The 288358-nt window shown below is 40.5% G+C and overlaps 3 protein-coding genes across 6 annotated transcripts; 1 reads left to right on the top strand and 2 right to left on the bottom strand.

Moving 5' to 3' along the window:
* Positions 1 to 107777: 107777 nt before the first annotated feature.
* Positions 107778 to 134189, top strand: PALS2 (protein associated with LIN7 2, MAGUK p55 family member; the record flags this gene model as incomplete). The annotated part of the gene is made up of 11 exons (XM_082014609.1): positions 107778 to 107894; positions 112704 to 112856; positions 122033 to 122185; positions 122698 to 122925; positions 124094 to 124225; positions 126202 to 126301; positions 126857 to 126925; positions 127963 to 128124; positions 130891 to 131093; positions 131500 to 131628; positions 134013 to 134189. 11 exons carry the CDS (start codon positions 107778 to 107780, stop codon positions 134187 to 134189), a joined length of 1623 nt encoding a protein of 540 aa, XP_081870735.1.
* A 10146-nt stretch (positions 134190 to 144335) lies between these two features.
* GSDME (gasdermin E) lies at positions 144336 to 169555 on the bottom strand (the record flags this gene model as incomplete). Its single annotated transcript, XM_082014954.1, has 10 exons — positions 144336 to 144566; positions 145384 to 145457; positions 146971 to 147157; positions 147274 to 147401; positions 149371 to 149559; positions 153978 to 154098; positions 155124 to 155295; positions 165479 to 165671; positions 166825 to 167022; positions 169462 to 169555. The coding sequence occupies 10 exons, from the start codon at positions 169553 to 169555 to the stop codon at positions 144336 to 144338; spliced, it is 1587 nt and encodes a 528-aa protein (XP_081871080.1).
* A 17539-nt stretch (positions 169556 to 187094) lies between these two features.
* On the bottom strand, positions 187095 to 235513 carry OSBPL3 (oxysterol binding protein like 3; the record flags this gene model as incomplete). 4 transcript variants are annotated; one of them, XM_081996912.1, is made up of 22 exons in its annotated part: positions 233771 to 235513; positions 225449 to 225565; positions 225190 to 225243; positions 224874 to 224987; positions 223919 to 224089; positions 220527 to 220653; positions 219540 to 219643; positions 219314 to 219406; positions 218582 to 218738; positions 216127 to 216257; positions 213252 to 213359; positions 210309 to 210443; positions 209518 to 209611; positions 206232 to 206482; positions 204247 to 204384; positions 196959 to 197022; positions 193918 to 193996; positions 191711 to 191855; positions 190242 to 190386; positions 189432 to 189558; positions 188746 to 188868; positions 187095 to 187191 (listed from the first exon to the last, which is right to left on the bottom strand). In XM_081996912.1, exons 1-22 carry the CDS (start codon positions 233861 to 233863, stop codon positions 187095 to 187097), a joined length of 2667 nt encoding a protein of 888 aa, XP_081853038.1. In that variant the 5' UTR covers positions 233864 to 235513. The 4 variants fall into 4 exon arrangements, with proteins under 4 accessions (XP_081853038.1, XP_081853040.1, XP_081853039.1 ...); XM_081996914.1 differs by lacking the exon at positions 213252 to 213359; XM_081996913.1 differs by lacking the exon at positions 219314 to 219406.
* Positions 235514 to 288358: the final 52845 nt, after the last annotated feature.

The raw sequence follows: 288358 nt of genomic DNA, 5'->3' as shown, positions 1-288358 counted from the left end.
TGTGTAAATCACGGGGCTGTATGCTCCCGTGCTGAATGGCAGAGGATGTAGGTGACTTACAAGGACATCAGTAGAATGGCAATCTTTAGATAATTTCTGGAACAAAACCTAAAAACTGCTAAAGTTCTTCAGGCAAATTATAACACCCACCTTACATTTTAATGCCACCTTAAACTGTATTCTGCATCAGTCAACTGTGGGAGGAGATGACATAAACAGATAATTAAGGTTTCTTTTCACTTGCCAGTTAAGATTGAAAAATGTGGTCACTGAGCTGTCTTTTTCTGACATTTTCTTAACAGCTTTACACTTTGCAGAGAAGCTGCCATCAGTCCCTGTGCTAGGGCTGTGCTGCAAGCAGTGGGGGGAGCTTCTCCTCTTTACTGGGTGGACCATCAGCAGTCGTGAGCACCGCACGTATTTCCACTGGCCGCGAAACTCCCTGCTTGTTGTCTGGGGCCACGTGTTTCACCAGGTGTGGTGGGATTGGGGTTTCTGAGGGCTGGAGAAGGGTCTGCTCTCCCCCGGTTGGCCCCAAGCAGGGCTCCTTCGGGGCAGTTCTGCACTCAGGGCCACTCAGAGCTGGCCAGGGCCAGGAGAAGACCTCTTTAGCATCAGGAAGCTGTGATGGCTGGTAATTGCACCGTTTTGACATACCCTTTGGGTGTATTTAAGCTGTGTTTGTACTTGAAATCTTCTCTAAGTAAAAATGACAATCTGTGATTGAATACTTGAGTGCGCAATGTTTTCTGGAGCAAACCCCACCTTCCCTCTGGTGCCCATCACGGCACAGGCTCAGCTACCTGGAAACTTTGGCTTGTTTCCCATTCACCACTGTATGTCAGGCACCCAGTAGTGAGTTACACCAGCAATTTTAGGTTTTTTGAGCAGAACTCTTTAAAACAGTTTTGAGTTCCACGGCTGTAATCTGCACCGTCAGCAAGTGACTCTGTGGGTACTGACAAGCTGAGCTCAAGATAGCTGTCTTACAGGAGGTGGGTGGTGTGGAAAAAAAGATCTGGCTTTTATAAATATGTTTGGATAATTGCATTTACCCAAATCACCTTCATGTCCTTTCCCACTCCCTTCTAAAGATGAGAGTGTTAACAAAAGGAAGTCTGCCGTTTTATCGCTATTGAGATAACCAGATTCCTGACTTTTCAATCATAATTCTTTTTTTTTTTTAAATGTCATACATATTGAGTGTGATTGAATTTCTACCAGAATTTTATTAGATAATTGGCACAGCACGTCTCCCATCAGTGAGCCACTGAGGAGAAAATACAGCAAAGGAAGGAAAAAATAGGAAGATGGAAGAAACAAATAAGGAGAAAAGAAAACTGAAGTAGCAATCTGAAAGGCAAATAGTTTTTTAATAAAAGGAATGTGAATCACAGCCCAGCCCCAGCTTTACAGCTCAGTTTCACTCAGTTAAACTATGGTCCAGATTAAAAATCAAGCCTCCAGGTGTGATTTGGATCTGATTTAGTCACCCTGCTGCAGTCTCCTCTATAGACAGTTGTCTTTCCTTTAAAGCACTCTTATTCCCGATCATGAATATCTGACATCAACCTAAAGGGACATGATTTCAGCTGAATCTATCTCCAAGTCACTAATCACATCTACTGAAATCTGGGTGTGTGCTGGTAGCACTGTCAAAGCAACTCTGCGCCTCTATCAAACGGGTTCTCCAGCTCCCTTGGCAGAACCGGGGCAAGCTGCTTCCCACAGTTTATGCTGTTCAAGCTGATCTCACGTAAGGGAGGGAGCGACGAACGCGCTACAGGGAGGCCAAGCGGGGCGCGGGCTCGCAGCGCGTCATCCCTCTTGCAGCAGCGTCCCAGCCGCGCGTTGGTGCCTGTAGCACATGGGAAACGCGCCGCAGCCTCTCAGCTGCCTTGCGTGGGCGCAAACGCACCCAAAGGCGGTTCCCGGGGGCCCATGGATGTGCTTAGGGCACAGCAATCGTTCAGCTGCCTGTAACCAAAGCCACTCCTTTTTGACCGAAACGAAAGCGCTCTGGAAGGATTTGCTCTGGTCAAGCTGTGCAAATTTTCCACAGAAAAAAAGCAGGGAGGGGTATGCAGCAGCTCAGGTTGTCGGAGGTGTAGTAGCTTGAAGGGAATGGAATAAACCTAGGTAAATAAGCCTGATGATAACTACCTTTAACGTTGGTGTAAACACGTATTAAAACCCCATAGTAAAGAAGGAATTATATGCATGTGTGCGTATGTCCTTTCACTAGAGTGAACAAACACAAGATGAAACCAGGCCAGAGAGCTGCAAACACAGATGACCACATAGTGATCAATTTGAACGCAACCTGGAGAGGAACTGGTTTTAGAGCATAATAAAAAGAAAACAGGGCTTATTTGTGCTAATGAAGCCATTAGCCAGAAAGGTGTATCAGAAAGAGTGTTAGCAAAACCAGAAATCTCCTTTTGGAGGAAACAGTATTTTTTAAAGGGTAATAAGGAAAACCAGGAACTTTTGTATTGTGATCACATAACTTGACCACATATAGAGCTGTGTAGCAACCTATGACATCAGAATTGTAGACACAGTAGCGATCGTTTAACCGTGCTCTCTGTGTGTGTATATGTACAGGTGTGCAAGCATATGTTTTATACTTGTATATCTGTACACACACACAATTACACGTATGTATGCATGTAAATGTTATTTTGTTGGCATTTAAGGGACATATATTTTTGTTTCTGTTTGGTCTTGTAATCTCTTGCTTCTTCTCTTGCTTGGTTTTGGGTTAACGGCCAACTGTTCCCGTTCTCCTCCAGGTGCAAGAGAGGAGGTTTTGTTTGGCAGCAGAAAGCAATGGGAGGAATGCTCAGCAGTTCTGGAGAAAAGCTAGAAAAGGTGGCCTGCTTTCATCAGCTCTGCATTTCCCAGATTTTCCTTCCTTCCATCCTTCCCTCCTTCCCTCCCTCCCTTACCCTACACCCACACTCTAAGAGAGGTGTGCTCTCTTAACTTCTCTTTTTATTCTTTAGCTTTAAAAATTTGAGTATCTATTTTTGGGGGGGAAGGGCAGAGAGGATATTGATAATAGGTAAGAAAAAGTATTAATCACATTATTCTAGGAAGTCAGAGCATAGATCTTAATATTTTCAAAGATCACTTAATCATTTTGTTCCCTTCCCCCTGAAGGGAATCAGATTACCAACCACTTCGTTGCACCCTAGGGCTGTACAGCTTTTTGTCAATCTCTTTATGGTTAACCTCTTTGTCACAATATTGATTTTTAACAAAAATATCCTTTCTGCCTTACTTAACTTTGATATGCTACAGAGCCCTGTAACTATAGCTATCTTTAGATCATTGTCTAATCTTAGTATTTGAAATTGAGTTACTATGTCTAATCAGTTCTTCCCAGAAGTGCCTTACTAAAGCCACGCAAGGGTTCATTAAGAAACCCATCTGACTTCAGATTTGCCTCCTGAGGGCTCCTCTCAAACCCTAAAATTACCAACAGCATTTTGAAAGAGACTAGTCATGACAGCCTCCCTTCCTCCCCTTCTCCTCCCCGTCCCTCTCTGAAGAGCAAGGCAGAGCCTGAGATGTTGCAGAGCCTCTGCAAACCCTGTGGTTTTGGAGGGCCCTGTGCAGTGTCTGCCTGGAGCAAGGAGGGCTGCTGGGCTCCAGAAGCCCAGGAGAGGAAGAGGTGGATGTGTCAGGGACCTATGCTGTTGATGTGATGGGTGTCAGGAACAGTCAGCTCTACCCTACAGACTTTGGCACCAAATTGCCGGGATCTTGCTTGGATGCAAACGTGCAGAGAGAGCCTGGTCTTGGCGGGGAGGGATACATGTCCGTGATAGCCGTGTTCCATGCAACGCGGCTGAATCCACATGCCCTCCGAGCTGCTCAGCACAGGCTGCAGGAGCAGGTCCCGCGGGCTGGGCGCCCGCTCTGATCTCAACTGCCACCAGCTGTGCTGGCTTGTCCCCTCTGCTCTCTTCTGCCCCTCTGAAGATCACACCCACCAGTTGGGGTCCTGGCCCCTCACCCTCCGAGTGCCTGCACAGTGGTGCTGCACCACCAGGTCTGCTCTGTAACTGTCCGGCAAAGGCTCACACACGCTCCAAAGAGCATAGCTGCCACCTTCGGAGCACATGGCGTCCCATGCAAGGGGCAGTTTGCCTCTGCCATGGCCTGGAGGATGAGGAGAAGGCGTCCTGCTGATGGAAAGACCAGGAGCCCTCTGGGAGATGGAGAGGATTTTGGAACAGAGGGAAGCTCGCCCAACCTGGTTTGCAGGGCTCTCCAGGAGCTGAGTAATGTAGTTGCCTGCTGGTTTGTACCTCTGCGGAGGCCTGGCAAAGGCCACGGTGCCCAGGTCCTGCTCCGAAACCAGCTCAGGCACTCAGGCAAGATCTTGACTGAGGTCAATATGCCAGCCGGGGCACCAGAGGCACTTCAGGACAGCCCTCTCCAGCCTCTGTGCCATGGCTTGTTACCGAGCTGCTACATCTTCCCCCTCTTTTTCTCACCGTCAGGCGCACGTGCACACTCTGCAGCGAGGGTCACCTCTCTCCATCTGATGGTGGGCTGTAAGCGCACAGGCTTGCAAAGAGTTTTGCCAGATGAGATCCATGCCCCGCACAGGCTGGAGCCCTGCAGGTGGCATGTGCCCAGGGATGGCTGTGAGCCACTGGCCCAGCGGGAGGTATTTCAGTGTCACCATAAGCTGGCTGGCCCTGGGCATTAGTGTCTGCTCAGTGACCACTGCTTGGCCTGTGGCAATCACTTCCAGCTCAGGTCCAGCCTTGGGCTTTTTCCCCTGGGGATCTCCTAGGACAATGCCGTACCCATGACCTGCAGTTTCTGCAGTGCGGTGATGTTTTTGGTGCAGGTCTCTTCCCTCAAGTAACTAGTGACAGAATGAGAGGCAATGGCCTCAACTTGCACCAGGGGAGGTTTAGATTAGATATTAGGAAAAATTTCTTTACTGAGAGGGTGACCAAACATTGGACCAGGCTGACCAAGGAGGTGGTGGAGTCACCATCACTGGCAGTGTTCAAAGAACGTGTGGACGTGGCACTTCAGGACTTGGATTAGTGGGCTTGGTAGTGTTGGGTTGATGGCTGGACTTGATGATCTTAAAGGTCTTTTCCAACCTTAATGATTCTGTGATTCTGCAGCACATGTGGTCTGCACACACACACGTATGCATATGCACATGCTTCTCCCATCTAGCCTTCCGATGGAGTGTTTGCCTTGTGCATGTTGGTTGCAAAGGAGCAGAGAGTGGCATAATGCTCCATCATTCTGGTTTTATAGAGACAATTATGTCAATCCGTGTGAGCGCCTACTGTGTTGCTACCATCCTAAGCTTTGTTTTGGCGTTCTTTTTCACGAAACATCTAATGAAGAGTAACAAACTTGTACACCAGACAAAGGTATTACATCAGTTTATCAATTTGTAAACATTTCTGATTGGAGTATGTAGTGCTTTATGAAATGCTGGTAATTAAGTCCAGATAATAATCCCTCCAGACCCTCAGAACAATCAGGCAAAATGTTAATTTAAAAATCAGTGTCCTCCATGTAGGAAAAAAGTAGTTCAGATCACGGCAATTAATTATATTTGTCTCTATTCCTCAAGCAGTTTTTATGTCTGTGGTCTGTGAATATTAAAAATAATCTGGTGATGAGAGACCAGATGGCTAAGGAGGTTGAAAATGGCATGTGTTGCTTTTCACTTGAGGATTATGTGCTTCATTCAGATGTTGTTGCTTTTGATGGCTGTTGAATTGCCTAAATGAAATGAGTTGGTGAACAACAAAATTACCCCAAAACAGGCCATAATTTGCACCAGTTAGGAAAAATTCCTGAAAAGACCGGGAAGGATTTAAAGAGGTTTATAGCTGGTTACATTTGGCTATAATTAATGATTCTAGGCACCATCTCATTTAGGGATTATTATATTTATTATGTGTTTTCTGAATAGATTATCTTTGGAATAATTATATTGTTCCTAACTTTTCTAATTATCTCCAAATTATTCATAATTATTTTCAATTACTCATTTTATTTATTTCCAATTATTCCTAATTATATTGGGAATAATAACACTTAATCTTGATTTTCAAGTTGGACTAATTTGGCGGAAACATTTCACTGACTTCTGGAAATTTTGGATAAAGGCTTTAGAAAGCAGTGTGATTTACACAGCTTATTTCAATTATTAATGCTTGTGTATTTCTTAACGCACAAAACATATAAAATCCCTTGCCTTTTACAGGAGTTAGATGTATTTGTGGAGGTATTACACTGTTTGTCATCTCCCTGTCTCCTGGGAGCTTCAGTTTCTACTACAGAGTCCTCAGCATTTCATAGGGAAAACGTGATTTAAAAGATAGAATAAAAAGTGGAAGAAACTACTCTCATGCTGAGTTTTATAAGAGGAGGAACGGGGCAGCACAGTACAGTTTTATGTCCAGACTTAACCCCTTCATTACTGAAGAGAATAAGGCAATCCCAATCCCATTTTACCCCCTTGTTGCACTCCTAGCTTTGTAAGGAGCCCTGCAACTGAGACATTTTGTGTTTTACTGCAAGTTCCTGGAAGGTTTTTTTGTGCTGCAAATTGACTTTAATGTTCCTTCCATCAGATGTTTTTTTTGTTAATCTTAAAGCCTATGTCCTGAATGGGGGTTTAGGAGGAACCCAAGGTTCCTGCTTTTGTACTCCCACTACAATTTACTCCTAATGAAAGAAGGAAGGGGACCAAATTGCTCCAAGGCACTTCCTTGGCAACAGTAAAAAACAGTCTTTCAGAGGTCCTTTGCCAGACAGTTGTCTGCACTAGTGAGTGGTCCATACCTTATCAAAAGGGATACTGGGGTAGGCCCTTCCTCTGCTGTTAGAGGATCCCTTTTCAAACACCTCTGCAAAGAAAAGCCTTTGAGAAGCATCACTCTTCCTTGTACCTTCTGACCCGAATTGTTCTATGATTGTATGAAATGCCTTTAAAATATTGATGATGGTATTTGCATGTTTCAGGGATGTTGGAAAAGAGGCTTGTTGGTCACTGTAGGGGATCCTGCTGTGCTTGAAGAGATGCTCCCCCTTCATTACAGAATTAATGGTACCTAGTCTTAGCATATGTGGCCTCCTTGTTAGAAGAAGCAGAAATGTACTGATTTGCTCTGCAGGTCCGAAATGAGCAGGTCTGAACGTTGGTTCATTGGTGCTTCCAAGCCAACACCCTGAAGAAGTTTAATTTAAAGCTGGCAGCTGGAAACAAAACACCGTTTCTGGACCCATATGTGACAAATCCTTCAAAGCTTTCACTTTGTGAAAAGGTCAGAGGCTAGTAAAGACAAATGTTTAGATCATTCTTCTACTCTCACATGGGTAATTCCAACAGGCAGTCTGTACAGTAGTAAGAGAGGAGAACTAAATGCCAAACGTATTTGTTAGATTTGTATTCGGCTGAGAAACATGACTCTGAAAAGAAATTGAAGAAAACTGAAGAAAGATGCTTCTCGTAGAAAGAAATAATCATGAATGACATATTAGAGATTGGGACTACTGAGTTCTCCTCTTTGTAGCAGCACCATGTCCTATCCCTTTGGAAAGCATTTTATGTTGAGATTCACTGGGTGTAATTAAGAACAGAAAGAAGATGCTTGAATGAAAAGCATCATCACTGAAAACCCTTTTTACTTAAAAGACCAGCTTGTTCTTTGGAGCTGCATCTCTCTCTGCTTGTCACACGGTGTTCAAAGTCCTGGTGGCCAGGGAGGTGATTCTTGGCCTCTGTCTCCAGGGACTTCAACTGCCTCTGCTATAAAATGGAGATGAGGGTGTTTTTCTCTATATCACAGAGTTTTTGTAAGATTTGACGTTAGTGAGGCATATCTGAGCACCTCAGGTCATTCTGTACTGATCATATGATTCTCTACTTAAGCCATGACATTTATATATTAATTTATAGGTGTAGTACTACTTCTTTTCTCCCAGGTCTGATATTGATTACATTTAAAAAAGCAATATTTCATACAAAATTAGTAAATTTATAAATCCTGTAATTCTGCTTTGACTGTTTTGTTTCTTTTTCCTTTACAGACATAAGGCCAACAATGTACAGTACTTCTGTGATTTTATGCTGAGGTGTTTTACCTGCTGCTAGGTCACAAGAAGGTCACACTTTCTTCTGTAAAAATGTCCAGTCAACACAAATGCTAATTTTCTCAACAGGATTGACAATGCACATGTCTTTTGGCAGCTTCATATATTATGTAAAGCCTGTCATTTCTCAAGCTGGGCTGCTGCTGATGTTTGATTAACAGTGAGGACTTGTTACCTCTTGTATGGAGCTCTGGCTAGCCAGCAAGGACAGCTAATCAAATGGCTGTTGTAAAAGATTTACCTCCTCTTGGGTAGACCAGCCTTCAGGATGAATGAAACTTTGGGTGCCAATCTGTCAGGGACATTCCTGCCATCTGGCAGGTGCCCATTGCTCAAAGACCAGTCGTCTTTACTCCTTCTCAAAATCCAGGTGGTTCTGGTCACTCTGAAGAAGAGGAACAGTCCCTTGAGACCTGCATGCACAGCTACTGATTGAGCAGGGTGTCCCAGTTCAGTCCAAAGGCTGAAATCTGGCTACAAGAATCAATCCTGCCAGCAAATAGTTTGCAACTAATTCAAGGTCTGAAGCATATCTACATAAGCTAACATTCAAATATTTTTAACTAGGAAGAAATTTGGAGGCATCCAGTCTGTTCACTGACAGTTTTCATGCAGAAAAATATGTCAGAAGAAAGGTATTTTCAGTATCAGCTTATCCAGCTCCATTTTCAAGAGATAAACCAGAATTGTATTACTGTTGTGAACGTGTACATGCCTTCAATAACTATCACTAAAGACCAGATTATTTTTTTTTCTCACAGTATCCACAAAGCTGAGTTCATACCTACTTATTCTCATGCTCAGTTTGTGAGTACATAAAGCAGAATATGCCTGACATTGTCTGACGTGGGGAGGTATTAGGCCTTTCTGTTCTTAAATATTTCCATAGAATAAGATTTTTTTTTTTCTTCTGCTTCACTTCTGATTCTATTGTTTTAGGATGCTCTCAGGATTCTTCAGATTTCAAGGACACATATGCTTTTGCAATGGCCTTCCTGAAAGTAACTTCACAGCATGGTCAGTTGTAAGGGTTAAATTGTTTTCAATCACTGGTGACAAGAAATCTTTTCAAGATCTCTTAAGATACCCAAATCTCTTCAACGAATTAATCATGAGACTACAGAAGTCAGAGGCTGCTGGTTCCTTCAGTACTTGCTTTGGAAATACTCATCCTCTGAAGAAAGCCAGAACTAGCTTTAATGCCAGGACAGAAACTTCTAGCTAGCCATGATCCTATAGTGAATCCTGTTTTCTTCCCACAGCTATGAGAAATGATGGCAGATATGAAACTTCTATGGAAGAGACCATGTTTATGTTTAGTCATCTGCGGTCTTTGTTCCAGGCAGCTATAGCTATTAATTCTGGTATGACACCAGATAGATGCCTTTGGGAAATGGATTGACCCTTTGCTTTTTTACAGTGTCACCAGATTTGTGCTAGTGTGTCTGATCAACAATCAGGCCACACTGATCAGTCTTGTTCCCACTGACACTAGCAAGGACACAGCATGTGTGAGGTTGTGACTTACAGCAGAAGGTTCCCTTCCCAAACCTTCTCCCAGGTTTCCCTGTAGGCTGTGTTTCTGCTCCCAGGACCTTGAGCACCTCTTGTTGCTCTGCAGGGACCTCTATTTCTGGCATTGATGGGACATTCCTACTCAGGCTTGGAAGGATCGAAGTCCACAAAACACCTGAGTCTGGAGGCATTGCTGGGTGTGTTGACATCTTTCCAAACACAAAGAGAAACTCAGAATCACACGTGTGTGTTGTGGCTCAAAATCTGTAGCCAGTTCCTTGGTTTCAGATTACTGTTAGTTGTGGCAAGCAGAACACCACAAAACCCAGGAAAGATACCACCTAAGGAAGACTTCTATCTAATCATCCTCATTTGCTGGCACCCCAAAGAGACAAACAGAAGCTATGAACTTTCTCCTTAACTCTCCTCTCCTCCTACACGTATCCCTCCTTGTAGAAGTTTGTTCACTTCCATTCAGAAAGACGCTCCATCATTTCAGAGAGTAGGATCTTAGACAAGATTGCCAGAGGCCGGCTGAATTAGTCTCTGTCTTTCCTGCTGTGACATCTATCAATCACCTGCTCTATTTATTGTCAGAATTTCCTCTCAGATGAGCCTGGTTTGGCAGAAAGTGAACTCTGCACAGGCCTTGACTGCAATAAAACAGTTTCTTGCACCTCAGAGACAGAGAGCAAAGTTTTATGAAGGTGGTTATTTTTAATGCCGGAACAGAATGAAGGGTGGTAATGCCTAGCGGACTTAGAAACCTGAGTCTTTTCACTGGCTCAGACTCAGTAGTGACATTACCTCAGTTTTCTTGACCATTTAGGGAAACTTGTACCTCTTGACCTTCAAAATGCTTGCTACCATATACTTATCTATGCATCTTATCAGGAATATCTTTATTTCAAAGTGGTCTATCAACTTTCTCTCTTTTGGACTGAAAAAGTTTTCAGTTTTTTCAGTTCCATGAAATACAGAACTGAGCACCTGTATGACAACCCACTCCAGATGACACCTTAAGCCTTCTCAGTTGCTAAATTATCTGGAAGATGCTATCTTTAATTAACAGCCACCATTGCTTTGAAAGTAAGCTATTTCCTGCTGTGATTGCAGTTGGCGGTCAGTGTGGCCATCAGATAGTAAGCAGCAAGCATAAACATGTGAGGTCTCTGCTCCTCTGCAGAGAAGTGGCCAGCGGTGTTCTACTAAGTCAGTAGCATCTGATCTACTAGCTCATTAATTGCTGTAAAAATTAAATGGCCGTTGCCTAAATAAATATAAAGAATTCCTGGAAAGTCAGGTCACTCTAAGGAGATGTACCTTCACAATTATGTCCACAAACATCTATACTGTCGAGAGTCTGAAAAAGGAAAGCCATGAAGGCTCTGTCACTTAGAAATAACATCAGTAGTTGAAGTTACAAAATGTTACTGACACTTCCTCATTCACCTGAGACGTTTCAAAGTGAGAAATCTTTTCTCTCTTTGTCATTTCATCCCATATTTCAAGGAGCAATCACAAACCAATTGCATTCAATCGTATTACTGTATTCTTAAGCAAGTGGAGTATACCACTCCATTAACTGTAAGGCAAAAGTATAAATCTTTTCCAGTTATCTACCACCAAAACTACATGTACTGTAATTGTTCAATTTCTTTCAAAAAACTAGAAACACCACAACCTTGAAAGCATATTAGGATTTTTCTTCATGACAGAAATATGCTCTGTACTGTACTCTCTTCTAAGTTCTTATTGATGCTTTCTTGGGAGATGGGATTTGAAACAGAATTAGATTGTGAGATATTGCAAGAATGTACAAAAGCACTTTTGTGGAAAAAAAGGATGATTTTTACTTTTCTCTGCGGACAGCTAGAAAGCGTAACAGCCTAGTTTTGCAGTTTTTATTGTGGTACTCTAATTTTTTCCTGGTGAATACACTGGAAGGAAAAAAAAAATTCTGAATCATTATTTTCAGGGTTGCATACTGCTAGCAATGAAGCAGTCAGAGCTAACTCTGCCAGTATCTTCTCACCAATAAATGCCAGTTTGAAACGATTATGTGAGCTGAAGAGGATGGAATAGGTGCTTTGCTTCAGTTACCTTTCTCCCTGAACGCCGCTTTGTGCATATAGATAAAATGCACGCAGCCTTTGCCTGATACAGTACTTTCTCTACAGGGTGAAGCATGATCTTTCATCCCTTCCCAGGGTGCTAGAAGGCACCAATCAAGGTAAAATAAAAGCCCTACTTTATGCTGTAAGTTTTGGGGGTCAGAGGGTGTTGTTGAAAGGAGTTGTAGGCTCCAAAATTAATTAATTAGTTATTTCAGCTCAACACCCAGGATGCACCAGTACACCGGTAGTGATGAAATGTTTCAGATTCTTTGTCTGGAATTTGGATAGTGACAAGGCAACAGGTAACAAAAGAAATTAGTTTCTGTTGAGTGGATATAAATCACATTTCAATGCCTTGCATCGAATTTTGAAGTATTTTGCTAAATCAGTCGCATGCTACAAGGCAATACTGCATTGACAAGAGGAGGAAAATCCATTTAGAAAGCACATGAGGTAACCTTTTTGGTGGTGCACATTGCTGAGGAACAGAAAATTGTTGAGATATAAAACATTCATGAGAAACACAAATGATAAGGTTCTTGTTCAAAACTGTAAAATCAGTGTTTCTAATCTGTACTCTATTTTTGGAAGTTGTTCCTTGTTCTTGAAAAATTGCTTTGTCCTAGAATGTATCAGTAAAGATGGTAGTCCTGGAGAAGGGTCATCTTATTCTTCTGGTTTTGGTTTCTGTTAAAGGAATGTAAGAATTTATTATCCGAAGACCCATTCTAATGCCAAATAACAAGTGCTCAATTTCTGATTATATTAGTACATTACCCAACCATCTACCAGCAGGAAACTGTGTTTAGGAAGAAATAGGTATGGGAATATCACCCAGCATGATACAACAGTCAGTGTCAGCCTCCTCTGTGGCTCCAGCCTTGGAAGCCAGAGGCTGTTTGAATCTCCCTAGCATCTGAGGGCTCCTACATGGCTTGGTCCACTCTGCAGGTGGGGCTTGGACATCAACAGCACTTCATGGTCATCTGTAGTTTGGAGGATGTTGGTGGCACCCTGTGGCCAACCTCAGGGAAACCCAGGTGGAAGGAGGTGCCTCTCTGCAGGCTGGTGGGCAGAGTCTGCAGAGCCTCCATCACTTCTGAAAATGAGGCAAAGCCACTCACGGTCATTCAGGACCGAATTTTTTCCTTAAAGCATTTAGGTGTATTAATGTGTGAAATTAAGCTCCAAGGCCCTCATGATAAGCTTGCCAGATGCCCGTCTGCAACATTAGTTTCTGAAGTACCTGTAAAATCAGGCCCCATGGCAGAACTGAATGAAGCCTCAGCAAGTTTCTGATTCGGGACATGCACGTTGTGACAGGAGCCAGGTGTGTCTGGAGCGTGTGCTCTCCTTTGGGACACCACCTCCATCAGCGCCAGAGAACATTTGGCCTTGCTGAGAAGTGCATAGCCTGACCCCCAAAATTTCCTTCTGCTTTTTGAGTCTCAGCAGAAACATGTCGCTAACACAGGGAAGCTTCGGCGCATGTGTGTCGGTGCTGTCCTGACGGCAGGGAGACGGCAGAGCAGTGGTGAGGGGTAAAGGTGTCTAACAGAGCCGCTGCAGCTGAAGGTCTAAGGGCAAGTCTGGTGCAGATGCCATTCTCTGAGCCGGTCTCAGCGGTAGCACTGAAGAAATCTGTGTACATTCTTCACCTTGGCAGGTCACATACATTTATTCCCATAAAAGTCTATTGTGGAGATATTAATACCTGCAGCTCCCTTTAATTTCTGTTGTAATGATGCACTTTTATTACATTAGAGTGACCTGAAACTGTGTCCTAGTCTCATAGATCCCATTTGCACAGCTTGCATTGTAGGTTTAATTTCACAGTTTTTAGTTTCCTAGCTTAAAAATATGAACAATTTATGGAGCAAAATTAACAGTTTATTAGAAGTATCACTCACTGCAAAAGTCTTAAGGGTAATTCACAGCTCTATAAAAGGTCGTGATATAAATAATTGCTTGATGAATATGGACCATGTCTGTTTGCCATTAAACACCAGCAGAGAGCTAATGCACTTCAATAGTCCTGCTAACTGCTATCTGACAGGCATAGAAATGACAACCAAATACAACAATTAGGCTGAACAACTGCTTCTTACCTTTTTTTCTTTCCGCAAAAGGTAAAATAATGACATATGTTGTTTTCTTCACACTTCAGTAGTGATCACGACTTACACCCCTATAAAATACTGTAACCAATAGCTCAAATATTGCAATGTTATTCCATTGTTTATCAAATAAAATGTCACATTAATTCCACTCTTTTATATGTTGAAAGGCTGCACTCACAGTGCGCAAACTCACAGTCTGCAACAGTGAAAACTGTTTTTCCCCTTCCTATTTGTAGGGAACATACGCAAGGTCCCTGGTGTAATCACTGTCTTCATCGTCCATGCATGATCCAACTCTACATCAGGAGGCTCTTGTAATCCACACGCATCTGTGTAGCCCTCCACGTAGGATTAGAATATATAGATTTAAACCTTATTTAAAGCAAAGAAGCCTTCTAGTGAGGTTTGCTCTAATAAGTGCAATGGTTTTTTTTTTTCATTAAGGGCTTATTGTATTCAGTTGCGACTGAACCTAATCACAGCACAGCTAGTCCTGCCAGTGGGGATAAGGCCACAGTCTGTTGTGTTTGGGAATGGAAGCAGAAGTGATAAAGGACATTGATAGAGATGGATTCTTCCTTCCAAAACGTCTGGATCTCTTCCAGATTAATTCCTGCTGTACTTGGCCAAAGAGGCTAAAAGGTACTCCATCCCCTCACTCCCACCTGCCTCATAGCATCCATCCCAAACTCTAGGGATTATTAATCTGCCTCCTCCCAGCTGCCCTTGAAGAGGCTTTTCTACACACCACAGACCCCTTTAGGTCTGCTCCAGGCACCCCTGAATCCCATCATCTCCTTCTGTATCGATCCTGAAAAGTCCCTGCAAAGCCCCTTTCAGTTCTCTCTGTAAGTAGGTCCCTGGTAAAGCTGACCCCAACATACATTACTGAGTTTCTTTATTTTAAGAACTTCCTACAGATGAGCTGGATACTCCAGCTGACCTGTGTCATCTTAGATTAGAAGGTAATCTATTTGTGTAAGAAATTATTTAGGCCAAGAGAAAATGCATGGTGCTGTGGCTCAGCTGATGGGAAATAAGCTTTAAGATGTGGCAATTTCATCAGTCACGGTCAGCTCCTCGGACCACCTTTGGCACCTAAACCTGATGGTGAATGGAGCCCTGAGGTATTAAGAGGACAGCACTCGTAGAAAACCCATAAGAAAATTAACAAATCTTCATGCAGGTCAGGATCTGACACATGTGCATGAAGCGACATACTGATTGAGACAAAATAAAATTGCTTATTAGTTGATCACTGTCCATTCAAGGCAGTAAGTTGTCCAGGAGTACCATGGAAGAAACAGTATGTGACCTTGTAATTAAATGCTGTATCATGTTGAGCATGCACAAGAGCATGCTAAAATGAAGTAACATGGGAGTGTTCTTGGTTTTGGAGTTTATTGGACTTTGCAATGTTGGCAGAGTTTGCCCAATGCAGTTTCTTGATTACTATGTGGCAAAGGTCTTAGGCGAATGTTTTAAAGTAAATCAATTTAGTAAAGAAACTACTGATAGGAAATAAAACCAGTAATGGCACGGAATTAATCTTTGTTCTGATGAGATGGGTTTGCATTAGCAATCTGAAATAACATCAGGTAGAACTTATTCCTGTTTTCAGAGGCAAGACAGGACTTATGGTGACATGATAAATAATTATGCATCAGAAATTATGACTTGATTGCAGAATCCGATTGCTCCACCATCCTTTGTTCAAACAGGATGAGCAGTTTAGGGGAAAGAGAGACTTATGCTTTTAATGAAAGGATTTGTTTGACATTTCTTTTCCCTGGACCTACCCTGGGAAGTGACAATAGCACAGTGGGGAATGAGCAGCTTCCCGAGAGGAGAGGCAGGTTGAGCTTCTCCAGTGGGTTAAGAAGTTCCTGCCCTTGCAGTTACCTCCCTACTTCTCCTTGACTGTGAGAGCTCACCAAGCCAGAAGGATATTTTAAAAAATTCTCTGGCTCCAAGCTGTAATGGATTGCATGTGCACAGCACATCTGCACCTGCGTGCAGCTTACCCCTGTGCAGTGGTCACCAGGTACTTGGAAAAGGTGATGAATTCTGTACAAAGAGATTGCTTCCTGTGAACATGTTTCAGGGTATCTGATTTTAGTGACCAGGAGAAACTTATTTATTGTGTCTTCCTATAGCCTCTCTGGAGTCTTGCACAGCTCAGAAATATCAGGCTGGCATTTCTAACCTTGACTAATAAGTGTGAACTGAATGGTTTACAAAAATCTAGTTGCATACCTACATAAACAGTGGAGTTACGGAACTGACAGGGATGGCATATGGGCACTGTGATCACCCAAGTATATTCCCTGGCAATAGATGCTTGAGTCAGCAAAGGAAAGTCTCCGGATTCTGCTGCCTTCAGTTGAGTGTAACAGAGAAAAGAAGAAACCTCAGGTTGCACCAGGATCGGTCAGAAATACTAGGCCAGGTTATGCCAGTATTGCTGGTATAAACACAAGATAAATACTTTGATAGTCATAACTGGCACACCAGCAAGTGGCACTGCCCATGTGTGCTTGCTCAGAGTGTATGGAGAAGCAGGGTAATGGGGAGGCATGTGAGGATCCCACCATTGCCCAGGCTGGAGGAGTGAAACATTAGCTGCTCTCAACTTCCAGATCCAAATATTTGGGGTACTGGGGCTTATTTTAATGTACTTCATGTGGTGATGTAAGCAGAACAATGTATCTTCCCTTAAGCTTGCGATGAATGTTTTTTGTAGAAAGGTTTCAAACCGGTTCTAGCTGTGTCAAACATTTTTCATTGAAAACTTTCATACCACCAGTCAAAAGTCTTAGAGACCTGAGCTTATGAGTTTTCCTTAAGAGTAAGAGAGCATTCCCTTGCCTCAGGCAGTGTGACCTAGACTTGTTTCATTCGTGATAGGTGAGTGTTCAAATTGTCCTTCAAAACCTCTAAAGACAGAGTCTACATCCTCATTAAGCAATCTGTTCAAGGCTTTGCTTGCCTTACTGTTGTGCTGGTATCCATTCTAAATTCCTTTTATTTCAACTCATTATTGCTTGTCATTCTCAGGATGGACATGGAAAGGAGTTTACTTATACTCTATTTTTGGCTGTCTTTTGCGTATTTGAGAACTGGTGTAATTTCCCTTCGGCCTTTTCTCCTCTGGACTAAACAGCCTCATTTTCTTCAATCTCGTCTCATATCATAGGTCATGCTTTCTAGACTTCCTTTCATCCTCACCATTCTCCTCTGGTCCCTCTCCAGTTGGCCAGTATTTTTCAAGGCTAGTACTGTCCAAAACTAGACCTTTATTACTACCAGGTACAGACAGGAGTTTCTTCATCTGCCTCAGAGACAGAAGTCTAGCTCAGGTACACCAGGATGCTGTTTGCCTATTTTGCAACTGTGTGATACTGTTGATTCATGATCAGTTTGTGATTCACAACTTGGTGCTTTTCTGCAGTACTGCTGCGTAGCCAGGCATTTTCCATCCTGCATTTGAAGAAATAAATGTAGAACTTTGCATGTCCTTGTTGAATTTTTGCCTATTACTTTCAGGCCATTTTCCTAATTTATCAAGAATGTTTTAAACTCTAGTTCTATCCTTCTACGTGCTTGTAGTCTTTCCAGCACTGGTGGTGTTTGAAAATTTAATAAAGTATACTTCTTAGTTCATCAAAACCATTAATGAAAATATTGATTAATACTGGATGGAGGACAGATCCTTCAGGAATCTTGCTTGATACCTCCTTCCATGTTGACTGTGAACTAGGGGTAGCTATTACCTAAGTATGGGTTCCCCAGCAGTTATATACCACTGGTAACACCTTCAGCTAGTACACATTTCACTCGTTTATGATATAGGTCAGTGAAGAGAGGGTAGTGACAGTGAAGGTACTAAAGCTATGACAGTGAGTGCCTCTCTCCAATTCACACGGCTTGTTACCTTGTCATAGGAGGAAATAAACTTTCCATGATTTATTCTCGACAAATCTATGCTGGCTGTCATTTACCTCCTTTAGATAGTTACAAGTTGCTTGATTATTTCCTCCAGAGTTGGGAGAGGAAATCAAGATAATCTGACTAGTCAATAATTTCTTCGTCCCTCTTGGAAAGGGGGCCCTCTTTTCAGAGATAGGAACAGCATTAACCCTCCTCTGCTATGAAATCTCTTTTATTATCTAAGCTCTCTGAAGGTCTCTAACAGCTCTGAGGCTGCTCTGGCTGGGTTCCCAAGGGTTGCTTTGCAGAGTGACTTCCCAGCAGAGGCTGTGGCCACTGTCATCGGTCCCTGCTCCATTACCTCCTCTCCACTGGTCACGGACGAGCAGGCAGCTGGACTGGAGACTGTGATCAGGCTGAAGAATAGCCTTTTCTTTCATGGGGACACAACAGCAGGAATGCCTGGCTCCGAGCTGGAGGGGAGCTGGCAGGGGACCATGAACACCTAACCTGTCTCAAGCAATACCCCCTCAACTGAAATTTGTAACCGGAGCCCAATACCCTGCTGGGTATTTCTGAAGCACCGGTCTGATAAACTCTAACTTGCATGAACACTGGCAATCTACCCATTCCCTGCTGTAGCTTGATTTCTTATTTTCGGCTGCTGGTGTTAACTACATTAACTGCCTGATCCCAAGTGGCCCTTTTAGTGACAATTGATGATACTTTTCGCAATGTAATCAGTAGATAATTTTCCTGCCCCATTACAAGTCTGGACGATTCTTGCCTTAGTCATTTCAATATTATTAAAGTATTAATATATCCTGTTTACCTATGTCCCTGGGGAGCTGTATCTTGTTTTGCTCCTGAGCTTTTATAGTTGTGTCCCCGCACAACTATCCTTTATAGCTGCCCATAATAACGTGAGGTTTCTGGGACCTTCCTTCCTTCCTTCCTTCCTTCCTTCCTTCCTTCCTTGCTTCCTTCCTTCCTTCCTTCCTTCCTTCCTTCCTTCCTTCCTTCCTTCCTTCCTTCCTTCCTTCCTTCCTTCCTTCCTTCCTTCCAGATAGCAGAAGAGCCTGAGGCTGGCGGTGCTGTTCTGTGACTATGCCTCACAGCCTCCTCTGCCAGGAGTTTGCACTTCTGTCCTTCAGATAGCTTCTTCAAGGAGATGCCAAGTCCTTGAATGACAGCTCATTTCCCTCCAAGACTTCCAGTAGGATTTTACTTACCTGCAATATGTTTCTACTCCTGTGAAACCCGTTCTCTCTATGATATCAGTTTCTCTCTTTCTTTTTGCAGGAGTTGTGAGCCCCCTCACACTGCTCATTGCCCTTTGCCTTCCCATTTTCATCCACCTTCTCCTGCCTTGAACCAACACCTGAACATTTAACTGTGTGCTACTGATGAGCTTGGACAAGGTCCTAACACAGAAGGAAGTGTTTTCAAGAAAAAAAAGGGACTAGCTGAGACATAGCCAGGGAGAGACACTTTTGTGTTTCTGAAATGGAATCAAAGTTGATTTTAGCCCACCACTGGGCAAGGAGATTATCCCCCAGGAGAGCCAGATGAAGGCAGATGCACCAGAGAACTTCAAGTGCACAAGAGAACTCCCAGGTCTCATCTGGATGCATTGAAACTCAGCCACTGTTAATGAATAAAAAGTGAAGGTAGGGCTCCTATTATTCATTCCACCGTTTCTAACATTTTATATCTATATAATTCTGAACAAGTTTTCACAACTATCTCCAAAGCCAAGGATGGTTTTAGTTGGCTTCTTACTGTTGAAGCCAGGACAACCACATGCCAATAGCAGAATGCTTTGCTCATGGGACTAAATGACAGATTTGTAGCTTACAGTAAAACTGCCTGCAGGCTTATTACTGTGCTGTCATGCATTTCAAAAGCTACAGTAGAGTGAACCTGAAGAATGCCCCAGCCACTCCTTGCCATATTTACCTGATGATAAACGTCAGGTCCCTCTTGAGTTTCAGCAACAGAGCAGATAATGGCAAGTAAAGGAGCTTGGGTGAAACCGCATCACCAACAATCTGACTCTGTGTGACCCGTCACATTTTTTCTTAACATGAAAAGATTGTACATGACATTTGCAACCACTTCTATGGCAAGAGCTATAAGAGAATATTTTCCTTCCATTCTTGTGCATCCAGGATCTTCAGGAGAGTTATCAGGATGGGGCTGGTTTGTATTTTCCTTCTAAGTTTGAAGACTTAAGAGTCAGAGTTTAAGCCTCTCTGCCAGTGATGGCTCCACAGATATTCACAAGGATTTTGCTGATGGTTTCAGAGAGGCTGTATTTTCATTATTTTTTGTGACAAGGAACATTAACACTTCTAAGCAAACAGCATGTTGTAAGGCCTGTCCTTTAAAAACAGCAACAAAAGCAAAACCTCGTAGTATCAGGACACTCACAGTGAAATCACAAAAGTTGATAATCCTGCAAATCCGGTCAACAGCAACTCAAATCATCTGAATATAGACTGGCTCTTATGTCTGGTTGTGGAGACTCGACCCAAGATACCAGATACCAGCAAACTGAGAAAAAAGAAAATGATCACTTTGTAGGACAGTTACTTTTGAAAGAGATAGTGCAAAGTCTTTTCCAGTTTCTTGGCTTTCAGGAAAAGGCCAAACAACTTTTTGTATTTTTTTGTTTGTGTTGTTTGCATGCTTGCCACACATGCACAGATGCAGCATCCTGGATCCATTATTGCAAAGTTTTTCAGACTGTTTCAAAGAATTGGCAGTCTCCAATACGCAAAATAGTTCTCTAGCATGACAGCTGTTACCAAGCATTAAATCAAGTATTTAAGATTTATATTGCTAAAGCACCCTCTAGTGGGGCAATAACAGAAGAGTTATTTTTTGCATAAACATGATAATTATTCTGCATATTAGAGAATAGCCAAGTAAAAGGCTGGGTACTGGTGAGGATAGGCAAACACACTGAATCTTTAGTTTAGTCAATGCTTTTGCTGTCCATGCAACACACAGCATTCACCATAATATCTGTGATTTTATTGCATGTAATCACAGAATAATAGCATCATTTTGGGTAGAGACCTTTGGAAGTCATCTCATCTAACCTCTTGCTCAAAAAACATTCAGATAGTTCAGGTGGCTTGTGGCTGTTTCCAACTGGGTCTGGAATATCTCCACAACAGATGTTGCACAACCATTCTACGCAACATATTCCAGTATTTGACCGCCAACATAATGAAGAAAAATTCCTTCTATCTAAACAGAATTGCCCTTGTTGCAGCTTCTCTCTGTTGCCTCTCAGCCTAAGGCTGTGCACCTCCAAGCATTCCCCATAGTTTTTTCAGGATCTTTACAACGTCTTCATATTAAAATATTGGAAAAAATATTCACAAGTCACCTCTGGATATTGTTTGTTCATAAATGCCTTCCTAAATGATGGTGAATCACTGGAGATAAAGCATGATACTGTTAGACGCAGTACTCCTGGCACAATGAGGCAGATTACTTTCTGGTCTCATGCTGGGACCCTCATTCTGCAAGAAGTTCATACTGCCAAGTTATTTCCAAGTTAAGGGTATGTATTAAAAGTCTAAGACATAAGCTTGCACAGCTGCTTGTGGGACCTGGACCAAATAACATAACTGCAAAATTTTGATGTAATACTTTACAACTCCCTGACTAGTTTTGCCACTTATCAAGCAAAAGAGAATAAAATCTTAAACTCAATTTTAAAACAACACAAGTATTGCTAAGAATTCGTTAAGCTTTATTGAAGCTGGGGAATACAGCAGCCACCTTTCCACAGAGATTGCACATAAAGAAGCCAGTGAGTGCCTTCCCCAAATCAGGTAGTTGAAACAACAAATATCGCCCTCCAGAACGTAGGCACACGGCAAAACATGCACGTATAAGCACACACATACAGCTGGAGAGGGCCTCTATGTTGAGGCGTCAGGCAGTGGGGGTAGAAGATCATTTGCTGAAAATACGTGTGACAAAACAGCAGCAGCAGGAATACTTGAAAAGGCACACACCGAGGTGGACGCCGCTTGAAGAATGAGTGAGAGCATATAACTGAGGGAAATAAAAAAGCACGGAAAGAGAAAGAAAGCTTTTGGGCCAAGTGCTGTTGGGGTTGTAGTAAAGAAACCCCTCCTAGTTCCCCTGTTCAGGGAAAGGACGTTTCGTAGGTGACTTGTAAAGAAACACGATGGCTTCAGAGAAGCTCGCTCACTTTATCTTTCTTTTTAAAGGAAGCGACTGTGAGGTCCTGACTGAGGCTAACCCCTTGGCTGAAGGTGGGCAGGAGCAGGTACTCCAGGGTGCTGAGTACGAGTGCGAGTGCCCAGTACAGAGCACCGACTCCCGTCAGCAGTACAATACCCGAGGTCTTTAAATAATTTATCTTGTTCTGAGGGGAAGGAGATGGTTATGATCAAAAGCAGAAAACAGCTGAGATGTGAGCTAGGTCTGGAGGACCAGAAGGTCACTGGAGAGGGTGGTGGACCCCCAGCTGGTGGTGATCCCTGCTTGCTGCCCAGCCCTACGCATTACCTGGCTGCAGCAAACAGATGAAGAGGAGGCAGGATCATCTGGCCCTACAGATGCTTATCCGAACAGGCCAGATTGTAGCAATGTTTTCCAGGCCTTCAAAAGACTTTCTAGCAGTCCAGCTTTGGCTGGTCTCTCACCATGAAAAGGAAAAGGACAAATGGTTGTTTTCCCCTTCCCTTAAACGGCTGGTGGCACTCCCCAGGCTGTGTGGAAGGGGATGCACAGCATAGTGCTGGGTGTATTTTTGGTAAGAAGGTTGGCTGGCCACACCCTGGCACAATTTTCAGGGCACAGCTTTGTATATTTTTAGTAAATCAACAGCACTGAGGTTTGCTGTTTTCTTTTACTTCTGGAAGACCAGGCTTGAAAGCTGCTGAGATCTGGAGAGTTGTGTCTCCCAGGTGAGCACCAATGCACCTCCTGGACCTCCTCCAGACCTACGCGGGGCCACAGTCCGTTCCCGAGGACGTGGCACCCACCCCTGCCCCTCTGCAGCTGGGTTCTCGCACCGCGCACGGCTGCTGCCTCCCCCGCGCCGCCCACAGCCGCGGCCTGCCGGTCCGGCGCAGGATGTTTAGAGGGAGGATTAGGCAAGGAGTAATGATAGTTCTTTCAAACTGGCTGGATAAAATTAGACGCGTGTAATCAGCGGTCAGGTGGCTGGAGGAAAGGAGCTTTGTTTGTGAGCGGTCAGCAGCTGCTGACATCCAAACTCATGGCCCCGGTGTTCGGGCGCTTGCCTTTAGGCACCTCAGCGTGAAAACACTTGCCAGGGCCAGACACAGGGACTGAGCCTCCCCTGGAGCTGGGATCCCTCCTCCACCCATTTTCACCTGCCACTGCTTGCCCGACCTTGCTTGGCAGGAAGGCCAGAGTCTCTGCAGGTGGCCAGCTGCCAGGGACATTCATTTTTTTTCCAATTAGTGGGAAACAGAGGGTGTTACCTCTACCCATGACTTACAAACAGCATCAGAGAAGAAACCCATAGAGGACATGCGATGCCCTGTCAATACGTCACTGTCGGAAACCAGCAGCGCTCTCCTGTATGCAACAGAAGACGCTCTTTCCCCTGGACTTTTTGGAAAAAACCCCAGCAGTGATGCTTCAGAAAAGCTGGGGGGGAGCTCAGGGCCCCTGAAGCGTGACTGCCCTCCTCGAGCAGAAGCCGCAGTGCACCGGGCACCTTGTGCAGCTGAAGGGTTCGACCCGGTGGGCTTGCTGCCCTGAGGAACCGCCCCGGGTGCTCCAAGAGCCGTAAGACCTGGGCTCCAAATGCTCACGGGAAAGCCCATGAACCCACGACCGATCCCAAGGCACTGAGGACACTCCCTTTTTCTTCTCTGCTGAATTTCAATAGTCCTTCCCTGGATTTTCCTCTGATTCTAGCTCTCCCCTTTGGTACATTTCTGTTGCACAATTTGGCTTTTCAGATGTTCTCTTTCAAAGCGGCAGTTTGGAACTGGAATTAAAGAGAGTGGCAAAAAGCCTTAATCAGAGACATGGCTTTATAAATAAGACAAGTACTTATTTTATTTCATTGTTTAATAATATATTTCTTTTCTGTGGCTGCTGTGCTGAGGAGGCAGAACAGCAGCATGTAGGACTGTTGTTAATTCTACATAGCGGTATAACTTATTAACCTTGAAATGAGGAGAAGTGAAATTGAACCTTACTTTATCATTTATAGCAACGTTTGATCAAATGTAGTTTAAGCCCATATACAATTTCTGACACTAGAGGGAGTACATAATTTATTTTATGAAAATAAAAAACAAACCTTGCTTTTTAAATAGGAAATATATCAAAGGGAGGGAAGCAAAAATATTCAAGGAGAACTTTATCTTCTCACTTCAAGTTATACTTAAAAAAAGAAAGCTGAGAAGATGTCTTATGTGTTACCTTTATCTAGGTAGGTTATGCAACTGGCATATGTAAAAGCCAGTGTGGGGCAGATAACAAAACAGCCTGTGTTCAATTTGTGTGTGTGTCTATCGAGTCTGAGCACATGGGGTGAGTAACCAGCCCACGGGATAACACACACAGACATCTGTGCCCACAGGTTTCTATCTCTGGTGCTGCTACATGCCCACTGTCCACCCCAGCCACCGCAGTGTTTGAATTGCTAAGATCTCTCCAATGTGTTTATCCTCTCGGCGTGCCTGGGAGGTTGGGAAGAAGCACTATCCTGTGTTATGGCTGGAAAATCAAGGTGCGAGGAGGATGAAAGATGCACCCACAGCGCGGCGGGAGCCTGTGGCAAAAGAGTAAGGCCATGGCCAGTCTGCACAGCCTCACCCAGGCCCACAGTTCCTCTCTGGGTACAGCAGGTTGTTAAGCTACAAGGTGTCCTTGCACGGCTGTTTTTCCAAACCACAAGTACGAAGGTTGCCCAGTGCCTTCTGTGCTGTGTTTTTTTGTGTAATCGGGTAGTTGTGTCACCGTGACTTTGTGACCCGTTCTCCCGTCCCAATATGCAGGAGCTGAGGCTCAGGCTGACGTGAAGACCATGCCCGCCCTTGGCAGGGTGGTGTGGGGAGAAGAGGGCTCCCTCGCCCCTGTGGGAGGGAGAGGCCATGCAGCACGGCTCCCGCTGCTTCCGTGGCAGAGGCTCTCACACAGGCTGAAGCAGATCATCTTGTCCTTCTGTTAAAATATTCATAAAGTTGCAAGGACAATACAAACGCAGCCATTCAGGACAACCTGAATGGCTTTGCAGCCCCAGCATCCTGATTCTCATGTGAGACGGGTCTGACTTGCAGCACGCGGCAGTGCCTGTTGCATGCTCATCTCCCTTACAATGTAATTATCTGATACAGAGATCTCCTAAAAGCCTCTTTATCATGGGGAGGATTTCTTTTAAATGATGGAAACAAGGTCAATTTTGAAAATGCTGTCACCTTGTTATCACTGTACATGCCAACAGCTTCTGAGAGTCCCTTCTGAATTCCTCCACCAAGGCCTCCTCCTTCAGCCCACCTGTGGCTGCAGTTATTAAAGCAACAAGTAACTTAAGCAACTCATCCCGTTATGGGATATTATGAAGTGAAATTGCAATGCTTTTAAAATAATTTCTAATATCTTTAGCAAAGGATTTGGTTTAGTTATGCAGAGGTTTTGGGGACAGATATTCAAACCAAGTGTAAAAATACTGTAATTTTGGGTGGATCTTGTCTCCTGCCGACCAGAGAAAGCCAATACTAAAGCCATGCCAATGAAAGGCTTTCTGTCATGCTTTAGTCCACCCACAAACACACAGATGCAGTCTAGAAGAGCTCAATGAATAAAAAAACCCAAAATAAACCTTCTTCCCCGGTCCCCATTGCTCCTTCAGACCAGTCAGCAATTCCCTCCTCACTAATGGGTGTTCCCTCAGCCTACAGGGCTTCCTGAGAGACAAACCTCAGCAACTCTCCACTCCTGGGAAGGAACCCTACTTACCTTTGAGATTTAAGGAGCTGGGTCTCATTCCCACAAATGTTTCCTAGCACCTGGGCAGTGATTTGTTACTGAGAAGATGAGGCTGCCCCTTGGGTCCTTGAAGAATCCATATAATGCAGTGCAGCTGCACTTGGAAGGTTCCTGCCTTTGCATTCACAAAACTTACAGTGAGCTTTGTATGTATAAGAAAAGCAAGATCTAAGCTATTCACGAGGCACCTATCGTTAGGCATCAGGACCTTCCTGTCTCTTTCACTCAGATATGAAATATTTCTCTTCCTTTCAACTGTTACCCATTGAAAAGAGTTTTTTTCTCCCTCCTGTGTACAAGTTCAGAAAGAACAAAAAAAAAAATCATAAACAGGGGATCAAACACAGTATTCAGTGTCTACCCGAACACCAGAGCGCGCCAAGTCTATCTCCTCACTTATATCAAAATTTCATGCGGAATAGAAACTGAACAGACTACTCCCAAAAGATCATACTCCAAGGCTTGACATCTCTCTGTTTCCCTTGTGCCTCCGTCCTCTTCTCCAACATGACAGGAGGTTTGACGTAAATGAGGAGGTAGGCTTGGCATCTAATTCCTTGATGTTCGTATTTCATCTGTGTAATGAGTGCCTTTCTGTAGCACATTTAGAGACATGATTACCTTCTGTCCCGTGGGGCTTGCTGCTTCTTTCCCCAGGAGAGGAGTGTGTGCAGGGTAATGGACTATTTTGTCAAAATTTTGTTTTGTGAATATTTGACCACTTGGAGGGACAAAAGATATATATCCCTTTGGAGCAGCCAATCTCCAGCAACTTCACATTTGTGCATTCTCTTTAAAGAGGAAAAGTGAAACAACCCAAAAATATGTCTCCTTCTTGTTGTAAATGCATAAAAAACTGAAATGAAAGGGAAGGGGGGGCAACAGCATCTTTTTTCCTTCTTTGTTCTTCTTTTTTACGAAAGGAAGCACAAAAAACAGTAAGAGAGGCTGGGAGCTAAGGAGCAGCAAGAAAGGAGAGTGGCAACACTAGCACAAGACTTCAGTGACCTGCCCTGTCCCAGGATGCTTTGTTGGTCCCAAGGAAACCACCACAACCCAGGACCATGAAAGAATTGAGGTAGTTACCTCCTCACTGGATTCAGCTTTCTCTGAGTCTAAACACCCAAGCCTTGAAACACCTGAGCCTCTCATCTGTCAAATAGGGGAAATATCTCTACCTGGTGTGAGAATAGACTTATTGAAAGATTGTGAGATGCTCAGGTCAAACAGTGTAGGACAGGTCACAGAAACAAACCCCAAATCTTATTAAAAAGAAGGACAGTGGAGGGAGGAATAAAAAAATGAGCAGAAGAAGAGGAATGGAAGGCCATGGCTAGTTTTAAAAAGAGGAAAAAGATGGAGCAAATAAAAGCCTGGGAAGAGCAAAAGGCTCAGAGTGATATGTTTTTACGTAAAACTGCATGTGCAGAATATCATAACGAAAAATACAGCAGTACTGTCAGGGGACGTGGCTGCTTGGGAAGCAGAGGCTGAGCAGCCTGGCAGTGAGGAAATAGCCCCAGTGTCCTGTGTTCATTAGTCAAAGGCAAAGATGTTTCATTTTCACATGGGTTTAGTGCCCCATAAGCAGACTTTTGTGTAGTTTGATGCATTTAAATGTGTGCTTAGGAATACATACAAGTGTGGTGCTCTGTGACTGTGGTCCACTTTTGCTGTGCCCATGATGGCACATTCATAGCCCCTGGCTGGGAATCCCATATGAGAGCACCGCATCTTCCAGTTTCCCCTTGTTGCAGCAGCTCCTCCCAACGAAGGAATGACACAGCCCACCGCCTCCTTGCATAGCCTGCACTGACATTTTCCCCTTAACAGTGTTTAGCTATATGCAAATTCATCTGTCTATAGGTATTGATGTATCTATATATCAATATCTATCTCTCATGGTTCCTGGTTACATTAATTTCTTCTAGATTCTTATAGTGTTCCGTGTTTTATTCTGCTGTTGAAATTGGTCTTTCTGATTGGCTGTATATTGCATTACAAGTGTGCGCTGACTTTTGAAAAAATCAATTAACTCAAATGGGGGGATGTAAACATGCTCTAGTCTGTACCACCTAGCCCAAATGAAGCTGCCAGCCCTGCCAGCAGCCTGCACGGTTAGAACTTGGGCAAATGAGTTATTTCACTTTTACATTTTTCCCAAAATATTTGATAGGGAAGGGATATAAAAAATCCAAAGATGTTCAATGGGGACCAATTCCAGCCAGTTGTGGTTCTTCTTCTCATCATGGAAAATGCGAACATTAAGCGCTTTTTGGATTTGTTGCTGAGTTTAGGGTTGAACAGACAGAGCAGTATCTAGCCAGACCCACTGAGAGGAACGTGTAACACCAACTCCTTTCCTGGGTCCCTGCCGAAGCACTGCTTCTTGGCTAAGTTGCAATGTGCTTGCTCTCCTTGTTGGCATCTCTTCGGTAGAAGAATACACACAAATTTTTAGTGCTTGGGGCACTTAGCATTTAGATTGAAATGAGAGAAAGCAACTTACCTTTGCCTGCTATTATCACATGGTAAAATTACACTGACCTTGACTGCATCTTTTGTTTGCCTGGAGCGCTCTGAATTCAGGGGACTTTGGCTGCATGATGAACACAGGATAACCACCATCATGGTCAAAATGAAGCACCTCAACGAAGGCAAAGGGAACATCTTTACTTATAACTGGATTCAACAAATCAGGCTTTCAAATCAAACTTGGTACCTTTTCTCCCTGGCTATCAAATAAGATTATCTCAGATGAAAAAAATCCTCCTCCTGGCCATGGGCTGCTTTTCATACAGCACCCAGAAGGACTTTTTGCTCCAGATGCAAAACTTAATGCAGATTTTTTCCTGATATAAATGCAAAATAAGCCAACATAACCAGTGATGTATGGAAATTTGTTTCATAGTAACCCAATTTAGAGATAAGAATTTCATTTCCTGTAGTCAGGAAATATTCAATAAGAAGTGGGGCTGAAAGAAATTGCAAGAATTAAAATAATTGCATTTAACTATTTTCTTCCTCTCTAGATAGCCCATTATCTAATCTTTTGCATTCCTAATAAGCAGTGATCATGCACCTAGTTTGCCCATGGCTGATATTCTATGGAAGAATTTCAACGGACGATATAGTAAACCTCCTATAATAAAGTCTTTAAAAATGTGATTTGGCATGTGTGGCCATGAAACGCGTTCTAGTTTTACAGAAAGAGGTGATGAAAATGTGTGTTTCACGTCAGAATTAACCCCCTGACAGGTGAACTTCTGCAGGTAAAAATCAACCCACCCAACTTTTCAGCCAAAGACTTTTGCCTGAAAGCTAACATTTCTGAGTTGCCTTTCTGGTAGAAGGAACGTAAAAGCCTGAAATACCCAGGAGCTTCACCAGGGAAGAAAAGCAAGAGCCAAACCTGGCAGACAGTGAAGCAAATAGAACCGGGAATGGCAGGATCACTCCTGGTGCCTGTCCTGGTTATGCAGAAGGGGTATAAAAGCCTGAAGTATGCGGGAGCTTCACCAAGGGAAAAAACAAGAGCAACACTTGGAAGATACTGCTGTGTATTTGATTTTCCGGGAAAGAGAAGAATGCACACACTTTGCCTTCTGAAAGCAATTTTCTTCCCAACATTTTAGATGTATGAATGCACTCTTAAGGAAGGAGAATGAGAGGAACATTAAGCCTAAAGACTGATTTGAGAAAGACATAACTTGCAGAAAGATGATTTTGGCATTATGATGTTTACAACATGCTTTTAAATGTAAGAATGGTTAATGAGAAGTTCCTGCTTCTTGCTTTATGAAGAGAGGTAAATGAGATGTATTGTGAAAAAACCCAACCTACTTGTAGTCAGAGCAACATACAACCTGTTAAACTTGCATGAGCTAAAAATCATAGCTTTTTTCCATCATTTGAAGGAAAGGAGCAATTTGTTAGTGAAAGACTGATCAGAGAATGCATCAGGTATATGCCTTAATTTTATTTTCTATGAGAAAACTTAGCTTTTCAAAGAAGTAAAAAATAAAAAGAAATTAATATTTTGTGAGTTTGGGATGCTCAGAGTTTAATGAAATATTTAACATTTCCATTGCGAGCATATCTTCTTTCACAAAAAGAATATATTCATTTCAGTTAGAAAAAATAATCCATTCCTATTAAAATACAGTCCCGTTAACATTACCGCCACTGCCAGCAGCATCCGTAGCCTTGGCAAAGGAGAGACTGAAAGAAATCCCTATCCAGAAGACTGTCTTCTACCCTAAGAGCAAGAAGAACTCTTCTCCTCCCTCTGCCAGGTTTCTCGGAAGAAGGAAGGTAAAAAGCCACCTCTGATGCATTGGGCATGGAGGGATGGGAAGCTGCTGTGGGCTCACAGAATTTAATTCTGTTGTCACAAAGCCTCTTACTCAGCCCACTTGATTACTAATGTGAGAAGAGAAGGCTGCAACAGCAGAATGCTCAAGGATACTTAGCTGAGGAGTTGGCTGCCATAGTGGTTATTCTTTAGCCTTTTGCAGGATGACTGCAGTTGATCACCTGCCCACAAATGTGAGGGAACGTAAATCTGGAATTTGTGAATTTGTCTGTTGTGTTTTGACAGAAGAGAGGCTTTTGGCAGCCAGTTAGTGGAAATAAACTCTTCCAGGGCTCAGAGCCATGTTGCAACTGCTGGAGTGTATTTATGCCCTCTCATCCACTCTGAAATTTTCAGAGAGGCTGTAGTTCAATCAGCTGCAGGGCTCTAAATCGGAAGTACTGTTTTAGCAAGAGGGAAAAGTCCATCAGCCTGAGAGATGGAGCTGCCAAATAATTTTTTCTGTTTGCTGTCTGGTTTTGGACATAGGCTCTTTTCAGATACTTTAAGAGGATGTAGACACAAAATCTCAGTACTGACATTAGATCAGGTCTAATCCTTGATGTCATCAGTTTTGTTTCAGGCGTGGGAAGATTTCATCCTTTTGGAGAAAAAAACCATGAACAATAAAATACTTTTCAGTTTAATCACATCTGTGATTACTGAGCCACATCCTTAGTACTGCAGAGTGGTATCACTGATGAGGGAACATCAAAAGCTTGCCAAACTTAGGTCAATTAGATAAGTACCCCAAGCACAGCTGCTAATCGGAACCACTTCATAACTAGTTTTAACCACTTGAGACTGAAAATGAAGCTCAGGATTCATACAAACAGGCGCTCCCGTGTGAGTTCCCATACTTTTTGCTTCCTGGAAGAATGGAAATCCTATAGGAACTAGTCTTGCACATTTCAGTATCTGTTTCCATTGAAAAATGAATAATACCTTTTTTAAAAAAAAAAAAAAAGATGCAGTTTACCTCAATTTAAGTTTACATTTTAAATAAAGCTCTGTATTGTGGAGCTCTGATGTCCTCAGGACTTGTTACCGTAAGATATAAGATAGTGACAATAAAGAACTTCAGGTATTCAAACCACACTCTCTATAAGCCCAAAGAGAAAGTAAAGAGGTGGAGTGGATTCAAAAGGGTAAGCCTGGGACTGGTCTGAGCTGGCCTTAAAAAAACAAAGATACCTTGATCTACGGATTATTTCTAACTGTAGACTTTGAGTATTTCATCTGGGCCCCATAAAGGGGCTTAAAGCTGTATCCATACATTTTCTGTCGCTGTTTTAAACCTTCTGATGGGACGAGCACCCCGTGGATTGGGCTGTGACTAGTGGGCTGGTTTTCAAGGCTTAATGCTTGCCAGCAGCCTCTGGGTGAGGCCAGTACAGCTTGCTGCACAGTAAGGAAAGGTTTTTACACTTGACAACAGTATGTTATTTCTGGGTTTTATTACATGTTTGTCCTCCAGGCTCAGCAACCTTTGGGTGGACTCATCATGTCCCCGGGTAAGAGGGACCGCCCTGCACTCCCAGACAGGCTGTTAGCTGCTGGCAGAGGAGAGGGACCCTCAAGCCACCACCTTCCTGGAGAAGGTTGCTGGTGGATCGCAGCATGGGGCAGGGGACTGGGGAAGGGAAGGGCTGGGGAAGTGTGTGGGCAGCGTTCTCCAGGCAGGCTTTAACATTTTGGCAGCCCCATGGGGCAGCTGCCCCCTTCTTTTTGTGCTGTTTGCCCAGCAGATCCCCATCTCTCCCTCCTTCTGGCTCTATACCAAGAGTCATCATTTCTACTTGGTGGTGGGAAAGATGGACAGGGATGGAGGTGCAGCTGTGTGAGCATGTGTGTGCGGTCCAGGTTATGCTCCTCCTGGTGTGGGCTCTCACACAGGAAAGCCCAGCCTAGGATGGGACTAAACACTCTGTGTGCGTCTGTAGCTGGTAGTATAAAAGCAGGCAAATGTCCATGCCCATCCAAAACAAAACCTGAGCTAGCCCAGTATTCTCATTCAGTGGCTGTAAGTGGATGCCTAGTGAAGAATAAGAGCAGGATGAAAACACGTGGCATTTCCCCCAGGTACCCAAAATGGTACTCTCCCAATTTCAAGCTATTTTCTGTCAGGAAGCTCCTGAGATAGATGTGGTTTCTCTGTATTCACTAACTTCCGAAGGATTTCCCATCTGTGAGCTTCTCCAATGTCCCCTGAACTTCTTGCGGCTCCTTGTAACTCTGTATTAACACCCCTCAACCCCCCCAGCCCTTGTGTTGCAGAAGACAATGAGTGATTTCTGAGTATCCTCACCATGCCACTCTTCATCCTGTAGACTGTTTTCATTAAGTTGTCTCTCTTCCAGACCAGAGCATCCTGTCCTGGTAGTCATTGCCTGTACTGAAAATTTCTGTGGCTGATCAGATATTGAAGCTGCTGATTGTTCTTAGTTGCTTTCCTCTGAACGTCCTCTGGTTTTACTCTACCCTTTTGAGATGAGAAAACCTGAACCACACAGACTATTCACAATATGGGTCAGTCGTGAGTTTACACACCAGCATAATGTTCTTCCCTCTTTTGTTCTTTATTCCTATTCTACTAAGACCTAATATTCCACTACTGAGTGTTGAGCTGGCATAGTCATGGAGCTGTCAAACAGGTCCCAAGATCCTGCTCCTGAGTGCTAACGGTCAGCTCACAGCATGTCGTTTTAGCTGTGAAACCATGATTGTTTTTCTCCCTATGTATCACTTTATCTACACTGCATCTCATTCACCATTTTATTGTCTAGTCACTAAGGCTCGTAAAGTACTACAAAAGTACTACTCATAGTCAGCCCTTGTCCTTAACAGCATAAATATTTTGCTGTTGCCAACAAACTTTCTCTCCTCTCTGTTCACTCCCTTTTCTAAGTTGCTTACGAATACCCTGACAGCAAGTATTGCACTATGCAGCCCTGCAGAATTTCTTTAGTCTCCTCCTCTGTTTCCTATCTTTTAAATGTCTTTTTATTGTGCAATGACTTTCTCATGACATAGCTGCTTGATTCCCTTAAAAGCCTGTAGTGGGGAATCAATGGACAAATTTGCTGAAAGCCTTTGGAAAGCCAGGTAGATTTCAGATGAATTGCTCTTATCTATATGTTCGTTGATCTCATAAAACAACTCCAATATGTAAAAATGGCTAAGGTCATGCTGACTTTTCCCAAGAAAATAAAATTTATTGAAGTGTCAATGAATTTTGTTCTTCATTACATTTTCTACTAATTTGCCTAGTGCAGATTCCAGACTTTCAGGTCTGCTATTTCTCACATCTCCCCTGGAACCTTTCTAAAAACGTTGTCATGGCATTTGATATTTGATAACCGCTCTTTGGATATCAAGGGAGTTTTAAACGCAGAGTTATAATCTGCTATTAGTCATTTAGTGATTTCATCCTTGAAGTCCATTGAAACTGCTGGGTGATATCATCCGTTTTTTGGCAACCAGTTGCTGTCCATTTTGTTACAGTGTTCCCAGACCTGGTTCCTGAGCACAGCTATTTCAGACTTGCTGATGAGGTTCATCCCATCCCAGGAAGGTTTCTGATATGGGAATCTACTCTTCTACAGTGAACAAAGTGATGCAAAGGATTAATTTAGTTTCTCTAATAGCTTTATTTTCTCCAAGTACTCCCTTCAAACTCTGGTAATCAACAGACTCCACAGATTTTCTGGCAGGCTTCCTGCTCCTGATGTGCAGAAAAAAGAGATTTATTGCTAGTTTTGACTCCTTTTGCTAGAAACTCATCAAACTCCTTTTTGGATGTCTGTATTGTTTTTGTACATGTAATCTTCTAGAGTGTTACTTTCTAACTTATTAATTTGGATCCAACTTTAGTTGTTTGAAGGATTTGCTGTTACTCTTCTAATAACCTCCCTTACCTTGCTGTCTTGCAAAGCTACCATGTACTGCCCATTTTCAAGCCTACTTGATGAATAATGTGCAATGGCCTTGTGCTTTCAGCACAGCTTCCTTTAGCAGACTCCTTGCCTGCAGGAAAGAATTAATTTTCTTTGTTGTCCCATTTTGCTTCTTTTAAACAAAATTCCTCATTTATACATGTTTCTCCTGCAAGCCAGTTCCAGAATTGCCTGTTTTCTGATCAATATCCCTAACCAGTTCCTCCATGCAATAGTTATTGACTGTTTCACATTACATCCTTGCGCAATATCTGTCCCATTTGCATGGAAATAATTCAAGTCTGACATCTGATATTGCCTTTCCTGCCTCTCTGGCATCTTGGAATTCCCCCACGTACTGCAGCCAGTGTTGACATTCTGGCTGCAGAGGTAGTATCATACACAATCTTCTTCCTGTGCTATAGTGAAAACACTATATTCTTCCTATCTAGGTCTGGAATTTCAATCCACACAGATTTTACATTTCATACTGATGTGGTTAATTTTTTAATTTTATTGTTTCTAGCATGGCCTACTCTAAGCTTGCTGAATATTTGGTATTAAAGTATCCTACTTACTGTCCTTTTCCGGTGTATTTCTGATGTCTGTTGTGTTGATACCTTCATGTAGACTACACATGCCTGTTTCTTTATCTTCATTCTTAGCCAGGCATTAAACCTTCTGCCTTTCTGCCCCTCTTCCCCTGGCAGCGCATGGGTGCCAGGAGCATTTCAGAGACAGCTACTGTAGAAATCCTGGTTGTCAGCACCTCAGAGCTTCAGCTTCGCCTCTAGCACCTTGCATCACCTCTCTCCCACTCTCCCCTCTCCTTGCCTTGCCTTTCCTACAGTATTGTTATACACATGGGCCACAACCATCTGGTCCTCCCCAGCACTTCCTAGGAGTTGATCAAGGCCCCTCATGAAGTCCTCCCCCTTTCTGGATGGTGGATGCTGTCTCCACACGAGGGCTGTGGCTCCCTAAATGGGTTTTCTTGTCTGAATAATCCCACTGACTTTAATTTCCTTCCCTGGCTTTGTCCAAGCATGGTGTATACCTCCTGTGACTGCAGGCTGCAGGTGCTGCAGGTGGGCACCCGTTCATGCCAGCATTGCAAAAGCTGCAGAAATATGAGTGGAACCAAGTGCATCCCAAGTTGGAAACTTAGATGCACCTGGGGTGCTTTCAAAAGCCTGCAGGAACTTCAGTGTGAATCTCTGTCCTTGGAGTACCCCTCCGTAACAACACAACTTGGTAGGTCTGGCCCCTGAGGGTTTATTCGGATGTATAAAATTCAACGGGCACACAGGAATTTACAGGATTCAGGTCTCGACATGTAAATTTAAGACAGGGCCTTGCCTTCCTTTCTTCTGTTAATTAAGCAGAACAACTCCAGCAGCTCAAATAAACATGTGGCATTTTAATAAAATGCACAGTTACAGAGCTGATTATTGGGATGCTAGCAAATGCCATGTAAATATTTTAAAACATCTCTCTGACTCAGTATTTTTCCCTCATTCAATTTTCCCTGGCAGAGAGATGGGATGTCTAGGCAGGCTGATCATTACAGAAACATTACGAAGGACGATTGAATGCTTTGCATAAATTTTCATATGCAAACTCTGTGTAGAATGGGGGGGAGAGACATAAGGAAGTAGTAGGCAGTTTTGTAAACTTCTTGTGCTTTATCTTACATGGAGCCGCTCATTCTGGTCACATCTGAAATCAGTTTTAAACATGAGCTACAAGGCGAGTTGTTGATCCTGAAAGCTGTCGTAATTTGTGTTCATTTAATTAGCTCAGTGTTGATGTTGTTGTCCTGCGTACGCCGCTGACCAAGCCGCGCAATCTCCTCCGTGGTTGTGCCGTAGCTCTCCTAAGTCCTATGATGAGACTCTGCAGAAAGCATTAACCTTCTTTGTCTGACCCTGACCCTTTTTATTTGCATTCCTCCCGGGCTTTCGTTCATCTCCTCTGCCAGTTCAATTAAGAAAGAAGAAAAAAAGTACATTTTCATTGGCCAGTCGACCAGCATATGTGTGTCTGACGTGAGACATCTTGTAAAGAAATGCTTATAAATGCAATGAGAGCTCAAATACTGTGGGGTACATTTTAAAGACAGTGTTCAGAGGTTTAGCAGACTGATTCCCACTGACATTAAAGGCAGGCATGAGGCTAAATCATAGTGCATTGCTTTAAAAACTGACCCCAGAAGACATTTCCTGATGGGAAGGGGCACAGCCTAAGAAATAAAAGTTTACAAAACCAGAGAGCTGAAATAATTGGATAAAAACTAGGAGGCATAGATGCAAAACTGACGAGTTATGGTTCCGATAAGCTTGCACGTTAAGAAATAAATCCCTAAGACAAGCAGAGAAAAGAGAGAGTTTAATCACAGTGGCAGCATTTATGTATTTTCACTCAGTGGAAAACGTTCTAGGCTTGACCTCATTTTTATTTACCAGATCTAAAGATGTTGATGTCCTATGACAGTGAACACTGATTGACAGGCTGCAAAGCCGACAGGCTGCAGGGCATACAACTTCCCAGAGGTGGCTTGAGCAGAGCAAACCAGGCTTGGGCTTTTGGGAAAAAGGACTTAAAATAGCTACAAAAAAGTATCAGAGAGTTCATTCATGGCTTATTGATGCAACAGATCTCAGTTACATTTCAGGGAATGAGGTGTAAGACGAAAGATCTTTCCCAACCCTGAGCACTGCATCAACAGCGCATGACCGTCCAGTCTGGGGCATTACGCTTTTTCTGTCTTTTATGACTTCGAATCAGCAGTGTGCTGCCAGTTTACACAGCTTAACATCTAGTCTGCAAAATTTGGAAGACGAATTTGGCCTCTGCTTGGGGGTTGGTGAGAGGGAATGGATCCTACAGAGACGGCAGGCAGAGGAGGACGGATTTTGTGGCATGCAGCTCAGCGAAACGAAAGGCATTAGCACACACCCGCTGTGGGAGATCGCATGAGCTGACACTGGGACAGCAGCTAAAGTAGTGGGTTCTTTGAGGCTGACAGCAACATTTTCAAATGCTGCTGTAAATTAGCAGCTCAAGTTTCTCAGGTTCCTTAAGTTTTGCTCCCGAGTCACTTGGAAGGTTTTTAAAATAATGCACCTTGGGTTTAGGGAGGCAGAGCCTGGTGGAATAATGAGGCAGAAAAAGTAGGCAGGAGGCTGGGTTTTTAAAACAAAGAAACACAAAATCCTTCCTTCCCTCTGTTCATCCCGCACGCTTTTCTGAAATATGACTTGTTTTTATAATTTGTAATTTACAGCAATACACGAGAAGGGATTGCCAGCAGAAGGTAAGCAAAGTCCTAGGATTCAAAATACGAGCAACTCACCATAAAAGTGATAAAGAGACAAGGAGGGAAAATCGTTTTCTGGAAAAGGGACAAAAGAATAATGAAGACCAGACCTAGCCTGCTTAACATCTGTGACACTGGCTTGCAAAGAAAAAACATAATAATGTATAAAATAGGAAGCCAAGAAGAAGTATGCAGAGAAGGTTGTACAGAAGATTACCCGAAACTGCAGTCTCCCTCTTCCAGCCAGAATAACAAATGCGACAGTTCAGCAGTCCTGGGTGAGAGCAAGGCCTCGTACCACCTCTGCACTGAAAGGAAGGCTGTGTGTTGCAAAGTGGGGGAAATGCCTGCTAGACCATAAAACAAACAGTTGTTGCAGCCTTGAATGGTGTGAGCAGGCAAGTGCTGTGTTTCCTCTTCAGCAAGCGCCCGTGCCGCTCTTTCCTTCGCTAGTTATGTGCTTAGGTGGGAATGAAGGCGGTATTTATCGCTGATTTCACCCGATACAATAACTGAGCTTCAAGGACAATGTTGCTCACACTTGAAGAAGAATGTCTCTCATCAATGGTGAGAATGTTCAGCAGAATATAAAAATATCCTCTTAAGCCGCAACCATACAGGCATGATCATTATAATTATGGGTAATGAAATGACTGTGGATCCTGCTCTATGTTTAGCAGTCAGAATCAGGGCATTAATGTTTTAGACAAAGATAGGATGTGACTCCTCTTCCCACAGTGGCTCCTCATTCCTCTCAACTGAGCAACCATGACATCTGTATTCATATAGTATTTTTTTCCCCAAAACATTGTCCTTGGTCTTGCCTATTTCCACGTGAGAACTGCTTGCGGTCTCCTAACAGCCCCACAAAATTTCCTACCCTAATTGCAAGTGTGCTCTGGAAAGAAGCTCTGCCACAGCCAATATAAACAGGGTCAAGGCAGAACCGAGAAGCAAAAGTGACATACCTAAGCAAAAGGGAGACCTTTCTGGTCATAAACTGTTTTCGGAGGCTCTGCCAAATCCAAGAGCAGTGTCTGATTCGACCTCTTATGTTAATAGCCCTAGCCCTTCCAGCTTTTTTCTGATACTGCTCTCTGGTACATCTGGTGTAAATGGTTATCTATTTAAATGAGCATTTTTTACTTGGAGTGGATTTGGTTTCGTTCTTGTGAAAAAAACCCCAGCTCTTTCAAAACAACAAGAAAAAACTCAGGAAAAAAACCTCTGTGTGGCAGAAGTCCCAAAATTCATCTCTCAAAACACAGAGCTGCACTCTTTGGAAAGTGCCAGTTCTGTGAAATCCTTGGCAGTCCGTGCAGGGCACCGAGTGCCCTCAGTTCTCAGGGTAGTGCTTGCAATTTAAAGCTGCTCAGGAGGCTGCAGGATGAAGCTACTAGCTGCTAAAAAATATCCCCCACGTCTTGCCCATGCACATACCCGACATGCCAATGCTGCAGTCATTAAAGAATTACAAGCTCTCACGGAAGGCATGATCTTATATCCTTGGGATTAAACCTGGTGCTTAGCCTTATTTTACAAACAGAAAGATAAAACAGCTCCATAATAAAACAAATTAGTGGAGAAAATATGGAGTTGCTAAAACAAGTGACAATCTAAAGCAAAAATAAAGCAATGCAGAGCTCACTGGTGATTTTCCTGCTTCTGGCTTCTGCAATGACACCAACTGAGAAATTGCATCTGGTGATGACATCTGTGTATGTTCAGTGGTTATTTATTCCACTGATAAAAAATTAGCCACATAGTCATTCTGAAATCACTTTCTGATAGAGCATGAAGATGTTGCTTTGCTTTCTAGGGATGAACAACCCAATTTTGCAGGCTTTGAGCAACCTTTTTCCTCGATGAGCTTACCTGATGCCAGCTGAGGATGCTTAGCACATCACAGAAATGCATTTCACTTCCAAGGAGTGAAATCCTGACTCTTTCGAAGTTAATGGGAGCTTTGCCATCAATCTGGCTAAGATTTCATCCTAGGTCTATAAAACAGATCTGTCTGCTGTCTGCATACAGATTCTTTGACCTGGCTGGCCTTGGCCACTGTTATGGTGTGTATATATAAAACCACAGGTCATCTTTTGGAGCTTCTCATATTTTCTAACGATAACAAGGAACCCTTTTTTTTCTAGGAGCTCCTAGAAAGTATCAACCTCCAAAAATCCTAAGGCCATCTTCCATTCACAACCCTCTTTGAAGTGTGCAAAAATGAGGAGGAGAATATTTGCCATGATTTAGGCATCTGCCAGCCTGCTCTGGTACGTCTTGCAGAAGGGTTGGCCCAGCAATAAATGGGAACATATTAATCTGAATATGTATAAACATAAACAATGCTCAGAAGCCACTGCCCAGTTTCATATCCTGCTCTCCCTCCACGTATTGAATTAGTGTGTTTATAATGGCATCTCTGTTTATTTAATAAATCTGAATTTCAATTAGAGACCACTAACAATTAGTCATACAGACTAGATATGACAGATGGGCCTCATCCATGGCTGATTACACTAAAAAATGTTATTTGTGTCTATTTTTAAAATACTATCATTCTAATACCCTTGCTGCATGCAAATAGCTGAGAAGTCCATGATGTATTAGTGAGAAATCTGGCTTCCTGATAACATTGCAATTTGCACAGAATGTGGGGTTTATATTATAAAAGAGTTCATTATTGTTTCCTATTATCTGCGGTTCATTACTAAAAATTATGGCAGTGTTTGTGTAAAGAGATGTATCACAGTGTGATAATTTGGTTAGTCTTATTTCTCTACAAGGGCTTGATTTAAAACATCAAGCAGAAAAATTATCCAAGATAGCCAAATACTTGCATGGATCACAGCAAGGGCGTGCCTGAAACATGTAAGGCGTTTTATATTTGCCTTTCACTCTCTTGGACGTCTGATATTTTAAAATTCAGCCATGAATGGACAGCTATTTAAAAATATCTCTGATGATGAAAACGAAGGATCTCCCCTCCCTCCCACTGTGAAATGAGTATGTTGTTTGTGTTGCTCCCTTTGACATGCTCATGTAAACTCAATGTAAACTAAATAAATGGAGGATTTTATGTTCCATCAAAAGGACTTTAACTAAGATTTATATATTAAATATATAAATATTTGTGTACTATATATATTTTTATAGCCTCTGAAACTCCCATCTAGTCTAACAGAGTAGGGGAAAATGATCACAAAAATGTTATATAGAGCAGGATGTTTGAATGGCATTAGAATTCTGTTTTTTATTCTCTTGTCTTTTCGACACTATTCACAAATCCTTATTTTTGTAGATGGCTAGCAAAACTGAATTATAACGCCACGCTACATGGAATGACTCTAACAGAAAGAAATCTTTCTCTCAGAAAAGAATCACTTTTTAAAAGAGATTTATTTGTTTTTCTTGAAACAATTTCAGGGGAAAAAAAATCCTGTATTGAAGAAGATGAAAAGATTAGGAGAAAAACCTTTTGAGGAACACCATTGAGAAAACCAGGAAAGGGCATATCATATAACACAAAACTACCCCAGAGAACCACTGACCTTGAAAGATTTAAGATAAAATCGGAAAAATTAAGGGAAGAGGGTCATTTTAATGTAACATGTAAAAATAACCTAATTCAATTGCACTCAGTGTTTCATATTTATAGCACAAACCTCTGTCCTTTTCATTTATTTGTATCAGTGGCACTAAACCTTTAATATCTGGAGAGCCCATTTGTCATCTGATAGAGGCTCCAATGGCTATGAAAGATGAAATATATACGGAACACAAATATCAGACCCAGAACATTAGTCTCACAATATATATAGCACTTCTGCAACCCCAGCATAACAGAAAGGGCCATAAAGCAACTTAACTGGTCTCCCGAGGAGCCTTTCCATCCCGGCAGGACCCCAGGTGACAGCTCTCGCCACGGAGCAGCCGGGCGAGGAGGAGGCAGGACGATGCAAATGCTACTACGGGCCAGTGACCCCTTGCTGGTGCAACAGCCCCTTAGGTTTGACCATAACTGAGGTCCTTCCCGAGGCCAGTATCTTTATGGTTTCCCTTGAGGACACCAAAGGAAAGGAATAAAGAGGCAGCGGAAAGTCCCTCTCTCTTGTCTCTCTCCTGCATCTGGTACCGTGCCGAGCGCAGCTCAGCTATAGCGGCGGTAACAGGCTAGTGCGTGTAACCCTACTCAGAACAAATCATGGTTGGTAATTCTGTTAAATCACTTTATCCCCAAGTAAAGCAAACATCAGAGCAGATTTTTGTATTCCTGTTTTTACAGTTTGCTTGCTTGGCTGACAAAATAAATAAAGTTCATATGCCTGTCTGTCCATCTGAGTCAATGTGGGTTTTCATGTTTAAGCTGGCTGTGTTCCCTGGAGTAAATGCCGTGTTGCCATTAATCACTATGCGAGGATGTGCACTAAAAACAGTGTCTGTGTATGTGGCAAGAGGAGAGCTGCGTACTGCTCTGGAATCACATGCTAACTTCACTCATTTGCATGGCTTGCAAAACCCTCTTTTTCAAGAGGGAAAAAAATGCAGCGTATGAAGGGAGCTCCAGGGGTGTTTCCAGGGCAATGTCTAACCCATGATTTGCTCAACATCCCTTGGAAGTTCTTCATTCTGCATCAGCGGAACAATTTGTGCTGTTACGTTACTGATTGCAAATTTTAACAATTTCGAACCGGGGCTCCATGGGCGAAGGTTAACCCCTTGTAACTGCTGAGGCAGCTCTGGGCTGATCTTGGGTCGACACGCTCCCGTTAACTGGAGGTCCAGCACCGCACTGAGTTCCCGGTAAATAGCTGTGGGCTTGTTCACAGGGCAGAAAACATCTGTCTTTGCAAAGGGGAGAAAACATCCAGCTAAGGGGTCTGGTGCCTGGGGTTCCCTGACACCTCTCAGGCCTCCCGGGTTCTGGGAAGGGCTCCTTTTTCCGGTCTGAAATGCTATATTCCCCACCCGACCTCGAGAAATGCCGGTCTGCCTGCACTCTCCTTGATGACAGACACGGAGGGACCAGCTGCTCTTGCCTGGGGGGAGGCCCTCGTGCCCGGGAAGCCAGTGAGGTTGGGCTCCCTCGTGTGATGTGTGATGCCTCCCCGGGAGGGACCCGGGTTAGGTGATGCTGCAGAGGTGATGCAAAGATAATCCCAGGGGCTCCACACCATGGGCGTCTCTCTCAGGTCTTGGTGCAGAGTTTGGAGCAATTTGGCTTTATTCTAGATGTAAAAGTTCCTGTTACCATTCTCCACTGGAGAGTTATGTTAAATTAGCAAATCTACGAAACAATGAATTGCACCTAAAAAGTAAGATGATAAAATGATTGGGTAGGAAATCGTTGTTACACTCTTGAGCGGTGCTAAATTGGTTACAACAGATGAAATCCTTTCTTCTGCTTGCAATTATAAGAGAGAGAAAGCAGCGCTATATGTATGTTTGAAGTCTGAAAAGGTGATGAAACTCAAAGTTCATTTTCTAGTCCCTATCCAAATACATCAACATGAAAGATAATACAGAACTCCTGCTGCTTTTTGCGGCAGACCATTGTTATTCCTGCGGGCGAGATACGGGAGATACATGATATTTACACAACTTTAAACTATGGACTCTCCCTCAGACTGTACCCTATGGGGCTGCGAGACGTATCTTTTAAGGGATTCCCCTTTCATGCTTTTCTTCCGTCTTTCTAGTCTTCCTCGCAGCACAACCCTGTGGGGAGCACACAATCCGACTCAGATATTTTTTTCCACGGCAGCTCTGCAGAAGCAAAGAGGAGGCCCTGGGAGAGTTAATTCTGTGTCAAGCAGCATTAGCCGTAGCTCTGATTTCCCGTCGGAAATCCCTGGGGTCAGCTGAGGACAGTGCTATAGACAGCAGTCGGTCTTCTGATCCGTCCCTCCTGCCTCACTGATTACCCCAGGCTCAATGAAATACCTCGAGGCATCTTAATTTGTACCCAGCTGATGGAGAGACAGTGCTATGGAGGAATTATGGTCCCTGTCATTGCCCCAGATTATGTCAGGTTTTCATCCCTCCCACTGAAAGTCTGAGGGAACACTTTGATGCTGAGGCTTGTAGTACAGTACTTCAGCAAAAGAAACCCAAGTGGTTTTTTCCTCCACATATTTTTCCTAATATTTCTTTGGGGTTTTTGCCATTATTGATATATTGACATGTGAGCCAATTGGAACAGAAGCTTTCTCTGTATGAAGCTTTGCATCTAATTATATCTAATACTGTACAAGCAGTGATGTCCCTCCTTCCCCATGACGCTGCATGGCTGCAATAAAGTTTCTCCCAAGAAGGCAGCAGCTTGGATTTCCTACCACAACTCTCTCTTCTGTTAGCACAGGCACTTCTAAAGAATTATTGCAGCTGAAAAAAAACCCCTGAATAACGTTTGCCATGGAAGCAGCCAGGAATACAGACATTTCTCTTCAGTCAGTGCTGGGGAAGCTGCAGGGCTTTCCAAGCCCTTCCTCTGACCCAGCCTCCAAGAGTTTTGCCACTTCAAGAGCCTGTAGCTCTTGAAGCTCTCGCTAGCTGATGACAGAAGACATTTTATGGTCACCTGATAACCTCGCTTATATACGTACATTACTTTTAGAAGTGATTGACAGTTCAAGCTCAATCCAGCGTTTCTAACAGCAGCCTCCTATGATCACTCTAACCACCCTGTTAAATCTCAGGCTTTTCTTAAATCCTGGGAACCGACAACAATCTAAATAAATGAATATTAACCTCAGGTCACTGGGGTTTCAGTTTTTGCAATACACAGGTCTTGCATTAATACATCACTAATTTTACTGGTAAATAACAGTAAAACATAATCTGATTCTTTTTAATTGTCGTTATTATTCTGCTGGTTGGATATGGAACTGAAATGACAAAAAGTGAACTTCCACAGTACCAAACGTACTGTGTCTAACACTAGTTTTACTCAAGTAAAGTGGGGTGCCCTTATCTCTTAAAAACAGGGTGTCCTCTGTGTGGCAGGAATTTTTCTACGGGAATGTGTTTTTTTTACAAGGAAAAATGGCCACATGGCTGGCTTAGCTCCGGTGGAGTCACATCATCAAGGAATTGCTAATGTTCTTCCTCTGTAAATCTTTATCTCCCCATCCCACAGAAATGCAACTTCAATCACTTGTTCCTTCTATTGTACCAAGAACGGGTAATGGTTTCACACCCATAGTGGTCATGAGGTAAAATTCACAAAGTCTTCAAAACCAGGTTTAAATGCTATCTAGTTCTCATCCTACCTGTTTCCCCAGAAACATTTTCTATCTTTCAGGACAGAAATACAAAAAGATTGAAATAATCATTGCAGTTCTGATTTAAAAATGAAATTAATTGGGAAATTGCTGCTTCATTCCCTCTCGGGTGTCTTGTTGTGTAGGCCTGGAAGTTTTTAACATGATATTTCAAAGAGATTGTGTTTCCTCCTATACTAAAGTCTGTTTCTGAGTAGTCTCAGCAATGCCCAATTCTACAGAAAAGATTGGTGATCTGCATTGGTGACACAAATAGACCTTTGCAATATTCGCTTCTTGTTTTCTGCTGGAAACGGACAATTAAGTTGCCCTGACAATACCCAAGCGCTTCGTTTCAGGAGCAGAAAGTTGTAATCTTCCCAGGAATTACTCAGTTTACCTTTCATCAGATGAGAAGGATTTTCATTTTCATCCTCTTTTTTAAAATTCACACAGGATTCATCCTGCAAATGTCAGGTGCCTGATAACAAAAGCACATATTTACTCCAAAGTCAGAAGCAGCTGATATTTTACATGGGACTTGGAATCGCGAGACAGCTGTGATTCCTCTTTGACTGAGCTGTAAGTCAACTGGGTAGTAGCGTTTATATTTGTAAAGGTTTGGTATTTCCAGTAATTTATTTTGATCCTGGCTGTATGTGCATGAGAAGTACCACTGGCGATGTTCAGAGATAACGTGCCGCTTTTTTCAGATTTCTTTCTTCTGGGTGATGAGAAGAGCTGAATGTGCCCTTTTGCATGGCACTTCCAGCCGTGTACCTTACTTCACTGACATCATATCCCACTGCCAGATGATCGGGGGCACTAGTTAATGTACTCATTTAATTTGGCAAACGCAAAAAATCCTGAACAAACAGTTAAAGCAAACACTGTCAAAAGCAGCCTCTGACCTTGGGGTATGGTGCAGATGAGTGCAAGTTTGGTAATGTGGGTGTCTGTCTGGAGAAACCGCTCTTTCGCCGCTGCAGCACAGGCAGCTGTGATCTCCCCACCAACTTCCTACGGTCTCCGTAGGCGCAGCTTGAATTAAACGATCCCTCTGAATACTGTGACTCTCGAAAAGTAAATATTAGCGAGAGCTGAACCGGGACCGCAACCACATCCAGGCTTGTTCAGCTGTGGGTGCAGGTTCCAGAGTCTCAGTCTCAAGCTGAAAATACACATTTGCACGCGCACACATGCACTCGCACGCGCACACGCTTTCTTATTAATGGAAGCTAGGACAAAATATTCTATATGATTATATATTTAATTGCACATAAGCTGCCATTCAGCAACTGGCTGGCTCATTGCCTTTGTTTCAAAGTCCTTGCTTGCATTCTGCTGCTGCTATTACACTATCGCCAACAAACTCAGTTAAAACTTCAGATATGACATACTTACACTTTCATTTCCTCATTAAAATACTTTCCTCGATAGGAATCTAAAGTTAAAGGAAATTTCAAAGAGATTTATAGCGTTCTTAAAAGTTTTTTTTTTTTTAACAACTCAAACTAATAACTTGTAAATGAATCTCCATTTCTCTTTAGGTAATGGCAACTGCTTGAATAAAAAATAATAAATACAGCATAAATCCACTGCCACTAGAATGAATTTCATTAGCATGCTTAATGTTTACTGGAAATTTGTTTTTCATTAGCATTAAATGATCAAAATTCGCTTGCTTGCTAGAGTTAGGTCCATGTTCTTTGAGGTGCTGATCAACTTTTTTGAAGTGCTGAAGGCTCTGATGTTCAGAAATTATTCAGCTGTAGGAGCACACCACCCACAATACAGTTAGTCTCTTAGTTTAAAAAAAAAGCCTTTAAATTAAATGAAGATCCACCCTCAACTTTCTATTTTTTCTGTTCTACTGGGAGCTTTTAATGGGTTTGCACATTGCTATGAATGTAACCAAATGACTCTACTAATGAATTTAATTCTATTTGTGATTCTTGTACATATAAACTGTAAATAAAATTGTTTCTATCTTGCTACACTTTCCAGTATAGGATTATTTCTTTAAACTCCATGAACTATCACACCAGGGAGTTAGACCAGTTCTACCAGCTACACAGCATGCAACACCAGCCTGATTCAACTGGGAAACAGCTCGATCAGAGAATGATGTTCAGTGGCAAGCTATGTGGTCCTTTCTCCACCAAGCCGTGAATCTCATGCTTCTAGGCAGGCATTGAAAGAGGCATCCTTTAAACATTGTAAGCTGGTGGCGAGAGCGTTTAAGGAGTGTGATTTTATTTAAATATTTCTGTGATTAGGAAAAAAGTGCATCTGAAATTTTGATACTTCCTGTGTACCTTTTGCTCTGCAAACTTAAATGATTGCACAGGAGTCCAGACCCGTGAGCTGTTCTGTTTTGCTCAAATCCTGCACGGTGATTTTAACGGCCTTCACACAGATCATCAAGTCTCTTCACAAAGACTCACCTGCTCCAGAACTGAATGGCGTGTTAGATATTTGCATGTTATGCCCTCACTAGTAGAATCGTTTTAAATGTAGTGTTTGTAATGGTTAAATGGCTAAGCACGGTGTTTGCGTTGGGGTTATCTGGTGAAAGCCAATGATGTCCACACATGGCAAATACGTGTAAATATGCATCTTTGTTCCGTATGAGAAAGGGGGGAATGCTGCAGCGGGCAAATCAAAAGTAGACAAACCCCAGCTATGTCACTGGTGAATCATGACTCCTGAAGCTGAAGCCAGTAGCAAAACTCCCATTGATCTCAGCAGAGATAGCACTTTACTGACCCTGCTGTAATAGCAAACTCATGCAGCTGGGATCAAGCATTTGAAAATAACACAGAGCCATCTTCCTGAAACAGGCTGATTAAAATCCAGCAGATCGGAATATTCTCTGCCTCTTAAATCAGTCTGATTTTAATAGCGGCTCTGAGGATTTTTTTGTACATGCGTAAGTGCTTTGCAGGCTGAGGGCCCCTGTACCAAAGACTGTAAAACACGCTGAGCTTTACAAAGAGGTGGAAGAAACAAACACATAATACTACTCCTTCGTTGACTTTGGGAGAAGGAGAAATCACAATTTATTGAAAAACTCCAAAGAACTCTTAATATGCCCTTAGCAGTTCAGCTGTAAAATGTGACCCTGGCGGCACTGGATGTTTTTCAGCTTTATTTTACTGCTTATTTCAGTGTAAGAATTAAAGCTAATGTAAGTCCATAAACTCAAGCAGCATAAACACGTAATTTAAATAGAACAGTCTATACTAATAAGACTCCTTTGTGTGAACTAACAGAGGAGGTACACAAGGTAGCACATTTTTAGACGTTAAGCCAGCCACATCGCCCTTGCTATAGAGTGGGCACGAATCTCTCAGAGAGCAGTGGTACAGAATCAAACAAGAACACCAACAAATATTTGGAAAGGAAATGGACTGAGCATCCAAAATAAGAAGAGAGCTGGTGTTCCTTACAGGATTGTTTTCACTCTTATCATTGCTACATAACCAACCTAAAACTCTTCAGCTAGCAAACAGTCAGAGCTTTAGAGGGGCTGGGATGGCTTAGAGGATTGCTTTCGGGATACAGAAGCTTTCATCTCTACGTCATTGCTCCTGGCTCTCGTCCAAAGTGGGTAGCGACCAAACGCTGCTGGCTGCTGAGCCCTTCAATACGCCGTGCGAAGCAGGCGGGGGGTCTCGCGCCTGCCCTCCTGCACCCACAGCCCTCAGCTGAGACCCCCCTCCGCCTTCGCTTGTGACACAGGTTTGGGGTCCCCAGAGGGGGCCTGGGGTGCCTGTCCCCACCACCTCTCCGCTAAGGATTTGTACATCCCCGCAGAAGAGAGCTGCACCCCTGGGGTTTGTGGCAATGGGGGTACCAGGAGAGGGTGTGTACCACCACACTGCACTTCTCCCAACCCCGGAGTCTGGTAAGGGCATAAGAAAAGAGATCCAGAAACACACGTCTGGATGGATGGGGCTTCAGGCAGCAACATGTGGAAGGCTGTCATTCTCACAAATGCAAGCCATACCATCAGTTATGCTTCTTATTAGGCAGAAATTGCTAACAGGGGAGGGAAAGAGAGGAAACACAAACCTTCTGGTTAATTCTAGCACTAACTGCAATTATAGCCCAAGTTCTGATGGTTCTCAGTAGCAGGGCTCTTGGATGAGACATTACGTTTCAGAGGGTATGGAACATTTTCGAAATCAGATACAATATTCTTAACTTTTTTTTTCTTGTGTCAGAAAAGCAATTTGAAAGAGCAGACCTACCTGCTTGGTTCTTCAAGCTGTGTGGAAACAAAGCTTATCTTGGTAGGAGAATGCAAAAGTTTGAAGGACCAGGCTGGGCTGGAGAAGGAAACTGAGTTCCTCTGATCAAAAGAGGTGAAACTCTTGGTGTGGTCACCCAGAAAACTTACTGCTGGCAACCGTGAAATTGCTGCTATATCAGCAGACATCAGAGACACAAGTACATGGTTCTAAAAGGAGTCACTATTTTTAAGTACGAGAAAGTCTTTGAGGAAAACTAAATGAATGTGGGTTGACTCTGCTTTATAGAGCAGATTTTGAGAAAACTTCATTTTACAACACACAGAGCCCTCTGCATAAAAAAGAGGAGCTGGTTTCAGTCACATATCTGCAAAGCTGTAAATCGTCATTGTTTACATGGGTTAAAAAAATGTTTCTCAGAATTACGATCTTATGAAATGACAGGAACGTTTGGTATTAATCACCTCATGAAGGAGCTGGAATTTATGCTAATAAGTACTGTCTGCCAGGTACAAATGCATTTGTTACGGGCTGTCATCCAGTAATGTGGATGAACAAGAAGTGGAAGAGAAAAATCACCTGAATTACTGCCACTAAACAGGTACAAGAATCCCATGCAGGCCAATGATTTCTAAGTCCCATACAGAATTCATATGACTGATGAAACTGATGTATAAGGAGAAGACAGTTCCTTCTTGACTAGAAAAGTATGTGAGGACACACCGGCTCTGAGGATTAAGAGACATAGGAAAACAGAGCAGGAGTTAACTGCAAGCGCCGGAAGGCAGGGAAGCTCAGCTAGCAGGCAAATGTGCAAAATAGCAACTTTAAGTTGGCATCCGTTGTAGGATGGGCTTGCATCAAACATGGAACTAAAATCGGAGCATCCCTGGGGGGTGGGCAGCTGCACATTTATATGGCTCCCTCATTTATATCGTTGCTCCTGGTGGATGTGGCTGGGAGCCTCAGCTATGGGCTTGCGGCGCGCACCCGTCTTGCAAGACGGTACCTTCCACTACATTTTACCTGTCAAATGAGGCATTTGCTTCTCTTCCCATGATATTTTAGCTCTGCTGGAAAGGGCAGAGTGGTGGCAAGAACTTGGCTCTTCACCTGTGCAAGCTGGTGTGCCCACATAATCATTTGACTCGAGGAGCTGAGACTTTGGGAAAAGCACCGAATACTTATATGCCCCGAGATAAAATTGTGAGATTTGGCAGCGCTGCTGCTTGGAATGCCAGGATTTGGTGGGGAGAGTACACCTGGGTTTCTATTGATGCAGATTAGTGTACTTAAGATGACAAGTCTGATACAACCCCAAATTTGAGCTTCTTGCCCAGAACACCCTCAAATCCCTTGACAGACTCTGCCGAGGAAAGGGTGGCATGCAGCCACTGCGCTGGCTCCCAGCGGAGTTCCCGTGGGAGACAGATTTGTGGCAGAGCCAACATACACAGGGCGAGGTACAGGGGTGAAATTGGCCTCGTGGACTTCTTTATTTGCTCTGATATCCTCCCTACAGATGAAAAGCGCATTGCTTTTCAGACACCAGCGGCTTTTGGTGCTCAAGTTCAGGACGTGGCTTAGTGGGCATGGTGGTGTTGGGTTGATGGTTGAACTTGATGATCTTAAAGGTCTTTTCCAGCCTTAATGATTCTGTGAAAAGAGCAGATGGAAGTGGCTGATTGTCAGCAAATGGCACAGTCATGAGTGGGAACTAGTCACAAGCCGGCAGAGTGGCTTTGGCAAGTGGCTCTGCTCAAGATAAGGCTTTCGGCTGCAGGCCCCGGCCGGGGGGACTGGGACATGGAACAGCTTAGCATCAAAGAGCTCTGGTCTGAGTGGAGCTGGATAGCTCTTGAATTATAAATGCATTAAAAATACCAAGCATTTTTCACAGTCATATTTCAGAATTTTTTAATCTATCAACAGAGTAAAATAGGTGAAGAAAGATTTTGCAAGGTGCAGGGTAAAACAGAGTAGAGAGTAATAAAATACTACTTGTAAACGAGCCCAGTTGGAATGAGAGGCTCTTTATGACAGCTTGCCGAGGCTGTAGTGTTTTGCAAAACTGTGTGATAAACTCCAAATAGCTTCTCTGCAAATCTCGGGAGGCAGAACTGAGCTAAGGCTGGTTGTTGTTGCTGCCATGGCTTTCAATGAATGAGCTCAAAATGGACCCTCTAGTGACAGCTCTGTCAAGGAATAACAATCAGATGCTCTCAAAAACAAAAACTTCAACATATATATTTTTGAAAGTATAAATGAACCTTAATGTGCTGGCTTTGAACAAAACACAAAGCTCAAAGTTTTTAAGACGCGTGGTTGGACTATGAACAAAATAAACCCAAACGCAGATAGTACGGCATTTCCCCCCCTATTTAGTCGGCAAAGCACGATTCTCACTAGAATTGAGATGAGAAGAGAATACAAAAATAGATGGTGTTGGTGAGGGAAATGACTGGTTAAAGGTAGCTCTGCCACCACCTTCAGAAGGGAAATGTCAGGGGAGTCACCGTCACCCAACAGTCCAGGTGAACTAACTCCAAGAGGGAGGGCCCGAACAATTTTGCGAACTCACAGCTTTGACAACCAGCGTGAGAGTCATGTTTTGGAGGAGATATTTCAGACCGCAAAAATCGGTTGCCTGGAAATGGTCTTAATCAGAACCAGACTATTACCTCGTGATGTTATTGGTTTCTCTACAAACACCTGATTTCATACCACCGATAAATTTTGCATTTGGAGATCACGTTGTGTCTTCTGAGCAGAACAAACCAGGAGTATCTGCCTCTGAAAAGCACTAGAAGATTTTCAGCAGTGGCGTGTGGTGCAGGTGAGGTGAATCTTCACACTTACAGTTGCGTTGCCTAAAATAATGGTTGTATTGCGAGTTACCATCAGTTTTAGCTGTCTGACTGTCAGGAGGACACTGCTGGCACTGAAGTATGGGGAGCTCTTTCACAGACACCATGCAAGAATCAACATACCTGCAGTGGAAGCAAGGTGTCCTTTTTGGATTCTGCTCAGGTGTGGCTGCTTGTGTAGTCTGAAGGAGCTACTGCTATTGCCAAAGGAAAATTAAAACAAATCTGGCTTGGCTAATAAAAGGCTATGAGTATTAATGGCTTTTTCTCCAATTGCCAGGAAGTTTCTGTCTCTGATGTGATGAAGACAGAGTATGTACAGACTAGTGTTGTCATGCTTTTTAAATGTTGGTATGCTAGAGATTGCAGTCATCTGCCCGGGTCTTTTGGCAAACAGATCTGCAGGGAGCGTAAGAGTTAAAATAAGAACGTGATCATTTTGTTCAAGGGAGGAAAGGACAGTTCTCAGTCACTAAGGCTGTTAGTTTGGACAGTTACAAAAACAATACCACTTTATGGACCCAGATCTCGGAAGTGCTGAACATGCATAGCCCAGTAAAATCAATAGCTTCTACTCAGGATTACTTAAATCCAGAACATACCAACATTCAGTGCAACTTAATGCCAGTTACCTATTAACTTTTAACAATTGTATATACTTTGACAAAACCGCTAAGATATGTTGTTACAAATGGGAAATTCTTAACTGTGTCACACAGAAAATAATCAACCCATACAGGGAAAATTTTATTAAACACATGGCGCTAAGAGCAAACATATTTACAAATGAAACTGAGCAACAAACACATATACCAGATGTTACTGAGATATAGATAGTCTGAACCGCTCAGCTGAAGTAGCTGAAGTTCTGCAGAGGGATTTTTTTAGAGCATCTATTTCACGATGGATATCCTTGTTCTTGAGCAAGTTGTCATGGAAGTCAGAACACGGCGGTTTTGAAGTTGTCTTTAAGATTCAGTGGTAAGTAAAAATTTCACAACTTCAGATGAATTTTCCCCTTTTTCTTCCATATTTGTTGGTAAGAAAGGATCTTCAGCCATACTAATGATAACTTGTTATGAATGGAAATTTTGGAAGGGACTTCACACTGTCAAATAACCACTTTCATCAAGAGGCAGAATTATCTGTGAAGTGACAGAGGAAGGCCCTCCTTCCCCATTATTCAGACCAGAGCTAACTAGCTGTTTCCCTTGCCTAAACCTCCTTATCTTTTCAGCAAGTCCCACGTTTCACTGTGCTTGAGGTAGTCAGGCCGTCATGTTCATTTGGGGCTATGGCTATACTAGTCCCTGTCCACATTCCCTGCTTGTCTACAGCTGTTTGCAGTTTTGTCTCATGCTCTGTCTTTAGCTTGCAGGAAGCATCCTGGTTTCCTGTCAGGAAAATCCAAGTGTAAAGACAAGACAGAGCTTTGCCCTCACAGTCCACATGGATCCATCAAGCTCAAGTGACTTGGCTCTGGAGACTCAGCTCTGAAGCGGCAGATCCATTTGCAGGGGTACTTGAGATGTTTGTACCAGATAACTTCTTCCCTTTTACCACAAATCCTCCTTGCTTAGCTTTATAGAATCATAGAATCTTTGGGTTGGAAGAGACTTTTTAAGGTCATCTAGTCCAACCCCCCTGCAATCAGCAGGGACATCTTCAACTAGATCAGGTTGCTCAGAGCCCCGTCCAACCTGACCTGGAATGTTTCCAGGGATGGGGCATCTACCACCTCTCTGGGCAACCTGTGCCAGTGTTTCACCACCCTCACTGTGAAAAGCGTCTTCCTTACATCTAGTCTAAATCTGTCCGCTTCTAGTTTAAAACCATTGCCCCTTGTCCTATCACAACAGGCTGTGCTAAAAAGTGTCCCCATCTTTCTTTATAAGAAGTACTGAATGGCTGCAATGAGGTCTCTCTCTTTTCTTCTTGCGGGCTGTTTCTGCGACTGCCTCAATATTTCTTGTTGATGCTTGTTTCAATTCCTCGATAACCAAAATGAAAAATACCAGTTTTTATAAAAAAAACAACAGTCCAACCTCCGAAAGTGAGTCCCCAGACAATTCCTGCGGCATGTAAGATGGTTTTCCTGAGACATGAAGTGTTACTTCAGGCCAGCATAAATGCCTTGCATGTGTTCAGCAGCTGGGAGCTGTGCTGATCTGTCCCTCGACATTGTACACCACACCTCAGTGGATGTGTAAAGCTCCTCCAGTTTTCGTACTTAACCAGGAAACAGCTAAAATTGTAAATTTTTATGATTGTGTTCTGCATGAGCTTGCAATGAGTCAGCAGCAGTTTGTCTAGATCAAAAATACATCCAGAGGCATTTTTTTGTTCTCTGATAGTTTTTACCTGGCATCAAATATTGCCTGCTTGTATTTAAATGTCCCACCAAAACAAGTAGTGATATTGCTCATGGAAAAGACCTGGTGTTTTACTTATAAGGGAAAAGTTTCTTGTTAGGGTAAGGGAAGTCACAACTTTTCCTGCTGCTTTTCCTTCGACAGATCAATGAAATTCAGTAAATTTGCAGAATGCTCCTGGCATGAATGAAGCACCACACCAGTAAGATAGGCATCTTGGGGTTCCTGTGCTTAAAATGGCAACCCTGGGGATGCCCCTTCCTTGCTAGAGCAGAGATTGCCAGCAAAAAGCCACTGCCCTCTGATCGCTGGGAGGCAGAGCATGGAGACAGGGAAGGTGGAAGGTGCAGGAGGTGTTGTGGAGCTGATATCTGCTAACCGGTGGAGTTACAGCCACCCCTGAGGGTGGCCATGAAAAACTGGATTTCAAAGATCGCTTATAAAAACTGGGACAAGACTGACACTGGGTGACACTGGGACACTTTAATTAAGAAGAGGGCTGCCAAGGAAGTCAGTTGGCATCTTTCGCTTCTTACCCTCCTGCATCAATCCAGAGGTGGTTTTGGATGGCTTGGCCTGCCAGGTAAAAAAAAGCTGTCACTACTAAAAATACACTATTATTTCTGCTGTAGCTTATCATACAATGTGTCTTCAGGGATTCAGCAGCTGCCAGAACAGAAACGCACCAGAAGAGCAGAGATGGATCTCTGAGGTGGGCCTTGGTGTTGGTAATTTGCCATCCTCGAGCTGCAGTGCTCTTAGGGTGGAGCACTGAGGCAGTACTGATATGGTTAGGAGGCCCTGAAGAAGCTGGGTGGTTTCTTCCCCAACCCCCAGTGCCAATGTCCTCCAGCCTTAGTGGGGAGAGCAGCTCAGTGGGGTTGACTCAGCCACGCTGCTGGGAGCCCTGAGCACCCGAGCTCAAATTCACCATCCCAGCTGGCCTCGCACAGTTGTGTCCACACTGCAGTGCCTCGTGTGCAGAGCTTGCTCCAGGCCCACACCAAATGTGTCTGCACAACAGACCAAGCTCTGCACCTTCCCGTGCCCCTTTGCACTACCACCACAGAGGCACATGAGGGCATTTGTCACCTGATTTCTTTGCACCATACACTTCTTGTCAGCCTCCAATACACTCAGGTGAAGAGTCCTCCACATTGCATTCACTCTGCAAACACGTTGCGCGTTGCTGGTTGCCACTGCCTGATGTGTGATACCACAGCCAGGACCCAGGAGAGTTTTCTCCCTGCCTGATAGTGCCAGCAGCAGCCATTAGGGCCCTACAAGGAAAGGGGAGACTGTGGTATGGTGTGTGTCTCTATAGGTTGATGTTAAAGGGCACTGCATGCATACGTTGTAGCCTCTATGCTCTTAAGCATTGCTTTTTTCCAGATGCCTCAACCATCTCTTGTCCTTGCTGCTCCTAATTCCTTTTTCAGAGTCAGCCATTCCCCTGTATCCCATGAAGTCTCTTTAAGCAGTTGTCCTCCCTTCCATGCTCCCCTGCCCAGTACAATGTATACTGGGCTTTAAAATCCGCCATGTAACCTGTCCTAAACTTTAAAATAACATTTCCCTGTCATGAAGAACTACTGCAGTCTGGCAGTTTCCTTATCCCTGTGCCCCACACCCAGCCAGGCTTTTCTTCCCAAGCTGAGATACCCCTGTAACACGTGTGCAACCGACCTGGTGCAAACCCTGCATCCAGATGTCCTCGGGATGCTCAGCAGAAGTCCAGTGGAAGCAGATCACACTATACCGCAGCTGCTGGCTGGGATAAATGATAAGGAAACCTTCAAGAAGCAAGAGAGCATTCAGCTGCAACAGGCTGAATACACTTATTCCCTCAGGAACATTGTAAAATATGGCTAGTCTTGGCTTGCAGTAAGAACACAAGTAATTAGGAAAGCTAGAGCCTGTAGGTACATTACATGCCAGCACAGAAAATGGCAGCAGCAAGATGTGACCAATGCAGGCTAACCAGCCTCTCTCAGGAGCCCAGAAAATACAATGAATCACCGTCTGTTTGGAACCAATATAGATCAGCCCCTTTTACCCAGGCATCCAGGAAACACATTTAATTTTTTGGCCTAATTTAGCACAATATATATTCTGTTTTATAGCAGAACAAGTTAATTAATAGAATGTAAGTAAGATCTCTTCCTCCTCCCCCACAACACACCCATGCAGACAGCACTCCAAAATATATTCCTTGAGGTTTCTTATCTTCAAGCAGATGTCGTTCTGGAGTGAGCATGTCAGGCATCCTCGTCCTTCTAAGCAAAGCAGGAGGTGGCTGGCTGTCACATCTGTATCTCCAGGAGCTCAGTTTACAATTCAAATACCCGAACAGAAACCCTCCTTACATTACGGCAATATGGTCAGTAAGTCTAGGAGGACCTATAGCCCTTTCAAGCTCTACCCACCCCAGAATTGCTTCCCATATTCCCACGCATGCTTTTCCACACACTGCCTGACCGAAGGAAAGCTGGGCAAAGGCAGATTGGGGGGGATGCTTTTGTGTCTCTGCACTTGCTGCTTTTACTCCTCTGGGAGGCAGCTGAGGCAGGAGAGCATCCAGCAGGCAAGTACAGGAGAGAGACTTGGGAACACAGTTGTCAGACTGTGGCTACAGGTGCTCCTGGCAGGCTTCCCACCCAAGCGTCAATCTCCCGTCTCCGTTCCTCTGAGGTATGTTGAGCTCAAAACTCACAGCTGTATTTTTATCACTGGTTTCTGCCTGAGGAAAGTAAGTTGTAATTCTCTGGAAGTATCGCTGATAAATCTGCCCCATTACTTGCATTTGCTCTTTTGCCCTGGTCCTTCTCAGTCGGTATGGCTGAGCAACGCCGCCTCGCCAGAGCGCTGCCAGCAGAAGTGACGAGGTGGACTGTGAGTGTGAGCATCGACTCTGGCAAAGAGCACACTGCGTAACAGATGACTCTGGGTTCTTTTACTCTGATGATCATAATAATACATTTTATTTATATAGCACCTATTTGCATAGCAATAAGAGCAATATGTGTGTTTCAGTAAAAGGAGAGATGACAGCAAACAGATTAAAAACTACAATTCATCTTGAAATGAGGGAAAGCAATCAAATGAGTCACAGAGCCAAGCAATCACAAATCATTATTCTTAAAACAGCATAATAGCAAAACAAATGGAAAATACACTGTGTAACACTTCTTCCTTGTCTGATGGTAAATACTGAGTGACATTGCCAAGCTTATGCAGAAACAGAGCCCAGTTCACCATTTAAGTTTCATGGAAAACCTCAAAAAAGAAACTATTTAAGTGGGACGTCAGTTGTGCATTAGCTACGTGTTAACCCCAAGTACACACATGGTTTTCGACCCTTACAAAAAGTTCTATGTCCTAATCCTTGCATTATTCATCACGTCACAAGAATTAAAAAACATGCTTTCCCAAACTTTAAGCCCCTTCAAATTTAATGGATTTAAAATTGGACAATAATGGGGAAGAGCCTATTAATATTCAAACTCCATTTTCTCATATGGAATTCATCAGCTTCCTCAGCCCTAATTAGTTTTCCTGAGGCTGTCAGTCGCAGGCAATATCAATACTCCAGTCATCTCTTCTGCCTTCTCCTCCCATCTCCTCACCCATATTCATTATTTTTATTATTCCTATTCTCCCCATCCCAGAGTGTCAAGCCTTCTCCATGTTCAAGTTTCTCCTAATGACTCATCTTCCTGTAAGGCACCAAAAAAATGATACAAGAGTCTACATACAAATGAAAGAATCTTAATTTCAGGACATGAAAGAATCTGATATTTTTCTAGTGGGAGGGTTATGCATCTGATGCCCCCTCAGATACTGGCTGGCTTGCAGGACCAGAGTAGTCTCTAGTTCAGTGAAAGAAACCCTTCATTCATTCAAATTTCTAATAACTTGACTTCACCTGCTCTGTGAAAGTCTCTTCATAGAAAAGATAGGCTTTCCCCTAGAATGTGCATCTAAAGATGTTTCTTTAGAAACACAACAGATTGTTTCTGTGTATGTTTCTGTTTATTATGTTTGTCTACTGACAAAGCTTTTCCCTACTTATTATGCTACATAAATTTTTCAAATAAGCAACGGAATATAGAGGATAGATGTCCTCCTGGCAGGTGATAGGATCTGCCCCATATTAAAGAGTAGCAGCAAAGAGCAGCACTTCTGTCAACTTAGAAAAGACACACTGTAATTCAGATTAGCAAGGCTGCCCTTCCTGGGCTTGTAAATGTACACATCTGGACATCATGAAAATGCATTAACACATGGACATGTTTTTCCCTTGTTAGCAGCTGGTCAGCTACAGTTTAATCATGCTCCACTGACACTCATGGCAAAACTCTCCTTGACTTCATGTGTCAGAATGTTTAGTCCTGATTTTAATGTATATTCTCCCATTCCTTAGCGAGAAAAAAAAAACAGCAGCATGATTCAGGATATTTTGGGAAAACAGCGTAAGTGCCTTTAAAGCTCTGGGTGCCCTCTGTTCCCTGTCACTCCAGTACCGTTAAATCGGGTTCTGACATACAATCAATGGAAAGATGTGGGAGCCAATAAATAACGTGGGCAATTAAATTGAGGCATTGAAATGCCTGTCTTTCCCGAACTTGGCCCAGTGAGCGGGGGTTGTACTCTATGTACCTGAGCTCCTCAACTCGGTGCGGGGGCAGAGGGTGTGCTCGGAAAGGGTTTGCGGCAGTGAACAGAGAGCACGCGGGCACGGGGCTGGCTGGCTGGAAATGCTCTGGCCATGCACGAGTCTCTGACGGCCCAGGCTTGCATCCCTTGCCCCGGTGTCTCTGGCTGCTTTACAGGGACATGAGCAGCGCCCGGTTAAGAGAGGCACCAGGAAGAAACCAAGAAGCTTCTTTGAAGTCCCAGTTGAAAGAGCCCAGCTAGAAAAAGCTCACCGAAAACTGCTGTTGATCGAAGTTCTCAGACAGGTCATAGAAAGACTTACAAGGCCACTGTCAGCCAACCTGAATTTAAGTCCAAGCTTGGCTGAGCTCAGGGATACGGTCCTAGAGCTGTCAGCTAGTACCTAGTCCCTCGGGGCGCAGGATGAGAAGTGCCGTACACGTCAGCTGCGGGTGTTTGTATGGCCCAGGAACCTGCAAACTGTAGAACGCAATTAAAAGACATTTGCAGTGCTGCTGCACAAACACAGTTGCAGTGCTTCTCCTTGTCCAGCCCTACGAACACTGAGCTGCTGCCATCTCATCTGAGAAGAACACTCTGATTTGGTGCAATCGCATTTTTTCCAGTATTTTGCAAACCCAGCGGAGCCATTTCTTGACAAGGTTCATCAGACCCCCAGTTTGGGAAGTATTGTCGAAGAATCCTGTAAGAAATATGACGTGACTAAGGTGGAATCTTAGTTCAAGCATTTTGTTGTATGATTTTTCAAGCATTTTCCAGCACAAAAGCAGTCACCATCTGCCTGCAAGCCCCTGCTGAGCCACAAAGGGTTGTCCTTTGAGATGCCCCTCAGCAACAAGCCACCATGTTAGTCAAGGGTTAACTGTTTAAATGATCACCTTAAGCAAGACACAATTCACGCTAACCTAATGATCAAGCCCAGGTCAAAATCATCATAGGCAGTAGGGCTGAAGAAGCAAAAGGAAGAGTGTGGTGTATGGGGATATTTATAACTCTTCTCATTGATTGTCATTAATTAGCTTGCCAACTGGTCACACTCACAATGAATCAACATCCTACAGAATTGCAATGTTCCATCCAAAGTGGGAATATACTTTGCTACTGAGCTGTCAAACACATATTTATAAGACCCTATGACATTGGAAAGTGGTTTTGCACAGTGTGAAGCAGTGCAGATGTGAGCTATACATCTTGGTTATTTTTACATAGGCCACTTTTTACCTTTACATTTGTCTTTCAAGAAGTAGTAACATACAGTAAAAAACACATATTAGAAAACAATGTAAGGGACATCTTGGTATATGTGTTAGTCATAGCAACAGTATTTGGTGCTCCTGAAATGTATAGAGGATAAATACTGTCACTGTTCAAATGTGCTATGTTAGGATACCACAGTAGGGAATTAAAAGATAATGTTTTGACCGCAAGAGGCATTGTTTATTTTCCTATTAAACCAACAAAAATATTTTGAAAATCTTTAACAGTCTAATTTGAAAATTAAGTATAGACTTTGTTTATTCTGTATTTTGAACATTCTCCATTACCTGACAAAATCTACATGCATACTTACTTTAATGCAACATTTGTCTTAATAGCCTGTATTTTGGTTCCTGACAGAGAAGAGTCAATTGTATGTTATTAAAATTCAGATTATTTTGGAATGAGCAAGGTAATTACAGTCCAATCCTGACTTCAATTTTCTGTCGTAACTTAAAACTGCTGATTCTGATTTCCATTGATACAAAGCAGTTCAAACAAAAAAAATCTGGAGTAAAATACTTTTTAAATAGGATTTTTTTTCTTACAAGAGCAGATGTATTTTGCATAAAACATTTCTACTATAAATGAATTTCCTGATACTGAGAGATGAATGGAGTTTGGAACTGATGAAAGCTGGTGTGATTAGGCCACTAGCAGAACTAGAAGGGAGACAAAAGGTGCAGAAGATTTTGGGTGCTGCCCACTCCATAATCTACCTTAGACATTGCCTGTTTTCAACACTTTGCAAGAGTTATTAAAAATTCAGAAGGATTAGATCCTTGTTTTGGCTGCCAAAATTATTGGTGAAATTTGATAAAAGAAATTTGAAATGCAGTAAAAACTTTTTCAGGTTATTAATAAAAAAAGGTAAGAGAGAGAGAACGTTCTTCATGTGCTATGTTCTTCATGTTTCAAAAGCTGCTAAGTGCTCTTCTCTGCTTCTAGGGTAGCTTTCAGCTCTCCAGAGTATAAATGAAGCATTCTCTTGTTGAGAACGGTGTACTATTTTCTCAATTAATAACATCTGTAAACACCCACATGTAATGACAACTGCAATTCCTTTTCAGCTTCAAAACAGAATTTGTGATTTTCACTGTGAGAACAATGACAAGAATGTGAAGAAGATGAAAAATACAATCTATTTTGCCCATATATTTTTAATAAATGAAGCACATATTACAATGCACTATTTTTAAAGCTTTTTCGTCTGTGATGTTAAAGTGTGTAGGTACAAAATGTATCAAGATAATATGTTAATGTTTCATAGTTAGCACATCAAACTGTTCTGAGTAAACAGAGAAGCTCTTTTACTAACATGATTCCATTCTTTGCAACATTTCTTTATACTGTCATAGCTTATTTACTTCACTCTATTTTTGAAGCACTAATGTAATCTTTTCTTAATGCACTAGAAAAATCAAAAGCATTGCCATATCTGTAAGTTATCACAGCATACCAGTTTGGGATCATTTATTATTATGTGTTTATTAAGATCTGATAAAGTACTGGGCACAAATATAAAGACAACTCTATGCTGTAGATGTTATACACTAGGAGAAGAAAAAATGTACTGAGACAAGTAGAGTAGCAGGTAAATTTAGAACATTTCTAAATTAATCTGTTCTGGTTTAAGAGCTTTTTTCCCCCCTCACTTCCAGTATCTGCAGCAGCAGTGGCAACTCATTCTGAGCTCTGATAACACTGCCTGAATTGTGACAGGGAGACGAAATCTCAACATGTTGGGTTGAAAGTCCTGTCTTTGTTAGGTCTGCACAGAGAGGACACAGATGCCTGAGAAGCTTCATGAGGTGTTAGTTGGCAATTTTCCGTAGCTCACTCCCTTCTGAGGAAGAGCCAAAAAGCTCATGGAGAAGGCCTTGCAGGAATTAATCCTTGAGGCAATAAAATCTCTTGGTGAGAAATGCATCAGCTGTCTTAGCTGAGACAACTGCACTGGGACCGGCTCTGTTACCTATTTCCTGTCACCTTGGAAGAACCGGAACACCTCAACAACAAAGCTCCACAGAAAGTCTGGAAAATTGTGCTGCAGAGAGCTTACCTATTCACCTGTCTATCTGTACATCTGTCCATCCATAGCTCACGGCTGAAGTATATATATACTGGTCTAGAAGGTTTATTATGGGAGGTAGAGGTTGCAACGGTAGTCTTTCAGGTACCAACAAGTAGGCATCTGAAGTCCTTCAGATGACATAAAGTATGTAAGACATCTGCATAGAAATGACAGCGAAGATGAAAGGAGATCTAAAAGAGGCTGGTATCTTCTGGAGAGACAGCTGGACACCATGCAGGCTGCCTGCAGTGTCAAAAATGTCTTAGTTTAGGCAACAGATTCCTACCCAGTATGACTCACATCTTTCCGTAAAGTTCTGTGTCACCGGGGAGAAATGCCACAATCTTTTGGTTCTCCCAACATGTATGGAACACAGTGTTCCCATCCATTTTTCAGGCTAAAACCAGTCAACATGTTCTCAGTGAAATGCAGCTTGTTTCACTCCATAATATATTGCAATAAGATACAACAGGCCATGTTTTAATAGTCTATTAAAATGTACCTCCTGTGCTTCAAGAAGCTCAGGGTTGCATAACTTCAGCTACCCAAGAACTGTACTAACGGTCAATTAATACATGCCTTATTGTGTGCTAGTTCTATAATGATACGGTTCTCTAGTATTTATCAAAAAACATCCATTTTAATGAAATCTATTTCAATGAATTCATATTCCAGTTTGAGAGAAACAGACTGTAATAAAAGGAGAGGGCTTCTAGTGCACTCTATAATGATTTTTTAAAGCTGTCATTTTAATCTAGTGCACTGGAAATGTAAGTGATATTCACAAATCATATCGGTTGGGCAAAGATTTCTTTTAAATAAAAATCAGACTCAAGTGTTTAGTTTAGATGACTGTGAACTTGCACTCGGTGATTAATACACTGCTAAAAAGGTAGGATTTTTCAACGCTCCGCTTCCCCTACACAGAGGAAAAAAGGTCATGCCACAGAAGATAGATGTATGAAACCATATGTTCCCTTCTGTCTCTGTGAGTGGGAGAGGGCAGACAGCTGCACATCCCAGCAACAGGACGGATCTCCAGTAGGGATTGCCAGCCCTATGCTGGCTTTCAGGGCGACACAGAAAAAATTCTCTAACCCTGGAGGGACTGATTTATGCCATACCCCCTCTGATGATTTCATATTTCTTTCTTTCTAAGGTGGGTCTTTCTCCTGAGACTCTTGCTGTGAAGGTCACGGCCCCTCTGCGAAGGGCTGAGTTTGCTGTAAGTGGCAGAGGTGAGCCTTCACCATTGGGGAAAGAATGGGAACCTCGGATCCCAACTTCTAACCATGTATTTCAAGTTTCTTAACAGCTGATACCTGCATTCAGTGTTTGGCCTTTTAAGCCTGATTTTGATTTTGTCTGCTTTGCGTTTGGAGGATACCAATTAATATGCAGCTTGACAAACAAGCCTATTAGCTGTCACACAACTTCAACTGCTGGCCTTACCAGTAGTGTCATGGGGTACACCTGGAAACATCAGCTCTCATGAGCAATGGTACTGGTGATTTGAGAGGGGATGCATCTCCCCCGCAAGCAGCAATGAACTGAAACTCTTGTGCTGGAGCCAGCACCCGGTGCTTAGTGGATTGTATCCTGCCCTGTACTGGGACAAGAGCAGTGGTGCCCAACTCAAACAGCCACCAAGTCAGTGTAGATAACCAGAAACAGCCCAACTGTAGCCTCTGCAACAGTACCAGTGAGTCCTGTGCTTTTGAGATTGGATGATGTGGAAGCAGCACGCGGCTACGGACACCTTTGCATCTATAGAGTGGTTGCACCTGGCCTTGCTATAAGTCACTTTTGCCCTGCCTTTGAGCCGTGTCTTGCATTCTTCAGACACAGGTAGGAACCTAGATAAGATACAAATTCAGAAACCTGATCCCTGGTTGTGATTAGAAGAAATCACATGATTGTGACCTGGCCAAATTTTGTGTACCACTTTCATAAATCAACTGAATACTTTCTTTACTCCTTGTCTTAATTTTTTGGTTTTTTCCCTGAAACAGCTGTGCACTGTTAAATATCAATGGCATGTCCTCTTTCCTTCTCCCTTCCCCCCTCCAAATGCCAATACTTGACTGGTAGAAAAAACAGTACGTCCACATAACATGTGGGTGAGTTTATAAAGTAATTTGTTCTCTCTTAGGCTGAAGTCCAATGCGCTACAAGGGTGTAGGTAGTTACCACTATTATCTAGCTTTGCTTTATGTAGCCTTATGCCCAGGAAACTACTGCTGCCAACTTTCAATTTTGATTGACATATTTAATTTTTGGGGTTTTTTTTCTTTAACAAAAAATGAAAAGCCACGTAGGAAGGAGGTGTTATTAAAAGTCACTGGCAGTCTGTTAAAAAAGAGAAAAAGGATTTTTTACCCTTTTCTGATAGCACTAACTCGGCTGTGGATTTCAGGCATTGGTGCTTTTAAATTTTGCTTTAAAAAACAGCCTAAGGTTCACACCATTCGATTTTTAGTAAAATTTTTAAGATGTTGGAAGGGAGCCCTGTGGTGGGTACATAGCTTTTGAAAGGCATAAATATGTAGCAGAACACCTAGGAGAGGGTCTGCTAAAATCTAAAGACACAACAAAAAAGAGGACCCTGTATGTAGTGTTGCTGAAAACTAAGAAACATAATTTACAATTTTTGGTAGTTTTATTCACAGGAGTGCCTGGGGACCAACAAGAAGTGGAGTTTTAACAGATTAGGCACCATTCAGATACAGAATGAAGATAATCCTTGCCTTATGGAACTTAAATGTAAATAAACAAGTCTGAAAAACAAGGAGGAAAAGGGTATATAAATACTGTAAAAGGATAGTTCCTTTATATATTGCAGCTTCTTTTGTCTAAAAGATCATAGATGATGTTATAATAGTCCAGTGCAATGTAAAACACTGCATAAATATAATTTCCATTTGGTTTATAAATTATTCTCTATAAATGACAGAAAACTAGGAATGCAAGGGACCTCAAAAGTCAAGCAGTCCCTGTCCCCGCCTCAAGGCAGGATGAACCATACCTGTGATACTCTGAAAGTTCTCAGAGATTGTTAATGATGGAAATTCTGCCACATTTCCAAGGTAATGTGCAAAACCAGTATCTTGCATGAGAGACTTTAACCAATAACCAGAAATTCAGCCCTGTCAACAGCCTTTGTCCTGTGAGAAACATAAAGCAACTAGTCTGTACCTCCCCTTTGGCAGGTGCTGCCCCATGTTTAGTCAGCTTTGTTCTCAGTTGCCTCCTCTGCCAGAAATTTGTCTGAGGCAAAGGAAATGAGAGCTTTGTCTGTAGCTCCCACAGACAGATTTGTATTGTACAGCTCCATACATCTGTTTTGTAACCATCCCCTTGCCTCAGAAGAAATTGCACAAACAGGTTCAGGAGGCCCAATTTTCCCTGGCTTTCCAAAATGCACTCCACAGCAAAAGTGCTGTTTTGACTGGACATAAAACTCAGAACAAAAGGATACCATTAGTCCTACAAGCCAACATTCTCAAATGATGAGCAATTTTGTAAAAGAAATTAACTGCAGGAACAAAAAGTACAGGTTTTGGGTCTGTTTAGACCATGCAATATAAGTAATTAGACTTTAAAAGGAGACATTGTGTTACATGTGTCTATGGTCAATTTTTTTTTAAAGCCTGGTCTGCGGTCGTGGCCATAATTGGATTTCTTTCAAATACTTTTAGGACAAACAGGCACAAATCTTAAAATTACATATTACAGTCTTAAAAGCATTTGAAAATTAAAGAGGAAAAGGAACCAGAAGTTATGTAAGATCAATATTGGTGGAATAATTCCTTAACTACTCTTCCCATAGTATTATATTTGTCTAAAATAAGAATTTGATCCCTAAACATGGTTGTAAGTAAAATGAGTCCTTTCTAAAAAGCGAAATACCTAATCAGCATTTCTTTTTCCTTTTGTTCCCCTTTCCAATCCATGTACCTCATCTTTTGCCTTCACCATTTCTTCTTTATTTCCTCATTCAGGCAGAAAAGTGTCCTCTGATGCTGCTGTCATCTTTGCCAGACTGACTTGTGGGTTTCTTTAAATGAATTTGCTGTGGCAGATAGCAGGGAACAGGCAGCAATGCTTGCTACTGACAATGATTATCTCCTACTAGATTTTCACTGGAGACACAATTTTTTGCTGGCATCTCATTGAGCTGGAGACATGAATGGCAATGTATTTCATCTTGAAAAGTTTTGCAGCTAAAGAGTTTGGGAAAGGAGCTGTCTTTTGTAGCCAGAGCTACAAGAGCAGCTTAGGGAAAAGGACCTTGCAGTCCAAAGCTGCTGATACTGCTCATTTCTCTGTTGTAAGGGACGGTGCTTCCTCACCTTAGCTAACTATTAATTTTGCCTCGAAGCATGAGGATACAGAGTCTCTCTGGCAACACTTTTTGTAAGGAGGAGAACACTGTTAGGAAATGAGCTGAGTCTACTCATGTAGGCCACCGAGCCATGGCTTTTCTGATATGCTTAGGTTCACAAATGATTTGATTCCCTTGAGTTTATTTGAAGTTTTTAATTAAAATTCTCTGCATTGGTACTCTGATTTTATTGAATGTGACAAAGATTTCTTGGGACTTGATTTTTGTTTAAACTAGAGTCCCTTTACAGCCATCACATAGTGTAAAAGAATTTTGAAGTGGGTGTAAATGACAACATTTTAACAATGTAACAGAAACCTTAGGGAAAATGAGAATGTCTGTATTCTATTTTTCTGTAAGTTCATCTTTGTGTGTCTGGACTGAAGACAAGATGGTGAAATAGGGGAATTTCTGCATTTTCTTTCACGCAATTATTTTCAGATATGAGTACCTTGTCAAGGGATCTGGCAAGCATTATTTTCAGAATTTTGCCATGGCTTCTGTTTTACTCTGGGGACCTCCTTCTCTGGGAAGGAGGCTATGGAAAGGGAAAAAAATGAGAAATTTTCTGGTGGCCAAAAGAGACTTCAAAACATGCAAGCCTTCCTCCTAAAGCTGTGCAGCCAAGAGTTGCTGAGGCCAAAGGACAGCAAACAAGGGGGAGTGTGGAACTAAAGCCAACTTATTACAGCACAGCTGGGCAGTTGTAGCCTGGATTCTGGTCCATGCTCCCAGTATAGTTTAAGATTTATCATTTCATTGGATAAACCATATATGCCAGAACTGTCTTCTCTCCCTGTAGATACAGTTCCTTTTCCCCACGTTTTGTACACAAATTGTGAACTCATTGAGTCATTGAATCATTGAGTAATTCAGATAGGACCCTGGAGTTCTCTAGTCCAACCTCGTGGTCCAAGAAAGCACAGCTATGAGAGCACACCACTCAGGGTAAAGCTCAGGGCTTTACCCAGTTGAGTCTTGAAAACCACCCAGGATGGAGACTGTACAACTTGTGGCAAATGCTTCCACTGCTTCCTGATGATGGAAAAGGTTTTCTTTATCTACAGCCTGAATTTCTCTTGATTCCATCTGTGTCTTTCATTTCTCATCCTTCAGTCATGCACCACTGAGGAGCCTGACTCCATCTTCCCAATAACGTCCTTGTAGGCACTACCAGGCTGCTGTTATGTCTCCCTCAAAGCCATCTCTGCTCAAGGCTGAACAAGCCTAGTTCCCTCAGCTTCTCCTCACTGACCAACTGTTCCAGCCCACAACCATCTTGGTGGCCCTCTGCTGAACTTGATTCAGTTTATTCAATGTCTTTTTTGTACTGGGGGTCCCAAAACTGGAGGCAGTATTTCATTGTGGTCTAACAAGAGCCCAGTAATGGGGAGCAATAATAATACTGACTTTCCTCCTACATTAATAGGGCCTGGGTTGCTGTTGATCTTCTTTGCTGCCAGAAGACACCCCTGGCTCATGTTCAGCTCACTGTCTACCAACACTCCCTGGGCCTTTTCAGAACAGCTGCTGCCCAACCAGACACATTTCCTCCCAGCCTGGATCAGTGTAAGGTGATAGTCCATCTCTGGTGCTGGACTCGGCATTTGTCCTTGCTGAATTTCATGAGGTTTCTGTCAGCCCATTTGTTCAGCATCTCAAGGTCTTTCTGGATGGCAGCCCTCCCCACTAGCATGTTAGCTGTACCCCCAACCTGGTCTCATCTGGAAATCTGTTGAGCAACCATCGCTCTGTCACCTCCTCCAGATCATTGTTACGAATGCTAAACAGGACAGGTTCCAGGACAGACCCCTGTGCTACTCCACTTGTTACTTTTGCTACTGGCCTCTGGGTAGGGCATGGTCTGTCAACCACTGCCCTCTGGGCCTGACCATCCAATCCATCTGGTTGTCCACTCATCCAGACTGAAATGTGTGAATCTGAGTAAAAGGGCATTGTGACAGTCAGTGTTAACAACCTTGCTGTAGTCTATAAGGTTTTTTTAGTCTTGACTTCCACAGCTCTCCCCTCATCCACAAATCCAGTTATTTTACCATAGAAATGCATTCAGGTTGGTAAGGCATGATTTACTCTTTGTAAATCCATGCTGACTTTTTCCAGTCACTTTATTCATATGCTAAAAATGTGTTTCAAGAGGGCTTGCTCCAGGATTTTCCCAGGAACCTAAGTGAAGCTGTCCCTCCTGTGGTTTCCCAAATCATCCTGTTGACCTTTTCTGAAGATGGGTGCAATATTTGCCTTTCTTCAGTTGTCAGGGACCTCCTTTGATCTCTATGACTTTTCAAAGCCACTTTGGTGGCTCTGTGGTAGAATGCAGCCTTGTAAGGACATCAGCCAGCCCTCTCAGCTCTCTCAGTTGCAGCCCATCTAGTCCCACAGTCTTGTATGAGCTGAGTTCTCGCAAGTAATCCCTGTCACAATTTTCATCTGCTGCTGGTACTTCTCCTCCTCCTTGCACAGAGTCCTGGGAGACTTTGTTGGTGAAGAATGAGGGAAAGAAGGCATTAAGCACCTAAAACATAGCTCTGTCTGTTGTCACTAAATCCCCTATCCTATTCACAGACCCACATTTTCATTGTTCAGCTCTATAGATCTTTTGTGCCTAACTGTATTCAGGAGGATACTGTAGACAGTAGTTCCTTTACTGAACTTGTTACTGAGACCTGAGGAGTAAACAAAAATTTTATTTTTAATTCAACCTTGTTTAGCTGAACCTTCTACAACTCATGGCCATGCAGTGTAGTGAAAGCAAGGCGATGAATATTCTTTATATAAGAAAGATTAGCACTCTTGCACCTGTGAAGAAATCTTGAAACTATCTTTATGTAAACTCCTCTCATGTTTTTAACATGTCATTTAACCTAAATTTCAAAGTGGAGGTGAGACTGTGTTTTGGTTTTTTTCCCATTCTGAACAGTATGTGGGCTGAGTGTTGAGAATGCACATAGGTTGTGCACAGGAGAAAAGAATGGGTCACCTCAAAATAATTAGTACATTTAAAATCAATATCTTTGAGATAGGGGTCAAGGAAACGCCTACTCTTTGTGTTTGGGGTATAGCTCATAGAAAGAGTTCTTTTCACAATATAGGTTTTCAAAGGATGTTGCTCTTCTATTGTTCTTTCACTACCGTGTAAGAAAAAATACCACTAACTCGTAAAGAGTACCACATTCACATATAGAACATAAATTTTGAAGAAAAAATAGCTAAATATTTTCAATTGCAGCTAATATCATTTCTCTGATGCACACACTGATGGAAAATAAAATTCAAGTATACACACAGAACACCTACAACAATATGTTCAGGCAATTAAAGAAAATGAACAGTACTTCCAAAACTAAATATTCCAAACCACATGTCATTTCAGCTCCTAGCTAAGAGCTGATCATCATTTGGAACTATGTGTTTCTGCCTAAACCACTACTGAGAAGCAAATCCTGTAACATTACTGACCTAATGAGAGGGCAATGTGCACTTGCAACCTGCAACAGCTTAATCAATACCATTTCTGTGTCCAGTCAGTGACAGCCATTTTTGAACTGGGCTACCAGTCACAGGTGTAAGAGTTTTTCACGGATTTCAGACAGTGGTGCACTTAGGCAATCATGCTCAGGGGAAATATTTATTTTTTTTTAACAAACCCAAGTATTGTAATTCTAAAACTCTGACAGGGAAGAGGAGCAGGAGTAGCATAAGAAAATTATGTTCTTTCCTCTATCTGTCCAAGTGCAGCCTCTGTTCTCTGATAATGGTAAAAGCTTGTTGCTTTAGAAGGCTGTACCTCTGCTCCCCAGTAATAACCTTGCTAATTGTATAGTGTTGTATATAGTGGAAAGATTTTTCCTGACCCCGCAGGGAACTGGTGCTGTGAAGCATGAGATTTGATTAGCCTTATTATTTTAGCTTGCCCAGTTACCAATGTTGTAAGCTGCCATGAAATTATCCACCCCTTTTAAAAATAAAGCCATACTATTTGTCTTTATTATCTCCTCCTGTGGAGTTGAATTTCACATGCAAACAGACCTCAGTGATGAAAATAGCATAGGAATTAGATGTATAGCCTTTTAACTCTGTAGGTACTGTCTCCTTTTATTTTTTCATGTTGCCTTTCCATGTAAATCAACATTGTCCTAATGACTGTGTTTTTGATCACACACCCCCAAAAGAAAATTGTTTTTTATTTTACCTTCAATATTTGTAATCATCCATGTGATCTTTTAATGAGTTCCTCTGGGATGGTTTGGAAAATCATGCAATTTCTTATAGATTTTGCTGTCTTTGCTGGATCTTTTTGAAAATCTTGAATGACTGTTGTGTGCAGACAAGAAATCATACTGTATACCAAAAAAACCCCCCTACCTCACTTCTTTGGCACACAGAACTTCAAAAAGAAACTCACTGTTTTGATGATGATCTTGGATGATATGCCAGCGGATACATAAACAAGTTATCGTCATAAGATTCCCAAATGGTGATAAACACAGCAAAGAAGCTGACTCTTTATTGTGTGCAATTTATAAGGTGATGAAGACAGCGTATTTTAGGGGTTATCAAATAAAGAAGTAGCCTAGAGTTCCAGCTGTCTGAAGACTGATAATAACAACTGATTATCCAAGTTAGACGTTCGTAAACTGAAGTACACAGAACGCTGGACTTGCAGAGTATGCCAGCAATCAGCTTAAAACATCATTAAAAAAATGTACTGTCTCAAAGTCCTTTAAGTGCTCAACATCAGTTCCTCACAACAATTAAATACAAAAAAGGGGAACTAACTCAAAGAGGCAGCTCTGCTCTGGGTACAGCTGTTCATTTTGTCATTAAATAGTCATCAGAACAGTGACAGAGAATTCAGAATTCAGACAGAGAATTCTGCAGAGCATAAGACAGAGAAAAATCTGGCATAGCTGACATCAGCCAGTAGATCATTCCTCCAGTAATAAGCAAATGTGGTGGTGGTGCTGGTGGTGATTACAAGTTTTGTTTTCCGTTTGTACACCCAGAACTGAAAGAGAACAGCAAACCACATCATCATCCTTCCCACATTTGGTACCCTGGAGCGTCTGCTCCTCTGACCCCTCTACATCAGGGTAGGAGCAAAACCGAAAGACCCTCGAGAAAGACCTCTACCATGTTACTTGTAGCACCAGCAGAGAACTACCACAACATTAGCAATCCTAGTCTCTGCAGTTTTACAGAGAGGAGCATCAGGCTTGATAGTAAAAGAAACCTTTGGCTTGAGTGAGATCTGTCTCATCGAAGGCGGAGTTCAAAGCTCGGTAGAGTCATAAACTCCAGTTCAAGTGAATACTAATCAATCAGCGCAAAAGTATGAGGGTTGGGGCTGACCTACCATACAGTCTTTATGCTCCCTGAATCCTGTGGCTAGACAGAGACTGAGATAATCCCTGGCATAAAGCAACTCGGCTTTGGCACTATTCCGATTTATGCCTGACTGACCATGATCACTAGCCAGAAATTGCTGGGCCATAAGTCAGCCCTGGCCAGGTCCCCATCTTCTCTGCCCTAAACTGGGAACAGGGTGGGGCTTGGCTGAAGTGCAGTAATTGCCCGTTAAATGGATAAGAGAGATTTACAGTCGTTTTGCACCGTGGGAATGATGCAAAGCTATCAGATTGAACGGCACCATCAGGGTCCTAATGACCATCCTTGGATGGGGATTTCTGTTACGAGCGGCATGTGAATGTGAGTAATAAAAAGCCAAAAGGATATGATAATTCCTGCCAGAGGGTAAACATCAATTTCTAAATTCTTCTCTAAAAGGATACATCTCTGTTTCTTCCTTGACCCTATATGGGTCAAATGGATTAAGGGGTGGGCAAGAAATGGTGTGTGAGCATTTGGGACACATTCTCTTTAATAGCCAAATAGCAGCTGCAGAGGCCAGCATGGAAGACATTCAGAAGGCTGTGGAGCACTCAAAGTACTTTGTGTTTAGGTATCTCTGTTACAGCCAAAAATGAGCTCTCATGTTTCACACGTTTGGATTCAAGCTTTGAGTTGAACCGTAATAAGGAATCTCCGTAAAAACCGTAATAAGCTTTGCAGTGAAGTGATTTTCTTTCATTGGCCATGAAGGTAAAGTCAGGATATCATGAAAGATGCCAGCATAAATTGCTACAACCCTTTCTCCTTAACAGAATAATGTCCACCCCCTCAAACGCAGGGACTTAAGAGAAGTCAACAAGATGTTGGGTTGTGAAATACAGGACGAGATGACAGTTATGCGTTTTGTGGCTCTGGTTCAAAAGATTTTCCATTAGAACATCACAAAAAATAAACGAGGGGCAAAGGAGAGAGAAAGATCTGGAGTTATTTTTTGGGGCGTGAGGATTTTCTCTGCCTGTCAGTTTTTCCACTGTAGCTGCAGGGGTTTGAACACCGAAGGGATGGTAGGTCATTACTCAGCTTAGAATCCCCCACGACGCGTTAAGTTTCCTTTCAGCTTAATAAGGAAAAGATAACTACTTGTGAAGCAAATTACCAAAAATATATTCGATTTGGACTTTTTTACTGAGAAATTGCAGGAGGGCTATAAGCTCTTTGGACCCAGGAATGCATAATTCCGCGTGCTTGTGAAGCTCTCAGCGCAGTGACTCTTTTCTGATCAAAGCCTTTGGTAGCTACTGTAATTCGAAGAGTAAGTAAAAATAATTCCTAAAGGAATTTTACATGCTGGTTTCCTAAGATGAGGACAGCAAGACCTTATTTACTCAACTCATCTTTATTGGTTTTTTACCTGCTGACTGCTGTTTCGCGATTTCTTTAATTATGCCCATCATAGGTACGCCGCTTCTTTGGATACGTTTGGTTGCATAAAAATCAGCTTATTTGTTATCTGGTAGGACAGCACAGTCTGAACCCATTTAAATGGAAATCAATACCTAGTGGATTTTCTGTTCAAACTCTTCCCCCGCGTAGTTCTGGCTTTCCCTTCTCCCCAGTGGCTCGCAAAGCAAAAGCCAGCGCGAATTGCGGACAGCTTATTGCAAAGGGCTACCGTATGTCACGGCAGGCTATCATGTGTTCTTAAAACAGCGTAATTAAGTAGATTACAGTCGAACTGTAGACTTGGATTTAAAAATTTTTGGAAAAGCCGGTAAGAGAAGGAAAATGTGAATGAAAACAAGCTGAGGAATGAAGTATTGTTTTGGATACGAACATCGTCTTCTCTGGGGCAAATTTTACTCTTAGATACGCAGTCCAACTTTAGTGAGAACTGTGCGCGCAAGGCTGACCTCATTTTTACAGCTCAAATTTCAGTAAGTCCAAGAGCACCCAAAGGTGAGAGTCTCCACAAAATCAACCAGAAGCAGTAAGTGAAAGCTGGTCTGTTACCACTGTCCAAAAGAAACGAAATGTTTGAAGTAAACAGTGATCAGGAGTGCAGGAAAATCAGTTTTTCAGTGTTGTTTCCATCTCAGGTGTCTTGGATATTACTAGTATCAGGGGAAATTTCCCCCACCGCCTTCCCCTTCGAAACATGTGCCTTACGCTTTGCCAGTACTTCTCGCACTTGGTGAGCAAACAGGCAGCGCCGAGCGAAGCGCTGGCGTGTCCCCTCCTGACTGGGACCGGGAAGTGCCCAAACTCGCCGCGGCAAACGCCGGCACCGAGCCCAGCCCGGGAGCGCGCCTGCTCCGTGCTCCGCAGCACGGGGACACGCGCACATGCTTGACCCGCTCACACACCAGCGCCCTCCGTCACACACTCACCCTCACACCCACTTTGCTCTTACGCAAGCACACGCGTACCCTCTCACACCAGCTCCCTCCCTGGCACACCCATACGCTCCCTCCTCCGCGCGCGCCGCCACGCGCACAGGTGCTCTACACACACACTCTGACACGCGCAGTCACACCGACACGCGCTCGCTCGCACGCCCTTGTTCACGCTCTACCCGCACACGCGCGCCCGCGGGGGCGGGGCCCGCCGCCGGGCGGGCAGGGCGGCCAGCCGGGGGGCGAGGCAGCGGCGCGCGCGCCCCCTCAGGCGCTCAGCCGTTTGCTCCAAGGAGGCGGGGGAGGAGCTCGCGCGCCATCGCCGCGGAGGCCGCGCGCGCGCCGGGGAGGCCGGGGGCGGGGGAAGGAGAAGCGCGAGCGCGTGCTCCAGCCACGCCGGCGGCGCGCGCCGAGGCGGGCGCAGAGCGGCAGGAACGGCGGCGGCGGCACCGGCAGCTCCGGCTCGCGCTCTCCCTCCGCCAACCGCCAGCTCGCGCGCCCGAGTTCGTAGATGGGGCTAAACGGCGCCCGCTGAGGAGGGGACGGGGAGCGGGAGCTGGTGCCAGCCGGTGAGTTGCGGTACCGGCGAGGAGGTCGCCGCTGCGGGGGGGAGGGTTCGTCCGCTCGCCCGCTTCTCTCCCGCTTCTCCCTCCCTTCGAGCCGACGGGGAAATGGTGGGGAGAGGAGGGGTCCCGCTGCGATCCCGGCCGAGCCCCTTGCCCCGCGGCCGGAGCGGGGCGCGCTGCCCCGGCGGCTGGAGATGAGGCGCCCCGTGTGCGTGTGGCGTGAGGGGGGAAGAGCCGCCCACCCGCCCGCAGGTACCAGTGCCGGGCGGGCCTGCAGGGGGGCGAACATGGCAGTCGGGGAAGAGGGAATTTTTGCCCCCACAGCGAGGATTAACCATCCTCCTCCCACCTCCGGATGCGTCCCCGGGAGACTCGCTCTTCATCTGCCGCTCCGGATTATCTACCCGCCCACCCCGCTTCCCCCACCCCCTTCCCGGTATTTTCTCTCCTCCTGGAGATTATCAGATTTCCCGTCCCTCCCTCTCCGGGATCCTCCGCCTCCCCCCTCCTCCGAGGGGATTATCTCCCCCTTCTCTGCCGGATTATCCCCCCGGTTCGTTCTCCCTGTCCCTCCCTCCCCTATTATGCCCCTCCGCACCCTCGCCTCTCAGGGATAATCTGCTCTCCCTTTGGGGTGATTCCTCCTCTCTTGATCTCTGCCCCGGCCTTTCCCTGGTTATTTTCCTCCCGAGGAAGTCATCCCTCCCCTTCCGTCTGCCTCTGACTGGGGAAAGGGGAGAAAATGTGGTCGTAATCGGCTGGGCAGGAGTTTCCAGTAGTGCTGTCATCTCCTTAGTCTCTGTACTGGTACTAGAGGGAAGTGGATGTAGGTGGTAGGAGAGGCACCAAGGATGTACAAAGCTTTTGGTAGAGTTCAGCCTGTGGCGTTGTGCTCCATATGCAGAGAAATATCTGCACCCTTTCTGAGATGTTACAGCTGTTGGGGGAGATGCTGGTGAAAGAGAACCTATCTGGATCAACACTTTATAAAAGACATGCACATGCATGGCTGGGTGGTGGATATCACACATTAACCAGAAACTGCACTGAAAAAAAGCCAACAGCCTCCTAGTTTCTTTGAGGAAGGTACAATGTACAGTAGCAGCTCTATAATATAAGTGGGAAGGTGAATGGATGACATTGCTGCTGTCCAGGGGTCAAAGCTGACTTGGATAGCTTCTGTCTTGGCTCTTAAGGCAGTTGTCTTAGGCTATTGCTCTGTGGTGAGGAGGAAGGAGGCAGGTATCTTTTGTTTAGACTCTGATGCTTATGTGGTTCATTACCATCAGCGTGCTGGCAGAGGAAAAATGAGTTTGTTCCTAAGAGGAGAGACAAGGTTTATCCCATGTGTTTGGCTCCTGTGTAGGTAGACCATTCTCTTCTCGTTACTCCTGGTGTTATTGCACATGGGATCGCTGGAGGAGAGTTGCAGATCTTCTGACCATCTTGCGGCACAAGGCCCAGGATTATATCCATTAAACTTCCCCGACTTGGCTTTGAGAGGAGGAGGGGCTGTGAGAAATTGTAGGGAGGCTGTGCAGCTATAAATAGATGTTGGACTAGAAGAGACTTTGAACAAATCTTAGCATGCTGCTTCTGAACAGATAGTGTCTGTTAAACTCATTGAGTTAACACTAGCATCATAATGTTTCCCTTTATTTCTGCTGAGGTGGTTGGCTTTTAACACTTTGACATGTGACTGGACCATGCAACATCTGTCACAAAATTCTTCTTGAAAATGCCATAGCGAAACTTCTTATTTAAATAAAGTGCTGATAATTGGCGTCTAGTTTGAGCTCATTTTAATGCAATTTTTAAAAGACTCTTCAGAGAAATCTTTAATTTCTTCTCTCCCTTGATATGTTTGGAATTGATGATCTTGCTTTCCTTATTTTGTTCTCGAAGTATTGCACTATATATATTACCTGAGATCCATATTGCTGTGAAAAATCTGCAGTACTGAGGTATGGTGTCATAATGCTGGTACCATTGTTAGTTTTTTATTTCCTCGTCTTTTCTAGATGCGACACTTTACTACTCTCTTCATTGTTGGGTTTTTGTTTTTTTTTTTGGGGGGGTGGGTATTTTTTCATGGAACCTTGAGCATCTAACCGCGAGTGTGTATGTTCAGCTTCTTTGAATTCTGGGTGCTTGCATTTGTTTCAGACCCTACGGATCACTGCTGTTTCAGCCTATCTTGTCAAGAACTAATTAATATGGAAATTATTGACAAATATACTGCACCAGCGATGTGGAATGGTGTCTGTTCTGCTGCTATATTAGTGGGCTAACTGTGAATACTAAAAGTCTCTACAACGATTGGAAAGCTGTTGCAACATATGTGCAATTGGACCTTCCTTGAACTACCTCTTGTTCCTTTTTTTTTTCTTTAAAGAAATAATGGAAGCTATTAACTTAAATCATGGCTTAATCACCTGTGTTTTGGGTTTTTTTAAATGAAATAAAAAAGGAAGTAGTGAAAACATGCCTGGCTAATATGAAAAAGTTAACGAAGGCTAATAGAACAGATGAATGTTTGCAGGAACCCTGACTTTTAGGATGTTTCCTATTTAAAGCATAGAATTTTAATCTGATTTTTTTTTTCTGAATTGCTGTGTATGCAAACGTCAGGGAGGTAGAAAGGAACAGAAATCTAGGCAATATAACTTACTACTTTTGGCATTTTTAGTTGATGTTTAACCACAGTAAAAGCAGGAAAACCAAATAATTACCAAATAATTTGGCAGGGTTTATTTTGAGCTGTTAAGGATGTGGTCTGAGCATTATCCTCAAACACTTGACTTCTTCAGTCAGAATGAAGCTCCAGCTTGATATTAGGTCCTTGTGTTGGGTATTTCTATGAGCAGAAACAGAAGTCAGTGATCTGAGGAAAGCTTTATGGTACCATAATGACAAGCAAAAGAGTCTTTAGCATAAGTCTCTTTGTACAGTGACTCAGTCCCTGAATCATTCTGTTTTTTCAAAATGTATTTATTTGTGGAATTACTTGCAGTTTGAATGCAGTTTTATAAAAGTTTCGTGTCGTGCTTTAAAACCATGTTTTCTGCTATAGTTAGAAGTGATTTAGAGTTCTGACTTAATGGGACTCTGTCTCAGGCTCTTGTGAGTGCCCTTTGATCCTCTGTGCAGGACATTGATCTGTAGATCAGTGAATCTTTTCTTACACTGTAGAAAAAGGGGAGGTATTTCTTTTTACTTGAAAGACAGATATGCACTTGGGATTGTGATAAAGTTTGTGGTAATACTTTAGGTGTTGCAGTCTGCATCCAGATGTAGAATGATTTACACTGTCCTAAGATTTGAAAGGATAAAAAACTCACACAAGTTTATATAAAATGCCCTGTTTTGTTCTGTGTTTAAGGTAAAAATGGATAAAACTTAACTCATCCTGCTTGTAGGGAATTGACTGAGGTAGTGATCATGCTACTAGATGAGGAAAGAGTAGTTGCTGCAGAATGAGTACCACAGGATAGACAGATGGGTTTTCAACACTACATACACCTGAACTTGCTTTTTGCTGCTTATTCTCTCTGTTTTGTTTTGTGGTTTTTTGGGTGTTTTTTTGGTTTGTGTGTTGTTGGTTTTTTTGGGGTTTTTTTGTTTTTTTTTGTTTTTTTTTTTTTTTTTTTTTTTAGCTGGCCTGGGATGAGATGTTCATGTTTGTTCTTTTGAGGAGAAGGCAGCCAATAAAGGAGTTGAGGTGTAGGGAGAAACTCTTAACTCTTCCTAACAAGCCAAACAAGTTACTGTACTGGTAGGAAGTGCACAATATGTGTTGTGTCAATTCAGTGCTGAGGCAAACTGGAATGGGTTTGGCCTTGCACATGTGGTAAAAAAGTGACTTTTTAGAAACATCCTGCAACGAGAATGGCACAGACACTGTTGGAGTTACTTGTGTGGAAATATGAAATAGAATATGATGGCAGGGTTAAGAGCGAGCCTGTGAGAGGGAAAGTGGTTTTACTGTTCTCCACAATAGAAGCAGCTCATACAGGGTCCTGGGTAAAAGTGAGTTTAGTTGTGGCTGACATATGAGAGGCAGGCTGAAATACAGATGTGCCGGTCACAAGTACTATTAGAGGAATGTAATGATTTGTTTTCATTGATAGGAAGGTGTCAATGTGACTTTTTTATCACAGGATAAAATAGTAGATGATTGTTTCAGAGCTTAAAACTGATCTAAGATTTTATTTAAGTGTGTGCTAGCTAGAAGGCAGTGCCGTATAGCTGGACTAGTAGGTGTTACGGGCTAGCTCAGTACGTTTGTGACTAAATTCTGTCTAATTTGAGTTCAACAAAATGTCAGAATAATGTTTCAGATTTTGGAGAAAGGGGTTAAGATAATTTTTAAGTTCAGGTATTCTTTGATTCTGTGGTCATTATAACCATCTGCAGTTGGATTTCAGGTTATACTACAGCAAAATTTTTGTTGTTTGCAGTGGGATAAACAAAGGATCATGATGTTAATGTGCTCTCCTGTGGCTTAAAAATTGCTTTTTTCAGACTAAAGCAAGCTTGAATTATTTAGTTATAGTTGATGTCATTCTTACAAGAATAATGGAGACAAAAAAGAGAGAGAGGTTAGGAGAGGTGTTTTTCCATATCAAAACATCTACATTCCTATTTTGGGTTAATTAGAGTCTTTAAAATGATGATAAGTAGAAAATGGGGGGTCTTTACTCTTACCTCACACGTAATTATTTTCAAGGTGTTTTTGCCTTAAAAAAAAAAAAGGTGTTACATATTGACAGTGCTTCATGTTAGCAACTATTCTGTGGGTTTTGCACGTCATTTATTTAAAGAACTTGTTCTAATGTTAGTGTCCAGGTCTCATGAAAGCATGGCAGAATTTAGCAAGAAATTAGATGACATTTCAGACTTACTGGCAACAAAAGTTATTTAAGAAATTAAATGTTATTTTAAGAGTATTGACTAGTTTTGCATTTTGACAAGCAACTGAGAGTAGGAACCTTGTGAAATCCATGCTGACTATGGGGAATGTCCGTGGTTTCTGCAAACTTCTTTTTTTTTGGGGGGGGTGGCGGAGGGGGAGAAACCAATTCTTTGCATCTTACACAAAAACATTGCTCTTACAGCTTTTGCTTACATAAATCTCAGAGGTCAAATTACTGTTTCAGTTAAATTCAGTTTTCCAGTAGGTGGAGACACAACTGTTGATTTCACATAAGCTTAGGCCTTTACTTTTTGATTCCAAACATTTTGTCAAGATACTGTTGAAGTAATGAAAATTAGGAGGTAAGAAAAATAGTTTAAATTATTTTAAGATAGTTCATTTAAGCCTCTTTTGCTGATATAGTATTGGCACTCAAATATGATTTCTGTAGCAAGAGTGGCTACTCAAATAGTTTGGTTTTAGTTTTCTAATTAAAGCCTTATCTCCACCCGCTGGTCAAATGTGCATTAATGAAAACTTAAAGTGATACCATTTAAAATATGTAAACACAGGATGGAGAAAAGTAGATTGGGGGTTAATAAATAGGGTAAATCGACTCAGAGTAAAAAGATAGAGTAAAACTTTATCTTAAGACTAATAACACAATGTAGGGGATCACGCAAGTAAATCTGTAGGGGAATGAAAGAAAAATATGTCAGGCATTCTGATTGTGGTGTTATGTTCCTTGATACACTTTTTAAAAAAATTTGATTCCATGTTCATTGATTAGTTACCAGTGCTATGTTCGGAGATGGGCATGCAGCTATCATGTGAGAGGTTTTGTATGTAAAACTTTCCAATAACTTTTTATGTGACAATGCTTTTTTTTTTTTTTTTATGAATCAGTGGGTCTACTGGTAAGTCAGCCTTTACGTATCTTCTTATTAAAATTCCACTCCATGCCTTTCCTGATCCACTGTTGAAGTTTACAGAAGTCTTTTTGGCAAGATGAAACTGCTTGTACAGCAGAAGTTCTGAAACTGGGAAGGCAAACTGCAGTCTAGTGAATGAAATGAGTGAAAAGTTTATTTTGCGTTTCCAAGCAATTCTGGCTTACTGTATTGTGAACTGTTGTGCTGTAGCAAAGCACAGTGTTGCTGGACAGAAATTTCTTTAATGATACTTAGTTTACCACAGTCATACTGCTTACATCTTACTTGCGTTTTTCAGGTCACTAGAAGTGCAGGAGGAGGTGGCATAATTAACAATGGAAAGTTCAGTTTATGTGTTCATTGGTAAAGAACGTGCAGGCAGGGAGAAATTGTTAAGTGAAACTTAACGTCTATAGAGTGTATGACTGTAAGGCAGTCATCTGAACGCAAATCATACAGATAGTCAGTCACTGTTCCCAGATCTACTGGTACAGTTTTGCTGCTTACACTAGATTTGGTAAGCAATAGTAAAATGGTAAAACCGATTTGGTCGGTTGTGGTCAGTGAAGCTCTTTATATAGGTTTAATCTATGTAGTATTTGAACAACTTCCAGAAGTATAGTGCTTGATGTAATTGGCATTTGTCATATGTGATCTTCCCTCTGAGGGCAAACTCCTTGTGTACATTACTATGTGTGATATTTAAAGCAATGTTCAAGTGAAGCTTATTTATGAAGTGAAACACTAGTGATATTTGGGCTGGCTCTGTGGGTTTTGTTTCATTCTTTCATAGCTTTCTCTGGGGTGGCCCACTTGCTGCATAGATAAAATTTAACCTTGGCATGAACCTTTTATGTGAGAGAAGTTGTCCATCGTTGGCTCTGTGATAACCTTGTAGGTGTCTTGGCTCAAGAGTGATAAGATGGACACACTCCATTTGAGTCACTGTTCTTTGGGAAGTAAGATAAACTGGTAACCAGTGTTACTGGGTTTTAAACGGCACTTCGGTAACATTAGCTGGTCACATAGAGGTAACGCCTGTGCTTGAGTTGCTCTGAGTAATGGTTGAGAACCCTCATCTTTCTGCTGCTGCCTGCCAGGATCATGTCCATTTCGTGTTCCCCTTGCTAGAAGGGAGAAATGTTTGGGCAGTTTCGAGGACGAGCAATAAATACACTAAAAGAAATATTAGGAAAGCGATAGGAGAGTTGGCAGTTGAATTGTCTCTTAAGTTTGACACATAATTAGGTAGGAAAAAATCCTCTGTCTATGTGTGTGTCCCGGCTCCCAGGATGTAGGTCTTGGGGATCAAGACCTTGTTAGAACTGTCGCTGTTGGGGTGGGAGAGTAACTGGGTGTGTACACTGGTGAGAAGGGTAAGAGGCTTTGGGTGTTGTTAAAAGGTGTAGAAAGGTGTTTTTTATTTTGTTTTCTAGTTCCGAGTGTCAAGCGTGAAAGCGTGAAGCGGAGCCCCTCCTGCGCCGCACTAGAAACGTAGCTCGAACGCGCCCTCTAGCGCTTACACTGTGACATCTAAGTTGGGGAAGTGCTCGGGCAAGTCGGAGTTACTGCTCTGGATGAGTGACAGGAGCCCACTATTTTTGTATGGCTGCCTGCTTGCTTAGCTGCGTACAGTGATAAATAAGCCGGTGCTACTTAACAAGTAAGTAAATAAATACATCTAAAAAAATGCACTGTAGCCAAAACTTGATATATTTAGAAATCTTGGTCTAGTAATTGGATCAAAAAGTGATTCTCCCATCCAGTAGTCTATTGCTTGGGGAAGTTGCTGCAGTTTGATTGCTGCGACTTTTTGTGCTGTTGCCTGGAAGCATGCGAATTCACTGTTGAAAGGAATTTATTAGCTGTGAATTGAAGCGTACACATTTAACTGACAAATCTTGGCAAATAGCTCTGCAAACAGCACAGACTAACTAAACAGCAGCAGAATGAAATGCATAGTTCTTACCAAGTTTACCATACAGTTTGTAGTCTTAGGTCCTACTCCATGCTATTACAGTTCATGAAAGCTGTAAGCAGCAACAGTAAAACAGTTGAACAGGGGTCTTCAGAAGGAATTACTTCATTGGTACTAATAATTAGGAAATGGAAAAGAGAAGGGTGGACTGTTCAGCAGCTGGATTCCTAATAAAGTGGAAGTTCTTAAGATGTATTGTTGTAAGTCATTTGAAATTTCCAAAAGACGTGAATGCTTCATACCTCATTCCAAGCTTCTGGTATTGTTTGACTTTGTTTCTTTCTAACTGTTCAAATCTTGAGCTTCTGACTCCTAGTAAAGCTCTATTTTGTAGACAAGATATAAGGTTAGGCCTTGTTTGACAACACATCTTATTTCTCCATAAAACCACCAAAATTATTTTGAAACAGTTTTATATCATAGTGAGAGTGTCAGAATGGTGCTGTTAGGTCTTGCTATTAACTGGAGATGTTGAATTAAAACACTTTATTTGGACTATTAAGTAAGTTAGAGCTCATAAGAATATAGTGTTTTATTTTTTTAAAGTAATCTCATTTGTAAGGTACTGGCAAAAACCTATATAGAGAAACTTTCAGTGAAACCAATAGGATTTTTTTCTTTAGAGTTATAACGATTAGTCTTAATTACAAATTTGGCAAGAAGTGCTTTTGCAAGAAGTTCCAGAACACTCTGCTGCTTAGCTTAGAATGTATGGGTATTATATGGAAAAGTGGAACTATACGCCCATTCACTCTTGACATCTGGTGTTCTACAGTCTTACCAGTTACATGTGTCTGTTTACCACCACCAAAAAGACCATTACACAGAATTTCTACTTTTGTACACAAAATTCTTTTCTCAGTATTCATGCCATTATGAAGTACACATTTCAAAAAAAAAAAAAAAAAAAAAAAAAAGAAAAAAACCCACAAAAAACAAAACACCCCTTGGGCCTCCCCACCCTAGGCATAACTGATTTTACATTACAAATATAATTACTGTACTTCCAGAAGGTAATCTCTCTGGACAGCCATAGGCTAGTTTGAATTAGATTACTATGTTTTTTTCCCTTAGGGTGAGATAATACATTGAGTTTTATTTTTCTGTAATTACTTCAAAATTCAGATCACTTTTAATGCTTACTGTTCTTCCTTATTACTAGACTGGGATAGCAAAAAGTACTTGCATTTTAAAGGTTAACATTAACTTTTTTTTACCTGTAACTTTATTTTCTCTAGGTAGATATCTGCTCTACTCCTGGAGCTTATGTTATATTCACTTAGTGTCAGTTGTAGAGTTTCTTAACTTGGAAATACTGGAAATATTTACTTAATAAGCAGTGAAAATAAGCACAGTAAATCTTTCAGTTGTGACATTTAAGTAAGTCTAGCTAGGGCAATGTTTCTGTTAAATCTGTATTTCCAGAGTTCTGGGTTTGCAAACCTTTCAAGTAGTTTGGCAGTAAGCTGCGTGAATAAAACAAGTTACTTTTACCTCTATTACAAAATCTTGGGACAGAAAGCCAGTCTATGAAATAAACAGAGGAGCAGAGTTAGTCTTGGGAGATACTCCAATCAAGAAAATATTTTCCCCATTTTTCATTATGAACTTCATAACGAAGGGCAATTCTCTGGATGATTGTGAACCACAGTGGGACACTAATTCCAAAATGCAAATGCTTTTATATAAATGGCCTGTTTCTATTTGGATTTTACTTACTTTAAGAATTAGCTATGCACTTAAGCATTATATCAGAGAAATCTACAAAGATGGATTTATAAGTGAACCTCATTGTTTGAGAACACAGTGCTGTTTTGAAATAGGCAGAAGGGAATCTTCAGTGTCTTGAGGTCTCAGGACATGACTTCCTGTTTGTGTTGAATACAAGACTAGCCAGGATATCTGTAGAGGCAGTTCATTTTAATTCTGTAGTAGGCATCTGGTATCACAGTGGAGTATTGTATACTAATGCAAAATTTTTGCGTTAAATGCAATGTTAATGGGTAAAACTTGTTACTTGCATTGTCAGTGAAGTTATGTAGCTAGGCTGTAGGACACTTGAGTCCATTGCAGACCTGAAAGTATTTTGGTGCTTGTTGATATGGTACGTTCTCAAATAACACATGGGGTCAGACCGAAGGTCCACCTAACTCCATATCCTTTTTCTAACATGCAGTACAACTTCTGAAACCATTCAGAATCCACCAGGAGCTCCTATTAACGTTATCACTGAGCAGATTTTCAAGACAGAAGACATGGATGCCTCTTGATGAGAAGGAGCTGGGGCCGGAAAATTTAGTGTCTGGATAGCCTTAAATTCAGCTTCCAGAAAGGAATAAAACAGCATATCATGGTCCCCAAGCGCCTGGATGTCATTAGCCAAAAACTGGTGAAGAATTTCATTGTGCTAATCCACAACAGTGGCAGAATCCAAAATTTAATGTGTTGTTCACAACTAAAATAACATCTTATGTAATGGCCCTGGGCCTGCACATTAACAGCTTCCAAAAAGATCTGATTGCTTTGCAGAGGGGATTGAAAGCTAAGACTGCAGAATGACTGATAATGCTAAAGGCATAAGATTGAAGGTCTCTAGGAAGTCTGTCCCCTTGCAGACAACAAAGATAACACATTTGCTACCCTTTATCTTTCTCTGCTTTTCTACACGTCATTAGGGAACCCGTATACATGCAAGAGGATGATGTAAAATACCAGGCACAGGTGAGCAGCTATGGGTATGGCTACCTGTAAGAAAAAGATTCCTACTCCCTAATATTGCACTGAAGAAAGACCCTGCATCAGGGCCTTTTTCCTGTTTGATATGATCTTGCTCTGTGTTGAGATATTGCCCATTTGAACTGAAGGAGGTTGTTACCAGTAATGGGTTAGAGCTGGCAGTCAATCCATTAAATGCTCTTTAAAAAAAAAGCCAAATATACTTTTGTTTGTATGTGTGTGCATGACTGTATATATACCTACATATATGTATACATACATAAAAAGGGGGCATTTTTAATAAAGTATATTATTTTATATATACGTGTTAAGAGTCTGTGTGTATACATGCATACATACATACGTGTCTTAAAAACCAGAACACTTGTTGGTAACAAAAAGTCCAGCATCTATAAGGTGTCTAAGGAAATATAAAACCAAAGTAAGCATACATGATCTTTTCCCCAGGTAATCTCCCAGAATCCAACTAGTGTTAAACTTGAAGACTTTTTGAACTAAATGAGGTTTGTGGGTTGTTTATGTAATTCGTATTGGGTGCTTTTACTATTCAAGTCGCTTCCATTTCAAAACTCGTCTCAACTTCATCATGGACTGCTATTGGTGTATAAATTGCTACTGTGCACTGGAGATCTGTTTGATTAAACATGAGAAACTCTTATCCTTGGACTGTATTACTCGTTAGTTTCTTTAAATAATTGACATGGATTTTCTCTGGAGTGCTTGGTAACTGAGATGTGATATGTGTATCATTGTAGCCTACTGTGAAGATTGAGCCAGTACTAGTCTTGTTTTGGTAATAGAGCTGGTGGTAAGTTTGCAGCAGATTAATGTTTACCCAAAAATGTAGTTTAGGAAGCATGTCAGACTGACCAGGACACCCACAGATTATTCTTTGGTTGGCATTGCACCATTCTGCCTAATGATGTGTCCGGATGGAACAGCAGAAATAAATGTTTAGCCTCCAAGCACTGGAGCCTATATGCTTGTTTACATATTTACCTGCTCTCCAGAAATCTGACTGTCTGCTGTGTGGCATGTTCCTTCTGATCCCATCTTCCACACAGGCACCCATATGTAAGGTGGACCTAGCCTTGGCCAAGATCTTGGTGTGGCTATAAAGGCCCTTCAGTGTGGGAGAGAAGGTACAGTGTGATGGGGGTAAATGAAGAACATTTGAATAGTTTGAATTTTGGGTTGGTTGGTCATGGAGTCCTTTAACCTACTTGTCTGTGCTGATAACAAGTAGTCATCTGATGCTACAGGAAAGACTTCTAGATTAGCAATAGAAGTACTGTTTCAAGTCAGACACACAGTATGGCATCCTGTGCCTGGAAAGAAATCTTCAACCTGTCTGTGGAAATGCACAGATAATAAGGAAACAGTGATCTGTTTCGGATTGCTGTGATTAAAATGTGAAGTCCCTCTTCACATTGTCCTATATCTATACTCAGAATTGGAAACAAACTGTAGCAACTGGCTTATCTTTCACTCACTTCAGTCATTCTGCAGGTAGCTAGCATTTTTTTATATTCAGTATCACTTGGAAAACACTTCCAAGTTTATGGTAATACCAGTGACTTTCAAGCATCTTGGTTCTGTCCTCTGATGCAAGTAAGAAGGGTGGAGTCAGGACTTCTAGGCCATCTTGTGTTAACAGTGAACAGGAGATGTGGTTTGTTCAGTGTGAGATCTTAGAATCCAAGCAGTGATTGCCATACAGAATAGAGGCATAGTGCTATGGAAATAGTTTTTGCTATGTGAAAATGGAAATGCGATGACAAGGGCCCAGAGAGATGTAAAGAACTCTTTCCTCTTTGTTTTTCAGTATTTAATCTTTTTACACTTGTTGGTAAAAGTTGAGGTTCTTGTGTTTGGTCCCTTCATCAGTCAGTTGAAGAGGTGATAAAGAAGCAGTGTCCCAATACAGTTTTCTAAAAATGTTAAATGAATTTTATCAAGGTGACTTTCCTATAAACTTTGAACAAGAAGTGTAGTCACTGGCAAACCTGTAGTCTGGAATAAGTGGAATGTAGAAGTTCTCAGGCTTGACATAAGTTGGGAAGTGTGTAAAAGTAAGAGCAGTTCCATACCAAGAACTTGACCTAGGCTTTTTGAGGTGCTCTTTCTTCTTGACGCAAGAGATTTTGATAGTGGTAGGTAAAACAAATAATTGTGGTGGTTTTTTTTTTTTTTTTTTTGGTAGTTTTGAAATAATGAAACAGCAGGGTTCAGAAAAAGTTGACCAACTTTTCTTATCCCAGGCTGCACCAGGAGGACTGGTCTTCCTCTAATGATTGGTATGTTTTGATCAGGGAAGTGATGATGGTATATCTAACTTCCATTCTCAAAAATAGCTATAGTTTGATCTTCTGATGTCTTGAAAGTGAGGCTTGATTACACTTGTATTTTTCTGAAGAAATAGATCATTTGGAAGAAAATTGAGATTTTCAGCCAAGAGCAGCACACATATACTTCTTGTGTAGAAATAGGAGAAAAAAGAGGAGTAGAACTTACCAGCTGTGCATTGAATATTGTCTGTTCAAGTGATGCCCAGAATACTGTTGTGCATCTGAAGATGTTTAATGCATCATAAATCTCAGCTAATATTATCTAGAATTACTATACTTGGTTATCTGTGACCAAAATTAGAATCTTGCTAAAGCTTTTATTAAGTAGTTTTTAGAGTTCATTGGCAGCTTCTGACTGAGTTAACATGATCAAGAAAGGCAAAAGAACTGAAGAGTCATCAGGACTCTAGATCCAGGTCACCTTTTAAAATAAAATTCAAACATGTTAGAAGGATCTCTAAATGTCTATAGCACAGACTGTTTTTAATCAAACTACTCATCCTTTTAATGCAGCTAAGGTTTTTGGTTTTAGTGTCTACTCTTTTTTAAGCATTTGGGTGTACTTAGGAAACAGAAAGAGACTTTCTTGGGTGAACAGAAATAGGCAGTGAATAGAAGGATAGTGGAAAAGAATTTGAGTATATATGAGTATGACTAACCTTTGCAAACCAAATGGGTTAATCAAGAGTTACACTATGTGACATTTCAGAGTTTGTACTTAAGGAAATATATGCAAATACCTCTTGTCAGCCTCTTTTTAGGGGATCTGAACATTTAAACCTCAGAATGAGTTTTTCATTCAAGTAGGTCACTTTCTTCCTTTTTGCTCTTTTTCTCTGGCCCATTTCCCAAAACCAATTTTAACAGATGCCTTAACTTTGAAGTAAATGGGACTACTTACCTGCTTGCAACTGATCATATACTTAAATCATTTCAGTAATACTTCAGTGAATCCTACTTCTCTGTAGTATTGTCTAATGAACTTTTTTTAAGGCAGTATGCTGAAAAAGGAGCACAATGAGTGGCAAGTTGAACTTGCTCAGCTTTGGGAACCTCCCTCTCTATCCCATGAAGGAAGAAGTAAGCATAATGTCAACTTCCAGGTAGAAATGCCAGGCTGTATATATGAAGACAGGTGGAGCAGGTGGCAGTCCCATATAAACACTACCCCTTCCAGCATGATGAAGGTACTACCTACATTGTGTGCAAAAATGACAGGCCAGGTGTGGTTCCTGTGCCATCATCTGGAACATGCTGTAAGTCATCTTACATTTTTTCTTTTAACTTCTGAGCCACTCCTTTTCCTGTATCTAGTTTTTCTAACTTCATCATAATGTGTTGCCTACTTTCCAGCCATTTTTTGCCTTTTATTCAATAAATTTCCAAATAAGTCACTATTAAATAAGTGTTCAGGACTTTTGGGTCTCAAGCAAAATTTTACTCTTGTTTCTGTGTTGGACAGATGACCAGCTTTTCTGTGTATGGTAGGGTTTGAATTTTGGCTAAATGTTGTAAAGATGATGTTGGGGTGTGTGTTATGATGGCTGGTATAATTTGGAAATGTACAGAACAGATGACTGCAAAAAAACCCTTAAGAGAGAGTCTGACACTGAGATGATCTTGAATTTCTGCATCTCAGTGGTGATTAAACTCATTAACATATATTTTCCACCCCTCCCAAAAATATAATCCAACAAAAACATTCAAAGGATTAAAATTAGCTAGTTCTTAGCAGCATCTGACACCTTGTACAAAGAAGTGCTGTGTCTGTAAGTTTGTTTGGGGTGCTTTTACTGTAGTGTGTGTCTTTTATGGAATCTATTTCGCTTCCTCAAAAATCATAGGACACTGTGTGTTGCATTGGCTTTGCTGTTAGCACTGTAGATTCAAGTAAAAATTTTTAGGGAAAGCAAGAATAGCTCAAATGCAGTGTCAGTGATATTTCTGTGCTTCAAATTTACAGTAGAGTCTTGCAGCTCTGCTGAACTAGCAAATTTGTGCTGCACTATGCACCTGGCTTCTTGTCAGGTTTAGCATTGTTTTCCTGTATCTATTATACAGAAGAACCTGTATCCACCTGTTCTTACAAGGCCCCACAACTGAAGAGCAAGACAGGTAGAATTACTTTACTGATTTATTTATTTTATTAAGTCTTGAACTTAAGATAGTCTTCCTGATACTTTAAATCAAGAGAGGTCTGACAGATGTGCTCATACGACATTGTTTGAATGTTCCTTTCTCACAAAAAGATACCTCTTTAGGTACAGGTATCTGTCTAGAGCAAGACCTGTCTGTTGAGCAATGGACTTGGTTAAAGAAGAACTAGGAAAACTGATAGACAATGCTTTATCTGTAAGTCTTTGGTGAAAATCCTTTAGGGGAAGGGTTCTACAGTTTCCTGCTGTTAGTCAGTATTGTCTTCAGAATGCATGAAAATACTTTTCAGTTTGTACTTAAGTTTAGACTCTCTCTTTTTCCATATGTTATACTACTGAATATGGGCTTTAAGATCACATAATTGTCTTGAGACTGTCATTTGACATTTTTCATACACAGTAGTAGTATGCAGGTAATTGAGCTCTGTTGTTTGTCTTGAGGCAATCAGTGGCTTTGGTAATGCTTAATTTCATTTGGACTCACTACCTGTAGGAATAGAGAAGGCTGACACCTCATAAGTCTGAAGAGGTGTAAAATCCATTGATGCGAAACTTAATTTATTGCTGATAGTGAAAATCTGAATTGCTGTTTCTGAATCACAGTTCATGTACCCAATCTTAAGTTTGGATGTCTGCATGTCCACTTGCTTCCTACACTTCTTTCCCTTCTTGCAGTCAAGTATGTATGAATAATATAGGTCAAGAGGAGTTACATGGAGTAGGAGTTTTTTAAACCCTTAAACACAGAGTATGGGTTTACAGGTATTGTCAGAGCAAGAGAAGTATAACAGGCACACAAGACCAGGAAATTACAAGGCTCCTTCGTGTACTCTGCCTGCATTTGTTCAATATGCTAACGATTCATTTATTAAGCCCAGGAAAATCACAGTTTTGAGCACATGTGGAATTTATGTAATTGCATTGTGAATTTCAAGTACTTAGGATCTCTGTTAAAAAATTACCATTAGACTATTTAATTATCTACCCTTTCAGCCATAATTTAATCCTATGTTGAGCCACTGTGATGCATGTTTGATTGTATCTTTTTCCTTCATAGCCCTTGATGTCCATTGTTCTGGACAGGGGGATGGTAATTAGTTTGAGAAAAGAATTTCTAGATACAGAGACTTGGCTTCTTTTTTGAACGTTTTTTGAACTACTGGCAGGAGTTCATTCAAACCAGTCTCTCTGGTATTAAAACACAAGTGTTGATTCCTTCTGTGTGAAAGTTGGCTTGTCTGGGTCTGAAAACTTATGCTGAACAGCAATGTGGTGTTTAAATCCTGACACTGTGTTTAGAAAAACACAGACTCTGCCAGCGTTTCTGCAATTGAGAAAGTTGCTTTCATGTTTCAACAGCTTCAGTCACTGAACACAACAAGTTCCTTCTCACAGTATCAAGTGTCATTGCTATTTGCTACCATGGCAAGTTTCTGTAGAGAAATGCTCGGTGCCATCAGTAAGCTTGATTTATGGAAAGGATGATATATTAATGAAAATAAAAAGATACTTTTCCAAGTGGCATGCTATTATTATTGCTTGGATCTCTTCCAAAATGAGTATTCCAAAGGGAGTTTCAACATGAAGATCTGATGCTTTTAATGGATCTGTATGTGCAGACTAATGCTAGTAGGTGAACCAGCAATCCAGTGAGTGCTTGCCTGTCTATGAACAGGCTGCTGGGCTTGCGCCATTAGATCTGTCCAGGGACAGGTGTTCTGACAGTCTGCCTGCATGTGGTTTACATCTGTTTCCTCAACCTATTTTCCCCTTCCAACTGTACCAAAAAGCAAGTTAAAAGCCAGCAGGCTCTCTTGCAACTTTGTACATGCATGTAGCTGACATGTAGGATGCTTGTAGCTAAGCTCTCATGATCTGTTGTTTTAGGGAAGTGCAAGCTTGGGCTGCTTAAAAACCTCAGCTGCTCTTTGAGGAGAGACAGCCAGCCAGATTCTGTCCTGAGTATAAGGCTTGTTCGTGCACCACATGACAAGTGGAATGTGTGCATGTATGCTGGGAGCGATGTTAACAGATAAGATATCCATAAAGTCAAAGCAGAATGGAGATTTCACTTGGGTTTTGTGCATGTCTCCAGGAGCAGTGTAGTGGAATATGAAGGAAATATAGCTGATTATTTGAAAAAAAACCTCAACAGGTTGATTTCCTTTTTATCAAGAGGAATTTACATTTTCTGAAAATATATTAATAGAATCATAGAATGGTTTGGGTTTGAAGGGACCTTTAAATGTCACCTAGCCCAAGTGCTCTGCAAGAAGCAGGGACATCTTCAACTAGATCAGGTTGCTCAGAGCCCTGTCCAACCTGAGCTGGAATGTTTCCAGTGATGGGGCATCTACCACCTCTTTGGGCAACCTGTGCCAGTGTTTCACCACCCGCATTGTGAAAAATGTCTTCCTTATATCTAGTCTAAATCTGCCCTCTTCTAGTTTAAAGCCATTGCCCCTTGTCCTATTGCAACAGGCCTTGCTAAAAAGTCTGTCCCCATTTTTCTTATAAGCCCCCTTTAAGTACTGGAAGCCTGCAATAAGGTCCCCCTGGAGTCTTCCCTTCTCCAGGCTGAACAATGCCAGCTCTCTCAGCCTGTCCTCATAGAGAGGTGTTCCATCCCTCTGATCATTTTTGTGGCTCTCCTCTGGACCCTCTCCAACAGGTCCATGTCTTTCCTGTGCTGAGGGCTCCAGAGCTGGATGCAGTACTCCAGGTGGGGTCTCACCAGAACAAGAGTAGAGGGGCAGAATCACCTCCCTCAACCTGCTGGTCACACTTCTTTTGATGTGGCCCAGGATACAGATGGCCTTCTGGGCTGCAAGTGCACATATTCTTAGACCGTATTATGTTTCAGACCTTTCAAAGTTATGAGGAAGAAAGTGGCCATTTAACTTCAGTGCTGAGTTTGCATGAGCTATGACTACTGCATGTATTTAATTCTTCTTACCTTGTGTGTGCTGTATGACCTGTCTGCTGAGACAGTACTTGTTTCCTCTTTTGCCAGTAGTTATGAGTGTCATGAATTTGTGTTTTGTTTTGGTTTTTTTTTTTTTTACTTTGTAACATCCAGAAAATGTTTGGTATCTTAGCGTTACAGTAAGAAACATTGTTGCCCTATTAAGTTCGTTGGGGAACTTGAGGGTAACTTTATGTTAAATTATTCCGCAATCTTAAAGCTAGTTGTGTCCAAAGAACCAATTTATCCATAGGAGGGTACATTGCTCTCTTTTTATATGTCTCTCAGGCCCAATACGCTTCTGGCAAAGAGGAATTTAATGGGGAATAATAAGCAGAAGCTACTATGGATGGGACTGGCGACTCTGAGAACTCATTTAGTGTGATGAGACAGTCCTCTAAACTGCCATGCTGAAGATGGTTAGCAAAGCAATTACTCTTTCCCAGGTCAGGACCCAGACTTCATAAAACCTTCTTGTGGAAAAGCTGAAACATGGAATTATTTATCTATTGCAGTGGAATTCCAAGGCTGGGGATGGAGAGGAATCATGACCCCTAACCTGCCATTTCTTATTGTACATGGGGGGACTTTAATAGGATATTTTGAGTCATCTCCACTTCTTTTCTGTTGATGGTGTTATATTCTAAGTAATTCTGACTACTGATACCCAAATAACTGGGCCTAGAAACTTGTGTGAGTCTGAGAGGTTCTGTTGTCAAAAAACAATGAGGTTCTTGGCTCAGTCAGGTACTGCTTGTACTAACATCTTTCTCTCCTCTCTTCTCCCATCCCTTTCTCTGAGGCCCCTGAGCAATGCGGGTAGGAATAGAACAAAGGTCTTGGGTCAAAACTGAGAGGGGCTGTGGCTTTTAGTGTTTCACCAGAAGTGAGATTGGAGAGTTAGCTTATGAGGGTATGTATGAACTGCTTTTAAGAAACAGCAATTGCAGTTTGGAGTCTAGAGAGAAATAATCTTAAAATTCTTGATTCCCTTCCCCCCGCCTTCTCCTCTGTAAACTTTCTCATGTTTCAGATACAGTCAAAAAGCCAAGTTCCATCATGGCCTCATTTTTGCAAGGAAATACGTTACAAAAGAGATAATGAAATATATGAGTAAAAGTTGTAGTTTTAAACATTTCTACTTTCAGGTATTACAGAAATTTACATGTCTCAGAAAATGATAAAAAGCCTTGATAGACTGTATTCTTTGATTAAGTTTTGCAGTGGTGTGAACTGTCCATGAAGAAAGGTTCAGCTGTCTTTGCATTTGCCAGAATTTCTTTTGAAAAAAGGAGAACAATTGAACTGAAGATGTGCAGAACTTGGGTTGTGCAACAGTAATTGAGGGAGTGATTTGTGTAATGTGAGTGACTGGAAGTATGTACTTGAATAGTTACTGCTATCAAAGAAGAGAAATAAACTGAAGCGAGATGACTGCCTTCCACTACAGCAGTTATTAGGCTCTGCGTGCTTTGATGTCATCTGGTACGGGCTTGGTACAATAGCAGCAGATTATAGCTGGGCATATAACATGTTTCTAACTTCCCGCTCAATCTTTAGTTCTGCTAGTAAGCTCTACTTCATTTAAGCATATTCTTTGGACATTGGGAATGAAGCTGTCAATAGTTGTTGGAAGCAAGATTTTTGTTTATATATGAAGCTGATCATTATATTTCTGAGCATGAACTGTATTCCCCCTGTCTTTTACTGCAGCCCTTCCACTACTCTGAAGTTTCAGTTACGTCCTTGAGCTTGTGTCATCTAGTATCCTGCTTTCCAAAGGTAGAGTTGAATGGAAAGATGTTTAAAATTCATTGTTTAGTTAGAAAACTTGTAACTATTTGATGGCAAGTTATTTAAGCCTTTGCTTAAAAGTTCTCTGGTTTTGCTTCGTTTGGGGTGGCAAGAGTACATGACTGAAAACTCAGAAGTTCTTAGGCAAAATTTAATGAAACCAAACTTGATATTCTAAGGAAATAGAGTATAAAATTTCAAACTTGTCAGTATATATCACAGGTACAAGTGCAAACACCATTTTGAAGATACCCTTTGTAGTTTCTGTGTCTGTGTCCACCTTCTAAAACACAGAACATTGTCATTCAGTGTTCACAGCAGTAAGTTAGAAACTGAGTTGGAAGTGAAGGGGGTGAACATTTGAAGTGGTAATTTTTTAAAAAAATGTGTAGTTCTTAACGCCAGCTGTCCCATGACCACTAGAAATAACTTTTTTCCCTGTTATTATGCCCAGATATTCTTAAATTGTAATTAAATTTCCCACTTTTAATTAAGGATGTGTGATACTAAATAAATCATGACAGCATATCGCAGGGAAGTAGTCTGGGAGATGAAACATGTGACTAAGTGCAGTGTGACTTACTCCATGGAGTTTTTCAGTTCCCTTCACAATCTGAGTGTAAAGGTGATCTTTGTATTCCTTTCCAGGGTTCTTGAACATATTCTTCAGAGGACTAAAGGAAGGTAACTGTTGAGGATAATGAATAGGTAATGGTGTAAATCTTGAGTGTGTTAAATTAAAAGAAAAGTTTAGACTAGAATCTTTTACCAGGGAAGTGACTGAGATGCATTTTGGGCATTCATGCAGGTCAAGTAAGCATTTAACATGCCATCATATTTGCCATCTCTGTATTAAAATACAAATGTTTTATGTGGTATTTTTCACCATTTCAAAACATGAGCAATGTTGTTCTGCAAACAAATTTGGAAAAGCCATTTTCTATCCACTACATCACTACTAAAATTCCAAGTGTGTTTTGGTAAATTTACCTTGTGTCCTTAGAGTAAACAAGAACTGTGTCATATGACAAGGGTAGTAAAGAAAACTTTTTTTCCCCAGTTGCAAGTCACCCTGAACTATAACATTGTTAACTTAGCAACTTGTTTTTACAGCTTCCTAATAAGTTTGTTTAGGTGGTGAATGGGGAGTGCTTGCGTAAGGTGGATTATTTTAGTGGAAGTGGGAGCATTAGCATTTAGAAATGAACTTCAAATGAAACTTCTGGACAATGTACTAGGTGATCATGTAAAATTGAAAACTGAGGTCCTAGGCTAGAGATAATTTAATTTATATTTTATAATTTTTGCAGTTCCACTCCTGTCTTAAATTTTTCACCTGCAAGTTGCAATGCAGAGGAAAACTTTCAGTGAAATTAAGTAGAGACTGAATTAACTGAAAACTTCCTTATGAAAGTTTTGCATGGTGGGTCTTTTTCCTTCTAGAAAAATGCAGTAGATATAATAGTAATATAATAGTAAAATATCTTTTTTATTTTAAATTAGAATTTTTGATTAATGTGTTGAGATAGTCTAAATCTTTTCTGAAGTGCTTTATTTTGTGCTCTAAAAAGCTGTCTTGTGATTGTTTTTTCTGCATATGAATTTATTGAGCAATTTCCATTGTGCAGCATGTGTAGTAGAATCTCAAATAAAAATATTTTTATGTCTGCATTGATGCAGATCTAATTTAAGTACTCCAATGTTTTAGGTTGGAAGTGATAATTAAACACTTTACAATAACAGAGATCTGAAACAGGGCATGCATGAAATGTTAATATATGGGTGTGATGTATTAAAAGGGCATAGATGTAGTTTTTGGAATGGCTGCATGATAATGGGGCAATGAGATTTTGAAAGTGCTGTGTTTGGATGCTTTCATTTAAAAATGCATTCTGCTGTTATGAAATAAGTCTGAGAATGTGTTAATACAGCTTTACTTCACGCGATATAAAATCCCATAATCGTAAAATTCTTAATTGTTAGAATTCCTCAGTGTCTCCTACACTTAAAGCTGTGGAGTGAGTAGTGTTAAAAGTAGTATCTGGATGAAAGGTGGATTCTGGTGAAGTACATTGTTTTGATTCTCTTTTTCACTTCAGTGAAAATGTTTAGACAAAGTGCCAAAAACTGATTTGAAGCCTAGAGTAATAGCAGTGGGACAAAATACACATGTAGGGTTTTGCACTTAAGGACACTTTCTTCAGCTACAGATTTAAAGTTTGGAGGAGGCAGAGGTTCAAAATGATCTTTTATATTCTTTTGTGACAGACCAGTAGATTTAGCTAACAGTATGATATAACTGTGAGGAAGTCAAAATAGATCTTAAGATCTATCTGTATCAGTAGAAAAGGAAGTATTAATGGTGTTGTGCAAGGCACTTATGACACTCTTGTCTGATATACTTTGCACAAGTCTGACTGTCCTTATTGAAAAAGGTACAGACTGGAAGAGGTACAGAGGAATGATGCCAGGCTTGCTTCTTTCCCAGTCAATATAGGAGAGGAGAAATTGCCTTCTTTAGGGTAGAAAATTACCTTCTTTGAGTTAGAAGAATGAAAACAGAGGCATGGTTTGCTATCTGTAAACGATTTCGATTAAGAACAGGGAGCAGAAAGAATTGTTTAAGCTGTATTTCATATTAACCAAAATTAAGGAAACGCGCGGGTATTTGAAGTGTGGATTTTTTGGTGATTTCCTACTGGTGTTCTGTTGAGTGGTCAGGTGCTTTCAGATGGAAGGATGTAAGCACCCCTGAGATGCAAACTCCAGTGGAACCAACAAGATCTCTAGTGATCAGATTCATCATGGGTTTCTGGAGGTGCAGTGTTGTTACTTTGCTATGCAGTAGAGCATCCAATTTTGTGTATTAAAAGTACCTTGTCTCATTTGGAGACATACCCAAATCACTTACAAAATAGCTCTGTAAGTATTGTTCTGAGCCATGACATTTACACTGACCATAGAGTACCTTACAATCCTTGTGAATTTTAGCTTTTTTCTTTGAAAATATACCTGCATAGTGTGCCTAGATGAAAATGTAAACGGTTGAAGAAATATGTTCGTAACAGAACTTAAACCTCCCATTTTGTGGCTGCTGGGTTGCCCGTTCTTAGAAATGAGACAGAACATACAACTCTGAAGTTTCACAACTCCCTTTTATCCATTATGACAACATTGATTGGAGACCAGTAACAAGATGAAAGCATGTAACACTTCAAGTGGAATTCTCCTTTTCCTTTGGAAGTGTGTTCAGTATTTTCTTTTCAGGTCTAAACTTAGTACTTGCGTGAAGAAGGGATCTGATTTAGGAACATGTCTTAATTGATTTCCAGTTGGCCTTAGGGTAAAGTTATCAATGGGATAAAACTGTATAGATGGTTGTGGATGACTTCATCTCAACTTTTCCACCAAGCAAAGTGGTAAACTGAATTACTTTTTTGTTACGCATAACTTGCTCCTGGGTATATAGCTGTGGTCTTTACTGATGTTGTTAGTATTTTGTCAGTCAGTTGTGCTGTTTTCAGGCTCTTGTCACCCTGCAACAGATAAATGATTTTGAGTTCTGTGACAGAAATACAGAAATACAAAGCTTTGTTTCATTTGGAAGGGTGCACGTTGGAGCTGAAAAATTAAGATACAGAGAAAGGCATACTTCAAAAGCTGTACTTCGTTGCATCTGTTATGCTGGCATTTTGGACTTTATAAATACTGGCATTAATTGCCTATGTATGTGACTGCAGAAAATACAAGTTTCTTCATCCAGGTGTTTCTTGCAAAATAGCAGGGAAGATGATTGATGTGATCCAATAAGTTCAGCCTGTTGTATAAGTTGAGTGGAGTGCAGGATATGTCCTGAATTTTGTTGAATTTGTACTGAAACTTTGGGTAAAAAGTAGTATGTCAGACTGCATATCCACTGAATGTGTTTTGCCTTCATTTAAAAATCAATTTAAAAATATCCTTTAGTACCTGAAGTACTAAAGTAGGTGAAGAACTAAGGGAGTACAGTCTTTGTTCACCAGAATTGAAATTTCTCCTGGGGCATGTGCTGGTATTCATTTAAAGTACACTAGTCTTTGCGTGACATCAGTACATACTTTCCTAACATCTATAGCTGAAAAGTAAGAACACTACAAAAAAAAGGAAATAATTCAGCCTTTTAAAAAAGCTTTTAGTTGACTTGCTTTTACACACTCAAGTCTGTGCTGTAGGGTGGTTGAAGCTTTTGCATTAAATTCCTTCCGTATTTTATTTCAAATGCAACTGCTGCTTGTAATTTGAGGCACAATACTGTTTTTAATTCCTCTCACCTTGGAGCACTTAAATTTTTTTCCTACAATGGAAGCTTTTACCTATATACAGCCCTACTTGTCTAGGGACAAAGTATAGAATATCTCCTGTTCTTTCCACTGACCTCTGCTGCCTCCAGTAGATCACAGAGTCATTGAGGTTGAAAGGGACTTCTTCAGATCACCTGGGCCAATCCCTCTGCTAAAACAGGATCAACTGGAGCAGGTTGTCCAGGAGTCTGTCGGTTGGGTTTTGAGTATCTCCAAGGATGGAGGTTCCATAACTTACATGGGCAATCTGTTCCAGTGAGGATGAGAGAGAAATGACATAAAGGAAAGCAAGAGAAATTCGGGCTGTAGGTAGGGAAAACCTTTTTCATCATTAGGAAGTAGTGGAAGCAGTTGCCAAGAGAAGTTATGGAGTTTCTATCCTGGAAGGTTTTCAAGACTTTACTGGGTAAAGCCCTGAGCAATGTGGTGTGCTGTCATAGCTGTTGCTTCTTAGAGCATGAGATTGGATTAGAGATCTTGTGAGGACCCTTCCCACTTTTAAGTTAAGCTTTCATAATTTGATCCAATTATTTTCTTGTCTGTAGCCCTGGGAAGAAAATGTTTACTTTCAGTAATAATTTGTTTTAACTGATTACTCTCAAACAGTTGTATATGCTGTAATTCAGTAAGAAATGCTACTTTTTTTAGTGCAGTATGAAAACTATTTAAGCAGAAAAATGGGAAGGTGAATTTTCTTTTTAAATAATTGCATCTCCTGAATCTTTCAGAAGGCATATTAAGCCCTCTATCTCTTCCAGTGTTGCACAAATACCATAATGAAGAAGCAAATCCATTAGGTGGCTCAGACTACAATCACCATGGAGGTTTCTGCTGTCCTATTTGTTTGTTGCAGAGAACTTTCAACTGTGGAGTTAGACCTGTACAATTTAAACCATTATATGAGAACCTCCTCTCTGTCAGAAAGAACATAGTCATATTTGTATGCCTTCTCAGTTAATTGTCATCTGTGCCTGAAGCTTGCATCAGTCTATTTCTCTAATAAATATTACCAAGTTTTCTGACTTTTTTTTAAACACCTATATAGACTTATCTTCAAAGCATCAAGCTTAGTTAGTGAACATCAAAGTTAAGTTAGTTGCCTTTGAACTTTACAATTGAGATATTTTTCTTTAGAATCCTTTAAGAAAGAAAAGTCTAACACAGTTTCCTCAGTACTGGATTTTAGCATATCTCTTATCAATACCTTATTGTTGGTCATGATGTGTATCTTCAAATAAGACTTAAACTTTTAGTTCAGCTGGTTTTGGAGATGTGATGCTTTGTTCCCTTTTTATCTTTACTGAAATAATTTTAAAATAATGCTTTTCTTTCCAAAAGATGCAGCTGTGAAGTCCATCTGTTCATCAGAAAATTTGTGCTTCATCTTTTTTTAGACAAACTGCACAGCCTGAAAGAAGTATGGCTACAGTGTTTGGGATGGGGAAGGGTTGTTTGCTCTTCCCTGTAGCTTTTGTGACCTTAAGAGTCAAGAAGAAAACCGGGCAAGTAAGATGTAGCTGAGCTGTTTGATAAGGGTAGGGACTGCTCAAGCTTCTATTTATAGTTATGCTAAAATAGCTCAATCTTGGCTTACCAGGAGACTTGGAGAAAATGAAGTAAAAGATTTAGTAGACATTCCTAATCATATATGTAATTTCTTTTGAACATGCAAAAATTCAGTGAGTAGAATTTCAATATCCAGAGAAGCATTCATTCTTATTGATCAGACTTTTCCTCCTTCCTTTACCAATTCACTGACATATATGCTATTCATTTCTGCAGTCAGTAAGGTCTGCATGCTGCAGACAACAGCTTCCTTCCCTCTTTCCTTCCTTCCCTCCCTCCGTCTTTCCTTTCCTCCCCAGCCTACTGTCTTTCTAGAGGAGGTCCACTGTATTTACTGAATGCAGAAGGGGTCCTGTTTAGAAAATGTGCCTACATGATGTTACAGTAGACTGGTGCCCAGAAATACTTGGGTTAAGCTGGCTATCAATAGGGCTATAGGCTGCATTGGCCCAACACTCCCTGCTTGTCAATTATTAATCAAATAGCCTGGATAAAACCTCACACTGTTGTAGATGCAAAGTCTGTGGATGCTTCAGAGCCTGAGTATCATTGTACTTTACTACAATAAGCAAGGTAGGCATACCTTGCATGGGATCATGTCACCATTTGTAGCCTAGCGTCGAGGAGCAGAGGGGCTAAACTGCAATTGTACATCACTTTTATAGCACTTCTCTGGAAGTATTTCTAAATGTGATCTTTGCTTAGTGAATGCAGTTGCTGGCTGTGGCAATGCAAACATAATGTTCTATGTGCTCACCGCATAATGCTTTCCCCGAGACTTTTATCTTCAGACCCGCTTTCTGAAACTTACTCTTGACAGTAGTAACAGAGGGCTTTGTCAGCGTTTCATGTATTCTTGGTCAATAGTCTGTTAATGAATGAACTTTTTTGCGCTAGCTCAATGTGAACTTGTTTGCACTAGCTCAAAATGTGAACTTGTCCATAGGTACTCCTTTTCTCAGATCCAGGCTGCCAAAAATATTTTAATTTGTAACTGGGGAGAGAAGTGGCCAATGCAAAACAACTTTTTTTTACCTGCAGTGTGTTATAAAATAACATAAATCTATTTTTTAAAAAACGTGAATACAAATGGAAAAAATTTAAATGGCTGTCATTGGTTAAGTGCTGTGTGAGTTAAAAATGAATCTTCTTTTGTCTGTGCATATTGGGTGTCTTGTGAAACTTTTCTTTTGGATATATCCCTCTTGAAAAGGTTTTAAATCACACAAGAAATAGTTTCCAAAGTTTATGTATGTGATGAGATCTTAATCTAACATTCTAGACTGTGTGAAGCACCAGCCTCACTAATAGTCCTTGAGGTATTTATTGTACCTTCCTATCCAGTTGAGTAAGTCATGTGGAAATAAATATGCATATGTTTGTTTAAGTATACTATACATAATTTTCTTTTCAGTTCTGTTAGTTTGTAAGCTTGAAGACTAATAAAGTGAAATTGAGCTAAAAAAAATCTGTGCGAGGTCTTTACTCTGGAAAGCTTTAATTTTCTCCAGTGAGTGACACATTTGTCTTCTGTCTGCAAATCTGGAAAATTTATTTAAATGTATGCTTCTTCTTTCCTTTACTTAGAGTTAATGTAGACAAGAATTAGGCACTGAAAGAAAGAGTAAAATCAAATTTGATAGAAGAGTCACAGTTGAGAGCTTGGTGAAAACCTGTCTTTTTCTTACAAATACAAGAAGAAAAGGGTTATCATAGTATCTTTTATTTCTGTTTGATCTGCGTTTACTATTGTAAGGTACAGTATGTAGATTAAACTCCTGAAGCATCCTTTGGTTGTCTGAAGAACTGTATGTGAATTATGAGGAGTTAATTATGGTTAGTAAATTTTGCGTTAGTAAGTGGGATTTCTGTATTCTTGTGCCTGAGGATGCTTGCTGTTTGCCACAGAGATCAGTTAACATGTCTTCCCCCCTTTTCCTTTTTGGTATGGGGTTCAAATGACAAACTAGTTTCTCTGAGTATGCATAGTAGGATTAAATTCTTCAGTGCATGTACACAGCAGACCAGTATGCTCCTGCTGAGTTTTGCCTTGAGTCTTTAAACTTTCCATGGTTATGAAGATGTTCTTTGAAAATTAAAAGTGGAAATTAATTCTATGTGTGTGTATGTTCCCTGTCACCAAAGGCAAGGGCTGGAGTGGAGGGTGGCCCATTGTAATCTCATTTCCTGTTAGGTGTCCCAGCTCAGCCTCAGTTCTCTTGTCATTTTTTTTCTAAGAATCCCTCTGTTTCCACACATTGCCTCAACTGAGAGCCTGTTCCCACTGCGCAGTTCCTCCTCTTCTGTCTGGAGGCTGTTGTCAATATGTGTTTCTTGTAATGTGTGTGTTCCTAGATGGTTTTGTTAACCATTGTAGTCAGCCATGCCTATTTCATGCTTACAAAAGCAAATCCTTTTGTATTGTGATGAGAATTTAAGATTTTACCTTGATGGGTCTTTGAATATAGAGAAAGGCTTGTCTTCAGAGAGAGAAGGAGGTGCATGGTAGAGCTCTCAAATTGAGTGTGTTCTTACCAGTTTCCACTAAAAGATGGGATGAGAGAGAAAAGAGAGGCCCAATTAATTTTCCACTGAAGGAAAACCACACATTTGCTTTTTATTGGACACCAAAGTATTCAACAATAAGGAGCACTCTTGACAACCTGGTTTATGCAGTTTGTTCACTGTAGTCCTTAGTTCCTGTATGCCTGACTTAAATATAAGTTCTACAGGTCTTCCCCCGGCCCCTGCAAGTAACCTTTATGAACATTTGAAGGGCACATTTGCCAGAGGAGAGATGGGAGGCTAAAAAGGCAATTTTTGATGGGGTATTTAGATTTGGTAGTCTCTAAACTCCTTGGTTCCATCTGTTTCTTGCTTGATAGGACCTGATCTTTTAGGTAAAACTTTCCTACGTGAGTACTTACATTTTTAGCTTTCATTCCTGCTGCTCAAAGACAAGATACTTTTAGAAAAGATCTAAGGTGGCTTTACCCCAGGAAAGAAAAAAGTGAAATTGTTTTAAAGACTGCTACTTGAAGTTCCATGTGTTATCTATATTATTCTGAAAGATCAATATAATTAAGCCTGGAAACAACATACCTCCTGCTGTTTGTATTTTAATAAGACTTTTTTTTTCCTAGAAATGAATAAACAAAAACCTGTTGAATAGATACATAAAAAGAGGGTCTGTAATACAATTACCAAAGTGTCTTCCCTCCAGCCCCCTTAAATTGTCTTTGGATAAATCAAATTGTTTGAAAGCACATGTATTCTGGCCTGTATCAGAAATAGTGTGGCCAGCAGGAGTAGGGAAGTGATTGTAGCCCTGTACTCAGCACTGATGAGGCCACACCTTGAATACTGTGTTCAGTTTTGCGCCCCTCACCACAAGAAGGACATTGAGGTGCTCAAGCATGTCCAAAGAAGGGCAACAAAGCTGGTGAGGGGTCTAGAGCACAAGTCTTATGAGGAGCAGCTGAAGGAACTGGGGTTGTTCAGTCTGGAGAAGAGGAGGCTGAGGGGAGACCTTATTGCTTGCTACAACTACCTGAAAGGGGGTTGTGGCGACGAGGGTGTTGGTCTCTTCTCCCAAGTAACTAGCGATAAGAATGAGGGGAGTTGGCCTCAAGTTGCGCCAGGGGAGGTTTAGACTGGATACTAGCAAAAATTTCTTCACCAAGAGAGTGGTCAAGCATTGGAACAGGTTGCCCAGGGAGGTGGTGGAGTCACCATCACTGGAAGTGTTCAAAGAACGTGTGGACGTGGCACTTCAGGACATGGTTTAGTGGGCATGGTGGTGTTGGATTGATGGTTGGACTTGATGATCTTGAAGGTCTTTTCCAACCTTAACGATTCTGTGATTTTGTGATATGAATATCTAAGGTGTATGTAGGTCAATATGTTGCTTAGACTTTCAAAGCTATTTTTACATGTGAGCAAATATTAGCATTTCACATTAAAAGGGAACTATGTTTGAAGCTGGCCCATGACTTGCATAATAAATGTAAAACACTGAAATTAAAGTGCTTAGTCTAGTCTGTCACAAAAAGTACCCATGTATTGTTGTATATTATTTTTTAATAAACCAGCTGACATAATTCCTGTTGGAAGATGTTCTTGATGACTTTTTGAAAAAAATTGGTCATGTTCTGAATTTTTTTGCCAGGTGAATGTAAAACAGTGAAACATTGTGAAGCATATAAACACAGTGAAGCATATAAAAGTTGCTCTAGTTTCTAGTTACCATGTACTAGGTAACAGGTGCTAAGACTTTGTTGAATCTTCCTTTTAAAGCTCTCTCTTGTGCTAGATTTTTTTTCTTTTATTTAACCTTGTAGCTGGTTAAAATAAAGGGGTACTTAGCAGTATTATTTTTTTATTCACCTACCTAGAAAGATCTTCCCTTTAAGATGGGGAACTAGCTACACTGAGACAATATAGAGATCCACATTGTGTTCAAACATAAACAATCCAGGGTGAGTAAAGGTGCTTTATGCCAACTTACATATGCCTGCCTTTTTCTTTTTCTTTCTAATATTGAGCCAATGCTATTTACAGCTAAGAAGATTCTTGCCACGATGATTTTGCCATGAGAGAAGGCAACCATCAGATGCACAGCAATAGGAAGCTATTTCTGAAAAACAGCTGGTTTTGGTTTTGATCACCTGGAATGCAAGTCTGCCTTTGAATTTTTTGAATTCTGCATGTTGATAAAGGTGTTTGCTGCTTTCCAAGAATGCTAAAATATACTTACGCAGTTTTGATGCTACAACTTGTGAAACCTTTATTAAATAAAATATTAATTTGAAAATACCCTGTCTAGCTGTATAAAAGTTGAAAGTCATTCTTGTGAAGCTTAATGTTGCTCTTAACATTTTTTCCTTGATGATAAAGTTTCTATATAGAGATTTTATTTTTCCATTTGATCATTCTAAGATAGGCAGAATTCTGAAAGGGTTATGGAAGAAACAGCTTATTAACATGGAGTATCTTTATTATGCACGCCTCTGTCAGCACCAAGTGTTAGAAATTGCAACTGGTAGTTGAGATGCATGCTTTGACCTGCAGGAAGCTTTATATTTTCACTCATTATTTATAAGAACAAAAGTGCTAACCTGAAGTCCTTTAAAAACAATTTACATAACCATTAAAAATTTAAAGAAAGCTTATTATTATAACACTTGCAGTATTTATGCAGCACCTAGTACACCCTGTAAATTGGCTCGAAACTTCTGTCAACTTCTGCAAATACTATAGCTTACATGACTGCATTAAGAGTCATGAATCTATAACTGGGAATTGAGAAAATGTGAAACAAGGCAGTTGCATCTGCAACTGAACTAGTCAAGCTACAGGACATACCTAGTCTGAGGAAGATGTGGGCTATTTACAGGTTGATTTGGTGACTTTACGTGATGTGTGATTGCTGACAGCACTTTGTCTATTAAAAAGTAGAAATAATATTTCAAAATCTGAAAGCATAAAGTAAGTGTCATTTTCCCTCCTACTCATGGTTTCACAGAAAATTCTTTGAAAGTGAGAAGTATGGTTAAAACATTTTTTTAAAAATGCAGTCTTTTGACATACACGTCTGTAGTTAAAATGTGCCACACAAGATGATTTGATTGTTGAAAAGTCAAGTTCCACTTGACAGAAAGAATGGCCAGAAGGTTTTTTCTTGGGATGGAATTTTCTAGGAAGAATTGAAATTAGAAAGTAGGTGTTGAGAAATGCTGTTTGTTCTGTCACTGTGCAGTGTTTCATAATAGCTTTCATTATAAAGCAATGAGGAACATTAAGGGTAAATTCCTGTGTGGGAGAAGTGGCATATAGGCTTTCTAGTTTTCTTGATGTATGCTACTATGTAATATGCAGATGCTTTTTAGCTTGTTGGGGATCTCAACAGAAGATTTTTTTTTTTTTTTTTTTAGTATATCTGTGTATGTGTGTGAGCATGCACATAAAACTCGGCAGGAGTTTACAAGAATACAGTTAAAAACAAGAACAGTATAGGTTATACACTGCTAAGATAATACTACAAGATAAGAATATTTAGTCACATGTTGGAAAACAGGGAAAGAATGACCATTTACCCTGTGAAGGACATCATAACTGTCTCTAGTGGTGCCCCTTTTGTGCCCAGATGCACAAGAACTCTGTAATATGTGACCATACTGAACCTGTTGTCTAACATAAAAGTTCTGTTTTGTTCAACGTTAGCTTAAGTGGGAGAGTTGAAGCACACAGTTATAAAATAAATTCTCATCGCTTACCTCAGTGACTTCACGGGACAAGACATGGGATGGTGGGATTTTCTGACTTTTTCTGAACCATTGTTCACTCTCACACAAGTTGCTGCAGTTCTTTCTGAGTCTGTAGATAGCCAGGAAAATCTCAACTGAGGGTACTGGACAGGCACAGTATATTTTTCAATGTAGGATATACTCCCCATTGCAGTGTGTTGTGGTGCCTGGCTGGTGTTAGCATCTGCACCATCTGCCCAGTGCTGGAGTGCAGGAAGTCAGAAATGTTTGTAAAGGACTGCTGGGGATGGGCACAATTGTTCCCAAGGTAAGAGTTGCCTTGGAAGCACATTTTTGATTTAAAAAAAAAAGTCATTTGGAACTATGTGTTCATTTTAAAAACAGCAACATCTGCGATACAAGCATTGTAAAACTTGTAGTTGGTTGGTGTATGTATGAGGGCTGAAAACTTCCTCTGAAAGAGAGATTAAATGAAGAGAGTCATGAATGGGTTGCTTTTATTGCATTTGGAAGATTATGCATACCTTATACATAGTTTATACTTGTTTGGTTTTTTCAATCTTTAAGTAGTAGCGAGTCTTGAAAGGAATGTGCTGCTGGGCCTGGATTTAAGTTGATTGTGGTGATAAGGATTTGGATAGATCCTTTATTTCCATCTTTGAAACAAACAAAAAAAAGTTGTTTTTCTGTTCTGTCTACTTGCTCTCAGTAGATGTAGTCGGCTGCTTAACATCTCTGAAGTTAATATTGTAGTGTTTCCCAGAGCTTTTGCTATTTATGCAAGCTTATTTTGGTCAGTACTTACGTTTTGTTTTTGTTTTGTCAGCAGCCATGCAGCAGGTCCTGGATAACCTTACTGATCTGCCGACATCAACAGGCGCTGAAGAAATAGACCTGATTTTTCTTAAAGGAATTATGGAAAACCCTATTGTAAGATCACTTGCTAAGGTATTTAAACTTGCTGCTCTAAGTGGAATCTGGAAGTATTTTAACTCTTAAATTATTGTGTGAACATCGAGTATGGATTGAGCTATTAACAATAGCTTTTATGTACAGGACATCTTATTACAATACTTTTAGGAGTTCTTGAAGGTGAAGATTTGGTATAATGTAATTTCTGTGCACGATGATTTATTATATGGAAGTATCTAGAAGAAGAAAAATTCAGAGACCTCAGAAATAATGTGGTAACATTATTTATGAAGAAGATCTAAAAATACTTGTGTATTGTGACCACTGTTGTGTGCAAAACCCATATGCCTTCTGACTTTTAACGTTTTTTTCCAAGATGAAAAGTGAGGGCAATAACCTTCTTTCCCCCATGGCATAAACAAGTTTTCTTTTTGTCTTTGGCTCAAAACAACTTTCTGATCAGCCCCATGGAATGTTCTCTCCATGCCCTTTGCTGGATCTTAGAGCAATGTTGAGACCTTCGAGTGTCAGCTCTTTGAGACATGGGCTATCCTTAGTTTTGGTCTTGCATTAAGAAAGTCTTTTACTTATATATGGTAGCAATCAATTATAAATATGTAAGGTGATACTTACAAAAAAAAATCTTTGGACTCTGTAATTAAAATGTAGCTGACCTTACCAGTAGGAGATGCAGTCAATATTGCATAGCACTTATATTCTTTCTTAATCCTATTTCATAAAAATAAGCTCCTTTCGTGAGGGGAAAAACAGTTAACTTAAATGTAGCTGTCTCTTTAATATGAATAGACATCTGAAAGCAATGCCCTCTGGGCAGGCATGAAATACTCTGTAAAGCTAAATGATTGTTGTGCAGGGATTTTGCGCAGTATAAAAATCTGGAAAGGAAGACTCATACGAATTTATACAAGAATTTACTTCTGTTTAGTTGTTCAAAAATATTTATTGTAAGTGGAAGATGTTGCATAGTAATAAACTTAGAAATAATGGAAGTGTCTCATCTGCTAGTGAGGTGACTGCAGAAGGAAGGATTTGTGTACTAAATTTACTAGAGTAAGTAAAAGCGTTTTCTTACTTAGAGTTGTTTCCAACTTCAGTATCTGCTGCATATGTCGTCTTTAATTTAATATTTATCATTAAAATGTTCATTGCAAAGCATTTTTTTCTTATCAAGAATTTGTGCTTTAATGGCCAATTACAATTATGTGGAATTGAATGACTAGCAGATGTAAAACAATGCTTGTAGTGGAAACAGATTCTAAAGTATAAACTTGCTTTATCTAGAATGCTGAAAGGTTTTAATGTTGTTTATGTGGCATGACTGCACTCATATTTTCTTTTGTAGTTATTTCAGAATTAAACCCAAAACCTCAGTCCTAACCAGCAGAGCTAAATAAGGACAAGATCAAAATGACAACACATTTCATGAAGTATATATAGTTCACATATATCCATTTGTGAATAGGCAATTCTCAGGACTCTGAGATGGTCAGATTATTTAAGCAGATTCATTTCAGACCAGGCCAGAAACATAAAAGCTTTTTCTTTTTCCTTTATTAGTCAGTTATTAAGACTAATCATTATGTAAAGTATCCCAAAAAGGACAAAAAGAAACTTAGGGAAAGGTGCCATGAGCCATACAAGCTTATTTTTTCTTTTCAGTCCTTAAAAAAAGTGAAGGCAAGCAATAAGCGTAGTGGTTTATAACATTTTGCAAGGCAAAGTTTGGCTAATCTTTTAAAATTACGTTAAGTTCATTTCACACTTTGTCTGTCTAGCATATCAAGGCATCAAGGTAGACATAACATCTTTTTTGAGATAGGGTTCTTTTACTGTGCCTTTCCATTCTTCAGTAGGTGGTGGTGGGGGTAACTATAATCACTGTAAAATGTATTTTCTGTCATTTACTGGTGTTTATAGAATCACAGAATCATAGAATAGTTTGGGTTGGAAGGGACCTCCAAAGATCATCTAGTCCAACCCCCCTGCAATGAGCAGGGACATCTTCAACTAGATCAGGTTGCTCAGAGTCCCACCCAACCTGATCTGGAATGTTTCCAGGGATGGGGCATCTACCACCTCTCTGGGCAACCTGTCCCACCACCCTCATCGTGAAAAATGTCTTCCTTACATCTAGTCTAAATCTGCCCTCTTCTAGTTTAAAGCCATCGTCCCTTGTCCTATTGCAACAGGCCCTGCTAAAAAGTTTGTCTCCATTTTTCTTATAAGCCCCCTTTCAGTACCGGAAGGCTGCAGTAAGGTCTCCCCAGGGCTGCCTTCTCTTCAGGCTGAACAACCCCAACTCTCTCAGCCTTTCTTCATAGGAGAGGTGTTCCATCCCTCTGACCATTTTTGTGGCCCTCCCCTGGACCCGCTCCAACAGGTCCATGTCTCTCTGGTGCTGAGGTTTATGTTCAATACTAAGTAGCCTTTAGAATTGTTATGCTTTTTTGAAAACAGTTGTTGAATTTGGAACATGTGTGAGTTTTGCTGCTGAACTGTCTTATCAAAACTCTCTTCTGCTGGATTGTTAACTACTCTTTTGAACGTCAAAACTTTATCGTCTTTTCTGCAGTTACGCTATTTCTTTTAATATTGTAGCATAGCCTACAGCATACCGGGTGAATGCCTAACCCAGACCAAGGAAACACCTTAGGAGTAATCTATAAACATTGAGTCCAGTATTTAGGATGTCAGATTGTTGGAGGTAAAAGCCTTACTATTTGAACATTTAGCAAGTATAATGAATGCTGAACGAATCAAAAGTCTCCATTCAGTATTACTATTTCTGAAATGAAAAAACAAATTAATAGCAATATCTGTTACCTATTCCTTTTGTTTTTTTTTTTTTAATTAATCATACCACTCCATATCCTGCTACTCCCCAACATATTACAGGATCAGGGGTTGTTGACTGATGTACTGTTCCCCAGTGTATACATGGCCTTCATTTTGGGGTGAAGGGTGAGGATATTTGTGTTTACATTATACTCTGTGTTAATGGTAGTATTTTAAAGAAAATGAATGAGAAAGAAGGTAACCCATATTCTCTGACCTTATAAAGGTTTTGCAGTTGGAGTATGTTTAAAAGTCAATAGAGTTGTGTTTTTACTTTCTGTAAAAGAAGTAAACTGTAAAAGAAGGATATTGTTTACTCTATGTATTATGTACAAAATAGCGTTCCCTTATTAAGGAGAATGTGTGTAGGTGCCAAACTTCCTATGACTTTGTAATCATGGTCATTTTGTTTGTGTGTGTTGGTGTTGGGGAATGTTTGAAATATCTTTCTCTATGTTAAGTTAGGCTTTCCAGTGTGTTATCATCAGTCCTGCAGAAATACCATTTTATAGATATGAAGTAGAATTTAATACTTGGATATTTCAGAAAACAAAGTGTTCTGGTTTTAGCAAAATGTTTTAAAGCACTTATAAGAAAGTAGATGTGTGTACGTACCTTCAAATATATATATGGGAAGTATATATAGATGACACCCAAATACATCTGTTATTTGTTGTGTTTTTACCTCTCAAATGATTGTTGTTTTTTGAACTTCTTGTTGCTACAGTGTTGGAAATAACTCTTAATTGAGTGCATAGAGAATCTTAGTTATTTTTGGTCTCCTCTTATTCCCTAATTTTATGATTCAGGACTACCTGTAGTGAGTGAGTGAAGCATTCAGATCTATGAGATGTTTCTCTTGCAGCTCAAAGCTCCTACCTTTTAATGAATTTAATTATCTGCAGTGTTTAGGAAAGGATTATGTCTGCAGCAGTAGCTCTAGAATGAGATGAAATGTTATCACAGAATAGTCGAGGTTGGAACGGACCTCTGGAGGGCATCTGGTCCAGCCCTCCTGCTCAACCAGGGTCACCTGGAGATGGCTGCCCAGAACCATGTCCAGATGGCTGTTGAGTATCTCCAAGGAGGGAGACTCCAACCTCTCTGGGCAAACTGTGCCAGTGCTCAGTCACCCTCACAGTGGAAAAAGTGTTTCCTGGTGTTCAGACAGAGCCTTCTGTGTTTCAGTTTGTGCCCATTGCCTCCCTGAAACTGGGCACCACTGAAAAGAGCCCGTCTCTGTCCTTACACCCTCTCTTCAGGTATTTATACACATTGTTGAGATCCCCCTGGAACCTTCTCTTCTTCAGGCTGAACAGTCCCAGCTCTCTCAGCCTTTCCTCACATGTCATGTGCTCCAGTCCCTTCTTCATCTTTGTGGCCCTTCACTGGACTCTATTCCAGTATGTCCAGAACTGTACACAGTACTCCACGTGTGGCCTTGCCAGTGCTGAGTAGAGCTTGACCTTCTGGCAGCACTCTTAATGCAGCCCAGGATACTGTTAGCCGCCTTTGCTGCAGACTTTTCTTTAGCATTTCCTTTAGTTATGCAGACTTTCCTTTAGGATTTGCTGTTTTGAAGATGTTTGAATGGGAGGAGCCTGGAGTAAATGCTTCTCTTGCAGGCTTTATTTTTTTCTGAGCAGATCCCATAGTTCCTTTTTTGTCCTTCTAGAAGGTGTACTTGTATTTGGTTCTGAAGCGGAAAAGATCTGAGGTACTTTGCTGTCCAGGGGGAACTGTTTGGTGTATATAGCATAGAGTTTATAGGAAATAAGGACATAAAAGCATCTCTGACAGGTGCTGCTTATAAAGTTTAAGCATGCAAAATCCTTCAGCAGTTATAAAGATAAAATACACAGATTATACTATATGTAATTTTTCTGGCTTTCCTGCTAAAGGTTGCACCAAGAAATTATATAAAAGCTTTATAAATTGGAAGTACCTGAATCTTATTTACAGTATATTCTCATATATTTAATCTTACAGGCTCATGAGCGACTGGAAGATTCTAAACTTGAGGCTGTCAGTGACAACAACCTGGAGTTGGTGAATGAAATTCTTGAAGACATCAGTCCCTTAGTAAATAAAGATGAAAATATTGCAGAATTGGTTGGAATACTCAAGGAGCCTCATTTTCAGGTGCCACCTTTTTACTGTGTATTACCAACTCTTACTGTATCAGTGTCCATATAATGGATCTAGGAATAATAATGAAACAAAACCTGAACTGTAGCAAACTTTAATATGTAGGATTTTACTCCAAATGAAAGGTAAAGCAGAAGCCATGTGGCGTTATGAACATGATTTTATTCTTTGATATTGTCTCAAGAATATCTTCACTCATTGCATTAAAATCCACTGGCGTTCCTGTTATAAATCTTGGACATTTACTTCCTATATGACTGGAGTTTCCATAACAATTCCCTGAAGGTTTCATCCTTAGCATTTCCAGGTAGTCTCAGTTACTGATACTGATCATTCTGCATTTCGGTTCAGCTGTTGGCATTCATACCCATGTGTAAGATGTACAGTTTGCAGAGTGAATGAATATGATTCTTCTATGACGTGATCTGCACTGCAACTTAAGTTGAAACTCTGCATCCGTCTTACTGCTGCTCTACTTAAGTGAAGTTTTGACACATGATTGTCAAAAGCAGATGTTTTTCCATAGCTGCCATTCTATTACCAGCTTCCATACTGACCCTTGAAGACTAGGGTTTGTAAATCCTTGGTAGATTCTGGACTTTCCAGGCAGGCTTCAGCTGACTTCAGTACTTAGCCATAGGTATCCTGTAGAAGAACATAAGCAAACCTTCTGCCACAGTAGAAATCTGCTTCTTTTGGCAGACTGGTATAGCCATAGACATTTTTTGGGTATATGAGTTTAAACATAAAAAGTTTTTTTCCTGAATTTTCAGTTATACATTATACAAACATAGCATAAGTGCATTACTGTTTAATACTGGAAATGCTGTCAAGCGGTGTTGTGGCCTGTTGGAAGAGGAAACACTTTAAGAGCTCAGCTTTTGAGGTAGTAGCTATTCTGAGTGCTGATGGTTCCTCTGCCTCTTCTGAAGACAAGTATGTTAGCCTCCCTTGTGTCCCTATTTGTCCAGAAGGGCATCATAGCTAAGGGATCAAAGACTGTGATTTGGATGCTTACTGGTGAATACACCTGCAAATGAGTCTTTGATCCCTTAGCAGAAATGATATTGGAAAAGGAAAGGATAAGTTTGTAAGAATTGATAGTTACAATGCAAAAAAACTGGAATTGGGGGCCAACTGGTACAGTGATAGATCTGACAAAGATCCATTGTATTAGAGAAACTAAAGTTGACAAGTCAAAGAGGATGAATCAAAATATGAAAAGGACTTAAGTGAAGTGCTGGAGTGGACTGACTTTAAAAGGCACTGTAGCAATGATCTGTGGAGAGAGATGGCAAAGACCAGAGACCAATTGGGCAAAGAATCTTTGTGGTGGAGACTGGAAATGGCCTGCAGGAGACTGAGCTCAAAGAAGAATTTTAATTAGGTTGAACAGCCAATACTAAGGCAAACCCAGCATTCATTCCTGTTCAGTGGTCATATTTACAGAGAGACAACATGATGCTGATGTCAGTTACTCCATTAGTTCAGGCTTGAGCAACTCACACATTTAATTTAAAAGTTCCAAAGTACCTGGTGAAGAAAAATGCTGATATTTATACTATTTCTTTTACCTTTTTTTGTTGTTTGATTTAGAGAAAGCAGACTTGAAAGTGAATGTATGCTACATTAACTTTACAGTTTTGCTCTGATCTTCTGTTAGTGGTTCCTAATTGTATGTTAAACGTCCATCTAACAAATATCTCTTCTGTTTTCTTTCCCTGTCCCCAGCAGTAGGCATCTAGTGAAGACTGTAAGGCTAGAACAAGCCAATAGTGATACCTTCCAAAATGTTTTGTGAGGATTTAGTGGTTTGTTGCTCAGACTTGATCTGCATGAGGGGATTGAGTGCTGCCTCAGTATGTTTGCAGATTGGGCGGGAGTGTTGATCTGCTCGAGAGTAGGAAGGCTCTGCAGAGGGATCTGGACAGGCTGGATCGATGTGCCGAAGTCAGCTGTATAAGGTTTAAGAAGGCTAAGTGACGGGTCCTGCACTTAGGTCACAACAACCCCATGCAACGCTACAGGCTTGGGGACGAATGGCTGGAGAGCTGCCCGGTGGAAAAGGACCTGGGGGTGCTGGTTGAAAGCTGGCGGAACATGAGCCAGCAGTGTGCCCAGGTGGCCAAGAAGGCCAACAGCATCCTGGCCTGTACCAGAAATAGTGTGGCCAGCAGGAGTGATTGTGCCTCTGTACTCAGCACTGGTGGGGCCAAACCTCAAATACTGTGTTTCTTTTGGGCCCCTCACTACAAGAAGGACATCGAGATACTGGAGCATGTCCAGAGAAGGGCTGGTGAGGGGTCTGGAGCACAAGTCTTATGAGGAGCAGCTGAGGGAGCTAGGGTTGTTCAGTCTGGAGAAGAGGAGGCTGAGGGGAGACCTTATCACTCCCTACAACTACCTGAAAGGGGGTTGTGGCGAGGTGGGTGTTGGTCTCCTCTCCCAAGTAACTAGCGATAAGAATGAGAGGAAATGGCCTCAAGTTACGTCAGGGGAGGTTTAGATTGGATATTAGGAAAAAGTTCTTTATGGAGAGAGTGGTCAAGCATTGGAACAGGCTGCCCAGGGAAGTGGTGGAATCACCGTCACTGGAAGTATTAAAAAAATGTCAAGCATTGGAACAGGCTGCCGGGGAAGTGGCACTTCAGGACATGGTGTAGTGGGCATGGTGGTGTTGAGTTGACAGTTGGACTTAATGATCTTAAAGGTCTTTTACAACCTTAATGATTCTATGACTTCTGAGTTAGAAGTAGCATCATCCACCTGTGGTGGTGGTCTCTTCCATCAGCTTGTTCAGCTGTTTTTTGATCCCATGTAAAAATCTGTCATTCACAACATCCCCCATCAGAGTGGAGAGTATGTTGTTTTGTTTTTGAGACTGTCATCTGTCAACTGCACTTAATACACCCTTGTTCTTGGGTAGAAAGAAAGTGAACAGTATTTCTTAATCAGCTTGTCCATGTTACTTGTGATTTGAGAGACCTGACTGTATATGTGTGTCTGTGTCTCTCCAATAAATAAAAAGAAGGGAAGCAAAGCTGTATAAAGCTTCCCACAGTCATTCACAGCAGCATGGTTTTATGAAGTGGTATAATAATTTCCATTGCATCTGCTACTCATTACCTAAAAATTCCCAGTATTTGGTTTGCCTTTTTAACAGCTGGTGGATAGGATAGGATAGGATAGTTCAGTTGGAAGGGACCTACAACGATCATCTAGTCCAACTGCCTGACGACTTGAGGACTGACCAAAAATTAAAGCATATTATTAAGGGCATTGTCCAAATGCCTGTTAAACACTGACAGGCATGGGGCATCAACCACCCCTCTAGGAAACCTGCTCCAGTGTTTGACTACCTCCTCAGTAAAGAACAGCTACCTCTAGGCTCAGTAAACATAGAGGTGGGTTGGTTTTTTTGGTTTGGTTTGGCTTTGTACTGTTTATACTTCTGAGATACCGCTTCTGAGTCTGTCGGTTAATATGTCAAATTAGGATTGTGTTTTCCCTTGCAGTCTGTGTTGACTTTCATTTGCCTTGTTCTCACTCTGTTGCTCATGAGATGCTCCTGCAGGTTACAATCAGTTGTTTACTTCTTGAATAGTTCAGCAGCATCAGCAAATCCTGTCATTTCACTTCTCACCCCCATTTCCTAGACCACTTCTCTGACATGTCAACGTATTGGCAGGTGTAGAACTGAGCCCAGATGCCAATGGGAAATCCCCTGGTGACATGAATTGTGAAAACTAATGATACTATATTCCTGTCCCAAATTCTTCTGTCTTTTAACCAATATTTTCATCCACTTGAGAGCCTTACTGTTTATCCTACAGTAGTTTTGTTTCTTGCCAAAGGACTCTACTAAAGGTCTTTTGGAAATTGAGCTATATTATCAACTGTAACTGCCTCACTGCCATGCTTGGTGACTCTTTCAAGGAACTTAACTAGATTTGAGAAACATGACTTCCCTTTATTAAAGCATGTTGATGCTTTCCCATGATCTATTTTGTCTAATCATTCTGTTTTTTATGGAAACTTCCTCTAATTTGTTTAGTATCAACATCAGACCTACTGGTTTGCAGTTTGTTGATTCCTCCTTGGAACCCAGTTTAAAAATTCATGTCATGATTATTGTATGCTGTGAACAAGATTGCATGCTGCTTCTTTCACTATACTGCTGAGTGAGTCATGGGTATGTAAGAGAAATAAGCTATTTCTAGAGCTCCCTATTTCATTTGCTGCAACACCTGGATGGTACAGAAAGAATTAGGTATGAAAGGAAGAGAAAAGACTATCTGATGGTTAAGATAGTTAAATGCTGCCCTGGATAACTAACCTATCTTTCACTCTGTCAGAATTAGAGTTCATTTAAAAAAAAAAAAAAAGTCTGAAACAGCTTTAACTTGAGATTTTTTTCTTCTTTTCTAGTTGCCTGTTGTGAGGCCTTCAGTCTCATTTGCAGAAACAGTGAACAGTTTTGACTGCTGCATACAGGCAAAAAGCATCTTAGCTACTTTCTTTTTAAAAGTAGATCTGATGTGATCCAGTTTAGAAGCCTAAAATTAGGGTTTACTTTTCAGCCATTAATTTTGTCCTTCCATTCCCCATGTGGAGGCCTGCAACAAAGACAGCTGAGGCCAAAATAGTGTTACTTTGATTAAATGTTTTCATTTAACTGATATTGTAGTTATGACTACTCTAGAAGAGCTTCTAGGAAAATTTGCAGACCAAAATGTGGGTACAATATTCCTTCTAAGGCTTGAGGAGCCTATATATCTCTCACTCTGAAAATGAATCAGAAAATTAACTCAATACTCAAGAAATAAGTGTTATCCTTTCTGCCTCATTTGGTGCAAGAAGGCATATTCCAAATTCTGCAAGAGGGACCTGTAAGGAAAAAAAGGAAAAATACAATGCAATTTGTAATTATAGAAAATGTAATTTACATACTTTCTCCAGTTCAGTAAATGTGTAAACAAGCCACCTTGACTTGTCTCTTTTAAAGTTTCATGAACACTATTATGTAACTGTTGTAGAGGCTGATTTTGTATTTTAAAAATGAATGGTGCCACTTTATCACAGTCATCTTGCAGTTGTAACCTACCTCGGCAACAATTATCCAATGTGGTATACAAGTCATTAGTGCAACAGCTTATTTGAATGTATCATTTAGTGCTGAAGGTATCGAATTACAGAACTTAATTTCTTGTACACATTTTTACAGAAGATACATTGGGGAGGGACTAGCTTATGGAGTACAGGTGCATGTATGGTTATACTCTTATGTTTGACTGTCTGTTCCCTCCCTTTTCTCTCTTCTCCTTTCATTCCTTTCTTTTTCTTCCTTTCCACTTTTTACCCCTTTTAGTTTTAACTAAACTTTTCAGGGTTCGAAATGTGGAAGATACTAAGTTCTCAGGAGTTTCACAGTACTGACAGCTGGCCATCAAGGCCAGTATGTACTGAAGAGCCAGCTGGCACATGCAGTGCATAGATAAGGCTACATCAAGTCTTGCCAGACAGTAGCTGGAGGGCAGAAGAGAGAAGTGGTAAGAGAGGTTGCCTTGAGGGAAAAGGGAGGAGTTGAAAGTGTCGTACTACTGGAGGGGTTAAACATGCAGAAGAATCACTTCTGCTGCTTATGGAAGAACTTGTTCAGTTATTTTTCACCTTTCCAAGAATTACGTAAGCCATTCGTCCTAAATAGTAGAGTCTGCTGGCAATAAAATACTTATTCTGAAAAGCAGCCAATATTTTCTTCTAATCGTTAGCTTTATAATGGCTAATCATACCTTTAAAATACTTCCTTTAGAAAAGCGATCTTAAGTTACTTCCTAGACAGACCTAATTTATAGGGTTATTTTTCCCACGTATTCATACCTCCTTACCAGCCCCCCTGATTTCTCTAAAATCTTAAATGATTTCCTCACTTTTCCAGAACAGCCTTTAAAAAAACCTCTTCTTTTCACATGTACATTAGGGACCTGTAGTCTGTTTATTAAGTTCTGATTTTTAAACAGTGTTATCAGAGAAGACTAGCACATATTTAGTGCATGAAAGAGGAACGGAAATATTTTCAGTACTGCTGAGGCCTAAGTGTTAGGAAAGGAGTCCTAAATTCAACCATAGGGTGGTTCTGCTCTTGTGTATACCCCCTGGCTCCCAATTTGTAATTTAATTGTTCTGTTGGATCACAGTTGGGGAAATAGTTATCACATAGGGCAGGCAATGCTTCATAACTTGTGTAGATGGTGCTGAGAATTTTTTTAGGAAAAACAAATTTTGAATTTGAACTTGGCTTCAGCACTGTAGAAAGCAGTGAATGTTTAATGTTTATTTGTTTACTGAATTTTGAATTACCTTTTTTTTTAACCTGTCAAATGAATACAGACACAGAAAACTACTATAAAGAAGTAAGTATGTTCTAAGTTTATGGATTACTTTATGACAATGTCTTGCACAAAGGGGCCATGCTGTGCCACAGGACTGTATGTCCATTGTGTGATATCTCTTGTGATAGGCAGGGTTCTTCTAAATGCCTTATTGCCAGCAACATTGCCATTTTTTCCATGAGAACCTTTCTACAGTTATCCAGTCCTGGATAGTCAGCTGATCCTGTTTACATATGTGATATGGAGGAAACTTTGAACTGTTTTATGGTTGTTGATTGTTTAATTCATGTTGTTTTGCAGACTTGGCAGTGGTTTTATAAGTATTCTAGCACCAGTATGGGAAAGGTTAGATTCCAGGGGAGCTCTGGAGTTGCAGGATCACAGGTTATCACTTTTTCTGATACCATAAGAAAGAAACAAGTGAAGTTCATGCAACTGTTATTTCTCAGATCACTCAACCATATTACTGAAATAAGAAAGTAACTGTGAGTGACATAAAATGTCCGAGAGTAGTCCAACAGTGGATACAGATGCATGGCCCCTGTTGCCTGGTGGCTTTATTTTAAGTGTTCTTCAGGGCTGTGTGCTGTCACCTGTCTGGCTGGAAACAGTCTTATAAAACTGGTGTAGATTCTTGAGTTTCAGAACTGAGACACTGGTGTGGAAAGGTAATAAGTTAACTGTGGCTTGTTTTAAAGAAACCAATAAATTACTTTTCTTAAAGAAACCATTTTATAATTCTGTGCAGCAATGTACTGTCCCTGATAGTCCTTCTGAGACCCAACCATCTTGTAGATAGCAGGAAAGAGATTTTGTGATTGAGAGATGGTTAAGTAGTAGCTGAAAAAATTAATGCTTATCCATAAACCTGAGTGAACAACTAGGATTAGAATGTGGAATGGAATCAGATTTAAGAACTGAAGAATCTTACACAGCATGTTAATTTGAAAAAGATGACACAGACAGTTAGCTTAGTAGTAATTTTTGACTGTAATCATAAATTATATGACCATTAAGGGCAGGGAACTATACAAGTGTTGTTATGCATAAGGGTCCACAAGAAATCTAGTGGTTTGTGGCCAGAAAGTTTGGGAACAATTTGTTCTAGCATGTGAACAAAAGAGAAAACTGAAAGCATCATACTGGTGTACCTGCCTGGTTTTGTCAGTGGTAATGTGTTAGAATGTGTAGTTGATGCTAGTTGGTTTCATTTTGGAAATGTAGAAAGATCCAAAAATGTTGCTTTCAAACATTGGCAAACAGAGATCTGTTCTCCTGGTTTCTGGATTAGATGTGTCTTGGATAATGAAGAATTAGAAATTGCTACCATCTGACAGCTGCCTGATTTAAATAAATGATTGTTTTTCCTAATGTGATTTGATTTGGTTTCTGTCCACAGTATCAGAGCAGCCACAATAAGCAGCTGCCTTTACAGTCTTAATGGCAGGTGGAGAATCGCTGAATTAGTACCTCCTTCTAACATCGAGTTGTGAAATATCAGCAGGGTCATCATGTAGCAGGCAGATTAAAATGACTGTTCATGTTTGTGATACTTTGAGGGCTTGCATGCTGAGCTTAGCACTAAACTAATATGGTTGCACAACTTTTAGGCTTACAAAAGGATGGAGCAGACTGCATAGCAAAGTTGTTAAATTTGCTTAAATGTTACCTGCTCACCTGCTTTGCTTTCTAGTAGTTTGATGTCTTCCTCTGGCATGTGCATGTTACTGTCAGTGGCGGTCCCTATGATGTCCTGTCCTTGGTGTCTTCTCTTTAGCTACTTACTTGACACCAGTCAGTGATCTAACTTAAGCCCGTATCTCACAGGTCACTGTTTGAAACAAAGGTATGTTGTTTGTGGCCCAGTAGGCAGCTCCTCTACCTGCTTCTTTTCCTCTTCCTGTATCTGTCAGTGAAATTCTCTGCGCTACAGGATACTTTATCTTAAACTACCATACATGGTGGCTACAGGGGTGTCCCTTTTCCTCTTCAAGACAGAAAGTCTCCACTGTCTAATTTTGACAAGTTCGATCTTGTTTTACCTGTATGTCTTCTGAATCTTTTCTTTAGATCTTAAACTATCTTTTACGAGAAGATAAAGTCTAAATTGCCTTGTTTTCCAAAGATGATTATGTTTATTGGGATCTCTTCCTTTTGCTCTCTATTTATGTATGCGGACTGGTGAAAACACCATTAACTATAAGGTCTGAGGTCTTGTATTCCAGAAAGTGAATTCTGTCATCTTGGGTTCATTTGGTGCTAGAATTCTGCCTTGGCTTTATGCAAACAGAAAGCACTTATTCTGCAGCTTGCTAGAAATCCTTGCATGCCTGTAATTATCCAAATTACTGTGGAGAAAAATTTTATGGCATTAAACACAAGTATCTAGTGATGAGTTATCTTCATTTTTTTGCAGTGGGTTATTCATTTACTTTAACCATTTGCTCAGATATTATCTCATTAGGTGAAAGACTGTTTTAGGTAATCCTATTTCCATCTTCTTCCCTGCAAGATCACATGTTCCTCTGAAATACATTACATTTCTCCTATACTTCCTGAAGAAGAAGCTTTTGTACTTACAAAAGAGAGCATATTTGCCAAGACAGTAGGCTTCTCAAGCCATGCGGGTACTTGTATGTCCATTTTTCTCCATTCCATGTGAAGTAAAAGTTTTATGTTCTAGTCCCAAAAGGGCAGATTCAGTGGTTATTCAGCAGTAAATCCTTTTGCAAATAGTTATTTCATGACTTAAGAAAGACTTTTTCTGTTCCTTCGCAGTCACTCTTGGAAGCACATGATATTGTGGCTTCAAAATGTTATGATTCCCCTCCTTCTAGCCCAGAAGTCAATAATTCTTCAGTGAACAACCAGATTGTTCCAGTAGATGCTATTCGTATCCTTGGAATTCACAAAAGAGCAGGAGAACCACTGGTAAGTAATTGAAGACGAGTGCGTCTTTTAAAGTGCAAGTGAAAACGTTTGCATGTGCCTGATTTCTTGCATTACATTTTAATTATTTCCATTGTTATGTTGTGTAATTTAGTGAGTGATAGGATCAGTATTGAGAGGTTGAAATAAGAAGATATGTGTGTTCTTCATACTGTTCTCTTTAAGAAATTATGGGATAGTGCATAGGCAGTCACTAAGCTGAATGCTTGCTAGCATAACTAACACAACATCTGTTTGATACTGATACAAAATGACAGGATTGCATGCAATCAAGAACAATACAGTCATTCGTATGAAAACCTTGTCTGAAAGCACTTTTGTGCCACCTGATGCTTATCTGTGTATTAGAAACTCTTACACTGTAGTAACTATTACTGTTTGTTTTTATTGGGGTAGACAGAATATTCCATAGCTGTATATTTTTGCTTGAAATAATGGTAAAATGAAATGGAAATTCAAACAATGGTAAACTAGGTGTCACATACCTTTTTCAGGGTGTTACGTTTAGAGTTGAGAACAATGATCTGGTAATAGCACGAATTCTTCATGGCGGAATGATAGATCGACAAGGTCTTCTGCATGTAGGTGACATTATTAAGGAGGTGAATGGCCATGAGGTTGGAAACAATCCAAAAGAATTGCAGGAACTGCTGAAAAATATTAGTGGCAGTGTCACTCTGAAGATTCTCCCCAGCTACAGAGACACTGTTATTCCTCAACAGGTCAGTAGCACATTTCTAATAATTCTGTCAAAAGCACTTCTGCTTGGTACTTTATCGTATAAGATTATTTTAAGATTTTGGATTAGAAATATTTTGGTTAATTTGTGTGTTTAATGCTAGCAGTAAGGCTGAATTGTAGATGCATGTATTCACCTTTTAAGTACATTTTGGAAATGGGTTTATTCAGTAGATTAATACCATGCCTAATATGCCTGCCTAAAAAATTTGAATCCATATCTAAGATTGATAAGCATTTGCATACTACTTATAAAGCATGTTTCTTTGACATCCAGTGACCTCTGATGACCTAGCCACAATCACACTAAACTGCAGTGAACTGCATGTGTTTATAACATGATCAGTGTCCAAATAATCTGTTTCATAGGATTCAGAAACATACTGAATTCATGAGATGAGCTTGAACTCACTGACTTAAGTAGGAACTTGGATGGTGGCTATCCTTTTGTTGTTGCTGTAGGCTGTTGATCTCTCCACTGCAGAAGTACCTTGTTGCTCTAAATTAGTGCATCTGAAACATCTTGGAAACTTCTTCAGGTAGTGGGTCTTAATGCCTGTGACTATAACAGACTGTGCTTACATTGAGTAGACACCAAGGCAGTGTGCTGTATTTGAGGCAGGTGCACTTCTTCCTTTGCTCCCCAGCCTGCTAGAAAAAAGTCAAAGATGTTTCCAGTCTACTGATGCAACTTACTGTTTCTTCCCCTGCATCAAATTTGAGTCTTAAGCACTCACTTTCTTGTTTGTTTTAAAACAAGTTCATGGCAAAATTAATTCTTAAGATTCCACAAGCCTTGAATACAGTGCTCACATTCTGAGAATTTTTTATATTTTTAAGCAAAGTCAGAATACTAATTGAGTTGTATATACTGAAATACAAAAATTAGTGTTTTGTAATACATTGTCCAAATAGAACAGTTGGCTTTTTATTTTTATCATGAAGCTGCTTCAGCCAAGGTTTGCGCTGCTGAATATTTCTACTCTCTCAGCTGGTATATGTTAATTCTTTCTATAGATTGCATTTTACTTGCCAAATGCAACTTGTCAAACTTTTTATGCCTTAGGTAAAGACATTACTTCAGTTTGACAGATAAATTAGTAAGAATGTGTTTTATAATGTTTGAGCTTTGTAAATTTTTACACATTTCAGGTTTTTGTGAAGTGTCATTTTGATTATAATCCATATAACGACAACCTCATCCCATGCAAAGAAGCAGGTTTGACATTTTCTAAAGGAGAAATTCTTCAGATTGTAAACCGGGAAGATCCAAATTGGTGGCAGGTTGGTAAAAAGATTTAAAAAATAAACTGAAAAGATTCACTAGTTGCCTTAATAATAAACTCTTTAAATTATGACCTATTCCATTTAACAGTAGATACAAGGAAAAATATTTACACTGCAATCCAATTTCAAACTAATATCAAGATATTAACAATTGAAATACTAGAGAAAATTGAATGATATAAATTGTATATGTAACACTCATTTTGCTATTGCTACTATTTATTTGTCTTCATTCTTGTATTGTAAGCCTAGACATTCTAAAATCAGTTTAAGTGGTCAATTTCTAGCAGAAAGTCTTAGGCTGATTATGTTAACTGTGGGAAGCCTTCCCTGACAGCAACTGTGGAAGAAGTGGACCCCTTCCTGAGTGCTCAGAGTTGAGAAGAGGGAAATTAACCCTGTGGATTTGAAGAGGGTGAAAATAGCTTATATGGGGAAGCTGTATCTTTTATTTCCACAGTTGTGGTCAGTGTCTGTGAGCTGTAACATGCATGTTCATAATCAAAGTGATTTGTTTGGCACTATTTCAAATATTAACAGTTTATCCTACTTTAAGGTTGTAGTTCTACATTCAGTCCTTCAGTAGAAATGTAATCCAGTGCTTATGCTATTTTTATTTTTTCAAGACACACAATTAGACATCATCAGTGCCTTTGAAAGTGAGACGAGTGAACCTTTAAGACACTTCTCAACTGAGATACTCAAAATTGCAGTGGCAATCCAGGCAAAGAGTTTATCATTAGTAATTTCCCTTTCCACCCCTATATTGCTCACCCTTTGCTAAATAACAAGAACTAGTGAGCGAAACGTTACTTGAGAGCAATATATATGTGACTTATTTAAAAGCCATAAAAATATAGAAGAATATACATCAATAACTGTTACTGAATTTTGTTGCTTGCCAATGACAGTAATAACAGAAAGAAAGAGAATAAAAAGTGTGAGGTAAACCAGAAAATATATGACTGCCAAGTTAATTAGTTTCAGAAGTTAAGACACTCCAAAACTCTGGAGCAGTTTGACATTTAGCTTACATGCTGTCTTCAGTATTGCTTTTCGAATTCTCCAGCTTGTAACTGGTGGGAGTCCACGAGGAATAAGTCTTAAATCTTAAACATTCAATCAGTGGCAAAAATGAAATGCATTAAACCAGCATACTGTGTTGCAAGTATTGCTATGCAGATCATGCCACTGGGAAGAAAAGGTTAGTTTTCCCATGTGCTTTCTAGAAATGCTAGACTGTTACTGAAAACTTGCTAACTGTAAAAAATCAGTTAGTCATAGGTAAAAGCATACAAGTTGAAAAGTAAACAGTTCATGTTAGCAAGTGACAGGCCAACCAGTTTTGGGGAAGAAAACTAACATTTTGTAACTGTGCACTTGTATGCATTAAGCTTGCTGAGAATTGAGCTTGCCATGAAAAAGAAGAGAATCTTAGCCAAACTTTATTTACCAGGAATATTTACGTTACTAAGATTTTAAATCTGTAGCTACTTAGTGCACAAAGCTTTGAAGGCATGTCACTGTTTGTGAAATGACAATTAATAATCTGCACTGGAATCTGTTTGGAGCAGCTCAAGAATACAAAGTAAGCGTGCTGTGTACCAGAAAGTCTTGAGTTTTGTCACTTGAGAGTTCAATGTCTTGGGGCCACAGAATTCCATTTAGAATTTTGATGGTAAAAGTTTATGGCTATAGGAGTTTATTAACTTAATGGGAACCAGTAGTGAAACTTCTATTTATTTTATTTAAATGTTCTGAATTTTAATACTCAATGGCAACACACTGGTACTGTAAGACAGAATTCTAATATTCACATCTGAGTTTGAATTTCCAAGTCTCAGTAGTAAATGTATCATTTAGAGAATGATATTGAGAAACCCTGGCAGTGTGAAAGTCAGTCAACACCATGTTGATGAAAAAAATGTTTTTTTCCACAAGTTACCTATGATTTTTATTTTTTATTTTTCCAGGCTAGTCATGTCAAAGAAGGGGGAAGTGCAGGGCTTATTCCTAGCCAGTTCCTGGAAGAGAAGAGAAAGGCCTTTGTTAGAAGGGACTGGGACAACTCAGGTGAGATTTAATGAATTTCAGGAATAGATTTTGCTCCGACTCCCATTTATTTTGCTTTTCCTGACTTCATAGATACTAGAAAACTACTGTGTGAGAATACACAGAATATTAAGAAATGCCACTTATTATATTTTGGCCTTGACTGAAGGACAAAGCCTAAAGTCTATGCTTAGTCTTCAGAGAAACATGAATCAGTTTTGCCACCTGCTGATGAAAAGCTAAATGAAGTGGTGAAGGCCTAAGAATTAGCTCTTAAAAACTTTTTTTTTTAATAGTATGCACTGAAAATTAATAAATTAAACATGTTTGATGGATTTTTCTGCTGCTTTATACAAGCTTTTTTCTAGGAAAATTAATTTTTTCCTCTGTGTTCAGTTCTTACTGTACCATTTGATGTGTATGAAAATAGATGTGATCTCCTGCCCTAGAATATATGAAATTTTCAAATAGTCCTTACAAATTTAATTAATCTAAACTTGCACATGTTCATGTAAATAAGCTTCAGAAAAACATATTTAACAAAAATGATGAGTTTGTCTTAATTTTTATTTCCAGGGCCTTTCTGCGGAACAATAAGCAGCAAAAAAAAGAAAAAGATGATGTATCTCACTACAAGAAATGCAGGTATCTCTTAATATTACATATGAATCAAAGTTCTCTAGGCTTCTAAACTTGCAGAGTCTAGTGTATCCAAAGCTGACACATTTGCAGTAAAATAATCGATTATAAAGTTGATAGATCAGATATGTTTTTCTGGTTTAAAAGCAATAGTGACCAGTGAAGATGTGGTGCTTAATACATCTTTTGGTAGGTGGAAGTCAGAAAAGAATTTTGTGTTAAAAGAGAAAAGAAGTGAAAGCTTTGTTGCCAGAAGGTGGAGGGATGTGATCCTTCCTCTCTACACAGCACTGGCAGGGCCACACCTGAAGGGTACTGGACTCCTCCCCAGTGCAAGAGAGATACAGACATATGAAGATGAAGGGACTGGAGCATCTCTCCTGTGAGGAAAGGCTGAGAGGGCTGGGACTGTTCATCCTGGAAAAGAGAAGGCTCCAGGGGGATTTCATTAATGTGTATAAATACCTGAAGGGAGGATGCAAGGAGGATGGAGCCAGGCTGTTTTCAGAGGAACCCAGTGATGGGACCAGAGGCAACAAGCAAAAACACATGAGGTTCCCTCTGAACATCAGGAAACACTTTTTCTACTGTGAGGATGACTGAGCACTGGCACAGTTTGCCCAGAGAGATTGTGGAGACTCCCATTCAACAGCCATCTGGATGTGGTTCTGAGCAACCATCTCCAGGTGGCCCTGGTTGAGCAGGGGGGTTGGACCAGATGGCCTCCAGAGGTCCCTTCCAACCTCAAATATTCTGTGGCTCTGTGAAAACTACTAATTGTTAATGATGGTTTTCCCATTCTGATCAATCTCGAATTTTCTCCTTGGAAATAAAGGTAATAATCTGACTTTATACTGTCCATGAAGGGGTAACTATCTTACGCCCATACCAATTTAAAGCAAGAAAGCTTGTATCAGGCTTAATGCCCTTTGAGTGCTATTTATATTCACATGTGGTCTGTTGGTATATAGCAAGACTGCTTAATTTTTTTTCTTACAGTACTGACCATGTGTTAAATATTTCTCATACACTTCTCAATGTAGAATTTGATCGTCATGAAATCCAGATCTATGAGGAAGTAGCCAAAATGCCTCCTTTCCAGAGGAAAACACTGGTTTTAATTGGAGCCCAAGGAGTGGGGCGAAGAAGTTTGAAGAACAGGTTTATAGTACTGAACCCTACTAGGTTTGGAACTACAGTGCCATGTAAGTTGTCAGAATTCCTACCATAATATCATACTTTGAGTCTCTGATTATCTGGAAAATCCTTGGTGTTTATCCTAGTGATTGAGGGTAGGAGTAATTTTGTCAGAAAATAAAAATCTTACAGAGTGGGAAAACAAAAGGTTCTTCATCTTCTCAGACAATTGGACTACCATATGATGACAGGGAAAATATTTGTAACTAGCAGTTAAATGTTACTGATGCTGCAGAAAAACAATTTTTGTATGTGCCGTATTTCATTCTATGTTTCCTCATTGTCAGCCACCATCAGCTACTGAGGGGATCCTAGAACTTCCTAGTAGCCTTTTGTAATGAACAGCCAGTGGATTTTCTCAGGTCTGCTGTTTATTTTTCCATCTGTAGAAGTACCATAGGCATTATAAGTTGTTACTTTAGTATTAGAAATGTAGGGAAAAGCAACAAACTTCCAATAAACCTGAAGTGTTTGTGACCTCCAAGATTTGTATGATAATCTGATGTTTTAATACATCTAGCCTCAAGCCCATGATCTTTCTTTTTTTCTCCCTGTCAACTTCAGAAAAAAACATCCTCCCTTACTGAAGTATTGTTTTCTTGCCTTCCTTCCAGATAGTTACTTTGCTCATTCGCAACATCTTTATTTTTTTTAACTGCCGCCTCCTGTTTGACTGCTGACCAGAGAAGTCCACCCTAGCTACATAATTATTCTCTTCCTGCCACCTGCTTTTCAAAATTTCAAAAACAGTCTGTTCCCTTCTGTTTTCAGTGGGCAAGAAGTAGGTCTCAGAATAGGGGAGGAGGGACAGGTCTTAAAGATAAATTGTGCAACATGAGAGAACCAGTTTCTCTTCTCATTTGCTGAATCTCTGACACCAAAACTGGCCAGTGCATTAAGAATTAGTATGCGTGACTGATAAAAAGGTTGTCTTCTCAGTGTTACTTTTGAAAAGAAATCTTCCCCTGGGAATATTATTATTTTATATTGGCAAAATAGTAATTTTAAAAATTACTAATTAATTAAAAATAAAACACTTTTTATTACTTTTACAATTTTTATTGCCTTAAAAAAAATCCCTCAAAATTACTGGTTTCTCTAAAATTATATATAGATGCTTAAATATATATATAAGTAATGCAACACAGTGTTAAAATGCTTTTACTTGGAGCTCTTGAACACCTTTCAAAGGCATAAAAACTAACTTTTCCAACCTAGCAATCTGACAATCTAATCATGCACATGCAGTACATAGTTTATTGTATATAGAATCTCCTCTCTCGAGTTTAAGTAGGATAATCAGTAATCTTAGTTGGCCTCAGTTTCTTTGATTTAGAATAAAATTCTCCTGGTTATTCACAACCAAATATGTGTGGTGTTGTTTGGGATTTTTTTCAGAAAATGGCTGAAACGGATCCATTTTGCTATGGGGAGAAGCATGTCCTTGGTGTTGAGTTCTAAGTTTTTTCTGCAGTGTGGATAGCTGAACTGTCAAGTCATTTTCTGGCCATAAACTGTTAAAGCTCATTCTCCAAAATTTATTTCAAAATTATATGTTTGGTTTTTTTCTTGGTACTGTATGAACCATTATAGTTCTAATCTTTCTGTAGAATCTTCCCTAAAACTAGATGTTCTAGTAATATGTCTATTGCTAACAGCTTCAGAAGATCATTTCTTCTGGGACTCGAGTTTTCTATGATAATGAAGTTGATAGGAGTTACTGGAAGGGGGAGAATGCTTTCCACTTGTATCGCCAAGTTGCACCCAGTAGTGATACGAGTGTTACCAAAGGGATTCATTCACTGTTATGTTTAATATATTCTAGAGTTCAAATGTAATTAAATGCAAGTAGTGGGCAGGTAATATGGTGATAAGACAAAGTCAGTAATAAACTGGTATTTTATTTTATGTTATTTTTATTCTGTTTTATTTTATTCTGTTTTATTTTATTCTGTTTTATTTTATTCTGTTTTATTCTGTTTTATCTTAACTTTCTTGCTTAAATAATGTCTGTACTGTACGGTGTAGCCAATACCCAAGATAGCTGCTAACGTTTTACTTAAATATTGGCTTTAATATATCTGCAGTGAGTTTACCTTGCTTTAAAGGGTAGGTTGACCGGGAAAGCAGCATTAGCTGGCCTCCACTAGGATGGGCTAGACTTCTTCTGACATTTAAACTAACTTTCTTTATAGCTAGCTCAGGTAATTCTACCCTGAGTAACAGGGCAAATACAGGGAGCAAAGTATGTGCTAAGGCTTGGGGGCAAGGCGGGTCAGATTTTGATGACTGCTCAGTTATTTTCAGAAGTACATTTGACATTTGAGAGTTAAATTTCCATTTGATTTCCAAGTCACTTAATTATTCACTTAATAAAATAATTATTTAAAAAGATCATGGAATCATAGAATAGTTTGGGTGGGAAGGGACCTTTAGAGGTCATCTAGTCCAGGCCCGCTGCAATGAGCAGGGACATCTTCAACTAGATAATATGAATGAGTATTGTGTATGGTATGAAGGAGTAAAACAAAGGAAATAAGCAAATGGGTGGGTAAGCAACATATAGGAAAGAATAGAAATAAAGCCAACAGGAGGAGTGGTGCTCAGTTTTGAAACTTACATTAGATTAATTAATTAATCTGTATATGGCACAATTATAATTGTCTATTAATGTGTATTATACTCTCCCTAACCTAATAGGCAGTCCAATCTCATATTTGTATTCAAAATATAAAGAGAAAACATTCACTTTATATTCTACATCTTTTGCTTAGTTACGTCACGAAAGCCAAGGGATGATGAAAAGGATGGACAAGCGTATAGATTTGTGTCACGAGCTGAAATGGAGATGGATATTAAAGCTGGCAGATATTTAGAGCATGGAGAATATGAAGGAAATCTTTATGGCACCAAAATTGATTCCATCCTTGAAGTTGTTCAGACAGGAAGGACCTGCATCTTGGACGTGAATCCACAGGTATATAATTTATAACGTTACATTACAAGTGTAGGAGTATAATGTTGAAGAGGTACGTCTTTAAATTTGAAAGCTTCCTATCTGTTGTAACGTTTACAGTATCAACTGGGTTCTTGCATTTGTGGCACTTAGTTGGAATGAGTTAGAAAGATGGAAAAAAATCAGCTTCGATTCTGCATGGAAGAGGAGTCTGGCAGAGTAGAAATTAATCTTTTTCGACAAGGAAAGAATGACATTGAGCATTTCAAAAGGCAGTGTAGGAGTTTCCAAAATAGAAATAAGAATCTTCACTTGTGTGTTTCTGCCCATTGTAACAGACTAGTTTTGCAGTGCCCCTTAAGTAATGGGGACATGTGGTGAGTCATTCTCAAACTTAGAGGGTTTTTTTCTTTTTCTTTGCCTCTAGGCCCTGAAAATACTGAGGACTTCAGAATTCATGCCCTATGTAGTGTTTATTGCTGCTCCAGAGTTGGAGACTTTGCGTGCTATGCACAAGGCTGTGGTAGATGCTGGAATTACAACCAAACTTCTCACAGTAAGCAGATTATTTTGTATTTAGTTTGCTTTGAATGGGACATTCTTAGTTTGTTTTTTTTTTCCCTTTCATTTTAGATGGAATTTGTTCTGAAATTAATGTTTCTAAGAAAAGTTAGGCAAGACTTTTGCTGATTACTTAGTAGAAGTTAATCAAATACTATGTATAAGGCAGACTGCTTCTTTCTTAAAAATAGACCTCTTACAGAGAAGTGTTGATTTCAAAAATTACTTGTAATGTGTTCTTTGGGAAGTGTCACCTTTTGATTATTTGCAGCAAATGGTAGATATCTGATGTGTTGGGAATTGTTCTTTTATGTAAACATCTTTTCTTCACTTTCCCCATCTCTCTCCCTCCAAAAGTTTTGTTCAGGTTTGTCTTATAATACAAGTGTGCTGTAAAAATGGAATCTGTAAAGCTTGGGAAAGATATTGCAGCCTGCATTAAAAAAAAAAAAAAAAAAAAAAGCCAAACAAAACAACCAACAGTAGGATGCAACTGGGCCTTGTTTCCACTGCTGCAGCAGCACATGCTGCACTGAGAATGGCCAGGAGCTGCCAGAATAAGAAGTGTTGAATGGCTTCTCTTCCCCTGAAGTTCCTTGGATTTGTCATGTAAAGCGAAGTAGCACATTTTATTCATTAGATCTTCAGTTTCTGAGACACAGTGTGTAGCAGAGAAATGAGACGTGCTTTCTCCAGCACAGCAAATGACAAATATTCTATATGGGCATGAACTTCCCCAGCTGCAGGACCAAAGCAAAAGAAGCTAGATGGAGTGGTTAAGAAAACTATCCTCTGTGTTCAGCAGTACAACTTCCCCACTTGAGAAAAGCCATGGTTTGCTGACAAATATCTTTTCTTCACTTTCCCCATCTCTCTCCCGTCTCACGACAATAGAGATGCAGCTGAGATAGCAGCAATATCTTGTATAATGCCAATGGGTCATTCAAAGCAATAAAATGGGAGAGGGGTTAATTTCCACTAAATGAATATGGGATTTTTAGTCTTTTTTTTCTTTTTATCCTTTTCAAACCTGTGAGATCCCGTTCTTTTAACCACATGAGAGACTGTCCAGTCTTAGTCATTGATTCTGGTTATTCTAGATATTAGTATCTCTGTGAGTGCTCTGCCTTTCCTCCTCTCCGCCTCAAATGAACCCTGAATGTTATGATGCATGTGCAAGAAGGCAAGGTTAAAAGTGTCCAGACAAGTATAAAAATAATTTCCTGCACTTCCTAATATTTGATTCCCTAAGGGACATCCTTGCCTTTGTTTTACTTGTCCTTATGAATAATAAAGAGGATAGTTAAATTTAAAATACACATTTATATATCTTTACGGATTTTAAATCATATCTGTGCACATGTATATAAAGAGTTTGATTTCCCATTTCATATTTTTGTACTTCCTGAACAAATGAAAAACAAAGGTCATTTAAAGTATTATGTTCTGCTTGCTAGTGAGTCTGTGTTATTTCTAGCATCCTAAGCCATTCCATTGCAAAAAGGCTGGCTCTTGTGTTGCTACATTTGCTCGTCTCCTTCATTGTGAAGGAAAGGCTATTCACAAATGTACTTTTTTCCTTTTGGATTTTGTATTTACAACTGTATCAGGACTGTAAATATTGTCAACGGAGAAATCTCATAACTGCTTACAAAAAAATTGCTTCTGTGCAAAAGTGGAGAGGAATTTTCTAAGAATGTAGGACTAATGAAACACTAAAAAATACTCAGTGGCAGCACTTCATGAAGGCTTCATAATGTAGGAATGTAAATTTCCTGCATATTTTGCAGCTCATGTCAGAATTAAAATAATGCAGCAGTGGTTTCCAAATGAGGAACTGATGTCAGATGAGCAAGGCTGACATGTAGCCTCTAAAATCAGTAAGGTATTTCTACTAGAAATGTATCTTTCATTGTCTTTCATTTCATACTAATTTAAATTCTTGGACTTTTTGGTGCTTTCTGTGGAAATAAAAAAGGGCACAAATATGGTTACATAACTGATTGACTCAGTCATTTCTAAAGCATTAATTTCATTCTGATTGCATCATCAGTTGCACATACAAAGTGGTTAACTGCCTGTTGTGCATACCAGCCCAAGTTCATGTGCTTCTATTGACTTTCTTAATTGCAAGATTTGCAAACCTTTGGTTGCCATATTTAACATTACTGGCACAGCTAACTTTTTCAGCCCTTTCAGGGCATTTTAGCTTAAGTTCTGTCTGGATTTACTATAGATGAAAATTTTCATTATTTTTAAAATATATTCAGTATATAGCTTTAAATAGTCAGTTGCAGTATGTAATGAAGGGATACTTCTGTATTTATAAGGATTTGCCAAGTCTTATGTTCTTAGTAATCTTGAAAACCTCTTCAACAGGACAGTGATTTGAAAAAAACAGTGGATGAAAGCGCACGGATTCAGAGAGCATACAACCACTATTTTGATCTGACCATTGTAAACGACAACCTAGACAAAGCCTTCGAGAAGTTACAGACTGCTATCGAGCGACTGAGGCTGGAACCACAGTGGGTCCCAATTAGCTGGGTGTATTGAGATTTCTCAAGAGGAGCTTAAGTAACAAATAAAATCAACTGCAGCAGATACGCTAATGTGACGTGTAGATACCGATGATAACCTATGGCACCTGTGCATTTTTACTCTGTGTATATTCAAAAGTACACTATTCTGAATTTTTATAAAAATGTTGAAGGGAAAGTGTACTTAAATATGTAATTTATTTTAATTTTTCTAACTTTTTACAGATAACCTTTCTATTCATATCACATTGAGGAAATGCGTTTAAGCATTTTTATATGTTTTGATTTAGTACCTTTGCCTTTTTCATCTAAGAAACTTCCAGTAGTTCGCTTCAACATTTACATTTTGGTCTTACATTTTCACTGTGACTAAAAAAGGATACTTGAAACAATTTTTGTAAAACTTGTTAACGTCAGTGTTTAACTGGTCAAAAGTCTATAGCTCTTATTAGGAAAGAACACTAATTTCTTTGGGGTTTCTTTTTTCTTCCTTAAAAAAAAATAGTAATTTCATGGGAGCAGAATTTTAAATATGAAAAGCAGCAACCAACACACAGCTCCATTGCTCCAGCTTCTTTTGGCTTAATATTGGTGCATTCTTGATGTTTCACATATTCTCGATGTCTTGATTTAGAGAGCTGCTGTGTAGGTTCCCTTATACATGTCTCTTAAAGTAACGTAAAGCAATACCTTGCAAGCTGCTTATTAGGGTGTTCTTGGGAGCCAGCCTGCTAGCTCATTGTGGTTGAAGTACTGACGTTAGAAAGCTTGTACGCAAGGTAATTCAGGGCAGTTTGAATAATGGCGAAGTAGCCCAAGAGAGAACCTGATAATGTGGAGCCTTGTAAAGTGACGCTTAATGTTTAGGACTATTTATCCACACTTGTGAAAAATACATTGCTTTAAAAAAAAAAAACAAAAAAAAACCAAACGCATTTTCTTTTATTAGGACATTGTTCAGTATTTGTATAGTGATCTGTGGCTTAATTTCCTGTGAGATCTCGCTGGGTTCTATATTTTCTTTTTGAATATTTGTGTGTGGTCAACTGCTGTATTTTTATGTGCGATGTAATGGAATTTCTGTGCTTTTTGTTACATTGTTTTTAATTGCATTTTTTATTAGATAGCTTGTGAATTGGAAGCTTACTTAAAAAGCAATGTTGTTTATACCTTTTTGTTTTACAACATATTTCCTTTTGTTTAGTGACATTTCTCTCCATAGTAGGCTTATTGATATAATTCGTATTAGGTTCAAGTTCATCAATCAAAACTTATGCTGATGTAAATTTCTGCTTAACAAGAACAAAATGAAAATATAGCTTGTCGCCAAGACTAGTGCTTTTTGTCACCATATTTTATATTATAAAGTCAGCTGTTGTATATAGTAACATTCACCATTGCTTACCAGGTTAGGTGTCTAAACTGAAGTCATCTCTTTGTTTAATTTCTCTTCCATCTGGTGACAGGCACCTGGCTTCTGAATTTGCTTTCAACACCAAAGCGTGAGACGGAGTGCTGTCAAAAGGCAACTTCCTCAGAACTATTTCTGAAGGAAAAGAGGCTTAGACACTGTAAAACAGTGTTGCTTCCTGGGGCTCTTAAACTTTTATGTGCACAAGGAAAAGAAAAATGGAGTTGATGCAGAATAGGAAAAGTGTAAGTCTCAAAAAAACCCTCAAAACACCTGTATACTGCAGATGATTTTTATAAAGTTGATAAAGTTGGTTGTTGTGGGGGAAACGGGGTGGGGGGAAAGGGGGCTTGAGATCCCAGTGAATGTGGAAAATGTCAGTCAAAACTCTGTATAGCACAGGTACTCTTTGTGGCTCTTAATACTGAGATTTCAGTCTTTTAGAGGGAATCTGAAATTCTCTAAGGAAAATTTGTACCACTACTTTGTTTTATTGTTATACTTTTCAGGATGTGTTTTCTCTGGTTTTCTTGAAGTTTGGCAGAGCTTTTAAATGTGGCACCAGCATGAGACTTTTATTTTCCTTTCCTGGGAGACATGTTCTGTGATCCTATTGCTCAGAGGCTGCTTTGAGAAATGGATCGAGCGTTGTATGTAGCAGCAATGATAGCAGAGCCATTGCGCGATGTATTTTAATGATTTGCTATTGGCACTATATGCCGAACATGACTAAACTGTGTTTGTATACTGTGTAATAGGAGACCTACATATGCTGTAAATAAGATGTGCTATCTGGACAGATATGATGCCTTTTCATGATGAGTTAGAAAATACTCTATTTGTGATGCCAAAAGTGGGCTAAGCTCACTCTTCCCTAATGAATGGAATGAGAAGATTCTTCCATTTCCACACCATAGTACTTTATATTGCAAATCTAGCTTATTTTCATCTTTTTTTTCCCATAAATTTACTTAACCAAATGAAACCCATGAAACATGGACACTAAGGTTTAGCCAGGAAAATCTCTCCTTCGATTTCCATCCCAGGGAGAATACTGTCAAAAGAGCCTCCCTAGTTAGCAATCTCCAACTAGCCATGTGTTTGCTAAAGCCCAAAGCTTTAGCTTTCGCTACAGGCTCTCGTAGCATTTCTAAACCCAGCAGTTAGCGCAGTGGGCCCTAATGGCTGCCCGTTTGATGGTGGTAACGTAGATGCTAATGAGAATTACAATTCTGAAGCAGTAAGAGAAGATGGCTTGCTTAGGTTGCACGCAAAGATCGTATCAATGTGTCTGCAGGTTTTAATTGGATGTCCACGTGCAGGTTGTAAGTGGGGAAAAAAAACCACCTGAACACCAAAACTGCTTGCATCTATTTGTTAAATCTTGAAAATTGGGAGTTCAGATTGGCAGGTTATATAATGTTGGGCGGGGGGGAGAGGGATTGGTTTGTTCTTGTAGTGGTGGGTTTGGTTCAGCTTTTGGGTTTTTTTTTTTTAGCAAGATCAGATTTTCATCAGATACTCTGCTTAGTTTGTCACTACCTGCTAGGATGATGAGAATGAGAATGACAGTTACTTCTTTTTTTAAAAAGCATTCTTGGATGTTCTTAGAATGCCGGTGCCATTTCAGTCATATACACAGTGGTGATATGTACTCTATGTACTCTACCTGTTAGGGTCTGCTAGATCAGACGTTTAGAGACACACCTGTATGTTGGGCAATTAGGGGAGAAAGACACTCTGAAAGGCTAGTTCTGAGCAAGTGAAAATCCTTCATCTAACAGCTGTTTGAAGCGTTTTGGAGGAGTTAAAATAACTGGGATTTCATGTATCTTATTCTGTACTAAACATTCATTTTCCAGATACTAACAAGAAAGCTTTTCACATCATTGACTGTTAATGATAACAATAGATGTGTCTGAGCAAGGTGAAGATGCTGCTAAATGTTTAAGATATGTGGTGTGTATCAGGAGATAAATATTTAAGTAGTTTAGAAAAGTAAATTATCAAATAGTTGTCTGTGTGTATATATATATGGATGGTAAAACAAAAAATGCTCACATCTGCTATCACATTACTAAGCTACCATGACCTAATCCAGAAATGTACCTGCATGTGAGACTTTAGAACTGGTACACTTCTCTACCTGGTTTATTGTGTTTACTAATGTATATTTTTCTAAATATACAGATATTTCAGTCTAAAAATTCTATATTTATCTGTAATTTCTATCTGTTTTGGACAGTGCATGAGGTGCTGTAAAATTCTGTACATATAGAGACTTAGAAGAAACACTGTAGTTGCCCTGTGAATGAGAAGTTATACATAAAAGTATGGTCAGTATGCCAAGACCCATAAGTTATTTCCTTAAATGCACCAAAAATTCCCTTACATGTGCACCCATCTCAACTTTAATGTAAATAACTTTGGTGCATGCGTACCCAAGTGATTACCTTGCTGTCTTTAAATGTTACACTCGCAGGGCTACTTTAGGTTCTACATCGTGTGACAAGATGCGGTCAGTTAAAGTTTAACCAGATAATGGTAGTGAGGTGTGTCATCTTGCACAGATTTATAAAGGTTTAAATTTATGAAGTTGGAGCAGAATCACAGACCGACATAAGCAAGGGAAATTGAATTTATAACCAATGCAGTATCCTTAACTTGTGCTGTGTTCTCAGATCAGTGCAGCTCTGTGTACTTAGTGGTACAAAAGCTTTGTGGAGCAGGCTGGCAGATCAGCTCATCACTTCTGAATTTCTGTTTATATAAACTGTCACATCTTGCATAGGCTCAAAATGTGACACTTTTTCCCTAATCCTATATACAATTCGAATGCTTTGTGTCTTCTAAAATCATGCCTAAATGACTGGCTGTACAAATTGCCTGCAGCTCAGTGTTCAGGAAGTCATCTGGGTTTGGTTTTGTTTTGAAGAGGGTGATTCAGATAGGTAAGAAATAGGAAACATTTTTCTCTTTGAAACACAGAGAACCCCTGGCTTAGGTACCCTTTGGAGCCAAGCTTGCCAAATGATCGCCACTCTGGCAGTCACAGGAGATGTGAGTTATTACCTGTCTTTACACATGAGCTAGTGTCGTGAACATAAACAAGTTCCAACTTCCCTCACCTATTCCTCTGTTTCCCATCCAGGTTTCCTCCCTCTTGCCGCTTCATTCAGACTGAACTTTGCTGTTTCTCAATGCATCTATAGTGCCTACTGCAGTAGATTCCCTGTCACTCGTTGTGCCTGTAGGTACAGCTTTAAGATAAGTGACAGTTGGAGGTCTGTTGCATTGATCAGGCAAATGTATATGGACCATTTGCTTTGTGCAGGGTTTCTTGCCTCACCCAAATTGTGAAGAGTTGAAGTAGAGTACCCTATTGTTATTGCCAAACTTCATGATACTACTTTTGTGTAAGTAAGTGGTGAGAAATCCATGTGTCGATGCTGGGGTAGTGGTTATTGGATACACAGACTTGTCGCCCACTAGGCCTCTTGCCTTAAGTACCCCTCCAGTCCCCACACACAACCTGTCCTGGGACATTAAAGGGATTCCTGTAGTTAAAGGTACCTTCCTTTGCTTTCTCTGGTGTTTTTTTTTTTTTCACTAGCTTTCTTTTTTTAGCCTACCCTTCCTGGTTTTCATTTGTGTTTAACAAGCTTATTGATGGGGATTGTCTGGGATTTGCAACTTCTGTCTTGTAGAGGAACCAGTGGCCAATATAAGCATTGGCATTGAAGACTGCTGTAATTTACTGTTTTCAGTCCCCAGACAGATCCTACAAAAAGAAAATTGTGAAAAAAATAGTGAAAACACTTGTAAAATCATCAATTTTCAGAGGCAGCTTCAGCTTCCAAATGTATTAGAAGTGCACTCATGTGTACACACACCCCTCCCCATATATAAATAAAACTTAGGGGTAGGTACTGCAAGTAATTCAGACAGTATTTGCTAATTTACCTGAACCCTCCAATGCAGGATACTGTTCCACACCCTGTCCCATTTTCAACTGCTGAATTCTCAGTTCAGGTGCTGGTACAGCAGCTGGAATTTACCTGCACAGGCTTCAAAACAAGCTCCAGTTTGGTGAAGGCTGTTAAGTAGTTTCACCTCCAAATGGAGTATTTTTTTTTTTTAAGCAGGGTCCCAGCAATATTTGTATTTTATAGGATAAGTTACACTTAAAGTAAATGTGAATTTTGTTCTCAGTATTTTTAACCTTTTCTCATGCCAGTTGGGTATGGAGTTCCTTTTGCTGCTAAGGTAGCGGTTAGAATACTTACTGACCTGCCTGCAAGGCTAAGATAGTTAAAGTAGTCCTGGAAACACTTTCTCCCACTTATCCTTTTCCTTTTAATATCAGTAGCTCCATACTAATGCTTGACCATGCAAGCTTGGCTGTCCTGACACCCATCCAAGTATTACTCCATTACCTAGAAGACAATAATACCTCTTCCAAAACCCCCAAGTAACTTTCTGTTATTTGACCGCTTATGTGATGCCTGCTGTAGAGCAGAAGGAGCGGTGCTGCTGTGTACAGTTCTGGGGGTAGCAGCAAAATTGTTGACTGCAAAAAACAAAAGCATTTTTTGACTGATTTTTGTTAGTTTAGGTCTTGTACACAATTATAGATAGAACGTCGAAATGTATTTCTCCCCCCTTTGAAAATGCACGTTGAGCATTCCTTCCTCTCCCCTACCTCCCTCATCATCTCTTGTCTGTATGTAACACTTGCAAACTGTGGTGTCAGAAGGGGAACCGCTTCCTTAAGTTTTAAAGTACAAGAAAGTTTGCTGCTCTCCCACCCCCAACTGGGAAAAGAAAGAACTGTAAAATCTTGGTGATGTGTTTGGATTTAAATCTGTATTAGAAGTCTGTCACCGTGCATTTCCTTACCTTGCTTGTTCTCACAACTGTTTCTGCCTATCAGAAGCTCTCGTGGTTTGTTTGTTGTTCTTTTTTTCGTATACAGCACATTAAATTAAACTGGATTTGACATTTGTAATACTTTAAAAACTGCTCTCCTGTAAAAAAAAATATACTCTCTTCAGCTGAAAACATCCTACAAAAAAATCTTACCTATTAAACTTACTAAATCACCTTCAGGTTTACATTAGAACCTAATTGTTGTTTGACTACAATACTGTAAAGCAGGCCTAGGAGGTGGGACTTCATATTGATAAAGTCAGCCGATACATAGGACATTTTTAAATTGTGACTTGTTTTCTAAACCCCCCCCTTGTCTTTTTCACAGCTAATATTTTCACAATAAACACAGCCAAACGTAAAAATGTTAATGTACAAATTGTGAAATTCTGTTAATTCCCAACAAAATATTTTTGTATATAATAAAGATTTAATATGGAAAAAATGTAATTGGCTTTTTTCCTGATATTTTTGGTCATACTCTGTTTCTGTGCACATCTGCCTTTTATCTTTAACCAAGCCTTTACTGCTGAAAATCCACACCAACACACAAAGTATTTCCCGCTCGGACACTGACATTAGTGGGCTAGTAGCAAATATTATACTGACCAACTAATCTGCACAGATGGGGCTTTGCACTCTGCGTGCTGCTTTGTGGGTTTGGGTTTTTTTTGTGTGTGTGGTTTTTCTTCGTTTAAGAGTAGCAGGCCTCACAGGTACACAGACACTGCTAGTAGAGCAAGTTTGGGCCTAATTTAGTGCTCAAAGTTCAGAAACTTTTTGGTTGGTCTTGTTTCACTTGATCTTCTTGAATGCACCGAATCCTCATTCAGTGTATAGACCATCCCATAAATCCCATTGCTGAATTTGGGCTCCTTATTTTCTGAGCACTGCTGCATTAAGGGAGCCAGTCTCCTGGGCCCACGCTGCAATTAGCCAGCGGCCAAAAGCCCAAGGGACTCAGGACCGCAGCTTGTAGGAGGCAAGTGCTGGTTACCAACAGCATGGCTGAGCCTGCTGGCCTCTGGAGACAGCCCATGTTCTTCGGGAAGTGGCTGCTGCCCTCATCTTCCCTTGTCCTGATCCGATCCTGGGGAATGCAGAAGTATAGCAGAGGGAAGCAACATCTTGGGGAGGGAAGTCAGGGTGTGAAATCCAGCCTTCTCTGAAGGACCCTACAGCCTTTGCACTACCTCTGCTTTCTAGGGATGGCCTGTGTGAGGCCAGCCTCCCACAAGAAATGGCTGTTTTATCTAAGATACAGTGGATGCATATCCACCTCTTCTAAAGTGGATTCTGAAAGAATTTGGTTCAGTGCAGCTTAGGCTGGGCCCCTGAAGAGCCTACACTCATTTAGCTTAGGGAAAGGCAAGACAAGAGTTACTTGGAAATGGTGCTTTTGCTGTTCTTCATTTCCCCAGTCTGAGCTATTTTTAACATTAATAAGCATAAGGATCCTGCTTTCAAGAGCATGAAGAAAAAACTGGGGGGAAAATGATGAACGTATGAACTGCCTTAGTGTTTCTCCCCCATGCCCTCAATCTGTGCTGCTCACTCAGTTCTTCTAAAAAGGCCACCCTAACCTACCCAACCCGGACCTGTTTGTCTAGAGGTGCTTCTGTGGTCACAGAGCTGCCAAATGGAGAGAAGCTGGGAAACCTCTCCACAAAGAGCACATAAAAGGACAGAGCCAAGACAAGTGCAACCAATGGCTTCTGCAGACAAACTGATGAATCCTGAAAGTATGGCATCAGGTGAGGAGCCAAGAAACCCAAGCAACGTTTGTGGCTAGCAGGAAGGGGCAAGCAGTCTGGGGTCCCTGGGGCACACCACTGTTTGCCCAAATGTCTCTCACATTGTGCAAGTCCGGGTCTGCCCCGCTCACTGCATCTGCCTCGCTGAGCAGAGGCCTCGCTGTCCCTGCGACCCCTCTTCTCTGGGCATCAGCAACCTTTATACTCCTCAGCCTGAACCTGTTCGGTGGATTTTGCTGAAGCAAGAGACTAACCTACATCTGAAAGATTATAGCAGGAAACAAACAAAACCTTTTCTTTTTTTCCATGTTGTTTCTGTAGAACATGTAAGGCATGTTGGGTTTTTTTCCCTCTTTAAACAAATTCCCTCCTACATGTACAACAGAGCATGCACACGCTGAAAGCAGTTTGTCAGTGCAGTGCACACGATGCTTACACCAAAACTCTGTAAGAAAGATCGGAGCCTGTGGACAGTGGTACTACATGGATGCCCACATGACCTTTGCTCTGTGTGCACCATCTTTCAAGGCCCAGAGAATGACTGGAATCCCCCCCAAAAGAACAATAAAAATGTTGATAAATTATTCTGCTGTTTTGACATAATATTTAATACAAACCTTTCAATAAATTAGTTCCTTACAGAGGCAACTTTTGAGTAGTGGCTAGCAAAAGACTATGTTCTCATTTACAAACACACGTGACTCCCACCCCCCTAAGGACATTTACACCCACACCAGTGCAAGGTTCAGGCAACACCATCAGCTTCCTTTCACAGACGAGACACAAAAACACCGCCAGCTCAGTGTGCAAGGCGCTCCAGGGCACGGCAAGGCACCACAGTGCTTTTCTGCAAAGTCCACTGGCTCAGGGGGAGCTGAACTGACATAAGTTTTTAAAAGATCTCTTAAACAATCTGCTCAAGACCACATAGGAACAGCGCAGAAAACTGAACCCAGGACTCCCAACCCACTCGCTAAGCTGCAGGGTCTGGTTACTGATCGCTCCCCCACTGCTGCCTGCTTGTTTGCCTGTCAGCCATCTCACAATCTTACCTGAAAGCACTGACATTCCACTAACCTGGAACATCATCTTCCCAAGCCTGTACTTACAGTGATCTCTGCTGTATTTCTCTCCCATCCACATGATTACAAAAAAATCACAACTAAAAAAAAGAAAGGCAAAGCAGATCAAAGCACAAAGTGCTTTACTAACACTTTGCCGTTAGTCAAAGAAACAAGCAAAACATCTGCCCTCGAAATGTCAGATGGGTAAATCATCATTTTTGTGGAGTGTAGCCGGGACACTTCCGGGGCACACCCCAAAAGGCGTCACTGTATCTCTCTGAAAGTTCAGAACACAATTTAAACAGCTGGAACTTGCTAAGGTGAGTAAAAACTTACTAGAAAACAGAGAAATGCTGTACACAGGCATAAATCCCTAAGGTGGTCTTAGTTTTTGAAAAGATTTTTTTTTTTATTTCCTGCAGTGTGCAGTTCACATCTGTAAAGTCAAACTACACTTAATAAATGTAAACCTAATCAAGTACCTCTTTGAGAGCCCTCCATTCCGCTTGCTCCAGAGTGAAGGCATATTCTGCACATTGTCTTAAACAAGCAAAACATTAACTGTGTTGCAGAACCCTGGACTTCCACAGCCTACTCGTTTGCTTGCTTACAAAAAGCAGTTTGTGCTTTGTGGTTTTCTCCCACGCATATTAATGTAAGCAAGCAGGCTTCCACTGCCCTGCAGATCTGACGACTACCAGAATACCTATGTTAAATTTCTGTTCCAGGCTTATCTTTTTTCTCTTTGTCCCTTCATCCCTTATTTACAAATGCTCCACTGCAGACGTACCTCAGTGAAGCCGCAGAGCGGCAGCACACCTGACAGCGGTGCAGAGTGCTCACCCCGACATGCCGAGTCCACCCCGGCCTCCACAACCCCTGGCGGGACTGCTCCAAGTACCCAACTGAGTGGCTCTACTGCTAGCTCAAACACACCAATGCTACACTGCAGACCTACAGAAATACAAACAAGCTACAGCAGTAACTGGATACTAACAAAGCTCCTACACATTCCCACCTAAAGCATAAAAACCATACAACGCAACATAAAGAACAAGTGGGAAGAATCTAGGTTCTTTCATAGTTACAGCTTTTACAGAAGACTCTGTCATTTCCAAATTAATGTTTGATGAAGCAAACAGCCTTTGCACAAGATCAAATCTTCCTCTGTCAGTGAGGGACGCCACCAAAGGACTGCTCAGCACCGCGGTGCCATCGGCTGAAGCGATGTTGGGCTGTATTCATGAGAGAGCAGAAGACAAAGACATCAAAGAGGCTTTCCAAGCAGTGCTGTTCCTGCCATCGCGTAGCTCAGTTCTTTCTTACAAAACCACTAGAGAGCTTACAAGGCAGTGGCAAAAGGGTGAGATTCCCTTTACTACTAGCCTTGACAGGTATGATGTACTCATCCTGAACCAAAGCTCTACTGCATCCTTTAAGGAGAAAGGTGTCTCCTACCATGTCCCTTCCCCCAGTTCAACTTCTCTCACTGCAGATCGCACTTAACTCTCACTCTTACTCGAAGCAGACAGTAGCACTCCCCTTGCACCTGCATATTTAAAGGTTTTTACTACTATTTTTGTCAGTGAGCTTAAAAAGCTTAAAAAAAGCCCTGCCTCATTCCTTTAGCAGTTTCAATGAATGGCCTCAGAGTTTGGAACTTCAGGATTTGCCAAGGCCCAAGCACTGCTGCTACCAAAGTGAAATTTGTTTCCCAAGGGCAGGTGATTATTGTTACTGAGACTTTAAAACAGACTAGTAAGACTATCAGTAAATTAAAATTAGAGCTTGAGTTACAATTTTCTTTTGCTCACAGCCCGTGAAATCTCCCAAATACAGACGTAGTTTAGAAGGTAGGTATCCACTGGCAGTAAATTACCTGCATCGTTTGCCACTGTCAGACTCTGACCTTGCCTAAGCAATACCTACAGCTGAAATTCACACTGGAGCTTGACATCTTCTTTATTGGGCGAGAAACACAGCAAGGCAGAGAACACAGTCATTACTGCTGCTGGGGCCCACATGCTACACAGTCACATTTTGATTACTCACCAAACAACACAATGCTGGAACAACCTGAAGATCACAGCAGGCACGCAGCAGGAGAAGAGTGTCATCAGACAGTTCTGTGAAGGAAACATTAAAAGGGAAAGATTGGTTCCAGTGAACAGTGCACAAGGCTGGCTGCTGGAAAGGGGAATTTCTTAACAGTGAGTTCTGTTACAGGGTTCTCCTGCTGAGCAAAGACAAACGAGCTGCATTTGTGAGGGGCCCCCCGCAGGTACAGCACCTCGTGAAATGGACACTGGAGACCAAAGCGATTCAATGCTGAGGACAGCACTTGAGTTGTCACAAGTGCTCAGCTGGACATTTGGAAGAGGCTGATCCAGCCCTTTCCTGCCTGCTTTCTCGGAGCACAGAATAGAACGGGATGGGCGTTGGGTAGAAGCTCCACACTGACTATCCCTGTCCTTGAGAAAAGGCAGCTTGTAGGAAAGGGGATTTCCTCCCCACCATTCTGTCTCATCCCTAAGTATCTCCCCTGTGTTTCACTCTGAGTCTGCAGGCTGGATGAATGATTTATACCTTGAATAAAACAAGAACCTCCTCTCTCGAAATCTGTATGAGATGCTGCCTTCAGCAAAACACCATTTGAGAGGAATGACACAGCTGAGACTGCCTTGGGGCAGGGAGATGGACTAAATGATCCCTGTGGTGTCCTTCAACTCTGTAACTCTCTAACTCAAAGGCTGTAATTCCTAATAGAAGCAACAGGCATAAACCAGCTACATTTAGAATCATAGCAGCAGACATTACATCCAAAGCCAGGTGAAAATGCAACACACTCAATTAACTGCACCCTGCTGTTAACAGCAGCTGACAAGTGTTACCACATCAGCAGGTTTCTGTTTTCTATTTCTTTTCTGTCTCCACAAATGGGTACTCTGCTTATATGGGTGCACCTACCTGGGTACTGTGCATATATGGATGCACACTGACATTCTGCTGCACAGTGCCACATCCAACTAATACCACATTGGACTTCCCTTTGTTATCTTAATGTCAAGAAACTCTTTCTATATGAGAGAGAGGAGAAAAAGCCCAGAAAGTCTGTCCTGGACTTTGCGGGTAACTTTTAATTAACACTGTGGTGCCAACTAGATTGTGAGGATGGCATTTGTTTGACATTTATGTTTAATCTCCTTTTTCAGCGGTTGCAAAACAACTCTCTAATTACAGTGTCGTTATGTTAAATTCATTTTTGCTAAATATAGTCTGCACCTCAACAATATATGCTGTTACACCGAACACCTAATTTGTAATTCTCAGCATTTAGGCCACAAGAACAGAAATTAGCTTGCCAAACTGGAAATACCCACATTCAGCAGAAAGTAGAGCTGAGCAATCTTGGAGGAACATGTATTTTACAAGCAAAAAATCTGTCAGTGATTGAGGGCTGAATTTAACTCACAGCCAGGAACGCTAAGCATGGTATACCAAACCCATAAAAAGGAACAGAACAAAATATGTTCACTCAGCTCACCAACTGCTCAAAAAGAGCCATAAACGCTTTAACACAGAGGTAGCTTCTAACAGGAAAATAATAAAAAAGGGCTCTGCTCTTCATTCACAACATACCAGAGACAGCACTGATGAGGAGGTGAGCAGCTGAGAAGAGTTCTTCATCCTGAGGCTGATACTTCTGCAACAGCAGCTCACTCTGTAAACAGCACCCTAAGAGCTGCAAGAAGTCATGGAGGTCTTGTTGTTGTGCAGGTTTTAACTCCTTCAGATTTGGCTTGTCTCCGGTACAGATATCATCTAACTGGAAGCAAAAGAGTAAGTAAAACTTCTTGAAAAGAAAAAAGTTCAAGCAAAAGAGAATACTAGCTCTATGCTGCAATTACTTTTAGGAAGCAAGCAAAAGTTTCTTCATCTTACCACGTCCTCCAGGGCAGTTACCATTTCTTCATGGAGCAAGAGTTCACAAAGGGTTTTATATAAAGCTCTCTGCTTGTCTTCCGGCAGCTTCACAAAGGGCTGGAACTGAGTCTTCAACCGTGACACATCTTTCCCAAGAAAGCAGTAAAAAGCAAAAATAAGTATTTCTACACAAATGCCAGTAAAAACAGCTATTATTTTTTGCTATGGGTTTCATAAGGTCCTGATTTCCATCAGCACAAGTTATAACGCAAGGCTGGAACACATCTGATTACATTTCCCTAGTGAGCCAACGAAGCGGCATCAATGAAAATTCCAAGAAAGAAGAACAGCTACCAAGGATCAACAGTCAGTGTTCAGTATTTTCAATATTTTAGATGTCAGTTTTTTAATGTTAACTGAACTAATCATAAACTCAGTTTCTCACTTGAAAGTTCATCTCCAGAGAATGTTCATTTATAACATATAAGGCAGAATGAAAAGTTCTGCTCATAACCTTACTTCTTAATCTGCAGGTTAACAGGAATTGCAAAGTCAATGGTATGAATCCACACACAGAATTAAAAGTTCCTATTATGAGGACAATAACAATTTAGCGTCACATTTCATCAGGTGCAAAGAATTACACCCCTTCACCTCTGACCTAAAAAGACTTATTACAAAAATCAGGATAAAAATCTCTTCATTAAAAATATTGAATCCATTACAATACATACAACAGAAGCACAAGAGTTCACTGCACTTCTTTCCCCACAATTCAACTATAACACTAAACCAAAATGTTTTATGACATTGAATTACCACTTTGCTAAAAGAAAGTAAGTTTTCATGTCAATAATACCAACTGGAAGGTTGGAATGTGTTTTTCCACATTCCAAAAATATGGGCACGCAAGTGTGCTTAACCTTGTTTAAAAGAAATTTCCCTTCATGTCACTCCAGTCAAGAAACACACTCTCTTTAAAGATGCCTTTTATATCTAAAAATTACTTCACTGGGCTGGAGGGGAAATCCAGCCACAGGCAAATATTTTTTGTACCTAATGCAATCATATGACTGTCTATACAAATAACAGAAGAGGACACCTACTTTAAATTGCTTTAGTAGAAACAATTTTTTTTTTTTTTTTCTAAGAGACAGTTCAGGTTAATTAAAAGAAACCTCAAAGGCTTTTAAGCAAGAAAGGCACAAAGGTATGTTAGGCTAAAACAAAAAACAGAACTGTGGCATATCGTTCTTTCACAAATAAGTGTTTTTTAGATACACGGGGAGACAAAGTTATTCCTTTCAAACAAGTTTACATTAGAGAATGACAGAAGTTATTTCAGGACAACAAATACCTATTTTGGTCACAGTTAGTCTGCTGAACAGCCATGCACAAAGAGTGAAATTTAGAGATAACAAAAGTGATGTTTATCATTAGAACCAGCTGTAAGAACTCTACCAAGAACTGATTAAAAGGTGTTCTGAGGCCTTGATTTGTTTTTTCCTTTTTTCATTCCTCTGGTGACAATCCTGCCTCCTCCTTCCACACCCCAACAATAAAGAGGTTGTGCCTGGGTCATTATACCAATTTGCAAACTTTCATTTAAATCACATTTTAATTTTGTCAGTCTTAGTTGATACCGAAGATTTCTATAAAGTTTCCCAGAAAATAATGAGTTTAAGTGAAGGCAGGGGAGAGGTCTTTGTAATTCTTGAGACTTAATATAACCTTTAACTGAGAAGCTTTACTGAGAGCATTTTCCAAACGATGAAAAAAAATATTTTCAGTGAACCTTTCTGAGTGAAAGCATAAATCATCACTAATCTTATAGATCTTATCTGGAACGTAACAGAACTGGCATAAAAACCTGATTTTGTAAGATTGTATTTATGACACAGGGATTCAGGATGTTTCTAGGTAACAGTCCACTGCCTATACCTGTTGCAGAAGTACATTCTTCTATTCTTTCAGTGCATTCCCCCAAGAGTTCCTGATAAGGGCTACTAAAATCAACTAACATAATTTCTTATGGACTATTGTACCAGATTATTTCCTCCTATCATGTTGCTTAACTCATTGTAATGTAGTCATTTATAGCATTTCTGGTAATACCTTGTTTCAATACACTTAAAGAAGCATCACTGGGAATGAGGTTTTTAGCCCCAGAGTACATCTCGTTATCAACAACATCTGGCTGATAGAGAAATGAAGCATCTCTGAATAGCGCGGAATGGGGATAAGTTGAGCCTTCTGTGCTTTCTTTTTCAAAACCTCCTTGCTGTTCATCTAGCAGACAGAATTCTGTAATTAGAAATTCAATTAAAAAATATTAATAAAATACACAAGCGATTACCGAATGAGATGCTAGCTTGTATTATCTACTGTTCTCGCATGTGATTTCTCCATGTCTCATGTCTCTTCTAGATGGGAAGAATGCCAATGGTTGCTATGTATGCAAATTATCGAGCGTTGCTGCAGCCCTGATGTTTGGTACAGTGTGCACAGACAAAGGTCCTATGGTGCAGCTACCAACTACAAAATGTGACACCAGCTCCTGAGAATTAAAGAAATGCAGACAGCAAATAATTTCTCACTGACACTGTAAACCTGAATGCTGCATACAAGAGATGCAGGTATGAATTCTTCACATCTTCTACCAGTTAAGAGATGTACTGTAATGCAGGCTACAGGATCCACTCATGATGGAGACACAGGAAAGCAATTTCTGCAATTCATATGAAATCCGAGAGTCCCTCACAGAACTTCTTCTGGTCATGGCACTGACAGATTCCACTTTCTGAGCCAAGCCACAGGTTCATCCTCAAATCCTCCAGGTGAGTGGAAAATAGGGGCTTTTCAGAGCCTCTAAAGGACTTCACCCAGGCGTGTTCACTAACAGAATCACTCTGCAATACACTGTCTCTTTGAAATAACTTAACAAAGAAAATAACACACCCTGGCTGGATTACCCTTTCTGCTTCATCTTCTTGATGAGCACTAGCCTACCTCCCCCAAACAGGACTTCAGATTTCCTGCCACCCCAGTGCTCCCCAACTAAGGCAACTAAGCCAAGGGACTCCTGGAAGGTACACAGGGAGCCTTTGTAAGAGTCATGCTGAGAAACGTGGAACATCAAGTTCTGTGCTCATGTGTCCAATATTGTGCCCCAAAGATACATAGGGCTTTGATTATATTCTGCATATTTTGATCACCTTTTATTTGCTCAATTGCAAGATTTGAAACGGTACCCCTGGCACTCTGAGAAGAATGCAGGCAGGCTAGCAAGAGGAACTCAATTTTACAGTAATGCCTGACAGCAAAGGGGCGGGGGGGGGGGGGGGGGAAGTAATCAAGCACAGTGCTCACGTATACCAGGCACAAAACCTAAATATAACCTTCCTCCAGTTGTAAGAGTCTGTCTCACCAAATTAAGGACATTCAAAGCAGATGAGAATGCACGGAGAGCACTCTATGAGCAAAAAGCTTTTTCAAAAGGGCCAGCAGAATAAGAAACCTCTGCCACAGAGAAAGACAGACGATAGAGACCTTTATGCCTCCATAGCCCTTCACAGAAAAGGGCAAGCTACAAAGGAGCAAAAAGCGATTAAGACAAATTAAAGAGCTTCCCAAAGCAACAAGACTCTGGACAGCAGCTGAGGCACCGTAAGACCAACACGCTCACGTTGCTTTCACTGAAAATAACACGGCTTTCACACAAACCCTGAAGGAGGAAGATAGTGCTAATAAAGTACCTGCCCTTCTAAGGCAGAATGATGCTAACAAGGGAAATCAAGACACAGAATCATGTGAAAAGCTTTAAGAGATACAGATCCTGCTGTTAAATCTTGTAATAGGACTCAATTCAGAGGAAGATACAGGACTCTGAAAGTTTTGTATTAATAGAACTGTTAATTAATTTTGTATCATTAATTTTGTCATAGGAACAGAAGGGAAAATAAGTGAATGAAAAGAATATACATAATACTGCGGTATCTTCTCTATTGAAGTCTATTACATCCATCAATGACAAACCTCCACTAGTGTGGTTAGATCTTGTTAGTTATTCAGAAACATTAACAAAAGTGGAAGAAAACCAGAGATGATCAATGAAAACAATCAAAGGCAAAGAGACTCTTTTGCAGGGAGAGCTGAAAAGGACTGTTTAATTTGCACACATTTACGAGGAAGCAAGTCACACATATATAGCAATGAACAGAACAAAGCGAATCAGCCGGGTGCTACTATACCTCCTGTTTTGTAAAGCAAGAACAAGAGGACTTGCGGTGAAACTTTAGAGACACAAGACTGCAAAGCCTTTAACAGGAACAGCTTTTACACGTCATGGAAAATTAGCCTGTAGAAATCCAACAGAATGATTACAGAAAAACATGATGGTAAAGGGATCAGGAAAGGATTAGACCTTTTTTGCTTTCTTTTTTTGCTTATTTATAAAAATGTCCAAGCATGTCCAGTCACATTAGCCAGAACATTTTAAAGAAAGTTTATATACCATTCTTCCTTACATAGTAACTCAAGCACTATCAGTGGCAAAGAAAAAGAAAGAAAGAAACAAAACCAACCAACCAAACTTACATGCATCTTATTCCATGATTATCTGTGACGAGAATCCCATTATGTTACACCTGCTATGGTCACTTTCAGTCTCATGTGAAAGGACTACATTAGTCTCTGGAGTTAACTTCAAAGGCTATTTTTATTTCCATAAACAGATACCGATCACAGCTCAGACATTAAGGAGTTGAAGGTTAGACTCCACCATAATTATTCTTGCTGGCAAATCCTTAATTTTGTTGTTAATTCCTCCACTTTACCTTCTGAATGACAGTCAGGCAAGGGAAGACAGCACAAATTTTTAAAAAATAAAAAAATAGAGGCAAGACATGAAACAAGCTGTGCTGGTTTTGAAGCTTAAAAGACATAACATTATATAAGAAAAAAAAAGGAAAAAGAAGCCAAAGTGGAAAAAGAGCAGAGAAATACAGATCATTAACAAGACCCATGTACTATCAGACAGCAGGACATAAGAATTTCCATCTAGAAATCACATAAGTAGGCTATCAGCTATACAGCTATGCAGTCAGATAGCCTTAATTGCACCTGATCACTCTGAGTTACAGTTCTATTATGACCATGAAGTCAATGCCCTCTGCTGTATCTCTGTGTTCAGTCTATGTCAGAGCAATTCCACATTTCAGAAATTTTTTTTACAGGTTACGTGATATTTATTTATACTCCTGAACCTACAGATGTCCTTAATATCAGAAGTCAGTTGAAGGAGAATCATGGAGAGTACCTTCTGTATTTCTTATCCAAACAAAGTGCATCATAAAGTGGATTCAAATCTCAACTGCACTTCAGTTATTACTTCAACGTATCTCCTGTTTCTCTCTACATCAGTCCTTTCCAACTTCCAGCCTTACACAGTCCATATGATACCCTTCCTTCTTGCATAACATCCCCTGAAACCTCCTTTAGGACAGGGAGTTTAACTGAGGATAGACAAGACAGAAAAACCCAGGTGATTCTGCAGAGCAGAGTTACTACTGCCCCCCAACACTAATTTCAACTTTTTTTTTTTTTTTAACTTGACACCTGAAAGTATTCAACCTGAAATAAGTAACACATAGCCAGAAAACATGATAAGGACATTTCTGTAACCATTCCGAGAACAATCTATATATGAAAGTGTAAAATAGACAGAAAAGTTTTAATTCCAGTCCTATACTTTATGAATAATTCTTTTTTTAGCATGACTGTTGTCTAAACATTCCTAGTTGAACATCGATTTATATTCAGTTCACTCTCCCTGCCAACAGGTGAAAGCGACAGCATGGGCTGAAAGCCAGCTAGCTAGAAGCAAAATTGCAGAAAAAGACCTGGACAACAAATTCCAGAGGATCAGTGATGTGCCCTTGCAGCTATTGAAGTTTGCTGCATACTGGGTTGTACCAGCAAGAGCGTAGCTAGCAGATCGATGAAAGCAATTTTTCAATTTGGCAGACTGCATTCAGAGTGCTGGTTTTTGACTCCCCAGTACAAGACAGACCTTCACATACTGCAGCAACCTTGCAACAGCCACCAAGATTGCTGAGAGCTAGAGAACATCATGTATGATAAGAGGCTGAGAGACTGGGTTTGTCCAGCTTGGAGAAAATAATTCTAAGGGAGAGCCTTATTGCTACCTACAGCCACCCAATGGAAGCATTGAGAGAAGACAGAACCAGACCCTTCTGTACGACAACAGGACAAAAGGCAAGAGGCAGAAGTTAAATAAAGGGAAATTCTTGGTAGATATTAAAAAAAAAAGAAAAGTTCACCATGCTGGTGGTAAAACATGAGAACACGCTGCTCAGAGGGGTGATGGAATCTCCCGCCTCCAGAGATACTCAAAATTTCAATAGACAAGGATACAAGCAATCTGTAAAAGCTGGCCCTGCCTTGAGCTGGGGCTTGAGTTAGACGACCTCCTGTGGTCTCCTGAACCCTAAATTATTCTCAGTTTATGATTTATGCAAACAAATGAAAAAGCATTACTGAATCAGAAGAGCAGCATTTCACAGCACAAATAACTATCAAGGCAATGGAGACCATACAAACAGCATCACCTTCATACACGGGGAAATGCAAAAATCATTGCCAAGCAGACAGCTCTGTCCACAGTTGAACTGCATGCTACAGAAAATGAGCTTTATACTTACCGAACTGGCCACTTTGCTTTATAAACAGTTCAATTACACCGTAGGCAATAGTAGTTGCAGGAGGAATTTCAAGGATCACACTAGAGTCCTTCATCATACTTCCTTTTTCACTCACTGAAACCTAGAGGTCAGATTTATTCACTGTTTATCTGATTCAGCTATTGTGTAGCTTTAACACAGAATTAATTAAAGGGGAAAAAATACAGAGAAAGAATGTGCTTTACTCTCCATGACATCTAACTAAAGCACGTTACATTTGACATCTATGAAAGGAACAAGATGAGCAGTGAGGTAGAAGCACAATGCCAAAAGCAGCTCTCAAACTCTTAGCTACCCTGTCCCAGTACAAAGTTGAGCTCCAGGAGCAGGTTTTGCCACACAAAACAGTGTCACTAGGAAATGGGCACCCACTTCAGTATCCTGCCCTGCCCTCTTCTATCCTGACACCCCTTTTGCCCAGCTGGCAACTGGTACCAGGAAGGTGGGACTTGCACAGAGGGTTGTTGAACTGCAACTCCCAGATTTCTGCTACTGGAGACACCCTGTACACAGAAGTGATTCATCCGCAGCTTTAAAACAAAACACAACAACAAAAAGAACAAAAACCCCAAACCTTACAAAGAATGAGCATATGTTTTAACTTTGGTAATTCCTTTTCAATTCATAGGCAATTTTTCAGGTATCCTCATAATGCAGTTAATCTCTACTCCCGTGATTGAAAACAAACAGTTTCTCAATAAATACTAAAACTCAGTAGACACTGCAAACATTTTTGATGAATGATTGCTTGGCTTTTCAAATAAATTTGCTTCAGCAATCCTTTTTGCTCTTCAGCTTTCACTGAATTGTTATATATTTGGTTTATGTTCTGCTGTAGGCAGGAATCTACATAGAAACTGAATCACAGTTTGACAGTATTGATGGAAACCACATTCCAGGCTCACACTAAAAGATGGCATCTTTTGCCAGTGAGGCAATGGAAAAAATATTTTACCTTTCTGAAGTTTCACAACTAAGCAGTGCAGTGAGTTCAACATGTTAAGGAAGCATGAAAAATACTCTTAAGTCTATTTGGAGAAATAATAATTTCTTCTCAGATAATCTGCAAATGTTCTATTCCTTGCAGATTTTTAATAAAACTTTTACCTTTACTATTTTTGTACTGAATCCCATCACACCACCGATTTTTTCTTCTGTCTGGATATGTTCCGATATTGTACACTTCTGAGTTGTTACTATTTTTTCTCTCAAGATGCACAGCACTTCACGTTTTCTTTCTATTACTTGTTGCAGTAAACTACTATTTAGATTTATTGTTCTGAAAAAGAAAACACCATTAACAACATAAATGCTATAACTGAGAAAAAGCATTTTGTTAATTGCTTGAAAAAGCTTTTATTGTAAAAACAACAATGGTTTCTGTACGAGCAATGTCCTCAAAATTATTATGTCCTCTTATTATCTGGTAGCATTAAATCTGTATTACATAGTAAGTCCCAACACACGTACTGAATTCTTGATTCCTTACTCTGAGCAAAAACAGCAGCTGTCTGGCTACTTTCTAAGCAAAAAAAGAAAGGGAGAACAAAAGACAACTTTAAGTTTCCTGTATAATATGAAAACAAACAGCCAGGCTCGTGGACACTGGATTGAATCCTCTGCTGCTGTGAATTCATACTGACATTATCTTGGCCATGGCAGGGGATGCTGACTAACCATTCTCTTCAGAGTCTCATGTTAGCACAAACGGTCTCAGGAAGTCAATGGGTCGTATCTTGCAGTCTTTACTCAAAAGAATGATTTCAACTAAAAAAGTTACCAGGGAGTAAGTACATAAGTACTGCGCTCAAGGTCCGTATTATGAACCCACTGCAGCCTAGCACACTACTGCACACGTTATGCATGCACACACACAATAAAAGTATGTATAACAGCATAATATGTAATAAGCATGTAATATAGTAGTATAATCCACACATCACAAAGCTCTGCTTAGAAAGAGTGAAGTTGCAGTCAAGCTAGTGGAAATTAGGAAATATATAGCAAGCAGTCTTCCAGTCTGATTATTTTCTCCCTTTGTAACCAAGCCCCACTTTTCCTTACAACAGTTCTCGGTTTGCTCTCTCTTACCTGACCAGATCAAGTCCCATTTCACAGAATGACAGAATCATTAAGGTTGGAAAAGACCTTGAAGATCATCAAGTCCAACCATCAACCCAACACCACCATGCCCACTAAACCATGTCCTGAAGTGCCATGTCTACACATTTTTTGAATACTTCCAGTGATGGTGACTCCAGCACCTCCCTGGGCAGCCTGTTCCAATGCTTGACCACCCTCTCCGTAAAGAAATTTTTCCTAATATCCAATCTAAGCCTCCCCTGGCACAACTTGAGGCCGTTTCCTCTCATTCTTATTGCTAGTTACTTGGGAGAGGAGACCAACACCCACCTCACCAGAACCCCCTTTCAGGTAGTTGTAGAGAGCAATAAGGTCTCCCCTCAGCCTCCTCTTCCCCAGACTGAACAACCCCAGTTCCCTCAGCCGCTACTCATTAAGACTTGTGCTCCAGACACCTCACCAGCTTTGTCGCCCTTCTCTGGACAAGCTCCAGCAACTCAGTGTCCTTCTTGTAGTGAGGGACCCAAAACTGAACACAGGATTTGAGGTGCAGCCTCACCAGTGCCAAGTACAGAGGTACAATCACTTCCCTACTCCTGCTGGCCACACTATTGCTGATACAGGTCAGGATGCTGTTGGCCTTCTTGGCCACCTGGGTACACTGCTGGTTCATGTTCAGATCGCTGTTGACCAGCACCCCCAGGTCCTTTTCCGCCGGGCAGCTCTCCAGCCACTGCTCCCCAAGCCTGTAGCGTTGCATGGGGTTGCTGTGACAGAAGTGCAGGATCCTGCACTTGGCCTTATTAAATCTCATATAGTTGACCTCAGCCCATCGATCCAGCCTGTCCAGATCCCCCTGCAGAGCCCTCCTACCCTCCAGCAGATCAATGTGGCAATGTCTGCAAACTTACTGAGGGAGCACTCGATCCCCTCATCCAGATCATCAATAAAGATATTGAACAAGACCAGCCCTAAAACTGAGCCCTGGGGAACACCACTTGTAACTGGCCACCAACTGGATTTAACTCCGTTCACCACAACTCTCCAGGCTCTGCCATCCAGTCAGTTCTTCACCCAGCGAAGAGTGCACCTGTCCAAGCCACGAGCCGGCAGTTTCTCCAGGAGAATGCTGTGGGAGACCTGGGCTAGGACAGCTTGAGGCAACCATCACTAGGAATGCTGGTTTCACTTCTGAAGGCCCACGTGCAGGCAAAGGAGTGCCTTGACATGCTGTTGCCAAATTTAAGTTCTAACTGTGAGTCACTCGAATGTCTCCTTGAGGGACAAACAGCACGCAGAGAGAGCAACACCTCAATGTCAACCCTCACAGCTTGCTATGTATCTGCTGCATTGTTCACTTAAACCATGAACTGCCTGAGTAGGATCAGCACCGACCAAGTCCTTCAAAGGGCTGGACAAGAAAAGGCAGAAAAGGTATCATGGATTTTGGGATTGGAAAAGATTACTAAAAAATTACCCGCTATAAACTCCTGTGTTACTCATCTGTATAACCTCACAATTTACAGTTAATGACCAGGACTGTTCCAGTCAAAAGAATAATTAACTGTGGGAGGGACTTGAAATCTCTAGCCTATGCCTCCAAGTCATCCCTACTCCACTATATAATTCCATGCATGTTGAAATGCTGTTGGAGTATAGATATTGTTAGGTACTTCTTAGAATGAGCAGAAAAAAGTGAATGCCCAGAAACAACAAGAGAGGATTATTTTCTAAGAAAAGATGACAAAATATCCTGCCTTCTGGGGCGTTAACAGTCTTTCTGCTAATAGTTAAAGAAACTTCTTCACTGTATCTGATTGAGTAAAATGTGTCATATTATACTTTTGCAAAATACCCACTGGAGGTCCTCAGATGAGATGTCGTATTTTCTATGAATAGATAACTCCAGCAAGACAGCTGGAAGATTAAAAGATTGCTATCCCTGGCTCAACTTAGTCTTTTCTCCTCCCTTTTACTGTAAATGGCTATTCATGGGGCTAAATGGCAATTCCCCAAAAATATGACAGGATGACATGTCTGACTCTGCTTTATTTAAATGGAGCTATCTCCACTTTTAATTAAAAAGTTTTAGATTTATTAGATTCTGGAGTTTTGGATTTATGCAGTCTGTGTAAGTCTGATGTCAACTTGGTTCTTTATTAAATTAAAAATATCCTGAGGCCATTTTTGATCTTTGGAGAGTTACATGCTTATATGAAAGTTCAATCAGTTGGAATGAACTGTCTGAAAACCTTAAAGTTGATTGTTTAAACAAGGGAAAGAAAATACCTCTGAAGCAATGCAGCAGCCACTGGAAAATCACCCCCAAACATTCCTGGGATTATTAACATAACTTTTCTTCTTTTAGTGCAAAGCCAGGCTTTATGCTTGGAATGCAATGAATCTTTGGATTAAGCAAAAATCAAAGAAATGTCAAGCAATCAAACACCACTGCTCTTAGAAGTGTCTGCCAAACCAGAGCTATTAGTTATCACAATAATAGACCATCAAGCCCATCATATACTTCACAATAATTATTTATGATTCTGAAGAGGTGTGCTAAGCATTTTTAAATACAAATTAAGGCATTAAGAACTTGCAATTTTAACATTCAACCTAATAAGCCACAGGGGAAGAAATACAATGAAGAAGCATAAAAGCAATTTGTCATTTACTTTCATATGGTGTTTTTTTTGCCTGCTTTAGAGGATGACAAACTCACTGGATATCCCCAAAAGTTAGAGTAAAAGACACAAAACAATCAAAGGTAGAAAAATACAGATTAAATAGAGATTTGCTGTTTCTGAATGAGTGTTAACCTAAGAAGGACACAGAATATGATTTAACTCTATACAAATGAACACCCAACATAATTTAAGAGACTTTTTCTTCCATCTACTTCTACGGTATACTGCCCGAGGTGGGACTGGCTCAGACTCCCTCATGCTCCTGGCTTTGAGGTTCACATGCAGAACTAACAGCAGAGTGGCAGAGTCAGAAGACATAGGTAAACTTGCAACAAGGCGCAGTGAAGAAATTTCTGAGGTGGCACTGAATGAGCTAACACAGCACTGGAGACTACACAGCCACACTAACACCACAGGGGCAGAGCTGCTTGCTTCAGTCCCCGACGCAGCACTGCCGCAGGCACTGTGTCTCAGAGGTAACTTGAGGTCCTCTGCATAGAGCTGCGCTGTGTGGCAGAGACACAGCCGCTACCCCAGCCCCAAGATTCAAGTGACTTCAGTGGGATGCGTTCAACTGTAAAGCCATCAGAAATGCTTCCCTCTTCCCACTAAGTTTAATGAGTACTGGATGCAGAGCTTTAAAACACATAACCCTTACCAACAGCTACAAATACCTTTTATTTTAGGACAGCACAGTTAAATGCTCTCCTCTAGACTTCTGGTACTGAACTTTTTATCACAAAACCCCTTAGACTCTAGGGTTGTGTTATCACTGGGGCACAGTCTGTGGAAGGCAAAACATTCTGCTCCTCTCAGCGACTCAAAAACAGGAGACAACATGAGGTAAGCAAATACCCAGCCTATCTAAATTATCATTGAAAATAGCTATCAAGAGCAAAATGCAACAGGGTTAAAGTTTGACAATCAGAGCAGGGCTTAAAGTGTTGCAGGACAATGGCTGCTGAATCTACAAGTGTATTTTTGCAAGAGCTGAACTCTATTTGCTAGCATAATACTCTGAGTATCGAGAGGATACCTGAATAACAAGAGATGCTTGAGTTAGACCACTGAGAATACATGCATGCAGGCACACAAATTGCATTGCTTTTTTTTTTTTTATTTTACAGGTCACATTTCAGAGCTTTTATTTCTGTTCTACAACCATCACCCTTACCATCTCTCACCACTTATTGTACAGGAGCCCTCACTGATCTTCTGTGACCTGTACTACATCACTGTACTCCTTCCCAACTTAAGAATCTGAGCTGAACTACTCAAAAGTTACACTAGAGAAAATACAATGAGATGTTGGTTTGCTAAGTCCCATTATCAACACACACAGTATGAGCCTGTATAAATAAAGGTAATTTAAAAGATAAGGATTATGGCTTTTTGTTTGATTGTTTGTTCTGCTTCAATAACATTCCTGAGGTCAATGATTTGCTAAGCTGGAAGCTCTATAGGTCAAACATGAACAGAAAAGAATTTCTTTGAGTTTTGGTCTCAGTCTCCACAGTTAATTGGATTAAACACTTCCACTCTCCTATAATGCAAAGGCTTCCTTCACTTATTATTCAACCTATTTCTTCCTGCATGAGGAAAGCAGTGGAGAAGAGAGACACAAAGGCAATTTGCTGCAGACTGGAAGCAGAAAAGAAGGGAGAAAGGCAGAAACTTAGGGAAGGCAAGAGAAAACAGACAACACCTGGCAATAGAGCAGGCTCTCACAGTTGAAGGACAGAGGAGGAGCCTGCTGTAAACCCCACAGCTGAGACCAAGGGTTTTTCCTTCAGGCACAGCATCTGACCAGACTGTGCACAAGGGAGGGACTAGGACCATTTTTCCTCAAAACCCTTTCTAGTCTTCTCCGTAACCCACCCCACAAGTCCTCAAAGCAAGGTACTTGCCAATTTACTATGAGTACCTAACAGAATGGTTACTGCTGTGAGTACTCTCCATCCTCACACTGAGTCAGCACTGTTGCCTGCCTGCACAAATTTTCACTAGTCCAAACTACCCACATGAATGAAAAACCTTTTTAGTCCTGCACTGGGCAACGTCAGCTCACCACACCTCCTCTCCTGGCTGCAGAGACATGGGTGGCCCACGCTCACAGCATCACCCAAATGCCACTTCTTCCATAACATCCACATGAGTAACTTTGAAACCTCTCTCACTGCTCAGCCAGAATGCCTCCGCTTGTACAGTCTTCACCACTTCATTTATGATGCACAGTAGCCTGACGCCTTCCATACAAATGCTGCAAGCTGCACAGTGAGAGCCTTCACCCAGCTTTGTTCCTTCTCTATTAGAGACCTCTAGATGAGTGCCATGGAGTAAAAGCCACCAGACCTTACTCTGCCACTTTCCACCAAGCACAGATGCGTAATATTTCTTTTGTTAATCTGTTTCAAATATAGCCTCTCTGACCTACTTCTTACACTCATACTGGAACACAGTATCTGCTATAGTCAACTTATTGATAGCATTTCACAAATTTCCCTCCAGAATAACCTGACATCATAAGACATCTTCCTCACAAATGCCAAAGACTTTAGAGAGTGCAAGTGACAGATAGTTCCTCTATTTTCTGTTCAGCAGCCTCCTTATTTTTTTAAATCACAGGCACACACAATTGATTTTATTTTATTAAATAAATGTTAATTTATTTAAGAATGTTAATTCTGTGACTTCGTATTACCCATGTAGCACCTTTGGTAGAAAACTGAGTGGTTTTGTCATCACACACATAAATGCTCAAGATGTTTTAAAGAAAAAGTAACAAAATGGGCTGAATTTCCACTGTACTTAGATCAGGAATAGGCACCTATTTTTGTCTCAGTGTGGACAGTGTGAATCAATGGCAGTGCATATTAACGTGCAATATGCAACAGTGTAAAAATATCTTTCCATCATGACAGAGTATACTACTAGTAACACCCTGTTCTTCTAATATACCTACCATAGAGTTAGGAATCATTCACATGAAATGATGGAAGTGTGACCTTTCTGCAGCTGATATGGACTGACTGCTGTGACACGGTCCTGCTTCTTTCTGCTTTCTCCTCTCAGAACTTCCCTTTCAATTACCCAACACAACTTAGTGAAATGGTAAAAAAACCAAGCGAACTTGCTAATCCATAAGAACTACAGAGATTATAACCTCCTCATAATCCTTTTCACTGGAGGGGAGAATACCGGATGGCTGAGGTTGGAAGGTTATTTGGTCCAACCCACCCTGGTCAAGCAGGGCCACCTACGGCAAGCTGCCTAGGATCATGTCTCCAAGGAGGAAGACTCCACAACATGTCTGGGCAACCTGTGCCAGTCCTCTGTCACCCTCACAGTGAAAAAGTGTTTCCTGATATTCAGACAGAGCCTCCTGTGTTTCAGTTTGTGCCCATTGCCTCCTGTTCTGTCACTGGACACCACTGAAAAGAGCCTGGCTCCATCCTCTTTGCATCTGTGCTTCAGGTATTTGTACACATTAATAAGATCCCCCAAGCCTTGCCTTCTCTTCTCCAGGCTGAGCAGTCACAGCTCTCAGCCTCTCCTCAAACGTGAGGTACTCCAGACCCTTCGTGGCCCTTCACTGGACTCTCTCCAGTAGCTCCATCTCTCCTTTGTACTGGGGAGACCAGAATTGGACACAGGTACTCCAGGTGTGGCTGCACCAGTGCTGAGTAGAGGGGAAGGATCACCTCCCCCAGCTTGCTGGCAATATTTCTCCTCATGCAGTCCAGGATATCCTTGGCTTCTTTGCAGTGAGGGCATGTTGTTGACTCATGTCCAACTTGGTGTCCACCAGGACCCCAGGTCCTTTTCTGCAAAGCTGCTTTGCAGCTGGTCAGCCCACAGCATGCACTGGTGCCTGGGGTTATTCCACGTGCAGAACTTAGCACTTCCCTTTGCTGAACTGCATGAGGCTCCCACCAGCCCAACCTGTTGAGGCCCCTCTGGATGGCAGCATGACCCTCTGGGTGCACCAGCCACTCCTCCCAGTTTTGTGTCATCAGCAAACTTCCTGCGGGTACACTCATTGACCCCATCCCACAGGTGGCTAATGAAGATGTTAAACAGGACTGGACCCTGGGGTACACCATTAGTCACTGGCCTCCAACTAGACTTTGTACCACTGATCGGTACCCTCTGGGCCCTGCTGCTCTGCCAGCTTTCAATCTACCTCACTGTCTGCTCATCCAGCCCATACTTCATCAGCGTCTCTATGAGGATCGTATGGCAGACAGTATTGAAAGCCTTAAAATAGAAGATGGAATATACTCTTAAATCCACAGCAATCTCACTGAGTTAAAGGCATAGGACTCTGATCTAAAAATCAGTGTGTTACAGTATTCTGAATTAGCAAGAATAATGTAAAATAAAATATGCAAAGTTTATATACCTAAAAGTACCACCTAAATTCATTTTTATATTGCCATACATATACATATATTATGTTAAGAAGTGTGTTCTGCATTTAAAATGTCATTGCTTCTGCAAATCAGAAAGGATCTCATCCCACATCCTTCAGCTGTCATCCTTTTTCAGAAAAGAAGAGCCAATATGGCATCTGGAATTTAATTAAAAGATCAGTAGGATTCTCCTTCAGAAGGTTCACATAAGAAGCAACAGGAAACTAACTGATTTGCTGCCACTCAGCACTTCCAGCTTGCTAAACTTTCAAAACTCAGTTTAGAAGCCACACCAGCTTTGACTATTTTTTTTTTAGTTTTCTGCTATTTATCTGCAACTTTGACCTAAACAGAGTCAATACAAGAACAACATCTTAAAATGCAACTTAATTAGGTTATATATGTAGAAATAATAATGGAAACAACAACTCATCTAACAAACACAAGCAACACATGTCATTAGATGAAATCAAGAACGCTTAGCCAACTCTCATCTCACAAGGACTGATGAGTAAGCATCCTCTTAGTACCATAATGCTTTGCATCCAAAAATCACTAACTTCTAGGCACTCCCGAATGCTGAATTCCTCAATTCCACCCAATGCTCCATGAAAAAGATGAAAGCTAGAAGCCTGGATACAATCTGTCAATAAATCACAGAACATTTATGAACGAGCAACTGGTAATTTATTTGTAAGGCATTGCCACAATTTCCAGAGAGCCTTGGTGTTATGCTGAAGAAGAAAATAAAAATTATGCTATCCTCATCACTTTCAGTGACTTGGCAAAAACCAGACTGACTGGATATCAATTATACACTTTACACCACAAGCCTTAATAAGCTATGAGCCTCCAAGAACTAGCTCCTTGTATGAAGGGGCACACACATTAACCTCATTTACAGTTATATTCAGATCAGTGTAGAGCTACTGATTCTCCACACTCAAAAGAAGATAATAGATTTTTAAGTATTTAGTTACATTCAGGATTATAGCCTTTGCTGAAGCAAATTTGATTTGCTATGAGACGATTATTTGTTTGAATTGAGCAGGTAACTTACTGCAGAAAATGAAGTAAATGCTTACTGATCAAAATAGAAGTTACTCTCATTTGGTTTTCTGTAGGACTCTACCTAGTGTTAGAAACAAGATTCTAAATCTTGACTGACACTGTTTTTCTGATACTAAATGCATACTAATTTTACAGGCCTGGTACACACTTTTAGCCCAGTATTTTCTGCTTTTAATAAGGCATTTAGTACAAAGGTAGTAAGGTGCCTTATTAGAATAAGTTTGTTGACTTGTTCATGATAAGAACAGCAGCCATTTGTTCCTGTGAAAATGGAGAATTGATTATTTCTAGAACATCAGTATATGTGAAGAAAATTTACACTGCTTCTGACAACTTTTGCACTGATAACAAAAACCTATCATCCTCATCTTCAGAGCATCAGCAAAGGCTATTAAAATGTATTACACCACCTCCTATAGATCTAGGGTACAATGCTGTCACAAACGAACCACCCTCATCCCCCAAGAGTCAGGACCTGCAATGCAGAGCAGAACCCTGACTTGTCAGCTGGTTACCAAATAGGCTTTTGTCCATGACTGTCTTACTGCAAGATTAAATCAATCTCATTTCAGACTAGGACAAGGACTGTTGCATACCTTGTAAAATTAAGATTATAGTTTGGAAAATCTGGGGTTTTGCCCTCAGTTAGTACAGCGTGTACCACTGAGCAATAGATCGATACATTTTGTTCAACCACTAGAACATGCATTGACCATGCTTGCTCACCTTTACAATTCCTTCAGCTTCAAATAATCCAATTTTCTAGTTGCTCACACACACAAAAAACTTCTAAAGCATGCTTACAAGAATTGTGGTAGTTCTGAATTCAGTTTCCATAGCACCTGCCCCAGTAACATAGAGAAACCAATCCTTTTTTTTCCCCCCCCCCAGACTGTTATCACAGTGTAGTCCCCCAAAGAAGGGTTTGACCCTTATTCAACATGGTAATTCATGCAAATGCGTAAGATGAAATTGCAGAGGGAAGTTTTTAAAATGAAATGGAAAGGTTTGACCATCAAGCTCTCAAAATCTGGAAATTTTAATTATGTATATATGATTTACCCCGTGAAAATGAGAGCTTGTAATAAAGATAGTTTTCAAACTATAGCAACACTACAGAATCAACTGTGTTCAGTGATCACAGCTGGTCCAGGTGTATTCAGCTCAGTAATCTTTCCCAGCCATTACAATGCCCACATTAAAACCATACCTGTCCTTGACGTCTTTCATAAGTTGCTGCAAGTCAATCTCCTGCTTCCTCAGGTTTCCAAATGAGGACTGGTTTTCCACATAGCCCTTCCCTCCAGCTCCCAGGCTGATCTTTCCAAATGAAGTTTCAATACTTCCTTGAACAAAATCTTCAAACTTCCCCATATATTTCGCAAAGTCAGACTCCACAATTACTAGGAAAGCAATAAAAGTAATTTCCACCTGTGAAAAGAAGTGCTGAAACGGCCCTGAAGTGATCAGAAAAACAGAAACTTACAGAAAATATGACAAGTTAGTGAAAGCAAGGAACAGTATCGAGCAGGTAAATAACAAAATTTACAGCTTTGCAACTCTTAACTTCTGCTTCCTCCATATTTTCACCATCTTCACTCGGCTGTCTTTTATGTTTTGCCATTTTAGCAAAACATAAGGCAATTGAAATGCTGAGCTCAGATGCGATGGAAGATTTATAAAAAATGACTGAAACTTATTTCAGCTCCAAAGAAAAGCTACAAAGCAGACCTGCTTGTACGATAGGGTTAATGTTTTGCCATTATCTTGACAAATCTCATTATAGGGCTGTCCCAAAGTTCACTGAAAACCAATGGAAGCATCTAATCAGCTTGAACCAACTCTGAATCTTATACACCTATAAACCAAAGAACTCACTCAGAATCAGCTAATCTTCCAAGCTAGCTACAATTAACATCTAAACTTAGGGACTTACCTATTTTCCTGTATGGAATTGTGACATGCACAGAAATATGGGATTCCAGATAGTTAATCCTAAAACCTGTTGGGGCTGCTACAGCTGGTTGAAGAAAGAAGTACAAGCATCAACCATTTTTAACAGTCTGTGCAAGAAGAAAGGAAGCTGTAGTAAAACTTGCTTGACCTTGCCTGTGCAAGCATTCCCTGGGCTACTGTCACCAGCAAGACACTGTTTATCCAGTGTTTTTTGGCCTGGAGCAGAGTAGAGTTTCATGCTACTATCACATACTGCAATCCTCCAAAAATATTCTACAGGAGCTCCTGTGGCTGCAGACAGCACTGTTATTAAACAGTAGGACTGTACGGCTTGACAATCTTCAGCACTTAATTTCAGTAGTCTATCTAGCAAAACATCTTTTTTTTTTTTTAAACAAACATTTATTATTACTGGTTTTAGTTAAATGAATAGTCAAGTGAGAAAAGATCCAGTCATCTCATTTCCATGGATGGAGAACACTTCAGAGCATTCCTCTGAAAGGAGCCCTCTAGTAACATGATTGAGAATAATAACAAAAAAAGATTAGGCTTTGCATTCTTTTTATCTGTAATAATAGTGCTGCCTGAGTATGCCTTTACCTGGTTTTATCGGTTTGTCTTCAGTAAGCACATCACTCAGGGTGACTGTCAAGAAATGATACTTGGGCTTCTGCCAGCACCAGAATTTCTTCCTCTTTGTAACTAGGCTCAGAAGCTGCAGCTTGTCTGAGGCGTTCAAGTGGGAGACAGGGATCAAGTCACCTCCACTGTCAGTTTCTCTCACAAAATTCTTTGTTGCTTTTGCAAACATCTTGGGGAATCAATTTAAGTCTGAAAGAATACATTCATTTTTCAACAACTAAAGTTGGAAAGTATAAATATTTACATTGTTATGTTAAGAATTTATTCATAGTATTGGTATTAATGCAGAAACAGTCAGTGTTTTCATCCTACCATCTCCACCCTGAGCTGGGAATCATGACAGTTTAAACCATTTACCCTGAAGTAAAAAATGTTCTCACAGTAACAGATCAGAGTTTTAGTGAAAAATTTAAGTAAGCAACAGTGAATAAGCAAAGAACAATGCACTGCAAGGCTTAAACATTACAATAATAATGTATGAAGTTTATGATCATGCAGACAATGAAGAAAATAAATGTGTGAGAAAATAAATATTTCAATCTACAGCTGACAAGGAACACTCACAGGTAATTAATCCGCTAGGGAGGAAAAAACTTGATGAGCTCACCTGAAGTTCTGAGAAAAAGCATCTACTAACAAGCACCCCACAGAGACCTGCTGGGATGACAAGAGCACTGGCACAATGGCAGAGGATTTCTGCCTCTCTGCAGAATCCTTTTTTTATTACCTAACATAACATTATCTTACTCCATATAAGGTAATTGGGTATTATTCACACAAATTATCTTGATTTTTTAAGAGTGAGTAAACACATATAGGGATAATAAAAATTATTCTATAAAAAGCAACAAATATTTCTGCTGGCATCTTTGTGACTACGTTTTGTTTCTGAACTATGCTCCTGGAAAGTCCCAATTAATTTTTTTTCTTTCTGAACCTCTTCACCTTCAGTGTTTTCCAATTTTCTATTTCCCATTAGCATAACTACAGCTAAACATCTGTTATTTGTAACCATTATTCATATCTGCTAAACGGCTACATACATCATCTTACTCAAGCTTTTAAATGTCTTAAACAAAAAAAATATTGGCATCTCTTATTGTGTAAGTTTTCCTTTATCCCAAACAACACACATTGCTGTATGTACAAGGAACTTTTTCAATAATGGAAGCTGGCTAAACTCAGAGGAGAAATAGTCAAAATGACCATTTACAAGTGCTAAACACACAATTCTAAAACTCATTTTTGATCGTTTTAAAAAAAGCTAATTTTTTTTAGTTTTTTCAACTCTGTGTTACTTGACCTAATGGTATTTACAGAATTAAATCAGTTTTTTAAAGTTGGCAGCATTCCTTTGAATCCTCCAACTGACACTGACTGGAAAGTTCAACTAAGATCCCAAGATGTCTTAGCTGGTTATCCACATGTTCATGATTAATTACCTGTCTTGCTCCACAGAGATGTTAGATTTGTCATTTAGAAATACAGGCCAGAATAAGTTAGAACAGACTTCAAACAAAGATTGATATTGCAGTGGGCACTCGGGATTGAGAGAAAATGAAAAACTGAATAAAGATATTAGTGGTTGGACCACAGGCTCCATGTTTTAGTATCAGTTGAAGGACAGAGGGGAAAAAAAGCCTTTTCACAGATGGGAACTCACCTTTCCATTAGCTTTTCCCAAATCCCATTTCAGATAATATTTCACACAGTATTTACCAATTCATGTTGAGGTATCTACCTCCTCATGAAAGCCCTATGGCCTCCTCTTAATTCTCTATGTAAGCAAGTAAAGAGTGTTTCCCAAGACCACCTGCATGGAAAAGATTTGAACAGTGTTAAAGTCGCACAGCATTTCACTGAAGAGTCTTCTGGGACTTTCGTTGTAATTGTGGCCGCAACAAACCTGCAGCAGAGCCCCAGCTATATGCACTGGGAATATTTCCACTGACTTTCTTGACTTTTCTCTGACCTTTTCTTAAACTCTGAACTGAGACTGATTTTTTGCATTCTTAAATCTCTCCTCCTTAATTTCCCCCGTTTTAATCTCAGTGAGAACACTTTAAGAGAATAAGCAATGCAGCTCCACTGCAGCAGGAAAAAAAAAAAACAACAACAAATCAAACCAACCTACCCCTCAACAGACCCCAAAACTAGTTTTCTTTTTCCCTGGGACTTCTTTTGTATGACTGCTGATTTCACAACCGAGCAGATGACTGATTTGTAATAGAGGGGACCACCAAGAAAATTCTCACTGCCTGCATTAGTTGTTCTTCTGCAGCATAACCTTCTTCAAAGATCTCTGTGCTTTACATGACTATTAACTCATTCTGATCCCTATATAAACAACTCACTTGAGCAGTCTCTGAAAAGAAAAAAGGCTCACCAACTTCTGAGGAGTTTATAACAAGACAAATTGCAAAAACGAGTTCCTCTGATTTGGCATTGTTACACACTCACTAAATCTCAGGAGAAGAACCATTAAAACCATTCTATAAAACTGCCGATTCATGGTGGTTTGTCTTCACTCCCAGTCACCATGTTTTTGATCCCAGGAAAGATCACAGAGTGCTTATGAAGACTGCTGAGACTCACCGGGCAGGAGAGATGGGACTGTCTTCAGCTTCAGAGTGACCACGTCAGCTCCTCCCACACTTTGCTGTGCTGGGAACACCTTTGCAGGGAGCATATTTGCTGGTGCAGCTGTACCTGTAAAGCAAGAATACTTTATCCAAATCCCTGTTCATGCCTCTTTAGATATAGTGCCTTTAACAAAAATTCTAAAATGCACACAAATATCTTGTTTCACTAGTTCACAAAACAAAGACACAGAGCAACTGAATATGCCTTTAGCCAACATCACGGAGTTAATACAGCTACCAGGAATAACGGCATCCTGACTGAATAGACATGGAGCAGTTAGGGACACAGCAGAGAAAACTCTGCCTTTGGAGTTTCTTCCTCTGGAAATTTTGCTACAGCTGTGTTTGGTCTGGTAGAATTAAAAGGGAAGGTATCAAAGCTGGTAGGAAAAGCCTGTCAGAGTGAATTCACTCCTGCAGATTGATAGCTAGGCATGAAAGCAGAAAATGAGGAGTACCTTCCTTGCCTACTGAGAGAGTTAAAATTAGCCTGAACTTGGGCTACAGGAGGATTATTCAACAAAGGGGATGAAATCAAGTGAAGATATTTACAGCAACTTGTTTACTTAAGCAAACAAATCTCACCCTGCTTCTTTCCTTTAGCACAGTTCCCTAACTCAATATAGTGGGATATTAGATCCAAAGAAACATTTTATGAATAATCAGTGTTTACCTTTGTCAGCACAAAAGCAAGTTCTCAACAGTTGCCTGGTATTTCTTACATTATGTATACACATACACTGACCTGCACAAAAAATAAAGAAAAAAGCGCTTTTTTCCCCATTTAGCATAAGATTACTGAGCACACTGGTCACATTACACAGGGAATTTGGTAAGAGGTTGACAACTGGGTCGCCAAATGTCAGCACATCCCTTGCCAATCCAAATTGTAAGGAAATACAACCCCCCCCAAGGCCAAAGATGACCACGCAGGAACCGCAGTGTCAGAAGAGCTGTTAGGCATTAACTCTGTTGTGCGCCAGCGGTAACAGCCTTTGAATCCTAACGAAGTCAGAGTTTATGCCAAAAGGCAACTTAAGTGCAAAATGGCAAGCAGGACATGTGTTTTATTACAAAACCTTATAGTTATTTTCACCTCCTTTCTAGATAGTTTAAATTAAAAAACAGCCATAAAAGCTAATACGCAAAGCCTAGCGGGGATGTTCGCACAACAAATTTCAGTGCTTGAACACATGTGATGCCCAAAAACTCATCCAATCAATTTTAGCCCTGGATGTAGCCCTCTTTTGTGCCTCGAGGACTTTACAGCACGTGTCTCCACGTCGCACAAAACCACACAGGGGCTCAAGGCACCCGACAGCAATGCGGGGCCTTTACCCTGGGCTGGTGGGTGCCATCCTGTGAGGCGGAGCTGCCAGGGCCCAGGGTGGGAGCCGCACACTTCAGGAATGGGCCCGAGGCATGAGGAGACAAACTGCCCTTGTCCTTGCCGAGCAAACCACAGTCCAACCTCACCGAGACCTGAGCTGAGGCGGCTCAGGCAGGCGTCCGAGCGTGGGGGTTCCCCCCAAACACTCCTGCGCCACACTTAAACCCCTCTCAGAACCACCACGCGTGAATTGCTGCCTTTCAGCCTTGTCCTCCCCCTCGTGAAGCCGGAGGGCGCACACAGGCAGCCAGGGAAGGAAAGCTGAGCTCCGCAGCCAACGAGGGGGCCGCAGCGGCTCCTCACGGGCGTGTGACAGGGGCGGACGGCGGGGGCACACGGCGCGCTGAGGCCCCGCTCCACCCGCCCCAGCCAGCCGGCGGGACGCGGAGGGCTCAGCCCGCCGGGGAAGGAGGAGCGGGGGAGACAGAGGCCCCTCACGAGGCGCTGAGGAGGCGGGTACGGCCGGCCCCCACCGCCTCCCCGGGCCCGCTCCCGTACTCACGGCTTTCCCGGCGATCGCCGCCGCCGGGCCCCGAGGATGAGGCGAGCTCCGCCCGCGGGGTGTTACCAGCCGCGCCCGGAGGCGGGGTGCCGAGAGCGAAGCTTTGGAAGGAGCTGGAGGGAAGCCCTGAGAGGATAGGAGCTTTCTGGCCGGCTATATGGCGAGGCAGGAGGAGCGCAAGCCCCGCCCGGGTGCTCAGGCCGTGCGGGGAGGGCGCGGTAGTGGAGCCCCGGGTCGCTGGCCGAGGCTCCGCCGCCATGTTGCCGCGCTGGGCCGCCGCCGCAGCACATGCCGGCGGGGCGGCGCTGTGACTGGCGGAGGCCGGGGCGCTGCCGATGTCCGCATGCGAAATCCCGGGGCAGCTTCTCCCTCGCCATCCCTCCCGCCTGCACCGGGCCTGCCTCATCTTAGAGGCTGAAAATCCTGCCATGAGGTGGCTGCACACAGCCTGGGCTGCCAGCCATGGTGGGCAGGCCACGGTGCTGGGGACTGCTGTCCAGCACGGACGCCCAGCTGGAGGTCTCCGTGTGGGGCTGCTCTGCCTGGCGATGTGGCCCTGCGAGGGGCTGAGATGGAGGGCTTGATTGTTCCTGCCAGCTCAGCCAGGGGATGGGACAGCTGGTTTTCTGTGGCCAATTCCAGTGAAGTAGCACAGGCAGCTTCTTTTCCCTACTGGTAATTGCCTGACAGTGCTGTTTTATGACACAATTACAAAGGAAATTTTTGTGACATCCTCTCAAATCTGACTTGGATCACCCACGGTCAGAAATGCAGAGGGTCAGAGGCCTGCGTGCAAAACCTGCTGGAAGCAATAGCCCTGCCACGTGTTTGGCTGTGGGTTTGCAGCTGCAGGGCTGGTGCTGGTGGCCTTGCCAAGTCGCAGTGGTCCAAACGGGAGCTTCCAAGCCAAGGTCCCCAGTCCGGGGACCTTGAACAGGAGCACTGCGGAAGGTGAGAAATGTGGTCAATGGAGCACAGAGGACAGCTTCATGAACCGCAGTATGAAATGCTGAGCTCCGTAACCATATCTCAGCCCTTTGAAAACAATGCAATACTGGAGCAAAACAACTTGTTTATGATACCAAAGGTCTGATCCAGTGAGAAATAGATGAGTACGCAGAGACCCAGGGAGTAGTTTTTCAAGATAATATCAAAGAAATCTTTTTCAAGTGAACCATGTCACAGGCCAGGTACTTCCCTTGTGGTTTGCAGAGAGAGCATTCGAGGCTGTGGGGCATAGTCAGAAGTATCACATCACCAGATCTTAATGGAGTGACACCTAAGCTTTGGAACAAAGGGAAGTTGAAAGTTGCGTGTCCTTAAATGAACAGTCCCAGGTGACAGGTAACAGTTAAGGCATATTGCTAAAGTATCATCCATTTCTTCCATTCTGTTTAATTATGTTCATGATCCAAAACTTCCGATTAATTTCAGCAGATTTTAATCCACCACCCGTTTCTGGTTCTTTCAGGTGACATCCTTAGCAAATCACTGATAAATAGATTTCCCTTGTGGGGTTGCACCTGTTTACAGAAATTTGAACAAATAGCCTGAATGGAACTAGGTAAGTATCTGCATTTATGATAATTTACTTTTTATGGACTAATAAAAAAAATACAATATAAAGTTCCATTCTTAGAGCTTTATCCTGAGAAAACGCACCCACACATCCTCAGGAGATCTCTTTTTAGGATGAGCACTGAGCTGCAGAATGACTAGCTCCAGTAATAATCTCCCACAGTGGCCAGTAATAGCACACGTTTCATCAGCTATCATGTGTTTTTCCAGGGAGTGGCAATGTGTGATTCATTCCAAATGCAAGTGTCTGGTAAAGCATATTTTGAGAAATCAAGCCAGGAAGTTGCACTGAACCACATTACCATGGAAATATTCACTGTGGAGGAAGGATACAAATAAAAACAGTGAAACTTGCTAGTCATTTTAAGGATGTTACTGGTAGTTGTGTGCACGCCAAATAAAGGGTGCCCACACCAGGAACATTTCAATTTTTTTGAGAAAAAACTTCGAGCAGAAATCACCTCTCCCCTTGAAAGACACAAGCCAACGTAGGATAGTTTTCAGATGCTTCTCATTAATTAGAAGAGACAGAAACATAGGTCTGGGTATTAGCAAACCGTATTGGGGCTGTGCAGCAAATAACTTAGAGGCTTCTAAGACTGTTATCAAAACTGGCTGCAAAAAGGAGACATTTAGGATTGAACACCCACCTTGAGCTTTCAGTCTTTGTGGAAATGCTCTTCAGGTGTACTGCACAGTCAAAACTTACAGCACACGGTTACTTCTTGACTGACTGGGATGCCAGCAGGGAGAACATCATTTCAGAGAAATACACACTGTGAGTGTGGTCTGCGTTGGGATCTGTCTGCCACACACTCCATCTCTGGAGCTGAAGGATGAAGTGCAACATTTCTGCATTAGAAGATCCTTCTGCATTGCTCCTGCATGAGAAGATCCTCTTGCAGAAACAGCAGAAGGAGAAGACTAGAAAACTTGCCTCTGGGGCAAACTGCTTTTGGTATGGGACAAGATTTGGCTACCTCATTTAAATAAATGAGACAATCGACATGAGAACTTCACAACCACAACTTAAAGAAATGAGTAGTGCACATAATAAGTGAGTAATAACACAAAAGATAGTAGTCTGAAAGGAAAACAACCCCAACACAATAGTTGTATGCTCTCTGAACACCTCTGTGTGAAATTCCTCAGGTGTGATATTAAGATAAGAAATCATTGCACAGGCTACCACAAGATGTCAGCATTGCAGAATGGTTATTCCTACCAAGTACAGAAAAGGTCTTTGCATCCTATAAGCATTTGGCATTAATTTTTTTTTTTGTATGATGGCATAATCCAGCCTTATTTTTTTCAACCATTGACATTAGGATATAAGTCCAAAATTGGCTGTAAAGGGGAATTTCTTAAATGGCTACTTTTTTTTTTCCTCTTTCTCTATCTTAAAAACTTTTCTAAATGCTTTAATGGGATCAGTATTAACTGATATACTAACATATAATGCCTTGTAGCCATCAGTGAGTTGTTTCAGGCTGCATCCAGCCTGGCTAGAAAGTGCTCACTGAAATTCAGCCTGTATATTGGTGTGTCAGGAGGGTGTCCAAAGCTCTCTGTTGCTGCATGCTAGGCTTTTTTTAAACCCTCACACTGGCTGGAGAAGGGTCTGCTGGCTTTAGTTCTGTGGAGGAAATGGGAAGAAAATGTGGAACTATTTTGGGCTTCTATACAGAAAAGAAGGATACTTGGGGTAGCAAATCTTTTTAACGGTGTCCAGCAACATAAGCCAAATCACCAGCAAAAGAATGAACTTCTTTTTTCCCACATTTCCATTTGCAAGAATAAGAGATCTGGGCAGTTATTTCGTTTGTTTATTTCTTTCAAATCAACTAACCAGCCTTATTTGTATTTTGCATTCGAATTCATCTCCTGTTTTGGTGGGATGCTCTGTAGTTTTTGTGTATACCATTCAGTCCCCCTGAAACATTTTCTGTTGCAAAGAACAGCTTTCTTGCTATCCTATACAGTGCCAGCAGCTAGTGACAAGCTTAGCAAACAGCAAATTACTGTGTCCTTGCTTAGGGGAGACCAGTGGGAGGGTGCAGTAAGCCAGGAGGGACCGTGGGAGTTCAAAGCAGCCAGAAAGCCATTCTGTTGCATTTTCCTACCCGTTTATGTGAGATTCTGTCCATTCGTCTCTTGACGGTGGCAATGGGAAGGTGGCATCTTTAACCATCTGAAGATTTTGCCTGTGAGATGAGTTTGGCCACTGTTTAGAGGCTACCTGTTTTATTGTCACCTTTAGGGACCAATATGAGGAAGAGAAGAGTTCACTTCTGGATCTTTTAGTTCCTTGGAAGGACAACGTGAGAGTGCCATGCCAAGACGCAGAAGGCAGTAGATGTGTTCAGTATAACTCAGTGTAACCTGTTTGCTGTTAACTCAGTCAGATCTTGGTGTCTCGAGTATTGATGTTGGCACGGGGAGAACTGGCACTGTATCTACCTTTCTGTACTAAATGTGTTGTGGTACAGGGCTCCCCCCTGTCACTGTAACAGCTCTCTTATCCCCGCAGTGACTGTGTTTTAGGGTAGCTGTAACTTTCTAAAGATCTACCTACAAAAACCTTGTGATAATTTGACCCTTTTCCCGTGATTTTAAGAAAATTGTCAGAGAGAGTAGGCTAGGATCATGGCTAATAGATTGTGGTTATCTAAGGAGTCATCTAGTGATGTCTCTAACAGTAATAGGGAGGACACTTTGCATGAAGCTGCAGGAACGAAGTGCTTCTAACTTTAAATAGTAGATTAGATGGCAGCCACAGAACTTTATTTCTTTTACACTAATGATAAATGAAGACTTAGGAATAGCTAACGTTTCTTGCACGTTTCAAAAAGTCTTTTTCCATACTAGTTTATTATGAACCATCTGGTCTCATGAATGTTTTATCAAAAACCATCTGGCTGCTATATTGTTCAAGCTATTCAGTAGTAGGATTTATAAATTAGCCGAAAAGAATGGCTATCGAACTCTTGTGTAGGAGCCCCAAACATTTATGTAGGTCCTATATAAACAGTTATTTTAAAAGCAGATTATTCCACATTAAACTACAAAAGTCTAAAATAAAGCTTATTCCCTATGCTTCTTAATTTTTCTTCTTTTTTTACATCTTTGGTTCTCAGACAGTTGGAACAGGACTTAGAAAGTCAAATGACAAACTGTATTAGGATAATTTTTTTTTTCAATAAAACATTGCAAACAGAGGATACCTGTTACTGAGCCTCCAAAAAATGAGGCACTTCATCTTTGTATCTCTGCACACATACACCTTTCAGACTGTAAGCACAGGGTTCTTTAAAATATAACTGTACAGCACATGGCAATATTTATAGTATTTATAGTATAGCTGTACAGTGCCTAGTACTATGGGCAGTTTAGGTACAACTGATGGTAAATGATTGCATAATACACATTGACTTAATAAATTGTACTTCCACTCATAATTGTTCTACTGTTACATTTTCAGATCAATAAAAAAGGTGATCCTAAAATCAGTGCGGTTCATATTGATTTTGTTATTTATAGACAACCTTAAAGTTACAGTGAATGGAAGAACTAAGGAAGGCACATCTAAAAATACATGGGAATTTTAGGACAAGACTGGCAAAACAAGAGGAGTTAAATGATCCGTGGGGAAGAGCCTGTGACTGAAGGCCCCTGTCAAGAGGAAAACTGACCGTAAGGAACAACGTGCTTTGATCAGCCCCCCAGGTTTATTCTGGTTCACATAGTTCCTCTTGCATCCTGTGAATGGATGTGTATGCACAAGCGCCCTCAGAACCACTACGCTATATGACTGCAGGAGCAAATGATTTGGGCAGAATCCGCAGTATGCCATTGCAGTTCCTCACAAGGCAGCGAGCCGGATGGTGTTTGTATTACACTGACGCAGAACTGGAGCACGGCTGTAGTCAAACCTTGCAAAATGTTCAGAAGCTAACATTAATATTTCATTGAATAACACCAGATGCATGTTTTCATCTACTATAACATTTGTAGCAGTAGCGTTATTATGATTTAAAACAAATTTTGTCTTTCCCTTTTGTTTTTTGTGTCTCTCGTTATATTTTGCTACTCCTTAACCCCCATTCTCATTGCCTGGTAACTGTCAGCTCAGTCTCTCTTTCAGAACTGAACAACACCTGCAATTCCTGTTCCAGGAAAATCTGAAAGGGGTTTTTTTCAGGAAAACAAAATAAATGCATCTTTTAAGTACCCACAAAGATAGAAACAGAGAATTTTGTTTAGAGATCTTTGAAGCATGCCATGGCCCACACAAGTAGCAGATACACTGAGGAGAAAACCACAAATGGCAAAGAAGCCAGTGGCTCCAGAGGGTCCTGAGGAGCTGTGAGGCTGCATTGCCACTACGGGATGACTCAGGGCTCCCGCGGCTCCCCAGGGTCTCTGCAGCAGGAGCTGCCAGCAGCCGGCTGCACCTTCTGCTGCGGAAATGCACACCGCAAGGGAGGACGGAAAGAAAAAAACCTGCCCCATTTTGCACAGGGCTGATAATTCAGCCCCACTGGGTACCAAGACTAAGGTTTCTTTTTAAAGCCATTTCATTTTTCAGCTTGTTATTGCTGCCTCCTAGTTTCAGGATGCGAAGGATCTGCTTTTCAATGTCTTGCAGACAGTGGGTTAAGAAATGCCTGCAGAACTGTCTGGGTAGAGAAGCAGGGTGAAAAGAACACCGTTGTTTTTGAAAGAAGGAGCAAGGGCTGAAAAGAACACCGTTTTGAAAGAAAGAGCAAGGGGTGGCAAGCAGCTCAAAACTGTGTAGGCTGCTAATTGCATGGGAGTTCTTTGTATGTTATGCAACAGTGTTGCCCCAAAAGACAGCAAGGTACCATAAACAGGATGCATCAAAACAGTTTGGTAGGTGTAAGAGGCTGCAGCTGTCCTTCTGAACAGAGGGGGAACCACTACACACCAGTGATGTCCTGCAAATTTGTACAGGTGGTGGCTAGGGCTAAAGTCACACAACTCCACGTTATGGACGCTGTTTGTTATATTGCAGTTACACATACAGAGCAGGTCTTCACTATGCTGGAAAAAAACCTCATGTATGAAACAAAGTGCTGGCCTGTTCTCTGATAGCTAAAAATGTACTTTATTTGCTCTATCATAGAACTGAAACTGGTGTTCCTTGCTGCTGGTACTGCCCCTGTTTGTCTGAATGACGCATCGCTTTGGGTGAGTAGCATCTGCAATGGGTGATGCAAGTAACCTTGGGTGGATGTCTTGCTTATTGCCAGTACCACCCTCTCTGCAACTGGGAGATGGGAATGCACTTTCTCCTACAGAACCGGTCGTAGTCAGCTTGAGCTGGGGCTTATTTGGTTCTTCTGTGGTTACTGTCCAGCCTCACCAGTGCCAATACACCACAGTGTGAGCAATGCAATTTCTAAGAGAGAAGGAAGACCAGCTGTGTCCTGAGAGGAAGCATTAGTGTGAAAGGAAACAATGAGGAACTGGTATGGGGAAAGCATGAACTGCAGTCAGGCTCTTGGCTAGGACCTTGTGACTGCACACTTCAGTACTGAGGATCTTATTTCAACAATACATACTCTTTCCTCTCATTCCTTTCCCCCATTATTTCAAACAAAAGAATTCCTGTTGGTATCAATTCCAAAGCATTCACATGAGTACCAGCTTTAGGAGGCTTTGCAGCTAGATAAAATATAGTGGAGCTCCTACTATGGACTTTCTTGCAATGTGGAACATCCAGATCTCTTTTCCGGTTTCTGATATCCACAAAAGGTGAGAATATAATAGTCTTGAGTTCTCTGCCCTCCATCAACTTTGGTTGAAGTTTTACTCTCTCTCCAAAACGAAGAAAGGGGACATGTTAAATACAGGCTAGGCTCACCATCCCGTGGTACCTAAAGAGCTGAGAGAGAAAAAGTCAAAGTTGCTCTAATTGACCTACTTGCAGTGCTCCTTCTCAGGCAAAGTCTTCAGTAGAAGTTATTCCCACAGGGAATAAGGCCTTAAGAATTTGGTGTGCTATTTTTGAACTTCGTAAGAAAATTGATTTTCCCATCCAAAAAAACTGTATAGCTATTATATAGCTCTAGTTGCTCTCACAAGATTTGTTTCACTGACTGAAGTGCAAGTAACAATGGAATACGAGTAGGATGATCTCTTGACTTCACTCTATCTTCAGTCTGTCAATGGCTGAAATGATAACAAACCTAAGAGTAAACAAAACAGTAAATCTCTCTCAGCTATTAGACAGGTTCTCATCTATTGATAAATCTACATAATATTCTTGCTCTAGGCAGCAATCTAGGCATTGCAGACATATCCTCATAAAACCTCAGAAGGAAAGGGTTTTTCAAGGCATGTACTGCAGTAATTCAAACTAGATTTACTGCAGCCTTTATCATGGCTTCTATATATATTTTTTTTTAAACACAAGTTCAAAAGTAGGAAATTTGTAATTTAGGAAAGCAAGTTTTTATTAAAGGAATTTTAATAAAGAAAATCAATGGTAACTATGCAAAAAATCATGTTTTCAAATTCTAACAGCTGCTTTTATTACAATAGCAAGTGAAACATCAGCTCAAAAAATCCTCAAAGGGAAATAGTGCCCTAGCACATTAGAGAAAGCCAGTAGTTCCTGAAGTCTGTAAAATTACAGACAGAAAAGTCAGCTGATATTCATACACAACATCTTTTCTTCCAGGAATTTATAATTGTTCCAAGAGACTGTAAAAACCTACATCAGTGAACCCAGAGTCAAATTCTCAGTTAACTTAAGCCTCAGTTATACTCAGCTCAGTGGAGCAATGTTGATTTACCTCAAAGGAGGGTTTACATGTAGCAATTTCAAATATTTCCCTTGGTACAGAGTATGCAAAGATACAAATTCGTAAGTACAGAGCAGAATTTGGTATCTGGCCAGCTTTTAACCCCATTTAAAAACTCAGAGTAACCCTACAAATTCTTATGCATCTGCTGCACTAGAGGGGGCCTAAGTTAAAAATCAACAGATTGAGCATGGAGAGCAATGTATGCAAGATGGAACAAATGTAACAGAGGCATTAAAAAAAAAAAGATAAAGAAGCCAAGATGTGTCAGTTACTATGCAGAGCAAGCTTTGCTCAGCTGTCAGTGTTTTTCCTCACGCTATGGTGGTTTGAATCATTTTGCAGTAAGCAAAATGACTTTAAAATAGAGATTACTGTAAATGGACAACTGAACTTAAACACAAATTGGATGCAAGGTCTATAGGAGACAAGTTTACCTTACACTTCTGTAGGGCAGAACAACCTGTTTGTCTGGGTAGCACTAACCACACTGTGGGTACTTGGCATGTTGTTAGCTCCAGGGGCAATCATGAGGAATTCACCCTACATTCTTTCCTCCTACTGCCCTAGGTGTTCATGATCATGGCACCAATAATGAGGATCCCTTGCCATCTTCCTCTCCCTATTATAATTACAAAAAAAAAAAATATTACTGCTTCTGTAAACTGCTATCCTCCCAGCAACTTCAACTAAATGCTAGTTATTTCAGGTACCAATTAAAGCACGTTATATCTCTATGAAATTAATCAGCAATGAAGTGATTCCCAGTGACGTGATGAGCAGGTTCCAAAATCCTTAACCCAATATAGAACCAAAATAGCTGGATTTCAAAAAACAGGAGCTGATTCTTCCCACTATAAAAGCTGTTTGTCTTTTGGCCTCTATCCTTATTCTGCCATGTACAACAGCTGCGGATATTTTGCGTGGTAACAGATTTATTGATCCAATTTTCCCAGCTCTTCCTGGAACCTCCACGCTCCCTCCCACCAAGTCTTTGTACCCACTGAGTCTGGGAAGTGCTGCAGAACTGCAGTCAGGAATTACAGGTTGGTCAGGAATTACACTCACTGCACTCCCACATTTTTCAAGATCCTAATCTGTCTGCATTGCATCTTACGCACATATGGTGAGACTGTGAGACATAGTCGAGTTCCAATTGGCAAAGCTGTCCTGAATCACCACCTCTGAGGGAGAAAACACCACATTAATACTGTTTCCTTCCAGTTACTTATTTTATCCAGTAAATACATTTCCTTGTTTTTAAAAGTTGTTGTACAGAGAACATGTGGTTTGTGGTCTCCACATTGATGTTAAAGCATAACATCTATGCTGCACATCTGTCTACTAAAATCTTCTTTTAAGAATCAACTTCCAGCTGTAAATTAATTCCATCAGCTTACCCCTTTCCTTGCCCTGGTGTGTGGCATAATAGCCATACGACAGTGCTGTACAGTGTGTGCAGGTAAGTGATAAACAACTGGAACATTGCACAACTACCAGACAGATTGTAAGAGTGATTAAATAAGGCTTCTAGCAGATGGATGCTCTTTCGTACTTGCCATTTTGGCAAGTGTAAAAAGCACAGATCACTACAGCAGCTAGACTTACTTCAGCTGTGACTAACAAACTTTGAAGAAAGATCCTTACAACCCCTGGGAAAAAGTCAGGGTGCTCTATGACCTTTTGCAAGTATGATTTATTAACATCCAACTAAATTGGTTACAGAGACAAAAATAATAAATCAAATTGCGCGTCAAGGTGCTCCAACATTATTACAAATTTTTGCCGTAAGTAAAGCAGAAAACAGGAATGATCCTGACTACAGAAAGTTTTCTCAAAAATCTGAAAGTCAGTGATGATTCTAACACGTAAGATAATCTTTCTTCATCCTGAAATCACTAATGCCCTATCAAAACAAACAACAAATTCAGCATTTAGCAGCTTTGTGTATGTAATACCTCATACATGTGGCATGTTTTTCCAATACTGGAACTCGTAAAATACTGTTAACATAAATACAAGGCTGCCCGATTCTCAGGGATACCAACCATCTCAAAGGTGTGCTACTGAAGGAGCTTATCACCTTTTGTGGATCAACCTCCCAAACATTCTCATAAGCTTTAATACGCTTTGTTTTAGACAACAAAAACACCAAATCTGCAATTTATATAAAGAAGAAACCACTTAAAATATTTTTTTAACATATGGCAACTATTGATGTGGAAAATTTCTCTTATTGCTTTCAAAAGCTGCAGCAAGAACAGTCTCTAAGAACTGAGCAGTATGATAATGTATTTGGTGGTAACTTACAGCATTTACTAAGTTTCAACAGATAAGCCAGATAACGTGCAGTTTCTTATGAACCCACAGCTGCTGGAGTAAGTTGCACCTATCAGTAGCTAGAAAATAGAAAGGATGAGTTAATGAATACTATGAGTTTTATTTATAGTAGGCATAATCCATGAATGAAAACTCACTCATCCAATAAATCCTTCCATTTTAACTTCAGTCCTTTGAATAGCACCATCTGACTCCAGCCCTTGCAAGAACTATTCAGTTATATGGAGAGGTTGGATTTCATCCTCTCTGTTATATATGCACTGTGGGCCAAGTTTTGCACTCCTCTTCAGCTTGCCCCCTCTATATGAGTAGTACACAAAAAAAAGCTGTATTGAACAAAATAATATACGCTGAAAATTTCTTGCTTTGAGAAGCTGGTCACCTAGAGAGATGACAGAAGACAGTTACATAAAAGCAGATGCAAGGACATTAATTGGGAGTATGCTGAGCAGATATAGCTGCACATTTCCGTAGCATGCTACCCTTACCAGGCTGTGGTCTGACTCCAGAGTGCAAGTGGGAAGAAAATCCTGTTCACAGTCAAGGAAAAGGTACAGCAGTAGGCCACAATGTTTATGGGGAAAGTTTTTAACTACAGCTTTTAGGCATGATTTGCCATTTAAAAGCTTGTTTTAACAGTCCGTTCTGGACTGTTTTCGTATTCTTCTGATTTTTTTTTTTTTTTAATAAAGAGAAAATGGGACACGGAATAAGGACTTTGAGATATGAGGGGCCACGCAGAAAACCTAAACAGGACTGTAAACATATGAGGGAAAGGGTGGGGCATGGGAAGGGGTGAAGTTTTTCTTAGGTTGTTTTTTGGGATTTTTTTTTTTTTTTTTTTTTTGAGACCAGCACTGGACCTTTGTGCAACTCCAAAGCTGTCCCTGGTTGTACATTCTGGCCCCATGAATTTGTGTTCCTTTCTGTACAGTGATCCGGCTTCAACACTAAACTGCCAAATAATAAGGCGACTGTGTTTGCAACCACCACCTCCTTCAGGGGCTGGGTTTTACAAGAAAGCAGCAATCCTGCTTCCAGCCCCTTCGAAGAAAACTTGTTGATGGAAGAACAGATCTCTAGGATGTTTCCTTCTCAAAATTTTGGCTGTTTTCACTCTTCCTTCCATGCGTCTAATTTTCTGAGCTCTATATAAATAATCTAAGTACTTTACCAGATCTGTATTTCAAAAAGCATCTAAAAGAAGTAGATCATGCTGGCAAACTAACACAAAAAGCTTGTCTCAGAGAGGAGAGATTAAGAAATTAATGCAATGATTAATGGAGCACTGCAGTCCCACTCAGTCTTCTAAAGTGCATTTTATGCTATCAAGAGTAGTCTCCTAAACAAGTTACACTGTTGTTTCATAATTCCAAACTTACAATGCACCAAAATCAGAAACTAAGTGTCAGATCTGCAAATCTGGAAGTAGAGCTGTGGGTTTCTGTTTCTATGAACACTATTTTCCTGTATTTTTTTCTTTCTTTGCTGTGAATTTGAAAACTGAGACAGTGTTTTAACACCCAAAGGCCTGAGCTGCTCCATCGTCTTGACATTAAGTTTATAGTGAGTTTTTTTACTTTGTGAATGGGTACACAAAGAAAGGCAGTGCTAGATGAGTGCTTCTCAAGCTGCCCTCCAAAGTCATATTAAGTAATGTTTATAAAGTCATCAAATAAGAGAGCTTTAACAGCAGGCAATGGTCATCAGGAAATTTTAAGACTGATCCATTGAGCTAAACAGCTGCTGCATGTGAAAGGAAGCAGTAAGTTGCCCGGTACGTTCTTTTTACCATTCAGAGTAGAAACTGGGGGGAAAAACTCCCTCAACATTAGTTATTAAAAACAAGAGCTGTCTTAGTTATATTGCAGAAAGCTAATGTAAATTTTGTACCCATTAACACATCTAAAGTTTTGGGGAAGAAAATTATCAAAATTTTGTATTTTACCAAGAATAACTGTATAGAGTATATTAAGGTTTGTGAATGATGAATATATTTTTATGCAGAAATACACAGAAGTAACATCAATACAATTTTCTTCCACTTCTTAATATACAGTTGACAGAAATTTAACAACTAAACCCAATTGTTTTGTACAAAAGTAAGCAGGGACAACTACACTGCAGTTGGAAACACGGGGTCAGAGGATCTTTCACAACTGGCTACATTGTGTTTGCAGGTGTGTATCAGAGATTTACAAAAGGACCTATTACTTCTGCAATGATTTTTCTTCATGTATTTAAGAAATGTCCTGGATTACTCCCAGGCATTATTTTTCTGGAGATGATAATAAAATTATGAAGTTTACCTTCTGGATATGGGAATTTTGCTGAAGAAAATTTTATGTAAGGCACTACTCAGCCCAATGCTTCTTGTCATTAATCAAATGTATTTTAAACATTTTAGACTGAGACATGGTTTAGTGGGCATGATGGTTGGACTTGATGATCTTAAAGGTCTTTTCCAACCTTAATGATTGTGTGTGTGTGAAAGATACAAGGCAACGCTACCAGTCCAATTTCTCAAAAATCATGACTCAAACACCCAATATGACACTAGTTTTGTTTAACACCTGCTGATTTTAATGCATTACAATTCTTTAACTTCACCTTTTGGCCTCTAATCCTTTAATTTCAGATGCTGTCAACTATTAGGAAATCCCCTCCATACATAGAAAATACAAATCCAGCAATCAGATCAGACAGTAATCACAGTAGCTACCAAATATGATGATAAGCAAGTTTAATGCACCCTCCACAAATTTTTCTCCCTTTCTTAAAAGCTTCCCTTACCCTCTTTTGTTGTTAAATGAATGTTATTTTTAGTATAAATGGTAATTACCAACAGCAAGGATAATTACAAATATCAACTAATTTCTGTGCCAAGTTTTGACAGTAAATACAAAAATAAAAAACAGGAAGGGAGCCAGCCATGAAGAGATCCTCACTTTCCTTGAAAAGCCAAACAGCCCCCCAAAGGCTTTCCTTTGGAACCAAAGCCCAGATTTTGTTTTCATATTGATGCGAGCCTTGCCTTATTGTAAGATGCTGGCATAGTAGTCAAGTCTTTAAAAGACTTCTTAAATAGAAAGAATTACGCTTAACTTCTTTGGTAATAAGTTACAGAAATGATAGTGAGGCAGAGTTCCTGGGCAAAACGAAAAAAGGTGGAAAAGCATTCATCTGCCTCTAAGACAATGGGGTTTCATGGTAACCAAAAGCAAAATTCAAATATACACCTGATCTGACATCACAGATTTGGTTTAAAATGGAAGCATTCATAGTATTTCCTTCATGTTACATATAATACATGGGTCCATTTTTAATGGATTTTCTTTAGAACAATGCAGCACACAGTAAAGTGCACGCTTTTCTAAGCTACTAGCCCCGCTAGGAGTCTCCCTTATCCATGCCCTGTCCAATTTTTCCAGTCATAAGCCAGTTAAACATGCCAACAGCGTTTGGGTTTATTTTGTGTCATTCAAGTGGCATGTAAGAAAAAGAAAGGGGAGGTGCGGGTGGTGATAGAATATAGGTCTAAACTTGGAAACTGTGTTGATGCCAGAGTGTCACAGCCACGTAGAACAGATTTGAAGAATCATAGGTCAGGCTTGAGTTGCAGATAGGCAGGAATGCAAATTATTCTGTTAATGACTGTGGCATTGTGATTTGATGGAAAAAACCAAAATTACTGCCCGTCTCTACAATCTTCACTCAAAAGTGCCACTTCTGCTACATTTGTTTCCTGCTATATTTCTGACCTATGGTTTAGTAGTTTCACAAATCTAGCCATATGTATAAAATCACAGGAAAGAGATGCAATTGATTTAGTGCAAGACACTTGAATATTTATCTGAATGTAACAAACAAACAGAGGAAGATCAAAGACTCCATACATTTCTCCATAAGGCAGATGGTAATTTTTAAAATACAAGAGCTTAAATATGCTGTTTATTTCTTAAGAGGTAGAAAATATCAAAATACTAAGAAAAAACGTCTAGCTTAAAACAATCAGTTTGCTTGCTTTTTAAAAAGTCTTACTGTTGCAAATTTCAGGTTAATAAAAACAAATGAAGCTATGGAAGCACAGGATTACGTGCTCTGTATAGATTTTACTTACTGGAAAAAGAGACCTGCTTCACCTACTCAGTGCTCAAGCACTGACTTATGTACAAAGGATCTCCTTCTCTTGCCCTGTTAGGGGCTATAAAGTCTGAAGATTCCCAGTGGAAAATTTTGGCGATTCCTGAATTTCTAGCACTACATTAGCCGGGTACAGTTTGCGTATAAGGCAGTAGAACCACTGATGTAAGCTCGGAACTACTTCTTCCATAAAGCTAAGAAGAAAGGTAACAGAAATAAAAGCTTATTTAAATCTTTTTTCCGGACAGCAAAGGAAATCATACTCAGATTCCAACACCAGCTGATAGTCTGATAATAATTTATACTAGCCCAGAGACAGCTGAACTGCTCATTGAACTGTGGAAGCCTTCTTACAGTTTGAGTTACTAAGGCTTGCACTCTGATTTCTCAGCACAGCTAGGAGATGCTGATGCTACTGTCTCCAATGCAATTCAATAAGGCATAAGTTAACTCAGAACTGACATTATTACACATTGGAAAAGTAGTGTAAAAGCTCCTCTTTTCCCTCTTGCTGTTAACAATCAGTACTATTTATTAAATATTTTATAAAAGGAAGTTAGGGTATTTATACATTTGAACAATCACTGCAATAGAGTAAAGAAAACAAATTAATTATCAGATTCTAAATTATGCACAATTCTGGAGATATGCACACTTACACACATACACATGCCCCACACATATATTTTATGTGTGTATGTGTGTGTGTATATATTTATGTAAATATATAGATATATTTTATATATACTTCTTCTAAATCAGATCCAAAATACAACACGGAATATCTTCACTTGGCTCCTCTTTCACCAGAGGACAGGATTGTCCAGTTTGGAAAAACCAGGTTCTTTTCTAAGCTCCATGTAGGTTCCATTGCTCACCCAGGAGTCATCGTTGGATTTCCTATCAAAGATTAAACAAATGTCTTAAATGTAAAGCTTATATTTTCCATGCACATGCTGTGTAATGCAGTGTAGCACTATGTACCGACACCAAATCCAGCCCATGAACCAGGTGCAGTGCAATTCAGTACAGTCTTCAAACAAGGCAATATAGCTTGGGGAGTCGAACTGGCGTGTCTGCACTGGGCCTTGGAGACGCACCTCAGTAGCCTATTGTTCAGCTGAGATCCACACTCTTATTTCACTGTCACATGCCAGTACTTAGCACTTAAAACTACAGTCCAGGTTTATTTCATGGTCTCAAAGGCAGCTTTGAGTGGACAGTGGAAACTTTCTGTCTACCTCTCCAAAGATGGCTCACCATGGTAATTGCATAGAGAGCCAATATCTCTCAGTCAAGAGGCAAGACTCATTGCACTAGGTACCGTACCCTGAAGGAATCAGTCTGCTTTTAATCTAGTGCACAACAGCAAATTATTCTTTTCAGGAACTGAAGGCTTGTGACTTTTCAAGAGAGAAATCACTACTGAAAAGCCAAATACATAACTCATATCCACTCTAACACTGGGTGACACTTTTGCTATATAGTAATTAAATTTTTTATTCTGTTATTTAAATCTACAGCACAAATATAAATTTTCAAATTCTTATTGTGAAGGTTCAAATCCTCATTCGCATTCCCAGTCCTCACTGTGAATATACAATTACGAAGGATTGGACTTTGTCTCTATCCTGTCTTTTTAGCCTGATGGAAGCAACGTTTGCTTCTCTTTGGCAGGTGTGATCGACATGATGAGTTAGCTCACCAGCTCCTTGGACAAGTAGTGGTCTGAGGCATTTCCTTTTTGCACCTATTTTAAACGTTTCTGTGCTCGTCAGAAGGACTGTATCTACCTATCTGGAAAAAAAATGGGATCCCAGATCTGTTAACTGTAATACATAGGCCCATAGAACATTCACCTTGGCTCCAACTCTTTCACTGCAGGAGAACAGAGAAGCTGGAAGGCAAAAGGCCATGCCCTCACTAGCATTCATTTTTGTCTTTTGATGGCTGAAGTCTCCCATTAATTGATTTACAACAGGAAGAAATAAAGTGCCCTCTGAATGATAATTCTCTACCTATCACATAAAGCAAACATGTTCAAAAATAGCCCTGGAAATTAAAGGCTCCAACTGTGCACACTTCTGCACAAGGCAATCCCACTGAATTCAGCAGAAGTTCAGCAGAGGTAATTAAGCTAAATCCAGCTACTTCATCTTGCTTGAAAAAATCAAAGATGCTACATGCACTCAAGCAAATTCAAACGTAGACTAAATATCAATCACCAGCAAGGTAAAAAAATAGAAAGAAATTCAGGGATGCATTAATAGTTAAAACTCTACGATTATATGTTGTTTTTTCAATACTGGAGTGTTCTACATTGCCGAAGTACAAAAATCAAGACTATAGAAGAAACCTGGAAAAAACTGGAGCCTACTCTATGGCAGTTTAGAACCAGAACTCTAATAAGAATTTCAATAAATGATAGTATATGCTAATCATAATATATAGTACCTGAAAAATCTAGGCTGATGCTCTAGATTGTTTTCTTCCAGCACCTTCCGTCGTTCTCTCTGTAGCTGCTCGATCCTCTGCTTTTGCATTTCAGCTCCTTCAATATTCCCTTCTTCTAGAAACCTGCAGCACCAGTGGTGATAAGAGACACAATTGATGCTCCTGGCCCCCATCTTTGCCAGGTCCTCCAAAACTCCAGAATCTAATATTTACAGCAGGCAGTTCACTGGGTTTGAAAGGTAAACAGCTACACCTGCAGACAACTGCACTATCAAAAAGCACTTAAGGAAAAGTAACTCTCATAACAAGCTCGGGGTCATCATTGTATTATATTCTTTCCCTTGGAAGTTAGCAACAGCAGAAATTCCACCACAGAACGAAATTTGAAGCATCTCAGTTTTTGGCTATTCAAACACAGTACACTTAACATCCAGTACCTGAAGTACTGAAGTTTGGAAAGGCAGTTACCTAGAAGCATGCAAGAGCCAATTTTAGGAAATGCTGGTCCATAATGACTAGACCATCTCTTGATAAGTGATTAAAATGTCTGTTTCAGATGTACATTAATGTAGAAGTAGAAACACACTGCAGGTATCTATACAAAATAGTCTGAACTTAGGGTAAAGTGAGCATACATAAGATTAAGAACTATGTGAGGAAGATATTTAAGTGTTAAAACTTTTTACCTTTGGTCCGGCCTAAAACGCGTATCAGTGGATGGGAGTAATGACCTAGTTTGCAGATCCAGTTCATTTAACTCAAGTGCAAATTGAGTAAATCCATACCACTGTTCATAATCTTTAGGCATCGGATCTACAGAAGAAAAAAGTACATTCAGAATTCCAGTTAAATGCTATTATCTTTAGAAGGAAAATTCCAAACTCCTCTCAGTCATTTATTCATCTCTTAAGGACAGTCTCAATTCTGGGGGAACAAGAGGTTTTAAATAATGTGACAAAAGAGAACATTCCCCTTGATAATTGTTCTGCAATGAAACAGATTTCTGTTCTCTCAGCTGAATCAAAGCACAACTGTGATGAAGGCCATGGTATTACCTTAGTGCCTTTTCACACTATAGTAGACAAAACCCCACAAGTTCTGGAGAAGTTCAGATATGGCTGTCATTATAGAATCGAGCTTTGTGGGCTATTCTCCAATGTTTCATACATGAAATATACCACACTTCTCTACACAAAAAGTGGGGGGGTTTGTTCCCTTTTTTTCTCCTTTATTTCCTTTTCGAGTTCTCAGTACCCACTCCATGCCCAAATATGAAAATGAGGGAGTATGAAAATGCAGAAAGCCATGGGATTAAGTTCTCCATATTATTTAAGTTAAATGATGTATTCTTCTGGTTTAAGTTTTAAGTTCTTTACAAAAATCTAGTATTCCACATAGAAATAACAGGAAGTTGGGGCCTAATAAAGAGATGAAAATAGTAAGCTTGTTCTCAGGCAGATCTTAAGTTCTGTACGTTAGCCATTCTGGTCACTAACTCGCTCTCCATATGCAGTTTGAAGATGAAGTTGTTCCACAGTATAAACTTTCATGCCATTTCCCAAAGAGTCGATGCACAACTTTCCCAGCTTTATCCATGACACTGCCTTCAATCTCATGTGCATTTGGATTCCAGTACTTTGCCTAGAATTAAAAGAAACAAGGGGAAAAAAACCTAAGAGATCAAGCGTGAGTCATTTTGCCATGTCAGTAGCACCATGCTGTAGAGTGCTTTTCTGAAATGAAAACTATACACTTAGGTGTGCGTTGCAATATCCTATGCAAACAACTGCTGTTAGTACTATTAATCAGCTTATAAAAATACTAATGTTGAGAATCGTATTTATTTTGTTTGCTTTTTTGGGGGGCAGTAGTAGGTGAAGCACAGCTGGACTTGAATTTTACCCAATGACAGGTAACACAGACTCCTGACTTATCTACATCTTCCCCAAATTTACAAAAGAGGAAGAGAAAGAACTGATAACAGTAATCTCCACTTTAGACAATTTACAGTATCAAAGGTGTAAGATTTGCAGGCTCTCATTTAAAATTTGAACTCTAAACATACATTGCAACATTGCAAATACGTTATAGTATTTTCAAATAAGTATTTGAAAAAAACCCCACCCTAATGCTTCTTCAAAAGCACAAAGTATTCAGGGAAACAAGAAAAGGAAACTTTCCTTCTGCTGCTGAGCATGCCATGCTGCATAGGTATGCTGAAGTACTTAGCTTGTATCTGTATGGTCTGTTTCTATTTAAAACACAGCCTTTCCCCGGCAATCAGATACAGAAAATGCAGGTTAAGGTATGTCTCCTAGCATGCTTCGCAAAACTATTTCCCAGGTTAGAAATTCCGGCATCGTTTTAGTTTTCATTGATTTTCCTTTACTAGGAAGAAGTCTATTGCCAAAAACTAATTTTAATTTCAGTTATAAGGGCATTTCCTGATGAAGTTGTATCTTGATGCCTCGTACTGAGGCAAAAGCTTTGAGTAATACCACAACCTCTCTCTTAAGCTCCTTTGAGTACCTGCAAAGGGCTAGAAAAGAGCATTGGGTGAAGCACCCCACATAAGCACAACTGGTTCTACAGTTGCTGAATGAATGCAACCACAGCACATGCCAATGCATTAGCAGGAGGTATATGGTAGACCACCTTGTGCCTACCTCTCCCATCAGACAGAGTAGGTTTTTAATCGTATTTCTTCCTTTCCCCATACTTTTCTGCATCTCAAGTGGAATCACCTGAGAAAGCTGTTGCTTCTCTTTCTTGACTGGCTCTATCTAATGAGTGGCAGTTCCTTCAGAGTTAAGGTTTCTCAAAGAATCACAGGTAATTACAGAAGAACTATAGGAAAATACTGCTTCTAAGCAGTTGTACTGAGCTTCAGTAGAGAGCATCCACCCACTGCTGTGTCTGTTAGAAAAGGCACTGCCAACATTGCTGTGGTTACTGCTCTGATTACCTTTATGAAAGTCAGTTTACAGTGGCAAGTGTCATCGTGAAGATTTTTGATGATGATCTCTCCATAGTGTTCAATCCATCTTTGCCCACTTAAGATGTTATGGATGCAAGATGTCACCTTGTTCCATGCAAAATGGTCTTTAAAACTGCAAGAAAAATACACACAAGAAAAATCTCATACCATGTTCAAACAAGCTCATAAACTTGTGGAAAAAAAATTGCAGAGAACTTGTATTAGAAAAGCTCCACAAAACTATTTTTTTCTGGAATGCCTCCTCTTCTTGTCCCACACCATCTCAAAAACAAACGCTATGACAACAATACTGTCTCCCAGAAAACACTTTTCACTTCTGCTATAAACTTTGATCTTGAACTCAGTTTTCTCTCAATTTATTTGTCCCTCTTTACCAGTTTTAAGTTTCTAAAAGTAATCATTCTGATATCTTCTATTGGCTGAAATGCCCATTTCACAGCTTATAACACAGTGACAACTGAATACACAAGGACATGAGTCACCAGAGTCATCAAAAGGCTTATTGAGTGGAATGACCTTGGCCCAGGCTCTCAAGGCTGAGACCCTATGTGTGTGCCTCAGGCAAGAGCAAAAGTTCTCATCAGGTAGTTCAAGATAAAATTGCACACTGCAAGACAAGGAGAGATGAAAAATACCCGTAGGTAATACATCATTTTACCTTTTATTAAAGAAGTATATGCTCTTATAAAACACCTTTATAAAACTTCAAGTAAAGGAAAGTCTCATGAAGACTTATATTCTAAAATTAGTTCTGGGTATTGATAGCCAAGTCACTACTTGGTAAGGTACAGGGTAAGCTTACAAAGCACCAGTTTCCCCACAGCAACTGCCTTGCACACATCCCATGAGGATATAAGAATCTTTCCTTACCTCCCCTTAATCACTTGCTTTCACTTTCTGCTTTGTAAGAACATGCACAAGGACAGTTTTTACAGACTAGCAGATATGCAGCCAATTTACCCCACAGTAAGTTGTTTTCCTGCCCCTTCCTGCAGGTCATGGTATTTTTAGCATGCATAATACAGCATGTATTTGCTCAAAAAATAACCTTAATACTAATGCTTCATTTTTACCTGTAGCCTCAGTACCCTTTTTGTACCCAATTCTATATCAGATACACAAGGATAGAAACCGGCACATGGAGACCACACATGAATCACATAATTTTCCAGTTCATCAGCCCACCATGGGCCCTCATCCATTAGTTACCTTGCCTCTGAACCCCCACTCACATCCTGAAGACCTTTCACTCCACGGCTTAGGCTAGCCACTATGAACACAACACGTTTTATACATTACCTTTTGGATACTATCTTACTACATCGCAATTTTACCCACTTAAAAGAAAAAAGCATGCTTAGGCGCTTAGTCTGGTAAGTGCTAAGTTCTTGCGTTATTTTTCTTTTTTCAGATGTCAGAATAATTAATTTTGTAGACTCTCTTGGGAAAATAGATTTAATTGGACACTACTCAACCTTTAGATCTCTGGTTCTGCAAACACAGCCAAATTTTAAAGGATTGTAATTGTTGATCTGTAACGGGCATTCTGACAAGCCAGCATAGGAATACTGCAGATTTTTATTAAAAAAATAAATTAGACTATACTCAACACATAATTACACTGGCTGCTCACTTCCTGGGATAATAAACACCAGGTACGCAACTGGTTCTATTTATCACTTACAATAATTATTTATCAGCCTCACCTACAGACCAGGACCTCATGGTGTTAGGGTCCGTACAAATATAGGTACAAAAGACTGCAACAACAACAACAACCTCTCCCCCAAATACATATTCAAGCAAAAGAATTCATAGCTTCCTCTACCACACAGTTTTTCCCTGTGAGTTTAAAATGCATATGAAGCTTGAAATTCAACTGAAGTATAAAAGTACCAACTTTGCTTTTTTCAAGATACTTAGGAGTGATGTTTTTTAATTAATCTTTTGGTTTTTTATAATCCTTGGAAAGAGTTAGCACATCTGTTATATGCTTCTGGTTTTGGTTTGTTCCCTCCTTTCCTTTCTTTTTAAATTAAATCATAATCACCAGTTCTTCCAAAGGTCTAATACAGCACAGCACAGCTTGTTCTCATCTGGACAAATGTGGCTCCAGTGTGTGCAAGTATGTCTGTGCCTGTGTGTGAACAGCAATGCATGACGCCAGCACTTACGCTGGAAGAGTCACATGTGTTGTACCAACTGGAACAATTTCCATGGACTTTCCCCAGAATTTGTTTTTCCATCTTACATCTGAAGGAGGAAAAAAAGAAAAGACAGGTTTAGTCATAAGCATGGGTGAATCATTCTATTTCTGGGTTCTACTTTACTTTCAAGAAAATAACAAAGTGCAACATAAAAGTGTTCAAAGAATGATGTGGACCTTTGAACATGGTTTTGTTTGGGGTTTTTTTCATTACATTATCAGTTATTTAAATAGCAAAGTAAAAGAGGTTTAAAAGTTCTCTCTCAAAAACTTTTTCAGAAGAGAGGAATTTGAACAAGCTATGGACAGGATATATTTATCTACAATTCAGTTGCTACTGAATAAATGCAGGTATTTCCAAAAACAAAAGCAGAATTTCAAATACAAAAATATAGCAACTAAGAACATCCACAGTGAAGAAGCAAAAGAATGTTTCAAAGGGCACAAAATTGCAGAGGGATTTAGTCCAACTTCCTCTGTAATTTAATTGGCCTTCTGAATCACAGAAAGACGTGTCCAAGCCTCATGTCATTTCTCAAAAATAACATGAGAAATCTCAATGCAAGTTTAGCCAAATTTATTGAGCAAAAACACCTGGAAGAGAAAGAAACCTGGACAGAGAAGCACAGCAGAAGGGGCATAGCATTAAATTAGACTAGATAATCAGACAGCAACTTTCATAGTAACTTCAGAGATCAGGGGAATAGTATCCTTGCTGTACTAGATGCTGGGAACTCCATCCCCTGCCCAATCTGAAAAAGAGGGAAAAAATAATCTCTAGTCTCAAAAAGATGCTAGTACTAACACAAGGAAAACCAAAACACTTTTTCCTATGCAATGTGGGGGGAAGCTGTTAAGCTGGCTGTGAGGCAGATGCTCAAACCGTAGTTAGGGGATTACATATCTCCCCAGTATATATGTTCATGTGATAGGACTGAGCCACACCAAGCTGCCTACCATTGCAAAGGCTTGGATGGGACATAGGGCAGAATTCCTCATGAAAAAAGTAACCCTCTTCTTATCACTTGAGAACAGGACCTTTTTTTTTTAATTTTGAAGTTTGATGCTGGGCCTGCATCCTTTGTGGCAGCAATGCTTTTGTGATTCCTATACCGCACAGTAAGAGTTCCAAAACTACCTTTGACTATGATGGTGTTGAGCCAAATTCTGTACTAGCTTTCTCTCTTCTGCAGTGGGATGGAAGAGAAAGGGCAAAGGCACACCCTGCTGAGTTTAACAGTTAAAACCTATTATCAGACTGTGTTATGTTCTATGTTCTCATAAATGGCACAGCTGTCCCACAGAGATCAGTACATGGGAAACATCTTGGGAACCAGTGTGTAATTTGATTATGCAAAAATTTTAGGACAGGTAAGAAAAGTAAAGTGTTATTTTCAAAGCTATGCTCAGAATAATTCAGGCACAGATGCTGTAATAGCTGGAACTTTCTATTCTGCATTTCCATTGTTTATGTATCCACGCTCCTTTACAAAAGCAGAGTCACCATCATAAGTCAGGGAAAACAATTTCCAAAATAACTGTCCCTGTCGGAACCCAGTCTTCTGGCTCACTAGACATGATCAAGAGGTTTCTTGATGTTGAAGCAGATGAACTGAGGTCAGCGTCTGGTGGGATGACAGAACTACTCTAGCAATGTTGCCGAGGACCGTCTCCTTTTTAGCTGAGGGGATAATATGGTAAGTGAAAAGCTCTTTGCACACAGAAAGAACTTACCTCATTGACAAGCTATCTTTATGAACTTGATATTAATCTTTCCACATAAGTTAATATAGCCCCATAACAAAAGGCCACAGCATTTACAAACTGCCCTTGCATTGGAAAAAAAATAATTGTCTAGATCTCCCATAAGCTCAGCTAGCCACATTTAAAAACAGAAGAAAACAAATCCAAACCCCAAAACCCTGCAGTACGCTGATTTAGTCTCCTGTGCTCATTAGGACCAAATCTCAGATTCTTTCTCATTGATCAGATTCTCAGCTCTCATCTTTACAGAAGAGCTTTGTTCTCTAAACAAATCTCTCTGTTGTCAAGATCTGTTAAACAAATCAGTCTCATCAGTTCTTATTAAGACAGGCTGCTATCTAGTCTCATTTATATAGTATTCAGTTACTGAATAAATTTTTGTTCATCTCTGCTTTTTGGCTAAGAACAAAAGGACTCTTGTACCTGTATTTGTTTACAAAGCAAGGAATTATATTGAATAATGAAACCCATACTAATGACAGAGTTCCAATTTCTGTTCAGTATGGCTCCATCTGTAATAACTATAATCAAGTCAGCAGAGTCAATCATAACAGAATTAAAGGTTATAATATGGCTACACTGTGAGTTGCAAACCTCTGGGTGAAGGAATTTAACTGAGTTAAAAGGCACAGTTATGTTCTATGTACTCTTCCAAAAATATCTAACCACACAGATACTGTGACTGGCTGACAACTTCACCAACATTACACAGCAAACAAAGCTCCAAAACAGTTTTTTTGAAATGGAATTTTAGTAGTCAAATAGCATGAAATCTTACATACTGTAATAATGCCAGCAGAGAAAGACATGGTAAATATATTTATCCTTACTGTTATGCTTATTTTTGGAAATTTTTTGCAGAACAGGTTTACAAGATCTGCCAAGGTTCAGGATTTAACCTGTAGTTTTTCAAGCTGTGTTCTAGCTTGTTTGCTTTATAAATAGCTTGAGGTACAATTCTTGTTTACTAAAGACCCCTGCAATAAACCTGATTTTAAAGAAATGCACGGCACCTCCATGAAAAAAAAATAATCAATGTTATTAAAAAAACTTGAACATTTTTATAATGGCAGAAGATCCAAGTAAGAAGCATGCAAGTAAGTACAGGTTAGCATTTCTTAAAGCCATTCTAATATAATTTAAGCAGGGAATTTCACCTTTTCCCAATTTCTGGATATTTCATGTTAGACATACAATGAAAATATTATGAACACTATAAAAGTAAATGATAGACTGAAGAGTTACCTTGCCAAAAAGCAAAATTCACAGATTCAGCACGGCATGCAGAAATAGGTGGATGGTGACTGACCTAATAGCAAGAAATGAAAGGAGAAAAAAAAAAAAAGATGGACATATTAACAATTGAACAGTCATTTTGGTTTGGGTTCTTTTTTTTTCCCCTTCATTTTTTGTTCATATATGGCATATTACAAATTGAACATTTATTTTCCTTTTACAGTTGTGTCCTGAAGGGGGAGTCGGTGAGATTAATAAGGTACCGAGACCTAAGAATCACAGAATCACAGAATCACTAGGTTGGAAAGGACCTTTAAGATCATCAAGTCCAACCATTAATCCAAAACCACCATGTCCCCTAAACCATGTCCTGAAGTGCCACATCCACACGTTTTTTGAACACTTCCAGGGATGGCGACTCCACCACCTCCCTGGGCAGCCTGTTCCAATGCCTGACCACCCTCTCAGTGAAGAAATTTTTCCTAATATCCAATCTAAACCTCCCCTGGCGCAACTTGAGGCCATTTCCTCTTGTCCTATCACTAGTTACTTGGGAGAAGAGACCAACACCCTCATCGCCAAAACCCCCTTTCAGGTAGTTGTAGAGAGCGATAAGGTCTCCCCTCAGCCTCCTCTTCTCCAGACTAAACAACCCCAGTTCCCTCAGCCGCTCCTCATAAGACATGTGCTCCAGACCCCTCACCAGCTTCGTTGCCCTTCTCTGGACACGCTCCAGCACCTCAGCATCCTTCTTGTAGTGAGGGGCCCAAAACTGAACACAGTATTCAAGGTGCGGCCTCACCAGTGCCGAGTACAGGGGCACAATCACTTCCCTGCTCCTGCTGGCCACACTATTCCTGATACAGGCCAGGACGCTGTTGGCCTTCTTGGCCACCTGGGCACACTGCCGGCTCATGTTCAGCCGGCTGTCAACCAGCACCCCCAGGTCCCTTTCCGCCGGGCTGCTCTCCAGCCACTCCTCCCCAAGCCTGTAGCATTGCATGGGGTTGTTGTGGCCAAAGTGCAGGACCCGGCACTTGGCCTTATTAAACCTCATACAGTTGGCCTCTGCCCATCGATCCAGCCTGTCCAGGTCCCTCTGCAGAGCCCTCCTACCCTCCAGCAGATCAACACTCCCACTCAGCTTGGTGTCATCTGCAAACTTACTGAGGGAGCACTCAATTCCCTCATCCAGATCATCTATAAAGATATTGAACAAGACTGGTCCCAGAACCGAGCCCTGGGGAACACCACTCGTGACCGGCCGCCAGCCGGATTTAACGCCATTCACCACAACTCTCTGGGCTCGGCCATCCAGCCAGTTCCTCACCCAGCGAAGAGTAAACCCGTCTAAGCCTCGAGCCGCCAGTTTCTCCAGGAGAATGCTGTGGGAGACGCTGTCAAAGGCTTTACTAAAGTCCAGGTAGACAACATCCACAGCCTTTCCCTCATCCACTAGGCGGGTCACCTGGTCATAGAAGGAGATCAGGTTGGTCAAGCAGGACCTGCCTTTCATGAACCCATGCTGGCTGGGCCTGATCCTTTGGCTGTTCTGCAGATGCCCTGTGAGCACTCTCAAAACCAACCGCTCCATAATCTTCCCTGGAACAGAGGTCAGGCTGACAGGCCTGTAGTTCCCAGGATCCTCCTTCCGGCCTTTCTTGTAGACGGGCGTCACATTGGCAAGCCTCCAGTCTTCTGGGACCTCCCCTGTTAACCAGGACTGCTGATAAACGATGGAGAGTGGCTTGGCAAGCTCCTCCGCCAGCTCTCTCAGTACTCTCGGGTGGATCCCATCAGGCCCCATAGACTTGTGGGTGTCCAGGTGGCTTAGCATGTCCTTGACTGCTTCCTCCTGGATTATGAGGAGTACATTGTGCTCTCCATCCCCGTCTTCCAGCTCAGGGGGCTGAATATCCTGTGGATACCTGGAGTGGCTATTAAAGACTGAGGCGAAGAAGGCATTAAGTACCTCAGCCTTGTCCTCGTCCTTGGAGACAATGTTCCCCGCCATATCCAGTAGGGGATGGAGATTCTCCTTGCCTCTCTTTTTGTTGTTAATGTATTTGTAAAAACATTTTTTATTATCCTTTACGACTGTGGCCAGACTGAGCTCTAGCTGGGCTTTTGCCTTTCTAATTTTGTCCCTGCTTGACCTAACGAGATCTTTGTACTCTTCATGAGTTGCCTTCCCCTTCTTCCAGAGGTGATAAACTCTCCTCTTTTCCCTGAGTCCCAGCAAAATCTCCCTGTTCAGCCAGGCCGGTCGCCTTCCCCGCCAGCTCTTCTTACAGCACATGGGGACCGCCTGCTCCTGCGCCTTTAAGATTTCCTTCTTGAAGACTGTCCAGCCTTCCTGGACCCCTTTGTCCTTCAGGACTGTCTCCCAAGGGACTCTCTCAACCAGTGACCTGAACAGGCCAAAGTCTGCCCTCCGGAAGTCCATGATAGCAGTTTTGCTGAGTCGTCTCCTTACTTCACTCACAACTGAGAATTCTATCATGTCATGGTCGCTAAGCCCAAGACGGCCTCCGACCACCACATCTCTCACCAGTCCTTCTCTGTTTGTAAACAGCAGGTCCAGCAAGGCACCTCCCCTGGTGGGCTCACTCACCAGCTGTGTCAGGAAGTTATCCTCCACACACTCCAGGAACCTCCTAGACTGTTTCCTCTCTGCCGTGTTATACTTCCAGCAGATGTCCGGTAGGTTGAAGTCCCCCACAAGAACAAGGGCCAGCGAATGCGAGACCTCCGCCAGTCGCTTATAGAATGTCTCATCCGTCTCTTCATCCTGGTTGGGTGGCCTGTAACAGACTCCCAGCAGGATGTCTGCCTCATTGGCCTTCCCCCTCATCCTTACCCACAAGCACTCTACTTGGTCTTCACAATCTTCGATTTCTATGCAATCAAAACACTCCCTAACATACAGAGCCACCCCACCGCCTCTCCTTCCCATTCTATCCCTTCGGAAGAGCTTATAGCCATCCATTGCAGCACTCCAGTCATGAGAAGCATCCCACCATGTTTCTGTGATGGCAACTACGTCATAGCTGTCGCGCTGCACAATGGCTTCCAGCTCCTCCTGTTTGGTGCCCATGCTGCGTGCATTGGTGTAGATGCACCTGAGCCGGGCTATCGATTTCAACTCTGGCACATTGAACCTACCCCTAGGTTCAACTCTAGTGAGCCCGGTTTTAGCCCCTCCCCCCTCCAATTCTAGTTTAAAGGCCTCTCAATGAGGCCTGCCAGCTCATGAGCAAGAATCCTTTTTCCCCTCGGCGTCAGTTGCACTCCATCATTTGCGAGGAGACCTGGTGCCGTGTAAACCGCCCCGTGGTCAAAAAACCCAAAATTCTGACGACGGCACCAGCCCCTGAGCCATGTGTTGATCAGGTGTGCTTTCCTGTTCCTTTCAGTGTTCTTCCCCGTCACTGAAGGGATTGACGAAAACACTACCTGTGCTCCCGCTCCATTGACCAGTCGCCCCAGTGCTCTCAAGTCCTTTTTGACTGCCTTCGGGCTTCTTAGCGCAACCTCATCGTTGCCAACCTGCATGACCAACAGCGGGTAGTAATCAGTGGGCCGAACCAGACCAGGGAGTTTTCTGGTGATGTCTTTCACCCAGGCCCCAGGGAGGCAGCAGACTTCCCTGTGAGTTGGGTCTGGTCGACATATTGGGCCCTCTGTACCCCTTAGGAGGGAGTCACCTACAACAATCACCCTCCTCTTTTTCTTAACTAAGGACGTCTTGATGCGTGGGGCTGGTTGACACACCCTAGGCACCCCCTCGGATGGACCTTCATCAGGGTCCTCATGTTCCTGTCCCTCATGTTCCAGAGCCCCATACCTGTTGTGTAAGGGCAGCTGGGACGGTGAGGGAGGCCGGGAGGGAATTCGCCGACCTCTCCGAGGAGGGACCTGCTTCCATTCCCCCTCATCTCTTAGGTCCTCTCCTTCTGCCCGGCAGCAAGAGGGCAGGGGATCTCCTGCTGCTTGTGGAGCCTCCACCAGCTGCCCCTGCCTCAGGGCCGCCAGGGAGTGGCTCCACCAATCTATCTCCCTCTCACACTCCCTAATGCTCCTCAGCCTCTCCCCTTCCTCTTTCAGCTCTGCCACCAGGCTGAGCAGGTCGCTGACCTGGTCGCACCGCACGCAGGTAGCGTCCCCATCGGTCTCTGGGACAACCGACAGGCTCAGGCACTCTCTGCAGCCGGATACTTGGACAGCCACGTGCCTGAGCGGGAGCTCCGTCTGTGTCGCCACAGTCTTTCTGGCCCCGGTTTTCAGCCGAGTGGCGACCATGGCTGCGCCTCCTCTGGGAGGACGATGGCCACTTGTACTGTACCCCGCCCGCACGCCTTCCCTGCACGCCCTGCCCGCGCAAACTGACGCGCTACGCCCTCCTGACGTGCCACGTCCTGTTTGCCCGCCCTGTTCGCCGCGCTCCGGGTCGCTCGCGCTCCCGGGGGCTGCTCTTGTAGGCGAAGGGTTTTGGCCGCCGCCGCCCTGGGCCCCGCCCACGCTGAGTCAGAGCTGCCGCTCGTTAGGAGCCCGCTCCGCCGGCCGGGGGTCGGGGGGGGGGGGAAGCTGGGGCACTCTCTCGCTCCCTGTGCTGCCGCCTTCGCGGTTTGGCCGCCTCGGGAAGGCTCCCCCGGCGCGATCCTTCGCTCCGTAGCCCTTCGCCTCTAGCTTCGCCGAAATGGCGGGCGAACTGGCTTTTAAACTGCCGCCGCCGCCCTGGGCCCCGCCCACGCTGAGTCAGAGCTGCCGCTCGTGAAAGAAGCCGTGAAAGAAATGGGAAGCACTTATTTTAAAAGGCCTGTGAATTTTGTTTATAGAGCGAAAATCTAACGATACATTTTGTACATTGTCTCTAATGTGATAATTACATTTAACCTTAGGGCCCCCTTAATATATTAATGGAAACCACACATAGACAAAAATAAAAAAAAAAAAGAAGGGCCAAATTCTTCTGTACAGTAAATACCCACAAAACCCTGACTATGAAGAAGACAGTGATCAGCATCTCTGAGGGGGCCACGGGTGGAGAAATCAAGCCATGAAGTCCCATCTAGCAACCTCTACTACTGCAGTCGTGACACCCCAGGTGTTTCTAGTGCGAAACTCTAACCACACGCACTGCATTTTATCAGCTTTGGGTAATAGCACATACATGAATTAGGGCAACCACCAAAATAGCAAAGCAAGGACTGTAAGTAAACAAACAAATACACAGTGCAGACCATGAGAAGGAAATAGTAAATAATAATGTAACTGCACAAAGTCAAAGCAGCCACTCCTCCTTGGCTGTAAATTCTCCCTTCTGGGTGAACACGACTAACAACTGACCAGGACCAACTCTTTGATGTGTAATGCTTACTGTTCTTTTGACAAAAACAACTTTATTTTCAAGTAAAATTGCTATTTCCCACCATGAATCTAATTTCTTAACCACCTACATGGCTCAAGTACAGTTTTACTTTCTTCTTTATTACTCATTTTGCAAATCTGTTACTGAGCATATTTTCCACAGGCATCCAGTTATTTACTGAACATCCTCTATTTGGTTAAAATAAAAAAAAGAGAGAACAGTACTAATTACTCTCAGCTATGCCCTAATCCACCAAGAGCAACACTCTCTCTCACATACTGCACCCAGATTAACCCCAGATGCCACTATAATTCATGGGTTAAACTTAGCGCTCTCTTAAACTGTTATAATTCTAGAGTAAGGTCATGGTGCTAAGTGGAGTTATTCTAAACTCACTCTAGTAATATAACAGAATCTCTGTTATTTTATACATTTTCCCCATCTATCCATGGATTACATACTATCTGCACTAACGAGTTATCTAAATGAAGCATCAAAATGCTTGCACAAATGAGCAATAAGCAACAGCTCCTGATGCAAAGAGAAATATTTAATGCTTGCAAGCAGCATGAAATTTCTTTCCTCCTATACTGCCCTCCCTTCCTAATATTACTCCACCCCATACTATTACATAACTTCACCACTCTATAAACTCATGTCACTTATTGCATGTCTTAGAACAATAGTTAACAGCCCAAGCTCCCTCATGTATTAAAATTCCTCTTTAGAAAAAATAGCCTTTGTACTGATTTATCTAATATTCAGGGGAAAATCCCTTTAATTCCATCTAACATTAAGCCCAGTACCAACCTTTATTTACCACTTTGTCACTCCAGTTTGATGATACAGTGGTAACTACAGTGCTCTATACACATCACCTTAGAACTGAAGTAACACAACGAAGAACCACAGTACTTGAACTTTAAATCTTATTTTTGCTTTGACTGTTTTGCCTTTTTTTTTTCTCCTTATTTTTACTCTTCCCTGTGACATTTACCAAGACTAAGGGAAGATCACATAGCACTCCTTTTTGTCAGTTCTAAAATATAATGTACAAAATGTTGTATCTTCAGAGGTGGTCTTCCTAAAGGAATCCTCTTAGAACGCTTTCTCTGATCAAATTTCTAGGTTGTACACCCTTGCCCACTGCACTTTTTGCATTTTTTGGAGGGGGTTATGTCTAGACAGAACAAGACAACTTTCAATCATTCTTACTCTGCTAGGCACCAGATTCTTTAAGTTTTACCTCTTTTTAACATATGTGTCAAGCTTAGCAATTTTGACAGCTTGGCTGGTTTAAATTTAGTATTTTTGATCCATACTTAAAATAATTCCCCAATAGGAGAATTATTATTCATAAACACTCAGGCCTTGATGTGTTGTACACAGCCTTCACCTACTAAGCTGCGGTACCAGATCTGAAAGGCTTAGCCCACAAAGTGCTTGGACAGGAAGCAGAAATATTCATGGCACCATAGAAAATACTAGCAGTTGATTGACTCACACAAGGGATGTATTTGTTATAAAAGAAGACATTAAACAGCTGAAAATACAGTATTTTTAATGATCACACAAAAAAGAAAATGACAAGAATGTGAATGCTTGTTGCAGTTGTGATCAGATTTCAGCATGGGGAATGGCACTCTACTTAACCAAATTATCTAGTTACTGGAGTAGGCAGCCTGCCAAGCCTTTCCTTCTTGAGTGTCAGCTGTTGGTTGTCTTGTTCCATCCCAGAGTTAGCAGACTTCCCTCAAAAAATAATTTCCTTCATTTATGATTCTGCAATGTCCCTTGAGTTTTGCTGGGCGCAGGTTATGTAAAGTAATTTTGTATTTTGCTATTAATTCCAGAGGATTCCAGCCATGCATTTAGAATTAAGCAGTGTATCAAGTAGCAAATCTAAGGGTTGCAGCACAACAGTACCTGTTCTGCAAAGAACTGGAAACCCTTATCTTCACGAATACATTCATAGGTTTCTCCAAGCACAGGATTAAATGGCTTACTTCCAGCTCGGTAGTAACTGGATGCATATGCAGAGACTGCAAAGGCAGCTATATACACCTGGGGATAACATATGCGGAATTGTGATTAATTAATTTACCACAGCCATGCACAATTTTTGCTATACATTCTGATTCAACAGAAGGAAAAAAAAAAAAAAGTCTTATCCTGACATCAGAGTCTGCATTTTTCCCATCATTTGCAGACTACAAACATGCATGCCTTTTGCAAGTTAAGCACTAGCTCACACATTAGAGAATTATTCATTTTTCAGAGAGTCATTCAATGGTCCAGGGATGGAGTTATTAGGGTCAAACACTTTCATCAACTCAAAACAGCATTTCTGAAAACTGTTCAAAACAGCTTAGCATTTTGCAACACAGTTCAAAGCAGTAACCTTAAAAATCACTGTTTGATTTGGGCTTTTGTAGTTATGGTCTGTGATTCTATGGATCTACCAACTGTCCTTTTCCTAAACATGGCACAGGAAGTACTGGATGAGTTTTCACCAACTTTGATATTTCTAATGCAGTCTGAATTGAATTCCCTTTTATCTACTGTGTGCTATTACCTAATTATGAAACTGTTCTTGATTATGACTGAGACACAGGTAACCCCTTCCAAATTTCTGCAGTCAACTCAAGCATAATTCCTTCTAAACCTGAGGAATTAGAAGTTGGGGTTGTTTGATTCAGGTCTCTTTTCTGCCACTTTTCTCCCTTTTCATTCCCCTTTCCTCATCTTGTGAAAACGTAGATGCTCTCCTTTCACAATTTCAGAAACTGAATTCACTTCAGAATGGCTCTTTTATGAACTATTGCAATTACTATGCAACAGCTAGCATTAACTTTGCCTCACAAATTTCTCAAAGGCACAGAATACTCCATTTCTGAGGTAATTTCCAGATGCTTGGGTATGGGAAGGAGGGAAAAAGCTTCTTTTCACTCCCATATGAACTGCTACTGCTCATTTCCTTTTCCTTTTAACATACGTTCTCAAGAGAAAAAAAAAAGCTATGCGACGAAAACCCCAGTTAACCCTTGCAGAGTGGCAGAATGGAGCAAGAGGCTTTTCAAACACTATTTATAACATGACTATTTACATTCATTAATAACCTGATTGAAGATATCTTGAGTTGAAAAGGCTTAATTCAGTTTAAGGGACAATCTATACCTTTCTTTTAAGAGAATTTACAAAGCTTTTAATCCTTTATTTATGGGCTTACATATTAAGTAGCTCTTGTGCACCTGGAAGCAGAGCAACTGAAATGCATTTTTCTCTCATTCTTTTGCAAAATGCTGAATTTGGGGTTCTGCACTCGCAGAAGATGACACTGTTACTTTAACCAACATATATTCATATTGCATGGCTTTGAGATCTTGAACATTTTTGATCATCCCCAAAACTTCACAAAACCAGTTAATAAAACAAATGGAGCTCATTTAGTTTATATAAAAATATCACAGTAGTGTAGGGCTGGAAGATCCAGCATCCTCTACGCACAAATATGTTACCAGATTAGACACCCTTAAAAGAAGATTTATTGTACCTTTCATACTCAAGAGGGAAGTATGTACATTCAACCCCTTTCCCTTTTTGCTGTAAATTTTTAATCTTACAGAGTAAGAGCTGAAAAACAGAACTAAACTACTTCTTTGTTGTACCTTGCAGGACAGCAAGGTACTTGAAGAGAGAGACTTCCTGACAAAGCAACAGAAATTATAGAAGAGTCAAAAATAGTGGGTATGCAAGTATGTACAGACACACATTTGGAGCCTGCCTCTCTCAGCCAGGAGAAAAAGAAAAATGGAACGGAACATCTTCATTTCTTTGGCAGATTGTTTTTATATTTACTCTATTCTAATTATATGGAATGTTACTAAGTATTTGCAATAACATATATTTACCATCCGTTCAAATGCGTTAGACGTATGTGCTGCTTTATCTAGTAGTTCACTGTACTCCAGCTCCTCGCAGAGACGCTGAAGGGTGTTAAGTGGCTCATTTAATTCAACAGGCATGGCCACTTTGGAGAGATCCTTTCCTATGTTATTTCTCAGGATGTTCCATAGGCTGATGTTACTCGTATTAGGACACGGAGCTGGTAAACATGTTCTTCGTTTAGAACTGCATCCGATTTCACTTTCAGAAATACAGTCTGAAAAGGAAGGAAGTGGCAGAACAAGTCAATTCACTGTTTACTTCATTTCAACCCCCTTGCAAACATATGTTAAAACACAACCATCTTTTTTCTGTCAAAACTTCCTTCCACCCTCACAATTCATTCCAGCATTTCACTTGTGGTTTGAAGATAGCCTTTTATAAAAATGATAAAATTAAGACCAAGATTTTAATTTCTGTATGTTCACTGAGGTAAATGCCAGGTACAAAAGAAGCATGAAAAAATCACCTTCCTTCACCTTGCATGCTACAAGAAAGGTTCAGGCTTTCCACTGGATTTGAAAGAGTAAATATTATAACTATTTTATTTTGTAACAGACATGGATTCCTAGCTGTTTAAGTGACATAAAACCTCCCTCCTTGCCAGAGCTTCAATTAAGTTGACATTTCTCAGAAGGCAAGGCATAACTTACAGATCCAGGCATAATAACAACTCCTACATATCTTTTTCTACTTTTTTGAATACTCCTTCCAGGGAAATTTACTGCACCACAGATTTACATGCAGGCTTTTCCACAGTGCTCCCTATAGTGCTTAGCATTTATAAAATTTTAGTGATGGCCTGTTTCAAACGTGGAAAAGCTGAAGTAACTGTGAAGCTATGGGTTTGCTGAAGATGAAAAAAAAGACTCATGTCAAGGGTCCTTGACATGAATATCTGAGGTCTGTGTTGCTATATCAAAGCAACAAGAATGGGATAAATAGTTCAAAGTGTGCCATGAAATGATTTGTGGCAGGATCAAAACCAGCTCAACAGAGCTACAAGCTTCTGCAACAGGCAGTAGTCTAAAGTGATTACATTGCTTAGTTGTACATCAGTCTTGTTTCAGAGAGGAATACGGTTGCCACTACAAGAACATATTTTATCTCTACATGTCTTTAGAAGCACCTAGGAAGCTCATGCCCTAGAATCAGTTACCATTTGGAAACATTCAGGCATAGCCCCAGTCTGTCAACTGCTGTCCTCATCTGGCTTTCCTCACATAGCTTTGTCTTGGAGGAATTAAAACAGCACTGGGCAGCCCATCTTTCCTGTGCTGCACATGCCCAAAGAATCACTGCCCTTAAGCACACAATTTCAACCAGTACTTCCTCTGCCGGTCCACTGACATAAGCGTGATATCAGCAGCGTTTCCAACAGTGACAAAGTACAGATAACCACAAGGGCTAACTTCTCCATCACTGCCATGTATGCTAGCCCATGCCTCAGTTGGAGGTTTTCAAGTGTAATCAGCAGCTTCAAAGTTTTGAGGAAGAAGTTTCCATCTTTCCTGCCACTCACAAACTAGAAGTCCTAAAATCTCATATGACCAAGTTACTGTAATAAGGACAGGTGAACTATTTGCAGTCTAGTGCCTCTCTCTTCCTTTTTGCATAAAAATGGCACAGGCACTACAAATCAAAAAATCTACCTGAAACATTTAGACTGTTAAGAGTCAAAAGGTTGGTTCCTACACTTCCCTCTTGGAAGAATTTATTTAATATCAGAAGAGGCCAAAAAGAAGGATGTTCCCTTCGATACCTCTGGAGATGAAGGAGGTAAATGCTAAAAGTTTATCCTTGTCCAAAAGAGCTCTCTGAAATGGGATTTGGCTATGTCCTTTGACAGCTTCTGGTTAAAAGCAGAATACTAATTGACTGAACTACAGATTCTGGATTGGCCCATTAATTGAGGTAAACCAGTGACAAAACAGACCAGAAAAACAACTAAGATATTCAGATACCAATTTTTCCATACAGTGAAGTTTGCCCCACCCCCCATGAAAAGAAAAGCCCGTGCAGTTCTGGTTTGCAAGAGCTGTGACAAATGGCCAGCAACAATACTGAAGGAGATTAAGACATCTGACCTCCAGCTAGACTCAATGACTTTTAAAGCCAGACTGGACCATTATCACCATCTGGTCTGACCTTATACATTGCCGTGGCCAGAGGATTTTATCATAATCCCACAATTTATGGTTCAGCTAAAGCCCTGTGGGAAAAAGACATCCAGTTTGCTATTAATGGGAGTGGCACACTGCCCAAAGCACAGAAATAGCAGGTACCAGAAGCATGTGGAGGTGCTGCTAACAGAAAAGCTTCTGTAATAGTCTTTGTTAAAAGAAGATGAACAGCCACACTAGTACAGTTTTCTAAGGTCCAGATCATGAGATAAATCAACCTGTATTCTTTCCCATCTTTGAAAAAAACCCCTTCATTTTTAAACAGTTACAGAATACAACAGATCTCCAGGCATATCAAACTACCCAAGTTCATAGAGATCCACTGGTCCTTGAAGATGATCAGGAAACAGCTGCTAGTAAGAAACCACTGTTCAGCACTTTTGAAGTTAAAAATATATTGATAGAGTGGGAAGAACACCCTGTTTTAACTGAAAGGAGTTGAAGGCACAAAGCCAATTAGTTTGTTATGACCAATTCTTCTCCCTCTTCTTTTGATTCTGTCTCTAATTAGCAAGGCAGTTAAATAAGCAAATGTTCTAACAAGACTATCATGATTAAAACATGCAAAAAAGAAATCCTTATGGTCATACACCAGGCCTGCCAGCGTGTAATTATTCTCATGTTCCTTTAAACACAGAGTTCTGCTAAAAACAACAGAACTCTGACTGCAGAGTCTAAATTGCAGACTTAAAAAACACAATGACAAGAAGAAAATTACTTTCTGAAAAAAAGAAAGCAGCTAGGCCTTGCTACTTTGAAAAATCCCATGGCCATGAAAGGAACTGAAAAGGAATGGGAGATGCACCAAAGAAGCCAAGAAAATGGGTGTTTCTCTGCTCATACAGAACCACCATCCTGCTTAATCAACAGTGCCTGGGCCCTGTTAATCAGATTAGCCAGAATGTGCTGTTCAAAACCAATCTGAGGCTGTAAGAGAAAAACCACAGGCTGTTTACATCTCAAAACCTGTAATATCAAATTATTTCTAGGAAGAGGGAAAAAAAATATCCCAAACAAAAAGTAACAAAGAAAAATCTCAGAACATAGTATAATGAAACACTGAAGTTACCTAAAGTTTGTCTTTCATTCTCCATGTCATTGCTTAGGTTATCTTCTGAGACATTATCACTGATATCACTTACGTATGAGTCATCATCTGATACCTGAGTGTGGGGTGGGGAAATAAGCAAGATATGTCACTCATTAAAATAATCCCATATGCACAAGTTACTTTGCACTGCAATTATTGTTTTAATAGATCTGAACTGTTTAAACTGTGTTTCAGTATTACAGGAAAGTACTAAGAAGTCCTAAGAAGACACAGCTGAGTTTGGGAGAGATCACCATCACTGAAAATTCAACTATTCTTTTAGTGGAGTCGGGTTGCATCTTCTTGGCCCCACAGCTAATAAGGCTTTCCTCATATCAAAAGCCATGTTTTTTATGGAGTCCGAGAAAGATGACAAAATGAACCATTAAGTTTCAATTATGTATGACATCAGCCCCAAGGCACCTACAGGTACCACAAGGACATGTATGAATATATATTTGTACGATACAATTTCTTAAGCACCTGTTTAACAACTCAAGGCAGACAGTACAATATATGCAGTATCTGCATACTAGCTACCTAATTGCCATTTGCCTCAATGTGCGTGTAAGACTTCTCCATAATAACTGTTACATTTTACTGTGAAGAGCCAATGACAACAAATAAACACATGCAGAATATTAATTTCTAAATGTTTTGAAAATTTGCATTTTCTGGCAGTCTGATATGCAGTTAGCACTCAGAAAGACTGCACATCAAGTAGCAGATAAGAAACTACAAGAGAATGATGTCAATCTTAATGCTCAGACCTCATTTTCTGAAGAGCTAGCAGACAGTAGGACTTCCTGTGCATCAAAAAATTCTGTGAGAGAGTCAGCTATAGACAGTCTGCTTTCATTGGAGACTTGGTGAACCAGACCTCTGCTTTCTTCTCTTGAATTTTCCTGCTTAAAAGAAATAGAAAGTTTTGAGAGGAGAAGCACCACAAACAGCATTCATGCATGCAATTCCACAGTCACATAACTTAAAGGGCTGTAAAACACTGGAAGATTGCACATGCTCCTCTCCAATTTAGTGAAAAGTAGCATGTGTTTCAAAGCGGGATTTAAAACCAAAGTAAAACAGATCAAAGAGAAGAAGAAAAAAAGGGAAAAAAAGCAATGCATATTCAGTAAATCAGTTATGGCGCTGCATGTACCTTTTTATTAAAAAAAAAAAAAGTAAAAATGCTTTGATATTTGGGCGATTTAGCCAGATATACAGAAGTGTATCATCAAAAAGCCCCCAAAAGAACAAAACTCACATCTCTCTATATTACATCCCAGTTTCACATTCTCTTCTGATCTTAGCAAATGAATTAGTCTTTTCCTCCCAAGCCTTCCTTAATGCAAAGCCTGCAGTGCAGTGGCATACAAAATTCAGAGGGGCAAGGTTGCTTTCTGTGTAACAGCAATGTTTTCCTAGCTTGCTTTCTTCACTAGATAATTTTCTATGCTGTGCTTTGTAAAGCCTTCCTTCATATCCACACCTGAGATAGCTCCATGTTAACGAAAACCAACATATTAAAGCCACGTAACTGACATTGCTTTTGCTGCTGCAGGCACGTTTGACTGCCACGGAGGTCTCGGTAACTCCTCCTCAGCTCTACAGATCATTGGTGTAAGCAAAGTTCCAAAAGGTGGCCTAGCAAAGGTGGGGTGACCAGTGAGACTTGGTTCATTCTGTGGATGCAGTAAAAAAATGTTGGAAGAACACTGTGCACTATTGTTTTGCCTAGTAACTCCAGCAATGCTAAGGAAAAGGAGTAGCTGGCCCAAAGGAGTGTATTAGCTGCTCTCAAGCTTTTCTGCCTGAGATGCTTTACTAACTTGTAACCATGACTGCCCTATCATAATTTTGCAGGAATTCTAGTGTTTTACTTTCAGAACAACATAATGAATAATCTGATAAGTCTACAATCAAACTGACAAATCTTCTTTCAAAGCTTTTCTGCTAGTAGATTTTACTATAATACGGAATGTTATTCAGTACATGCTGATAATGATGACATGGTAACAAACCAAACTGTTATCATACAAAAGACTATTTTTAAATTAAAAAAAAATACTTCTGATATAGCAGCAAGAAAAGAGGAAACCTCAATATTGTCTCTTCTGTGGGAAGGAAGTTACACTAGCCTACAAGTAAAAAAATAAATCTTACACACGCAAGCATTGCTACTGGGATTGTTTCCTATCCTATTATGAATCTGAGAAGGAAAGTGAGCAGGAAAGGTTCATAAAAGAACAGCAAGTTTTTGTATCTTTCACATGAGAGTTTCAGGTGGCCTTCTTTCATGTTCCCACTCTGGCGTGATAAACTACAACATAAACTGCCCATTAGACAAACTAAACTTTCACCTTATGCAAGGGCTTGAGATACTAGTTTATACCGCTTCAATTTTCACAGGTCTGTCATAGCACCTGATGGATCATTTAGAGCCAAGCTTTGTGCAATGGCCCTGCCTTCCTCACAGCAGCACTACTGTACATAGTCCTCAGACAATGAAACTTCTCCAGTATAAATTATTTCATCATTAAGTTCCATCCCAAACCATGCCAGAGGGAATTAGTGAATGAAACCTCTAAAGGACCTTTTGAAAGCTATTTTTGACTCGTGTGTATATAGTGCATAGAACAAGTTTCAGAAATAATCCATTGTCATTGCAATGACCTCCACTAAATAAGAAAAGAACTCCTGAAATTAAAAAACAATGCATTAATGCTTGTCTGGATAGCAGTATAAGTGCTGTTCAAATTCACATGGGATTAAAAGCAAAAGGCATCAGAATAATCAACTACCTTAAAGAAAAAAAACCAAAAACTAACAGCTAAATATGACCAAAAAACAGCTCTACTAAAACTCAACCAGACATGAACAGACAGAATGACTAAACTGTCTTTAAAAATAAAAGGAAATAATAAGTTGTATAAAACCCCCAGTGTTACATCCACCCAAATTCTAATGAAAGACGTATACTGCAAGCACAGCAGAAGTCTCTCTGTGAGTTAACATTTAGGAAAATCCATCAGAAATAACAGTTCTTGCTTCCCTCACTGGCACCATTAACACCTAGATCCTATAATCTATAAATGCACCATACTCACATGCATTCTGCAGCAAACCAAAAAATTGTCTGAACATCAGTACTTCTCAAACTGGCTGACTGGATATGTAGAAGACTCCCTGGCTTCACAGAAAGAAAACTAAATGGCTGAAAGGGCTCTTGTACATCTCATTTCTGTGATCCTTTCATGGAAATGTCTGATAGCTGTTCTGAACCTTACATGAGTCACACTGGTAGCCAGCGTTCTGGGCTAACAATATTTAGACAGGCAACAGAAAGAACTACAGCACTTGAAAGTTAACAAGGGAGTAAGGGGGAGAGAAACAGTAGCATGATGGTAACAAGGCAGCAGCTCTGTTCATGCTGAATGGGAAGCGAGCAGGAGGTGAGGGAGAACACCAGGAACCAGTAGCAAAAAGCAATGGAAGTGTGCTCAGGAAAACTGCTCACAAGAAAAGTCTTTGAAATCAAATACTACACAATGCATCATCAGAAATGACTCATAACCATGAAAGCGGACTCATTTTGCTAACACAATACACCATAGGGAAGACAAGAAGAGCAGGACAAGATGCAGCTATGCAGCACTGTCTAGATGTAGGGGCTTGAGGAACAGGCACCACTGAAAGAGGAAATCCATACCCACCTTCATCAAATCTGGACTTGATTTTGCATTAGATGCTGAATCAAGGATCATAGATTCGGCATGTATTCTGCGTAACCGGTCTTTAAGATCTGTGTTTTGTGCTATTGCCTGGAATATTTAACAAAAATATGGGCGATATCAAGTTCTCTCAACTAACTTGAACGTGGCTTTATTATGTAAAAAGGGGCTAAGAGTATTGAAAGTGCAGTATAAAACATGACCACCACATGATTTTTTACTGGTTCAGCAAATCACTTATAAATGCTTCAAACCTTGCTCCTTATTTCTCAAATTAAAACTATTTTTGTTCAGTGTGAGGGAAAAAGACACATAAATGGAGAAAAAAAGCCAAAGATAGCAGGGATATTTCAAGTTACTGGGTTTTGCAAGCTGATTTAATAAGTTATAAAATAATTTTGTGCATCTTTTTTCTTTTCAACCTCCCTTCCTTCACCCCTGTTCTCCAGCCTAGCCTCTCTCAACATTAATTCTTACTCTTGCCACATCCAATTTCTTCCCATCAGCCTGGTATACTGACAGTTCCCTTTGTCTTCCACTGACAGAGAAATAAGACTTAAATTCAGACAGTTATAGATACAGTATGTGTCCTATCAGCTTATAGTGGCAATGATCAGAATAAAAAGACTCTACTGCAAACTCATGTTTGTTTTATGTAATTTACTCATGCTGGGTGCGTCTGATGGACAGATATCAGTTTGAGTAGACTTGTAGGAAGAGAATACTAATTTTGGAACAATACTGAAGACTTGCTGCCCATTTTAGTGATCTGAATCTATACTAGGATGTGGAGAACCCTGCTGTTTACATACCTGTGTTGTCCCACAAATACTTCTGATTTTGACAGTAATTTTTCTTGGAAGTAGTCTTGAGGGCAGGAAAGACCGTAAGCTCAAAGTGATGATGGAGGGGAGAAAGTAATTTCTGGCTTTACATATGTGTGGTCTGAATTTGCCATAGAGGCACATATCACTTCTGTGTCAAGCATTCAAGGGGACACTACTGTGTTATACCCACAATATCAAATAAGTGCAAAAACAAATTTACACAGATTTCCTGTAATAGCATCTTCCAATTTTCATTGTTTGCTACAAGGTGCTTTCTTCCTTCTATTGTCTTCTTCCTCCCCCCAAAATAATAATACTGTACTTTTCCCCATTCTGTATTTGCTTTTCTTAGACTGTGTGTAGGTCAAAGATACTATCTTAATGAGGGAGAAGCAGAGAGAGATGCTAATTTTGTGGTGTTTTATCCACTTTAAATCTGTTCACTTTTCTTCCCCTGCCAGGCTGATGAGAGCAAAATAGACTTATGTTTGACAGCTTTCAACCTGTAAGTCTGATTTTTTGTTCCTCATGTACAGAAAACAAACTGAAATGAACAACAACAAACACTAAGTCAAAGTCATCAACACAGGACTCTCTTGCAAGGAAGTCTTAGAAATATGTCAAGTTTATCATATTTGTACTTCCATACATCTTCAAAGGAAGCTTATTTCTTTCTCCTGCAGGATCTCTGCTGTACAGGGTGACAAAATTTCTGTTGGCATCATGGTTTTAGAGATCTGCAGACTAAGAATAGCTCTCACAGGTACTAACCTCTGCTGAAACTGCCAAGGTTAACAGATTACTCCTAGATGGGCTACAAAAGGCTTATTAAGTATCAGGTAAAACCTAAAAATATGACTTTTAAAAGACATTTAGAGGATGAAGATGGACAACAGAATTTCATTGCTCAGAAAAAAAAAATCATGCTGAGGAGTTCAGAAATCTTAAAATTGACTTTTTCATATAAAATGGTAGGCAAATAACACTGGAAAAATAAAAGTCACCTATTCAAATATCAGAAGTGGAACATCTGAAAGCCAAAAACAAAGAAGTGCAAATGACTGAATATAGTTACTGTGCAACACGTTTCAACTTTCTCTAAATACTATGAAGATATCACAGCCTCTAAAGGTCTAGGCAAAGAGGCATGTTGTACGCTTAAAAACTATACCCATATGCAGCTTTTGTAAAGCAAAGGGAAGTTTTCATACTGAAATAATTCTAAGACGATCTATACCATGTTAATCAATGCCAGAGAGCCTCCTCTGCCTCTGATTAGGAATCTGCAACAAACACTGAAATTTTAAGACCATGGTAATGATGGCCTTCGCTGCTCTGAAATCACATCACTGTCTGGTTGACATGTTCAAACATGACCAGCCTGAAAGTTCTGGTCTCAACCAATTACAAAAAGCACACCAACCAAAACCCCCCTCCTTTTTAAAGGGTGCAATATTTTGTCATTTAGAACTCTGCCCTAACGGCTCCATTGCTGCTTTTAGACAACTAACAGATAATTAAGGTTGGAATTCAGTATGAACAGGTTGTACTTGAATTTGCTTTGCAGCGCCTTGGTGCAGCATGGTGAAGCTCTAGTGCATAACAAGGGACAGCTGAGTGCTTTCAGCCACACTCACCTCTATTTTATGCCAAGTCATACAGTGAATACTTGAGTGCTGTTTAGGAAAAGAAAAGGAAAAGGAAACCCAACCTACAAGAACTGAGTGATTAAACAGTGTAAGTTTCGAGGAAAGTAGACTCATTGTCACAGAGCAGCCCTCTGATTCTTAACATGAAATGATACAGATTATACTATATACCTAAATCAATCTATCAAACTTCAGTGATTTCACAATACCTTTAATATTTAAGAAAGAGTCTTTGAACACAATATATAATAACTTACTATGATTCAATACTGCAAATTCTAGCACAGAACAGATACTAAAGAAACAAAAATTAACTACTATAAAATTTTATGGTAGTATCTGATGACAATGAAGCTTGCTGAACTTCAGCATGTCACTTACGGATGTTAAGGCATTCTTCAAGCCAACTATTTGTGCAGACGGAGACGAGGATGCATCGTGCTCCAGCATCTGCTTCAGCTTTTCCCTCTCTGCAGATACGGTGCTGAAAGCTGACCTCAAGGTGAAGTAAACTAGAACCATTTCATAAAACGTGATAGTTAAAAACAGCTAACAATTGTATAACTACCAATTATGTAAAACTTCAATGAAACATCATTTATAGTGACAGAAACAAGAATTTAGGCTGAGAGATCCAGGATGGGTTACTAAAACCGAGTAATATTAATAAAGGTTATAGGGTAGATTTTTTAGTAAGAGAAATGTTTATGGTGAATGCTACTATATTAGCCACAGTCAAAATTACTCTGATTATTTGTGACGGATGGCAACAAAGCTAACTAACCACTTCTGCTCGTCATTTGCTTTTGTTCCCCAGTTAGATTGAATCTTCAGATGGTCATGACTCTATTCCACATTCCTTTAAAATTCCAGTGGGGGAGAAGAAGAGAGGGAGAAAAAAAAAGAAATAGCGGGGGGGGGGGGGGGAATCAAAAAAGGAGCTGTAACACATACTGTGCCACAGCTATAGGGTTAGTAGTTTCCCCACAAGCAAGTTCAACTTGTTAGGTGATTTAGTGACTCAAAGGGTCAGATCCTGAGTGTTGTTCACAGTATGCTGCTACTTCTACTCCTTCCTGAGCCAGTGTCACTAGCCTGAAACTTTTAAATCAGACAACAGATCATGCAATTTTAAAATCACTACATTTTTAAAGGGGAAATGCACTTTCCTCATTTTTTTTACTTTTAAGACATTTAATCTTTTCTTTAACCGCAAGGAACAAAAATTTATTTCAGTAATACTGGTTTATGTAGGATTTCAACATTCATCTAACTGGAGAATTAGAGAATTTCTGAAGGCCTAATCAAGCCTTGCAGTACAGTCATGAAAACTGCCAATGCAAAAACATATCCATTTACAGGGAAATTAAGATATAAAATCTGAGCATGGATTCACGGAAAGGGCAAAGAACAAGAAATTTCTGATACCTCTCTCTTCTAATCATCCACTCTGAGTTAACCTGAGTATTTGATGTAACCTAATTTACTTTTCTAAGAAAATATTCTTAAGGTATGTTTCAACACTGCAAACCATTACCAAAGCTAATTCTCATACTTTAACCTACCTGAAGAAATCTTTAACAGTATGACAGGGGGTGGGGAGGAAGATGTATCCGCTATGATCTATTTTGTTAGCCTTTCGTATGTGCATGACATGACCAGCATCTTCAGTGACCTTAATGTCATTTAGTAAATTGTATGCTAACTTAAATTTTCAAGATTACCTACTAAAGTACTAATGTTACATTTTATTTAATTTGTATCAAAAGCTAAAGCAAAAGTTTTCTTCACTACCCTTTTCTGGAAAGGGTGTGGTAAAAAGCAACTTTGGAAAAAAATCTTTGTACTTTTACTAAAACAACACTGTATTAAATGGTACCAAGTTAACTGTCCCCCCAAATGCATGGGTCAATCAAATGAAAATTTCCAACATGGACGTTTCAGGTAAGATGATCTTGAGTAGGTGATTTCTTTGCTCTGCTTAATAGCAACTATTCTGACTGTGCCTCACCCCCACTTCTTTTCTCTTTTTGGAAAACATACATCACTTTTGGCTATAATTGACTTTATAAAGTTTACTACTTAGATACATTCCTTACATAACAGACTCAAGATACATCAGCACCAGAGGGGAAAAACAAGCAAAGAATGCTTATTGATAACATCAACCATTATCTCGTGCAAAAGGGGACAAAGTCAATACTCCCAAAAGTCTTTCAGATATAAATACTTAAGTGCCTTCCTCACCAAGACCACTTAAACAATAAAAATGTTTCTGTGGTGAGGGTGATGAAGCAAAGCACTGCTAATGAAAAATTATTTTGAAAGAAGAAAACATTTCTAGTAAAGCAGCCAGAGGGGCAGCTTGACATGATTTTACTCTTCTGTATTCACTAAAAATAGGTTACTACCATAGCAACCCTTGCATCACCAACAAATGCTGACTCTGAAAGACAGTGAAGCACACCGAATAGACAAGCATACATGTGCTCTTATACACACACATGCATGCAAACACAAAAGAGTATAATCTGCGGTTGTGTTTATAGCAACTGATTTGAGGCTTTATACCTTTTGGCAAAAAAATACAGTCTAGGTTTTTAGCACATAAAACAAAGGGCTGTCCTTTATTAAATAAAGTTTTTAAAATGTGATGATTAAGCCACTTTTTTCAAATTACTGAAGATCTCAACATTTGCCATTCCTCAAGTGAGTTAAAGGTAGGGAGAACGTTTTCTGCTTTTTCTAAACATTAAACAGGAAGCATTCTCAGAAGTCACATCATTATTTAAATTGTCATGATACAAAACCACATATGAAAGATAATTTCGTTTACCTTTATGTGCAATGTGAAATAAGTCCTCTTGCATTTTAGTAAATTCTGATGACGTTTCAGAGCCATCAGAGTAATTTTTGTCCTCTACAAAATCTATTGTAGATAAGTTTGGATTGGAAGCATGCAGTCTCATAGGGGCAGAAAACACTGAAGGCACCTGTAAGGAGGATAGCCATTTGGGATGCTTTTACAAACTGTAAAGAAAATTTTGTTTTATTGTACCCATCTGGGTTACATGTTGGAGATACGAAAAATGGTAAAAATACTGTCAGTTATCAAAAGGCTTGGAATGGATGACACCTGGCAAATGAAACCATAGATATAACTTTGCCTCAGATATCGTAAGTGAGGATTTGGCAAAACTCCAAGAAACAAGCCCATTAGGAGCTGTAGCATATGCTATACTATTTTTCCCCACTTGTAAGTATCTAATCACATGGCCTCTGGATGCAAGCGTGCACAAAATTATCTGGAGAATTTGCAAAAATCTGTACTGATAAAAAGCTCCAATACCACAACCACCCAAACTGCAGCGAGACTGAAAACAGCACAGATCGTATTGCAGATATTAATGACAACATATTTGTGTTTTGTTTTAATATATTACCACTTAAAATGAGCTAGCACAGGACATTACTTAGAAAGGATTCGTATTTCCTAAACTGGTCACAACAGGAAGTGATCAATAACTAAGATTTGGAGAAAGATGGGCACTGAAATGACTGAAGTTACCTGTAACATTCCTTTAGCCTCCTTCCCAACAACTCTGGATCGCCACCTCCTGTGTGTTCTCTTTTCCTTCTTTGGGCTTTCAAAAGGTCCAACCTTTTAACAACACACAGGATGAAAATAATACAGATTGCCATAAAACTAGCAGAGCTAGGAAGAAATACCTTGATCCTTTAGGATTTGGGATTGTTTTTTGGAATTGCAAGGTTTTGTTTTTTAAACAACAAACCTGCATAGCATTTATAGCAGGCGCTGAATATGTCCTGTGAAGAACATCCATGCTCTGTAACAGTTGGTTCATTTCCAGTAAATATGTGTGACAGTTGGAGAGGTCTGTTTTGAAGAAGAAAATATTTTCAGTTGCCCTAAAGTAACAAACACACTGAAAGTTTTTTTCTTTGCAGGTTAGTCTTATTTTTGATTGTGGCTAGCTTAAGTTATTCACTGACTAAAAGCACATTATTTGACAACTGGATAAAAAGCTTGTATCCTTCTATGTTCAAGTTCAAATTCAAAACATTGAAAAGCACCTATATGGTGTGTATAACGATCATAATATTTTATCCTAGTTGCTTACTTGTATAAGAATTGCTTATTAAAATTGCTTAAATATGCTTATTCTTATATGAGAATAATGTGAGAATTACTGCAGTCTGGGACTAGTCAGAGCTCCTCATGGTGATGGTAAAAATGCCATAGGCATCAAGACTGAATTGTACATTCAAAGCAGAGATGAGGCTCCTCTATATTAGAGCTGAAGCTCACTTGGTAAACTTCTGCCTAGCAGTAAGTATCACATAGACACTACCAACATGAGAAAGATCTTCATGCTCTGAGGAAAGCATGAAAACAGAAGGTGACTTTGAAGTACAAAGACTTAGAGCTTTTTGAATGACTAGATTTTGGATGCTTCTGTTTTTTGAATTCCCAGCTTAAGAAAGTTCAAATCCTGCTACTGAAGGTGATGTTTGTATATAAAAGAAAATGTACTGAAATATATAGGTTCCTTGAAGAGGTGCCCACAACTGATACCCCCACATCCCAAGTCACTAGTCCTTTGAAAACTAGTAGTCAGTTAATCATCAACCACCCCTTTCCTCCTTCCATTTTTAGAGAAAACTCTAACTGAAATGACTACTTACAGTGTAGCACTCTTGTCGTCAAGAAAACTAGGGAAAATATGAGGCTACTTTCAACTGCCTTCAAATACAATTACCTCTTGAGCATTTTTCCATGTCTTCAGAGGACTGTAGCCAAGATGAAATCCTGGACTCATTACTCGAAAAGGAAAATGACAGGTTACCTCCAGTTGACAATGAATTCTGTTTGGTCAAGCTGCCTGCCTGTTCCAAAGTAGAACAAGTGGTTACTAACAAACAATATTTTAATGTTGCATGCACAAATTTTGACAACCAACAGTTGAGGTCCATGATCACAGACAAGGACTGAAGGCACCAATAACCTGGAGGAAAAACTGTTATGAACTAGACTAGGTGTACAGTCATTGAGCATAATGTCAGGATATCTAATGTAACTGTGGTCCACAAGCAGTAGAAATACTAAAGGAACCATAAAAATTTGCTGAAAACTAGATTTTGAGGAAGGGCAAAATTCTGCATAAATTAAGCCAACTTAATACAATTAAAGCACCATATCAGAACAGGACCAAAGTCAGACATTCTGGTCCTTCTCCATGCTCTCCAAAGAAGCCCCAAAAGTAACTTAAATGTAACATGCACGTATTTGTTAAAGCTATTTTTCAGTGAAGAAAGCAAGATCTACTAGATGTTATTTACAAATTTTACTCAAGGTTGTATGATTTTAGCATGGATTTGGCTTGACGTGCCTTAATACATCTGTGACCATACATCTCATTTGTGTAAATACTACCCTTTTACAACATGTCAGTAACCATTTTCAAACTTCTCATTTTCAGCAGTACCCACTATCAGACACTTCAAGAGATGCTGGAAATTCTGTGTAAGAGCGAACTGAGAAGTACAATTAAGTAGATTCCAATGGGAAGAAATTGCTACCCAGTACTGTTACCAGTTGATTGTGGCCTATAATGCTGTCATCTTCTCCAATGAAACTACAAATAATAGCCATCAAAATGCCTAATTACTTTTAGACTTTACTAAACCTTTCATCTTTAATAATATCTATGTCAGGAAGTTGCACAAATTGCATGATTTGTCAACATCTTGTTTAAAATCAGTTTTAAAATGTTTCATCTCAAGTGCCATTACATGATGGCTTTACTGGTTATAAGAAAAGCTTACTAAATTGTTTGTCTCTTCTCTAAAGCATACACTTTACAAATTTTGTTACCTCCTGCTCACCTTATATCAAAACTCAGGTAGTACTAGTTTTAAATCTATTCATAGGAAACATTATCTGCATCTCAGTCAGTTGCAGTTTTCTTAGTTGGTCTTTTTAAATTTCCAATGCGAGCTCCAACTTGAGTTGCAGAATAAGATGCACTATCCATATGATGTCATTCAGTACTGTGCCAATTTTTATAATCAGTATGCAATAATAGTAAGCATCAATAAGCACACTTATTTTTAAATTAAGCTATGTAGTTTAGCTGTTTTATTCCTACATAAAGCTGTATGAGCTTTAGTCATCTATATATGTATACCCAAATAATAATCCTAGCACCTTTAAAAGTACGAGTAAACTGAATTTAAAGATGAGCAATTGTACTGGCATTTTGTGAACAAACCCCACATTTATCTCTTCGGAAATCTACCCGATATAACCAACTTTTCCCGAACTCATATACATAAGGGGCATGAGCAAGAGGGAGGAAGGAAGTAGGCATTGCCAAGAAACAGACAAGAGAGAGCTTGTGTAGCTCCAGTTAGCATAGTTTTGCTTTTGATCAGCACAGCTAAGCTTTAGAATCCAAGCATTCCACATAAACATATGTATATTCATACACCTACCTCCCAACAACAACAACAAAACAATGTGAAAGCCAATCAGCAAATAAAGGAAAAAGAAAAAAAAAAGCGAATAAAATGCAATGAAAAGTTCACTTGATATATTTTTCTCAAAATAACAACTGCTGGATTGCTATCAACTAGCATCAAGCTAAGGATGGTGTAAATTGGAAAACTTCCATTTAGCTTTGGCAGAGCTAAGGTGATTAACTGCAGCTTAAGAACTATCCCCTTCTATTTTTCACATGAAAATAAGTAGGGCCTCTTTGCAGTGCAAATCTGGATTAATAAATTAGAAGTGAATTAAAGTCTTTCATGCCAAAGAAGAAATGGTTAGTTTCCTGGCAGCGAGCATGGATTTTAGATATGCTGGTCATGTGGATTCCTTTTTTTGTTTTGGTTTTTTTTGTGTTTTTTGAGAGCACAGACATAGATATATCATGGGCTTTGCAATGTTCCACTTTTGCCCTCGATATTCTTCTCCCCCTCTGCCCCTGCTGTCTGTTGGGAGAAAAGAACTAAATGGCTGCAGGAGGTTTGCCACTTGCCTGCAGACACAGCCTTAGAAAAGCAGGCTGTCGGAGCCTGCTGGCACCACAGAAAGCACGCAGACAGCTCTTTGCAGAACAGCCCGGTTACTGCAGGGTGAGTTACTGTTTTTTCAGCTGCCTGCTCGCACAGATCACCTCCCTCTCAGCCACTAGCAAAAAGCTGTTCATACACAATTACAGGATAGTCCTACCAAAGCGATGAACTGCACGTATTGGGTACCAAGCCCACTCAGACCATAGAGCAATATAGCCAGGGAAAAGAAAACCTTAGATAAAAGGATAACAAAGAGGTGATTGCTGCTTAGGAGACACTTCTGGAGTTGACAGAAACATATAGCTGTTTCAGTTATAGTAACACAGTATTGCTAAGACACATATGACTCTCAAAACAGATCAGTGGTTCTAGACTGGAGCAGAAGAGCTTCTCTGGGTGAGCATCAGCCAGTCAATGTGCAGATTGCTGCAGGCACAGAGGTTTGTGTTCAGGCACAGAACACATTCACACTTCTGTGAGACTGCATCAAAGAGGTCAGTTACAGTGTTGGACTGAGCATTTGTCAAGTCATTTGTCAAACCAACAGTCACAGACTTTAGGTAAAGAGAAGTACACTGCTGGCTGGATCCATAAATAGTGGCCACAGGTGATGGCTCTGGGATAATTCCTATATACTCTTCAGGTAAGCACAGTCAGATCCGTTAATGTAAAAAGGGAGAGGTTTTATTAGCTGGACGATAAATGAAAAAGTGCTAAAGGGAAAATCTGAGTGTTCTTCTGTGACCCAGACTTATATTCACCAGCACATAGCAGACAAATACTGATATATGTCTCAAAAATTATGAGGATTCTAACTCAATATCCAGTTTTAAAAGTCATCATGAAAATACAATTTACTGCATTAAAACAATGAGACAATGTTACAGAATTTAACAGCATCACAGAGAAAACTGCTTGGGAGTAAATCTATAAATAATATCATTTTCCTCTTGACATTTGAGATCATAATTTAAACCCCACCACAAACTTCCATTATGCTCTTTAATTAATAAACAGAAATCAGACTAATTTAATCCCTGATGAAAGCTCATTATTTATAAATCATAACTATTACCTTTCTACCTGGAGTAGAATCACAGAAACCAGGGACAGAGTCCGCAGTAGTAGACACAGGGAAGAAAAGATTATTGACGTCATGTGGAAACATGGAGATTTCATTCTGACGGTACATTCTGTGATGACGAAGTTTTGCTACCCATTCATCAAACAGCTCCTGAGATTTCACCTACACAAAATTTCAGGTTTTATAACATTCACATTCAAAATCATTAACTAAGAAACTAAGGTATATCATGCTCATTACACAGCTAGCCTGGCCGACCTTTATTGGTAAAATATATCAGGAAAGCTTTTCTAATGATGTTCCTATGAAAATGCACACCATATGAACTTAAGTACAATAGGTTAATCACAGGATAAAGTCAAGAAAGAAAGAAACTTCAATTACTATGGTTATGACTTCCAATCAGAACACAATACTTAGCTTCCAGATGGAAAAAACCAAACCAATATAAATAAAAAAATATTTAATTTGTCATTTCTTAATTGCCATTTTTAAGGTTTAGTCAAGGTTTAACTAACCACAAATGCAAGTTTGATTTTGGTGATGTATTTTAAAACAATTTATTCCACAAGGATAGAGAAATCTACACATTTGACTGTGGAAAATACTTCCTATAGATAAGACAAAGAGCAATATATATAGCTACTGAAAATAAAAGCACTTGCACAAACAAGTGCATACCTTTTGCTGAAAAAAGTGCTGCGTGAAAAGAGTCCTGCTAAACATGAGGCATCTTCAAAGTTTCTATTCAGAATGAGGTTACTGACTCTGGAACAGTACAATATGGCCTTTCAAGTTATGAAGTGTAAACTAGTCTGCTGAGACTAAAAAGTAAGTTATTAGTATAACTAACAGACCTCCTACTATTAAAAAATCCCCAAAGGTCTCCACCATACACAGCTAATGTTATTTTAGGAGCAAAGTTATAATAATCTTGAATACCTACCTTCAGATGGTATATCTGCTCTTCTGTATCCAAATCTATACATTTTGTTGATTTCTTTACAGACATGACAGAAAGTCCAACATCAATACAGCCATGAAGCTTCCCTCTCTCTATCTGCAAAAAAGTAAAAAGAATAGTCACTCCAGAATAAAGCAAAAGGATAGATATTACCTGCTGAAACCATCATTTTCCTCCCTTCAACCTACTGTTTAGAACTGCTGATACTCTATTTCCCATTGCCAACAATATGGAATTGTTGTTATTTTGGATAAAATAGGGTTGTTACCTTATAATGGCCTTAAAGGGTTTCACTTACATCAGCTTGGCATTTAGAATACTTCAAAATCCCTCTGTCCAAAAAGAAGTATCTCTGTAACCGTAAATGCAGAGAATTAAAAACAAACAAACCAAACCAACCCAAGAAAAGCCCAAACAGAAAATCCACCACAACCTTCCCCCATATTTCTTTGGAGAACACTTTCTTCGCTCTTAAGTAATGTTTTTGCCACAAAACCACACCAAGCAAGCTTCACTCATACCAGCATCAGGCTTACAGATACACATTCGTCTCCTACCTTGTGCCAGCCCTTCAAAGGCCATTTCCTCTTTTTCAGCAAGCAGCCCTCCTGCTTCTGTGGCTCCTGGGTACAATTCATTGCTCCCCGGAGTCCTTCTACAATTTCCCAGCTGTCCTGCTTGAATAGAAAATCCAAATCTAGATCTTATTTCTTCCAAAGAACAGAATTATTAAGAGACATTCAAGAGGAAGAAGGCTATAAGTAAAAAAACCAAAAACAAATGCTGTTGAAATCTAACCTTAGATCCATCTTTACACTTTGGTGTCTATCTTCCAAGACACGAGATTCTTTTTTATTTTGATAGAAACAATGCAAACTAAGCAAAATACTATTTTTATGATACCATCCTTCATTGAATGTATGTGCTTACCAGAGTTTTATATGTATATTTTTCTATACATACATACAGACACACAGAGCTTATAGCCACAGCCTAATCACAATTTAGCATAAAAAACTTTCTGCCATCACAGGCAGAAACAGCCTATGCTAAAAGGATATGTTTTGTAGGTTATGAAGCAGAAATAACAGACACTGAAAATTACGATCTTTTCTATAAAACTCTTTTGCCCATATTCAGTAACTCAAGGTTTTGTGTTTGGTGTGAATTGCAGCCTCCCTAAAGTAAAAATAATCAAATAAAAACAAATGAAAAGGCCAGGGAAGTAACTCAAGTACTATGAGGAACATGACATAAAGAGACAATACAAGAAAAATAAAAAACACCCTTCATCAGATACACCTCTAATTAAAAGAGGATCTCTCTTTTTTTGCCATCAGGAAATCTTAAATGAAAGACCCTGCACCAACATAACAGAGAAGAGAATAAACCTCATAGTATTTTTACAGTTCTTATTTATGGAACAACTGCTGATGACAGTGTAACATGAGTTTCAATATTTCTGATCAGAGATCTCATGAATTATTTATCGCCAGCTACCACAGGATTCGGCAGATCTAGAATTACGGACAACTGACAGGAAATGGCACATGCTAATACCATCCCCATATATTTGAAAAAGACAAAGAATGCTTTAACATACAGACTTTAATGACAAAAAAGGACTAGTATGAAACACTTTGGGGAAACAGAACTATACCAGGTGGGTAAGTACTTCTGGTCCTCCCTGTAGGATACACAAGCAAGTATTCCCAAAAAGAACCTGACTGACTCAAAAAAAAACTTTAAAACAAAAATGAAACCGAAATCTGCAAGAGTGCTAGTTGTGCTCATTTATCCATCTCCAGAATCTTTAAATTCACCCCTAGAAACCTAGAAAAAACTTACATCAGGTAATATGCTCATTAGTTCAGTAATAAGGCGTAACAGCAAACCATCGTTGAAAAGACATTCATTAAACAGCTTAAGGAATGCGATCTCTCCACCACGCTACTGGTGGCACTCTACTATTTCCCTTGCACTGCACTTTATGGAACAAACTGAAAAGTTGCTGTTTCCCCGGCTTAAGTTCATTCTACCAGCACTCACCACACAACAGGCTGCAAGCAGTAAAAACGTGGGGGTGGGCAGCTCCCATCATTCAACACCCTACAGCCCACCCAATGATGTTCTACTGCCTGAAGGTAAGTCAAAACTGCAGTTGTGCTAACCAGAATTGTTATTATGACACACATTTTGTGCCCCTACAGGTTTGGGGTTTATCCTTGTCAGTTTTGTAACAAATAGTTCCTTTACTCAGTCCAGTTTGGTATATTTTGACAGCTACTTAAATACCATTATTTCTAACCAACAATTACAAAATCATATTTTTCCTATTGAAAAGCAGAAGTTACACTCCATATTCTTTATTTTTTATTTTTACTACTTTGTGACTCACTTCAAATTCTCAATCATTATGAAACCTTTCCTGCTCTGGGGTAAATAACTATGATATAGTTATAAGGTTGGAAAAGACCTTGAAGATCATCAAGTCCAACCATCAACCCAACATCACCATGCCCTCTAAATCATGTCCCGAAGTGCCATGTCTACACGTTTTTTGAATGCTTCCAGTGATGGTGGCTCCACCATCTCCCTGGGCAGCCTGTTCCAGTGTTTGACCACTCGGTGAAGAAATTTTTCCTAATATCCAATCTAAACCTCCCCTGGCACAACTTGAGGCCATTTCCTCATGTCCTATTGCTAGTTACTTGGGAGAAGAGACCAACACCCACCTCACCACAACCCCCTTTCAGGTAGTTGTAGAGAGCAATGAGGTGTCCCTCAGACTCCTCTTCTCCAGACTGAACAACCCCAGTTCCCTCAGCCGCTCCTCAGAAGACTTGTGCTCTAGACTCCTCACCAGCTTCATTGCCCTTCTCTGGACACACTCCATATGGTTAATAGAGTGGTCTGCTTGCCCGAGAGAAGCACAAATTTGAGCACAATCAAGACAAACAGAAGAATCCAGATTCACCTTTTTGTAAGGATAAGCTTACAAAGAAAAGGACTCCTGAAGTGAGACAGAGCCATGCTACATTGAGCATATGAGGTGAAGAGAAAGGAAGCAGCTGAGAAATAGCTCTGCCAATTACACTCACCTGGAATATACACCATGTCAACAGTTTTGATCAAACTTTTAAATACAGAGCACATCCTGTTCTGCAGTACAACTCCAATTTTGTCTGGGCCTCTCCTGCAGTCCAGACAGAAGGTGTCTCCCACTTTCCTGCAGGAGAGCCACATTTCTCAGTGTTCTTCAGGTCAGTGAGGTGGCCAAAAATGTGCCTTTACAAGTAAAAAGTGTGAAAATGGGAAGAAAAGCTGAAGTGGGAGCACTTCCTCCCATTAAGCAGTCCCAATGGCCACCTCAGGTGGTGAAGGCAAGTTTCCTACTCACATGTCTGCCCTGGGAACCTCACACTTCAACTGCAAATTTTACATAAAGGTAGCTTAGTTGAATTAGAAATGATCCTTTCAAAAGCACAAAACTATTTAATAACTAAGTTACCCAAGGAAAGGCAAGGAATAGCTCAGAGAATTAACAGTTTGGGGACCTGCTGGATACATGCAAGGTGCAACGCTGCAGTAACAGCATCTGGTCCTCTTCCACATATATCCGTACAGAAGCATCCAGTATTTCCCACGTGAACCCCTGAACTTCCACGTTTTTCAAAACAGTGCTGCTGTGACTGGTTTTGGATTCATTTGCTCTTGACCTAGACCCTATGGGATTTTGATTGGTATTTTGTTTTGCGAGAGATTTGACACATTTAATGAGGAAAAAGCATCAGTTGGCTATTGCTGGAAGCAGCTGCAGAAGCGAAAGAAAACTGCTTACTCTCTAAAATGAAGGCAGATGAATCAGGCTGGTCGATTATCATCTGTTCTCATCTGTCTGAAATAGCAGAGGAGCAAATGGAGATACAGGATTTCCTGAAAGCTACTGGAAGCATTCAGATTATGCTCCACTTTGCTGATTCTTATCCCACAACAGGGAACTGAAAGAGATACCCCAAACCACAGCACTAAATAAAAAAAAAACCAACCACCACACCCCCAAACCCAGCTCCCCCAAGCTCCCCGCTGAATGGCATTAACAATTCTAGCATAAGCCCGATGCCCAGATTGGTAGTGTCTTAAGGTCATCACACTACAAAAGATTTTGTACCATTATGGGCTGCTATCTGCACAAAATGATCAACACTGCGTTTGTTGCCCTGGCAGAAATTTCACTCGAGGCTGAGGGAAGAACATACTCTTTACTTTTCTCAGGTCTAGAGGTGCTCATTTCAGATCAGCACTGGAAATTCACCCTGTAGTCACTATTTGGCTTATACCTGCTCTGTGGCTGAGAAAAAAACGCATATGCTTTGGTCTTCAGAGATAAGTCTGTCGTTAGTTAACTGTAGTAATTTTCTTTATTTAATAAAACAAAAGCCTCCTTGTTTTCTGCAATATTCTGTACCATACAGCTCCTCAAGGCAAATTATTTCAGGAGAAAGAATGAAGTAATGAGTTTAATAGCTCTCAGACCAATGCTTGCACTTGCAGCTCCCTAAACAAAACACATGACAGTGCCAGAGTTTCTTCCAGTGTAAAATGCAGTCAGTTGTACAGAATATTCTGAAGTGCCAAAAATATAAACCCGCTTCGTGGAGGATAAGGGCTGGCATCAGCTGCAGATAAAGCATTTGTTACGGTTCATAAAATTGGCAGCAATGATTTAATTTTCTTTTTTAGAACATGAGTTTTTTTAAGCAGCTCTCCTGACATAAAGCTTTTCCCTACTGAATCTATTTTTAAAGTTAGTTAACAAATTAGACTTTAAAATAACTACCACAATACATCTTCTTTTGCTCACACGTCAATTTAAATTTGAAGATGATCAACACCAGTTTTCCTTCCTCACAAGACTCAGTTTGACTTAATGGCTTTGTGGAAATGATCCCTTCCCATGACTGAAGGAAAGAGGCAGAGAAAAGCAGAGAGGCGGGATGTGGCAGCAGCCTCCAACCTGCTGGTGAAGGTGAACTTAGTGGAACAGGATTAACTGATAACGTTTACAGTTCACTCTGCACAATGTGTTGTGTCTGGCAGAAAAAGGGCACCAAGTTTAGCAAAAGAAGGCGTAGGCCCCTCCACATCCTGCAGCCATGTTTAGGTCAACTCTTTTTTAGCACAGTGGATCATCTTCTGCATCACAGGACTCTCTTTCTGCTCTACAGCACCAACACACGTTGCTCTGTGGGGAAGAATAACTAAATTTTAGCAGGCACAGCAGCCTGGTACTATGGGGGTTCCATACCCCAATCTCAGGTAGCTTCTTACTACGTGGTGCTAGTGCGTACCTGCAACAGTGTCTGTGCCTAGGAAATCAGAGGGACTCAAAAATCAGATCCCACTGTTTTGAGGGGAAAAACAACTGAACTGTCCATGTCCCTTCCCCTGCACATTTCAGAAATTCTTTCTACTTAACTAGATTAAAAGAACTGGTGTGTCAGATCAATAGCACAGAGAAAAGCACCTGCCAGGCAGATCTGTTGTTAACCTGCAAGCAATGAGCCTAGCTCTGAAGGCCCCTGACAGTGATGCAAGTGTTTGAAGGAGGAATAAGAAGCCCTCCATGTAGCTGGAAGATGAAGGAAAGAATATCAAAATTGGAGCACTTCACTCCCCAATCTGCACAGCCTATGGCAAAATTATTTAAATTTTCATCATAAGTATCAGTATCAGTAACAGTGGTACTTGTACTTTTGTACCAGAGCTTTGGAAAAAAAAAAAAAAAACTGTGGTACTTTTTGGATTATGGGACTTTCAACAGATTTGAAGGACTTTAGATTGTTGCTGTTTTCTTAATAGAACACCTGAAGTGCTGTCATTTAAACTAACATGCAGGTGAAAAGGGTAAATTAAATAAGTCTCAGACGGGTAGCAACACTCATACCCAAGTCTTGTCAGGACTGAGTAGGTGGATATTAGTAGCAAAGCTCCAATTTACCCATACAAGAGGCTCAGTAAGAAAAGAAGCAATTAATGATACGAACAAAACTAGTTGATCAGATGTGACAAGAAACCGTCTGTGGGAAGGGGGGAGCAAAGGAACAGGACACAAGATAAGATCTCAGCATTCTCACTGCTCAGACCAACAATTTAGATTTTATTATATATGCTATACCATACAGTTTACACGACTAAAGAGAGCGTCTATCTAGCAAGGTAAAGATCTTTATAAGCTGCAAAACCAGAGCCTTTGGGGAAGCAGGAACAGGGAGAAGATATTCATTCCTCACCCAAAGCACTGTTATGTCCAGGCCAGTAAGTCTTGCAGAGTACCGCCTCTGTTAGACCTCAAGGTCCCTCTTTCCACATGCAGCACAGAAGAGTGTATCTAACAAAATATTCACTGAAATGTGCTACCATCACAAACTATAATTAACAAATAAATTTAAAAAAGGGAAAATGGCCCACAAAAGTTATCTTCAAGTAAATATCCAGAGTGCATACTGCATATACTGCATAGGATATCCAAATCTGTTTTTTCAATCAAAAAAGATCGTTCTGTAAACTTCAGGACAACTTCAGCGTGAAAAAACAGCCATGTACAAAACACCAAAACCATACGGGAATTAAGTAGGGAACAGCAATACACAGCCATGCACATAAACACTGACAATGCTGAAAGAAAATGCAATTTAGAACTAATTTTTTTTTTTCTTTCTAAATTTAGCTACTTTGAAAGAAGACCTCTAGATCACTTCAGCAGAAGCAACGTTATAGGGTAAGCTAGAAAGTTATTGCACTTGGTAAAGAACAAAACAGAGAAAGTATTAAAGATTTCCTTATAAATGTCAGAAGTCCCCATTTAAAAAGAAAAATATCAGAAAGACCAGCGGAACCTTAAAAAGCACATGTAATTTCTGAAAAACATGTTTGTAAATTTTCAGACTATATAAAAAGCAAGAAAGCAGAGCTTTTAGCCCTGCTTAGTGATAATTTCCCAGCATATAACAAGTCACACAATCTCCCCAGCTTCTGTGGGCTTGCCTCTATCATTACCATGCCCTGCAAACATGGACAATCAATCAACCCATGCAGGTTCCCTAGATGCAAAAGAATACTGTTACTTACTTTGTATTACAACGATTGACCATGAAAAGATTAATAGTGAAATATTAATTGGAGATACTTATCACCATGCCCCATACTATCACAAATATTGACTGTATCGCCTTCAATATACATTGGGAAACAACCTACTTTATACCTCTATTTAGCTTGACCTGATAGGTGTATGGGGCAATTTACCGTCTGCCTGACTACAAGGAATGAGCATGGATGTACCAAGAATACAAATAAAACACCATGTTGCATCTCTCACCTTGGTCAAGTACACCTTGCATTTTTGTACAAGGATCAAAGACCAAAAAATGGAGGACTGACAAGATGACATTAAACCTTACTGAATGATTCCTTTTCTGCAAAGAGAGCATGTGAGAACAAAATGGATATGAAATAGGACCTGCTAATAATAGTATCAAAAGCCTGAACTAGACAACATATTTGATCATGTTAAATGGCAGTAAGCAAGGTTCTTGCAGAAATTGCTTCTGCCTAAGTCTGGTTGCTTATACTGGCTGTGTAACACACCAGTGGACTTAGTCATGCTCACATGAGATTTACATAAATCTTATTTAAGTACTACATGATAACACTTGATAGACATGCACTGTTGAAAGAGACAATACCAAATGTTTTAAATTACACTTTTTAAAGGTAATCTCATACTGAGGATATGAAAAATAATGTCGCAGGAAAAAAAAGTCATCCTAAAAGCAAGGATTTCTTTGCTTCGTCTATTAGAAATGCACAGTATTTCCTACAAGCACAGCACTTTGAAAGGCATAAATTGTTCAGAGATTTGTCTGCCTTGCCAATTGTATGTACAGGGCCAGAAGTCCCAGAAAAGCAGGTGCTATTTCAAAACACAGCTGAGGTCTCCAAAGCTTTTGGGGGATGGGGATGCTCAATTCTAATTAAAATTTCAACCTGAGGCAGTTTCAAGAGCTCAACTAAGCCAGCATCTGTACAAACAAAAGTTTATGTTGAGCATATTGCTCATGGTTTTGCAAGCATGGATTGAGCGTGTTTAAGCTTAATTCTCAGTGTGGCTGCAGGTTAATGTTTCTTGCCCACAAACAAAAGCTGTCTTCAGCAGTCTTACTTGTCAAGTGCACTCGTAGACATGTCTTTTAAAACCATAAGGTTTAAAGAATAGCATCATCTCTGCAAAAAACAAAGCATCCTTTGCATTGGGCACCCAGATGCTTCACAAATACTTATTCTTTTAACTACAGTTCTACAACAATAATCAGCACACACAGGCATTCACAGGCTCTTTTTCATTGTCTAAGAGGCCCTATGTCAAGTTTCAGAAAAATACATTCTCTTTCACACACGCACGCACATCTTTCCCTGCAAACTTGAAATAAGCAGCGCAGTTACACAATATTCCACCACAAAAGTGGTACCTTACAGGGAAGATTTGGGATTTCAGGATCAAACTACTTCTACAGCAGCAATATTTCACTGTAAAGACACCATACATACAACATGATAGAAATTCAAATTCACTGTTAGCATTCCAGTTTTGCAAGAGCCTGCTATTCAGTTATGTGTGTTTACTGCATTTGACTCAAAACAAGATTCAGTTACCAACAAAAAAAAGAAGAAAACAGAGTAAGGAAAACAGAGACATGATAAAATAAAACAAGCGAGCACCAAGAAAACAGAGTTTAAGAGACATGCCTATATTCAAGAGCAAAAGTAACAGCCAAGCTTAGTAATGCTTTCAGTTTGGTTAAAAAAGTTTGTATTACCTGTCGACTTCCCTGCCTGGAGGAGCAGCTGCTAGTACTTCTTGAAGGAGACAACATTTTCTGGGATACACTGAAGCTTTTTTCTTCGCTCATAATCCAATACCATTTGTTTCACATAAGCTCACTTAGAACACCATTAAAAGGTAATTTAGAAAATCTGTTGGAAGACTCCCGAGATAAATGCAGAACTCATCCTTAACCCATATGCAGTCCAGTGGCATGATCTGCATCCCACGGAAATTCCTAAAAGGGAAAAGAAAAACAAAAAGCCAAGTTATCAGATGCCATCTCTTACTGCTGTCCTGTAGCATGGATCATGAAATCATAATAAAGCCTTCAGTAATGCAAGCTGACTGCTTTACTGTATACTGTTGGAAACTAATTCAATAATCACTTTAGGTTAAATTTTCAAACCTCAGACAGGAACAATGAGAATTTTGGATCCTAAATGCATAATATAATTGCCACTATTTATTCAGAGAACAAAATACAGTATCAAGCATGTTTTTAAAGATCTAAATTAATAATCCAATTTAAAAAAAAAGACACACACAGAGTGTAATAAATATCAATATAAAAAGACCCCAAATACCCTCAAAATTAGAAGAAAACATCTAATAAAATGTCTCGCAAAATGGATGGTGAGTAACCCCTAAAAAATCTTTTTCTCAGTTCCTTAAACAAGTAGGCATGGCTATAGGTAATAAGGAAAAAAAAGATAAATCTCTCTCTATAAAAAAAGCAATAAATAAAAGTTGCGAGCATGCAAACTGAGCTGCATAGAACTGTGCATGACCACTCTTACCTGGAATCAGAAAGTTGTAACTATTGCACATCAGTTGTCCAAGTCAATGACTGGAAGAATAATTAAGTCTGTTTAATAACAGTGCTGTTTGCAGCATATGCAAATAAAAGCCATGCCAGAAACTCCCAATAACAAATTTCCAGTGTGGGCAAGAGTTGTCATGGTAACTGCATATTTTTTTAAAACCAGAGGACATAACAAAAGGGTGATGCTTTCCAAAAGTTGGGGTGGTGGAAGAGCTTTATAAATTGTGTATCACTTCAGATTTTATTGTCTCAGGCAAGGAATTTGCACATTAAGAAGAGTGCAAGAACCACCACTGAGGAAGGTAAGGAGCCTTCCACAAAGAGAAGAGAAATTTCATTGCCGGCACAGGGAGGCACTATTTCACAATCCCCTCGCTTGTGCTGTCAGAACACCCCTGCTCAGGGCTCACTGATTACTGAAGTTTGCCGTTCACTTTTTCTTGAAGAGACTTAAAAACCTATTTTGAGAGAAGCAGCATTTTCAGATCCCTGGTAAAACACTTTGTGTATTTTAAGAATTCATTTCCCTTAAAAAAAACCCCACAACAAACAAACAAACAAAACAAACAAAAACCCCAAATAAAAACAGGTGCTACATTTAAGATTAAGGCAACACTATGCTCCAGAAAACCTCTCTCCCTACTGCCATAGTCTGAAGCATCCAACTTCCAAAGACCTTTTCCAATCTCCAGTGCCTCTTTGGCAATATAGTTTGCTGTAAGATTTCAACCAACATGCCCTCCTTTCACCTGAAACAAGGTCTCCCTTCATGGCATTTACCTTACCTAGTTAGAAATACTCAGTCACCCTCAAGAGCAAATCTCCGCTCAGCAAGAGTAATGAAACAGCCCCAGTCTCCAAAAGTCAGGTGAGAAAGCAAGCTCTGCTGAGGCTCTTCCACTGGTGCATCCGTTCAGCAATTATTTCCAGGGACCATCAGACAGGTACAAAGCCAGCGAGCACAATGCAAGAGCCTCAGAAAACCAGAACAGCACAGCAACGTGATAGAAAGGTCTGAATTGGGCCTAGCACACGGGTTTTACACTGAAATTACTACTGAGAATAGGAATAGTGCATTTTGGAGAAAGCATAGTGGCTTCCCATCAGGAAGACAAATTTGTGTGGCAGTTCATTAAGGAATAGCACTTTTAAGAGGTTTACATTTATCTCTATTTATGCAGGTTTTAAACTGTGGCCTAAGTATAAAGTATAACTTTCTTGCTTAGTTTCAAGCTGCATTTATTAAAATAGTTTAATGGTAACATCTCTATTAACAGGCAGAGGTTAAATATTTACAACAGGGACGGAAACACACTTCCTGCAAACTCATCATTCAGATACCCCCTTCGAAGTACCACGCATCAAGTGCTTTACTTTTTTGGCACATTGTTTGCTCAGATAACTGCCTGTTCTCTTCACTGCTCAATGTTCAAAATGAGCACTTTATCACTGGAATTTCTTTGGTGACTATCTGGCATTCTGGCAAAGATTGGCAGAGTTCATGGCAAGAAACAGGCTCTAATTTAGAGCAAAATGCACTGAAAGTTGCTGTCATCAGTACCTTGCAAGTGTGTCTCCAGGACACTAGATTTAAGTTATACAATGCCCTCTGCCTGTTTGAACACAGCACAATGGTTGTGATGTCCTAGAAGCATCAAGTAGCTGAAAAAAACTGAGGTCTCATGGACTTCAACACAAAAAGAAGTCATATAGTCATAAGAGTATTTCTATCATCATGTTTTTGGTGTGGAGTCTAAATGGAGTTAAGTTGTGGCTGCATTAGCATTTTAGGACAGAGCAGAAGGGCACTTCTGCTGGAAATCTCCTGGTCCCCGCTCCTGCCACATTTTGGTTTGCACTGCAGGACAGTCTTGGCGCATGGAAACCAAACGCCTTTTGGATGAACTGTGCTCCAGAAGTGCATCCAGTGCTCACAGCATGGAATCCATGGCACCACACTAGAGCTGGTCCTGACCAGTCCCATCTTGGTGTAGATGTTGGGTCCTCACCTTTAGGTGATTCACTACAAAGGTCCACTTTTACTGTACTGCTCTACTTGCTAACATTGATGGCATCTAGACATAGACTTACACCACCTAAGTAAGTACTGAAGATCTCCTAGGGCAACGTCATTTGTTCTTTTCAAATCAAAAAGAGAGATGGGCACTTTTCCAGAGTTCAAGTGAGTTGAAGATGACTCAGCCACCTAATCAGAGGTGCTTAAAAGAGGGACAGGAGGCAAGTGGGGTAAATCTGACAGAGCACCTGAAGTATTTTGTCAGTCTGCTTCCAAAATTAGGCTTTTGAATTTTCCTTTATTCCTTCAAACCAACTTACTACATGGGCTGAAGAAAAGGCTTTTGTGACCAGCCCTGAAGAAGGCAGGAGTGAAGTGTGCCCTCTCTACAAAGTGTTTTTTTATTATTTTATTGGTGTTTCCCAGTAATTTAACTTATTACCTTGAGACTTACAGATTTGAATAGGAAAGTGTATATGAATAATGAACACAGCCCCAACTCATCTGTGAAAACTGCTGCACGCGCTAGGAACTACTTTGTGCTCCTTTTTTAAAAGTCTCTTGAAGTTCAGGAAGAAAAAAGAGAGCTGTGGCTGTCCTCCAACAATAAACCACTTATTCTTCCAGGAAGGTGTGAAAACACTGATCCTGCATCCCAAACTGACTGTCTTATTTTGGCTGCCAGCAGCAGTGACTGGGCCTCTCTAGGGCATCTGATATTTTACATTACCTGTGGAACTTAAGGCTACCAGGTACAAGAGCAGTTACAACTTTAAAGCAGACATAAAAATCAGTATTATGCTAAGCTGAGATTGCAGCTGAAATTGATGTTTTGAGGTCATCATGGTCCAGTTACTTCAGGTTCAATACATTTTTCCTCCTCACCATGGCACAGGACAGTCTCAGAATTGTGTTTGTGTCCACCTTTCTTCTGGAGCACACAGTGCCACTGACTTCAGTCTACTCCAAAAAGACAAGTTAAAGGTGTGAGGCTGAGGCAAATCCAAACAGATTTAGGACAGGAATTTTCACAAGTACTAAGTATTGGCCCAATTCTTCACTATCAAGCCAACAGCAGCAAAAGTAGGCCAAGAAAGTACTTTTGCAAATGATCTCACCAGGTGCATTTTAAAAGAATTAAGAATACATGAGTATAAAATATTATTCATAGCAACTACATCCTAACCCCATAAACAGCACTTACCTCTACGTATCATCTGTTACTAAGAGCCTTATCACTCTTCATCAATTAAAGCTAATGTAAACATATGATAATATGTACAACAGGAAGACTTTTTTTTTTTAGAAAGTACCTTCCCAAGTTGTTCTCAAACCTTTAAAACTGCACAAGTTCAAAGCAGCTCCTCAGTATCATAATTCATCTCTTGCAACTCTTAAAGCAATAAGCTTACAGCAAAATCCACGTTTTTCCATATCTTACAGAAGAAGAAGGGCAGAAATTTAGTTAAAAAAAATTGAAAACGACACTAAAAAATCAACATTATGTAATTATTTTTGTTATGGTTCTGGAAGAACTTAACAGCTGCTTCAGAGCTGAATCAGCAGTGAAAGAACACTAAAGAGAGATTTTGAGCAGCAAAACTGGAAGCATACATCTCATTCTATAACTGCAGTCAATTATGATTTTGTGGATAGAAGAATAGGAACAACAGAAAGCCTGATGAGAGTCACGTGGACACAGCAAGCACAGGACTGAACCATCCAAATCAGAATTGCAAGCAACATTGAATGACTTTCACACAGAATTAAAAAAGAAACTGTGCTGAAACCTTTGCTCTGTACCTATTACTAAGTTACATTCACTCGTGTCCACCTGGATAAATAAAGCAGCAGTCTTTGCCAAGTAATGCTTTCATGGCTTTCTCTGTTATACTTCAAATTGTCAGCTTTAATCTATCCCAGCGTCTCATCTGACTCAAAAAAGGGAAGAATTATTTATAGACTATAGATACGCCATGTACAACTACAGGAGATGTCTTTTCAAGGAGGGTATTAGTTGTTCCTGAATTACCGTAAGATTCATACTATTGAAGGACAAAGCACACAAATACTGTCCTGTTGCCAGGTGTTCTCTTTACAGAAGAAAACTTGCAGAAACAAACATAAAATAGTTTAAAAACCTGAGTTACTAGAATTATCTTTGAAAGCACAAGTTCAAACAGCTTGGGGAGACTAACAGTAATAAGAAGTATTTCAGAACTGCCTTCCATCAGATAGGTGACATCTCTAGACATTGTCCAAATCACATCCTCTGTTGAGCAGATGCTTTTATTAGCTATGGACACATACTACTCTCTGAAGTAGTTTGTTATGCAAAGAAACAGTTAGTTCCATCTAGCCCACCTCCTTAAGGAGGCTATTGTAGTAATTAAATCATACTATTTCAGTGACCCAAAAGAGGAAAATTTAGTTCAAGCAAAACTCTCCTCATTGTCTAATCAAGAGAGACACAAACAGAATGGGAAAGGGAAAAAGCTAGACAAACAACAAACATACCGCATTTAACACCAGATTAGTTTTCATGTATAATGTTCATCATCTGATGAAATAAAATCCTGTGTATGGAATCCAGTGTACAGAAAGCAAAAAACCAAAACAAAAAACCAGCAACAATCCAGTAGAATACATCCCAAGAAAGATATCAAAGAAGAACATGCTTCAATGTCAAGTACTAGACTTGTAGTACAGACTCTCCTGAAGCAAGGCAAATATCTGCTGTTTCACTAACCCTTGGGGCAAATAATTCAATCTTTCTATTAGAAAAATCTTACATAAATTTAGAAATAGGTCAATTGGCATCCTGAAATATAAGTATATCTAAAAATAGCACCTTTCCCTCACATCCCCCATAGAAACTAACTATAATACTGCATGTGACATGATTCATTTTAAATGCGTAATCTTGACACTGTTTCCACCCCCCAGGGAGATCTGTGATAGATTACACTTGTATAAAAAAAAACTTGCTGGGCATATACTCCAGATAGATATGTTAAAAATCTTGGTGACTAGCAATACAGAAAATACATACAGTAACGACTGTATTATTACGATAATTAGTCAGTTGTCATGACACCTTTTCCACCAACTTTTAATAGCAGTCAAGAATCATAACTAATGGGACTGACCTAGCTCACAGTCAGGTCCTAAATAATTAATAATTCTCCTTCTCCCCACACCCCTTTCAGAAAGAGCCTTGCCTAGGGACAGCCTGGCACCTCAGGGCTCTCTAGCAGGAGCTACCAGTCTGAGAAGGGTCCCACATACCCCCTCCTGCTCTTAGCATGACTCTCACACACTTGACTGAGAAGCCAGAAGCTGGGGGACTGTAGCCACCGGTTTGTGAGCTCTCCCCGTGCTCAATTAATAAAGAAGCAGTGGGTCTGTTTGCACTGGAACTGCCAGTCATCGAAGGAAGTCCTTACAAGTGAAAACACAAAGGATGATCAGGCAATAGAAAAGAGAGAAAGGCTTTTTATCATTTGCAGTAAGGAGGCATCATTTTACAGTCTGTACTAAAAACCTTGGGAAGGCCCATCTGTTAGTGATACTGACCCAAAGTGGGTACGAGTGGAAATGTTACCATCAGAGCTTTGGCATGAGCATGGTTGCCTTTCATTTTTCTGCTGTTACTATTTAAAGCTTTGCTTTGTTCACTAAAACAAAGATACTCCACTATGCCCCAAGGCTTACTCCTTTTTAAAACTGCACTCGTTATTGCTAAAATGTTACTGAAATACAGACTGTTTGTTTTCCTAGATTCAGTTTTGATAGGCACAATGTTAGTACTGGAAGTCAGTGCTTTCTCGTGGAAATGTCTGTCAGTCTGCCAACATGTAGTAATTCAAGATCTTAAGACAGTACTATCTGTACATCAACAAAAAGACATCACTTTCCGGTCTAACCATTGAATGCATCTGTGTAACTTTGAATCAGACTGTCTCTTTGTGACCTGGTAAGCTGCATAAATCTACCAAGGCTGACATCAAGCAATACATTTTATTAAACCATCTGACATAGTTGGTTCAACTATGGAGAAACAAACACAAAATCAATCAACTGTGGTTTCAGGTAGAACAGCAAATAGGACTAAGTGGAAGAGTTTTGGTGGCCCATGAATGATCCTTGCCAAAGTCTGAAGAAAAACATCATGGGATGTGCATGAACAGCAAACACAACACAGAGATCCCTTATCTTATGCAGGAAAGCTAGACATGTTCAGTAAAGACCGGCAGGATCCAACAAGCCTGCTTTGTCCTCTTTGATGTGGTGTTTTAGTTTTCACACCTTGGCACCATCTACTTTCTAAAAAAACCCAACCCACCAAAAAAACTAGGGTCCCCGTCCCAGATATCTGCTTTTCCGCGATACACTGGAATTATCATATATGTCTTGTGTATGTCACTTAATTTCTAAAAGAAAAACAGTTACAAAAGAAGCACCACTTCCCTTTGAGAATGTTTAGTGCTTCTCCTTTATAAAGCAGGCTTATAAAAATTTAAATCTCATTAACTTTAATGAATGTGGTAACAAGACTCAGTTCTTCTGAGGACACACAGAAATTCATTTATAAAGTACTTTATAAAAAGTGTAATGACCACAAGTTATGAAAATGTCACATTTCTTCTTGATCAACTTACTTTATCTTTAGAGGCTTCTGTCTCTAAGTCCATTCCAGTACACCTTTTTCAGTGTATTTTACAACATTAGTATTTTTAGTATTTATAAATGCAGACAGAACTACAGCTTTCTCTTCAATATTATGCAGATTATTTCTTTACAGAAGGTCTTTCATATTAAGAGAGCTTGAAACATCAAAAGTAGTATGTAGTATTCTGAACAGGCAGGTGGTTCTTAGAACATCAGTGTTAACCCTTTCTAACATCTTAAGCTAGGGACCACTAACTTCCCAACACTGTGTTTCTGAACACGCAATGTGTGACTAAACCTTGACTCTTTAGAGATGTGTTGCAGGAAACAATTAACATGTATAAAGTATACTGAGGAGAATTAGTACTACAAGTGCTAAGCATTTTTGTTACTAATGCCAAGAAGTAAGAGTTTGTTAACTCCAAGCTTTCAATTTTAAAAAAATGCAAATATAAAGAAAAAACTGTACAGAGAAACGTGTTTCTTTTAAATAAAAATTACAGATGTTAAGGCTTGGCCTGGAGCTCTTTAAGGACAGAGAGTACAACACCCCCAGCTGTCCTCTTGGAAACACCTATCACATACATGTATGCAGGTGACAAGAACCATGAGAAGCAGATCCAAATTGAGTCAACATGCTCTTGGAAGATTTTACATCACAGTTGGTCTTAAACCCATTCATATTTATGACTGTAATGAACACCTTGACAATGGGAACCAGGAAAGAGGTTCCACGGATCAGGTTTTCTGCAACATTATCCTCATGGCATAGAATGAAGATGAACTAAAAAAGTCCTAGAAGCAGAAAGATGCAACATGCGGGAAACCAGATTATAAACCTGAATGATTACATGCAATGTTTTGCCTAAGTAGCATGAACTGGGAAAGTATCAATCACAATAGCTGGACCAGCAAAAGAAGATGCAGGCTAGAGACAAGGGCCTCTGACTAGGTTAACAGGGTATCTCTTGAGCAGGAAAGAGACCATAAAATGGATTCCCTCCCCATCTCAACTGATAGAACCCCACCAACACCTCCTCAAGTTCTAAAATGCTGGAGAAGAACCTGAATCCAGCTAGGGTTACCTTAAAGGCTGTATGTGGACAGAGCTGGTAAGAGAACTTTTGACCTTGAAAAGAGAAGAAAGTGAACACAAAGCTGCAGAAGCAACAACCATGCTCAGGAAGAACAGAAGGTCCATTTCAGAATGAGTGCTTTCATGTCAGGTCTTGTCCTGCCACTGCCTAGCTACAACAGACCAAAACCTAAAAGGAAGTTAGGAGATTGGCCAAAAAGGAAAGCTTCAATTAAGACTTTGTGAATAATTTAACACTATTACAGATAGCCCAAAACAAGGAAGATGTATAGAGTTTTAATGCACTAAGTTTGTTTACACAAGCCTACTACAGTACAGCATCCCAATGTAAAATATGGCCTGCCTCCAGCAATACAGCTCAGAGTTAATAAAAAGCTGCTGAGAACTTCTATGGGTCTCAGTAGCAGCCCAGTACCCCCACCAACAGGTTAGAGCTCAATTTCATACTGATTTTTAGAATTGCCAAAGCAGTTAAAGAAATCCTTGCTCCAAGAAATTTGTTACTGTCCCTTTGCCAGAGATCAGTAATTCCTCAAAAAAAAAAAAAAAAAAAAAAAAAAAAAAAATCACAGAAGCCCTTCTTAATCCACTTCAGTGAAGAGTCATTTGTCACAGGGAGTAGTTCACATACTTTGCTTTGCCCAAAATGCAGGGATCATAGAATCATAGGGTTGGAAGGGACCTCTTAAGGTCACCTAGTCCAACCCTCCCTGCAGTAAGCAGGGACATCTTCAACTAGACCAGGTTGCTCAGAGCTCTGTCCAACCTGACCTTGAATGTTTCCAGTGATCGGGCAGCTACCACCTCTCTGGGTAAAACCTGTGCCAGTGTTTCACCACCTGCATTGTGAAAAATTTCTTCCTTATATCTAGTCAGAACCTACCCTCTTTTAGTTTAAAACCATTGCCCCTTGTTCTATTGCTACAGGGCCTGCTAAAGAGTCTGTCCCCATCTTTCTTATAAGCCCCCTTTACAGTGCTGGACGGCTGCAATAAGGTCTCCCTGGAGCCTTCTCTTCTCCAGGCTGAACAACCCCAACTCTCTCAGCCTTTCTTCATAGGAGAGGTGTTCCATCCCTTTAGACCATTTTTGTGGCCCTCCTTTGAACCCTCTCCAACAGGTCCATGTCTTTCCTGTGCTGAGGGCTCCAGAGCTGGACACAGTACTGCAGGTGGGGTCTCACCAGAGCGGAGTAGAGGGGCAGAACCATCTCCCTCAACCTGCTGGCCGTGCTGCTTTGGATGCAGCCCAGGACACCGTTGGCCTTCTGGGCTGCGAGCACACATTGCCAGCTCATATCTAGCTTTTTATCCACCACTACCCCCAAGTCCTTCTCGGCAGGGCTGCTCTCAATCCCTTCATCCCCCAGCCTGTATTGACACCAGGGGTTGCCCCGACCCAGGCACAGGACCCTGCACTTGGCCTTGTTGAACCTCATGAGGCTCCCACGGGCCCATTCCCTTGAGCTTGTCCATGTGCCTCTGGATGGCATCCCGTCCCTCAGGCATGTCAACCGCACCACTCAGCATCACCAAGACAGATGAGTTTAGGAACAGATCGCTTATCATGCTGAATGGGTACTATACTTTTAAAAGGTGAAAGTCAAGAAACACAGAGTACAGTACAACACATTTATTGAGCACCTGGTGTTGTATTCCATCTCTTCATTTTGGTCAATTGAATTAAAATGCTGTTAGAGCTGCACACCAGATCATTTATGAAGACCACACATCAACATCCAAATAATTTATATTTGTGTCGAGTACAAAAAAGTTACTGAATTACTTGGAGAAAAAGATTCTGATCTCTCTCCTTGTGTTTCTCTCTTTTCAGCACCATTAGGTTTTTCAACAAAGACTTTGAAGCTGGGGCAAATGAAGGAGCCACACACCAGGCTCTGAATAGCATCCAGTGAAAGCTGACCATATCTTCATGCTTCCCAAAACACCCACTCTAAAGTGCAGTTCATTTAGACTGACCCAAAACTGCATTAAACTTTCACACTTCACATTTTGCTTTCACATAAATGATAGCATTCCCAGCCATACAAATTCTGATCTATCACCAACCTATTCAAAAATTCAGTATCATTCCCAAAAGTGGGATGTAAATTTGCCTTTTCTCTATATGGCAGCCAACAACTCATTTTGAAGTCTGTCATTTGCTCTTGTGGGTTGTTTATACAATTCCAGTATACAGTGCTTTAAAAAAAAAATTAGAGCTTCCAGTAAATGCTGCAGTGCACTGTTTTTCCTGCATTGTCCAGAGGGATCTGACTTTGTATTTATTTTGCCTGGGGACTCCACAAACTGAACAGAACTCACACCTCCTGTTGCCAGTTTGTACGATCACAGCTCCACCTCTCTCCATCTTCCTCCTTGCCCCATTTCCTGTGCCCAGAATACTTTTCTAGAGCTAGGTGAGGATGTGGAAAAAGCATGAGTCATCTGGAAGTTAAAATCAGCAGCTTAACCACCTTATGCAGCAAATTTAAGAGGCTTAAACTCACCAACAAGTGCAGGAATTGTCAAGTTGAACATTATGCATTAAGCATGAGAAAGTAAATACATGTGACAAATGCATTTCTTCCCATGTGAATGTAATAATTTAGGTACATTAGCTGAGAATCAAGTCACACATTAGTTATGTCTGAACAGAATGACAATTAACATTTTGTACATAATCAACCACTGGCTTTTTTATATTCAGAACCGTTCTGGGGATGCTGCAGGCCTGACTTTTCTACAGCTAAGCAAGCAGCAAGAAAAATAGCCACTTAGAGTAATCAGCCTTCACGTCCACATGCACAGAAACAGGATATCTCACAGGTAGCAAGTTAAATAAATTGTGTGAAAGCAAACAGTTCAAACTGAGTTGCCACTATTTATCCAAAACCACTAAACAGTCTTGCATTTCATCTTCCCTATAACATACTGATTCAGGACTTGCTCACCATTGGTAACAGAAATAAGTAAGTATCAGCAACGCTGGTTTTCACAATCATTTCAGAGTATTCTGAAATACAAATGCATGCAGAAATATGAGTACTTTTCTGACAGAAATAAAATATTCTTTATAAAGGAAGGTACATCTTCCTTACCGTGCCCTTTATAACACATTACTCTGTTTCATACCAGCTAAATAAGCAAAGACCTTGCTAAGAACACTTTGTTAGACCTCAAATAAAGCTATCCCTGAAAAAAACACAAAAGAATGAAGGCCTGTTGTACTCAGACTCCAGCTTAATGACAGGAATTTTACTAATACTTAATCATGACAGTTGCAGCCTGATGCTGCAAGGCTGAAGGACAGTTAAAGGTCACTGCCTATTAGATTACACTATCCCCATGACAGAGCATATTTGGAAGTGAAGGCAGAAGCCCCCCAGCTCTGAGTCACTGCAGAATCTGAACAGATCTGGACATGTCACTCAAGATCTGCATCACCTGGGGTTTCTGAGCTGGCCACTCTACTCAGATCCATGGGTATGCCACCTGCCTGGAAGACCAAGGTGGACCGCAGCCTTCCTCTCCAGAGAATATACCTTCAGCTGTTATATTCCATTTATCAGGCTAAGGACTTCTGCAGCCTTTTCCATGGCCAAACACACAATTCTTACTGGTCATGAGGCTGCTTTATTTCCAATACCTATGCAAAGTATATACACATTTACATATGCGCTTTCTATATGTACATCTACAGTGATGCTATTAGTTGGTTCAAGTGCTAATGATCCTTTTTTAATCAAGTCTTAATGTTCAGATTTATTTTTTCTATGACAACGCCTTTGTGTTTTAAACGCATACATTGTATCTAGCATGTTGTGACCAGAATGCTGGGCTATAAGTTAAACGAAGTGTGATGCATAGTTATGTAACTGAAAAACATAAATTTATCTTCCCACAGGTGACAATTCTAACAGCACAGCTGGAGCATCCCCCACACAGCCGAAGACAGGTTTAGTGGTTCCTTATTCCTTGCAAGCCACTGTTAAAAGGGCCTCCAGCTTATAGCCAAAGATTCCACTTCAGAAGTATTCCTCTAATTTTGTGCTGCTCGTCATGAATTAGCCAAGTCTGTAGATGCTAACAAGATAAACCCCAAAATATTCAAATCTGCCTAAACAAATGCACACTAAATCTGTGGCTTGAACCAACAAAACTTTGCAGAGGTATTTATACCCTAACACTTCAAAGAAAAGAAGAAAACTGTGATAGTCATGTACATTGAGTTGCATTTGAGTCTTAATGGGGGTTTTCAAAACCTTTATATTTGCTTTTTCAAAAAACATAAAAAAGGCAAGACAACACTGACAGCAATAAAATGAAATACATTTAGAAGAACATTTTAGTCTGGTTATGTTTTACAGAACCCTAAAATCCATCCATGATTTGAAAATGTCATTCCACTTTTGCTTTGAAAAAATACATGTATTACACAAAACCCAGTATCTGATTTTAAGTGAAGAAATAAAAATTTGTATGGAATTCTTATTATTCCTTTCTTTCTTTCACTCCTTAGATGTCTCTAAAGCCTCTAGTCACTGTCCTCTACATCTTTCAGCTGTACTGTCCTCTGTATTTCCCACCACCATATAGAGATGATAACTATTGATGTGTTGTTAGGAGAGTGGCACCACACATCCACTTCTAGTAAAGCATAGCTTATTTCAGTGATACTGTCTTGAAAATCTGAAAGACACTCAGTATTCAGGAATGTTATGTGTTTCTTCTTTTGACATATACTTCTGTGATACTGTTCAAAAAAATGTTCCATCTGAAATACAACTGCAGGGAGAAAACAAACCTAAGAACAACACAGCCAAAACCAGTGAGTGCTTGCAGGCATTTCTGGGGGTGGGAAGAGAACAGCCTCCAGTGAAAAATGAAGTTTCTCATTGCAAGTGTCTTGAACAAGTCATCTCAATTTTGTCAAGTGAGATTTAATGATACAGTGTAAAGCTAATTCACTTGGTGAGGAGGTGGTTATTTTTCCCCCGCCTTTCATTTCAAGGGCCAACTTGGTTTGTTTGTTATTGCAGCTGTTAGTTCGTTACAGTCATTGCTTTCTTTAGCTTGGCTTTTGCGATTTTCTTTTTGGTAGTTTCACTTTTCAAAAATTTAAATTAAGTTAGCATTATTTTTCAAGTTGAAACATTCGGTCATGGCAGTTGTTGCCGGTAGAAGTAATACACACCACCCTTGAAAATAGACTTATTTTTGCTAAATATATCCAAAGTCAATCCCTATAATATACATTTTTTTAACTTGGTATTACCATCAAGGTATACATTAGAATAGGGTGTGAAATTTCTACAAACTTGAAAAAAAAAAAAAGAGACAGCCTTTTTCATACCAGATCATAAGTCACCCCGATGAAGATTATAGGAAGGGTCTAACAAAAAGGCAAATGTTTTATAACTATTCAGGATAAGGACTGACACACTTTCCTCCATAGCATCTGGTACCGGCCAGTGCCAGACAGGCAGAGAAGCACAGAGTACATCCGTCGTGGCAGGCCCCGCACTCTGGTCACCAGCATTCCTTCACCAAGGAGTTTGCAAAACAGGGTAGATCAAAATCTCACAACTTGCAGGGGGAGATGCTGAATCACACCCTTAACTGCTGTTACTTCGTGTTACTTAGCTATCACCACCTCTTAATTAGCGGTTTCTTTTAGATTTCCTTCATAATTGTATGGCACTAAAAAAAAAAAAAAAACCCAAAACATATAAACCATATGCAAAAATTTTTCAAGGTGAAGTATAAGCTACAGTTTGGCCAGATAGAACAAATAGTCTTCTAGATTCAGTGTCTAAGTGGAAGCATGAATCATGGCCTGAGGGAAGAATAATTCTGCACTCTGGAGACTAAGAAAATTTGGAATTTCAGGTCATGGGATGACTTTCAAAACAGGTAAGTGAACTCCCTCACTAATCAACCACTCCCTAGCAGGATGGTGGCTAGTACAGAAAGAAGCCTTGTCTCTGAATATTGATACATACAAGTATTTCTCAGGAAAATTGCCCAATACAGCCTACTTCTGTAGAAGAGCCCATGTTGCACAAAGCCAAGAAGATGATTTAACTTGAAGAGTAAACCTCAACTTTTCCTACAGCCAAAGTCCTCCTGACCCACTCTGCTGCCCTCCCTTCTCTTCTCTCTGATACATCCTTCAACAACAATGGGTGAAATAAAAATAAAAATGGATGCTGTCAAGGACTGATGTATAAGAAAGCCAAACCAAATGTTTATCAGTATTTCAGACAGATATGCACACTTCTATAGTTGGTCACACAGCAAAGATACAGCACATGCAAGAAATTCTCCAGGCTTAGAGGTCTGCTGTAGAAAAAACTCACTTACTTACATTTTCATTCCTTTATGTTTACTTAGGAAAAAGGTGAACCATTGTATTCATTAATATCTTTTCCAAACTATGACTCTTAACCAGTGTTGATTTAAAAGTCTATGTTAGTTACTCCTTGTAAAATGTACTACTGGAAGCTAAATAACAATCAGACAGTAATTTGAGTGTGGCAGTTAGAACTTTTGCATATTTTATGACCTGCTGTCTTTCCCATTAAAAGAACAGAAAAGAAGGATACAGGAGAGCTGCGTCCTCTTTTCTCAGAGGACAGGTGGATTCTGTCACCCCAGGTGATGACAGAACATTAGAAAAACTGAAATAGTGGTCATTAGGGACAGCCTGAAAAACCAGCAAAAAATAATCTTGTCAAAATGTTTTAAATTGAAAAAGCAAATTAAAGCAACATACACTTAAATGGAAGTCTAACCATAGGATTAGGAAGAGCTGTTAATCACCCACTTGGAATCAAGGCTGTTCTTTTATATAGCAACATCTTCTTCAGGTAATGTATGCTGTGTAGTCTTAAGTGTTGTATATTGCTCACTCAAAAGGGGGCAGACAAATGAGAATTGAAAAAACTGCTAATTCTTCACCTAATAAATTGACAAAATACCAACAAACTGTGTAAGGGAACAGCTTTTCCACTTCTGAAGTACAACCCGAAACAAACCAGTACAGTGGTACAATTATATATTCCTGGTTCAGTAAATTAGTTCTATGTATGTTGTACATTTTTAAATTTAATTTTAAAAATTATATTTTCAGTATTTTAACCAATTATTTAACCAATTTCCATGGAAATGCAGTTTACCACAGATCATACACAGAATATTATCTTAGTCACCATTCCAAGAGTAATAAAAGTGTAAAGTTAAGAATATGTATTATACATACACAATGCTATATATTTGCTTAATTAAGTAATAATTTATGTACAGCTGTCTATGAAAGTACTTTGTTTTGCTAAGTTAACTTTACTAGCAAATATCCACATACAGTTCACTAGGTTTTAATGAGAATCAGTCTTTCCATATCCTCATAAAAAGCAAACATACAAAAAGATTAAAGCCAACTAAAAAAAGTAAGATAAAATTTTCTTCTAGATTTAGGGACACTTTTGTAGGTTTCTGGTATCACCTCAATTTACATGACCACAGAGATATGTAACATGCTTCCTCTTTATGGGTAAAGAACACAGTCTGCTCTTGTTTATGTTTTCACATCCCCATTTCATTACAACACGCTAAATTTAGTCAGAAGTTTACTACCTATGAAAGCCATCTACAGGCATAGAAAATTTGCAAATTTATACTACCTTCATGCCAAATTGAAGTCCACTGAACTTTTGAGTTCTTAACTTTGCAGCCCTTCTCCCTCCCATACAGTGGAGAATCCAGTTTCCTTCAGAGTCCCAAAGCTTGAGCTAAATGATGAATGCTTTTTCCATTTCTCCTAAACCAAATGTTTTCTCTCAAAAGTTGCTGGCCAGATGCTAGAAGGTATTACAGGTAAAACTATAAGCTAGCTTGTCTTAGAGTACCTTCTACCTTGCCGACCACTTGTTAATATAATTTTGACCAGTGATGACAAAAATAAATTCAGCAAGCAGGGAATGGCATGTCATTAAGTGCTAAAAACTGCATTAATACATAGCTTCAACCTTTGGGCAGCAATGCTTTGCTTCTAATAAAAGCTGGCATTACAATCAGTGAAAGGGACAGGGTGCTTTTGAAGTCCTCCTCATCCTTCTCAGCAGCAACACCAAATTCTGTTGATGTCTCTCAACCCGAAACACACTCAGCTTTTTCACTATCAACACAATGAGCACTGCTGTCTCTATTACTGTAGCTGACAGCATCCACCTTTTAGCTAACGTAAGAACCCTCAAGAATTAAAATTATTTCATTTTGTAGCAGTTGACAGCTTATTAGCCGTTCCAAACACATGCTGCACTACAGAAGGACAATTTTCTAGTATCAACATTTTCATTAATCACTTAGTATTAGACTTCTTAAAGTAGAATAATAATTTAGATTTCTTTGATTTTTCTGAAAGCGTAATTCCTGCTGTTTATAATAGGCTACTTCTCGCAGTACATTCAAACACACCTGTGGACAGTCATCAAATTGTTCAGATATCTCAGTACTGGGAGTAAAAAACTCCCAGGGACAAACATATACATGGACAACATTCGGGAGGAGGAAAATTTTTGGTACTTTTTAAGGTAAGGCATCATACGAAATCTGGTCTTAGACCAAAAACTTTTCCTTTTCTTTAATAACTTGCCATCCTCCAAAAATACAGCAGCAGAGCCCAGGTCTCCTCTAGGAAATAGGGAAGCACAGAAGTCACCTGGACAGAAGAGAAGACCAGTGAAAGTTACAGCAAAACATGCTGCCTCATTGAAATATTCTTAAAGCTTTTTAAAATCATTTCATACTGTATTGCTCTGATTGCAATATACTCTACTGCGCCTGCAAGTTACCAGCCAGCATGTTTTACACCCTAACAGATAAGGTCTTGCCTGGTTTTCTGCCAGAATCTTAATGTTCTTTCAACATAACTTCAGCTGACAGGAGAATATATTTTTCTTCTCAAAAGTTCTTGCTCTGGTTGTGTAACTAAAAAGCATGTGTCTCCACAGTAGATATTTTCTTTTGTGTGTGGCATACACATGCGTAAAGTCAGTAAGTTTAAAAAACTCGTTAAACAAATACTGCAAACATGTTATGTATTCATAAATACATTTATGTCTATTAATCACTACTGATAATTATCCTTAGTTAGGTTTGATCTTTTTTCATCCTTCATATATGCTTTGATAAGGTGCGCAACAAAAAAAACCTACAACAGATTATATGCTTGGACCAACATGTGAGGATAAAACGAGATTAAAACACATTACTACAGAAGCTCATTGACTGTGAACTTTACACAGGTGTCTTTAAAAAAATTACACCGTTAACATTTTACTCAGTCTTTAAAGTAATCTTTATTTCTCCTTGAAAAGTTTAATAACTTTAATAATAATATTTTTCTGCTCCTTCAAACCTAAAGGAAGAATGCAATTTTCATTTCTTCTTCAAATACCTACTGCTACAATAACTGGCCTTATGAATTAAAATGAGGATACGACCTTTTTACAAAAGCAAGTGGGAGTATAAGGCATTTAAACTAGGAGTCAGTGAATGAGCAAAGGAGTCAGAGGCCAAAAACATACCTCATTCACTATTACACAGGCCAGGATCGGAGATTCAGTCCCATACCCTCACTACCATACTACTAAAAGAGTCCACCAACAACTGCAACACTCTCTTCCTCTCTCACGCAATTAGCTTGCATGCAAAACCTTTGTTGTTACACAACTGGAAAGCAAGAGGCCCTGAAGCTATACAAGAGTTGCTCTTCATAAATAAATTTCAAGGCCATCCTTGAAAGGTGACAAATTTTCTGCCTTCTGACGTATCTGTATTTTTATTCTTCACCTGGTGGATTTATCAGAATTTACATAAGCAAAGACAGGAAAAAGTAACCCAGTCTTTCTAAAAAGAAGATAAAGCTGATGGAAACTCATGTTCAAACACATACTGAAAGACAGGGATGGTATGTCAGAGCTACTCTTAAAATGAGGGCCAGGTTTTCATGGCTTCTCCAAGCACAAAACTGATTTACAAAGGACTGACTGAGTTCATGACTTCCAGATTAAAAGCGTGTCCTTCTGTCCAGTAGGAGTGCGACAAAAACATTTTCAGTGCTAAGAATCTGGACTGTGTATTGCTTTCTGGAAGCAAAATGCAAAATCTCACTTTGAAAAATCCTACTTGTAATGCCAGTAAGAAAGCAAATTTGTTCCTGTTGCTAAAATGCAGGGCAACCAACTGATTGCCTCTGGAATGACAAGACACACAGCAGTTGCTACTTTTCTCTGCATATAAACGTAAAGAATCAAAAGTTTGAATAACAGGAGGCAAGATTCATGATCCTCTAAGTCACTTTTGGCTATGCTAATTGCCTATTTCAAGCACTTAAGATTGTAGTTTCTCCCAAGTTAGGAAGCAGTAACTAATAAAAAGATCTGAATTTTCATCTCTGAGACATACTGTGTCGCTACTGCAGGGGGAACAGTCTGTGGCCTTGACACCACACGACCAAGGAGTTCACAACCTTTTCATGCCACTTCAAGCCCAAAATCAGCTTGACGTGTGTGGCATCTGCAAGCAACAACTTGCCCTAAAAGATGCACTTGAACTATGACTGGTTTACAATGCTGTGTTAACAAAACTTTGCCTGTACGTTTGATCCACCTTTTCATAATTTTACAAACATTTAATTTCTACCGACACAAATTCTAAAAATGACTTTATTCTGTGATCATGCTGAATCAGCAGTCCAGTTGTTTCAAGTACCCATGACTAAAAATTACAAATTATGCTTTTATGAGGTAAAGTTAATCCTGCTTCTTCACCACGCCCTTCCATAGATGCCATCCATGATGCTCAGATATATAGTTTATTTTAGTCTTAAACAATAACACAAAATTAATATTTCAATCGCAACTAGTAAGACAGTAAGTTAACAAACATCCTTTTTCTCCCCATCTCCACTCTTTTTTTGCAGTAATATCTACCCGTGCTACTATCCATTGAACAAGTTAGTGCAAATATTCATAACTAATTCCAAAGTGTTTCTTGTGGATTTAATCCGAGAGGCAGCTTAAATTCATAGACATGAGCTTGTGCACAGAGAAAAGCTAGGGTTGTGCACATTGGTTATTTTTGTATTTACAAGTATATGCACACTAAGATTTTATCTCATTGTCCTTCAAAGGAAGTACTAAATAACATTTTAGCACAAAATTCAGTTCTGTACAAAGAGCTTGTCATATAAGACGGACAGGAAAGAGCCAGCAGACAATGTCGAGCTGACAATATTCTTAACATTTCTCTTAATATTTATCTTACAAAGTAAAATTAAATACCTTTCACAAGATTTACTATGCCAGTGGCCCAAGTAAGAGAAAAACAAAAATCAACGTACATAATATTTGTACTGAAGAACTAAGCCTAGAATTTTAGGTTGGCAAAACAGAGAAAACACCAACAAAGGAATACACAGGGGTTTCATGAAGTTTCCTAAATAAAATTTAACGAGGATTGAGGATCGCTTCCTTCAGTATATTTTCCCACATTCAAGAGAGCAGTAAAGAATTCATATAAAGGCTCAGTAACATATGGAAACTGCTTCTATAACAGCCATAGATTTAGTTTTCAACTTCATAAAAATGAATTTAAGATAACTTCACTTTACGGTTAATTCACATTAAGCACCACGTACTGTTTCTTTCCTTTTTCAAAGACAGAACTGTTCAGTGAAATTACACCATGTGTTAATGCGACATTCAATATATCTCAAAAACAAGGGTGTTACAAATTAATGCATTCCAAGAACATATGCCAACAGGATGGTACTACGTCAGTATGAAAACAAAAATATTATTGTTAAGATAAATCCTAGTTCTCATTGCAGCCTTCTGCTACAGCTATTAGAGGAGCAATGAAAAAATTCCCTTTTTGTAACTGTTCAAACTATGTTAGTTTTGTATCCCTGTAGATCTACCACCCTTCCTTTTAGCAACTATCAAAATTGTCTTTCAATTGAGAACCCTCTTGCACTGGAAAGATTAAGATAAGCAAAATGAAGGCTTGCCTCGACTGTTTCCCAGGTTTCCTGCATGACACCATGTGAAGTCATGAACATACCTGCTCCAGAGCAACCCCCTCTGTAAATAAAATAGCCCATGTTGGGTTGGGCCAGGTCTGTATTAATTTCTGCCAAGTACACTGAAACTTTTTGAAAGTCATTAGACAATCATGAAACATTGCTTTGCTACTTAAACATAATCAGCTAACTATTTTGTGATAGTATTTGATAAACTCTGCTATTTGCATAGCTAAAAGGATCCTATAGCAATTGGGCACCTCCCAGGGAGAGACCATTATAACAGTATGGCAGTAGCTACCAACACAAATAAACCAAGCAGAAGTATTTTCCATTCCTTGCTCTCTACCTCAGACTCTTTCAGCTTCCAATTTGTAGAAGCTGAAAACACACATGGATGTTCATGTGCTTTACAGCAGCCACATCTAACAAAGATTCAACCCTTGTGCCTGCTACATACTTCAGTTTTCATGACTCATCTCCAGCTTTCCAGCAGAAAGTAAATCCTTCTGGGCAATATACAGCTAGTGATACCTTTTACATGCTCACAATAGAAACTGTGAGAGATTCAGCCTAAAAGAATTCACCAAGCTTAAAGCAGATGCAGACATAACTATAATGGGAAATCAGTGCAGAACAGTAGTGCTGTATTCACTTTACAGGTAAATGATCCATGCAAGCCTCTTAAGACTAATTTCAAAACATTAGTTTATAAACAATTGCAGGGCTGTAAGAACCGCACAGTTCAGAACATAGAGCTTTCCACAACTGCAAGGAAATGAGTAAGTTATATACATGCAAGATGTACAACATCCTACCTGTCTTATGCGCCCTATAGTACTAATTTAATGTCTATGTATTTAAAAGGACAAGATTATATTAAAAAAAGTTAAAATGCAGCACAAACAGCTAGCCAGGAAGCTCAAGTGCATTATCAACATCCCTACCCCAAAAGAGAAATTGCTAAGTATTCAGGATGCACTGTGAATACATTTACATGTTATCGGTAAAGATAAAACACCACAAGTTCTATGACTGGTAATATGACTCGGGACAGAATTTCCTTCTAATGATAAATCTCACAATTAGTGAACACTCAGGCAAAACACACACTCGTCAGGAACATTACAAGTTTTTCAATATCACTGGTAACAATCTCAACCTTGCCAAAGTTCTGTCTTTGGCTGCAGTCTTTAGAGAGCATTTCAGAATGAGACACAAACCACAATGGTGCAATGGGCAAGAGTCCCTTCCTGACCTGGTAGGTGACATGTGGAAACCTCAAAGCCTAAGATGAAAGGGAATCCAAACACAGTACAACCCAAGAAATGGTATTTTTTCCCATTCCCTCAAAAATAACAGCTCTGAGGTATTTTTGAACAACTAACCTCATCTCAGCAGAATATATGGTTACATTAGCATGACTTCAGGTTTACCTATTCCACTTCCTTGCTACATCCTTCAATTCTTCTTCTAGACATACAATTAAGCACAATGTATCACCCCAAAGCCAGCTATACTACAGTCCTCTTCCATTCTCCACTGATTACATGATTCTTCATAGCAAGAAGCTTCTTACACAGCTTCTTTCATCATGTCCTCCCTAGGCTGAAACAGGCTCCGCATCAGTTTAACCTCTGCTATCCTATAGGGAGGGCACCACATCCATGATGTAAGGAAGATTGACTTACAGGGAGTGGGTAGTCTCTCAGTGCCAACTATGAAGAATCCAAATCTCCTCTTATTTTACAGCAGTAAAAGTCCAAGCAATGCCATTAGGCAAGATGTGGTAAGCTCACATGAGTCTTGTGTTGGATCTGAAAAACAAGCAAACAAATAAATCAGTTGAGAAATAAAATTTGCTTCTGCATTGTCCTTCCATACTGGGAAGCATGAAGGAGGTAAGGAGTACAATATATGAATATCTGGAAAAGTTTCTACCTTGTTTTTTGTGTGCTGCCCCTCCCCCCGCCCAGATATTTCCCCAAAATACAGCATTTACAGCTACACCTTTGTCTCCTGAAAGGTATGTATTAGAAGTTCAGGTTGGCAACATTCTCCTGTATAACTAAGATACTACGTTTTAGTCTACTAACGCACTACCAGAGTAATGCATTCTGTAACAAGAAAACTTTCTTGCCCCAAGGATCCCGAATTTTGTGTAACTCTACTGAGGGTGTAGGGAACCCACTGGACCATCCTGTCAGCACAAAACCAGAACAAAGAATCCTGCATAGAAAGAGATGCTGGGGGTACTCCTCTTTCACAAACTCGTATCACTACTCAGCTGTTGCTTTGAAGCAACCAACATGCAGTTTTGACATTTAGTCAAATGTACTTCTTCTGAAGACAATCCAGTTTTACAGTTTTAGAAGCCTGCAGGACTTCTGCGTACAATATGAACACTACCAAACAGAAATGGCTTATGACAGCGCTTGATGTGCTAATCTGAGCTACAAAGGACCAATAGTTTAGCCTCTATATTCATTGACTGCATGGTGCTTCATTACAATTATTATGTTTGAGTTTCTGTTGCACCAAGTCAGTTCCCACATCAGCTTGACGATAATCTTTCCAAAAGTCTGTAAACAATACCAGACGAACCAGTCTCTAGGTACCACATATAATTTACCGTTCATAAAAACTAGCACATCACTAAGCTTACTCCAATGCCCTGAGGCTTTCCTGATCTTTCTTCAAGATCAGCATGAGAAACAGAGAATTCCTCAAATTATTTGTACCCTAGACTCAAAACTGTTATCCACTGTGTAGTTTGTGGTTGGTTTTGGTTTTTTGGTGTTGGTTTTGTGGTTTTTTGTTTGTTTGTTTTAAGTAATAGCTTTAGCAGTTATAATTTAACTTTTTTCTTAGTTATTATTTCTGTATGCTGCCAATAGACCACACATCTTAATTTCAGTAATGGAACTAAATTCTTCTGCATTTCTTGAATTATTCACATTACTGCCCTTATTTTGTGTTAGTCTTAAAATGTTACCATATTTTCAAGGAAAAAGGAAATCCTTTTCTCTGTTCTCAACTCACTGAGTTCTGAGCAATATTTTTGTCTTTTCTTATCAGTTTCCTACATTTAATAACTCGTAATTTCATGTTCACTCTCAATTCCTCGCTTCTTCTATTTGTTACATTCCTGAAAATGCCACCACCTCCAGCTGGTTTGGAGTCTACACATCTGTGATCTAATTTTAGGATTAGTTTTTTTTTAATAATAATCCAAATATTAAGGGTGGAAGTTTTTAAAACTAGAGCAAGAAAGAACACTTGATGTGTTAGCTTTTATATTTTATATTAATCTAAGGTTCTTTCATTTGTGCTGTCTTTTAAGATTAGAGACCTAAAATAGCTATTAATGTAAAAGCTTATTGACAATTTTAGCCTGTAGGAGCATGCAGTGGGCAGACACAGCTGAAATAATAACATATTTGAGTGATAAACCAGCTTTACAATTTTATTACTCAAACTTGCCCAAATCTATGGCTGGCATTTTTCCCAGTAACTCAGAAATTAAGCTGTTCCGCTTTCAAAACTTCCAAGTATTCATATACTAAGAACTCCTCACGGTTAACGCAACAAAACCACCTTATGATAAGCCTTTGAAGAAAATCAGGAAGAGTATCTAGCTTTGAAAAATAGTGCTTTATAATTCTTTGTGTTATTTACATAAACAATGGAAGAGAAATAGGAAAAAAATCATCAGGTTAGAGAAAATTACATTAGTTATCAGGAGTATATTACATATCACATTGAAATAGGAAGGACCCTAGAGGGACCCAAAAGGAAGTGACAGGTACAAAGGAACACAACCTAAGCATTCTCCCTCACTCGGCACATTAGGCCATTAGCAGTTCTGTGCTTACTTCCAAATCACGATGGCTTAAAAAAAAACAAAACAAAACAACACTATCCCAAAATTAAGATAAATAATTGAGCTTTTCAAGACAGCCCACAAGGTTAGACCTTATGCAGCAACTCTATAGATTGTGGGACAGAAAAGGGGAGTTGCCATTTCTACCATTTCATTCTCAATGTTTTTATTTAGCTAAGAGTTACCCAAAACAATACCCACATTTTCCACTTTACTGTGCAGCTCCCTGTGTGAGAGCTTGGCATTGTCTTCACAACTGCTGAATTCATGAACTCCATGCCAACTAGGACAAGCCAAATGCAGGGACCTTCACCTTGAATGATGTTTCTAAAAGGTATCGGAGAAGTTAATCAGGGAGCTGGGGCTTGTATCAACCACTTAGTCACCCCATAAAGCCATTTGCTGGTCCATAACCTTTCCACATTTTCGCACACACAACAAGTCTTCCTCCTCCCAAAATGAAATTTTCCCCACAACTTGCTGGTCCAAGAGAGTCCCATGTTCCCCACTGCTCCCCAAACTACCGTGCTGCAGTGATCTAGTCTGATCAGTGAGCACAGGGATGCACCCATACGACATTTTGTTTCTGAATATTTTGCAACACAGGTGCACGCTTCCTAAAATTATCTGGGAAACCCAGACCATCTTAACTGCACTCTAATCAATTTAGATTTTTATTTATATTTTCTTTTTTGTGCCTGTGAAATAAAAAAGTAACCCATACTTGTACAGACATACTCACAAAGAAATACTAGAAAAATTCTGGAGTCTGATACATTGGAATAGAAGGATAAATTGAACAATAAACCTCTCACAGTGGGTGACTATAGCTCATGTGAGCATCATAGAGGGATGCTCATTTAATGCAGAACGGAGGAAATTAATTATTTGGTACCCAAGGAAAAAAAGAAGAGAATGAACATGCAATAACTGATCTTTTAACAACTTTACAACAATTCATTAAGCTGTTTTGTACTGTGTTAGTCCCAAAGAAGCTACACATTCCTAAGTATTTCTGGAAGAGCCTACCAAGAGTGCAACAAAGACCTAATCTGGCAACAGAGTGTAATGTGGTATAAACCTGCAGCAGGCAGACCTAAACCCTTGGGGAGGAACTAGCCAATTCTCTCCCTCCAAGTCAGACATTTATTCCTGCTGCAACTCCTACTAAAACCAGTAGCAACATGACTACAGAGTAGAATGAGAGGGGGAAATTAATCCGGTTAATAACTAACCAGGAAAAGAAGTCAGATTTTTAGGCACTCTGTTTGCTGAACCAGTTCACTGGATGAACGTGCTGCCAGCATATAGGAGATGAAAAGAGCCTATCAGGCAGCTGCAGGCAGGAGGGTAGAGCAGAACTACCCCTTCTGGAAGCAACAGAGGATTATGCTGGTTTACACTCAAAATGGAACTAGGAACAAGTCGACAGGGAACAGTAAGAAAGCAAGTGACTTGCTCAAAACAACCTGCAACAGACATGCCTTCTAAAATCCAGTTTAATGAACGTGAGCAAAAGCTAACCATAATGCCACGTCGAACTGAAACCAAATATTAAAAACTTATAGTTTGCATGATGGATAAGCTAGTTACAGGCACCATTATATAGTGCTAGCTTTAATTGCTCTGAACTAAATATAGCTTTCAGAATTTAATAGCTCCCCCTCAGCTTTTCTGCCTTTCAAGGAGAGAAAAATCTTCCAGTTAGAAAAAGTACACAGGCATACAGGTTGCATGTTACCAGAGAGAAGCAGGAAGCAAACCATTAAGATGATTGAGAGTCTCCAATACTCATTCAGAGCTCGTATTTTCAAGACACCAATTGTTTTCCTATTCCACCACCCTGGTTCCAGTTACAGCAGGTGATGGAAGTAATGCATGCCTGCTCCTTTTCAAACTAAGCCATTTCATTGCTTTATTAGCAGATGGTACTGTATCTTGCTCACCCCATGTTTCAAGTCAAGATGTTGCCTTTACCAGCAAGTTGTCCTGGTACCCACATGCTTCTTCCTGTGCCACCTAGCTAGGCACCACAGGGGAGGAAAAGGAGCGAGCCTCCTGCACCCACATGCAGCCTGACCTTTCCCTGCAGCCATTGCGTTGGCATCACATACATGAGGGGGTACAAATGCTAAGGCAGCAGAGGCCACAATACACAGATGAAGGCATGAAACAAGCTCTCTCTTCAGCCTTCTCATACCCAATAAGGATTTCCAAAAATTTAATTAAAAGCTTAGTGTAGCAGGCCTGTTTCCCCTCTCTGAACTGATAACTGGTTTCAGGCAGAAAATTTAGCTGACAGCTGGAAGTGTGTTCTACAGATTCAGCATTTCTGGTCACCTTCATTTTAGAGTTCATTATGTAATTGAAGTGCCTGCAATTTTTCTATGATTCGGGGAGTTAATTTTCAAAAATGTAAAAAAGTAATTAAAAAAACCCCACACTGCTGCAGTGACAGTCTTTCTACTTTCCCTCAGGCTATGACTACAAACCTCTTTCCCCAAAACCATCACCTGGCTTGTGCCCTCTACCTATTTTCTCTGTGGTTTCATCCATCTTCTCTTTTCTTCATTGAGCTGAAATCTTGTTTTATTAAGAGTTCTGGTGGTCTTCATCTCTGTCTTTAATAAGCAGGGAAAAGAATAATGCTACTTATGGAAAAGAAAGTATTCATCAGACCATAGGAATTACTGAATGCTACATCAGAGCCAGCTAAGACTCCAGGTTTGCTTGTTCATGCACTGTAGGAGAGCCAGCTGGAGGTCTGCCAGGAAGTACCCACTATGCTGAACAAGACCAAAGCTACAGCTTTTTCTGTCTTCCAACCTACCATTTCTAAGGTGCAGACCAGGCTGGATAACACAGGTTAAAGGAACTATGTCTATTTGTTTCTTAATAGAGGATTTAAAGCAAGCCTCCTGACATGCACTGTTCTGCATTGGAACATCCATGCTCTACTGCTAGCTGAGCTGCTGCAGAACAGAAAGGCTCCCTACTGTCAATGCAGGCGTAGACAGACTTCATTTATCCACTTCTGATAAAGCACAAAATCATGATGCTCATTGCCCTTAAGATTTTTTCTTCTTAAGTAACATACAAAAATGTGGATAAATAGCATGAAAAATAGGGATGAATACTGGAGGCACTTTGTATACTAGATCTGTCACTCTTACAGAAGGCATTTTTACTTTAAAACTCTGCTAATCACAACAGCCTATTTAGTACAAATGAATGTGTTTAAAAAAACAACATTAAACACAACATCATGCCTCTATTATGGATAGATATAATACACTCTTAATGTTATCTGTTAACTGTCATGAATCGGAGCCAGGTGACCTAGAACTCTGTCGAGGCTCTTCCTAGTTTTGCTCTCAGGCAGCGGCAACCAGATACAGACAGGGCACGGCAGCCTGCCAGGTGTGGCTGCGTAAGTCTTAAGCACCAACCAACCTCTCACCCTCTGCCCACATTTAAAACCACCACGTAAGGTGCAGCGAGTAGACAGACCACATGCTGCCTTTAAGAAATTAGTTGAAAAACCTGCACAAGCAGAAGAATGGAAGAACAGTGGAGATCAGCCAAAGCAACTGCAGCATTAGTCTGGAAAAGTAAGCATGCAACTGCCACAGCATTACGTGACTGACCAGTAAATCTGGATCTGGGGATTAGCAGGAGAGAAAAGATACCAGAAAAAGGTGATTTGTTTTCTTGTCATGGGCAATATTGGAGACATTTTACTCTCTTCTCCAAAATTAGAACACCTACATTAAGTATAACCCCTTCTTCTTTTCCTCTTACTATCACATGTATACACAGAAACACACCCCCCCCCCCCCCAAAAAAAAACCACAACCCATAACAAACCCCACGCATCAGCAGCCTCAGATCAGGAGATCAGGACAGATGAGGACTAAACATTCACAAAACTCTCATAAAAGCATTAATTAAAAAGTAATTATGTTAAAACCACAAGACGAAATATATACCATCTTCCAGGATCCACCAGAATAAATATATACCATCCTACAGAAGCTGCAATCTATTCACAGTAAGTTTATTCTGAGAATTTTTCCCGCAGAAAAACAGCAATAGATGTGGCCAGTTACGATGTCTACAAATTCCAGAATCTATTTATCTACCCGATGCTTTTCTCTACATCTGGTGACCTCCAAAATTGCCACAGGTGTAGCAATAGCTGCTGAAAAACTCTGGCAACAGCTACTACAGTATCTGTGACTTCATGGGGAAAGAAAAGTACATATAAATATTTTCAATTAAATATATATATCCACTTAAATACAACTTGAGATTTTTTATGGTTTTATGTATATAAATATGTATACACATAAATAGCCACATTTAAGTGACTGCTTTCACAGTTCCATCAAATGATTCACCCTTCCCCTTCCTCCTTGCACTTTATATATTTCTCTGATGATCTGAAGTTATATTCTTTCTGGGTGTTCAAGGTTACTGAAGTTACAGTTAGAGAACAGAATGGGGCAGGGTGGCAAGAAATCTAAAGATTAGTTGTATGGCAGGACTTCAAACAATTGATCCAGCTATATCTAAAAGGATTTGATAAAGAGGCATTAAAATAACGAGAGAGAAAGATGGGTGAAACACTAAAGTATTCAGAGTCACTCAGCAGGACTCTCCTGCTGATGGACTCTCACTCATGAGACAAGGACATTGACCCTCTAGGACAAGGTGACACACCCAAGAAGAGAGTTACAGATGAAAGTGAAGAAGTGAAAGTTGTTGGGCACCCACTGCACTAGCAAAGGAAAATGAGGATGTGTCCAAGAAGGACTCTGATCACTCTGATCACTGAAAGTCCCAACACAGATGAGAACAGGGGTCAGACAGAGAAGTAGTCTACCCTGGTAAACAGGCATCAGATAAAACATTTTGAAGTATTCATGTACTTAAACAAACAAACAAAAAAAAAAACCCCAAAACACACCAAACAAACCACTAAAAAACCCCTGCCCTCCACTCAAACAAAGAAACAAAACCCCAGGCCTATACTACAAAACTGATTAAACTTGAATCAAATACAAGGCTAGATACTACAGGGACAACACAGTCTTAGTGGCTAAAACACGTATCAAGTGTGCACACTACTCAGAAAAGCCAGTAGAGGTAGGGGCGGTACATATCTATACCACTTAAAACTGTAATAGATTTTTAAAAACCCAAACACACCAAAAGAATGAACAGAATCTAACTGGGTCCAAAAAAGCACTTAAAAGGACAGTCCTACTCAAAGTGCTGGGAGTCTGCAGAAGATTTCAAGAAACCAGCCTTGGTACAGATTTGATTTTATTATAATGAAAAATACCATGGTGAATTGGGCATTACAGGAGATTAACTTCTCTGACTCAAGTGAATAATAAGCACAAGGAACTAGTTTAAGTAGTCAGGTAGACTGAGGAATTCAGACTCTCTAAATTGATAATGCTGAGCTGCTGCTTCATCAATGTACAGAAACAAATCTGGAAATGCCTCATGGGATACAGTGTGCAGTAGACAACTTGCAAGGTGAAATAGGCTTAACTAGATAAATAGCTTCCCCACACCTCTCAAAAAGAAGTTGTACCTTCATATGTTAAAGTACAGGAATAAAGTTAAAACTTTCAAAAAAATTAATTTAAAAGATACTAAAAACAAAGTTCTTCAACAACACATCGAAACTAAGTGAAGAAGTAACCTGGCAGTGAAAATTTCTTAGTAAAGAAACAAAGACAGGATGTCTACTATGCAACTGGCCTTGAAACTATCAAAACCAGCATGCAATCAAAAGTAACAGCTTCCTGAGCATGAGTTGAGGAAACCAGATGATACTGCTACAGATTTCTGAAAGAAATGGAAGATTAAATTGAAGACGTCATTGCAAATAAAACTTCCATGTATTCTCAACTTACTGTGCCTACTTCACCTCTAGCCAATATAAATATTTTAAAACCATAATCTATACTTTTTAAGCTGACAAAAAAACCAAACAAACAATGGGAAATTCTCTATGATGGCCTGAGAGCAAACAGAATCATCCTAGAAGCTATGCTAAGGCACTTGGAGGGCGGGGAGGTGATTTGAGACAGCCAGCATGGCTTCACAAAGGTCAAGTCCTGTCTGACCAACCTAGTGGCCTTCTATGATGGAGTGACCACATCAGTGGACAAGGGAAGAGCTATTGATGTTGTCTATCTGGACTTCTGTAATGCCTTCGACACAGTAGCCCACAACAGCCTTCTCTCTAAACTGGAGACAGATGGATTTGATGGGTGGACTGTTGGGTGGATGAGGAATTGGTTGGATGGTCACATCCAAAGGGTAGTGATCAACAGTTCAATATCCAAATGGAGATTAGTGATGAGTGGTGTCCCTCAGGGGTCCGTATCGGGACAGGTACTCTTTAATAAATCTTCATCAGTGACACAGACAGTGGGATTGAGTGCACCCTCAGTAAGTTTGCAGGTGACTCCAAGCTGAGTGCTGCTGTTGACATGCCTGAGGGATGGGATGCCATCCAGAGGGACCTGGACAAGCTTGAGAAGTAGATGGGGCTGTAAGCAACCTGATCTAGTTGAAGATGTCCCTGCTGACTGCAGGGGGGTTGGACTAGATGACCTTTAAAGATCCCTTCCAACCCAAACTATTCTATGATTCTATAACACCTGTTTTTAGAGTTGGAGGTGAGGGCAGAAAAAGGAAAAGAAATGAGCTCTGCTACAGTCAGTAACATGCAAGATTCCAGATTAATTCAAAGAGTCAGAAGGAAATACCAAAGTCAATTAAAAAAGACAAGGGAAATCTGTAGCTCTCTATCTTGACAACAGCTGCATAAAAAAAATTAATAAAGCTGGCAATGATCTTATTTAGTAGAAGAATTGCAAAGTGACTAAATAACTGGCCACAGAAGATTATTAAAATAATACCAGGCTTGACACAAATCACCAGAAGAGTTTGCCAAGAATTATCTTGGGGCTAGTTTTATTTAACAGTCCTACTACTGACAAAAGAAATGACATGTCTAATAAAAATTGCTGCTGACAAAAAGTATAGAGGCACCTCTGATACACCAAATGACTAGAACACGAGGTTAGAGGAACCACATGAACAGAGGCAGTGACAGGGAATGTAATTCATCAGTCCTGAAGGCAGGGTGAGGACCTGAGGTGTAAGACAAGCAGAAGTTCTGCTATGACAGCTGGAAGTGACCAAGGAGGGGAAGGTACTCACATATATGAGCTGATTACATGTTCGCTCTATCACCAATTTGATGAAGGTCTGAAAAAGAGAAAAAAAGCTACCCTTGACATAAAGTAAGGCATTTCCTACAGAGACATATAGGGAAGCATTAAAAAAAAGTAATTGTGCCAGGCACTGCCAGCATCTAATCTGGTCAGGAAACAAAAAAATAGCACCTAAGACACACTGAGATCAATGTAAGCTATGCAAGGAAGACTGACAGCAGAATATTGTCCTGAAGTGAATACCATGAGGATACCTAGTCAGACACATCACAAGATTCTTTGCATCTCCTCAAGTCTAAATGCAAGTCTCTGAGACTGACTGGGGGAAAAGGAGAGTCTCCGTCATGTGAACAGAGCAAAAAGTTAACCAGATTACAATGGCTCAGAGGGAATGCAGAATACCAATTTTAGCCAGATGTACAAACTGGTTATGGATATATTTAGCCAGAATCCTGGAACAAAGTTTTAGTCAAAGCAGGGAAGTTTTGAAATAATTTGTTAATAGGACACCTGGGGACAAAGCTCTGACTATTTTAAGATGATGCTTGGTCACTTTACAAAAGTGAATATATAAATGTGTTGACTGCAACAAATACTGAACATGAATATCTAAGATCCCTCTTTCAGGCCTGTGATGTGTCAGTACAGCCACTTTCAGTGGGGAAGTCTTCATATACCACTTACCAACGTGACTATTGCCAATTTAACCTGGGCTACAAACTGACCCTGCCTTAATACTCTAAAGTTTCCATTAATAAAGAGAAATTACTTCAGCTTTACTCACTTACATGTATTTCTTTTGTGAACAAAGGTTTGGTGGTTTGGGTTTTTTTAAGGAATACTGATTTCAAAAAGTGGCAAAGAAACTGTACTTTTTAGAATCTATGTTTACACTACCGGACATATGTAGCTTGTACTATAATAAATTTCATTGTCAGAATTCATGATATCTTCTTCTTGATTTGATGTCAATACTTTGCATGCCCCTGCCTTTCCAAAGAAGATGACTGCAGTTTCCAGGGTTCTGGGACTCAGATACACAGAAACAAGTGTTTCAGAATCTTACTCAGTGCAAGGAAGAATTAGGGATTCAGAACAGTTTTCTTCTACTCCCCTGTTCAACAAAGCCAGTCCAAGCACTAGTCTAGCCAATCTATGACTTGTGATTTCCCCCCTACATTCCACAATACAGTCTTGCATGCAAATGTCTCAGTGGCATTCACAGATCAGGCAAAAGAGTTTCATAAGATGACTTGCCTGTATTTATGCAGAACACCCGTGTTATTTTCAAGAGCCAAAAAGAACCACAGGGAAGTAAAAAAGCAGTTTGGTCAACCAGAATAAGAAGTGAGAATTCAAGTTATGTACAATTATATAAAAATCTGTTTTTCTGCCCTTCATCCTTAGTTCCCTTACCAAGTATCACCCTTCCTCTCATCTGTAAGTGCACTAGGCTAAGCTAATATAGAAGATACGATTTTATTGATAAAGTAGTGCACAACAGATGCACATTCTACACCTTCACTCTTCTTAAGTAATGCATTGCAAGGTGGATCAAGTCACAATGCACTTGCAGACTGCTGAACAATGATATTAAGAATGAAATTTCCTCAAGAATTCAAGTTCTGCAAGGTGTGAGTGCTGGGAGACAGGCCATAGTGAGAAAGGCATTACATCTTCCTAATAGTCAAGGGAAAAACGTTTTTTTTTCAGTTTAGACCATAAAATTCACTTAACAGCAAGCAAAGATGATCCTTTTGCAGAAGGAATCTGTACACTGAACTACTATTTAATAGTTTAATTTGAGAAAACCAGAAGTAAACAACTCTCATCCTGCACTGAATAGAGGGTGCATTTATGCTAACCATGCATTCTAGTCATATTAAAGTAAATAATGCAAGCTCATTTGGCAAGGAACAATTGGTAGTTCAGTGTGAACTGTCGTTATGTCTGGATTATCAAGACTGAAATGGCATGCATAGTTAGGAAAATGTGGATGTTTTCAAATGCCGAGCCATGCCTCAGAAACCAACATTTCCTAAACCTCTTCAAGGAGGAAGCAGTCACCACCACAGACAAGCCCCACAGATTTTGCCCAAAGTGAGAATACTCAGTCACCTGACGATACTGAGAGACAGCCACTGTCCTACCACTGAATTACTATGAAATTAAGTAAGCCACTTGTTTAAAAAGAAAGAGATGGCTGACAGTACAGCTAGAAATAAATGGGAAGTTTCATTTTCCCTGCTCAGCTTATCAAACTAATCAACTAGGACTAAAAACAGATTATTAAAGCCTACCTGATGAAAACAATGACCTTGTATGCATTTAAAAATACTTAATAGTGTCCCGTTACTCAAAATTTGATCTTTTAAAATGTAAAATTATCACCAGTAAGGTATCTTCAATAAACCAGCAATTGCATGCATATGAAATGGCAGAAGAAAATGACCTTGTATACTGCAATAAAGGCAAGGGAAAAAAAAAATATCATTTTACAAGTTGCCCTTATCAAATACTCCATTTTGTGAAAGCCTGACAGTACTGCCCCACCCCCCACTTTTTTCCTTTAAAGATAACACATGAACAGTAAGTCTCATCTGCCAAAGTGATACCCTAGCAATGGCTCTGCTGTTGATTTTCAAGTGGAAGTGTTGATCCTTCTGAACTTCAACAGGTACAGTACAATATACTACTACACATAGGAAAATAAGCTGTGAAATGAAGTGGGGAGAAGGCGGGGGAGTGGAAGAGAAGCCTATGACTCAGCTATCCTGTGGAAAAGAATCTAACATCTTATCTCCGAATCTGAAATCAAGTTCCATATTTATTCAGTGAATTGAATGAAAAAACATCATTTCAGCAGTGCATTTTTATTCTTGTTGTAAGAAGTAGGATGTTAAAAACCTTGTTTCAACAAAACAAACTGGACATCAGCTAAAAGGCACGAACTTTATTTATTCACAACAGCAGTTACCTACCTCAGTAAGTTCTCCTTTCTCAACAATTTGAGATTCTTTAAGCACTGGGAGGTATTCAATACATGAGCCTCAGTTTTAAAAGGTTTATAAGGTTATCATAATATCAAGTGCTTCTGGTTTTAACACCTCGCAGCTGAGATACGTGGATTTGAAGGGCAGTAACAAATCTGCAAATGATCTCAGTGATATAACTTTTTTTTTTTTTTTAAAAACAGGAAGGAATGAATGGGTTTTATACTTCCTGAATGTCAGCAGCTGTGGCAGTAGTGTAAGAGCTTTGAATTGTTACTTCCTAACCATTCAGTTAAGGAAGACAAGAATCAATCATAACACTCTGGCCCAATATTTTGCTGAACACCCAAACTTTAGATTTGATTTCTCTTTAGATCTGTTTTCTGGACAGAAGGTTAAGAATAACATGGCAAAACAGCCTCTCACACCCAGCCCAGGAATCTAAATCCAGCTGAGTGCCCGCTCAGCCTAGTGGTGGTACAGATACCACAGTGGCAGGCAAATGATGGTCCGTAATACATCTTAGCTGTCCACCGTTTTATTCAGTAAATAGTATTTGTAGATGCTCGTAAGGGTACACCTACTGAATTCACTTCTTAAAAAGCAGAAGCTTTCTTGCTAAGACATGACAAAGTTCTGTATGCCAACATCTAAATTCTTTTCCTTCCGTTGTTTGACCTTAATCAGAAAACAGGCCATATCAACTCTTCTTTCCCCACATGGTTGTTACTAGAGTTCAATAACAGGACTAGCCTTAGCCTAGATTCTCCTCTCTTCACATACAAATTGCATGTTATCTGACCTTAACATCAGCAAATTAGCAAACCCCATTAGTTCTAGTTATATTTCTAGAAGTCAAATTCTGCCAGACACCACCAATCCTCCACAAAAAGCCTATTCCAACAACCTGTAGCCCAACCACAAGGTTGCTTATTGACTCAGTTAAGGCCCAGGCAAGACTGGAAAAGTCCACCAGGACTCTGAGTGGCTCTTCCAAAATCATTTCTAGATGTAGCAGAATTTGAAGAACAGAGTTGCACTACACTAAACTTCAAAATACACTAGTAGAATTATCACAAAATGGTTGAGGTTGGAAGGGACCTTTGGAGGTCATCTGGTCCACCCCCTGTGCTCAAGCAGGGCCACCAGGAACTGGCTGCCCATGATCATGTCCAGGCAGCTTTTGAATATCTCCAAGAAGGGAGACTCCACAGCATATCCAGGCAAGCTGTACCAGTTCTCAATCACACTCACAGTGGAAAAAAAAAAAATTCCTGATGTTCAGAGGGAACCTCCTGTGTTTCAGTGCCCATTGCCTCCAGTCCTGTCCTGTTACATATCTTAACAAGTGACAAAACTATTATCTTAGTATGTTATCTTCTCAGGAAATAGAACATGTTTAGAGTGATTCTACTAATCCTATTTAACAGTAACTGCAAGTAAGAGGCAGTTCTAAGAAGTTTCCAGGACATTACCAGGGTAGACCACAGAGCCTTATTAATCACTCTTACTAGCAAAAAATAAAAAGTTAGGGAGAAATCTTATCTTCAGGAATAGTCTTAATAACACCTCTGCTTATTTTTTTCTTTGTTCCACTATCACTTATTTAAAAAGCAAAGACCTGCAATTTTTTAGCAATAATGCCAGCTCCACATGGCCTGATGCACGATAGGTGGCCCGCTTCTTTTGAGGTGGTGAAATCATTGCTAAAAAAAATAAAAATGGACTAGCAAGTTCTTAGAACATCTGCTACCTAAATGGCTGCGTATTTCCCAAGAACAGAGAGGTCATATGCCACTGAGCTGCACAGATGCAGATGCATCCAATTGCAGGGAGGGGAACCCCATACAGCTACCAAACTGCTGAAAGGTGTATCTCAGCAAGTACCAGCCTGCCTGCCTTTGGCAAGCTGCAAGGTATCAGGGAGTGAACCCGAGAAAGCCACCACAAACTCCTACCACAGTCATCTTAAACTAGCAAAGACTCAGTAGCCCACATCCTTTGGATTTAGCTTCATCAGCTCCCCAGTGTGCAGACAGTAATCACTAGCGTGTTTTAGGGATCCCCATTGCTATTGATGATTTACACTTTGTTATTTTAAAGTGCTCAAACAATACCACAGAAGATTAACAGACACTTACTGTTTCCTTTTTTAAGGTATGCAAGACTGTCAGTGACCGAATTACATTCATAGCAAAACTTCCTCACTCCTCCTCCCCTACATTATAAGTTGCACTTCAATTCACAGTTTATGCTGTCAAAGCTTTGTCTAGGGGATCTCAGCACTCCTATTTGTGACAACCAAGGTATATAGAAAGAAATGATAGAACCATTCACTCTCCTTCAGAATACAGTATTTTACAAGATTATTAAACAAGATTCTTTTCTAGCAATACAGGTGCAGCCAGCATAGTCCCAGGTGCCAGCATGAGCAAGACATGTTCTGCATTGCGTTCAGGGGAGATGCTGCTCTTATGCCTCGTGGCCTGAGGCAGCAAAACCCTTTTGACAATAAAACCTATCCAGGCTTTTTTCAAAGCCATCTGTCACCACTGCAGACAGGACAGAAAAAGTTCTGTAAAAATAACAATTGTACATTTCACCTGGGGAACTAAGAGTATGAAGAAACTCTCTCTATCCCTCCTCAAGAGTATTTTTCTAGACACACTAGCAAAGCAATTATCTTTAAGAGGGAGACATTGCAACAAAATTTTTTTAACGTGAGTTGTTGGCACTACTTTCTTACATCTCAACAGAGACCTATATCCTGCTCTGCTCATGTGAAAACTTGAAGGGCAGGACTTAACCTTCTGTAACAAGCAGAATTAACAGTGACAGAGATGGGCTTGTGCACTGAGAAGGATAAAGTCTCCTGCACATGCGGTTCTGCTGATGATTGACAAGCCGTTCAGAAATTGTCTCTTCTGTGGTTTCAGCTACTCTCTGGGCAGAAATAAGTAAACATGCAAGGCAAATGGAGTATGCTCACACATTGTTTTTTATTGGAACCATTAAGACCAGGAGCTTGATTCATTTTCACCAGCAAATACATGAAAATGGAACAGACTAAAATCAGACAGTAACAATGCATATGCCGCAACTACCAAAAGCTTCCAGAATCACAAGTAGCATAAGTAAGATCAGAGAGAGGTGACCTAAAAGTGACCTAAGTGATTGCCACAACAGATAAGAGATGACACTTGTGATAATAGACTCTTTGCAGTATCATCACAAGCAATAATATCTTCATTTCTGCCAATTCTGTTAAGGAAAAAATATGACTACATTCAGCTAGGGAAACATTTTAGACTTCTACCCTAAAAATATTCATCAGAGGATACACCAAATGGCCAGAAAGCCCAATGCTTCAGATTTTCCTAATGGCAACAAAAAGTCGTTACTGAAATCCAACAGGTATCACTACAGGAAACACAGAATAGTTGTGTGGTACAAACAAGGATTAGTTTCTCACCTTTAGTATTTTGTGTTGCTACTATCTTCATTATAAGAACAGCAGTTAAATACAAGTGCTGCATGACAACCGCAGCACCAGATACTACCATGTTTTTGCTGTGGCTGTTTTTTAGATTTCAGCTCAACCAACATGAAGTTATCACTAAAACACTGCTATTATGGAAAGATGAATCAAAAGAAAAATCTCCTTAATTCCCCATTCATGTAGAAGAAAGGGAGATTTGTTTGCACACCCATGTTAATGTAAGTGCCAAAGAAAACATACAGAAGGAAATAATTAAGTGTTAACATGGCAGCAGCTGTGTTTGCCAACCTAAATATGATTCAGCCATCAAAACCCTACAACTTAAAGACTGAAGAGGGAATCTTCAGTTCAAGTACTTGTAATTTAACAACGGGACTTGAAAATGAGAAATCTCGAAACACAGATATATACACACCTCTTGGTCAGACAAGGAATGCAGAGCTTGCCTAATATGCTATTCAATGACTGCAAAGGAGGGAATCTTCAAATTCAGTCTACACTGTTACAAAATTGAAAAGCAATGCACAGAGGCACATAAAGGATCACATCTGTGGCCTTCCTTCTGTGACTTACCAGGTGGTACTAGGCAGTCAGGCTGTCATATAGTCAGATATACAATTAGTAAGTTTGGTACTAGGCAGTCAGGCTGTCATATAGTCAGATATACAATTAGTAAGTTTGGAGATCTCCCTAAGAGCTAGAAACTCATAGCAATTCTCAATGCACTACTTCATCTTAGGGCTTAGAGGTCAATGAAAGTCAGTTCTCACTCTTATTCCGCCCGCCTGTTGCACATAACAGGGGTTCCTGTCAAGTTGTGCTTACCAGTACTTATTTTCCACAGAAAAAAGACTCAAAAGCCATGTCTAGAACAGCCTTCATGCAAAGATGTGAATCATTAGCAAACAGGCATTGCAAAAATTGCTCAGCACCTTCCACATCCCAGGCAGCTCAACTCTTGTCTTTACTTTCCTGGTTAGCATCATGGAGCACCCAGACACTGAACTAGGATTAAACGCTACCGTGCTTACTGCTACGTACTAACACGTGACTTCTACTTTAAGAGGCTGCACTGAGTCAGTGCTGTTTTGGCCCACCAGACAGGCCAGGACAGTAGAAGCTGAGCTGCACTGGGCTGAACTGACCAAATGCATTTCTTGGTCTCAGCTAGCACTTCTCAGAGCACTTGCTGCGTTTACTAACAAGGCAGGTACCAGAATTGTCCTTGAATTCATATTAAAAAAAAAACAACAAAAACAAACCAAAACTGTGCTCATTTAGCAATTATCTCAGTTGGGACACCTAAATACAGAAAAATCAGAAAGAATTTGTGCAAGTTTTCCATTTTCTTCCTCCACTGAGACTGTCCTCAACTTTTTTTTTTAAATGCTTCAAGCAACTTGCAATAATGTGCCATAAGTTTCATGTTGGCAAAGCACCAAAACCACTCCTCCAACACTGTGTTAATTCATGTCATAACTTCATATATAATAGAACCTGCTATTTCTGAACACATGCACTATGTGAAAGTCACAAGCAGCTTCAAGAACTTTGCAATGAGCAACAAGCTAAAACAGATTGAAAGGAGGAGGAGTTACGGATATCCTGCCTCTCAGAATCAGACCCACAGCTGTGCTTTTCTTAGCTATTATATTTCCAAATTTACCCAAATTGTCATATTCATTAGCATCAACACCCACATCACTCAACCTTGAAGGCAGACAGCAATCTTCACTCTAAGGTAATTAGAGATTAACAATAATGAGATATATTTTATATATTAGCAGAATAAGGACAAGTACCCACAACAGGACAGAATGTTACATACACAAAACCTTGTTGTCCTTCAGATAAACGAGAAACTAAAGCAATGAAACATATTTCCAGGCACAGTATTGAAGGATTTACATACTTGTAACACAACTGACAGCTGCAGGAGACTGAAAACAAAGTCTGTACCCCAAAGTATACTACTTGAACATAACCACAAAGGCAGAAGACAGCCATGAAAATCCATCATCTCAAAGAGCAGAGCTGGGTAAATTTAGTAACAGAAACACATTAGACCCAGTCTGGAGAGTTGTTTGTCAGATCTCACAATATCTGTATCCTATTACCAGAAACTTCATACAGGAAAAAGCAATTGGATTCTCCTAGAAGTTTCTTTGACTTCCTTAGTGTATCACAGTATCCCCTAGCCTTTACTAGCAAAACTTTACACCTTTGGGGAGTCAAATCTTAACTGAAATCAACTGAGAAATTTCCACTGACTTCAATGAGATCAAAATATGCTGATATAAATACTACGCTGCTTCTGACATATAGAAGTACCCCACAACTGCACAGTTCCATACTCATTCTGCTGCCTCATTCATCACCTCATTTTTCTGAAATGCGCATTACAGCAAAGTAAATTTAAGGCTAAAAATATGTTAGCTACAAAATGAAAAAAGCCTTCCTACTGAAAATGTAATTCATACATAAATTGCGAAGAGCACTGTTTGTAGGAACTGAAAACTCAGTTTGACAATTAGAAACCGTAAGATCCCAGACTGCCAGAATAATGCCCTATTCCACTTTCTACACAGCATGTAACAAAACCTATAGAATGCAACAAATAAAGGAAATCTTGTTAGACTGACATGCAATTATTTATAATGGATGTGGTTTGAACTAGACCCAATTCTGTATGATGACATACACACAGCTACCAAAAATAAAGAAACCAAATAAGGTTTTGTATAAAATACAGTACACTTACCTCTGCAAAAGTGAATAAGCTAGCCACACAAGCAGTGTTGCAATAAGCAAACTCCAGCCCAGTCTCACCATTTCCTGTCTCTGGTGAACACACTGGTAATTTCAGCCCAACCACAACTATTCAGCACACACACATGCACACTCATACACAGAGAGCATCCCTCATTCCTAGAACTCCCCTCCCACCTTTCCTGCATGCAAACCCAGATACTGTACAAAATGAGAAGAGAGGACATAAATGGGCCTAATGCAGTGTGTGTGGGAAGGGTGAAATCAGAGTAAAGAAAAAGAGAATAAGGAATTGTGAATATTATTGTTTTGTCAATGGACTAGAAGCCACAGTGGAAAACATTTAGATTATTTAGCTTAATATCTAGATTAATATCTAGGTTATTTAGCTTAATCTACCAGAGTACAGACTACAGACTATTAAGATTTTAGTTTAAACATTTTCAATAATAAAAAAAAAGCTCGTGGGAATTAAAACCATTGTTACCCATGGCGCTACAGAAAATGTCCATTAAAACACTTGCTTTAAATACCCAAACCAGACTTACGAGCTCTGTTGAAATTAAGTAGAGTGAAACATTCTGAACGCTATGATTAATCAATGAAAGTCAAAGGATGAAGCAACAACCAACTGTTCCCTCTGTCCCTTCTCGAGAAAGCAGAGAAGGAAGAACACTGTACCATCATAAAGGCCTAGGACAAAAGCATAAAGCAGACAAATTACCTCAAAGAAGAAGTAAACTTATGAAACGCCCTCTTCTCTAACCATTCCAGACATCCTACTAGTAAAAATAAATCAGCAAGCGTCAGTGAAGAGTATTTCACTGCCAATGAACCATACCAAAAACTTTTCAAGTAAGAGAGTATTTAAATGCTCATATTGCCTGATTTGTCACCAAATGGAAATTAAATCAACCTAGATACTGAAGTGGCTGGAGTTAATTAACCCATTTTCTTGACGATGTGGGCAAGAAGAAAAAAAATAATGCCAGTATTTTTTATTTCACAAGACCACAGAGAACTACAGGTTTAGACGAGAGCGACGGCTTTGCAAACATGCCGAAGATCTCTGAAGTTACATTTAACAGCCAGCCGGCTGCCAGCCCAATTCCCCAGAGCAGGCAGCAAGCGGGGAGACCTGCCCCTACCCACTCCCTCCCGGGAAAAAGCCACCTCTCCGCCCGGGAGGCTACGTCTGGAACGCCGCTGCCCGGTGTACCACAGCAAATCTGGAATTCGCTCCGTCTCGCTGCCCCAGGGAGCCCTTTATTTAACCGGCAGTTACATCAACGACGAGCAGCCCGAAGCAGCACCCTCCCGAAGCAGGGAAATGGTGTTTTAAGTCGGCTGCCCAGCCGGGTGGGGACCCCGAGCGCGGCAGGAGGTGACCAGAGGGGGGCGCGGTGGGGCAGGCGGGAGGCGCGGGGGCTTAAAGCGCTGCGCCGGCGGCAGCAGCAGCCGCCCGCCCGCGCCCCGGCCAGCAGCCCTCGCGGTGACCCGGGCAAGAAAGCTGCTTTTTGTGTGGTAAAAAGCCACTTTTCTCGCGTGCCAAGCTCGCTGGCGGCCGCCGCCCCACAGACCACCGGCACGCCGCGGCGCTTCAGCGAGGGGGGCCGCAAGAGCCGCCCGCCCACCCGGCGGCTACGCCCCAACCACGCCACCGCCTCTCCCTCCCCCGCTGCCCCGACCCTACGGCGCGACGAGGAAGCGGCCCCGCAGCCGTCAGTCCCGCTGGGACACTCACCTGAGCTCCTCACCTGCCGCCGGTCGAACTACCGCCCGCCGGGCACCCCCGCCATGGCTCCCGGGCAGCAGCGCCCCACAAGCCAGCAGGAAAGAGGGAGGAAGAAGTCGGGCGGGAGCGACAACCGCAACCATAAAGGGCCGCTCTACCTGCGCCTGCCCCAGCAGGGAGGGCGAAGGCGCGCGGAGCAACACCTCTGCTCGCTTTGGACGCTGGGGAACGTCCAGGAGAGGGACTGGGGGCGGGACCGTCGCGGTCGATTAGCAGCCGCCCTGACCAACGGGAAGCGCCCCTTCACTTCCTCCCCACCCACTCCTCCCGTGCTAAGGAGGCGTTATTCCCGCCCGTTGGGGCGGGGGTGTTTCCATGACGTCACGGGCGGCGCCCGGCGGACAGGTAGGGCGCGATCCCTGAGGGGACGCGGGGACAGGAGCCCCGGGCTAAGCCGGCGCTGAGCCCCGCGAGCCGGCCGTAAGCCGGACGGGGCGGGCTGCGGGCAGGGCATGGCAGGCGGTGCTCGGGGGAGGGTGTGAGCCTTGGAGCGGGGGAGCCATGGAGCCCTCGGGGCGAAGTGCGAGCCGGCGCCGACAGGGAGGGCTTGTCGGGGGGCCGCCGCACCCACAGTGGACCAACGATCGGGGAGAGCTCCCCGCGCCCGGCCTTGCCCGGCGCCTCGGGAAGGGCTCCTCCGGTGGGAGAGAAACAGCTCTCCCCGCTCCGCACCGGCACCCGAAGATCAGCGCGTTCCTCTCAGTCTTACTTAGAAAGAAACAGCCTGAATGACTAGTTAGATCCAAGCCGTTAGAAGCGCTCTGGACTACTTCCACGGACCCTTTAACGTGTGCGTTAAATCTTTCCAAAATTATTACCGCTTGCGAGGATGCAGACGGGATGTGACCTGGCACATAATTCACACGATTTAATCCACGCTTAGGAGAAGGGGAGGGGGGCGGGAAGAACCATCCTGATATCCCTACTCAGCTTCATGAGCCCAAAACTGATCAGCTGCTTTTTGATTCCATTCAGAACTTGGTGCTTTTCTCAAGTGGAGTGATTATAGGAAACAGAAGACCTTTTGTTCCTTTATACTGCATTAGAAAAGAGCAGAAGCATTTGGAAAAGAAAGCTCAAGTAACATCCCAAAAGGTAGGGAGGGTGTTCATGGATGGGAACTTGTGGTAGTATAACCTGGGAATAGAATAGTACCTTGCACTTTGAATGAAACCTTATGTGTTATAAGGGCATGAGAGACACTGCAGCATATCAGATGTATTACAACAGCACCCAGCTGTAGACACCAAAGCAACCCAAACACCTTGAATGCCACTTTCAGAGCCGGTCTGCATGCTGCTACAGCAGAGGGGGCTTCTCTCTTGCCTCTGCTGCTGACTGTAGGCATACAGCCTGATGGTAGGTGGCATACATCCTTAAGGAGATGCTGCCTATGCAATGAAAACTCAAGCAATGATGTTTTGGTCAGTGTCAAGCAACAAAGTCAATGAAAAGCAACAAAAGCAGTTTTAGTTTTGATTATACTTTTAAATGTGGCTTCAAGTTGCAGCTGCGTGGGAATTCAGCTATTGCCAGAGGGCCTTTATCAGCTTGCAAACAACTGGAATTTAAAAATAGTATACAGCAATTCCTTAGGTTTCAAGTTTTATAAAAGTTTGGTTTTATAAATACAAGTTTTAGAACAAAATTTGCACTGTCCTTTCAAAGAGCACAATTGTTGAACAAATGGCACCAAATAGCCTGCAGCAGCAAATCAGTTAAGGAAAAATTAGACAACTGGAATACGTTGATGGTACACCTTTCCAGTGATCACATGATGTGATAACATACTGTTAGGTAACAGTATGTTTACTACGCATGTGTGGCCTTTTTCAGCTCCCACTGAAACCAAACTTGGACCACCTCTTGATTTAGAAAGGAACTGGGTGGCTCCCTGAGGATGTACAGTCTCCAGGCCCTGCAACAAAAAGGAAATGAACAAAGCAAAAATAAAATTCTCTTTCAGTCCAAAATCTCCATCTTGAGTCCTGCTCTATAGACATTGAACTATTTGAGGTTCCTGAAACATCTAGGACATTTACTAGTCTTGTGTTTGTCACAGCAAAAAACATGCACTGAGCACATCTCTGGGCTGTACTAAATTATTTCACTGGAGTTACATCAGGAAGGAGTTTGATCTTTCTATGGATTTAGGGCTTTGTTTCCTTTCCTTTTATTCTGCCCTTCTGTTGAACAGAAACTCGAAAAAATATTGGAGTGTGCTCTTTTCCTGTGCTAAAAAAGTTTAGAAATAAATTAATAGGCAGCCCTTTGAGAATAAGATTCTTTTTTTCTGTTAGAAAATCAACACACAGAGAAATAGTGACAGTCTGTTAACTGAGATGGCAAAATACAACATGGTTGTGTACATCAGGGGAAATGTATAGGCAGAAAGCCTCTGTCTGAATATAGATTGCTGTTTTTCCTTCATAATAGATCCATCGACACAAAGCCTTCCGGTTTATAATAGTGAAAGGAAAGTGGTTAGGGTGTTCCTCAGCACCAGGCACTTAACCTTCGATTTATCCTTGCTCTTTGATTTTTCTGTTATGATTGATGGAGCCTCATGACACTGTAATCTTTCCAGAGCTATTAAGAAGAGGAACTCCATTCTGCATAATCCAACAGATATTTTTTTTAATTCAGTTTCCCTTTGATCTAATATAACTCAGAATTAAATTACATGGCCTGAATTAAAACTCTACCACAGTGTCCTTCCAGCTTGCTCTTTCCTGAGGTTTTGCAAAGACAGTTCGCAGTAATGTTTCCAGTGGTGCAATGAAAGGGATTGTCTTTTGATTTCCAGCCTTTTTTTTTTTTTTAATTATTAGGTGAAAATAATTACTGCATCTCTACTGAACTCAAAGACATGCAATGATGTTTCATGTTTAAGCAATCTTAGTCTCGTGTGAGTGAACGAGCTTCCACACCATGTATATGGACCAGGCAGAGAATGGCTCATTGTGAGTTACAAATTATGTGCTGTGGTTTGAGTTGAACAACTAAGACAAACAAGACTTGTGAAAAGCGTCTACATTTACAGCAGAGGAATATATTTATCAGTATCCCTGTGGCCGAGCAGGTGTGAGCAGCAGCAGAGTTGTGTACATAACAAATTTATTGGATTAATCTGTCTTTCTCTTCTGATGACTATGCACATATATCTTCAGTCCTGGGCAGGACTTACCCATTTTGAAATTCAGCAACGTTTTTCCTCGAGCACCAAAATAAATCTGTCCTTAGTAGCTTTCCTCTTTCCACCAGCCCTCCCTATCATGTCATTTCTGTCCTTATGCCAGTACCTTTTGTTTTATTCTCAGTCACCGCTGAGAAGCCTTCTATCCCATTGACAATGCTTTGGCAAATATTGCTGTTGTCCTGTTGCATTTACAGCTGGTATTATGTAAGCTACTGGCACTGCCTTTCCTGTGTTGTTCTTGCTGGTATCTCTAAATGCTTGCCTATCTCTTTAATCAGCCCAGGCCTCTTTTCACATGACCATAGTCACTCAGTCGTCTTCCGTGACTTTTCTGGCTTCCCAGCTAGAACTAGCCTTGTTAAATTCCCTTTGAAACCCTTCTGAATACCTCTGAGGTACCAAGTTTACCTCTGAAGTGCTTGATGCTGTAATGCCCATGTGAAAGCATCTCACAGGCATTACAAAATCCATTAGTTGTTGCAAATACTTTTAGCAGTCTCAATTTTGCCTTTCATGTGTACTGTGTACAGTGATCAGAGCTCTACAGCTGGGAGGGAAAGCAGACCTGCTGTCACAGCAACCTTTACTCTTCTCCTTACAAACTGCTTAACTAACTGGCTGTAGTTTACTCATGCAGATGAGCATAGACAGAGCAGGAAGTCTCTCAGTCTTTCCATGTTGGCAAAGCAGATGTGTGGCCAGAAGTTAATCAAAATGGGAAGGTGAAAAACTGAAAAGGAATTAATATCCACAAGCCTGGCACTCGGCAAAGAATTATCCCTGTGGAGTGCACCACAGTGAAGAAAGTAAACAGATGTTCCTTTCCCCATACCCAAATTGTTCTTCAAGAGAACAACGCTGTGCCAAATAGTCAAAAGTCTGCTGTGGCCCAAGACTTACAAAACTGGAGTAGGGTGAACCAGGCAGCAAACATGAATAAGATGCACAGATTTACTGTGGCTGCCATGACTATGCATAGCGTACACCTGCTGGGTAACATGACACATGATAGCTTTACAGCCTCTTTCCATAGCACTGCTGATCCATCCCGGAAGGCGCCAGTGCACACCAAAGAAATAGAGAAAGCATACAACATAAAATTAAAAAAAAAAAAAAACAACAATAAAACAACAAAAGATGAAAATGCAGGCTCTGGAGAACCCTGTTTTTTTTCTCTGTGTGTTTGTGCAGCACCTGCTGCAATAGGATCTGTGGACTTAGAAATGGCATAGGCAGAAATTTGTATTCCAAATAATAACATTCATCACTGGTACTAAAAGTACTTTTCTTGCTGTTGATTTGACTTGCATTTGTCTGTTCCATTTAGCTGCAGGGGAGCTGGGAGGGCCCCGCTGTATTTGGTCTAGCTCCCAGGCTTACTGTAGTTGAGGGCCAACTTGCAAATGTCAAGTGGTCACCGTGTGGTGAATGACAAAATCTAACCTCCAGACCGATGGAGAAACAGGGAATTAAGAATCCCTACACTTCTGCTTCACAGAGACAAGGACATGCCTCAAGCAGTAACTTTAATACTGACTTGGAAATGAGAGGCAACTCCAATGGTTTCAAGAGAAAATTATTCTGATTTTTTTAAAATAGTAACATTTTCTTTTAAGAAGAAAAGCTAAACAAACTAGCAATTGAAGATTCTGGATTTGTCAGTCTTGTGCTGGTTTCATACATGCCAGACGCTGTTTTATAACATTTATCCTTCTCCCCCTCATTGGTGACTATTACTCATCCTTCCAAGTATTCTGGGATTTTAGTGTTTATCTAAAATGCAGTCAGATGGAAAAAAAATACTCCTATTTTTTTCCATGTTACTTAAGGCAGAAAATAACAGAGTACATGGAAGTTTACTGTATTCAGAAAGCATGTTTACAGAGATGTGATACAAATTTCTGCAGAATCTGGCATCCAGATGCCATTCATCTGGCAGAGGGCAATACAGCTATTAGGAAACAGTGTAATTCAGTGCACTTTGTCTGTCACTATCACACACAGCATGGAGCACTTCAAGTCCGAAGGTTAGGTCCCTGCTTTCTTTTTCTCAGAGGAACTTGCACACAGATTCTTTAATCTTGGAAAACTGTCAGGTTTTCTGCAGTGAGAGCAGGATACAGATTCCTCTTATTAGGGCTAGCTTTGCTATTCTTTTCCTCTGATTACACACAATAGGAAAAGTAGTGGAAACGTTAATATGCAAAAACTGCTGACGTCAAGTTATTTCATTCTTTCGGGACCATGAAAGCAGAAAGTAAGATAAGGCACTGAATTTATATCTGGAAGGCATTTTCTGGAAGGCCATGGAATAGATGCCCTTGCATTTCATTTCAAACTAAAAATGAATTATATTGTTCAAACCTTGTAAATTGTACCTACAAGGTACATTTCCTGCCAGCATGGACAAAGTTTTCCATTGTGTGAACTCCTTAAAGTTGCTAGTGCTTCATTTGAGTGCAGGTGATACTTGGCAAGGATCAATAATGGCAATAACAAGCGCAACCCTTAACATGCGTGCAAGTCCAGCTCCAGATGTTAAAGTTGTTAGCAAACATTCTGGCATCAGAATGAAAGAGCAGAAAACCAGCTCTCGTCACACTCACTTGAAAGTTAAGTTTTCTGGCCTCCAACCAAAGGACTGTTGCAGAACCTTCCTGCTCCAGTGATCAGACAGTCTCCCAGTTCTCGGACTAGACATAGTTACAGCCAGTGTGTGCCTATTGATACTTTGCACCCCTGGGCCTGCACCTCAGTAAAAACTTAATGTACCAGGCCTATCCACTGCCACAGCTCTTAGATATACGTATGTCCGTAAGAGTTTCACTAGAGGAGAGTAGAAAACATTCCTGTTGCTGGTGGGAATTAACTATTCATTTTGCATCAGAACATTTCCATCAGGAAAACAGAAATTTCCAACAGGAAAACTGTGCAGTCTGGCTGCCAAGTTGCAGTGGGGAAAAGCTAAGCTAGGTGGGTTGAGTTCTACCGACGTACAGTAGTAGCCTCTTCTCTTTCTATACTGCAGCCATTAGTTTCATGGCCTGAGTTTTAAAATAATTCAGAAGCATACTAATATGGTTTATTTCCCATTTTCAATGCTGCCAGAGACCTTATTTTACAGAAAAATAAGTCTTCTCAGACATCATAGCCCTGACTCCACACAAAAGATGTCAGTAAGTCCAGAGATATTTGCTTTTTTTGCCCCCCCCCCCGCCTTTTTTTTTGCCAGAGACTGGCAATGGTTCCAGGCAGAAGGAACGTCCAATAAATTAAATCTTCACCTTTATTTGAAGTAGCATTACAGTTCCAGGTAGCTGCGTCAGAGCAGATCTAGAGCTGTTGAAATCAACAGAAAAATCATCCTTCAAGTTCAGCGAGCTTTGGGTCAGATGCCTCAGCTATCAGATCAAAATGTTGAGTGGCTGGATTGTCCTTTGCATCTCAGGGCATTGATGAGAATCCAGGCAGCTCTTGGGAGGACAACTACCTCACCCCACCATTGCCCCATGATAATTGAGGCAAGACAGGCTACCCAGTCTATTGGTCAATGAATCCTTTCATCCGTGCTGTTTTTCTGCGGGTTTGCTGCTGAGGAATGGGTCTCTGTGCTTAAAGTTTTGACAATGATAAAACAATGAAAGTCTTCAATTGAACTCAAAGGTGATTGCTGAGAAAGAGAAGAACAAAAGTATTTATGGCATTAGTGCCACAGTCTGACATGACCAACTAACAAAGTAAAATAGAGGAAAAGCAAGTGTCCCACACAGCCTGCCTTGGGCAAACACAAACATAGAAGTCACTAGCAAAAGTCATGAAAGGAAGTTTACTCACCTGCAGCCCAGGTGTAGCCAGTTCATCACGGTCACCTCAATCCAGTCAGTTGCTAATCAGGCAAGCAGTCACTTGGCACAAATTCCATTAAAAGTGCCCTCAACCATGACAGAGATGTGCAGCTGCCTTTCCACTTCCCTGCCTCCAGAAAAGATGTGGAAAAAGGGATATTGCTACAGGGTTTTAAAACCATCCACTTTTAAAATCTCCCTTTTGAATGCAAATAGGCATGGATTTGCCAGATGTTAAGATAAGCTGCTATTTTTTTATGGAATAAAAAAAAAAACCCAAACTGTTGAAAAGTTAAGCAAATACTATAGCAAAAATATTGAGATCATTGGTCTGTACACATTTGTAGGAACCAAGAGTGAACAAGTTTTTTATTTTAAAGTCTTTAGAAAGGGAAAGTCCTCCGTTCATAACTGAAGAAGAAAAATATTTGGCAGAGATATGGAGCTGTGTATATATTCATTATCACACTAGTTAGTATAATGGAATGGAAGGAAACAACTACCTGTGGGGAATACAGGGTTTTATCTTGGTTGTTAGAAGTAATAAGGGTAAAAGACTCCTGGAGACATCTTTGAAAAGATGAAATTAAATCACATTACTTAACTGGGAGCAGGTGATGTAAGAATGTCTAGTGAGAATTAAAATAAGAAGCAGCTGAATTCAGGCAAACTCATCCCACAAAATGGAAAAAGCACTTTGAATTAAATGGGCTGTTTATCTGACCTCAAAGAGCTAAAGCAATGTGTTATGGCAAACATTTACTTTGCAAGGAGAAAATGAAAAACATAGTATTCAGTCTTTAAAGTGGAACTCATGTTGATTTTAGGAATCATATAGGTGATAGAGTTTTAGCTCAGTGTTGAGGTAAAGAATTAAAGGTGGATTTCTGAGGCATCTGGGAGACTATTACAGCCTGGAAGCAAACAGTCGTAACAATAGAGGAAGAAAAGCAAGCAAATAGGCCTCCCTTGCACTGGCTTCAATAAGCCAAAATAAATTCACTTGCTAATGGTGGGAAAAACATGTATTTTTTAAGATGTAAATATTATTTCATTATTAAAATAATGGCTAATGAAGGATGAGGGGATGCAATTAATTTAGAGTTTTGAAACGGTGTCAATAAAGTCTTTTTCAAAGAGGCTGTAAAGGGACTTGAGAGGTGAAAGGTGAAGTTCTGCCACGAATTAAAAACTAGCTGGGAGAGAGACTACGAAGAGCTAGAATAAATTACTACTTCTTAAAATGGAAAAAGGTTAATAGCAGGATGCCCCAAGGACCCCAGCTGCAGCCAGTGTTGTGTATATTATTCAGAGTCTGGGAGTATGAATGGTCTGGTAGTAAAATTTGCTTGTGATACAGATTATTTGGGTTTGGCACAGTTCGGGAGGATTATGAAGAATACCAGATGGATCTAATAAACCTACTGTAAACGTTTGGAAGGAATGTAATTGTAAATGAAATGCCAACAGAGAAAGTTCAAGATAAGGCATGTTGGAGGTAATGTAGGCTGTGGCAGTCTTGTATGTAGTGGGCTCTGAATGAACTGTAACCTCCAAGGGCAGCTCTAAGTAGAACTGGCAAGAAGGCCATTAAAAAAACACCAGTAAAACTGCCAGTGTGATTGCTGTCATCTCGAGACTGTTTGAAAATATGAACTGACTTTACCAAATAGTTTCAGCAAGAAAAGACCCATAAATATTTGAGGGCCAGAGTAAAAAAAATGAAGCAGTAGCTGGAGCACTTGGCAAAGATGCAGGAGAACCAGTTCCCCTTCCTCCCCTGTGAGGGAGGTGTGTATCTCATGGGGGAATGCCACAGCGACCACAGCACAAGCTGTGCCAGAGGGTCTGGGTTGAGGGGTTTAATTTACTCAGAGAAAAAAGTAAGAGAATGAATCCCTGACTTTGGCAGTGATTGAACTATTCCCAAGAACATGTAATGCTTTAATGCCTCTACTTGATCTAGTGTGTTTAATTAGTTGTATGCCAAAAAAAAAAACTTGATTCCGTTCAGCTGCCTGAGAAAATGCTTTAGACAGGTGGTTAGGGCTCCCACATCATGGGTAAGCACTTACTGAAGAAGCAGGAACAGTCATGTTGGAGAGTTAGATTATATTTTCCTCTACTTTTCTTCTAAGCAAAGCCTTTCTCTGAGGCTGAATGGAATATTTGTGTCACATGAACCAGTGTTTTTCAGGGTTTTATTCTGGCAAGGGGAAGATAGACTTCGGTCTCGATTGTAACCAATTTTTGTTTAAATTGTCCAGTTTAGCTGTCAAAACAATTTGCAGTGCTCAGGTTGCAAGTGCCTGTTGACAGCTCAACCCAGACATCTGCCAAGTGCTCAGCAGATGTCAAAAAGTGAATAAAGTATTAACATTTGTAAGAAGAAAATGGAAGGTAATAAAACAATACAATACTATGCAGTGTTCTTCTGGTCTTCGCTTTGGCAGTTAACAAAAGGCTTCTCCAGAGGTTTGAAGCTTAAAGGCATTTTTTCAAAGACATTCCATATTGCTTTCTTGTGCAGCTTTTTGCATTCCCACTCCCACATTTAATCTACCTCTTTTCTCTTTCGTTCCTTCACCAGACTCACATATAGCATAAATGCAATCCAAACATTCCCTCTACTATTTTTCCTCTATTTTTCCCCTCTCACCTCCTCAGGTGGCCATCCTGTCGCTTCTGTATGTATTTGAGGTTGAGAATAACTTGAATTTGAAAAGCACCTTGTTTGTCAGGTACATGCTAAAAATCTCTATGCTTTCAATTCTTGAAATCTTGCACTTAAAATAAGATGATCCAAACATAACCAGCTGACACTTTCACAAATCATGACTGGCATCATAAAAGTTCCCCAGTGTCAATGTGAGGTGTGTATTCAGTATTCACTCCCAAAAAGAAGAAAAGAAAAACAAGGAAAGTGACACTGGGGGGGGGGGGGGGTGTTGGAAACGGGGTGTGCTGGTTGGACTTCTGGGTTCTCAAAGTAGCTCAGGGAGGAGGTACCCAGAAAGGTGACTGTTGTTTTTATTTACCAAATATAGGCTGAATGGCAATGACATCTTCCAACTGCCAGCTGAGAAGATCTGAGTCATTTAGGTGAGATTACTGAATATAAATGGGAAAAAAAAAATAATCAGAGTAGGAAACTCCAGAGGGAAAGAGAAGTTGGTATTTCATGAGTAGCAGAACTAATGATCTGATCTCCTACAGATTTGTTTCTCTACATGTTTCCTACAAAGTTCCACTCAATAACCCCAGTTTTCTCCTCATCTTTTCCAATTTACTTATATATCCCTAAGCTCTCCTACAATACTATCACTTTACTCCAGGTCCTCTGATTACCAGGCAGGGAAGAGGCTAGATGTGCTGTAGTTAAATTAGAGCTCTGCACCTGGTCAATTAGTAGCATTGACTAACAGGCCAGCCTGTTCTCACCCAGAAGAACAATGACTGAATTTTTCCTCCTTTCCTTCCATCATGAAGGAAATAATAGGCTTTTTCTATCTAATCACAGATTTTTTATATGATTTGCAGGAACTTTGCAAATTTGGCAAAGCTGGCTGAAATCAGTCTGCAGGTTCATAATTATTAGAACTAAATTGATAGGTGGGTGAACAAACAACTTGGCTGAGTAGGCATTGTTTCCTTAAGAAAACAGACTAAAAATAGTTTTCTGTTGTGAATGCCCAACACTCGGGGGGCTCTTTTCACAATGAATAGACTTAAATAATTTTCAGCCATTTAAAAGAAGGAAAGCTTAGCTATCTAATCCAGCTGAAATAACTTTGTAAATGGAAATTAGCTCCTAGAAATACGAAAGAAGGCGGCGGCAAAACAGTCCTAATAAAAGCTGGGTTGAAGCATTGCAAGTATGGAACAGACTTCTGGTAAATACAGCAATCGTAGCCACCAGATCCAGTCATTCTTGTCTTTTTTAGCTTGTATGAAATACAGGCAGGTGGGTTTTAGTTTATATTAACGCATCCCAAACCAAAACAATGACAGTCTCCTCCTGGTTAGCTGGGTGAGAATTAACTAGGTGCATGGTAACTGTAGTCTCAGTGCAGAGACAGCCAGACGGGCTCCATGTGAGCCAGGCAGGATCTGGCAGAAATACACCCATGTTCTTATGGGGATGCGCTCTAGGACTTACTAGGTTGAGCTCGTGCTAGTTTGGAGAGCCTTGTCTTGCAGACTTGCCTGCTATTAAATCTCTTTGGATGTGCTGATGCCAAGTTTTACCAGTGTTTTCTATTAACATTGTTACTGTCTTGTCTAGCTTATCCTAACATCTCCCTTATGACTAACTTGGCAGGATCATGCTCCTGAATCTCGCTCAGCAAACTGAGGGTGGTCTTCGTGGACTCTGCCAGGGGAGATAGAAATGACCAAGTTATTCCCAACCAGATTCTTTCTTCCAGCAGAGCCCAAGTGGGATTCAGCAGTGTTTCTCCAGCCAGGTATACTTTAAAATCTAGTTGTCCTCAACCGTTCACCCCAAGCCCTTTAATCCCAGTCCCAGCTAATGCAGTGGGTGAGGAATGTGGAAAGTTTCTGTCCTGCCTGTCCTAGGTGAAAAAATGGCTTAAATTGTGAAAGCTAACAGGGGACAGATAGTTGGGTGTACGTGTGTGG

This window comes from Phaethon aethereus (genome assembly GCF_964289735.1).
Source record: "Phaethon aethereus genome assembly, chromosome: 2".
Taxonomy (NCBI): Eukaryota; Metazoa; Chordata; class Aves; order Phaethontiformes; family Phaethontidae; genus Phaethon; species Phaethon aethereus.
Note: the sequence above shows the minus strand (reverse complement) of the source record. Positions and strands in the feature narration are given on the sequence as shown.